The following is a 286,850-nucleotide window of genomic DNA, read 5'->3' as shown; positions in this document are numbered from 1 at the left end:
GTTCAAAAAGAGTTTTCTAGTGACGTAAGCTACTGTGGGGTTGGGGAAATCAAGCACAAAAAACCCTGGTTTGCAGCCAAGGTCCAATAAAATATTTGAGGGTGCTGGGCCCCTCTGAGGTTGATGGGCATTGCCATTCAAATGGTGTCCATGTACAGCATCATGTGATTGATTATGTGGGGCAGGGCTTATTCAAGTTCCCACTCCTGGTGTGCAGAAATAGTCAAGCTGTCCTCTGGATGCTGGCCAAGGAATAATCCCTATTACATGGCTTTAAAGAATAAACAGCATCAGCATCTATCTATGTTGTGACAGGTGCCTCATTTAAAAGATATGCTGATATTTATTGCAATTAAGTACTACACATGCAACTGGAAGATGTAGTAGTTTCACTGGAAAAAGCAACTAGTTGCGCTGAAAAGCAAAGAGTGTGTTAGATCTGGATACAAACTGGAAGAAAAAGCTACCTTATTTTTCGCTCTATAACACGCACCAGACCATAACACGCACATAGTTTTTAGAGGAGGAAAACAAGAAAAAAAATATTCTAAACAAAATAGTGGATATATGATTTTTGTTGTTTATGCTGTGGCCACAGACATGTGATCTGACAGTGAGTTTGGAGTAGCCCAATGCAAAAATCCTGAGGATCCATGTGGATCCATGCTTTGTAACCACGGAGGAGGGAAGGAAGGGGAACCATGGATCCTCTGCTCACGACTGCAGCAGATCCCCCCCGCCACCCGCAGGCATTCGCTCCATAACACGCACAGACATTTCCCCTTACTTTCTAGGAGGAAAAAAGTGAGTGTTATGGTGCAAAAAAATATGGTAACTTTTGTTTCTTTTTCATCAAGTTTTCAATACAGTGAGGCATAGGAGCCAACTCCTAGGGGCTGTGGGAGCTTTGGCCCCCCAAGTATCTGAGGCAGCTGGGCCCCCCCAAAAAAGTTGGTGGACACTGCCATTCAGGTGGTGTGTGTGCACCATGTCATGTGATTGATTATGTGGGGTGGGGCTTACCTGGGCCCCACAATATTTTATTCAAGCTGGGACCCCTGCAGTGAGAGAGGAAACAGTTGAAGAACAACATACCTTTCAGGTGGGAATTTCCACAGGGTTTGTCTTTTAATTTCAGAGGAAAGAAAGTCAAGATAAGAACAGTGCATGATAAAGAACAATTTCTACACAAGTACGGAGAGGACCTGGTGAAAGGGGTTTTGAACTCAACCGCAGATACAGATTTGGGGAACTTGACATTTGGACTCAAATCACCAACGGACGAAGAACAGCTGCAGGGTGCAGTTGGAGGCAACTAACCAACAATGTCTCTGAGATTTTTAACTTGGAATTGTAATGGACTGAACCTTCCCAGAAAAAGGCGTGAGGTTTCCCACATTTTGAAAAGAGAACAATTGGATCTGATTTGTTTACAAGAAACCCACGTGACAAGGGCACAGAGAAGACTACTTACAAATAAAAGATTGGGACAAGAATTTATTTCATCAGATAAAGTCAAGAAAAGAGGAGTGGTGATCTATGCAAAAGAGAAATTGGCTCCAAGACAGATTTTCAAAGATGAACAGGGTAGAATTTTGGCAATTGAGATACAGATTCAAGGAGAAAAAATTCTGATATTTGGAATTTATGCACCGAATGAAGGGAAGGCAGAATTTTACAAGAAATTACACGAGACATTAATGGACTATCTGGATTATAAGGTGATCCTTTTAGGCAATATGAATGGTGTCGTCTCTACAAATATGGACAAAGCACAAAGACAGGTGATCTCCAAGGACGGGAGATTACCTAAGACTTTCTTTGAAATGACTGACAACTTGGACCTGATCGACATTTGGAGAACAAGAAATCCTCTCGAGAGGGAGGGAACATTCTTTTCAGAATCACAGATGACCTGGACAAGAATAGATCAAATATGGATTACTAGTGGAATGGCTCCAAAGATAAAGAAAGTGGAAATCTGCCCAAAGACATGCTCCGACCATAATGCGGTAAAGATGGAAATGAAAATAACAACAGCTGGTTCCTTCAGATGGAGAATGAATGACACCCTATTTAGAGATCCAGAGGTGTACCAAAAGGCCCAAAAGACTTTGAAGGACTACTTTGAGATAAATCTGAGGACAGAAGTGGAGAAACGAGTGATCTGGGACGCAAGCAAGGCCGTGATGAGGGGTTTCTTGATACAGCAGAATTCCTTGAAAAGGAGGAAACAGCAGGAGAAGAAAGATAAAATTTTGGAAAAGATAAAAGACAGTGAAAAGAAATTGAGATCCAACCCAAAGTCACATGAGATCTTGAGAGAAATTAAACTGTATCAGAAGCAATATATGGAATTGATGAATCAGGAGATTGAATGGAAAATTAAACGAATGAGACAAAAGACATTCGAATCGGCAGATAAATGTGGAAAACTCCTATCATGGCAATTGAAGAAGAGACAGAAATTGAACACAGTCACAAGTTTGGAGGTAGACGGAAAGAACATTTCTAAACCAAATGAGATCAGCAACTGCTTTCAGAGTTATTTCAGAAGACTGTACGCACAAGGGCCGGAAAACGAAAGAGAAATGGAAGAATTTCTTAAGAAACATGGATTACAAAAAATTTCGCAACAAAGTATGTTGCTTTTAAATGAGAAAATAACTGAACAAGAAATTGAGGGTGCCATTCAAAATATGCAACTGGGGAAATCTCCAGGGCCAGATGGATTAACCTCCAGATACTACAAAGCTTTGAAAGACTGGATAATTCAGCCGCTTAAGGAGGTTTGTAACGAGATATTAGAGGGGAAAAGGGCACCTGAGACGTGGAAAGAAGCCTTCATCACACTTATACCAAAGACTGAGGTTGATAAAAAACAGATCAAGAACTACCGCCCTATATCACTACTTAATGTGGATTACAAAATTTTTGCAGACATTTTGGCAAAAAGATTAAAGAAGGTGCTGGTGGAGGAGATCCATAAAGATCAGGCAGGCTTTCTCCCGGGTAGGCATATATCTACCAATGTAAGGAATATAATTGACATTATAGAAATGTTGACAGTGAACATTAATACAAAGGCAGTTTTAATTTTTGTGGATGCGGAGAAAGCCTTTGACAATATATCTTGGAAATTTATGAAAAAGAATCTACACGGGATGGGGGTAGGCCAAAGGTTTGAAAATGGTATAAGTGCAATTTATTCTGAGCAAAAGGCAAAGCTAATTGTAAATAATGTGGTTATGGATGAATTACCTATAGAAAAAGGGACACGTCAGGGGTGCCCAATATCCCCATTACTTTTTATATCGGTCCTGGAGGTTCTGTTAAATATGATTAGGGGGGACCAGCTGGTAAAAGGGATTCAGGTCGGAGCCAGACATTACAAATTAAAGGCCTTTGCAGATGACTTAGTATTGACCTTGCAAGAGCCAGACACTAGTACCAAAAGAGCTCTAGAACTAATTCAAGTATTCGGCCAGGTCACAGGATTTAAGTTGAACAAACAAAAAACTAAGGTACTGGAAAAAAACTTAACAAATGTTGAAAGAGATAGATTCCAAGAGGAAACTGGGTTAGTGGTGGCAAAGAGTGTAAAATACCTGGGGATTAACATGACATCTAAGAATGTAAACTTATTTAAGGACAACTATGATAAGTGCTGGACTGAGATAAAGAAAGATTTAGAAACATGGTCAAACCTGAAGCTTTCCTTGTTAGGTCGAATTGCAGTAATCAAAATGAATGTATTGCCTAGAATGTTATTTTTGTTTCAGACATTACAAATTGTTGATAAACTGGACTGTTTCAAGAAGTGGCAGAAAGATATATCTAAATTTGTCTGGCAGGGCAAAAAGCCCAGAATTAAGTTTAAGATACTTACCGACTCTAAAGAAAGAGGGGGGTTTGCCCTGCCGGACTTAAGACTCTACTATGAATCGGCAGCTTTCTGCTGGTTAAAAGATTGGCTACTTCTTGAAAATGCAGACATTCTAGATTTGGAAGGATTTGATAATAACTTTGGTTGGCATGCATATATCTGGTATGACAAGGTTAAAGTGTATAAGGGTTTTAAAAATCACATCGTCAGGAAAGCACTATATAATGTTTGGATACGGTATAAAGATTTATTGGAAAATAAAACTCCCAGGTGGCTCTCACCTATGGAGGCCAAGGAGGTAAAGAAACTTAATATGAGAACCAATTGGCCGAAATATTCCGAAATTTTAGAACAAGAAGGTGGTGAATTTAAATTACAAAGTTATGAGAAAATAAAGTCCAAGGTACGAGATTGGCTCCATTATTTTCAAATAATGGAGGCTTACAAACAAGACAGGAAAATTGGTTTCCAGGTGGAGAAATCGAAATTAGAAACAGAACTGTTAGAACCCAATACTAAGAATTTATCAAGAATGTACAACTTGCTGTTGAAGTGGAATACATTAGATGAGACAGTGAAGTCTGCTATGGTTAAATGGGCACAGGACATAGGTCATGACATTATGTTTGCTGACTGGGAGCAGTTATGGACCACAGGTATTAAATTTACGGCATGTAATGCCTTACGAGAAAACATTATGAAAATGATTTACAGGTGGTACATGACCCCAGTCAAGCTTGCGAAGATTTATCATCTGCCCAATAACAAATGTTGGAAATGTAAAGAGACTGAAGGTACCTTTTTCCACCTTTGGTGGACCTGCCCAAAGATTAAGGCCTTCTGGGAAATGATTTATAATGAAATTAAGAAAGTGCTTAAGTGCACCTTTAACAAGAAACCAGAGGCATTTCTCTTGGGTATGGTCGGCCAGTTGGTGCCGAAGAAGGATAAGAATTTCTTTTTGTACGCTACTACGGCAGCAAGGATTCTTCTAGCAAAGTATTGGAAGACACAAGAGCTACCCACGCTGGAGGAATGGCAGGCGAAAGTGATTGACTTTATGGGACTGGCAGAAATGACCGGCAGAATCCGCGACCAAGAGAAAGAGACTGTGGAAGAAGATTGGAAGAAATTTAAGATGTATCTTAAGAATTATTATAAAATTGAGGAGTGCTAAAATGCTGAGGGAAAAGAAGACGTAGAATTGCAGCGGAAAATTGTGTTTAATTTTAGGGTGGAATTGAAAAAGAGAATGAATTTACATTTAATTGGTTAAGAAGGGTTGCTGAATAATGGTTCAAAATTAAGGATGCAAAAAGGGAAAGGTATGGGGAAGTCCGGGAAAAGAGGGTTATGGAAATAAGGTTAAGAAAATATGAGTTTTTGTGTTTGTTTTTCTGTTGTTTTTGTTTATGTTAAAAAATTGGAAATTAATAAAAATCTTTATTAAAAAAAAAAAGTGAGAGAGGAAACAGTTAATCTTTGCAGCCCGCAGGCCCTTCAAAAGTCTCAATGTTAGAAAGAAACCACATTTTAATCTACAAAGAGATCTTTGCCTACACTGGGGGGAAGGTCCCACTGCACTCTTGAATAGACATATATATAATTACACTTAGTTGATCAAGTATGTTCATCTGGCAATTAATGCAGGGTTGGTGCGTGATAGTTCTGAACTGCAACTGGATCACATGCTAAAAAGTGGGTTCAGAGATAGCCCTTGATCTGGAATAATTCTTGCTGCCATCTAAATAAGATGGGGAGGGGATAGGGAACCAGCTCTCTCTGTTATGCTCCCCACTACCTGTGCTTATGCCTACAAGAAAAGCTTTTGCATTCAGAAGCAGTAGAAAAGCAAGCCCTTATCCTCACACCCAAGCTCAGACTTTGAGTATATATACTGTGACTGCCATCTCAGCAGTATTGCAGAGACCAGATATTTACTGATAACCGACATAGACACTTCACTTAACATTTTGGCACAACCACCATGGATTTCAACCTGAATAGCAAGAAGACTTGTCCCCAGATCTGCTTGTCAGTGTGCCAAAAATGTCCTCATGCTTTCCCCATAATAAAGAATTGAACGTCAAAAGAACAAAATAACCTTTCCTACATGGTCTCAGAGTCTGGCAGCCATTCGCATCAACCCCCAAATTCCAACTGCAGTTAAGAGTACTGACAAAACTCTTCTTCAGAGATGCCTCTGGGATTTCTGTGTAGGCTACCAAACCACAGTGCCTTGGGAGCTTGGGCTGGAGTGGAGACTACTGGTCTCTTTCTGGCATTGTTTGTGGAGATCTTGAGACTATTGGGTTGAGTGATGGCACACGGCCATTGCCATCACTGTATGTAGACTTTTCTGCATGGCTGATGTATGGGCATCTTTGGTGACCAACATCATGATTGGTGGATGTTAGAAGAGTTACCAGGATGCTATAGGAGTGTCTGCCAGTGTAGCCATTCACTTTTACTTCAACAGCAAGACAGGGATCAGATATTTAATCTGAGCCAGAGAGTTTGGGTCTGGAAATACTTGCCATGTATTAGAGGCCAGTGCTACTAGTCCCCACTCCCACCTCCATTTGCATCTTGAAGACTGGAAGTGTGAAACAACAGCTAATACACATCTTGGCTGTTAGTCCTGGGAGACCTGCTCCTGCCTTGCAGGCCTTTTGCCAACTGGCCTGGGAAGGCAGGTCCTGATTGACTCCAGCTACAAAAGCTGAAGCTGCTGAAGAGGCCAGAAATCATCTTGGCTGTTTCTTAGTGCAGACTGTAATAATCGAGGTTGAGCTTCCACAGCTTCTGCCTGCCACGAACCACCATTGGCAGGATTGGCAGCAACAGGTATGTACTATGCTTATTATAATATTTCATTCTCTTGCTAATTGTGCTGTTTTAATATCTGACTTCCTTTAGAAATGCTTTCTTTTGAAATGTTAACACTTTTTTGTTGTTTACTTTGCTGTGTTAAATGTGCATTCTGCAATTGACCTCCTTTGTGAAGTTAAGATAATATTTTAGTTTCCCATTTTAATTGCATTGCTTTTAATGTACAGTATACTTTATATTTGCTTTTCTTCTGTCATTGTTTTATTTGCGGGTTTCTTGTGTTACAAACAGTGCTTTCTTCAGCTGGAACCCACTGGAACTCAGTTCCAGCACCTCTCAGGTAGGCACCATTGTCATTATAAGTTCTGGCACCTATTTTTCTATAAAAATTGCACTTTGAGGGGTTTCCCCCCCTTAAAAATATAAAGCGCTATGGAAATTAATAAATTAATAATGTGCTGCTTAAAGGATACATAGGCTCTCATCAACCACAAACTATCTGGTGGGATTCCAAGTGCTTTCTTCCTCACAAATATCCAGGTGACGAAAGCATTGGGTCCATTAATACCTCCTCTTCAGTAGGCATCTTTTGTGAGGCCCATTGCACATTATGCATAACAAACAAGTGCACTGATTGGCAAACATTCTATCAGGAAAAAGCTCTTCCCACGTTCAAAGCACAGCTTTGGCAATTCGGTTCTCTTGGGAATTTTCCCAAGTCTTGAAATCTGTAATTGTGGCTGCTTCTGTCCCCGGGATACTAGCCAATCTGTATTAGGGCATTAGTTTCATCTGCATACTATCTTCAAAGGGAAAATGTTACACTTTTGGACTGACATCCAACACTAAATGTTTATGAAATTTCTCCTGGAGTACAACTAGTCCTGGTGACTAATTGCGGTGAGCTTGCTGATGCAGTGCATAGGCGTACCTCGAGGCGGGCAAAATCAGCCCTCTTCCATCCCTAGCGTGAAGTGATTTTGTCCAGATTTCAAGCAAATTTTTCATTTCCTTCCTCTGCAACAGCCAGCATTCCATGCCCACTAAGCATGTTCAGTCTTCACCAGGTCAGCTTTTGGGAAGTTTCCACCCCTCCTCCTCATTTTTTATTCTAAATATATTATGCCCTTCTGCAGACTTCTGAGTCCTCCCTCACAAGCATACTGGAACTTCCCTGTTGTTTGTGTGTGGGCCTATTTTGGCAAAATAAAGAAGGCTTTCGGAGAATTGGGAGTACTCTATACATGACTAAGCTTTAATGTTCTTGGGAAGCTTGTAACTCGTTCATCAGTTCAGGTGCACATTAAAATATAAATTATTTGCTTTGACAACATATCACAATGATATGTGTAGGTGTGCAGATGGTGGAACATCACATGAAAGTTAAGGCAATCTGTCCTGTCCATACTATGATGCAACAAGATGGGGAGGAGAAAGCAATGGTGCTTGCTTATATGAACTGGGGCAGAAGGAAATTAACGCAAATGATTTGCCTTGGAATGGGTGCTGAATAGTGCAGCAAAACAGGGAGAGAAGCCATTATGGCCATTGCAGGGGCAGTCTGGGTGGATCCTTCTCGCACGCAGCATAGATGTCTTGCTTTGGGCAGGATTGTTTTAAGTCTATTAACATTCCTTGGAGCCTTCATTAGCAATGATGGGCTTTGCATTGCATTCCAGTTACATAACTGCAGCCCATTCCCCTTCTGGTTCATGGCTCATGCCATGAGTAATAGGTGTGTTCTTTGGCCATTCAGTGATGCAGCATTAAATGGAGGCAAAACTTCTGCTATCTGAGATAATGGCCTTTGGAACACACACACACACACACACACACACACACTCAGGCTGTACACTACCATCTGGATCTCTGCAAGCTACAAATAAGTTGGGGAAAGATTTGAAATGTTTTGTTTTACAAATGGCCTGGCCCAGCTTCTCATCTGAACAGCTGAATTCTAGGATAGTTAGCAAGTTAGCATTTTCTTTAGGCAGATATTCAGACCTAGATTATCGTGACCAAAGAAACTTTGTTGGCCGGAACATCCTGGCTCTTTTCTGTTTTCTGGGTAAAAGCTCAAAATAATCAGTTCCGTTCATCTCATCACATTGAGATAGTTGAAGTGTTTTGAGTTTGGCTTTCTGATTATCTTCCCGAACATTTTTCAATCTCCAAGTACAGACACAGATTTTATACCAAGCCATAAACATTGTATGTCTGTATTTTATCATCTGTCCTTTTTTTGCTGAAAAACCTCATCACTCACACTGGCCCTCATTTGTAAATTCTTCACAATCCGTACCTGAAATCATCGTTTGCCTACTTAAAGGATTTTTCTTTACTGTTCCCCAGGAATGCAAAACTGATTTGTTTTACAAACCCTATAAAAACCTTGTGCGATAAAATTTGTTGCAATAAGTCATGTATACAGAAGATGAAATTGGATGGTAGGACTGGTGGGGGGGGGGGACTTTATAAGACATCCTTTTCAGTATAGCAAAGCTGAGGAAACCTTTCTTAGCCCAAAGACCACATCCCCTTCTGGGCAACCAACCAGAGTCCTGCAGATGTCTCTTCCTGTCTCTTGCAACTCTTCCCAGACCACACTGCCCACTGGTCTTTCTTCACATCCTCCTTGACTGATTTTGCCTGGCTAAAATATGTCCCTGGTCTTTGATAGTGACTTTTGCTTGCCTGGAGAGAGTGTGGGTAGAAATTTTCCTGTACCGTACAACATACCCTCCAACATTTCTCAATCTGTTGGCTGTCCTACATCCTCCAACTGCCTCCTGACACCCACACAAGATGTTTGCTGCCTTCCCCCAAAGTTGTTTGCAACCTTTCTCTTTGGATTCAAGGCCCTCAGTGCAAAAACAAAGACTTGTTTAGATGATTTCCACAAATTAACCTCCTTTCGTTTAAGTGTTTTGCTGACTGGAGAATCTCCGCAGGCCTGTGCAACTGTGGTCAACAGCCACTTGACTCAGCCATCTCCCAAGTCCTTTTCCAAAAGCTATTGAAGGCTTGCTTATTTGCCAGATGCTCTCAGAGAATCAGCTGTGGGTTTTCCATTTCATACATTATCTCTTTCCTTTCTTCTTTGTAACATTTGTTTTAATGTTTGTATGTGAGGTTGCTTTTTACTGCCTTATGTAAGCACATTTTTATTATAGTATGCAGGCCATAAATTGCATTTTATGGCATTACGTAAAGTTCCAACTGTTGGAGTGGCCAATATGGAAATTAAATTATTTTCTGCATAAATTAGTCTAGCTCTAAAATGCCAAATCCCCTGCCTCCCAGCACCACATTTTAAAAATGCACAGCTGCTCATTACAGGCAATGACCCAGGCAAGGCTCTTACGAGCTCAGGCAAACAACCAAATAAACAACTTCACATAACCTAGAAGTTCTCTTACTACTAATTAACTTTTCACGTGATCTGCTTTGGCCTGTCCCTGGTGTTTGGCTAGACCAGGGCCCTCTCAAATGTAGGAGAAATTTGTCAGTATGGAGCCTCACAACAAGCCCCAATTGGTCAGACTTTATTCAGTGATGGATTACAGGACAGAGTCCAAAGAGTCTGTAAGATCTTTCCATAAGAACATACTCTATATAGGACAAAGATGTCATCTTAGTGGTTTCATCCTCTGACCAACCACCTTCTGCCACCCATATCTCTTCATCCAACCACAGCCCTTGAAATGCAACTTCACCCAAAACATTCTCTGTGCATAACCCTCCTTGTATCTTATTTGGAGTGGTTTTTCACTCTGTCAGTGTTAGGTTCTTACCAGTTTTTTTTTAACAGGCCTTACGGATAATGGGCTTTACAGAATTTCTACCTCACTAGACTGGTATATTCTGCAACATGCCATGGAAGCAAAAATAGGGCATTAGGGGTGGGTTTAGTGACGCTTCCCCAATGCTACTACATTATTGATGTCTGGAGGGGCTGTGGTACAACAAAAGCAGGATTAAAAAATAAACCAGAACATTTGTGGCATCAAAAGTTACAAGAATTCATGAGGAAGTTACGGGATATGTACTGATTGGAAATGAAGCAGTGTGGCTGCCCCCCCAACCTCTTCAGGCACAGACAGTATGGAAAGCAGGAATGTGTTTGACTGTCCCAATACAATTATGAGCCCAAATCATCAGAAATGCAAAATAAAAAAGACTTCCAGAGGAGTCCTTTGTTGCAATGACCTGCCATATTCTGGTTTCTTTCTCTAGAGAGCTCAGGAACATCAACATGCCACATGCAAAGATATATAATCAAATATCAGCATTTTTGTTTAAATTCTATATAGCCTTGACTTTGATTAGAAGATTTGACCTTTCTTCCTCTGTGCTTCAGCCAAATCTCTATGTAGCATTCCAAGAATCCCCCACATATATTTTAATTTATCACCCACCTTTACCCTAATTTCCCCACATTTCCACATCCGTTTGCATTTTTTTAAAAAATCCTTATGAAAATTCATTAGCATTTAAACGTGAATTTCTCCTACTATGCACACCTTTTTGCAAAGCAATTCCCCCCCAACGGTGTTTTTCCCCACTAATCTGTGTGGTTTTATGGACACTTTAGTATATCCATTTTTGTACACATTATTTGGATGGAGAACTGTACTGCAAAATTCAGAGTGCACATTTTGAAGGATGGCATACTCATTCCACCTTTATAGCAGATTTGAAGCACATTCTTCCCCTCAAAGAATTCTGGACACTGTTCTTCACCCCCTCACAATCCCCAGCGAGTCTTAACAAACTATAGTGCCCATAAATATTTTGAGGGAAATAATGTGCTTTAAAGATATAGTATGTATGCAGCCTAGAACCCTCAAGCTCCACAACCTGGAGCCAGATGCAAAATGGCTCAAAGGGGGGGGGTGCACTCATAATTAAAAAATAAAGTGCCTCTAAGTGCAAGCTTAGCCCAAGCATTTGTGATTAGTACCAGAACGAAGCTCATCGGTCCTGTCACACTGAAAAATTCACTCCTAGTTCGTCCTACACTCAGGATTCTTTTTCAGCAACCTAATTTGGTAGTTGTGGTGGTGTGGTGGACTTCGTAACTGCTGCCATTCTTAGAAAACTGGAAGTCAGAAACCTCTTCTAAACTACTGCAAGTCTTCCAGGAATCTACAACAAGCTCCTTATCTGCCAGTTACTCACTCCTAATGTTTAATGAAATCAATATAACATACCATTTTCTTGGAATAATATCCCTCTGCCTAATGTTCATGTGGCTGTTTTTAAATGTTCCTTCCAGAAAGTCATACTGCTTCTGTCTATCCAGAACTCCCAAAGAACGAGGCACACAATTTATTAGTTACCGAAATCAGGGCCAGATTAAGACTCCTAGAGTCCCTAAGCACTGAAAAGATTATGGTGCCCCCTCCCATGTAAATCAACATAAAGGTTACTTTTAAAAGGCAAATTACACAACACCCACTATTTTATATATACATATACCTATATATGTATAACTCAGAAGAATACATCTATAACAAAACATAGGTTTATTGGAACACCTGACAGGATCTGATTTCCTTGCATTATTTTGATCTATGTTAGTAGAACACCTCAGCCCAGCCCCATTTTGGTGGGGAAATGTAATAAAAAGAGAACAGAAAACTTGGGGGAGGGTGTGTAGTGGAGCATAAGGAAAACTAACCAGGTTATGCTTTTTCCATGATGTGTACGATGCTTTGTTTCGGAAATGTCAAATGTCAAATTCTTTTTTGGCCCTCTCCAGTGTGGGAGAAATGCACTCACTGGAACAATAAATTAGTCCAATGGCTAAAACCACTAATCCTTTTCATTATGGTATAATAAAGTAATAGCACGTTGTGGACTTGTCACACAGAGAAAGCCTTCCCAATAATTAGTATGGGAGTCTGTTGAATTTTATGAATTTACAAAGAATTTTTCATGGTCCCACCCAGTCAGCCAGACATGGTGTCTGCAAAGCAGGAGACATTGCGTACACACTTTGATGCAGAATCCATTGCCACCAACTAGAAATACATGGCCATAGGGAACCTATGGAGTCTGGTCAAACCAGTGATTCAACCCAAAGGTGGATCTTAGCCCACCTGAGCATGGACGCAAAACCCCACAAAAGCTCACCTCATGAAGTGCCCCAGAAGCTGTGATCACTCAGAGTTACTTGCATAACACAGCTGTGGAGGAAGCCGCTCGGGTGCCTGGGGCGATGCGCCCGGGGTGGGGCGAGCCACCCATAGGAGCGAGGTGAGCCACCCATAGGGGCAGAACGCACCATGGGGCATGCTTGGGCATGCTGCAGGCCCCATGGTGAGTGCTGCCCGGCATTTTGTCACCCCCCTCAGTGGTGACACCTGGGGCTGCCCCACACCCCCCTTCCTCCGCCCCTGGCATAACATAGCAAATATATTTCAAGGACTCACCAAGCCCCACAGGTATGCAACTCTCAAGGCATAAGTCCGAAGGAGGCACTCTTTTACCTGGTAGGTGAGCAGAAGCTGGCTGGGTCTTCAAGAGGTATTAGGTTACAAGAATGTGGACCTGGTCTCATGCAGCCAGCACTTGTTCATATTCACACTGTTGAGAAGTTTAATATAAAGTGTGTGTGCAGAGCAAGTGTGGAGTTCTGGGGAGTGCTGGGTAAGTGCTGTCTTGTTAGAGCTAGAAGAGCTAATTAACTGTGCTGGTCCCGGGGAGCAGGTTACCGTTGGCGTAGTCAAAGTCTGGTCCTGGGTCAATAGCCTGGAAACAATCCACAAGGAGCGGGGCGAGGTCCGAAGCAGGAAGCCGAGCGAGGACAGGGGCACTGGAGAGTCAGGTCTGGGTCCGGGCAGGAACAGGTACTCAACAACGACGTTGCTCCCACAACCTGGGACCGGGCCGACTGGCCTTTATCTGTTCTGAGGCCAGGGGCGGTCCCGGCCCCCAGGAGACCCGCCTCTCTTGGCCTTAAGGCGAGCACTCCTCCTGGGAGAAACTAGTTCCCTTCGCCTCTCTGCCCTGAGTCTCTGCAGTTCAGGAGCGGCTAAAGGGTTACTGGGCCCAGGGGGAGACTCACCTGCAGGCACTGAGTCCTCAACCACCTCTGGAGCCAGAGTGGAATCACCTGGTGCCTGCTCTTGAGGATCCGGCACAGGTGCAGGCGCTTCAGAATCCAGGCCCTGCCCCAGTTCAGCTGGCCCTGGAGGCGGGGACTCCTGTGCAGGCTGGGATTCCTCTGGTTCAGCCTCTGACTCGGAATCCCAGGCCATCACACCAACCTTTTAATCTAATGGTTTTTGATACCTTTTTGCCAAGGCATGCTAGCGGAGAGGGGAGGGCACTGTGAACTGAGTGATTACTACAATTTCCATAGTTCCTTCTGGAATTTCCTGCCTAATCCTCACCTCACCCATCTTAGTGAAAAATGGCTAAAGCTGGTCATCCGGTTTGCTGAATAAAAGGGTGAGCATTATCGGAACCTGCCTGCAGCTGTTGTTGTTTAGTCGTGTCGGACTCTTCGTGACCCCATGGACCAGAGCACGCCAGGCACTTCTGTCTTCCACTGCCTCCCACAGTTTGGACAAACTCATGCTGGTAGCTTCGAGAACACTGTCCAACCATCTCATCCTCTGTCGTCCCCTTCTCCTTGTGCCCTCCATCTTTCCCAACATCAGGGCCTTTTCCAGGGAGTCTTCTCTTGACGTGGCCAGAGTATTGCAGCCCCAGCTTCAGGATCTGTCCTTCCAGTGAGCACTCAGGGCTGATTTCCTTAAGAATGGATAGGTTTGATCTTCTTGCAGTCCATGGGACTCTCAAGAGTCTCCTCCAGCACCATAATTCAAAAGCATCAATTCATGTCTGGTATCTGCCTTCAAATCACCTTACCATTGCATGGATGGATCCCAACTGATGAGTTGAGTATTCTGTACTTGACAAGTAAATTTGCATGTGTTGATCTTTAGGTTGGAGAGGGCTGCCATGTGTCCGGATTTTTCTGGATATTACCGGGATTTCAAAGGAGGACTTGACGTCCGGGGAAATTTCTGAAAGGCAGCATGCAACACTAGATTGCACTGGAGGGCAAAAAAAAAAACAAAACAAAAAAAAAACTTTCCGATTTTACATAGCTCCCCCCCCCCCTTTGTTATAACAATTTACTTTCTGACTTATTTTTTTTCCTCTGTGTGTAGATCTACCTCTGGTCTACACAGGCTGTAGAATGAGTTGGTGGCATTTTGAAAAATGATGGCAAAACTAATTCGGAAGCTCAGAAATCAAGAAGACAAGAACTTTAAAAAAAAAACAGTGGGAAAAGTTTATAATTTATTTACAAGACCACTTCAAGCAGGTCAGAACACTGGCAGGATTTTAACCACACTTGTAAAGTAATGGAAAGTATGGAAAGGGAAAAAGAAGAATATTCTTATATGCTGCAACAGCAACTAGAATACTTGTTGCCAAAAAATGAAAGGTGAAACGATACCATCAAAAGAGGAGTGGCAGAAGAAACTGTTTGAATATCTTGAATTAGCTAAATTAACTGAGATAAGTAGCCAACCCAAAGGTACAAAAATGAATGGGGAATTTATAAAGAATATTTAATTAAACATCGTCCACAAGTGAAAACCTGGACATATTTTGACTAAACTCTGCAAGTTGCAAGTTAGATTAAGAATACATGAGACATAATAGAAAAAAGAAACTGAGATAAGGAATACAGAAACAGTGATAACAAAAATGAAAAAAAGGATGAACCCTCAATGAGGAGGTTGGAAGCCATATGGAGGAATTAATAATTTGTCAATTAAGAAAAAGACTTAAACAATATACAGTGGAACCTTGTGTTACTTACCATCCTCCTTGTGAACGCTTCGGGTTACAAGCTCCGCTAACCCGAAAGTAGATGCTCCTGGTTGTGAACTTTGCCCCGGGATGTGAGTGGAAGTTGCGTGCTGGCAGTGCGCCGGAAGCGGGAGGCGCCATTAGCGAAAGCACGCCTCATATTCAGAACGGTTTTGGCTTAAGAACGGACCTCCGGAACAAATTAAGTTTGTAACCAGAGGTACTACTGTAAGTCTCCTTTAGCAATTTAAGGATTTGTATATATTGGTTTATTTGGAAATTTTTGAGCAGCCAAATGGCTTGTGTGCTTTAACAACAAATGCTGAACTATTTGTCTAAAGATGGCATTTCAGAAACGCTTAAGAAAAATGCCAGAAATGTGGTATTCATGAGCTGGCAACATCAGAACCGTAACATGTTTTTATATGTGACTAACCTTAGGTTTCATGCTGGCTGGCTGCTGCTTACTATAGCATTACACTTCTGTAAAAATTAAATGGAGAATTAGTTTCTGCTCCTTACAAAAGAGATTGCTATTTTGGCTTTTGACCAAAGTCTTGCTCACCACAAACAGCTAGTGGCATAGGATGTGTTTCTTGTTACCAAAAAGAAGCAATGCAGCAGCAAGCAGCAGCTACGTCAGCTGCAGGTGGCTGGAAAGCTATACAGGATGTTGATGTTTGTGACTGTTGCCATGGGAACAAAGGGGCAGTCCATTCACCGTACTGAGCGCCGGATGTTAGCTCAGTGTGTCCTCTGACCTGTACTGGAAATACATGGGAGGAGCTATAATCTCTCTGCTGTTGTTGTTTGAAGAGTACGGACATGTTTCTCTGTACTGCTGCAAAGGACAGAAATAAAAGCATGTAGATACATTTCTGTCTGTCTCTTTCCCCCTCCCTGGGGATAACAGGGGGAGAGTGAAGGAGTGGTGTGTTCTTCTCACGTCTGGGAAGGATCGCCGATTACAGACCTCGCCAGTTTTCCTGCCGGGGGTCGCAGGGGGAGGTCAACAAGGAATTCAGCCGGTGCCTGGAGAGTGGCACATTCCTCTGACCGAGGCAGGATTCCAACAATGGTAGCAGAGCTGCTGGTTTCTTCGCTCCATCGAAGTCTGCAATGAGAGGTTGATCCTCTGCACCCACGGAAAGAAGATAACGTCTGCGTGCAGCCAGAAGCTCAACAGACGAGGTGACAGCCAAGCCACGGAGCCCCAAGGTATGAGAATTTCGGGCTAAAAGTGTGAACACAGATTGATTTATTCTCTGGTTCACAGGAGCAGCGTTTGGGAAAAACAGCTCCTAGAGAAAAGGCTTGCATTCCAGAAATTCTTGTGGTTGATAAGGTTTCCTGTACAAGAACGGAATGCACAGTTGCTAAGCAACGCCCGACAGTGTAGTGGAAAGCTACAAAACGGGGCTGGACTGTCAGGCTATGCCTGAGAGAGGCGAAAAACAACGTTTGTTTTGGCTAGAGTCTCACAAACTCTTGGAAGGGACTTTCCAAAGCAGCCAGCGTTACAGCTGCCAGGTGCCAAGAGCGTAAACAACCAGCTATTGGATTTTAGCAGGCTTGAGAGTGAGAGCTAAGGCAAGGACTCAAAATGGATGCCAAGAAGGGGGGAGGCCTGCCTTATCCACCCCTCCTAACTAATGACAATTATTCATCTTGGTCTGTCAAGATGAAGGCCCTGCTGCAGAATCAGAGGCTGTTTGGGATGATTGAGAACCCCATCCCTGCAGCACCAACGCGTGCTTGGGAGTCACAGAATGTGAAGGCCAGGACGGCTATAATTCTGTGTGTTTCAGATTCCCAGCTTGTGCATATTCAACATTTAGAATACGCGCAAGAGGTTTGGGACACATTGCGAAGGACACATCAGAGAGATGCAGGTTCTTCAGCGTTGCTGTATTTTGAAAAGCTGTCCAATCTGAGGCTTGCGCCTGATGGAGATGTTCAAGCGCACCTGACGGAAATGAAATATCTGCGCCAACAGATGGTGGAACGCAATTTCCGTCTGCAGGAGGAAGTGTTTTGCTTCATGATGATCAACAGCCTAAATCGGACTTACAAATCGGTTGCCAGTCAGCTTGGGTCCCTTCCGGCACAGGATTTAACTTCGGAGAGGGTCTGTGCCGTCGTGCTTAATGAACAGGACAGACTTGCTGCACTGGAGATAAAGGACAAGGGGAGGGAAGAACGGAGTTCTAACACCCCCACTGCTGTTGCTACTGGAAAGAATGCTGTAGCTTTGAACATTGTCCGATGTTACAATTGTGGACAGACTGGGCATCTTCAGCGGAACTGTAAGAAGCCACGTCAGCAGAAAGGAGCCAAGGGGAGCTCCGCAAAGTCTGAGGCGTCAGGCAAAAGTCATACCAAGTCACAGGCGAAGCCTGCAAAGGCTTTGATGTTGCTAAAAGCCACACCAGAAGCAGGGAACTCTTTCATTCTGGACACTGGAGCGACCGTCCATACGACATCTCATAGAGAGCTATTTTCGACGTTTAAGAAGCAAAGCTTCACTGTGCAACAGGCCAACGGTCAGGAGCTGGAAGCGACTGGGATTGGGACTGTGTATCTTGAAAGTCTGAACTTGACTATAAACAATGTTTACTTGGTTCCAGAATTAAAGTTCAATCTGCTGAGCGTTTCGCAGATTGCTAAGAAAGGACTGAAACTGTCCTATGATGCTGAGAGCTGCAAGATCTACAAAGATGGAGAGTTGTATCTTTCTGCCAAAGAGAAAGATGGACTGTATTTGTTGACTTTTGATCAATGTGATTACATGAAATGTAATTCTAACATGATCTCTTTTGCAGGTGTAACCAAGAAGAACGCCAAGCAGGTGACCTCAAGGGTCGACAAGGCATTTCAGCGGGTGTATGCTGATGTGATTGGTCCTCTAGCACCATCTAGAGGCAATGCAAAATATTACCTTGTGTGTGTGGATTCGTTCACAAATTTTGTCTGGATTTATGTTTTGGAGAAACCAAAAGAAGCCTTAGAAAGGTTTAAAGAGTTTTGTGACAAGGTTAAAAATATGCATGATGTTAACATAGGTTGTCTTTTCACAGATGAGAAGCCAATTTTTCTTTTACAGGATTTCCAGGAGTTCCTGCAGAAGAAAGGGATTAGACACAAGATTGCTGCTTCCGCAGAAGCATGGAAGAGATGTGTCTGTGTTAGGGTGAACAAAGAATTGCAAAAGGGAATGGAGGCGCAATTGCTTAGTTCACATCTGCCACATGAGTACTGGGCCGAGTCGCTATTGTCGTATACTTATACGTGGTTGAGAAAGTTTTCAAAAGAGTTGAGAAACTGTTCCATAGAAAACCTTCTGTTGCCCATTTCAAGGTTTTTGGATCTCATGTGAGGACAGAAGCTCCAGGTGGAGTAAAGAATGCCAGAGGCATTTTTGTGGGATATGAAAAGGGTCTCTACAGAGTAATTTTGTCTGAATCTGGTAAGGTGATTCTCACAAAATTTCTAGAGAGTAATTGTTCACACATTTCCCACAGGGGATGATTTGGATGATGATGATGATGATGATTTTATTGATCTCAGTGGTACTGATGATGACAGTAGTAGCTCAAAGAGCTCAGTTGAGACAGTCATTGAGAGGAAATCTCACATAATGGCTAGACCCTCAGAGATGGAGGACGAACCACTGATTACACTTAGTACTGGTTCTCCAGAGAGTTCAGAGGCTGAACCAGAAAGCAGAGAAGATCAGCACCTCGTACGTAGGTCTGAGAGAGCAACGAAGGGTGTACCACCCAAGAGGTATTCAAAAGAGTTTGCCAACTTAGCTATTGCATGTGTTGCTGTTGTAAACAACCGAGGACAGGTTGAAGCTGTGTCTGAGTCAGAGACAAAGGCACAACAGAGGGTTGTTAGCCAAGGTAATGCAGATGCACTCATTCCTTGGAAGTCACACAACCAGAGAGGTACATTGGTGAAACCAGTGGCGGGTAGTTCCAAGGGTGGAACTGGAACAACAGGGGAATGTTATATGTATAACAACTGTTTGTTTTCTTCTCTGGATCACGCTTTGCTCGCAGCACGCATTGATTCTTATGGGGGAGGATGTTACCAAAAAGAAGCAATGCAGCAGCAAGCAGCAGCTACGTCAGCTGCAGGTGGCTGGAAAGCTATACAGGATGTTGATGTTTGTGACTGTTGCCATGGGAACAAAGGGGCAGTCCATTCACCGTACTGAGCGCCGGATGTTAGCTCAGTGTGTCCTCTGACCTGTACTGGAAATACATGGGAGGAGCTATAATCTCTCTGCTGTTGTTGTTTGAAGAGTACGGACATGTTTCTCTGTACTGCTGCAAAGGACAGAAATAAAAGCATGTAGATACATTTCTGTCTGTCTCTTTCCCCCTCCCTGGGGATAACAGGGGGAGAGTGAAGGAGTGGTGTGTTCTTCTCACGTCTGGGAAGGATCGCCGATTACAGACCTCGCCAGTTTTCCTGCCGGGGGTCGCAGGGGGAGGTCAACAAGGAATTCAGCCGGTGCCTGGAGAGTGGCACATTCCTCTGACCGAGGCAGGATTCCAACATTTCTAAGAAGTAACAAATGAATAAATGAGAAACAAGTGTTCAAAAGTGCTTGAAAAGTGTTAGGAAACAGGGCAGTCTAAAGCAATAAATAATGCATATAGACTCATTCACATATAATCATACATAATGAGATTCAGGGTGGTATTAAACTGGTTAGCAAGTTTCCCCAATTTCCAGTTTCTGGAAACATGTGAGAAAATGCACACATGTAAGGGCAACACATTTTAAAAATAAATGAAAAAATCCAGATGTCGTATCTGGATTATTTTGCTTCCAAATAGGGACAGAGCAGAAATTAAATTCAGTACAGATTTAAAACTGAATCTATCAAATTCACACTTTCTGAAACAATATGTGACGCAAAACACAGCCTTTGAAATTTGCACCTCTCTGAATTTTGTGATTCAGTTCTCCAAACAAGCAATGTCTACATAAATGCACATCACAGGGGAAAGTGTGCATAAAAATGGACACATCTGTGAAAACAGCATATAAAAATGTGTTGCAGATAGTTTCTTGCAAAAAACGCAGACATCAGTCAAAACGGCATTTAAAATATCTCTTTATTAGGAGAAATTCACACTCAAATGCTCATGAGCTTTCATGAGAAACCAAGACAATCAAAACTGACAGATCTTTCCATCCCTTCTCCCAGTGAAAATTGCTTTGAGTTTGCTGCGACAGGCCATTATGCAGAGATCATCTTGAGACACAGGGCACCTGCAGGCTGTAGCCAATTCAGGAGGAGAGGATCCCACTCCATGAGTTAAAGGGAATTCCAGTTGATAAAGCATCAAGGCAAGTTAAGAAGATGAGCGTTGTTTGGCAGAAGAGTGAGGATGCCAGGCTACACCCCTGCCTCTCCTTTCCTTGACCTAAAGAAAGCCCAAACTCTAAGGCTGGATCTAGACACATCCAAGAAGCTTCTCAGTTTAAAGGGTTGTCAATTTAAACAGGGAAAGCAGGTAGAGAAAAACAGAACTCCACATTGCCATCTGGTGGCACAATGTCGCATATAAATCACTTTTTCTTTACTAGTCTAGTTGAGTCCTAAGTAATGTAGCTTTACTGACATCACTTAAACCATCTCTTTACCTAGGCTTAGGGGGTGGTCTGGGTGGAGAGGCCCTCAACTGGGGTGGAGGGTTATATCCTGTAGTTATGATACAGTCTGAGCCACCGCGTCACTCCCAGAAAAGACGTATGGCTCGGGTGCACTGCAGGCCAGGGCCTGCGGTAAGTGCCCCCCCCCCCGGAGTATGCCATTTTGTCACCCCCTCAGGGATGACACCCGGGGTGGACCGCACCCCTGCACCCCACTTCCTACGTCCCTGCAGGGACCCACTTGCCAGGAAGCTAGCAGAGCGGCTCTGTCTTACCTAGCAAGCTGCTTCTGGAGCCAAGAGATAATTCTTGCTTTGGCGAGTGCAGCAGGCCTTGTAACTACAAGACAAAAATGGCACCTTACAAATCCTGTAGATAGTAATCAACATTATACTGCAGGAGCCTGTTCACAAGAGGAATCATCCCTTGCCCCCTGCGACTGGTCCTATATTAGTTACAGTGGGACATTCAGATAAGTGAAGGTCCATGCATAAAGAATTGCATCAGGGTGGGGGAAATCTAGTCTTGTCTGTGTGTCATTATTCCCATCGGGAACATCCAACATAATGGAGAAAGAAACTGGCCGTGCTGTGCCTACAGCGCAAGACAGGACTTGAATCTATAGCCTGCCAAGCTCAATTCCCGAACCATACATGACATGCCCTCCGTATATTGTGAATGATCCCGCTCAGGCCACAAATATGCAGAACACATGGTTATCTAGAACTTGGCAGGCTGAAGCACATCGTTGGTGCGCTATATACTGCATGAGAAAAGCATACAGGAGAGAGTTTGGTGGACCTATTCAGAAGATATCTGAAGGCAGCCCTGTATAGGGAAGGCTTTTAATGTGTACTGTTTTGTTACGTTTTTATATATGTTGGAAGGCTCCCAGAGTGGCTGGGGAAACCCAGTCAGATAGGAGGAGTACAAATAATAAAATTATTATTATTATTATTATTATTATTATTATTATTATTATTACCCTTAGACTTCTACCTCTCTCTCACTATCTGTATGTGTTTGTGTTTTGTTTCTCAAGGGACTTTGTGTTGACAGACTATGATCGTTAAAGGAAAACAGACGCTCTGGATATGTCTATTTAGATTGATGAAATGATAACAAGCCCCATCCAAAAAGCTCTCTGTGCCCTGCCAAATACAAGCACCGTGAACAGTGTCACCCAACCACTAAGCAACAATGTCTCCCCCACGCGCAGTTGACCTATACTTCCTTCTGCCTAGAAACACCTGTAACAAAAGGACATCTGAGCCTTTCTAGATTTCTCTGTAAGGTCACTTTAGCACATATCCAGAGGTGGCTTTGTTTTTTTAAGGAACATTGCTTATGAAATATGCTTCCCCTTTTATGGAGATGAGCAGAATCATCACGAGAGAGGCATTTGTGTGGCTGGGACAATGCCAGCCAGCACATTAAGGCTGCAATCCTATGTGCAATGTGACTTACTTTGGAGTAAAATGTACACAGGACTTAGTTATCAGGTAAGTGGATTGAACATATTTAGGAGCAGAGTTCACTGAATCAGTCCTAAGGAATTTGCCTTAGACATGAGCAAAAAATTCCACTCTAAGCCTACATCTGCATGACAAAATCCAGGAAAATGACTTCCCAAAAGCTCAACAATCAAAAGGCTGATTTGTGATTGTACAGCCATGAGATAATCAGCAGCTGATCGGGATGGGGATGTGTCAGATATGGCTGAGTTCAGTCTCATTTTCATCAGCCCATTTTATCTATACATCAACAGAAATTGTATTTGATGACTGCACTTTGTTATTAAAATGTCAGCCTTCGTACTAAACTCTCTTTCCTTGGAGACAATTGTCTTCTCAATGAGCAAAAGATCCAAGTAGTTTCCTAGGTATTGTTCACCTTTTGAATTAATGAATAAAATCCTAGCAGAAACCATGTATAATACCAAGGGCTGAACTTCCCTTCCTCGTCTCAACTCTAGGAGACTTTCTTCAGAAGGTATTGTCTACCCCAGGGCTGGTTAACCTCTGGCCCCCCCGATGTTGTTAGACTCTTGCTCTCATCAACACCAGCCAGCATGGCAAATAGACAGGGATGTAGTCCAGTCACATCTGGAGGATCACAGGTTCCTCAAACCTTGCCTAGAAAATAGAGCAAAAAAATGCTAACACAGCTACAACATGGCTTTAATTGAAAGCTGTGGTGTGAAAAACCAAATAGCCAAATATGTTTTGGCCACACCTTATTCTGATAAGAGTTCAAGTTCAGGGTGTGGTGATCTAACCTTCTCCAGAGTTCATTCTAACTTCAGGCTTACAGGTAGTGAGATGTTTTGTGGAAGAGTCTGACCCTTTGGGGATTTCTAGCTTATTGGACTCTATGTGCTCTCCTTGACATACAGAGCAACATCACCTCCAGTGCACCCTTTCCTGTCCTTCCAATCGAGTTTATATCGAGATATAAGCAACTGCATGAAACCATTTCGGGGAAAGGATGGTAAGAAATGTTTTAAAGCAATGGAAAACAAGCATAACAAAATTTATTCAGCATCAGATACAACAATATGAGCATGGTCCAACCAAAACACTTTTAAAGATTCTATTGGTTTCAATGGAAGAAAATAAACCATGCCATTAATTAACTAATGTGTTTTTTAAATTCTCATTTGGTGGTGCTGCGGATGACGCCCCAAATATATTGTGAAAAGGATTTCTGCAGGGAATAAAAACAAAACAAATGTATAAATGGCAGCAAATGAAGTGTACATTAGATGAAATGAGGAACTGATTCACAAAACAAATGATTTAAATAACCCAGTTTAAGAACCACAGGGTAATTTTAAGACAAAATCTAGGTTTCTCTGTAAGGTCACGTTAGCACATATCCAGAGGTAAGTGTGTGTGTGTGTGTTGTTTTTTTAAGGAACATTGCTTATGAAATATGCTTACCCTTTTATGGAGATGAGCAGATTTGTGTGGCTGGGAGAATGCCAGCCAGCACACATTTGTGTAGGTTAAACAAAAATGCATTTACTACAAGTCCTTTCTTACAGGGAAGTCTGAGGAGATGTTTCCTATTTCACTCTGCAAATGACTGCCCTGAAGGTGAAAGGTCAAACAGGTGCGGCCCTGTTTGTCCACTACCCCTTAGCCCATGGGTAGGCAAACTAAGGCCCGGGAGCCGGAGCCGGCCCAATCACCTTCTAAATCCGGCCCGCGGACTGTCCAGGAATCAGCGTGTTTTTACATGAGTAGAATGTGTCCTTTTATTTAAAATGCATCTCTGGGTTACTTGTGGGGCATAGGAATTCGTTCATTTCCCGCCCGCCCCCCAAATACAGTCTGGGCCCCCACAAGGTGTGAGAGACAGTGGACCGGCACCCTGCTGAAAAAGTTTGCTGATTCCTGCCTTAGCCACATGAATATTCATGGTTTGGTACTTAAAGGAACCAGGGCACAGACCCATGACGCAAATCTACATGCAATTGCATATGCTAATTTATAGGTATCAGTGCTTCTAAGACATTAAGTTGGGAAGCGATTGGAGTCTCACCAGATCTATGTATTGCAGTGCACTCCACTGCCATAAGTAAAGTTGTGGTTTTTTTTAAAAAAAAGTTTGTTAAGCTTAAAAAGTAGAAAGGGAAGGAGACAGGAGATCATGAGCCTGCGGCTGCAAAAAAGTGAGACTCAATTCCATTTTGCTACTTTCTAACAATGACCCTAATTTAGTGACTCCTTAGGCTTTGCCAGTCGTCTACCTGCTAACAGGTTACTTGGAAGCAAGGAGGGAGAATAATTTTTGAAAGTGATGCCCCCATATAGATACTCTAGTCTATAGAGTAGAACTGATGGTGTCAGCAATTTTTTTAAAAAATACCTATTTCCTACATTTCCAGGTTTAGTACTACAGCTTTAAGCCTCCATGAAGAGCTGGCATGCCGCTCTTAACAGGTATAAAGCCATCCAGACTTCACATAACTCTCTTCTGGAGATATGGAGGAGCCAAACTGAATCCAAGCTAATATGTAAGTGTTGACCAGCAACAGAAACAGCATCTTGCCATAAATAGACCTACGTTATCAACTAGGAAATCTACATTTGCCCCCTTCCTTGTGGGAAGGGTGAATTACAAATGTGATGTGATAAATACTCTCTTCTGGTATACAGGTCTATATCATTAGTGAACAAACGGATGGGTTAAACAACAAGGGAGAACACGAACTGCTGTGATCACCAAAGAGCAAAGGCCCATTAACATACAATTTAGAACAGGTGCATCTCTAATAAACAATGGCCTGACCAGCAATGCCATCCCTTCAAAGTTTCATGCTAATCATGTAAAGATGTAATGACCACCTTTTTGGTGGGGCTGACATTTTGAAGCACCAAGAGCTTCCCCCCTTCACACAATACATTGCTTAAACAGGCTGTGTGTGTGTGTGTGTATATATATATCAGTCTACAATCTATGACCATGAGACCTATATATAGGGCAGAGCGACTTATTACTTGCTATTAATCAAGAGCAAAAATGACCAAAAGACCAGAGCATATCCCAAAACAATTTTACATGGCTGGCCATTACCACATTTGACTCAAGATTTGCTCAGTTTTACATGCAAGGAAATGTATTCAGTCTATCATCAAGAAATATATCATGTTATGTTTCCCTTTCTTATTTTAAATACAACATGTGACTGGATGCTTTCCTGTTATCACACAGTCACAATTTTCAGGGTGCTACTATTATTTGCTTTGCCTAGCTAAAATACATGTGCATGTAAAGGAGGTCCCTTCTCTCTCTCTCTCTCTCTCTCTCTCTCTCTCTCTCTCTCTCTCTCTCTCCCCACACCCCCCCCCCAGCTTGAACCTTCAGTTTCTCATCTACTGCCTCTGACCATAAATGATTTATGGATTCAGTATAGCAGCCTTTGCCAACCTGGCACTCTTCAAGTATTTGGGACTACAACTCCCATCAGCCCCAGCCATCATGGGGCTTGTAGGCAAAAACATTTGCAGGGTGCCATGCTGGCAAAAGCTAGTATAAGGTAGACATAATGTAGGACAGGCACCCCCAAACTTGGCCCTCTAGCTGTTTTGGCACTACAATTCCCATCATCCCTGACTACTGGTCCTGTTAGCTAGGGATGATGGGAGCTGTAGTCCCAAAACAGCTGGAGGGCCGAGTTTGGGGATGCCTGATGTAGGATTTCTCTGCTAGTTCAGAGAGTTGATGATCCTTGGAAAAGCCTAGCCATGTCAACCAAATGGGACCTAGCAACCTTTGCATATTTTGGCTTTTATTCTCAGTATGAACCAAACAACCTCATAAAAGGCAGAACTGTTGATTTTTGCTACAAAGCATGGAGTCTGGTCTCCAGCTGTGCTTTCCTTGTCTCCACCATCTTCCACTGTCAGCACTATAAGTCTTTGACTTTGATTTACAACTTGCCCTGATTCACCTCTCTCCTATTAGTCTTCAGTGCTATTATGTGTATTTTGCTTAAGAAGCGCTCTGGATCTCAAGTCTTACTTAATGGGATTTATCTATTTTTGCATTGGTTTCCTCTTTCAAATGTACCATAAAAACAAACAAGAGAAATGTAGGCAACTGAAGAAATCTTCAAGTGAAAGCCTCCCAGAGAGTTCTTGGAAAGTCCAGTTCAACGTCTGGGTGGGCTATCAAGCTCATGGCAGCTGGTAGCCACTTAATATTTACTAGATTTGTGGAGCAGCCTGTGGTTTTGTTTTTTGCCAAAATAGTTTATGTATATAATGCGATGTAGTTAGCTGGCTCAATTCCTACGCAAAAACACTCACTCAAGTATTCCATATGAAAGCGGTTTTGGCAGCTACATCACTTGCACTTGAGGGCAAGCCCTGCTGAAGTTCAAATAAAGGCAATAGTTATATATCCAGCTGAACATACTAGGACACTTCCAAATAAGCAGCCATATGTGCAGGCTGTGACAGAAGCGGGCCTGATCCACCCAGAATATCTCATGTGCAAAAACCTCAAATTAAATTAATGAACTCTACTCAACATGTCTGGACGTCTGAGCAAATCCTTTTACTTTCTGTAATTCTTCTGTAGAAGGCCTCATCTTTCTTGATGTCCCTCATCCATCATCTGTAACAGAGGTGGAGGACCTTTCTTCTATCATGAGTCATTGGTGTTTTTTCTATCTCCTAAAATTCTAAAAGAACAAATCATTAGAATAATTTGTGCCCATTTGAAAAGAGGGTTAGTAAACAGAAGGAAGTGCCTGTTCCAGAGGATGTTTCCTGGATTCCCACTTCATAGTTGGAAAAGATTAATAGGAAAACACAAAATGAGACACAGGAATCTAAGTGTGTTTCACCTTAGAGAAAGGGTAAAAGAGTACTGGGAAATGATCCATAATGAATTGAAAAAAACGTTTAAAAGTACTCCCCCCCCCCAAAAAAAAACAACAAACGAGAGTCCTTTCTGTTGGGGATAATTCAGAATGAAATTCCCAGGTGTCAAAAAAGATTATTTATGTATGCTACTACTGCGGCCCATGTTTTGTTAGCCCCAAAATGGAAAATGAGTGAGGTCCTAACTAAAGAAGAATGGCAACTTAGGTTGACAGAATATGCACAACTCGCCATAGGCGCCGACTCCATGGGGCCTGAGGGGGCCCGAGCCCCCTCAAAAATTCGTTTGGGGGGGCTCTGCCCCCCCAATAATTTAAGAAAATTATTACCGTAAATTTCGCTCTATAACACGCAGATTTTTTCTCCTAAAAAGTAAGGGGAAATGTCTGTGCGTGTTATTGAGCGAATGTGTGGTCCCTGGAGCTGACTCGCCGGAGCGCAGGGGCAAAAATAGGCAAAAATAAGGCAAAAATAAGATCGGGCGGGCGGGCGGAGGGAAGGCGGAAGCTGCTGCTTTCCTGCATTCTGCCTCAGGGTCTTACTGTCCTCCCGCTTCTGTTGCTGCGTTTGCTCAAACTCAACAAAGAGCAGGGAATCCCCTGCCCTCCTGGCAAGCAGAGGGTTAAGGAAAGGATCGAGTCCTTCCTTCTAATTCTTTCCTAGTCACACTGCGTGCAGGCTCCAGCCCGCCACCTCCTCCTCTCCGTGCTCTAGGGACTCGCAGGCAGCCGAAAAACATGCAGGTGGGAGAGAGAGACAGAGGGCTGGCTTGGGGGGGGGGACTTTTGCCTTCCTTTCCTCCCCCCCACCCCGTTAAACTCCTCCCCTGCATTCTTAACCAGCTGCTTCTCCGCACACCCCTCTTGTGTTTCTTGTCCCCTCTGTGTTTTTCCTTCCCTCCCCATTTAAAACGTGGTGACAAAGCACGGATCCCCATGGATCCTCAGGATTTTTGCATTGGGTCACCCCAAATTCACCATCAGATCACATTACATGTCCGTGGCTACAGTCTGTACCAAAAAAATCATGCACCCACTGTTGCCTGGGGCTGCAATGGTGCAAAAACGTGGTTACAAAGCATGGATCCACAGGGTCTTTGCACTGGGTCACCCCAAATTCACCATCAGATAACATAGCATGTCCATGGCTACAGCCTGCACCAAAAAAATCACGCACCCACTGTGGCCTTGGGCCACAATGGTGCAAAAACGTGGTTACAAAGCACAGATCCACATGGATCCTCAGGATTTTTGCATTGGATCACCCCAAATTCACCATCAGATCACATAGCATGTTCATGGCTACATCTTGCACCAAAAAAATCACGCACCCACTGTTGCCTAGGGTCACAGTGGTGCACAAACGTGGTTACAAAGCACGGATCCACATGGATCCTCAGGATTTTTGCACTGGGTCACCCCAAATTCCCCATCAGATCACATAGCATGTCCATGGCTACATCTTGCACCAAAAAAATCACGCACCCAGGGTCACAGTGGTGCAAAAACGTGGTTACAAAGCACGGATCCACATGGATCCTCAGGATCTTTGCATTGGGTCACCCCAAATTCACCATCAGATCACATAGCATGTCCATGGCTACATCTTGCACCAAAAAAATCACGCACCCACTGTTGCCTAGGGTCACAGTGGTGCAAAAACGTGGTTACAAAGCATGGATCCACATGGATCCTCAGGATTTTTGCATTGGGCTACTCCAAACTCACTGTCAGATATTAAAAATCTTTATAAAATAGAGAATTAAATACATACAGAATGTTAAATTTTCAGTTTCGAAATATTAGTACTAGTTTAGTACTGTATTTCTATATTACTATAGTACTGTATTAGTTATTTTCAAATACTTAAATATTTTTAGGGTGCAAGACCCAATTAAAGCCCGTTATTTACATACAGTATTACAGTATTTACATACAGTATTAGGCATACTGTATTAACTTTATTAACTGTATTATATTTTTTTTAATAAATATTTATTGAGATTTTTTTAAAAAATACAAAATGCAAAAATAATACACAATATGACATGTATCATAACATATTTTCAAAGCTTCTTTGGACTCCCTCACGTCTCCCGCTCCCACTTACATCATTATAAACTTTTTCCAGCAATTTATCATCTTGTTTACATTCTTATATCTCGTTCAATTAATTTAATCTAATAATTCTCCAAAAATTTTATATTTTCATCAATCTCACTTATCGTCAGATTCAAATCTAATTCAATGGTAGGCAATTATTTATGATCTAGCATCCTTCTTAGCATTCAACCAAATTACAATACTTTTGTAAATAAATCTTGAATTTCTTCCAGTCTTCTTCAACCCTCTCTTCTCCCAGGTCTCGAATTCTGCCAGTCATCTCGGCCAGTTGCATATAGTCCATCAGCTGCATCTGCCACTCTTCCAGTGTGGGTAGATCTTGAGTTTTCCAGCTCTTAGCAATAAGTATCCTTGCTGCCGTTGTTGCATACATAAAAAATGTTCGGTCCTTCTTTAACACCTTCTGGCCGACAATGCCCAGAAGGAAGGCCTCTGGTTTCTTAGTGAAGGTATACTTAAATACCTTTTTCAACTCATTGTATATCATTTCCCAGAAGGCCTTCACTCTAGGGCAAGTCCACCAGAGGTGAAAGAATGTTCCTTCATGTTTTTTACATTTCCAACATTTATTATCAGACAAATGGTATATTTTGGCAAGTTTAACTGGGGTCATGTACCATCTATATATCATTTTCATTACATTTTCCTTCAGAGCATTACATGCAGTGAAGTTCAGCCCAGTGGTCCACAACCTTTCCCAGTCCTCAAACATAATATTATGCCCAATATCCTGAGCCCACTTTATCATAACCGATTTAACCATTTCGTCTTGTGTATTCCATTTTAACAACAAGTTATACATTCTTGATAATACCTTAGTTTTTGGTTCTAACAATTCTGTTTCCAACTTCGATTTCTCCACCTGGAACCCTACCTTTTTATCATTTTTAAAAACTTCTTTAATCTGAGCGTAATGTAACCAGTCTCGCACTTTATCCTTCATTTTCTCCAAACTCTGCAATTTCCAATTGTCTCCATCTTTTTCTAATATTTCCCAATATTTTGGCCATTTGGCCTCCATATTGGGTCTTTTTCGGGCCTTAGCTTCCAGAGGTGAAAGCCACCTCGGAGTTTTGTTTTCCAATAAGTCTTTGTATTTTGTCCAGACGTTAAATACTGCTTTCCTGACAATATGGTTCTTAAAGACCTTATTGATCTTAACCTTATCGTACCATAAGTATGCATGCCAACCAAAAGCATTGTTAAAACCTTCCAGGTCCAGTACATCAGTGTCTTCGAGAAGTAGCCAATCTTTTAGCCAGCAGAAAGCTGCGGCTTCATAGTACAACTTTAAGTCCGGCCCCCTCTTTCTTTCGCATCAGTTAGTATCTTAAACTTAATTCTGGGCTTTTTGCCCTGCCAGACAAATTTAGATATATCTCTCTGCCACTTCCGGAAGCACTCTGTCTTATCCACAATCTGCAATGTTTGAAACAAACATCTTTGGCAATACATTCATCTTAACAGCAGCAATTCGGCCTAACAAAGAAAGCTTCAATTTTGTCCAACTATCTCTTAATTTCAGACCAACATTTTTCATAGTTATCCTTAAATAGACTCAGATTCTTTGCTGTTATATTTACCCCTAGGTACTTTACTTTTTTAACCACAGTTAGTTCTGTTTCTCTCTGAAACCGTTCCGACTCTGTATCTGTCAGATTTTTCCCCAACACCTTAGTTTTCTGTTTATTTAGTTTAAATCCCGCCACCCGACCAAAGTCTTGAATCAGTTGTAATACTCTTTTTGTACTAGATTCTGGCTCCTGCAGGGTCAGAACTAGGTCATCTGCAAAAGCTTTAAGTTTATATTGTTTCACTCCGACCTGGATCCCTTCCACCAACCGGTCCCCTCTAATCATATTCAAGAGCACCTCCAGGACTGATATAAATAGCAAAGGGGAAATCGGGCAGCCTTGTCGTGTTCCTTTTTCAATTTTAAACTCTTCTGTAACCACATTGTTTACTATCAATTTAGCCTTTTGTTCTGAATATATTGCATCAATCCCATTCTCAAAACCCCGACCCACTCCCATTTCTTTTAAATTTCCCTTCATAAATTTCCAAGAGATATTATCAAAGGCCTTCTCCGCATCTATGAAAATTAACACTGCTTTTGTGTTTATGTCAGTTTGCAAAAGTTCCAAGATGTCAATAATGTTCCTTGTGTTAGCAAACATATGTCTACCTGGGAGAAAGCCTGCCTGATCTTTATGAATTACTTCATTTAAAACTTTTTTAAGTCTACTTGCCAGGACATCTGCAAATATTTTGTAATCCACATTTAAAAGGGAGATGGGATGGTAGTTCTTGAGTTGTGTCTTATCAGAATCCGATTTTGGTATCAATGTGATAAATGCTTCCTTCCACGATTCCGGCGTCCTCCTCCCCTCCATAATTTCATTGCTAACCTCCATCAGTGGTTGTATCAACTTTATTAACTGTATTAAAGCATTAACTTTGAGATATTATTTTTATTTAATGAACCCTCAGCCTTATTCAAAGTAAGCTTAAATTAGCTATTTCACTTATTAATCAAAGTGCTATTACTGTGCGACAGCAATATTTTATGTTTTATTCTTTTAATGATAGTTTAGGATTTATTTAAATATCATTTCAGTCTTTTCAGAGCTATATATTCACTGCTCTGTAATAGTCTATAAGCATAATTGTTACTGTAAATTAAATTGGCTTTTTACGAAAATACCGTGCGTGTTTATGTTTTGTTTCTTTTTTCAAAGCCAAAAAGTGTTTCAGGCTTGTCGAGTTTCCCGGAGTGTGGAGTTATAGAGTGTTGAGTTTTCGGGGTTCTAATGTTGATCATATGACTCTAAAATACTTTTAAAAAACTTTAAAACTCACTAATTTTCATCTAAAATTTAGAAAACTTCCCGGGGCAGGACCCCGGTATGGGCCCCCCCAATATTTTTTATAAGTCGGCGCCCCTGCAGCTCGCAGACTTAACATATAGAATTAAGAAGAACATAGGTTTAAAGAAGATTGGAAAACATTTATTGAAAATATACGAAATAATTGTGTGCAGCTGAAAACGCTGGCAGCATTAAGAATTTTTTTTGTAAAATATGCAGGGATTTATTATATGTAAAATGAACCATGGAAAGAGAAGAAGGGAAGTCATAGATATCTTAAGGATGTAAAATAAGTATTTTAAATTGTAAAACAGAAAACTCAATAAAATTATATACAGTGTAACCTTGAGTTAAGAACTGAATTCGTTCTGGAGGTCCGTTCTTAACCTGAAACTGTTCTTAACCTGAAGCACCACTTTAGCTAATGGGGCCTCCTGCTGCTGCCGCACCACTGCTGCACGATTTCTGTTCTCATCCTGAAGCAAAGTTCTTAACCCGAGATAATATTTCTGGGTTAGTGGAGTCTGTAACCTGAAGCTTATGTAACCTGAAGCTTATGTAACCTGAAGCATATGTAACCCAAGGTAAGGTAAAGGTAAAGGTACCCCTGCCCATACGGGCCAGTCTTGACAGACTCTGGGGTTGTGCGCCCATCTCACTTAAGAGGCCAGGGGCCAGCGCTGTCCGGAGACACTTCCGGGTCACGTGGCCAGCGTGACATCGCTGCTCTGGCGAGCCAGAGCCGCACACGGAAACGCCGTTTACCTTCCCGCTGGTAAGCGGTCCCTATTTATCTACTTGCACCCGGAGGTGCTTTCGAACTGCTAGGTTGGCAGGCGCTGGGACCGAGCAGCGGGAGCGCACCCCGCCGCAGGGATTCGAACCGCCGACCTTTCGATCGGCAAGCCCTAGGCGCTGAGGCTTTTACCCACAGCGCCACCTGCGTCTACTGTACAAAAAAGAGAGAATCATTTCCTCACCATCTCAACAACAGTAAAAAAAAAAATTAAAAGCAGTTGTAGCTACAAGGGTACAATGTTAAATCTGAAAGGAAGTTTCCCACTCAGTCTCGCTAGATTTTCAGGAGTTAGGAGAAGATGTGTCCATAGTCCTATTTCTTTCTTGCACTATCAGTGTGGAATTCAGGAAAGCATGGTAATGGGGTCACCTGGAGCTACTAGTCAGGATTAGCTAGTAATCTCCATTGTGGAAGGTAGTATGCATCTGAACGCCAGCTGCTAGGAATCATAAGTGGGGTAAGTGCTGTTGTACTCTGGTCCAGCTTTTAGGCTTCCCAAAGGCATCTGGTTGGCCACTGGGAGAACAGGATGCTGAACTAGGTGGACCACTAGTCAGATCCAGCAGGTTCTCCTTATATTCTTCTCAGACAACATAAAAATCCCCTCAGTTTCAATCCCAGTGTTACACTTTATAACCAGACCCAATGCTGAATCAGCCCAAAGATATTCTGCTTCCACAATATTCATTGTAGAAGGAGAGGAGAAACAGCGTTTTCACCAGGTTTTCTTGGGATGCAAAAAGTCCCATGTTCAATTCCTGGCATCCCTTGGGAAAGACTGAAACCCTGGAAAGCTGCTGCCAGTCTGTGTCAACAATACAAAGTTATAAAGACCAATGGTAAATAATAGGTACTGCTCCGGCGGGAAGGTAAACGGCGTTTCCGTGTTCTGCTCTGGTTCGCCAGAAGCAGCTTAGTCATGCTTAGTCTGCGGACAAATGCCGGCTCCCTCGGCCTATAGAGTGAGATGAGCACCGCAACCCCAGAGTTGTCCGTGACTGGACCTAATGGTCAGGGGTACCTTTACCTTTAAGGCAGCTTCCTATGTAAGATTACAGACAATTAAATTGTGATCAAATCAAAAGATTGCACATTGTTTAACTACAGAAAGAACACCATTTTGTTTTTACAACGTTAGCCTGCCTGAAAGATGAGTAAATTTCTGTCTGCTTACTTTTTCTCTTTTTTTAGACAATCTACTGTGCTGTTGATATTTGCATAGACCACCCGCCTCGCTATCCAATCCACATTCACCTCTTGCTAAGGAAGAGACCAATCGGTAGAGAGATGTGACAATCTGATTCATGAGGTCACTAGCTATGACTCAGGAGGAGTCCCCAGATGTTTTGAGCCAGTGAACCCAAATGGAATTTTGAGAAAGCACTGTGGGCACCAGAGTGTGAAAAGAGTCAGAATAAATCTTTAATATTGTCGTTGTGTGGCATATGTACAAGCACTATCCCACTTTGATGGGCATGGTTTTGGAGATGTGTGTTTTGTGCTGCTTCAATCTGACTAGTACAAGCTGTCAGTTTGCGAGCTATTCACTACAAAGAAGAGATATAGCAGATAGCAAAGGGCAGTCAGCAATACGCCATAGTTCAGACAGACACATGTGGTTCCTATCATCACGTGGTAAGTTTAAAATGGTTTACTTACAAATTCTCCAAAGGTCAGATCCCTGGGCTTTTCCATGCAGCATTCAGAAAAGTTGCACAGGCAGTAAAACTTTGCTTAATTGCAAAGCAGTGAAAGTTCATAAATTATGGGTATAGGTGGCTTGTAAGAACCATGCAGTTGGAGAATGGAGCAACCAGCTCAGACCTCAAAAACTGAGCTTCTCAAGTAGACCGAGGGAACAAGGCTTGATTACCTAGCCCCTCCCAAGGTGAGCTAAATCTAGCAGGACAGCTTGCTTTATGGTTTGAATCCCTTTATGCATTAATTAGACTTAAACATGTTGGTTATATGAGCCTAGTTATCCCTGTATATCGATCTAGATCTAGATTGACAGATAAGCTGCAAAAGCGCTATTCCATGTGTATGTTCAGAATTCGAACGTTTACTGGCTAGAGGTACACCAGGGAACATAAGGGCTGTGACTACAACCTCTGAATTTTTTCATATCCCGTATAACCTGCCAGTAATGTGGAAAGGAAAACCCTGCCCTCACTCCCCAATAACAGGAACAATTAGCAAAGGTGCCAAAAATCAGCTCCAAATTCACTCTTTAAAATGTCAGATCCAACAACAAGTATGCCACTCTAAATTGTAAGTGTAGAAAGACAGCCCCCCCCCCCAGGCTGTTGGCTAAAATAGAAAACACTTGAAAAACGTGAGGACATAATGCATGGTGGCTGTTCTGCATCCTAACATTTATGCAGTAGTCCAGAAATGGTTAAAATTCAGAAAGTGCACACCTACAAAAAGGCAGTTTCATGTTTGTACATCATTTCTGATCCCCTGGCTTGATCTGTAGCCTGATATTAACACAGGTAGCTTCCCTGAAAGGAGCAACTGAAAGAAACGCATTTTAAAAACCCAATGGCGACATCTGCTGTTTAAGCTGCACATTATGCATTTTATACTTCCTGAATATACCAATCAGTTGATGGTACTATAACAGATTCATCGTTTGTAAAGCAGTTTTTAAATTTTGAATGGGACTGCATTACAGCAGTTTCATTATCACAAGTCTAACTAGGATTTTATAAGTTTGAATGATCTGCTCTGCATCTGCCTTTTAGATTGTGCTTCTGGATTTAATACTTTATTATCTTCATCATCCTCATCAATAATCAGTAATAAAGCATCACAATTACTAAGCATATTCAGAGGAGGAAAGAACTACAGTATATGCACAGGCTTCTGGCTTCACTGTTTTGGAAGGCAACAAGTGTTTTAAAGCTACAAGGATGTGATGTTTACTCCATTGTGCTTCAAACATTAGCAGATGTGAAGGCAAAGGAAAGGCAGCATACAACATCAACATCCATTTATCTTATGTACAGTTTCTGTTGCTTTAGAGTATCCCCTTGGCAAGACTTACTTATAGCACTACATATGTCACCCAGGAACAAGCCAGAAGAAACAAACACCATATGAGAAAATTCACAAAGAAAGCATTCATAATAGTTTGTTTGTTTTTTAATACAAAGACCGCCCCTAAATTTAAGAGACCTTTTCTAGGCCTCCTTGGATCTTATTGCACTAAATATGGAACATTACAGCTGGCATATGCAAGTGTTGTGTTTTATTTATTGCATATATGAGACGTCCCATAAAATAAGTTCCTTAGATGTTGTACAAAGATTAAAAACAACGTAACAAACTTAAGAGGCAACCAGCAAAAAAACAACCACCACAAACTCAGCACAATAAAACAGTACATACAGCACAGAACTAAAACAGCCATCATATGAAGACACAAAAGAGGTGTGGGAAACCTTTGGCCCTGAACTGCAACTCCCATCAGCTCTGGCAAGCACAGCCAATAGCCGGGGATGACAGGAATTGTAGTTCGGAAGCATCTGACGCAGGGGGGCCAACTTGAATAAAATATTGTGGGGGTCCAGGTAAGCCCCGCCCTATTTAATTGATCACATGATGCAGTGCACACGTGAGCACACACACACACACACATTTTATTGTGGGCAGCGGCATAGCTAGCTGCTTCGGCTAGGGGGACGGGACAGGGCAGGGCGCACCAGAATCCCAGTTCCTAAGTCCCATACTACTCTGGTGCCCTGCAGGCCCATGTTGCTTTTTTGGGCAGCGCAGAGCCTGCAGGTGTCCGAGCCACTGCATCACTCCCAGGAGAGATGTGTGGCTTGGGTGCGGTAAGTGCTGCCCCCTGTCCCCCTTCTGATTGTGAGGGCAGAAGCCCCCATGGCCTCTAGGAGTTGGCTCCTATGATCTAGAGGAGGGGTCAGCAAAGTTTTTCAGCAGGGGACTGGTCCACTGTCCCTCAGACCTTGTGGGTGCCGGACTATATTTTGAAAAAATAATGCGCAAATTCCTATGACCCACAAATAACCCAGAGATGCATTTTAAATAAAAGCACACATTCTACTCATGTAAAAACACGCTGATTCCTGGACTGTGGGCCGGATTTAGAAGGCGATTGAGCTGGATCCAGCCCCCGGGCCTTAGTTTGCCTACCCATGATCTGGAGGGACAAAGTTTCTCCACAGCTGCACTAAAACCAGAAACCATGTCACAGAGACTCAAAACCAGGCCTTAAATGTCCTGGGAAAGGAAGAAAAGTCTTAACCTGACACCAGAGAGAGAACAACCTCAAAATGGGATTATTGTTCTTCTGTGGGATGTTTGTTGATAGGAAGGAAACCCTGTCAGCATCTTCCATCGCTGTCCAAAGAGCTGCGCTTGCTGACAATTGGTTACCAGGCCAAATTCAAGGTGTCAGTATGTAAAGCTCCCAATACCATGAAGCCAATTTACTTGAAGGATTGCCTCAACCCATCAAGCCCACTGGACTGCTTTGATCTGCAGAACTGGCAATTTTACAAGTGCTCCTTCCACACTTCCATTGAAGTGACCCTTGTGTGTGGCAGCACTCATGCTCTGAAGCTCCTTGTCTATCAATATTAGGCTGGTGCCTTTGTTGTGCGGCTTTCAGTGCCTGCTAAAAACTTCCATACTTACACCAGCCTATTTAGACATGTAATCTTATTGTATATATTTCCTTTAAGATTGCTGGTTTTATCTAGATAAATTTTGTTTGCTTGATTTAAAAAAAAAAGTTTTAAAAGGTATTTTTATTTATATACATGGGCATAGCCAGTGGGGGGGGCAGGGGGTAGTTGCCCCCCCCCGTAAACCAAGTAAATCAATAAAAATACTTAACTGAGGAGACTTCCGGGTTGGCGCCTCTGGCAATGGCGGAGTTCCTCCGATCGGGAGGAATTTGCTCCGTGGAAATCAGGGTCTGACCGCCATGGTGAAGGCGGAGACCCATTAAAATCACAGGCGGGAGAAGCCTGTGAACGTGGGATTCGGCTGGCACCTTTTGCGCCTCCCCTACTCGTGGGGAGACCCGGTTTCGGGGATCTGGAGCGACGTGGGGTGAGCGGCGCGGTGTTTTGAATTGACTGCTTTTTTCACAGAGGGAAGCCGCATTGCTGTTGCCGGAGAGCGCTGACTTTTTCCTGTGGACAATTTGACTCTAAACAACTACCCGTGAGTAGAACGGAAAATTGGATTTACAAACGTCTTAATTTGGTACCAAAACGGGAAGGTTTCAAACAGGAAGTCCGCCTTCCCCTTTTGTAAATAGATTGAAGCAAAGAAGCTGCAAGCTAAGGGCTTGGAAAGTCTTACGTAAAGGATTAAACTTCCATCGATTAAAATCATTAAACCCCCCTTGGAAGCAGAAGAGGGGGTAAAGTTTGGATCGTGTAAGCCTGCAGGAGAGAGTGATAAAAATTAAATTACCACTGGTCTGAACCTGGAAACGGGATGCCAGTAGATTGACATTTCGGGAGAGTTCATTGACTGCGAATAAAACGTATGTTGACAGTTAGTTAAATAAGAGAAATATATTGTTTCCATTGTCCTCTTCTGTGTTTAAAAAGGAGGAAAAGTAACTGAAAATTGAAACTAACTTTACTTTTGGAACTGTGCTTGAAAGGATTGATACAAGTGGAGACTGTTTCCCTCTAGAGGGAGCTTTTGAAACTGTTACAAGAGTGGAGCTGGGGAATCTCCAGCTGCAGGATAAGAACTGTGAGAATCAAGGAGTGACCTTGGACCATTTAAGAATGTCCACAGGAGAAGCCTTAGTGACTGTATTATGCAAGATAAGCTATTCATTGGAACAGCTTCACAAAAAGACGGATGTTATGGCTACTAAAATTGATAACTTGGGACAAAAAGTGATTAATTTGGGACAAAAAGTGAGCACTAATACAGAAATTATTCAGGATTTGCTGCAGGAATCTACTTTAGCAGAACAAAACGTGGAGAAGGAGAAGGAGAAAGTTGTTGTCAAACCTAAAGTAATACAAGTGGGAGCCTTAGCCTTACAGAGGCAAATTGAGGACTATACGTTGAGGCCTTTTATGATTGAATCCAGAAAAAGTCAGATTTTGAGGATCGAAGCCCGGCCTGGACTGGAGAAGGAAAGCTGGAAAGATCCCCCCATGCAGGGATTAGCTGACTTTTGGGACATGGACTTGGGTCAGGAGGAGACTGGAGTTCTGGGGGCCTTTGGATTTGGAGGAATTTTGAAATACGTCCTGAAATACTTCATGGATTTTAGCTTTAACTATGGAAATTTGGCTGACCTGTCGAGAAGGAACAAAAGTATTGTTAGGTCGGAGTTTCCCCGAGATCTGCTCTATAGCATCAAAGAATATGAAGAAGACCTGCAGAAGGGACTTGGAAAAGAGTTAAGAGCCTCGGACATAAGATCTCCAGGTTGATGGACTGTATGGAGTTGACGGAAGTGACTGGCAGAGTCCGAGACCAGGGAGAGGAGATGGTGGAAGAAGACTGGAAAATTTAAAGTTTATATATAGAAATATTGTAAAATTAATGAGTGATAGAAAAATGTTGGAATGAAATTTTATGGCCTTAGTAGAAATGCTATAAGGAGTTAAGCTTAAATAAGTATACTAATCTTAATGGAAATAAGATTAAAAATATGTTAAGACATTTATATGATAGAAAATAGAGAAAGATGGAAAGGAATTGCTGAAACAATTAATGGAAGTGGAATACAAAGAGGGTGAGAGGAGGTTGATGAAACAAGGGAATGAAAGATAGAATATGGAAAAGGTATGATGTATGTTTTAAAATTGTTTTTGTTTTTGTTTTGTTTTGTTTATTGTGTTTAGTTTAATGTGTTAAGGTTGTGTTTTGTATTGTTTATATATTGTATTGTATTGTTTTTTTCTTTTTTCTTTTCTTTCTTTTCTTTCTTTTTTGTAAGCTTTAAAAGTAATAAATATTATTAAAAAAAAAATACTTAACTGAGGTTCTCCCCCACCCCACAACATAATTCCTGGCTACACCCATGTGTGTATGGTATGTTGTTTCATGTAAAGTGCTCAGATGCTGGTTAGACTGTTAAACGACATATAAATGTTGCTCAGTAAAAACAAGGCGCCATATTTTACTTCAAAAATAAAGGCTAAAGCCTGAGGTAAGATGAGTCCTTCATTCTTTTATAGCCATAGCTGTAAGTTTTTCCCTTTTCTTGCGAGGAATCCTATTCAGAATAAGGGAATTTCCCTTTAAAAAAGGGAAAAGTTAGCAGCTATGTTTATACCACATCCATTCATCTCCAATATGAGACGCGAAATCAATTGAAACAACCTCTCCAGACCCAGAAAAACATCTGGAGAGACTTATTGGACTAGAGTCTTTAATATGCATCATAAACTTGTTCTAAGCAGTGCTTCCAACTTTAAGCTGCTATTAAGCTTTTCCCAAGAAATGACAAGACTAGCTGCTATTGTTGCTTTCTATGGTATTTTAAATTATGTGTGAAAAAGCAATGAAACATATTTTTTAAATAATAATAAAAGCTAAAGAAAAGATTTTTAAAAATGGGTTCCACAATGCTTTGACCTATTATCTAATGTATTCAACTGGTATTCTACATTTTTCCAGTAGTGATACTCATATTGTATAACAGAATCAAAACTTTATTATTTAAAGGTAAGCTGTATGTATAAAATACACTCCAAACTCTAGACTTTGATAGGGAAGTACAATTTGCATGTCTTCAAACGGGAGGACAAAGACTCCAATTTTCTCCAGGACCAGAGGAAAGGTTCTATGTAGTTCCAGCCAAAATCTATCTCTATTAAGGTAAAGACTAGCTGCAAAATTTAAGACTAAGGATTTAAACGAAGCAAGGTAGCAGACAACCCTCTAGGCAGGATGTATTAGCATATACCGTATATATTAACACTAATACTACCTGTGGTACATGGAATATGGACAAAAAGGCCCACTAAACATATAAATGAATATATAATAGAGAGGACAAAAAACTCATCAGGATTAATACTTTTGCTTAGGAGCTCAGCCATGTTGCTATTTTAAAATATCTCCTTAAGTACCTCGACTGTAAAACTCTATTTGTCTGGAAAGATAGATAAGCTCATGCTGACAAAACAAAGGAATGCATAGTCTTGTGTTCCCCCTTCAAGCTTCTGCCAAAAGACCCTATATCACACAAGGCTAAAAGTATCTAGCCATATAATTATTATTTATTAAATTGCTCTTCATCCAAATATCACAGGGTTGTTGACAATACAGAAACACAAAAATACATAACAAAATATCGCAATCCCCGCCCCCCAATTTAAAAGGTCATAGTTTAATTTTTGCCTGGCTCCTAAGTATAAATGAAGGCGCCAGGCAAGCCTCCTTGGGGAAAGCATTCCACAAATGGGGAGCCATCACAGAAAAGGTCTGTCCTCCTGTTGCTGCCCTCTGGATCTCTCATGGAGGAGGCACATGAAGAAGGGCCTCTGATGATGATCACAGGGTCCAGGTTGGTTCATATGGGGAGAGGCAGTCCTGGAGGTATTGCAGTCCTGAGCCATTTAAGGCTTTATAGGTTGAAACCAACACTTTGAATAGGACCCGGGGAACTAATTAGCAGCCAATGCAGTCAGGCCAGGATTGGCATTATAAGCACATACTGATTTGCCCCCTTCCTCCTTTAGATTTTCAGATCACTCATGCTGCCCCCCCCCCAGCAATGTGTAATTTATCCCATAGCATCTTTTGTCTGCTATATATTGCCCTTTTTCGTTTGAGAGCCTCTCCAGTTTTATCTTGCAGCTTAAGCACGCAGCTCCTTCACAACTTATCTGTCCTGACCTCTGTTGTCTTCTATAGATTTGCTGGTCTAGCTTAAATACTCCTCTCTGTAAACATTCCTTTGTGCCTGTACAGTGGTACATTGGGTTAAGTACTTAATTCGTTCCGGAGGTCCGTACTTAACCTGAAACTGTTCTTAACCTGAAGCACCACTTTAGCTAATGGGGCCTCCTGCTGCTGCCGTGCCACCGGAGCACAATTTCTGTTCTCAACCTGAAGCAAAGTTCTTAACCTGAAGCACTATTTCCGGGTTAGCGGAGTATGTAACCTGAAACGTATGTAACCTGAGGTACCACTGTAATAAACTGTCCATTTGATTAGCCCCAACACTGGCTCTCACACTGAGCCAGTATGGTGTAGTGGTTAAGAGCGGTAGTCTCGTAATCTGGGGAACCGGGTTCGCGTTTCTGCTCCTCCACATGCAGCTGCTGGGTGACCTTGAGCTAGTCACACTTCTTTGAAGTCTCTCAGCCCCACTCACCTCACAGAGTGTTTGTTGTGGGGGAGGAAGGGAAAGGAGAATGTTAGCCGCTTTGAGACTCCTTAAAGGGAGTGAAAGGCGGGATATCAAATCCAAACTCTTCTTCTTCTTCTTCATCCTACTTTCACTAACTGAAAGTTCCAGTTGTCCCCATGGTGAACCATGATTCTCGGCTCAAAGACCAACAACATGTGCTCCTCCTGTACACATGAAGAACGCACACTAACAATATGCACAAATGCAGTTAATTTCAACCGAGTTGAACCAGTAAGGACTTTAGGAGGATAGGCATCAAACTTCCAGGAGAAACAAGTATGTGGATTTGGCAAGGTAGAGATGTCGGATATTTTTATTATTATTCTGGAAGCCCTTCCTGCATGATACATTCTTGCAAGTCACATGGCATTGTATGCTTCCAGTTATCATTTAATCCTATTCTCTGTTTACAATTCTAGGAGCTACAACACACCTCCAACTCAAAATATATATATTTTTTGACAGGCCTAGCCTTTGTGAAAAAAGTTAAATACCTGGGAGTTAATTTGTTGAGGGAAAATTTGAACCTATATAAAGATAACTATGAGAAATTATGGAATGAAATTAAGAGGGATCTAGAGATTTGGTAGAATTTAAAATTTGTCATTAATGGGCCGGATTTCGGTGGTCAAGATGAATGTGTTGCCAAGGATGTTTTTGTTTCAAGCCCTCCTAATTATAGACAATGTGAAATGTTTTAAAGAATGGCAGAAACTTTATCTAGATTTATCTGGCAGGGGAAGAAACCAAGAATTAAATATAAATTATTAACAGATTCTAAAGAGGGGGATTTTCCCTGCCAGATTTGAAGATCTACTTTGAAGCAGTAGCGCTTTGCCGGATTAAGGAATGGATACAATTAGAGGACACCGATATTTTAGTTCCAACAGTGGAGGAATGGCAGGTGAAGATGATAGATTTTTCGGAGCTAGCTGACCTGACTGGAAGAGTCTGTGACCAGAAGGAGGAGGAATACCAGGAGGAGTGGATGAAATTCAAAGACTATTTAGTTAAATATGCCAAGTTAATTTAATTGGAAAAGCTTGCAAATATTAGATAGGCTTAAGATTTAAATATGTAATGCTAGGAATTAATGTTTAATGCTAAAATAGAAAGATAGAAAGATGTTAAGTGATTAAGTTAATTTTATGAGAAAATTGGTTTTGGAAAACTGTTATGATGATATACACTGAAATTCAAACTAGGGCAGGGGTCTGCAACCCGCAGCTCCGGAGCCGCATGTGGCTCTTTTACACCTTTGCCGCGGCTCCGTGGCAGATACTAGCGAGGGGAGGAGGCGCATTGTGCGCCCCGACACTTCCCACTGTGGCGGGCGCTGTACTGGATGTGACGTCGCATGGGGGCGGTGCGTGCGTTAGTCACGCACCGCCCCGTCACCTTCCCGCCCGCCCGCTGCATTGTAAGAGGCATGTACGCTGGTCACTGCATTGAAAGGGGGCATGTACGCTGGTCACTGTTTTGAAGGGGAGTGAAGAACACACACACAAAAAAGGTAACTTGTTAATTTAACGTTTATTTCTATGAGGAGGAGTAATTCTGAGGGGTAAAACAAAGAAATAATTTTAAAAAGTGACAAAAAAGTTATTTTTATAATGACGAGTTTTGCGGCGCCCAGTTTTTTTTTCTTCGGAAACAGGTCCAAGTGGCTCTTTTTGTCTTAAAGGTTGCAGACCCCTGAACTAGGGGGATACGAGGGAGTCACTTAATAATGTTACTAAGATTGGTTTAATATGATTGAGATTTATGTTTGTGTGTTTGTTTGTTTAAAAAATCTTTTGGAAAATCAATTGAAAAAAATGCAAGAAAAAAACACACAAAATATATTTACTTTTTACTGGATTAAGGAAGCAGACAGACCAAGAGTTTTTCCTACAGAAATTTTTAAAATTCTCAAACAGCCTGAAGAACAATCTGTACCAGCAGCACTAAATTTATAGATGAACAGAAGGGACATTTCATTGACAGGATAAGAAAAGCCTATGTGATGCATGCTCTGGAAAACAGAATTATTTTTAACTGTTGACTGAAAAGAGAGAGACCAAGTAGGATGGGTCACATGGGCATTTATTTGTAGCTGTTTTTGTTGTTTATAAAGTTGCTTCCCTTAATAATCAAAGCTGGTTAGCAGTAGGTTAGAGAAATTGGAGTTACAGCTGCCCCGATTATGTAACACTACAGGAAAGTCACCTCCCTGCGCCATTTTTACCAGTACTAGAATTCTTCCAAGCCTATGTGAAGCACCAGTTTAGAGACCTTAGGGGGAAAGTAGCAAAACACCAGGTGGGTTGCAAAGAATGACAAAAGTGAACAAAGAAACACAAGACAGAAGTGATCCAAGTCATGGATGCAGCATAAAAAGCTACATTAGAGCTTAGATGTCATCAACACCAGGACCTGCACGGTAAAATTTTTTTTATGTTATCTAGTGTGGTACCTTGTAGTTACTCCTATCTGAGAAGATGGAATGATGCAGTGCCTTCCATCTTGACTCTAAATGTGTCTCCTCTGAATGAACTTGTACATAACGGTACTTAAATCATAATCTAATAATCAATCCAGTGCATGACATTGAAAATCTCTGAACTACAACAAGTAGTGCCCATAATTACTCAGTGAGCTAAGTGGATTAAGTTCATTCAGAAACTTTGAATGATTTCTAGTTCATCTTCACATTCATTCCCTTCCCTCTCCTCCACCCGGCCACAAAGCATGAGGGCGCAGACCCTTTGCTTCTTTTTTTAAAAAAATGGGGGAAGCAAGTAAAGAAAGTTGGGAAGCAAACGGTCAACGCAACCTTCTAAGGCTTATTAGGCAAATATGGAGGCACTCATGTCGCTAGGGTTGTTTAGTCACTTAATCACTAAGAAATCAGAAGGAATGTGAGGCATTTCATGTATCTTCCTTGCTGAACAGATCTGCGGTCTTGCAAATGGGGCAGCTTGCAGCAGGAAGTACAGGAGCAAAGCAAACAATGCCTTGCACCTTGAACAGCTGTATGGCTGGCACACAAAGTCCTTGCATCAGCTCCTACACTTTTAAAAACTGTCATTCTGCACCATGTGCACAGGGAGAAAGGGATGCCAAGAGACTCCAGGAAACACCATTGCCACCAGCTGCCTTCACGTGCAACACTGTTCTTCCAAATCTGCATACCCTTCTCCTTGGCTACATGCCTCTATTTTGGCATGCTGGGACCCTAGGGGGGAAATCAGTGCTGGGATTCTTGAAATTAAGGCACAGGAGGACCTCAGATAGGCCTGAATGACCTCACTGCTCAGAATATTAGTGCCGCATGAAAAGGCCAAATGAGGTAGCAATAGGGCCCTACAGGAGCTGTTCTGCACCCTGTTGCTGATGGATGCAAGACTGACATTCTAACAGAACAGGGTTCATTGTACAGTACTTTAAAGCAAGGGTGAAGAGCCTATGACCAAGTGGCCAAATGCAGCCTTCCACACCTCACTATTTGGCTCTTGGGATAGTTCTCAGGCCACATCCCTCACCAGCCCTACTTCATATCCTCGAGTGTTTTTGCCTGGCTGAAATGTGTCCTTGAACTCTTGGTTGCATGAATGGAGAATAGATAGGGGTGTGTGAAGGAACTAGCCTCCTGTAAAAGGACTTTTGCAGTACATGCCGTGGCCATTTTAGGTGCCTCCAATTGATGTGCAATTGCCGACGTGCAAGTCCTTATGGATCCAGAAGAGGGCATAACAGGGCACGCTTATACGTGCTCTGCTGAAGTGTGCCAGGGCCAGGAACAGAATCCCTGTGCAAAATGGTATTTATTTTCCTTTACCCACTTTTGCTTCTGACCTTGTCTACCACAGGCCTGAGGCTCCTGGAAGGTAGCTCAAATAGGAATAGGGCCTTTGGTCTGACAGCTTTGAAGAAATCACTCATGGGAATTTCTGGAGAGGAACAAGGAGAAAAGAAAACTTGCCTGTAGAAAAGAAACCACTCAAAGCAAATCACATCACACCAGGTTGGTTTGTGCAGCCCTTTATTAGCAACTAAAATAGAAGATATTTGTTGTACAACATGGGTAGTAATTGACTATACTGGAGTTTTATTATATTCTGATACAGGATCTTTTATAAATGCATTTTTTATTAAAAAGCTTCCACCCTCGTCTGTTTACAACTTGCAAAACTATTCTGAAAGCAGAGTACATGTGCACAGGTCTGCAGAGTGCAAATCTGGGATGTGGTAAATGCTTTTACATGTTGTACCTGCAAGGGGACCAGCGTCTGCCACCATCCCTTTATAGCCACTGGCTTTTAGAAGTCACAACATTTTGACACCAGCCTTCCTTCCCTTGTCCTAAACAAGAAAGCATTTTAAAATGAGTTGTAACTAAGGAAGGACTACACCTACTAGAAAAAGAAGAGTTCTATTAGTTTGAGGTTTCAGTATACCCAAAGACCAGGAACTGCATCTTTGTAAGGGCAAGGCTGGGACCCCACTGGGTGTGCAGGTGTCATCCCTGAGTAGTCAGAGGTTCAGTGGACCATGAGCGCTCCTGCTGCGTAACTCACTGAGCTGTCTTGCCAGTTTCGACACTGGCTTGACTGGGCATAATTCAAAAACGAGAAGCTCATGTTCATTCCATTCTTCTGGAGCTCTGTGATAGCCTAGGGGGAAGGAAAGCAAAAAGGTTCGCTGTTTTGGAAGTAAAGTTGACATTCCAAGAGAGGCAGCACTCCAGCGCCTTATTCATAATGGAGTCTTGCAAACTTTGCAGGGGAGGACTGGTAGGTATCAATGCTCAGTCCCCACATTACTGAAGGGAAAATGCTACTGGAAATTCAGGATTTCCTTCAAGAATTCAGTTCCACTCCAAACTCTGCTAAGAACACCACCCAGCTGAGTACGACAAAAGCTAAACCACAGAAGGTTTGGTCACCAAGGAGAGTGTATGATATTTTCTAATAATGGCATTTGCTGCTTTTGAACTGTGCTTAACAAACAGTACTTACATTTAGTAAAACCCCAATGGGATGTCTTCCACATATCGTATTATGGTATTTCTTCAAGTAATTGCTAAAGGACACAGGGTCAAGCTGCTCTATAATGCTCATACCCTAAGGAGAATATCAATATTATGATCAGCTATAATTTAGAGCTGCATTTATTCATAACCAACATTTATAGCATGCCAAGCATGTTCCCCAAGAAATACAGATATCAAACACAGTAAGTCTTAACATGTAGGGAAATACCTAAGCTTTACAAACTTTTTTTTGTAAAAAAGACAGTTATAATTGTATTACTGTGCATTATGAATACACAGAGCTTTCCACTCAATGTGATATGGTTGTCACATCACTTGCGGGGGGGGGGGGGGGACCGACACCAAATTGGGACGCTATCAGTAAAGTGGAAGTTCTACATAACACATTAGGTCTTTTCCTCCCTAACCAGCATGATCAAGAGTTTCCCCCTTGAATTTTAGCTCCAAATCCAAAGAGTTCTGCGATAAACTGGGAAGGCCTAAGCCCAATACCTCCTCCCATTACAGCTGGCATCCCCAACCTTCGGCCCTCGATGTTTTGGACTACACTTCCCATCATCCCTGACCACTGGTCCTGTTAGCTAGGGATCATAGGAATTGTAGGCCAAAACATCTGGAGGGCCACAGGTTGGGGATGCCTGCATTAGAGTCTACAACTGTCTCTTAAAACAACTGGTAGCATGCTCTTAATGCAAGGAGCCCCACTGAATCAGACCAAGGGTTGATCTACTCTAATCTTGTTTCTATATGTCTCCATGGAAACATCTACAAGACAGGCATGAAGACAATAGCCATCCCATTCGGCAGCTAGTATTTAGATGCAAAAGTGCCTTGGAACATGGTGACACCATTTAGTTATCATCACTAACAGATGTTGACCTTTTAAAAGGCTGCAATCATCTCCTCACTTACCTGAATTCACTAGGACTTACGTGGTTATGATTGCACTGCAAGATAGCTATGAATTCTATAGCATAATTGTGCCTTGTGAAAAATTACTAAGTTCTCCCTGCTCCACCCCCCCTGCCACCTGAACCTACTGATGATCCAACACCATTGGGAAATTCTGAATTCTAGCAATGAAGGAAGAAACAAGGAGCATTTCTGAAAAGCTTCCACAGGGATCCTGGACATCAAAACTCTATTTCCCAATGTTGTTGGTGGCTACTGTGGCTACGGATTCCCTCCTAGACTAGGGATAGATGAAATGGTCTTGATACAGTTTGCATCCCTTGTTTTGAAACAGAAATGGGAACGTGTTATTTGGAGCTCTGAAAAACTCCAGGAGCTCTCAAAAAACGCAGGACGAGCAGACAACAGAAATTATGAAATTTAACACTTACCATTTTATCTAGGTTTTCAATGGACCTATAGATCTCTCCTTGAGACTCATCATAGTAACTGTATCTGAACCGCTGACCTTAATTAATCAAATTAAAGAAGAAATGAGTAACTAGACATATATTATGTGGTTATGATTTTTTAAAATGAAACCAAGTGGTATCTGAACAGGCAGCACAAATCTATGGTGTACTGCATCTTTAAAATACTCTCATTCAGTATACTGACTGCATTTGGATGATCAGCCATCAGTTTAATGATATATGATAATGTCTTCTGCCCATGCACAGAGTCTTTATGCCCATCCCTTTGTGTGAATAAGCTCACAAACCAGCAACTCTTTCATTAACTAGTCTTTCCCTTTTCTTCCAGCACTGGTGACAACTTTAAAACAAGCCATGGTATTAAATCACAGTGTGCTTAAAGGCTCATTTGTATCTCAGGTTATTAAGGTATCTCAGGTTATTAAAGTAAAAAATGACTTTTTGAACTTTTCCATTATATTGCAATAAACCTAATCCCAACAAGACAGCAACCAATCAGATTAAAGTGTCCTTATAACGCAAACATGATTTCTATCAACATTTGGCACTAAGGAAATATAGTATGGTCATACATTAAATATTTATTATTTTAAAGTAAATTTAAACTTGTATCAATAGTTTAAAAATATATAAAGACATCATTTTGGTTTCTGTTGCTTTATTTGCAAAATGCCAGAAGAGCTGTTGTTTTTAATTGCAGTGCTTTAAGAACAGTGCCACTTGTCAGAAATGTTCTTCCTGCTTTGCCCCCATAGCAGAAGTGACAGAGATGCCTCCAGTAAAAGCTTGGGAAACTTTAAAATGACACAAAAGCCAGAAAAAACCTAGTTCACAGCTGCCTTCTTTTGCTGGCTCTGCAATTCTAATTTGAGTAGAATGAAGCAAATATGAAAAAGAGTGATCAGATACTGGTTTGGAATGCAAATTATTAAAACTGCTGGTGAATCCTTGCCACCCTGACTCAATCATGGGAAGAGTTCTCATTTTTCATCACAAAAGAATGCGTCATATGAATTTCCTCTTTTAATAATAAATGTAACTCTTAAGACTGTGTGTATGTGTGCTTATCTCTGTGTATATGGTTGTGTGTGTAAAGTCAAGGTCATGCCTTAACTACGATTGTGTCTTTTGTCACCCCTGCCACACCATGAAGGTGCAACCAACAAACTTCAGCTTCAATTTGCTCTAACAGGTTTGTCAAACTAAAATGCATTTCAATGTAACATACACGTATTTTGTGTATATTTGCCAATGTATGCAATTGGAGTTCACAACTATTCACATGCCTCAACTTACCCCAATGACAGAAGTCAGAGGAAACCACAAAAAGATTACAAGGATCTGCTAAATATTTGCTGAAGAGTTTTCCAAATTCCTGTTCTTTTGTCTCACTCAGTGCTCCAACCAACACAGGAACAATGGTAAACTCATCCTTATGGCTTAAAGAAGAGAAAAATAAGTTTGCATTGTAGAGGGTCAAGACAAGATCGGTGCTGAATGCTTCCCTCGCCCTCCTGAATGTGCTTCTCCCACATGCAACTTTCCCCCACTTCTTGTAGGCCTGCCTCCCATGTGAAAAGCACTGAACATACCCCATGGCACATATTCTGAATCCATGATTCAGCTTTATTTCTTAAAATTCTTTTAAAAATTTGTTTTGCTCTGTTGCCATATTTATCTAACTAGCACTTTCTAAAAGTTTGCACCTCACCAGCACACTCTGAATAGCACTTAAGCCTGACAAAAACAGCTTGCTGTAAAGCAGGCTTCCTCAACCTCGGCCCTCCAGATGTTTTTGGTCTGCAACTCCCATGATCCCTATCTCACAGGACCAGTGGTCAGGGATGATGGGAATTGTAGTCTCAAAACATGTGGAGGGTCAAAGTTGAGGAAGCCTGCTGTAAAGAAACACAGTGTGTTTCAGATGACCAAGCCAGACTCTCTCTGTATTTCAGAATCAGAAATAGGTACTCTGGTAGTGATAGCTTCATAAGGAAAACAAGCTGTGTTTTTTTCATTGTCTCATGCCCAAAGGGGCAGTGATTTTTCAAACACTGTTTTGTTAAATAGGTATGTTTTATAGTCACAACTGAAATGTGTAGTCAATACCTTATGCTTAGACTTGTATTTTGAAGTGGCTGAGTTGTAGAGTTTATTGCTGAGTGAACCTTTGTAATTAATTTGACACTGTATTGCTTATATGTATTATCTACTATTATAAATTGTATTCATATAACTGTTTTGTTTGGATTTTAAATTATGTTACCATGTTTTAAACTGACCTGAAGCTATTTTATAAAGAGTGGTATATACATTTCTTAACAAACGTTTACAGGTAATTTCTTTATGGAAAGATGCTGCCGTTTTGTAGGATTTGGGTCTCCTATAATTGGAACAAGCTGCACAAAGTGGGATAGTACACTTCCTTGATTTTTGCCAATTCTTCCAAGTCACATAAGGAAGGATGGAAGGAACATATAATAACAGATGTAGTAAGATGAGATAAAAGCCCTGACCACCTGAACTCTACCCAACCCCTACTGATTTCTATTCTAAGAAATTATCTGTGTGTCTAAAAGTTACATCCTACAGTTCTCTTACTCGTTTTAATGAGCTTAAGACACTTGAGGATTCCAGCATACTGTATTCTACATTAGTGGAGTATGGAAGAAACCCATACATAGATTTATTAAAAGCAGGGATTCAATATGTACATTCTACATATGGTGCAGCTTCTTAAAAAGTAAATGTACCTTTCCATGGCTTTAGCAGTATAAGGCAAATGCATTTCAATACTGTGTTCATCTTCATCTGTTTGCAGAGACATGCGCTCAAACATTCCAGTCTTCCATAATTCTGCATAAACTGAGAAGTTTTGAATATATTAGTCTGACTAAAAAAATACTGAATGAGAAGCTGTCTTCTGCTTTATCAACTTTCTGGTTATACTCAAACTAGGATGAAGTGTATCTCCTCAACCAAGTACTGTGATATAAAGTGCCAAGTTAAAACCTTTGCCTTCAGACTGTATGGGAAAGCAGACAGTTTATGTATTAAGATTACCAGCAACCACTGGATAGAGGCAGAATCAAAAATAACCTATTGGGGAATATCTGTTTATAGAAAACAATGATTGTAGGTGCCTACAAATGTTTTCATGTGCTCAGATCCTTCTGTTAACTCAGCTAAAGTATTTTAACACAGAAACTCTCCTACTAAGTTACTGGCATGTCAGTCTCTTTTATGCAAGACAAAGATCCTGTGTTCCTCCAGATGTTGTTGGACTACAGCTCTCATCAGCCTTGGCGGTGCTGTTGGGGTCCAACATCTGTAGAGCCAATGGTGCCTCCCCTCTGATGCAAGATATAAAGACGATCACAACTGAAATTAGAGCTAAATTTTATTCTGTAACCCATCTCACTTATCTCCCAATATTTATTTTAGTAACAAGCAGTTGCTTTATATAGTTTAGTGTACTGCATCAACTTTGTCAATGAAGGACAAGTGGTTACTGTAAGCAGGCAAAATCCCAACAGACTTTGTTCTACTAGGGAGGAAAATAAGATTCTAGGCTCCTGAAAGTGTTCAGTAGTATGGCAGCAGAACTATGGCCAGGAATCCACAGGAATCCTTGGACAAGTGCCCAAGAATGGACAAGTGTCCATTCGGTTCATTCATAAGACACTATTCTGTTAGTCCTGTTAGTTCCCAAGGTTTTAAGATACAAACCAACCAAACGGTTAAAAAATCAAAACATGAAGAAAACAAACATATGAATGCCTTCTCCCAGATACAAAGCTAAGGCCACAGAGTGCAAATAAAACAGCTGGGTTTGCAGAAAAGCTGGTGACAGTCCAACAAAACAGACTGAATTATTTCAATGAACTCCTTTATTACATGAATTCTAAACAGTGCTCTTCCTTAAATAATAACCCATGTTAGATTTACTTCCTGTGCCATACCCTATTTTTATTTTATGAGAATATTTAGAGGTAAGTCAAATAAAAGGAAAAGTCACAATGGATTAATAGTTTTCTAAGAATTAGTTTTGCTTGTGTACTGCAGTGGTTGTGTATTTTCTATGCAATTACCCTTTTGATCAATTCGCAGATCATATAGTGGGGTTCTATATATATCCACACTGGAAAGTGCACACCGGGAGAGGGGCACGTGGTGGGAAGGCCCAAGGATGAAGATTCTCCGTCTGAGGGTGAACAGAAAAGATGTAATATTAGCGACTGTCTACTCAACAGAAAAACAATGGATTCCATGACTAGCTAAAGACAGGTGAACGGTTCCACTATCAACGTTTGCACTCCAGCACACACGGACATGCCTCCTGCTCCCTGGTTACATCCCATTACAGTTGTGTCCAACCAAAGGGTTTTCTACTTGAAGGAAAAAGACAAGGCTCCCAGTTGGATGCCTTTATTACAGCTCTTTTTTATGTTATCACTGTAGCGTGGCAAGTGAGATGCTACATCATGTAGCATCTAATTTCAGAAAATGAGGACTGTATGGTCCTGATTGCATACAGTTCCAGGCAATTTTAAATACAACCCGAAAAATAGTGCTGTGGTCCAAACTGTCTCCACCCTATATAGAAATGTCTTCACATACGTGTGCTCATTGGTGCAATCTGGAGCCAAAGCAATTTGGCATCCTGATGGCAACCACGATGCCAAAGCTAACACAAGTATTGGGTGGGTAGGGTCAAGAAAAGGGGGCATTGACACTAGAACTTCACACAACATTTATCCATTCATTCTATGAAGTATACTGTCTCTCAGAGGCATTGTTCAATTTGCCCCAAGGATTGGGACAAAACAGCAAGTTATCTCCATTATGTGTCAGCCACTACGGTACAGGTATCCCTCTTTGCCACTACCTAAAATGACTTCTGTCTTAAAGTCAGCATGTATGCAAATCAAGTTCTGTTGTACACACTCTAAGAATCTTCTAAAGTGACTTACGTGACTGAAGGATCCACTTGTTTGTACGCATGAGCTGCACACGACCCACAGTAAGTATAGCCTGCATGCCTGCAAAAAACAGATTAACAAGATTAACAGTCAGCATATTGCTGGTCCATATAGGGGAGCTTGCTGATGTTATGGAGTTGACAAGCAGCATATATTCAACTGGCTCTTGAAAAATGCAACAGCAGATATAAGCAGCATGCCCAGTTGGTACACTGACAATCAACAAGCAACTCAGCTTACTTACGTGACTCTCAGACAGCAGATATGTATATACCCTTATCAAGGTTATGTTTGCAAGACACAGCAGTGTCTTGCATGAATACGCCTATGACCTAAAATTGTGATAAGAGACGGCTGTAATTTGAAGCTATGAGCATTCTACTTCTTAAAGCAAAACCATGTTTAAGATTGAAATATATGAGTAGTAGTCTTCTGAGCAATTACAAACAATGCCGAAATGAAATAGCACACTACCTTTCATGAACACAAGAAGTGTTCTCTCCTTTGGTGCTAGGGACTCAAGCGAAGGAAAAAGTCCACACATTCAGAGTAAGGGGAATGCAAGATAAAGCACTCTCCTCCCTCTGAATCAGGATAGTTGATAGAAATAATCAAAACAAAATAGGGCAAGGAAATCAGACTCTGAAAATGACACCAAAGAATCACCTGTATCAGGGCAGCTAACCAGAGAGACCGACATGAACTGGCCTATTTCTCTCACTCCAAAAGCACCACTTTTTGCTGCAAATATTGGAGTGTGACAATTTGTAACAGTTCTTTTAAAATGGTCTACATGTGAAAATAAAGAAAAAACTTACGGTGCAATAATAGCTCTAGCAGGCCTCTTTGTAGATTGTACTTGAGAAAGCCAACCTTCTAGTTGTGCACTCAGCTGAGGTCCTAGAAAAAGAGATAAGGCTTTAAAAACAACAACCACAGGAGAACCAAAGAGCCATCCTTAGAATAAGCAAAATGGCCCATAGCGGCAAACCACAGCTATAACTGGGCACAAGTAGCATTCTGGTGCATGCTGTTCAAATCATGCCTGTCCTGCTCCTCCCTTTGCCACAATGGGAGGAAACAACCCTATCACTGGTTTAGCATTAGATGGGAACCAATGTGCATGGTTTCTCTCTTTCCAAACAAACCACAGGAGGAAGCCAGGAGGAATACACCACTAGTTCTATTCAGCATGTGAACAGTGTCATTTTAATGCTTCCGGGTGGCTTCAAAGATGATACCTTGCTAAATTCATTTTTAATCAATAATGCTTGATATTTCACAGGGAGTCATGACAGGAAATATACCTAATAACATTTTGAAGAATTTGAAAAACACTTAGACATTAACCGGTCTATTGACAAACAGCCGCCAGCTTGATTGTTGCTTTGTATTAAACTCACATTAGCAACTGACCTATTTCAACCCAAAGGAAAAACTGCATTCAAGTGTGACCCTTTCCAATATCTCTGCAACATCCCCTCTCAGCGCTGCATCTAGTTGTGCCAAGAGCTACTGCTGCCAAAAATGAATTCAGAAGAGGATTGCTTCATTAACACACCACTTGGAAGTTCTATAAATACATGCTTAAACAAACTACACAATAAGGATAATTTTAAAAAGCTAAAGAGAAGTGTGGTAAGAAGTGCCTGACTCCAAGGCATCATTGAATATTAACAAGGAAGGGTAAATATGTGAATTCATGGAAGCTGTATTGTTTAATGATCCACTGTAGTTTGAACATTTACATAGGTATTGGCATGGAACTGAGATGATTCTAGAACTGAAAGCACCTAATCACCTGATGCCATTGTTGCATCAGGTAAATGGCAGATGGGCAACCATCTGTCAAACTTGGTCTGAAAGACAAAATCCTGATAAAGATCTAGCCTGCAGAGTCAAGGTTTCCCACCCATGCAATAGTTTGGGTGGGATTTTACTTTGGCACATCCAGTTTAGAAAACCCAATTGACATCCCATAGTTCAGAGCAGGGCCTTGACAGCAGGAGCTACAGTTTGTTCTTCCTCCTTTAAAAGTTGGCCTAAATTTGCATCTCTAGATATAAATTATTAGATGCAAAATTGTGTTCTGGGCATGTGCCGCAAGTCTTTTAAGTAGCAGCTCTCCATACCATGTATGTGAGCATCCATTTGATTTGGTAGTTCTCATTTCTAGTCTGCAGCTCCGCTTTTTTTACTGCTATCATAAAACCTGGACCTGGATAGTGGATGAACAGTTGCCACACAATGACTTTTCCCCCTCCCTGTATAGCTGTGACAGGCAGCTACCTCCCATAAAACATTTGATGCAAGAAGATGCTCTGCATCAAGGCTGCCTGTGAGACAACACAAGATGGAGGGGCTGCAGGGAGTTGGGCGGTGCCTACTATCAAACCATTGCACCACCTGCAGCCCTCACATCCTGATAAACAGGCTCATCACAGCAACCAGGGCTTGTAGCAAAAATGATGGAGTGTTCCTGTAGACACATCTTCACAATTTCTGAGGAAAATTAATTAAAATGAGGAAATGTTAATCTTTGTGTCTCCCTGGAATAACTGGATTTGAATTAGAACCCAAATAGGCCTCTGTTTTTAAATTTAAAAGGAAATGTTTTAACAGTATCCACTGAAGCAGTCCATACTGAATCAACAAAATGTGACAAACAGCAAAATTTCAACCACGTGAACAAGTAAATTATTATACATGCTGAAATAATCTACAGGGGTTTTTCTTTTCGGGGGTGGGAGGGAAGAATCTATCACTGGAGGCAGGGCCACAGTTCTCCAAAAATGTGCTCAAGGTCACATTGCCTGTAAATGTGTGCTCTTTCTTTCTGCTACAGCATAAAATGTAAACCTTCAACAGTAGTTAAGAGTTCATTTTGAAGCTCAGGATCTCTTTTTCAAAGGTAGAGCGTCACTTGCCAAATTAACAAAAATACAACTATATGTGATGTCCAATCATTGCAGGCTTTTCATGGGGTTTTTTTTTTTGGGGGGGGGAACGTTATCTACTCTATGCAAGTAAATCCAGCAATTGCTTTGGTTACTTCCATTCACCTACTAGTAATTAGTTCACCTAGCATGTAAAACTTGGGAGGCTGCTGAATTTCTGAAAAACACAACATCTCATCCAAAATCAGCACGTGTGGAAAGTACTTTAATGTTCACAGTGCATTTTCTCCCCCCCCCCCCTTTTTTAAAAAAAATCATTTTGTTTGTTCATTTAGCATGGAATGCCCCTTAATGGACTACAAACACCCAGTAACCTGAACTATATAAATTGCTAAAGTTCAAAAATCTGCAAATAGAAAACAAAAACACCTTTATGGAAAAGCTTGATGCTTCCATTGGTAAAATAAAACAGTATATGAAGATCCATTGGTCTACAATGGACCAGAGTTGCTTTCGTAAGTTATCTTTCATTTTTATAGATAAACTTTTGAACACCACTTGAATGCAAGAGTGTAACATCATATCTTCCAATAACGAATTTTTTCATGACACAACCTTTTGTAGGTTCAGATATCTAATAAGAGTACACAGCTGCCTATGAAAACACATGCCACAGTATATGTTATGGTGGTAAAAACATACAAAGAACACAATTCAATGCATGTTTACTCAGATGCATGACCAGCTGTATTCAATGGTATTTACTCACTAGGAAATGGATGTAGGATTGCAGCTTATTTAAGATACATTTCAGTTGAACAAGAGAAGCATTAACAGCCTCTGGAATACATTTTATTCACTATTTCTTTGGTTAGATCAGTCCCCACACTAAAGCCTGCGGACCGGATAAGGCCCGAGGGACTCGTTTATCTGGTCTGTGGCGACCCCCGCTGCCCGCTCTTACCGGCGCTGCATGGCTGCCCACTTCCGTGTCGGAGGAGCATCGGAAATAGCATGTGTGCACGCATATGGGCACGCGCTCCCCCCACCCTCTGGCCTGCCACGCCCGGCCCGAGGTGCAGTAAGTTTGCGGTGGTAGCTCACTTGCATCCATGACAAAAACAGGATACAAAACTGTCCTGACATACTGTTTTTTCTGAATTTGTTTGCCTTGTAAATAAAATTTAATTTGGAGTGGGTTGGCTTTCCTTCTTTCCTCCTCATCACAGGGAAATTTGCATCCAGAAATTTTCTGATGCCCCAGAGTGATTGAATTTAGAATTTCTATTTTACTTGTATTTAGCATACAAAGCTAAAAACTTTGAAACTGCCAAGCTTGCCTAAACTGTATCTGCAACTGTCATCTATTCAGTTACTAATGAACTTATCAAACAGGAAAAATATCAATAGAAAAATAAAGCACTGTAAAAATTTTCATTGTTGCTTGACATATCCCTTTGTGATGCAGCAACCATTGGCAACTTGTTGAGAATTGGTCAAGGTGCTTATCTTGCATACATATAAGTTTTACAGAGCTGTCAAAGACTGACTTGTATTTCATGGCCTTCTGACACATCCTTTTACATATTTTTCCACACACACATACACCAAGTAAGAATAACACTTTGTGCATTTGATGACATGGGCTCTTTTCCATGAAATCTTGTGCCATAATAAATATGGTAGTCTTTAAGAGCCACAGGACTCTTTCGTCTTTAAATGAAATTTGTGTTTGCACATCACTTTGTGGTTTGGCAGTTAAGTATTTGCTGCAGCAAAATGGCCTGGCATATACAACTTTCTCTTGTAACTTCTAAGCTCACATTAGGTTTTTCTGTAGAGTAAGCAAGAGACCCCAGGAAACCTGTCTAGCCAGCCGGTTCAGTCTTCTTTGTCTTGCTGCCAGCTCCCAAGAGCAGAAAATGTGTTTATTCAGCAATGCATCCAGCAAGCTTGGACACTGCATGTGTATTACCAACCAGTTTTAAATCCATTGCTACACCTGCTAGAAGTTGTGAATTGACACTTTATCTCCTGCAGCAATATCCTCCGCACCCTGATTTCAACCTGTCAAAGTTAGCAATAGCATTGCATCATCCGCTTGCATGACTTGCCCTTGTTCCTCCATCCACACTGTATTTATTGATTTATTAAATTTATATGCTTCCCCTCATCTGAGGATCACAGGGTTGTTTACAATACGAAAAGACAAAAATACATAACATAGTAAGAAACAAAAACAATACCCCCAGTTTAAAGGGTCATACCTTGTTTAATTAGCCAAAGGTCTGGGAGAAGAGAATGTTTTTGCCTGACTGCAAGGAGCAGTCAGACTTGTTTTGAGCTGCTTTGAGGGAGACCTGCTTTGCCTCATAACAAATCCCAAAGCATTCAGAAGCACCATGCTTCAGTCCTGGATTCAAGCTTCCTCCAAAGTAGGTGCACATTCATGGCATGTATTGCATCCCTAAACCTACACTTCCAGTTGGAAACAATCTTTCTTATGACAAGCAACTAGGAGTGACTTCTAAAGGTTAAGACACCTACTACAGTTGCTAACAAGCAGACATGCAGCTAGCAAGTTGCAAGTAGCCAGCTGCAATGTACATATGCTTGTCAAACTGCTGCTACCTTCTCTCTCCACATCACATTTTTCAGGTAAGAGCATAAACCATCAAGCCAGAGAAAGTAAGTGTTTGTTTTGTTTCAGTCCTGAAGGTTCTTTTGTTTCTTTGTAAGGCCAAATGAAATATCTGGTTGCTGCATACAATGCATATAGGAAGAAAACTCATTCTGGAACATGTACTCCTTTCATCCTGCAGAGGGCAGTTCTGTGTGCAGCATTTCCTCCGGAGGGCCAGAAGAAAGAAAAGGGGGCAAAGACTGACAACACCACTGGTCCTATTTGCTCTTTTTAAATGGTATCAGAAATCCAGAAACACTAATTAAAAGCATTATCTCCCTCATATCTTCTGTGCCTATTCACTTTAAAAACGCAGGTTTTTAAACACAAAGACTTCCCTATAAACATACAGTCGTTAAGTCCTTTGTTCTTCTTAAGAGTAATACCTCATTCTCTGGGGGTTTAATAAATTGTAATGGTTATTTTTTTAAGGGGAAAAAACAGTACACTAGGCAGTACAAGATGCCGGACTTGACAAAATGCCTACTAGCTCGATTCAGAGACAACTGCTGCGTTCCCATAATCCATTTCTTTCCCCTCCCCCGTATTACCCTAAATGACCCCTTTTCATTCACACACTTCAGATCTTTGTCGGTTCCTTTAACTCGACACCGAACTACCAAGGGATTCTTCTCTTGGCTTCTTTTTCACAATTAGCTCTCCCGAAATGCGCTGTTTCCTCAGGGTATAATAAAGGGAATAGGAACCAGTACAGCTTCCTTACAATCCCCGGGGCGATCTCTGGGAATCTCTTTTCTCCAGGCGCCGATCCCCCCACCCTTCTGGAGCTTGGCCGGGAATTCAACCACGGCAGCTTATGGAGGGCAAAGGCAACCGGAGGTTCTAGAAAAGGGCCTCGAAATGCCCGGCGGAAAGTGCTGATTCAGTCAATGGCCCACCTGCCGGGGCGAAGGAAAGGGGGAAGCCTTGTTCCCGACACAATCAACGCCGGATTCCGCGCCGTGATCGTCGCCTGCTGCCATCCCAACCTCCCTTCAATTCAGCGCCATGTGTGTGTGTTGCAAAACGCTCCCTTCCTTCGCCCCATGTCTTTTTAACGCCAATTACACACGCACACACAAATGAGTCTCACCGCACCGTAGAGATTCACAGAATTACAGGGCGATCCTAAGGATGCCTACTCATCACAGGTCAGTCCTACCGAACCCCTCAACGGGGCTTACTTCCCAGGTAAGTATGAACAGGGCTGCAACCTCATTGTGTGACAGCTTTCGAGGGTTACAGGCCGCTTCACCAGATCGCTGCATCCGATCTGGTAGACTCTGGGCCACAAAAAGGTTGCGGGCCCGTAAATCAATTTGCCTTTAAGTGGCCACGAGATTCCTCTCACCCTGGAGTGAACACTCCGGGATTGATCACGGACATGTGTCCGTGGGGCACCCATTATTCCCCCACTTTCGGATAATAAAAAAAATAGCCTCGCATTCCCGGTAAGAGGTTGAGTTCGGCCCACCTTTGCAACGACCGAGAAACCGCATCGTAGCGGCGCCGGGCGGTCAATTACTCGGGATTAAAAATCTCCAAGGGCTTTATTCGCCTCGGTCGTTTAGACACCGATCCCCCGCGTATAAGAAATGGGCAAAGCGAGCTCACGGAGAGCAATCCCGCCCCCCGACGGAGCAGCCTAGCCCCTCGCCTAGCCCACAGGCCCCGGAAACCCCCGCCGGCCCAGCGCGTACCTGAGGCCGTGTACCAGCTGCCGGCGTGGCTGGCCTCCCGGCAGAGCACTCGGTTGGACATCTTGGCGCCTGAGCCGCCTATGGTGTTGGGGGAGGCGGGGGTGAAGGGAGGCAGGGGGGCCTGGGGAAGAGTCCGGCCGCGGCAGCCGCGGTGCTAATCCCCCTCCTCCCCCAGCAGAGCCCAAGCCCCCGCGAGGGGGGGCGGCGCTGCCGGAGGCACGGCGAGTAGGGCCGGCGACGAGGCTGGGGAAGCGGCGAGCACGAGGAGCGGGAGGGCTGCGGGCTCTGCCGGAGGCTCCTCCTGGCCTGGCCCGGGTGGGGGAGGCGGAGGCGGCGGCGGCGGAGAGGAGAGCCCGAGAGGGACAAAGGCCAAGGCAGCGACCGCCGCCCGGGCGAAACCCACAGAGCAGGCGGCAGCCGCCGGGTTTGGCCTAACTCGGCTCCTGTGGCAGAAGGACTACACCAGCGCGGCTCCCCATTGGGCCAAGGGAAGCAAAAGCCCTTTGGCGATTGGGTCGCTCTTTGGAATACCCTCGACGGGCGCAGCCGCGGCTTCCCATTGGGCGGCGGTCCGAAAAGCGCCCTCTCTATTGGAGGAAGCAGGAAGCGTGGGAGGGACCGTTTAAGATTGGCCGAGTGGAGTTGCCGTGGCAATGGCTTCTGGCCTTCGCTGATTGGCGGGGCTGTGTCTCTGAGGTGAAGGGAAGATTAGAGGGGGAAGGTTGGCTGCTGAAAGGGCCTCCGGCGGGGAGCGGGGCGTCGGAGGGGCATGTGGAGCCGCGCGGCTGCTCGTCCTGACAGCCGCGAGAGAGGCCTGTGCGCGAGCCCCTGTGCCCCCCTCGTCGCGGAAGGGGCTTCATGTAAGAGTTGGAACGAGAAGTGCCGCTGGGCGCCGGAAGTAATGTGGTTGCTCTTTCAGCCTCCGCTTCTATTCCGATCCGTTCTCTTTCCTTAATATGGAGACAGGGTTCAGGGTGGAAGAAGTAGTGCGTGATCACATCCACCTTCTACATTTAAAGCACACGACTCCCTCCCCAAAGATTCCTGGAAACTCTAGTTCGTTAAGGGTGCTGGGAATGGTAGCTCTGCAATTCTGTAAATAACAGTTCCCAAAATTCTTTGGGGAGAAGCCATGCGCTTAAGATGTGCTTTAATTGTATGGTGTGGATTAGAATAGAGCACACTGCACAGCCTGAGATACTTAACGAATCATTAGTAGGATGGCAGCCACAGCCTCCACTGTTCAGAACATAAAAGGCTTCACTTTATTACAGTATTTTAAGACCAAAGGTCCCTCTGGCTCAGGTCTTTTCCTCCCAAATGAAGCAGCTCTTTGAAATCCAAGAGCAACCTAGTGTATTCTGCAACACTGCAAGGCATTATGCTTTGAAGCAGCTCAGAATGACAAAATGGACTGGGCTGGCCCTAAATCAAATTTGCCATAGGGACAGCTTTCTAAAATGGAGGGCTGGACCACAAGCTTTATCTTGCATCCTGTACAAAAAGGCAGGAAGGAATTATGGCCAAGTCAGTGCAATCATTTCAGAAAGCAGTGTGAGTTTTGAGCTCAGGAGTGGCTGTGTGACAGAGTACTAACAAGTTCCAAATTTGCAGTCCTGCAAGCATGTAAACAAATGCTTAAGAGTTGAATAATCCAGTGACAGGAGGACTGAAGTGTAAAATGCACACCGTTTTTATAGTTGTATGCTTAGGTTCACTTTGAGGGAGATGAAACTGGATCATGGTGGGTTATACAAAGGCAGCCACTTAATCCACTTCAGCTCTTCACCCACCCAATTTGTCATCTGGTATATTATTGGACCGCTGCCATGGAGACACCAGCAACCCTCAAAGGCCTCTTCCAAAATAGCTAATAAGACTGAACTGGGGAGGGGGAGTGAACATGACGAACGTCATTAGATTTGAGAGAGGGAGTGAAAAGGAGGCAGAGCCCTGGAAGTCAGCAGAGGAAAAGCTGAGCAACAAAGCCAAAGGGGAGAGAGTCTGTGCTTTACTCAGGAATATCCCATATATCAAAGCTTGGTCTGTGCAAGTACAAACATGCACCCACAGCTCCACAATACCCTTGATTTTTTTAAAATGTTGGATGTAGTAACCCAGTATGAACAACTAGTACCAGGCAGCAAACAGGCTGATACTGTAATTCATAGGAAGTAGCAAATGTGGCTAGATTTGGGTAACCATGAAATAATCTAGTAGCACAATTCAGATCCTTTAAAATTTAAAAACCTAAATACTGTTACTAAACATAGGTTAATGTTAGTCAGGAAATACTGGAAACACTGGTTCAGAGCCAGAAACCTTTGTGGCTTACCCAAAGGCATAAGGTGGAGTAAGCAACAAGCATTGCACATTTTAAATGAATGGACCAGAGTGTTCAGTTTAAGGAAGCAATGCTGTGCAGACTTGTTTGGGAGCCAGAGCTTTTTGTTCTCCAGACTTTTAAAGTTTTGAGCCCTAGGCTGCAATTCTATACCTGAAAGGCCCATTGAACTCAGCAAGGCGTCTGAGTTTACATGCACATGATCACACTGTTAAGCAATTTAACCTGCTGCTTTTAATTGTTGGTTCCCTCCTTTTTGACTGGAAATATTCTGAGTTTCGTGTTGATTTTAATGTTATGTATGCCGGAACAACTCTGAAGAACCAACTGACTAAATGCAGAATATAAATAAGTTATGTTGGGCTTAGTGTAATTTATTTGTAAGTGTGCCATGCATAGGATCCAGCTGGATTACATACAGCTCTATTAATTTTAGGCAACTTGTTATGGGGGGGGGGCGCTGTGAGGACTGGATATGTGAAATCAGCATATCAATTGTCCTGTGTAGTGATGCCTTTAGGTATTGCTGATTCTCTGTTTTCATGCAAGATTATTTTAGCAAATGGAGGAACATCTGGAGTACCAACAGGATTTTCTGAACCCAGAACTGTATCTTGATTGGGCCCTCCACACAACCAGCATAGGGGAATAATAATACTGGCCTACCTTGCAGGGCTCTTGGGATTACAAAAATACTACGCATGAAACAATCTGAACATTTGAGATGTGCTATATAGATTATTCAAATATTTCACCAGTAACTGTTCAAACTAGATTCTGAATTGCTTTGTGACATAATTATCTGTCCCTGGTGCTGGTAGTCATGGCATTGGACCTAAATCCCCAAACAATCCAATATATAAATACCTCATGCTGGGAGCATTAGTCACCAAACTGGTTATCCTTTCAATAAAACCGATAATTAATGCAATCCCTTTTATTTAATGGAGAGACCCTTTATCACCACACATTTGCTCCTGTGTTGATTGCTGTTGAAATGTTCAGGATAATCAGACATGATAATAGAAGATGGATTGATTGTTTGCGATTCAGCAAAAATTTAGGTTTGGGCAGTTCAGCAAAAATCTGACGAAGAACTGGTTTTTAAAGTCTTGTGCTCAACCTATTATTTATCTGTATTAATAGCTTTTTCTGACTTGTAGTTTTGTGGTTCTATTGGAACATGCTGCTTTGAGTTCAATGCTTTGACTCCATTTCCCACACACTTACTTTAAAGATTCATTATTCACCATGGAAATACATGGTATGTGCAAGCACATGCACGCACACACAAAAATTCAGAATCCTGTTACACTATAAGCATTCTCTTTCCCACCCCACCCCCTCTGCAAAACATGCTTTCAATTAAAAAATATCATTAGGGGCCTGTGAATTGGAAGTAGGGAAGGTCACAAAGGCAGAGTGCTACAAACAGCAATTTTCACTTATGCCAGTTAAGGGTTGCTAAAACTCCCTGTGAAATTGAAGGTGCAAGCAGTTGTTATGAGAATCACATTCTTTGTCACTGGAATTGCTTGGCCAATTTTTCGATGGGATTCGATTGGGGTTGCCTGCAGAATGTCCCTGTTTTGCAAGAGGGATTTAATTGTGCACTGGAAATTTAGGTTTGTGCAACTAAATCCCTCTGGATTAAAGCACTCTGTACAACAAATCCACTTTTAAAAAGGAGAGTTATTGGGAAATGCACTGAAAATAATGACAGATTGACAGGTAGACCTATAACCTCTGTGAAAACTCATCAGGATGACATTAGGGTGAATGCACATTGTTGCACTCTCCCCAGAAACAGATTAGAATGAAGATAAAGAGCAGGCAAAATATAACATCTGTGTCAACTTTATGCAAGCAAATCAGGATAAGTGGTTGATAAACAAGTTATCCTCCAAACTAAATAGTGTATTAAGTATCACCATTGCTATATAAGTGAGGAACATGAAAATTCCAGTACTGTACCATATTCGACCACTTGTTTTCCCCTATGCCAGGCCTGCTACCTCTGGAACAACATAAAATAGCTTGTTTTGAACATGCTTTTATCTCCATCTTCATTTGGCCTGCGAAAGCTCAGCCTTAGCATGCCAAAAGATGTTTCATATTACTATGAGAGTTACTAAAAATGATTTTAGGCTTCATATCAAGTGTAAGAATTAGTTATATCAGACTGCTGATATTTTGCTTTGCTGCAACCTACTATTTCTTTCTCACTTTGACTCCATAATAAATACTAAGTGCTTTGCAGACTTAGGATCATCTCACCAGAGTGTTTTAACTAGCTTGGGTCCAGACCAGAGATTTGTGAAAAGGTATGGGTGGCGCTGTGGGTAAAACCTCAGCGCCTAGGACTTGCCGATCGCATGGTCGGCGGTTCAAATCCCCGCGGCGGGGTGCGCTCCCGTCCTTCGGTCCCAGCGCCTGCCAACCTAGCAGTTCGAAAGCACCTCCGGGTGCAAGTAGATAAATAGGGACCGCTTACCAGCAGGAAGGTAAACGGCGTTCCGTGTGCTGCGCTGGCTCGCCAGGTGCAGCTTGTCACGCTGGCCACGTGACCCGGAAGTGTCTGCAGACAGCGCTGGCTCCCGGCCTATAGAGTGAGATGAGCGCACAACCCTAGAGTCTGGCAAGACTGGCCCGAACGGGCAGGAGTATCTTTACCTTTTTACTGGGAATTACTTGATTGATTCTGGCTCCAGAGGACAGGCAGATTTGAAGGATGTTCCTTCCCTGCTCTCAAGAAACCCCATAGCTCTGAAGTGCCTTCTGCTTCAGAGCTAGAGAGATAATGCAGGTGGTTGTGATTATTAAACGGTCACTCTTTTCTTGGTGGCATTTCCCTTTTTGTTACACATCACAAATCTCCAGAGTTCTCATCTATAGAAAACTACAGCTGGTAGTGCTGTCCTGCTAGGGCCCTTGGCTGGTTCTGCTATGTAGCAGGCTGAATTGACTTGTTCTGGTGGCATGGGCAGGAGGAGGATAGGGGACAGCAGGAATCAGTGCCTGAATTATGCAGGAAGATTTTGTCAAGCATTAGCCCTAGTGAGGTTGGGGTGCCATTAGGCTTTGCTTCAGGTAGCTCAGCATCTTGGATCAGCACTGCTGGGCTTAGAGGATTTGCTGCATTTTCAAAAATGCAAAACAGATTGCACTATGCCTTGAAGACTTGAGACATCAGAGTGAAAGCTGGCAGGCCTACTGAGGACAAAATGCAAAGGATGGTTCCCCAGCACATGCACACGCACCCATTTTCAAGGACCAGGAACAAACTAGGGTCCTCAACACTCTGCTTTATTGGTTCTATCAGGTGTTGCAAGAATTTTATTGTACATCCTAGCATTGTTAACCACAGCAGAGACAGAGCTGTGCTTTGTTGTGTTAGAAAAGCAAACCCCTTTCAGAGTCGCTCAAATTTCTTGTTTCCATGACAGTCAGAAATGTAGTTTCTTTTACGGCTTCATGTTTCCTGCAGAAGACTTACCTAACAAGCCCTTTTGCAATGTACAACTTTGATTTATGTTTTCTTCCATCTGTCCTTCCTGGATAACAGGTGACACATCATATACTAAGATACGTTGACATGAATGACAGCTGAATGATTGGAATGCTGATGGTGCCTGGCAGCTGAACTAAAGATTGGCAGGGATGTTAAGAAGATTGGTCTTTGAAATACCAGTTTGATCTCAAAAGCGCATGGCCTCTGAATTGTTTGGAAACTTCTCTGCAGAGTGCTTTTCAGGTCGAATTCAACAATTTATTCAGGTGCCACAGATGATGTACCACCATCTAGTCTTAGTGTTTCATGAGATCAGAGGTGCCACCTTCACCAAAGGGTTGAGGGGGCCTGTGCGCAATGTCCTGATGCACTGATGTCGTGGGGGGTGCCTCTGAACATTGAGGGGGCCTGGCTCCTTTAAAAAAAAAAAATATCAGGGGATCCCACAGTGCTTCAGCCCCTAGGAGCCGGCGCCACTGCATGGAATACAATGGTAAATTCCAGAGCTAAAGAAAGATGGAAGCCATTTCATTGTACTACTTGCTTCATTTATGGAAAAAGAAATGTTATTACTCAAGTTAGTCTATATTTACACTACTTGGAAATCCTTCCTTCTGAGATTAGAGTTTCTGTATTTAAACCGGAGAGAGAGAAAAATGAACTACGCACTTGGCCAGGATACTTCCATGTATTCTTGCTTCAAAGCTTCCTCTACCTAAACTGAAGTACGGTACACAGAGGTGAAGTACCTGGATTGCTCAGTTGGTTAGAGTGTGGTGCTGATAACACCACGGTGGCAGGTTTGATCCCTGTATGGGGCAGCTGCATATCCCTGCATTGCAGAGGGTTGGACTAGATTATCCTCAGGGTCCCTTCCAACTCTGTGACCCTAAAATCTAAGTAATCTCTGAAGGCTCAACTCTGCCACCATCTTCCTCCCTTTCTGCTGATTCTTGTGTCTATTTTTAGATGATGCCCCCTTGAGGTAGGAAACTGGGGGGGGGGGGATTCTTTGACTATATGGTGCTATGTTAAACCTATGCAGGTTGTATCCAATGATGGCTTTGCCTGGAAAGTGCTTCTGCTCATCTAAGTTGCCTGTAAAAGACATCTGACACTGAAAGCAGATTTCTTGGCTGTAGACCCAACCTGCCCCTTAGTCACAGATCCTTACAAACCGGTTCAGATGACAGAGTGATAAGAGGAAAGCACTCAGTGAAAAGGTACAGAGTAATGCGGCCAGGTAAAAGAGAGGATAGGGCTCCTGCACTTTTAATAGTTGTTCAGAAGACCGGATTTCAGCAGGTGTGGCTTGCAGGACAAGACGGATCTGTTGCGATTCTTCTACACCACCATTCATGCTTCAGGTCCCCCCATTTCCTTCTCTTTTGAAACACCCCAAATCAGCTGATCCATAACGTACAGTGTTAGGTGTTGCTGCTTTTAACCCTGTAAGCTGCTTCATTTTGCATTAAAAGTGGTATATCTGTGTACTGTTTGGTGATTTTTGAAATATTAAGTAATATATCTGAGTATGTATGTATGAACTTTTAAATAAAATAAAGAGCATGGCACAACAGTGAGGCTTTTAAATATATATATATGGGTTTTACAGATTGGACAGAAATAAACACCAGTAATCTTTCAACCCTAGTTCAGCGTCATTTGTGTAAAATGGCCTTAATCTTTTTCTCAAGGGGTCCCTCTCCTGGCTGCTGCTTTGCCTGCAGTACCCAGTAACTTAACTAGAAACAAGGGCTGAACATACTGAAGCATAAAAATAAATATCTGTATTAGAAAACAGTTTAGCTGCTGGAGAAACATGAGAAAGGAACAAGCAGAGTTTTACAGTAAAATGATAACAGATGCTAGAAAAGTTCAGCATATGGGAGGCTACATAATACTGAAAAGTATGAAACGTTATGGCTAAAATAATCAAATATTTGCAGAGAACATGGGTAACACTATTCTTCAAAAGGCTGTGTTATCTTTCAGGGGTACAAGCTTATCAACTAATAGTTTATTTATCAGTGGAGTTTAAAGATAAGAGTACTGAGGCTATTTTGACTACAGTGTTATTGTTATAATTTTTTTTTAATTAAAAAATGCCCTTTAAAAATGAACAGAGGTTTTTTTTTAATGAGAGTTCTCTGGCATCTCCTCCAGTATCACCAAAGGGGACATATAACAATCAGATTTATTTAAATATAATAAACTGAGTTTTTTTAATTCATCAGACAAAAAAAAAATCCAAAAGTTTATATTTAGCAATACTTTTACTTAATTATATCATAAGTTAGATCAGCATAGTCAAATACATCTTACTGAGCAGTGCTGGTCTCCTGATTATGGAACTTCCTCCCTAAACGGGTGCATTTATTCCCTATGTCAATGATTTTTAAGCAGGCTTTGAAAACGCTTTCCTCAAAACTGACATTTTAACACTGCATTTAACTGCTTTTAATGATTTATTCTTTGCTGCTTGGTTTTTGTTTTTACACTAATGTTGTATTTTTACTGTCAACGATCATGTTTTAACTGCAGCTGTCACTATAACATTTTAATATTTTGGTTGTGATTTTGTGATTTGTTATAATGAGCTTTTATCTCATGACCCACCCCGGTTAACCCTGGGAGGTGGCCTATGAATACCCAAGTAAATGAATATGGCTTGTGTCCACTGCCATCTAGGCAATGAAGCCTGCACTCTCTTTTAATATGTAGTTATTACTATATTTGTTTTTGTGCTGCAATCTTTACTCTTCAGCTTGAAATCATTACTGTTCCCATTTAAGTTAGGCCTGCTAGATCCATCCACCAGACAATTGTTCTTTGGACCTGGTAACTGATGCACTGGTTTGTTTGTTTTAATAAAAAACTATTTAATGGGCTGTACACCACTAGTGTGGTTTGAGAACAAGGTAAACCATAAAAATCTGATGCCAACTCCGCCTTAGGTCCTTTATAACAATAGCTTTGTCATTTGCCATGTTGTATCTTCATTTCTAGGTTTCCCTTTCCTCTACACTGGTATAGTCTAGCTTAGGACTCGGGGAAATATTAGGGAGCTTGATGGGCTATGAGACAGTCGACCCTCTGCTCATTCTTTGGACTGTGAAGGGGAGGCCTCTCAGACTGCACAAGTCAGAAGGTTCTGCTGATGACAATCAGTTGGTTGCAGGGGGTGGGAAGGAAGGAATGAGAAAGGAAGCAATGAGAGCTAGTGTGGTGTAGTGGTTAAGAGTGGTGGACTCCTAATCTGGTGAACCGAGTATGGCTCTCTGTTTTGTCTCTGATGTGACTGCATAACAAAAGCTGTCTGGCTCCTGCTTCCAACCTCAAGCCGCCCAAGGCTGCTGTCATCAGCTTGTGTCTGCCCTTGTTGTACCTCCTGGCCCCTCCCACTGGCAAAAAACTTTTTATTTTCGCTGTGTGGTATACTTTCCCCTTTCTTCTAAGGCTGTGCATGTATAGGCTACAGTGTCGATTTTGCTGACACAGCAGTGGTGTTAGCTCCCCATGCCGCTGACATAACTCAAGAAAAGGCTAAAGAAATTGAGCAAAAGTGATATTTTTGTTGTAGGATTTATACATCAGACAGTGATTCATGGTTATTTAGCATATATACTGATCAGTCAAATGGTCCTCTGAAGATGAAATTAATTTCGGTCCTCAAACTGTGCCTTATTTTTTAACAGGTATGCTGCAAGGAATTCAATGGGATTTGGTGGTCTGAAAATAAAAAGAGAATAGTGGTTTTGTACATACCTACCAATTCAAGAATTCTTTTAACCTCAATTAAATTATCAAAATTACCCCCATAAAAGTAGTTTCAGGAATGGAATCCACAGTATGTAGTAGATTTAAAAAGACTAAAAGTACTTGAGTATTGTTTGGGATCACAAAACATTTTACTTTAATACATTACGGCGGCAGTCCTAACCCTACTTATCTGGGAGTAAGCCCCATTGAATTAAACAGAACTTAACTGAGTAGACATGGGTTAGAATTCTGCCATAAGTAGCAGGCACTTGGTAAATGTAGAGTTGCAAGTGAAAACATTTTAATTTCTTATATCATTAGCATTTTTCTCTTAATTTCATCTGTGGTAGGCTAAATTCCAAAGTTTCAAAGAATGTCAGATTTTTACAGCTGTTCATTTGATCTGCTTTTTTATTTTAACTTGGGGCAAGTGTTAAATTCCTTAAAATGGAAATGAATTCCTTAACTCCTATACTGGACTGGCATGGCTTAAAGCTGTTGAACTATAATATTACATGGTTGTTATTGGGCCTGAAAAATCAGGGGGAAATGCTTAGATTTATTTACTTTAGCCTTACTATCTATCCTAATCCCCTTCTGCTTGGGAAGGGAAATGAGAGGAAACTACTCTGTACCCCTCTAGATATATGGAAACAGGGATTAAAAATATGTAGATTTAGGAATGCTTGGCTCTAGGAGCTCCCACCATCTCATCCTACAGAAATAACAGGAGAGAAGTAGTGATCCAGTAGCAGTTCATCCCCTCCTCCCCCCCCAAAAAACACAACAACAACAGGATAATGAATGCTGTGGTCTCTCATCATAGCCATGTCAAGTCAGGTTGTATTCTATTTACTACAGGCCAGTCTTGATCTCCACCATCGTTCTTTTTAGACCTCTTCCAATCCTAGCTTTGCTAACTCTAAAATGAAACTGAATACTGTACTCATCTGCATCATGCTGTTCATAGTGCTTATCAAATTAAGGCTGATGACCAGAGCCAGCATAACTTTTTCCAGTTTGTGTAGAAATTTTCACACTTCACACAAATGCATTAAAGTCTCATTCCCAAACACAGCAAATGTGGTGGCAATAAGTGTCAGGACTATATCAGTTCAAAATACAAGTGTGGGCTCACATGAATGAATTATTCTTCATACAAAAATGCTTGAAAAACAAGGGGTAAGGTTTAAGGATGCAAAATGCTAAATTTATTATGTGCAAATGATTATTTAGCATGCAAAATTCATTCACCTGAGCTCCTATCCACTGTTGTAAAGCCCAGCCATATATTTCCCACCTCACTTGCTGTTTGTAAGAACTAGACCTATATAATGACTGCAAGCAGAAGTTTGTGAACGTTGTTAAGAATGAAATCATGAAAGATAAATATGTTACCTTTCTTTTGCAAGTACTGCAAGACCTTGTAGTAAGATAGGCACAACTGTCTGGTCCAGATAGGCACGTGTAGGTAGTGACTGAAGATCTACTTTCTGCTTTGATGTTTTCTCTGCACTTGCTTTCTCATTTTCCACTATTCGCTTAAAATGTAAACAAACACTAGATGAAGACAGCAATCCAGTGTTTAAGTTGAAAATATAAAGTCATGCATTTTGGGACTATCTAAAAATTGACCAAAAATCCATATGTTTTACTTATTCAGTGAAATAAGTATGTTTTCCCCAAAAAAGCAAACAAAACAAAACAAAACAAAACAAAACAAAAACCATGCAGAACCCCCATTAAAAATGTTTGTTTCCTTGAAAATTCTGTTTGCTTACTGTGGCTCCATGAGACAGCCATTGCTGTTTCATTGCCTGATTTTTACAGATTTACAGCAAAAATGTCTAGATGAGGTGAATGGTGGTGAAATCACCTGGATGGTGAAATAAAAATTGTTTTGCACAAAAAATGCACACAAATATGCAAATACATTCAATAGGTTAGCATCAATCTGAGGATCTTCATATATGCAACAGTCTTTGTAATACTAATGTCAGGATGAAAGCTTTTAAAAACAGCAAAATAAATCTCTCTCATTCTTAGCTGCACAAGCTCAGGCACTTCTATAATAAATACCTGAGATTGTAAAGTTGTATTAGACAAGCTATTCTAACACACAAGCTATTCTAATTGAGTGAAGCCCCTATCCCTAGCTTCACTCAATTCTATGAATAAACAACTTTAGCAAATTGTACTCTTTAAGTGTGTCAAGATGAGACTATTATTAATTTATTACCCACGTTCCCAGGATGGGCAACAACCATTTACAATACTGTTTAAAATCTTACAATTAAGAAATACAATCACAAAAAATGGAGCAGATCCCAATTTCAACAGGGAATAGTTAACTCTAATGATAAACTTAGTTACCTCTACGTTCTCTGTAAGACCATATTCCGCATGAGGATTTTCTGGAACCTGCAAAGCATCACACAATTATAAAATATCTCTTACACACACAATCTCACTAAAGCAGGTATTGTTGGGGGTTCTGGCATTACCTGTGGCTGGCTCTCCATAATCTGTTCTGTCTCCATGATGTGTGGAAGTTAGCAAATACGAAGTAGTCTTGGGGAGGAAACAGAAGTTTATCGATTACACTGTGACCAGTTTTAGAAACTTCTCTCTTAAGTACAGCTGATAGTTCATATGTTACCAACAACTTCCAAGTGTCTTTTGGTATGACACATTTCATATCTTCCTGTTAAGGGATTTTTTAAAATTAAAAATAAAATATCTCTTAACAGGAAGATCAAGGGGTTTGATGTCAGTTGTTTTAAGCAGAAAGGTTAATTTCTATCCAAATGTTCTGGGCGGGGAGGAGGGGAGGAAGAGCCAGAAAAATGGGAGTGGGGTGGGGGAAACAGGATCAACTACATGCACTGCTGTAAAAAGCAATGATACGGGGGGGACGGACGACCTTTGGTCCTCCAGATGCTGCTGACCTCAACCTCCACAACAAGCACAGAAAACAGGTAGGGATGGCAGACCAACAGCATTTGGAGGGCCACAGATTCCCCATCCCTGTTGTAATGGCTGCGTCTTGAACTTGCGCACGTTTACTCAGCAGTAAGTCCCCGTTATTCTAATGGGTCTTGCATTACTCCAGAGTAAGCGTGCCTGCAGTTGCAGCCTATGCGTCCGTAAGGAAAAGCTTCATCCGATCGAGGAGCAGCCCGAACGTGACTATCAACAGCCGGCCTGCCTGCCTGCTTTTCCTTTCTTAAAGGAAACCGACCCTCGTGGCTCCCAAGGACCCCCGGAGCCCGAGCGGTAGAAGCGCCAAGAGGGCAGCAGCAGGCGGCCCGGGACCTCCATTTCCCCGCTCCCGCTCCCCGGCCCCAAGGCTGCCTCAGCGGAGGATGGGCGCCGCACCTCGGTCCGCGGCTCGGCAGCCCGCGCTCACCTGCGCTTAGCCGAGCGGCTCTTGGGTTCGAGGATGCAAAGCCAGCAAGAAAAAAAACCACCCGTCGCGGAGCAACGAGCGAAACAATCCGCGAGACGAGTCGTAAACAAGGAACTTCGGCTGTCGTATAGCGGTGCGCCGTAAAGGAGGGAGCCGGGAAATGTCGCGCTTCACAGGCGGTAAGCGATTCGGGTCTCTAGCGCGCCTGCGCAATGGAGAGCGCGCTCCAAGGCAGAAGCTGTGCGGTGGGGATTCGCTTGTTTGAGAAGAGAAGGAATCTCGGTCGCGGTCGCCACTCCTTCTGTTCAGGATGGCCTTTAGCGTGGAGGTTGGCTCATCGCACAAACTCTGTTCTCAGTTTCCGGCATGTGAAAATCAGAATAAAAAAAGAAGACGAGTGGCCTTGTTCGCTTCTCTTCACCCCGATCAAATGAGTTTGAATTCTACTTAAGTATTTCTTCATTCTGTGTAATAATAAATCATCTTGTCTAGCAACTAGTACTCAAGTTTTGTGCAAAATGTAAAAATATGTAGGAAAGCAAGCAGTAAAACAGCTGTTGGTCATGGCAACCAACATCCTTTAAAGGCTGGGTTGTATGAAAAGAACATAAATTTCAAAGGGAACTGGGCCAGATAATTCAAATGTGCCTGTACAGAGAAGCCACTAATTTAGCTTGCGGTGTTGAATTGACAGAAAGAGCAAACTCTCTCCTGAAGGGAGCAGGATATCCAGGTGGGATTGAGTAGTAAGCAACTCTAGTAAGAAAGGAATCACTAGGTTCTAGTCTACTTTCTTCAACAGGTTTCTTTAGTGTAACACAAGGAAGGCTGATGCTCAGCATTTAAAATTAAGTTGCCATGTTGGATGTATCAGTCACTCTAGATTGGAGTGGGTGCACCCAATATTCCCTTGGCTCTACTAACATATGGGCTATGATATCATCCCATTCCCTGCAGTGGAGTTGAATCTCAGAAGCATCAATATTGCAGCAAAAGCACAATCTCATTCCAAGTGCACAATGAGGAGGAGGGGATGCAGGGTTACAATATTAACATCCCAGGCAACCCTACCATTGGAAGAAAGGGTACTCATTCTGAGGGTATGACTGAAGTTTGCCTCCAGTATTCATCAAGAAAAATGACCGCAGGTTTTCAAAATTTGAGGGAAAACTCCTAGTTTGGAATATTCCATTTACTGATGTTATTTGACCCACAGGACAGATACCGGTAATTGCATCCTTTAACAATGGATCTGATTGCCTTTCCTTGGCAGCATAATTGTGATAGGTACAAATTATAATGTCTGTAAATCCAAACTGATGCTTTCCCACTGCTTTTCCACAACATGCTTATAATTATTATTTGTGACATGAAAATGAAAATTGTATTCTAGGAATTAGCTTTCATATATATGCATTACTGATCCTATACAGTTAGGTATTACATTGAAATCAATAGGTTCAAAAGTGATTAATTCTGCATAGGATTGCATTCTATGTGTACTAGAAATTAGATAGGTTATCTATATTTTATATGCCATCTTCCAAGTATTTGATTTTTAAAATTTATTATTAATAACCTCATCACAGCCTGATGCCCTCAAAGCAGTACACAAGATAAAATGAGATAAAAACAACAAATAATAATACACACTCCAAAAAAAATAAAACGATTTCTAAATATGAATAAGTAATATTCCATAAAAGGACTGAGTCACACTTCAGGGAAAGTCTTCAAAAACATCTTCAGTAGCCACCTAAACATCAAGACATCAAGCGCCTGTCTAATCTCAAGCAGTAATTAATTCCTGAGGGCTAGAGCTTCAACACTTAAAGCCTCGTTTCCAGTACAAACTAAGCACACCTCTGAGGCATACAATAGTCTCAGCAGTGCTCCTCTAGAGGTGTGCAGTTGCCAGGCAGGGCTATATGAGGCAAGATGGTCCCTTAGGAAACCTATTCCAACTTTTTTTAGGGCTTTGAATACTGAAAGTAAAACCTTTAATGGTGCCTTATAGCCTTTTGGCAACGTGTTCAGCTCCCACAGCAGAGGTGTTATATGGTGATGGTGAAAGAATATCCCAGCCAACAACCTATCTGCTGCATTTTGCACCATTGCACCATGTGCTCCCACATGGAGCACATCACAGTAATCTAGACTTGAGGTTACAAATATCAAGACCACAGCGGCCAAGCATCTCTGTGTAGGAACAGCCAGAGCTGCCTTAACACAGCTGATAAAAGGCATGCTTGGCTACCAAGGTAATTTGCACACCAAGAGACAAACATGGGTCCAGAGACGCACCCCCAGACTATATACCTGTTCCTTCAGAAAGAGTGCAACCCCATCCAGAACAGACAACTGGCCTACCCCCTGGATATGGAAAATTATATAGGAAGAGATAGTGACATTGTGATGATCCATATGGTAAAAAAATGTATTGGAATAGTGAATAGGGCTTCTAGACAATTCTTGTTTTAAATAGGTCCTTTATTCAAAAACATAACCAGCATCACATATGTCTCTTAAAGCTTTGCTGCATCATTCCGTAGAATGTAATTTTATGTGTTTTATATTACTTCGAACACCCCCAGTTTAGTTTTTAATTGCGGGTATCTGTATAAAACTTCCCTGCCTCCGTCCCTTCTTGACTTGACATTCTGTCCATAGCTGTCAACTTACAGATTTGAAAATAAGGGACCAGCAGCCTTGAAAATAAGGGACCAGCAGCCTCACCTGTTCCAGGCACTCCAGTCTTCCTGTCCTCCTGCAGTCTGGTCAAACTCATGCTGGGTAGCTTCGAGAACACTGTCCAACCAACTTTGTAACCAGAAGTTCAACTGAATAGAATCTGAATCACATGCACCAGAAGGCCTATGTAGCCTCAACATAAGATGGCTCCCCAGCCTGGCTTTGCACGGCAAAGTTTGCAGCAGCACATGCAACAAAATGCATTCAACAAAATGCATTCAAAAACCTCCTCAGCTTGCATTAACTAGCCACACACAAGGCATGCAAGCTCCACCCCCCAGTCATTCTTAGACTTCTTATTGGGTGAGCAATACAGCCAAGCAACACAGTTGGAGCCTCCCTCCTCCCTGGCCAGCAGGGAGGGAGGGAGAGGAGCTGCTTCCTTTGAAATTTAAGGGACATCATTTAAGGGACATCCATCAATAAGGGACAGCAGCGGGACATGGCGCTGGAATAAGGGACTGTCCCTTCAAATAAGGGACACTTGACAGCTATGCATTCTGTCAACAGGCTGAGGACAGAAGAAAGAAATCCTAACTCCCATTATGCATTGTATTCCCTAGTGACTACATTGCCCAGAGTGCACCGCTTCCACACAAAGCGGGTGCAATGTAAAGTGGAGGAAGAGGGGCATAAACCCTACCAGGTACAGTACTGTATTGGCTTTTACGCCGACACTAAGAGACACACCAGCCAGCCAACCCGCTATCTCCGTTAATTACGTGAGAAGCATTGCGTGATGGTAGCCTTCCGGGTTGACCCGCCTCCTTCCCCTACCGCCCGTAGTGCTGACCACGCCTCCTATTGTCGCTTATGCGGTTCGCGCAGGCGCAAATTAACGACAGCGTCCAGGCGGCCGGCGAAGGGCTGCTGTTACGGCGCTCCTTATTCAGGAAGCGTCGCTGCGCAGATTGCCTCGTGCGCGCGCCTGCGAGTGCCCCCTGTGCCTGATAGCGGGGCCGAGGGAAAGGGGCGTAGCCTGTGCCATGGCAGGCCCGCGCGGCTGGTTGTTGTCAGTCGCTGGCAGCGGGTTATGGCGACGGCGGTGGTGAATGAATTCTCCGGGCGGGAGAGGGAAGAAGAAGGGCTTAGCCGCCTCCAGCTCCCCGACTCGGGCCGCCGGGACTTCCTCTCCGCCCGGGGCCGGGCCGGCTCCCTCCGTCCAGCACCACCAGCAACAGGCAGCTGCGGCGACGGCGGCGGCGGCTTCTTCCCCTCACAAGCGCAACCTCTACTACTTCTCGTACCCGCTGTTCGCCGCCTTCGCCCTGCTCCGCTTCCTGGCCTTCCAGCTGGGGCTGCTGTTCGCCTGGCTCTGCGAGCGCCTCTCCCGCGGCGGCGTCCTCATGGCAGCCGCCAAAGGCACCGCCAGGGCCGGCGCCGGCGACGCTCCCGAGACGGTGCGAGCCTGCCACAAGCGCGCCTTCGAGTGCATCTCCACGGCGCTGCGCATCGACGAAGACGAGGCCGGTAAGGGAGGCCCCGGAGAGGCGGAATGGCTGCGGCAAAGGATGGGGGGGGGGGAGAGAGCGGTTGTGTTGCGCGGCGAGGACGGTGCCGGCGGAGGGAAGGGGAAGGGGATGCCGCCCAGGAGGACAGGGGCGGGCGGGCGGCGGGGAGAAGCCCCCTTTCGCCGTCGCCTCACGCCCGTCGGATGGCTGCTCCCCCCATCTTCGGTGCCCCCTAGTTCTGTCAACCTCCCCTTCCCGGCGCTGTGTCTCCTTATGCTTCCGAGTTCGCTCATGTCGCCCATCTGCTCTCGCAGTCGAGGGGACTCAAGAGTGTTTTTATAGGTCCTCCTTGTAGTGTCGGCAGCGATGGTTCAGTCCCCGCGCAATTAGTTAGATAGGCAACGGTTAGATAGGCGAGGGGCTTTGAAGAGTAGAATTGCTCCAGAGTGAAAAGCCTGTGGTGGTATATTTACCCCATAAGAGGCGGCGAATGTTACAATGTATGGAGGGTGCTGACATGAAGGACTTGGTGGGTGGAGTCTATGTAAAGGGAGGCTTTGCTGTGAATGTGAAAGAGACTTTGTGTTACCCGCTTAGTCTCTTTGTTCTCCGAGTTCAGCTTGTACTACTGTGGTTCATCATACACCATCACCAGCCGCTGCTTCTGTTAACTTGTTTGGGCTGCATATCAAATTCAAATTTCTAAGGGGTTCAGACAAATTCTTGAGATGGTAATACTGAGGGGGGGGGATGTGTAGAATGGTGAGCTCTATGAAGGCAAACTATTCAGAAAGGCCTTTTTTTTTGTTAGGGTTGACTGTACTGTAACTTAAACAGTAGCTGTTAGTCTTGAGAGAACAGGAGAGCTCAGATATGTTAAAGCTAAATCGTTTGCCATTTGTAACCTTCAATGCTTCCTGGTGTGACACTTTTGGTAAAAGATAAGCCATTGATAGAAGCTTTTAATATGCTGTAAATAAATAGGGGCTGCAGTGAGGTTTGTTGTTGTAAGTTTTACTTAATGTAATAGGTTAAGACCTACTCTTTCCATTTACTTATTTGGTGGTGATTTAGAATAAGAGTGAAAAATAACCTTTCCAATGCAGCAGTCATACAAATACAATAAGATGGATGTTGAAGCAGCCTTACACTGACCTAGACAACTGGTTGATTCTAACCTACCCCTGGGTTTCAAGCAGAGGTTATTCCCAACACTGCTACCTAATATACTTTTAGCTAGAGATGCCAGGGATTGAACCTTTTACATCCAAAATATGTTCCTTACCACAAGTTATGGTTCTGAACAAACAGCATTGGACTGTCAACATATGTAACAAAAACAAAAATTAAGACTAACATTAAGAACATGGTAAGAGCCTACTGGATCAGGCCAGTGGCTCATCCACTATCCTGTTTTCATAGTGGCCACCCAGATGCCTGTGGGAAGACCGCAAGCTAGACATGTGTGCAACATCACTCTACCCAACTGGTATTGAGAGGCATAATGCCTCTCACAGTTGAGATAGACCATTGCCAGCATGGCTTGTAGCTGTTTATAACCTTGTCCTGCATTGATTTTTTAAATCCTCTTTTAAAGCCGCCTAAGTTGGTGGCCAAGGGACGCAGGTGGCGCTGTGGGTTAAAGCCTCAGCGCCTAGGACTTGCCGATCGAAAGGTCGGCGGTTCGAATCCCTGCGGCGGGGTGCGCTCCCGCTGCTCGGTCCCAGCGCCTGCCAACCTAGCAGTTCGAAAGCACCTCCGGGTGCAAGTAGATAAATAGGGACTGCTTACCAGCGGGAAGGTAAACGGCGTTTCCGTGTGCAGCTCTGGCTCTGGCTCTGGCTCTGGCTCTGGCCAGAGCAGCGATGTCACGCTGGCCACGTGACCCGGAAGTGTCTCCGGACAGCGCTGGCCCCTGGCCTCTTAAGTGAGATGGGCGCACAACCCCAAAGTCTGTCAAGACTGGCCCGTACGGGCAGGGGTACCTTTACCTTTTACCTAAGTTGGTGGCCATTGATGCCTCCTGTGGGAGTGAGTTCTATTGTTTAATTACGTGTTGCCTAAAGTACTTTCTTTTAGCTGCCCTCATTATTCCAACATTCAGCTTCATTGGATGTCCATGAATTGTAGTGTTATGAGAGAGGGAGAAAAACTTTTTTCTAACCACTGTCTCCATGCCATGCATTATTTCATAAACATCTATCATGTCACCTCTTGCCTTTTGTTATTTTTAGGTATTGATGGTGAATTCGAACCCCGTGTCCAGTAACTTTCAAAACATAAGCTTGAATTGGGTATTTTTTTCAAGTTGCCCACCCTTTAAGTTTCCCTACATAGTGATTGTGGCACTACATGGCTTTCCTGGAAAGTGTAGAAATAAGCAATATCCGGGAGTAATATAGCTGATTGCCCATTGTTTTGTATGAGAGATTAAACAAATCTGAAACATTAAGATTAAACCTTTCTATCTCATTTGTTCAGCAGAATCAAGATAAGGAAGTAAGTGAATGAGTTCAAGACAGTTTGACAAGCCTATGAAAATAACTTTCCATTTCACTCTGGGTGTGCTGACCCCTGCGATTTCCCCAAATGTGGGAAGCTCGACTGCATAATTTGTGGTAGGTTTAGGATAGGTTAGGCTGAGACAGTGGGGGAGCTGGGGTCATGTAGTAAGCTTCATGACTGACTTCTAGTATAACACTCTGATTCTTCACATGCAAAAAAATTACAGCAAAACTTCATGGACTGTATTTCAAACTGTGTCAACATATTAATGTGGTTTGATCAGTTCAGGATCTGAACTGAAAGAAATTCTCACATATTGAATGGGTAATTGCCCTGCTTGGCTGTGCTTTTCTCCCTCTAGCATGTGGATTTACTTGCTAATGTGAGCTGTCTGGAGCTCCTTGCTTTTAAGGTGCTTTTTATAGTTCACCTGAGATAACCATAGCCTGTTGAGGTCTGGAGTGTATGGATTTACTTGTAGCAGCTGATGTGTGGATGATCCAGCATTTCTGTGTGGGATTGAATTGGGTAACTTTCAGACTTTGATTGTGTGCTCTTGAGTAATCTGATATTAAAAGCAAGACACTGTGAATTCATTGACTTCTCACATTCTCTTGTGATCCAGATTCTCATTTTTCTATCTAAATACTTTATTGACACTTTGTTTCTTTAAAACAAATAAAATTGGAATGTGAAGGCAGTCAGAATAGCATAATGTCAAGGTGAGTTCTGAACCTGAAAGTCTGAGGTCACCTGTCACTTCAGTCACAAACTTCCTAGATAGTGTTAGTCAGACCACTATACTAAGGCGAGCTCAGGGAGGACAGAAACCTCCCGCGGAGCAGAAGGGCAAAAGCTCGCTTGATCTTGATTTTCAGTATGAATACAGACCGTGAAAGCGGGGCCTCACGATCCTTCTGGCTTTTTGGGTTTTAAGCAGGAGGTGTCAGAAAAGTTACCACAGGGACAACTGGCTTGTGGCGGCCAAGCGTTCATAGCGAAGTCGCTTTTTGAACGTTCTGTATTTCATCAATCCCATAACAACTCTTGATGTGTAACTGACTTTTCTGCACATATTGTTATTGGGTTGCTTTCTGAACAAGCTTTAATACTGGGTTGAGATCCAATATAGTGTGGAGCAGTTACCCCCTGTGGGCCCCCACAAGCCTCAAAATCTGTTCCAGAGGGTTGAGCAGATTTGGGTTGTTTGGAGCTGGAGGATGGAGAAGAGAAAACAGAAGTCTGAATGTGCATACTGGTAGCCATCTTCAAATAACTTCCTTAGGCTCTATACAGTGTCTGTAGTTCTGACCATTCTTCATAACGGAAAGTATGCAAACAACTTTTTCTCAGCAGGACAAAAGGAACAAGCTGTTGAATGGTACAGAAAGGGGATTGAAGAACTGGAAAAAGGAATAGCTGTGCTAGTTACTGGTCAAGGTAGGCCAACCTTGTGTCTCTGAAACTGTGAGCTTATTTTGATCCTAAATTTAAATGAATAAACAGAAGGAGCAATTGAAATTGGCAAAGAAAACCTAGTAAATCTTTTTTTCAGAATTTTTTTAAAAAAAGGTTTTCATGGTTAAGTTTTTTTCCTCTGACCTCGAGCCATATTACCATGGATTTTGGGTTTCCTTGAGATTAATCACTGGTTGTTTGCTCCTGCTGCTGCCACACTGCCAGGAAACAAGCCATGGTCTAGTTTAGCATTATGGTTGGGGCTTGTTTGGAGCAAAAACTACAGACTTTGTTTAAAACATGTTAGCCACCAGACCACAGCTTGTTTCCTTGCAATGCAGCAGGAGTGGCAGAGGAGTAGCATTCATGTTAACTTTCAAATGTTTGCTGAAATTTTTTCTTTGCCGTAAGGCTTATGCAGACAATTAAGAAACATTTCCCATAGTAGTCAGCTGGTGATCTGTTTTAAATGTTTATGTGGTTTTTATTGTATTATAATTGTTGCAGATGGCTTTGGTATTTTTCACAAAATTGAGGTAGACAAATATGTTTATAAAAAAACAACTAAACCTTAGTTTATGTTTGAATGTGATGTGTGAACAAGGCCAGAGTTGTTGAATGCAATACACTTCCTTAATTGCTGACAGCTAATTGTACTTGAAATAAAATCTCTGTTTTGGAAATACTCAAACCAATACTCATTAAATTTTCTAAATAATAACCAAAAAAACCACCTGCCATTAAAATTGTACTGAATTAATTCTGGTTCAGGCCAATAAAGTCAGATCCTAAACTGATTCTGTTCCGGTTCATGTTGAATAATACTGAATTCATAATGGGATACAACAAATATTTAGGATTGATCATAAACAATCAGAACCATACTTTTAAATGGAATTAATCAGAGGTTGCTGGACTGAAGTTTCCAGCATCCTTGGCCATTGGTCATAGCTGTGAGGCCTATGGGAGTTGGAGTCCAACAACATCTGGAGGGCTACATGTGTGATTTAGATCAGCACAATTGCAAACCTTTTCTTTAGAAACTGCAGGCCTAACCAACACAAATAACAGCTTGCCCATAAGGAAACAAGCTCAAAACACTGTGTCTTTCATGTCAGAACTTAGAAATAAGCCCAGGTGCTTTTAACCCCTTTCCCCACCATGCCATTATCCTGTCTGTTGCTAGTTACTTCTTTGAAAGAATGGAGTACATACAGAAATTTGACATAATTCAAGAATAAAAATCCTTCCAGCAGGAGTGCCACCTTGGCTCCATGACCATGGGTGCCATGCAGTAAGCATGGCCCTGGCACCAAAATTTGTGGGTGCCCAGACCCTTCACGGGCAATTTTGTGGGTGCTCGGTTAGCCAGGGCCCCAGCAAGTTGGCACTTATGCCTTCCAGATAACTCTGAACCACCCTGAGACATGTGGGTATAGGATGGTATATAAATTCAAGAAATAATAGTAATAATAATAATAATAATGGGTTCACGTGCTAATGGTTTCACTCTTTTTTTTGGATAGTTTATATTATCTACCACTTGTTTCTTAGTTGAACTTGTATTTTGAACAGTTAACCTGGATTTCGTTTTTGTTTGTCACAGTTGTGGTTCTACAAAGTATCTCTGTTGATGGTTCATGTTCTCTTTTCAGAGGGGATGGGGATAAAATTCAGTCAGATCTTTTGGCTCAAGTCAATCTTGCTACCTTGGCACTAACATTTTTGGTGTTGCTTTTAAAAGCAAGTTGAAAGCTTTAAATACATATTTAATTTTGATGTAAGAAGGCATCCTAACCGTAAATTGGCAAAACAAGTATACTAAAATTGTAATGTAAATGTGGAATGGCAAATAGTTAGCATTTATTAATATCTTAGAAGTTTTTGTTGTTGTTTAGAGATTCTTGGGGCTAAAATCAATCCAAACGGTTGCACTTCATGTTCCTTTAGAATGGTTTTTTCATCAGTTTAGAAATCTGACATACTACTTGTCAGAAAGAGACCTAATACTACTGCTAGTTCCATATCAGCATTTTGAAATAATGGCAGGGAATAGAAAATATGAACAGGAAGCAGGCTAATTGCACATGTAATGGGAAAATACAGCTAGTCTGAACACGTTCTTACTACTGTGTTCATTTGCATATTTTCCTCATTTGTGCAAATGTCCCCGAAGAGAGAAAAGCATGCACAGACTTGTTCTAATGTTACGTATCTATGCAGAGCATCGTGTTTTTTTTGCTATGTCAGTTACTTCTAGATGCATGGATATTTTAAGTAAGTTGTAATTTTAATATTTACTTCTCTTTTTTGCTATAGTGTGGGACAAACATTGCTGTTGTACTTATGCTTGAATCTGAATATTTAACTTTCTTTTTAAGGAGATCATTGTGATCGAGCTCGCCGTCTCCAGTCTAAAATGATGACAAATTTGGCAATGGCCAAGGACCGTTTGCAGCTGTTAGGTATTACTTAATATTTTTATTTTGGAAAACGGGAAATGATAGTTACACAATGCATATATTTAAGAAACATTTATTAATCTGGCTTTTTAATTTTTGAAAGGGGTATCTCGGTATTGGATTTTAACTGCATAGAACCTATATACCCACTGTGATACAGATACAGGAATATTGGCAGAGCCGGGGTCTTTTAGGGGGAGGGATTTAAAGGGGCTGTGAGAAAAACAGACTCAAGACTCTATGAAGATGAAGAACTAGAGTTCTGGAGTTCAGTTGGCTCTCTGAACTAGAGAATTTATTTGGTACACCCAGTGGAAGTAAATCCATGTTGCACCTAAAATAAACATTTTAAAAGGTCTCTTTTAGTAAATCTGAGTGAATTCACAGTTTGTCATTCTTATATCAAGTAAAAAGAATAAAGGACCAAACTAGACAGTCTGTATAAGAAACCAGGGGCCAGTGTGGTGTAGTGGTTAAGAGCGGTAGACTCGTAATCTGGTGAACCGGGTTCGCTTCCCCGCTCCTCCACATGCAGCTGCTGGGTGACCTTGGGCTAGTCACACTTCTCTGAAGTCTCTCAGCCCCACTCACCTCACAGAGTGTTTGTTGTGGGGGAGGAAGGGAAAAGGAGAATGTTAGCCGCTTTGAGACTCCATAGGGTAGTGATAAAGCGGGATATCAAATCCAAACTCCTCTTCTTCTTCTTCTTCTTCTTCTTCTTCTTCTTCTTCTGCCTTAGGAGGATGCAAGTTTGTGTGGAACAATGGCATTGAAAGAGGCTGCTTAACCCTTCCCCTTCACACTGTTTTTCTACTTAAAACCCAACCACTCCTGCTGCAACTAACTGGGCAGAAAAATGGATACATGCCATATGTTAAGCTGCCTACTCACCTCCTGGCATATCTCCACTCAAACCAGCAGCCTCCTGAGACTGCTCTTAGTGTAAGAGATGCATGCAACTTGCTGCATGTCACATTCCTAAATTGCAGTAATGAGTGTTGGATGTAAGAACTTAAGTAAAGCTTTAGAGCTGATGACTGAGTCACGCTAAAAAAAAATCCAAACATATTCCATGGCCATGACATACAACTTGTTTTCAATAGAGCATAGTAAAAACTTAAAATTAACATCATATAGCTATAGTATGTACTCTGTTAACACAAGCTTTTTAGGTATGAGAAGTCTGGCTTAACTATCAGTCTTCCTGAGCTATAACTGTACCTCTTGCCCCTCCCATTCTCTCCCCCTCACCAGTGGGTTTCCAGTCCTACTCAGAGTTTCAGTCACAGGAGGAAGGAGATCTTTCTTCCCCACAACATAGTTTAAATGTAACTCTGTTTTTTCTGGAACGCTCCAAATTAATCTTGCTTCTTTCTTGTTGAGATGAGGGCTTCGAGTTATTTATTAGTCCTGCTGGTACTTGGCAAAAGTACAGAAGGAACTGAGTCCTTAAGGTGCCATAGGACACCGCTTTGTTTTGCTGCAGCAGACTTAACATGGTCATCCCTTGCATTAAGTCTTAGGCCAGATAGTAGCCCAATCTTACGCATATACTACGTATTCTGTAGTCTCCCTAAATTTAATGGATATGATTTAGATCACATGTTAGCATGCATATGCCTGTAGCTTAAAAGTAAATCTGATAATTATTTGTCTTATTTATGTGTTGTTTTATGGGAAAACTATAATTTTAAAAGAATTTTTATCGTAGCATTTATTGTTAATAAGGCTTTAGGTGAGTTATTGCCATTGCATAGATAATTTTGACATAGAGTGTAATACTTAACATGCTTTGTTTATAAGCAGCAGAAATCTATTTGAAACTTGGTGCAATTATGGAAAGAAACCACATTTAGTTGGGGGGGCTGATAATGGCTTCATAGTGGTTTTTTCATTTGTGGGGTAGCATAGGGCTCTGTATTGTTGTTCCATGTTTTTTAATATCTACATGAAACTTCTGGAGGAAGGTATCCAAAGGTGTGGTTGCAGTGTCATCAGTATGCTGACAGCATGCAGCTGTGTGTTTTGTTGCCATCTTTTGATGTAATTGAGGCTGTTGAAACCCTAAACCAGTGCTTGAAGGCATTGGTGGGACTGATAAACTGAGGTTAAATCCAGGCAAGACAGAGAGAGGTGCTGTTGGTTGGAGATTCCTGGCTTCAGAAGGAGGAATACAACTAGCACTGGACAGGGTAACATTGTTCCCTGGAATGGAATGAATTCCCCCCCACCCCCAGCCCCAGCCCAAAGATCAAGAACTAACTCACTTGAGTTATTTTTGGGGGGCTGGGAGGGACCACCTACTTTTAAAGTCACCTGATGTCATTATGACCCCTGGCGTGCTCTGGTCCATGGGGTCACGAAGAGTCGGACACGACTAAACAACAACAACGATGTCATTATCAATTCAGGTGACAACAGAGGAGCTCACTTTCAGCATTAATCATCTGATTGGCACTGATAACAAGCCCTTTTGAAGCTGTCAGTTTGCAGATGTGATTTGAATCCAAACCACACATGTGAAAGGACAAGTTCAAAGGGGCTCACTGAAAGTGTCAGTTGGTACTGAGAATGGGTGCTGCTTGCCAAGGAACACTCAGGAGTGCATTTTAAGCTCCCCATTGTTCCTTTGCAGCTGTGTCTTTAGTTGCCTGGCATTGCATATGGTATCAAGTGTGGGACAGGTGGGCATGGTTTGGCGGAAAAGGCCTTGTGGGCCAAATAAAGCCCATGCAACAAAGTCTCCCCACTGTTGCTGTTTAAAGACCCAAGTTCTCCTGGCTTCAGTACTGACTGGGGGAGCCCAGGAGTGTATTTTATCGACTTTGGCTGGTACACTAAGTAGAGCCCTTTCTGCAGCTGACAGACCTAGCCACAGATCTGATCCATGCTGTGGTCACATCTAGACTAGATTAATATTGTAATGCACTGTATGTGGGGCTATCTTTAAATATAGTCCAGAAACCTCAGCTGCTTCAAAACATAACCACCAGATGGGTGTATGGCAGTCAGCTTCAATTACACTTGTATTCATTAATGACATTGGCTCCTAATATGTCTCCAGGCACAATTCAAAGTGCTGGTTTTAGCCTTGAAAGTTCCAAATGATTTGGGCCCAAGTTACTTAAAAGGCTACATGCACCATACCATCCTGCCCATGCACAGATATCTCAGTTAGAGGACCTCTTGATGTATTCACCTCCTAGATCTATTATGTGAATGACTAGGTGACAGGGAGTCTTTTGTGGCTCCACAGTTTGGAGCCAAGTAGAGCTGTGGTGGTCAGCTTTTCAGAATGTTTCAAAATATTCATTTGTTTCAAATTGCCTTCCCTGGATAATTTTTTGTTCCACTGACTTAAGGAAGTTAGAATGTTTTTGTGTTACTAAAATTCTGAGTTTGTATTTATCTGTGATCTTTATTCTTGATTTTAATGCTTGTAGTTTTTATTGGTTGTAAATCTCTTGATAGTCTTTGCCTGGAAAAGCATCACACAAGCATTTTAAAATAATAATAGTTTAGAGCATGCAGGTGAAATCTCTCAACATCTTCACCCTCCATCAACAAGACATAGCCGTTTCCATAAGCCCTAGGTAAAGGGTAAAGGGACCTCTGACTGTTAAGTCCAGTCGCGAATGACTCTGGGCTTGCGGCGCTCATCTCGCTTTATAGGCCAAGGGAGCCAGTGTTTGTCCGCTCTGCAGACAGTTTTTCCGGGTCATGTGGCCAGCATGACTAAGCCGCTCCTGGTGTAACGGAACCCTGACACCAGAGCAGTGCACAGAAATGCCATTTACCTTCCCGCTGAAGTAGTACCTATTAATCTACTTGCACTTTTGGCGTGCTTTCGAACTGCTAGGTTGGCAGGAGCTGGGACTGAATAACGGGAGCTCACCCCGTCGAGGGGATTCGAACCAGTGACCTTTTGAACGGCAAGCCCAAGGCTCAGTGGTTTAGACCACAGCACCACCCGTGTCCCTATGTTGGAACAAAAACTCAAGGAGGCATGTAACTAAATTTGGCAAGTGTTAGAAATAACTGGCCTTATGTTTGGCTCTAGGCCTCTTATCGTGCCACTTTGTCTCTTGACGTATGATGAAATCATCAACTGGGGTCACCTTTTGATCTAAAGACAACTGGATAACAACACAAATACAGTACAGTGTACTTGGCCTGATCCAGCAGGCTCTTCTTATGTAATTGAAGAATGCATTTTGTGAGCCAAAACTGCATTGAAAACGGTTGCTTTTTGACAGTGGCTGTTTTTCTTTTCTGTGTGGGTTGGATTCAAACTTGCATGCAATGGAGTTTTGATCATGTGAAACTCGGCTAGAGGAACAGAGAAGGGGAAGATTATTTTTGTCAGTTTCTCCTTTCTTGTGTTGCCCTCTGAAAAGCTGATATCAGTGGCTGCAGGCCCCTCTGCAACAATGGGCAGTGGCACTGAGGGCTGCAGGGGGAAAGGGGGATAGTAGAAAATAGCCATCTTTATTCCAGGATAAGCTTCTGCTAGATCAGAATCACTTCCATCTGCAGAATGGCAACCCTGCACCCAACCTTTCTTTTGCTAAATAAAATGGGTGTTGACCCCTCTTTCTAAAACCAATTAGTGTGAAGAACTCCAAATAAGTTAAGTGTGTGAATGCTGCAGGGTGTTATGACGAGTCAAGTTCAAGAGGCTGTTTAATACAAGAGAAACTATGTTACTTCAGAAAGATAACAAATAATGATTGTCATAAGGGCTGGAGCGTTGGAATTGAAGCAGTATAATTTCTTGGAATATTTCTCAAGTACACATCATACTTTATAAGTGGCATAAAGACTTCATCAGTTTACCCCAAATCTGCTAATTGTACAATAATGCTACACCCCTTTAAGAATCCATTTTCCCTTTAGGATATTTGATATTTAGTAATGTAGTGTTGAAGTTTGAAGATGCTAATTTGATCAGAAAAGATGATTCTTGCTCAACCTTATTAATTGAAGAATTGTCTGACGTGATGTAATCTTCTGAAGCAAGCATTAGCTGTTAAATATGAAGTGGTAATTATACACAAACATTTGCCAATAAAGCGTACTATAAAGATAAGATCTGGCTGCAACGTGTACCAACTAGTTACAAGCTCTCGCACCTAAAACCTTCCCATGGATAGAGATACCTGTGCATACAGCATTGAAAATTTTCCCATCAATCTTTTACATTGTGATTTCTGACTAACTTGGTTATTGACTGTAATTCACAACTTTTTCATAATAGTATATCATTTTTTAGATGCTCTTGTAGCTTCATAATATAGCAAACATAAGACACGTTTTCTAACTTTAATCCATTTCAAGTCAATCAAAGGCAAAGTCATTTTTTGTGTGATTTAGTGTACGTAACTTCCATGGGTTCATTTTTTGTTTTTTATTTGTCCTTCCCCACCCTTCTGTTTTGTTGCATAGAGAAGATGCAGGCAGTTAAGCAAATTCCCAAGCTGCAAATGGAAATCTGTAGTGACAGTACTAACCTGGTATGCCGCAATGGACATCTCCAGTCAGGTGGGTTTGGTTTTACCAGCACCTAAATAATTAGGGGGATGTCTCAGTATATATTATGTAACAAAGAAAATATGCAGTGCTAAATTGCCTGCTCCTAAACAATTTTTAAAATGCTTTTCTACTGAAAGGTTTCTGTAGTATGTTCTGTCCTCAAAATTGTGTTAACATTGCGCTTGTTGAACTCCTTTCCTTGTACTTTAAAGTTCACCACATTTTAAATGAAATGGTTCCTAAGGCAAATCGTTAATTTTTAAAAATCACATGCTTTTAAAATGCATTTTAACAGTTTGAAAAAAAAACCCTGCGTTTTGTGAAATACCGTATCAGGAAAAAAAGCTGGGAGATTTTAGAGGCTGCTACAAAGTGATATATAAGGCAAAACTTTATAACTGGATTGTTTTGAATTCTATTTTATATTAACATCAACCAAAACAATATTTGAATACACTTCCTGTTAGTTATTTTTTATTTTTTATTATTGGTCATTTCTCTTTTGCTGCTTGATGTTAGAAAGTATGCCTAGAATAAATGTAAAAGGCTGCATATATGTGAAGGTTAATTGTGTTGTTAACTAGAAGAACTATATGTGAGAGTTGGTTGAAGTCATATATTTAGGGGAAGGATTGTAACCTGATATTCTGAAAGTATGCACTAAAAAGGAAAAGTGAACTTAAAATAGCAGATTGTGAAATGTTCATTGTTAGTTTTGTAATTTTGTTAAGTGGGGTAGCCTCTCTGCATACTAGCTAATTGGTCATCTCAGTTACCGTATTTTCGCTGTTTGTAGGACAAATGCTTTCAAATGAACGGATGCAAATATTGTTGAAAGCACAACTAAGCTAAAACATAAGCATGGTGGCTTAATATTTTTGCTTTAGAAATTTGGTATTTTAGATGAGAATCCCCAGAAATTTGAGGTGGAAGGGGTTTCCTCAGTTATTTTTTAAAAACCTGCCTGTTATTTTTGGGCCATAAATACTCTCTTCATTCTTGTTAACCATTCTTAAATGAGGCTTTGAAATACTACCCGCCTTTCACATACTTTTGCTTAGCTCATGTACACGGCTAGAGCTTCCATAGAATCATAGAACCTTAGAGTTGGAAGGGATCCCAAGGGTCATCTAGGCCAATCCCCTGCATGCAGGAATCTCAGCTAAAGCATCCATGACAGATGGCCATCCAACCTCAGCTTAAAAACCTCCAAGGAAGGAGAGTCTGTTTCACTGCTGTTTCACTGCTGAACAGTTCTTACTGTCAGAATGTTTTTCCGGCTGTTTAGTCAGAATCTCCTTTCTTGCAACTTGAAGCCATTGGTTCAAGTTTTCCCCTCCAGAGCAGGCATCCCCAAACTCGGCCCTCCAGCTGTTTTGGGACTACAATTCCCATCATCCCTGACCACTGGTCCTGTTAGCTAGGGATGATGGGAGTTGTAGTCCAAAAACAGCTGGAGGGCCAAGTTTGGGGATGCCTGCTCCAGAGCATGAGAAAACAAGCATGCTCCCTCCTCCATGTGACAGTCCTTAAGATATTTGAAGATGGCTATCATATCTCCTTTCAGTCTCCTCTTTTCCATGCTAAATATAGCCAGCTCCCTCAAGCGCTCCTCATAAGGCTTAGTTTCCAGACTCTTGATCATCTTGGTTGTCCTCTGCACACGTTCCAGCTTGTCAACATCCTTCTTAAGTTGTGGTGCCGAGAATTGGTCACAGTATTCCAAGTGTGATATTGCCAAATATCAGATGAATTTTAATTAGTTTTTGAAGGAACAGTATAGTTTAGTTCCGTTTAATGCAAGTTGTTTTACTAAATAATTTGAATCTGTGCTGATGATTGAGAATCAGTAATATCTTCTTAACAGCATCACAAAGCTGTTAAAGTTTAGAATAAAATTGCTCTTAGAATCATAGAATCATAGAATCATAGAGTTGGAAGAGACCACAAGGGCCATCGAGTCCAACCCCCTGCCAAGCAGGAAACACCATCAGAGCACTCCTGACATATGGTTGTTAAGCCTCTGCTTAAAGACCTCCAAAGAAGGAGACTCCACCACACTCCTAGGCAGCTCTTCCCTAACCATATTTGGGAGGTACTCTCAAGTAAGGATTACTCCTAAGAAGTTTTGCTCACTTCACATAACCCAATCTGGTCTCTGGTTTACCAGTGAGTTACAGGCAATGAGGTGAAGCAGGAAAAATTTAGAACACATGTTAATCTCAAGTGTGAATCCAGTCAAACACAGGTAGTGACTTATCAAGTTGTCTTTGTGGCGGTGATGGTGATGAAGAGTTCTCTGCCATTTTTACATCCTAGATCCTTGGAAACATGCTGTGATATTGCTGTGTGCTTCCAGGACAAAGTTCTGTCCTGAGTTGGTATCCAACTAGTTTTGCAGTTCGGTCTTCTTATGCTTAGAGTACCTTCTAGTCTAGTTTTGTGGTATGAGGATGTAGATAAAGGGGTTGGAGAGGTGCTGCCTACTGCAAGCCTGCTTAACTGGTTCCCTTCTTGGCTTATTTCATCTAGCCTATATACCTATTTACTAGAAGCAGTGATTCCAGCTGCTTTGAAATTAACAGTTATGAGGTTGCTTCTGAAGAAACTCCCTGCACCCCAAGAGCCATAAAAATTGTTGGTTAATCCCAACTCTCCTCCTCGGGCAGAATGCTTGATGGTTGGTTGCCAAGAAATTCCAGTTACTCTTGAATCAAACTCTCAGCAGTATTGGTTCAATCAGCCTCCTTTTGGAAAGACTCCCTGATTTTAGAGTTGAAATCACAGTAGTAGTAGTAGTAGTAGTAGTTGTAGTAGTAATAATAATAATAATAATAATAATAATAATAATAATAATAATAATAATTTATTTATATCCCACCCATCTCCCATCTGGCTGGGCTTCCCCAGCCACTCTGGGCGGCTTCCAACAAATTATTAAAATACAGTAATGCACCAAACATTAAAAGCTTCCCTAAACAGGGCGGGCTGCCTTCAGATGTCTTCTAAAAATCTGGTAGTTGTTCTCTTTGACATCTGGTGGGAGGGTGTTCTAGCTGAAGGGCCACTTCCAGGTACTACTGCTGGATTCCATAGGATATATGTTCGTTATGTGGTCCTACAGGGTTCTTTTTTCTCCCCTCTTGTTTTTCACATTTACTTGAAGCTGCTGGGTGAGGTCATCCAAGGTTTTGTAGTGTGATGTTTCCAGTGTATACACTCTTGTCTCTATTTGACAATGGATTTAGTCAAGGTAGTGGAAGTGCTAAGTTGTCCATTGGAATCATGAATGGACCAAATGATTGCCAACAAACTGAAGCTCAGTCTTGTCAGGATTTATCTACTGTTAAAAGGTGTTTTGTCTAGGGAACCAGTAGTCAACCAGTTCTGAATGGGAGTGCACTCCACTCTGCAGATTTATTTATTTGGGTGGGAAATACTCATGGTTCTAGCTTTAATACTGTTCTTAGCAACCCTGAAATCAGTAGATGTAACAATATTTTAAATTATAATTGGCTTTAGACTATTTTAACCGTTTTAGAATGTTTTTGAATTGTGGGTGTGTTTGCAGCCTTGGGCTCCTGCAGTAGGTAGGACAGGATATATTTTCATTTAACAAAAGATACAATAGCCTGTCCACAGTTATCAGTGCTCTGGCGACTTCCAGAATAGACAACTGCAATGCTTTGTATTTGGGACTGCCTTCTGAAGTTCAGTTAGGTTACTAGCTGGGATCAGGAATATAATGCTAATACCTAAAAAGAACTTCATTGGCTTCTGATCTGTTTCCAAGCACAGTACAAAGCCCTGCATAGCTTGTGACCTGTCTCCTTCCTTATCAATCTACTTAGGTGTTAATATGAATGTTTGAGGCCCTCCTTCAGATACCCTTGCCAGATAAGTTGAAGATGGTGGTGACAGTGGAGAATGTTATTTATTGTGGTGCCCAGTTTGTAAAATTCTCTCCTCAGAGATTCTTACTTGGTTTTCCAGACTTAAAATTCTTTTTATCTTTTGACTTCTTAATGTTTGCTGCTGTTACTACTTCATTGTTCATTGTTTTATTTATTGTCCTTAATGTTTTGTGAAGTGCCCTAGAAATTTCAAACTGAAGTATGGTACAAAATTTTAAAATAAGTGGACATCGAGTCTGACATTCTAAGATTTACAATATGTTTTTACTTCTTCGCACTTTCAACTTTTACACAGTACACTGAAGTGACAAAAATGTGATTTGGTAAAGATAAAGCATGCTGGATCATGTTGGTCAGGCCACGTAAAATAAATATGTTAGCTAAAGTGTAGTGGCATAGGCGTAATTATTTTTCAACTGAATTTCAGGATTATTTTCAGTTAAACATGCAGCAGTGTAACACAATTCAAATAATATGCCAATCGGTGTAAGAGATGAACTATAATCTTCATTCAGAATTTCCCTGTTGGGTCGATTACTTGTGATATTGTTGGCATTGTGTTTCCCAGAAATGAATCACAGGATGTATATTGGACTTGGCTGACATAAGCCATATCCAGCTAGAATTTTGGCTGCCTCTTCCTATTCTAAAAACTTAACACCATTCAGATGTTGCAGAGTTGATACTTTGCTTCATACAGGTATAATGTAGTGATTAAGAGAGACTGTCCCCAGTTCAGATATTGTCTCTGCTATGAATTCATGAGGTGGGTCAGTCTTGCCATCCTCCGTTGACAATAAGTGGATAATAATACTAACCTACCTTACACTTTTCTATTTCTTATTAAGGATTGTAACATTGGTTTAGAGTTTTGAATATTCTAGGTGCTACGTAGATGCCTAGCAATTATGATTATTCTAGTGGTAATTACAGTTCATCTGTATCAAGTGAATGAATGTATTTGTAGAATTCTAAAGACCAGAAAACTTATTTGCTGTAGTATTAAATGTGATGGTTGACAGCTGCATGTCCAGCAGTGTTTAAACAACTAATAGTTAAATAGAATTTGATTGACTAATCTGAGTTTATGGTGGTCCAGGAGTGGTATTAATGTAGACTTACTGGAATTTTCTACCAAGCAAAAGCAATTTTTACATCACTAGTAAAACAAATATGAATATGACTCCTCCACTTTAGAAAATGCTATAAAGCAGTACATTTGATCAAGATGTCACTCATTATTTTTAAACAGAGGCTGGTGTGCAACTAGTTGTTTTGAGTATACCCTATATTGACATATCTGTGTCTTTCTTTTTGTAGAAAGTGGAGCTGTTCCAAAAAAGAAGGACCCATTGACTCAAACGAGTAACTCACTCCCTCGTTCAAAATCAGTGGCCAAAACTGGATCTGTGGGGCTTTCAGGGCACCAAAGGACACCTAGTTATAGTGGAATATCCAATTTTTCTGTACCTAGACAAGGAACTGTTCCCACAGCTTCAACTCAGAAGGTAAGGCAGTAGGCTCCATGTGCTGCTTGCTTGCCAGTTTGTCTTCATAACAGAAACATTACCATTCAAAATTGAAGAAATACATGGCAACAGAGAGCTTTATTTCAAAGCTTAGAGTCTTTAATTGCAAAAAGAGTTTCTAAAGAAAAGTGCGACTTTTACTGTCCTAGCTCTTTTTTTGATTGAGATCATGTGTTAGAAGTAGGCAACCGGTAGTGCTATGCCTGCTTGAAATCATTTCACAAAATGGCTCCAAGGGTATGTAGGTGCGCAGTGGCTTCATTTGTGATTCAACTGCTTGCTAATAGGAAACTAAAACAGGTGTCCATACAGTTGACTGTCCTTGATCATCTTTCTGAAAAGATGGTTGGGTTTTCCTCAGTTTAAAGTGTGACAGAAACCTGCACAATTTGTTTCATTAGAGGATGCTACAGGATAGTAAAATGTTGTGTCACTATCAAACCACTTCCTCTCCACCATTACTCTTAAAATCTTACACCTGTTGGTAGTCTGTTCATTTTTCTCCATGTAATTAAGGAGAATGCTTAAAATAACTGTCAATATAGAATATCCTGGTAAGAATTTTCAAGAGTCCAAGACCTCCAAAATATTGTTGCATGAGCTAAAAATCCTAACATACTTGTTGATTGGTCTGAACTGGTGGTGAATAACCAGGAAACAGAGCTTGAGAATGTGGTGGATAATCTATGCAAAAATCAACAGAATGTGTGGCATTGATGATAAATGCAAATTTCTTACAAGGATTGATTAGGAAAGGGACTGAAACTAACTCAGCCCGTATCATTCTGCTTTCATACAAATCTCTGGTGCAGATGCATTTGGAATATGTGTACAGTCCTGATTACTCCATCTCAAAGGATTTCAGAATGAAAAAGCCACCTGAATGATCAAGGGATTAGAGCATCTCTACCAGGGGTCAGCAACCTTTTTCACTGTCCCTCAGACCTTGTGGGGGGCCACACTATATTTTGAAAAAAATATATGAACATATTCCTATGCCCCGCAAATAACCCAGAGGTGCCTTTTAAATAAAAGCACACATTCTACTTATGTAAAAACACCAGGCAGGCCCCACAAATATCCCAGAGATGCATTTTAAATAAAAGGACACATTCTACTCATGTAAAAACACGCTGATTACCGGACCATCCATGGGCCGGATTGAGAAGGCGATTGGGCCGCATCCGGCCCCCGGGCCTTAGGTTGCCTACCCCTGATCTACAAAGGGATGCTAAAGTGTGTGAAGCTCTTCAGCTTTTTTAAAAAGAACAACTAACAGGAGGAAGGAACATGATAGAGGTTTCTACATTTGCATGGAGTACAGGAAATTGATTCCTTTATTTATGGAAATCAGTATTAAAATATATGGTGATTGCCACTGACTTGAGATGGCTCTAAAAGGGGATTAAACAAATTCATGATGTGTAGCTCTGTCAGCCATAGTAGCAGTGGTACCTCCAGATTTAAAGTCAATATTCCAAGGAAGTGGGGGCTGTCCTTGTGTTTTTTCCCCAAACAATATTGAAATATTTTTTAAAAACTTGTTTCTTCAGGCTACTCCAAAAAATAATAGAGCCAACAAGCCTTCTACTCCTACAACTGCTGTGCGAAAAAAGAAAGACATGAAGGTTTTTAGAAACGTGGATAGTAATCTTGCTAATCTTATTCTCAATGAAATAGTAGACAGGTAAGCAACATCAGTGGTTGTCTTTAATAAAGACAGGGTTATTTTTTTAGATTGCTATGTAAGAAAAGTGGGTTTCCCCCCCTAATAGGGCAATTAAGATAAAACATATTAATTTTTCTGTATAGCAGAATTTAGTTTTGGGGGTCTAAATAAAACATGCAGGTGTGGTTATAGGAAATGAAACATTGAATATAAATGTGGGTAATTTCATAATTTTAATGGATTTCTTAAATGGCAGTAATGGTATAAAACTAGCCAGCTGTACTCCAGAGCAATGAAATGTCTATTGTTGCACTAATTGGTATTCTGTATCTGTTAGTGGGCCATCTGTCAAATTTGATGATATTGCTGGGCAAGAGCTGGCTAAGCAGGCACTGCAAGAAATTGTTATTCTCCCTTCACTTAGACCTGAGGTAAGCAATATGTTTCCTATCAGTTTTTATATTGCACCTTAGAGCCTTCTGTTCTTTGTATAAATGATGTATGCTATTTATGTTAATGCTGCTCATTTACAATTTGGGATTAATTTACATAATGTACCAAGAAAAGGATCAAGACTGTTTCCAGAGAAATCTTGCTATATTTGCATCTCTTCCTTAAAAGTAGTAATAAAAACCATGATTCTTCATTGTAACCCAGTAGGGTTGTGAATAATTATAACTATTCAATGGAGGGAAACTTATCTGGTTGCATGTAGCCCTCTTGTCCATAGTATCTATTTAAAATATTTATAAACTGACTTTCTTAGATCTAATATGTGTTCTATATATAGCATTGTAATATGTATACTAAGTAGTAGCTAATCACAAACCACACACTAGAGCTGAAATGCATTCCCATCCACCAAAATTTCCAAAAACTCTCTTCTATGAATTTTGGTACTAAGTATCCACTAAAGAAAGAAAATGACAGCCAAAGTATACAAATCTCACAGGAAGGAGAGGGGGCATTAGGTTGCAAAGACCTGCTGATCACACACAACTTCAAATTCTAATAAACAGATTGAAACACTATACAGTGGTGCCTCGCAAGACGAAAAGAATCTGTTCCACGAGTCTCTTCGTCTTGCGGTTTTTTCGTCTTGCGAAGCAAGCCCATTAGCGGATTAGCGCTATTAGCGGCTTAGCGGATCAGCTGATAAGCGGCTTAGCGGATCAGCTGATTAGCGGCTTAGCGGATCAGCTGATAAGCGGCTTAGCGGATCAGCTGTTTAGCGGCTTAGCGGCTTAGAAAAAGGGGGTGGGGAAAGGGAAAAACACCCGCAGGAACTCGCAAGACATTTTTGTCTTGCGAAGCAAGCCCATAGGAAATTCGTTTTGCAAAGCACCTCCAAAACGGAAAACCCTTTCGTCTAGCGGGTTTTCCGTCTTGCGAGGCATTCGTCTTGCGGGGCACCACTGTAAAGTTAAATATATACTGTTATGCTGACATAATGCAAGTCCAAAATTATTATTTAAAGGTAAGGGTACCCCTGACCATTAGGTCTAGTTGCAGTTGACTGTGGGGTTGCGCGCTCATCTCGCTCTATAGGCCGAGGGAGCCGGCGTTTGTCCTCAGACAGCTTCCAGGTCATGTGGCCAGCATGACTAAGCCGCTTCTGGTGAACCAGAGCAGCTCACGGAAACGCCGTTTATCTTCCCACCAGAGCGGTACCTATTTATCTACTTGCACTTTGACGTGCTTTCAAACTGTTAGGTGGGCAGGAGCTGGGACCGAGCAATGGGAGTTCATCCCGCCGTGGGGATACGAACCGCTAACCCTAGGTTCTGTGGTTTAGACCACAGTGCCACCCGCTTCCCTAAATAATTATTTGGCCAACATATTAATAAATATCCTTCTATGTTTAGGTATCTAATATAAATACAGCCACTGGATACAACCTACAGTGTGTGTCAGCAGAAGGAAGCTTGCAAATTATTTCTTCTTCCCTCCCCCCTCCCTCCTGCAGCACCCTGTCACCCTCTCCTGGAGCTAGGGGGGCAGGCAACTACTTAATAGTATGGGATGTGTCATACAGGTAGTAATGGGTGGGAGAAATCACCCTTAATTGTGTAGAGGAATCTTGGACCAGTGGAGCTCTATTGGTGCAAGATTCTTCAACTCAGTTTCATGTGATTCCCCCGCGCGCCTCCCATTATAGCTTTGCGCGAAAAAGCCGATGACGCTGTGAAGAGAGTTAACCTGGCCCTGGAAAAAATGTCCAGCAGTTATGGGCCATTGGAGAATATCCCTTTCCTGGGCAAGGTACTGGAGAGAGAGTAAAGGCTAGTCAACTCTAGATACTCTTGGATGAAACTGGCTTTGTTGATCCATTTCAGTTAGGCTATAGGCCTTATTTTGGGACAGAAGCTGAAATGTATTTATCTATTACGGTCACAGACCATAAATACAAGGAACAGAAAATGTTCATGGTCACCCTGTGGGATGACCTTTCTAAGGGGGCGGGTGCAATGCTAATTTGCTTGGGTCTTTCTGACGTTTGATGCCATTATCCATAGTATCTTCTGCGTCTGAGTTGCTTATTGGAGGAACTACTTGGCAGTGAACTTTCTGCTGAGTAGCTGGCTGATAACACAACAAAACACACACTTTTTGTAAGATAAATGTAGGACTGCTCTGACAATAGATGAGGAAGAGCAGAATGCTGGAATTGATGGTTTGAAAATAGGTGGACCTGCATAGAGGAGTATTTTTTAAAAACTTGTCCAACTCTGGGCTACATACAGATCACTTCTGTTGTGTTACAGCTAGATGATCCAAAGCTATTCAAGCTAAAACCCTGTCCTTCTTTCCTTTCCTTTTTTCTTCTTTGATAGGGCCTGCCCTGGCCATCCCCCTCCCCTCTTGTTCTCTTTCCCTATGCTTACTCTACTGCTGATATTAAGTTGCAAGACTGGGTTGAGATAGCAGGTCTTCCAGTGGTCTGGATGACCTGTCCTTTTGAAAGTTATATATTTTAAAGAAACATCAGTGTTAAATGTATGTGTAGATACTGCCAGTTTCTATATAATCTTATGCTTGTTTACAGTCACAAAACTGTATGTAACTCAGCTATTCTTTCAGCTGTTTACAGGGCTTAGGGCTCCTGCACGTGGATTGTTGTTGTTTGGCCCACCAGGAAATGGAAAGACGATGTTGGTGAGAAATCTGTTTTGCACTCTAGCATGTTGTTCAGCTCAGCTTTTTGAGAACTTTCCACATTTGCTTTCTCTTTTTATGAAAGAAAGGTGTTGAATAATCTCTTTGAAATAGGAGAGTATTTTAATGTTGGGCTGTTTGCACTCTGCTTGGAAGAATACTGAAAATTTTACAGTATCTTATGAGGAAAGTACAGATAACTTGCATCTTACACTTATTTTACTTAGGCTATCACAGCTTTGAGGGAGTGGGTGGGTAAATTAACTTATCCTTGGAGAGATGGCCCTAGATGGTTTAAGTGAATTTGGTGCTTGGTATTAACATGCAAATACTCTCTTTAAGTTAAGAGTAGGAATGAGCTGTATACCTTTATGGGGGAAAAACAATGCTTTTCTTGATCTTTCAGTAAATTGGCATTTTTTTTTAAAAAAAGCTTGTATAAGATGATGCATTGTGGTGCTTTAGTGTAGCACATTTGGTACATTGGGATTTGTAAAACTGTTTTGTTTATTTCCTAATACTTTATGAATAAAACAAAAAATGAAGTGGAAAGTTTGCTTCATAAACTCATGTTATCTCAAATTCAATAGAGGAAGTTGGTTCTCATTCCAGTTTTAATAGTTTATATATGACCCTCACTGTACAGTGGTTGACAGCCTCAGATTAGCTGCATACAGTTTTTATGAATAAATTTGAAGAGATAAAGCATTTGAAAATTCAGCTGACTACCTTGGCAGACATGTCACACTTCTAGGGAATGACATGCTATATATTGCTAAATCAATGATAGATTATTTGGATTTTCCATAACTGTATTGTACTATTTCTTACACATTTAGTAAGAATACTGTAAACCTTTTATGCGGTAGTCCTCACTTGGCATTTTCTCCTATTCAAGGCCAAAGCAGTGGCTGCAGAATCAAATTCAACTTTCTTTAACATAAGTGCTGCAAGTCTAACGTCAAAATATGTAAGTAGCAGTTGTATATTCTAGTTGTACACTTTTGAAAAATACCTAGAGTTCTTGATAATGTAGGTTTGGCTCAAAAAAATGTAACTGGCACCTGGGCTTTTTAGGAGCATTTGGCAATGAAAAGTTGCTATAAACACATATTTCTAAATAAATGTGAAGATGAAATCATTTAAATTTCACTGCAACTTGTCAAAACCTATGACAAAGTTATTGGCTTGGATCCTAACTAAGTTCACAGAAAGTTTCTCACCTGCATTCCCCCTGCAGCTACATACACCCCGAGAAATCATCTTTGTAAGGTTGGGGGTAAAAGAGGAGAGCACAAAATACGGTCTGAAGCTCAACATCAAAAAAACTAAGATCATGGCCACTGGTCCCATCACCTCCTAGCAAATAGTAGGAGAAGAAATGGAGGCAGTGAAAGATTTTACTTTCTTGGGCTCCATGATCACTGCAGATGGTGACAGCAGTCACGAAATTAAAGGACGCCTGCTTCTTGGGAGAAAAGCGATGACAAACCTAGAGAGCATCTTAAAAAGCAGAGACATCACCTTGCCAACAAAGGTCCGTATAGTTAAAGCTATGGTTTTCCCAGTAGTGATGTATGGAAGTGAGAGCTGGACCATAAAGAAGGCTGATCACCAAAGAATGGATACTTTTGAATTATGGTGCTGGAGGAGACTCTTGAGAGTCCCATGGACTGCAAGAAGATCAAACTTCTCCATTCTTCAGGAAATCAGCCCTGATTCAGCCCTGCTCACTGGAAGGACAGATCATGAAGCTGAGACTCCAATACTTTGGCCACCCCATGAGAAGAGACGACTCCCTGGAAAAGACCTTGATGTTGGGAAAGATGGAGGGCACAAGGAGAAGGGGACGACAGAGGACGAGATGGTAGGACAGTGTTCTCGAAGCTACCAGCATGAGTTTGACCAAACCGTGGGAGGCAGTGGAAGACAGGAATGCCTGGCGTGCTCTGGTCCATGGGGTCACAAAGAGTCGGACACGACTAAATGACTAAACAACAACAAAGGTTGGGGAAATCCTCTTAAACAATGTGTGATGTGGTAAGGGGGCCTGTTGGGGGGCATTGCCCCCAAAGTGAATGGACTTTTGTCCAATTTTGGCACAAGATTGAGTAATTTCTGCTTGCCAAGCAGATACCCCACCCACAAACTTCAGGAAGGCCTCCTGAGCTGCAAGAGAAGCTTTTTGAGGAATTCAAAAGCAGGAAAGGCCAGGTGTTTTCCTTGCGTGCACTTCCTTAAATTGGTTGTGTTGGGATCCAAACCATTGACTTTAGGTTTTTATTCAGGAAGGCAGATAACGTCTATCACAAGTACCAGCACTGAGTTGGTGTCAAAATTTGGTCTTGGTCTTATTTTATATAAATGAAAAGGATGAGAATGAACCATATTAACAAACTGTTTTTCTGAAGTAGATGCCTTATCTTCTTTTTAGGTTGGTGAAGGAGAGAAACTAGTGCGCGCTCTTTTTGCAGTAGCCAGAGAACTTCAACCTTCTATAATTTTTATAGGTAAAACTTTAGCATTTGTGTATTTAAAAAAGTAAAGCAGCTTCAAACTTTAACTCGTAAAGCAACCTAATGTTGTGATCAGGTAAAGCTGCATCAGAAGCTTTTGTCCATTTATTGGATTTGTTTTATAATTTAAATAAGTAGGATGTTTACAGAACTACTAATATTATATTGGAAGCTGCTCTGTGAATATATATTAAAAAGTCTGGTATTGATGTACTGAAGACAAAAAAAGACATGCATGCTTGTTCTAAAATATGTTATTAACTTCATGGCTCTCAATAATAGATTTTGAATAAAATGCAAGTTATTTTACTTACTTCAGATATACCATTATAGGAAATGTTATAATGTTGCCACTTTCAATTTTTAGATGAAGTGGATAGTCTCTTATGTGAAAGAAGAGAAGGTGAACATGATGCTAGTAGACGTTTAAAAACGGAATTTTTAATAGAGTTTGATGGTGTAAGTATTAGCTTTGGTATGAAGCTACATCAATGCATACCGTTTTGTTGTGTTTAAACTGTGGATTATCTCTTTTATACTTAGTTCTTTTTAATCCTGAAGAGCAAATAGAGAAGGGACAAGGAATATTTTATTGGGGAAAAGGGAACTGTTTTCTTTTCCTATTTTGCTGAACTTCAAGTGTTGTCCAAAGTGGTGGCTGGTAAACTGGTGCAATATGAAGTCATGAAAACCAGTGAAGTTGTTTGCATTTTTATAATATGTAACACTAAGCAAAGTTATTGCTTAGCAAAAATTAAGAGTTTACCAATCTATAACATTAAGCTTTTTCAGGTAACTATTTTGTGGCAGTATTAATTTCCAATTTCTAAATATTTAAGCTTTGCTTTTTTGGGAAAAAAATAGGTACAGTCTTCAGGAGAAGACCGAATACTTGTAATGGGAGCAACTAACAGGCCACAAGAGCTTGATGATGCTGTTCTCAGGTACTTTAAAACATGTGTTATTAACAGCTGTACATAGTGAGGGTTGGCATAGTAGGTATTCTTGATCATTCACTTGGTATGTGTTGGGTTCCAGTATTTCAAAGAATAATTTAGGGTGTGTTTGTGCACAGAATTATTGGAATCTGCACTGTAGATGTGGTATCACACAGGGGAATTATTGAAAATATTTCATAGCTGCTTGGAATGTTTTTAATAGGAATAAAACAATCTTACAATTTTCCTTTGAAAATGTATGAGACATAGGGTTAAATCTAAAGGTGCCTTTCCAATTACAGAAAGTCCTATTGCTTCTGCTAATGTATGGGAGGATGTGATTCTTTTTCTCCAAATCCCTCCTTTCCATGCCACATCCCATACTATTTTCCGAATATTCTGCAGGGTCACCCCAGTCCTCTAGAGCAGGTTTGTGGATCTGTAGAAGGGCAATAAAATGGACAAAAATCTCCTGTTCTGGTAGCAGGTGCAGAAAGTGACCCTTCCATGAGCAAAACTCTTTGTTCATGTGATCATAGGATCCAATCTATGTGATTATTAAAATCTGTTTTGTATACCTTTGGGGCCCCTTTCTTGAATGCTAGCATTTTAATATTGGTGGCTGGGAATGATGCTACCTCATTAGCAACTTTCCTTGTGGACATGGGGCTGTTTTTCAGCGTGACTTAACACATCAAATGGCACAGCTGAGATAATGAGGGCTAGAAGTGTGATGGGGATGAAGCTAGCTCTTCAGCAGAGGATATAGGCTGCTGTAGGTAGTACAAATTTACTGTTAGAAAATATTGAAACAATTTGAGCTGAATAATATTAAGGACTGGGAGATCTACAGGTGAGTCTTGACTGCCATGTGTACAGGCATTATGTATTGGATTTGCTAAAACAACAATGTACAAATTATAAGCTTTCTAAAATAAGGGATTCCGCCCCCCCCCCCTTACTGGCTGCTTCATTTAATAGACAGTTGCATTTTTCAGGCATCAGATTCTATGGAACACCTCTGTAATGTCATATGACATATTTTAGCCAAAAATATATCTGTGAAAACAGTGCATTTATTAAAATTATTCATGTGTAGTTGTAGTTTTAAGCTATTTTTAGTATCCTCTTACTACAGAAATTCTTCTTTCATACCCTCAGAGTGTGATGTTTGTGCTTCAATTGTGGCATGATATAGAAAATAGGCTTTTTACATACCATGCTTCCCTAATCATAGTTTCTGTATCAATATTTGTGTTTTCAGGCGATTCATCAAACGAGTGTATGTATCATTACCAAATGAAGAGGTATGTAGCTTGTGATTGCATTTTGTACACAAGACTGCCCCACTGCTTGTTTTTGGTACAAATTTGTGGTAGAGTGAAATCTTTCGTATAATTGCTACAAACATGAATTTTCAGTGAGCATGCTTTATAAAAGAGTTTACAGCATAGAATACATCCTTCCAGCTCACAATCTGCTTGTCTTTTCACATTTTTGAAAATCTAAGCTTTCAGTAAAAAGGATTTCAAGTCATATGGAGGAAAAATCTTAATCAGATGTTGTCACCATATGTTCAAACTTTGAGAAAGGTCTGTGGTTAGGTGTTACTGCCCAAGCTGAACAATTCCTCTTTCATTTTTAGTTCCTTTTCTCTTGCAAACCTCTTAATAGCTAGTGCTTCCTTCTTTCTCTACTATTATCCCATTTTCTGCCTAAATTCCATCTGGCAGATAACCTTACAATCTGGATTGGTATATATGGGAGGAGGTAATTCTTCAGGTAATCTAGACTCATAGTACAGAGAGCTTTTACTGGGGCCAAACCAACACTTTGACTGGGCCCAGAAATGAGCTAGCACCCAGTGCAGAAAAGCACAGGTGCAATATAATCATATTGGCCAGTTTATGTCTTTGGCAGGCCTCTTGTTTTAAGTATTTTTATAACATTAACTTACACAAGATTTCTTGTCTGTATAGTTATAAATAGTGAATATTGTGCCTTACAGACACGACTGCTTTTACTAAAAAATCTTTTGAGCAAGCAAGGAAATCCATTAACCCAAAAAGAGCTGGCACAGCTAGCTAGGTGAGTAACTTTTTGTTTGTTGTTCATTACAGCTGGTGTATGTATAGCAGGATTTGCAGCTGTTGCACATCAGCAGGGATTCTAAAAATAATTCTCTTGAGTATGTCATGCAGATGTCTTCCTTCCTTAGCTGTTTATGTAAATATCAATACTTGATGCATCCATCAAACATAACACCACTGACAGTTTGATACTAAAGCTAAACTTTCATTACAGAAACATTATACATTCAATATAATACTAATTTTAAATTAACATTTTATTTAGGTTTTTTTAAAAAGCAGGCTGCTTTTGCTACAAGCTAGTGACTTAAAATATTGTAAACTTGCTGAGTTTCTTTAATGCAGTTATCCACAGGAAAAAACTGAAATTGTGTTCACTTTCTCTTTACAAAGAATGACAGAGGGATACTCAGGGAGTGACTTGACAGCATTAGCAAAAGATGCAGCACTGGGTCCTATACGAGGTAAGCTTGGTTACCTGTTAATGAAAAAATGAGATCAATGAACACTTTTCTGTTCTGTGCTGTGCTAGATAAAGCCTTGATTTCAAATATTTTTTAAAATACAGCTGGATAGTATTAGAGAAGGATTTTTATTGTGCCATTCACTATGAAGAGATTACATGATACATGTTTACCTTCCCACCGCAGCAGTAAACCATTGAGCCTCTTGGACTTGCTGATCGGAAGGTTGGCAGTTCGAATCCATGTGACACATGAGCTCCCATTGCTCTGTCCCAGCTTCTGCCAACCTAGCAGTTCGAAAGCATGCCAGTGGAAGTAGATAAATAGGTACTGCTGTGGTGGGAAGGTAAACGGTGTTTCCGTGTGCTCTGGTTTCCGACATGGTGTTACATTGTGCCAGAAGCAGTTTAGTCATGCAGGTTGCATGACCCAGAAAGTTGTCTGTGGACAAATGCCAGCTCCCTTGCCTGAAGCGAGATGAGAGCCGCAACCCCATAGTTGCCTTTGACTGGACTTAACTGCCCAGGGGTCTTTTACCTTTACACCTATTTATCTACTTGCTCTGGTATGCTTTTGAACTGCTAGGTTGGCAGAAGCTAGTACAATGCAAAGGGACCTTTATAAAAGTATAAATACTCTGTTGTATATACATTCTAGAACTAACAATTTATTCCAAAGCATCTGATACATCTCTCAACAAAACTAAGCCTAGTATCCAGTTTTAAAATGCTAAAAAAATCATAAATAGAATGAAGCTTTAAAATACAAATTCATTTCTTTTTATTTTAATACTGTCCTAGAAATAATAATTTTACAATATAACCTTAGTAATTTTTCAGATCGGGACTGAAAAAATAATGGAACCAGGTGATTGCTGTTGATGCCTTATCTCATTTGACTATTACTTAGTGTGTTTCACTTTCCAGTACTAAGATAGGGATGTTTCAGATATTGGGACTTCTGGTGGGAGATATTTTTTTCAAAACACATTTGATAGTTATTTCTTTAATTTACAGAACTAAAACCAGAGCAGGTGAAGAACATGTCTGCCAGTGAGGTATGCTGTTTTAAGATTTGCTTTGCTAAACCAACTAGTTATTTTTGCTTGTTTTGTTTTTACAACTTCTATGAAATAGAATCACTCACTTGTTTTCAGATCTTTCTGCCTTATATTTTCATAATGATTTTGTGATTTTTGTTATTGCTGCATTGGTTGTGTAAATGTGGTGTTCACTTAGGTTTGGAGATATTCCTAAGAGCAGAGCAAAGCTGTCTAGCTTTTAATAACAGATAGGTAGCCGTGTTGGTCTGCCATAGTCAAAACAAAATAAAAAAATTCCTTTCAGTAGCACCTTAAAGACCAACTAAGTTAGTTCTTGGTATGAGCTTTCATGTGCATGCACACTTCTTCAGATATGCACACTTCAGATATGCACACTTCAGATATGCACACTTCTTCAGATGTGTATCTGAAGAAGTGTGCATGCACACGAAAGCTCATACCAAGAACTAACTTAGTTGGTCTTTAAGGTGCTACTGGAATGAATTTTTTTATTTTGTTTTAGCTTTTAATACTTGCTGCTGCAGCAATTTACCTTTTAAAACGAGTTTCTGATTTGTGTATCTAATCCACAAAAGACAACGAGTTGTCTGATTTGTGTATCTAATCCACAAAAGACAACAAAACAGCCTGAAAATACTTCATGGGGAAGAAGATCTCTAAGTTACATGGGATAGAGCCAAATTTGCCCCTCAGGGAATGTAATGTCTTACTCCATTTGCACATGGAACCAGGATCCAGCAGAGGTTCTGCACCCCCACCTCCACCAAGATGAAGCAACTCTCAGAGCCCAAGCCCTTCAGATAGTCTTTCAAGGGGTCACAGGAGGCTGCAGATAGAAGGAGGAATTGGCAGGACCACTTCTCCTTGATTCAGCACAACTGAAACTCTGAGGAGCCAATTCTGGATCCAGCCTGATGTCTGTATACTAATCGAGGATTGATAACATAAACACATGCTAAAAGTGGTCCCATTCCCTTTGCATTTCAAATTTAATGACGTACTACTGTATCCCTCAGTCTGTCTCACCAGCTTGTCCTAGCAAACACTGCCTGCCAATAACCCAACATCATTTATAGATGGAAATAATCCCTTAAAGGACAGTTTCTTATCGCCAGGCCTATTGCCAAGCACAACAGCACTAAGATTAAATAAGCCTTTTGCATGTTCCTTAAGTGTAAAGGCAGCATTTACACCCACCCCAGCACTGGAGTGGGGAGAAGTTATGCCTCCCCCCCCCCGTTACCTCTGAACTTAGCAGTATAGTGTTAGACACTCTGTGTGTGTGTGTGTGTGTGTGTGTGTGTGAGAGAGAGAGAGAGAGAGAGAGAGAGAGAGAGAGAGAGTGCTGTTTGCCCACATGTCTGGGGGAGGTTTGTGACAAGCGGGGGGTCATAGAGGCCCTTATCTTTTCCTCTTTTGTGCTTTTTGCCCCATCAACTTTTGTCCTGCTCTCCATAGAAATGAGGCTCCTGGATGGTTGGTTATGTTGAAATCAAGTACTCGGGTTGAAAGCAGCTCTCCATCTTGGCTTTAGGATTTGTAGCCTCCTAGTCAGTACAGTGGTACCTCGGGTTACATACGCTTCAGGTTACAGACTCCGCTAACCTGGAAGTAGTACCTCGGGTTAAGAACTTCGCTTCAGGATGAGAACAGAAATCGTGCGGTGGCGGCGCGGCGGCAGCGGGAGGCCCCATTAGCTAAAGTGGTGCTTCAGGTTAAGAACAGGTTCAGGTTAAGAACGGACTTCTGGAACGAATTAAGTATGTAACCAGAGGTACCACTGTACTTAAACACCGCAGGCCAAGGATTCAAGTCCCAAAATGTACTGTACTGTTTAAAACACAGCCAAGCAAATACATTTTTAGTGACAGGAAATAATTCATGGCCTGTGATTTTGACTGAACTTCTGTTCTCATGTCTTAACAACACCTGGAATTAAGGCAGGATTAATTTTGTTCTGCCTGTTACTGATACTTTTCCCTATGATCCTGACTTTTGTAAGTTTAATAGCTAAATGAGCATATTTGATATTCTGATTCAGTTCAGTCCAAAATGCAACTTAGAAAGCAAGCATCACCAAGGTGGTTAATGTAAAAAACTTTCTTTGCTTCTAGATGAGAAATATCAAATTGTCAGACTTCACTGAGTCCTTGAAGAAAATAAAACGCAGTCTCAGCCCACAGACCCTGGAAGCTTATATTCGCTGGAACAAGGACTTTGGAGACACAACAGTTTAATATGCATCTTTGTCAAAGGAAGGGAAGAATGTTGCCAGCAAGGGACGGTTGATGCAAACTGCTGCTGGAATGTGACCAGAGTTTACAAGACTTTATAGAACTCTAAATATCTGCACTAAAACAGGGAACTGACTTAAGGAAAAAACGAATAGAAATAGGTTGATCAACATCTCATAAATCTTAACATCTGGATTTACAGAACCCAGGGCACTGTAAGATAGAGCACAGTAATATGACACAGGGGAAGAACTCTAGCAATTGAACAATGGTAGGAAATGTAATTTGTATATTTTGTTGATGAAGTATTCCAGTAGGATTCTCAGTTGGGAAAACCCTTTTTTAATTTGCTCATGACATTTGCTTTTGCTTTGTTCTCGTAAACTACTAATTGTAAGAGTATAATTCATTCTCTTTTTTCTTTTTTTTACCTATGTATCAATAATGTGCCAAATAAAAACACTTCATATGCATCAGGAAGGACAGCATTGTGAATACTGGGACACAAAGAAACTGGTCTGCCACCCTTCATTCTCTTGGAGTTCTACAGTCATAAAACAGCTTAGAAAGCTTTCTTTCACAGAACAGCACTGACCATTTCAACCAAATGAAACTCTGAATGGATTAAAGTTACCAGTTTTACGACATTCACTTCCTGCAGTGTCTCTCTAATGTATTTATATAAACTTTCTGTGGTTGGATACTTGTTTCTATACTGTTGTCTCTTAGACCAAGAGTAAGGATAAAAGGACCGCAGTATTTCTCTTTGGTGTTAAATTTCATATTTACAGTGACAGAAACCCAAAGAAGGTTCTTCTTGGGTAATTTTATAATCTTCTGGTAATCGTGGTCTTGGTTACTTCTTTAATTGCATTAGACTTTTTATATCCTTCATGTGCTTGGTTTGTAGAGGCACAGCTGACTTTAAAAAGGACACTAAATGTAAGAAGAAAATTTCCATCTTTGATACATTGATGGAAGTTATCAAGAGGATGGAAAATTAGAAGAAACAAAGAAAATTCTGTTGAGAATAAATGTATGCATATTTTCTCAATGTTTAAAATTATGCTTTCTAGTTCTAGGGAAGATTTAATTTGACCATATTGATTTGAAATGGGACTGTCAAAATTCTTTTGAAAAAATATAACTCTTTGCCATTGAAGTAAAAAATAAAACCGATTGATCTTGAACTGAGGGGCTTTGAGCACTTCTACATAGCCTTCTTTATCTATTGCAAGCTATCGGCGTTGATAGCATGCTAAAAGTGCAATGCCATGCTAGTTGCGCACATGAAAATCTAGATAGCTCTAAGACCTATAGTGGTTGCTAAAAACAAACAAGATTTGTTAAGGCACTGCAACTGGATATTTCACTATAATGGCTGTTATCTATAATGGCTGGTATCTTCATTAGTATCCGAAGCTTCCGAGTAAACTAATTGTGAACAGCCTCTGGAAGCTGAAAAAAACTTGATATTTCCTCACACTTTGATGCCTTCAATGTCCTTCTAGTTTGTTTGTAATCTTTAAGTTTCTTTGCACTGAAAGTTCAATGTAGGTGGCATTACTTGCTGTTTGGGCTAAAATTTGTCATGCATATTTAGCTAGCGACCATTGAGTATCATCTCTTGATACATAACTAATCACAGATTTCCTTTCTTGGTCAAGGCCACTTCCCTGTATCGTCTGAAGGTAGAAATATTGTGCAGTGCCCCTCATTGCATGAATGGTAAAGTAGGCCCTATGTGGTAGTACAAGTTGACTGCCTACATGGACAGAAAAGTCATTATTTTTTAATAGATACCATGAGCTATTTATTAGACGATGGATAAATTTATGCGTGACATACACCTTATTTTCATTGTGAGGAAACACTGATGTGATTATGACATGATTGTGTGTAAAGTGATTCCAATTGTATTCTATCTTACGTACAGTAAGCTAATATAATAGTTTTAACTTTTTGGAAAGATCTTACTTGTATAAGTTGGATGACCCTGTCATGAATTCCCAATGTTTTCCTAGAACATTGAGCTTTTATATTTTGAATCACCTTCCTAACTGAATATTGTGGTTAGGAAACCTGGATGAGATAAACAAGTAGAAAAGCTTTGTTAAAAGCTCAAAATAGTTCATGTCTTGAAAATGTATGTGGTGATCCTAGTCACTGATTAGTTATAACTTAAGGCTGAAATTGTTTGCTTTAAGCTTACTAACTACATGGGACTAAGAACCCCTAACTGAGTTCAGGCTTACATCCAGTCTAGCTAATTCCAGAGCAAGCAATTTTATGTAGGCCGGAGTGAAGGACTCGTTGCTGCTTGAGAAATTGCCCTCTAAAGGCAATATTCAGGAAATGTGTTGAAGAATTTTCCTGCTATTTGAACCTAGCAATACTTAACGCTCTAGATGCATTAAATTCTGAATGAGTCAACTGAATGGGAAGACTTCAGCAACAGCTGCTTACTTGAACAAAATACAACTCTCTGTATCCTAGTGTTCCTTATGCCCTTTTGTGCTCTGTAATAGGTTTGACCGTTCTATGTATTTCCAGTTGTTCCACAGGAATTACAAATGTTTTAGTTTGGTTTTCTTGTTTTTTTTTCCCATTGGTGGGAATGGCAAGCCTTTCACTCTTGTACTCAAGTTTGGTGTTTTTTATTTAAAGATTATCCAGAGTTCAGTTAAACAAATTAACTCTTAACACATACCAAATTCAAAATGGGGCTGGGGAACACAACTGTGTGGTGCAACTAGTGGTTACCTAATGGTGTAGCTCTTACACTCCTAATTTTGTACTATCTTAAGACAAATGTGGACATGACTAATGCAGTTTCATTCACCTTATAGGGTGATAGCTAATGTTAACCAATACTTAGAGGAGATCTATTAAAATAAATGAACTGAATTAAAGTCCACTGAGTTTAATGGGTCTACTCTATCACCCCTACTTCAGTAATATGATTTGGTCCTTTGCTTGTTGTCAGGTGTCTTAAGTAGTTGCTAAATTCATATGTATTATAGCATAGACCTTAAGCCATTAGAGAAAACCTGGTGATAACTTGAGTTGAGTCCAAGATAATGACTAGATTTGTCTATTGGTACATACTGCAATATTGTATGTGACCATTTGAGGTATCATTTGTTATAGTACTGGAGTCCTAGGCAGCTGAAAGGAAACTACAATAAAGTATTAGACTTTCCATCTAACTGATGCATTATGCTAGTCATAGCAAAGAACAACATTTGTATATGTATATGTAGATTACATTGACTTGTTCCCTGAAAATGCTATTAGGCAGCTGTAACCTTTTCTGTCATTGAGGGATTTTCTAAAGTAGCATCCTTTAAGAAGGACCATGAGATATAAATAGCTGTTTTGAATTTAAAACCAAAAGTCCTGTCAAAACCAGCAGCACTGTTCATACTGAGCAGTTTCAAAGCTGTGGAAAGACTATGTTATGTTTCCTCAATGAGAATTCTCAGATGGCTTCTCCCCACCCCCAACTTCTTTTTCTGAATATTGGACATAGTTATTCAGTATTAAGATATGAAACCTTAATGGGAAAATGTGTAAAAGCATGAAAAATGTTCACATTGGATTGAGAAGTTTGATTTTCTTGATAACATGTTGCAATTTGTCTTCATGTACAGTTTTAGTACTTTCCTTTAGTACATGCCTTTCAGATCTGTTGCCTATGCTGTTAATATTTCTCATGTGAAAGAAGATCATGGAAAATTTTTGAAGATTATTTCCATTTGGTTTCTCTGAAACAGTATTAAAAATTAATGTAAGTTCTAATGAAATAAAATGTGTAAAACAACATTTTTAATTTTTATTACCTCAATTTGTTAAGATTCTAAATAAAAAAGTTAAAACAATAATTTGGGTGATTACTTTAATATTACAAATGCTGAAAGCAAGCCCTTGTCACATGCAACATGTAGATAAAATTAAACTAATACCTTTGTTCTACCAGATGTGAAATATAACACTCCTCTAAATATTTTCATCTAAGTATTTTATCAACCTAACCACGTTTTCCAGGTAACTTTTGCCATTAAGAAGTTCCCCAACCATAATCTCTTGGTCAAGGGATGGGAAACATCCAGCCTATTGGCCTAATCAGCATCTTCCTCAGCCCATGTATCTAGACCAGGATGGGGATGAGAACTGCACCCTTTCTGTGGTGGAATGGAGAGGGCCTTATTTTCATCTCCATCATGGTCTGCGGGGTCAGGGTGGGGAGGTTTAAAACTCCCTGCTCTAACACCAGGAAGAACTTCCTCCCAGTGTCTGGATGGTAAAGAAAACTTGAACCTTCCCTACCGCTCAACAAAGATGTGGGAGAGCACAATTTTCTTCCCACCCTAGTTGGAGGGGAGGATTAAATCCAATTTCCACCCCGTTGCTGTGCACTAGTTGATACCACCGCTCAGTGGATCAACTGAGGACAAATAGTGTAGGTTGGACCTCCCTGGAGAGGGTGCACCGCAATGGGGTGTAAGGGTTTGCACAGCTCAGCGGAGAGAGGGAGCAATGCTTGGCCCCACTGAGTATTGGAATGATGTCCTTGGGCTGAAAGAGTTCCCAGCTCTACAGCAGAGAGCATAATCATAGCAAGAATCTAAATGTGCTTGTGGCACTTGTACCAGTAGATTTAACACTGACTTAGAACGCTGCGCTCTTCCTTCCTTCTCTGCGGTCGTCTGCGAGGCGAGGTTAAAGAGGGATACAACAGGGGTACACATGAAGCATATTGATGATGAATAAATAAACGAACACATTGGAAGAGAGAGAGAGACGGTGTGTAAAAGCCAGGGAAGGTTTCCCCCGTGATCCGTTTCCGACAGTGACCGGCTGCCTAAAAGCGCACAGCTCCTCCTCCGCGTGGGCGCCAACGACGCTGCGGCAACGCTACCGGCTTTACCCGACAGTTTCCCCGTTGCTTCATTCAGAGCTGGCGCATGCGCAGCTGCCTTCCGCCCTCTTCTCTTTCTCTCTCTCTCTCTCGCCCCGCCCTGCCTGCCACAACGCTAACTAAGGCACCGCGGCATCTTGAGGAGGCAGCGCCGGGGCGAAGGCCTCGCGTCAGTTCCTGCTCCTATGCTGGGCTCGGCCAATTACACGCCGGCTCCTTCGGCTCCCGCCTCGTCTCCATGGTGACAGGAGGAGCCAGCCTTTTCCGGCCCCTTTGGGGAGCCACTTGTTCCTCAACATGGTGAGTTGCCTTCTGTTTCCACCTCGAAGCGGGGCGCGGGGGTGGGGAGGAGACGAGGGACGACGGTTGAGGCCTCGGACTCAGCTGGCGCGGGAAGAGCCAACGCGCACGCGCAGCTCGGGGGTGCGGCGCGAGGACCTCTCAGAACCCCGGTTCTGGCTTGCCAGTTCTTAAGGCTCGGCTTCCTTTCATTGGGTAGCTGCGGAGGTTGACGTCACTTTTCAGAGGTCAGGCTCTCTGCGCCTCGTCATGGCACCGTGACGCTGCTTCTTCACAGTGTAGTGGTTACGGAGCAAGGCATAGGAGGTTGCCAGCTTTCGAACCGGGCCCTGCAGCTGTTCCCTTAGCAGCAGTTCGAACTGCAACCATTAGCAAGTTGGTTTACAGGCCCATGCCCTGTAAAAAGGTTCTCCTCCTCCTGTGGACTGACTGGATAAGTTGTTTGAAAAGCAGGGTATAAAAAAATTAGCAACAGTTTAATGCAGTGGTTCCCAACCTTTTTTGGGTCATGCCCCACCTAAGCATCTCTAAAATCCTGATGCCCCCCCCCCCTTGTGACATATAATTCTTATTATTCAAAAAGTGAACTCTTATTCACGTGGAGGAAGCCTAAAAGGCCATTAACTGTTAATAACTCATTCTCTAATCGCCCCCCTCTTAAAAATCAAATTGTACCCCACATTGGGAACCACGGGTTTAATGTGTATCAGATTTCTACAAAGAGACCCTAGTCTGGACTTGAGGGGACAATCTTGACATGCATGTCTGAGTTCAAACTCCTTTTCAGCCACAGAGTTTGGTGGTAGGCCCCTGAGCAACTAACCATCTGTTAAGCTAACCAAATTTATAGAGATATAGTGGAGATAAAACCACCTCAAAATTATTAGAGTCCAAATGGGTTAGAAATGTGATAAATGAAAAAACCCCCCAAACAAACACTTGGTGCAGGATGCTGTGATAATGAGAGCTTCATTTACTGAATTCCTGCCTGTTATATGGCTCTTAAGGGCACAGGAGCTTTTACAACCCGGGCTTGTCCCTGCTTGCCAGGGTTAACTGTATTTATTCTTATCTCCTAAGTAAGTGTTACTTTGCGACAGTGTGTAACATTGGTGAAACAACTTTCCTTATAATAAAGGCCAGCGTTCAGAAAACAAGCTCATTTTGGGGAATGTGACTGAAGAAATGGAAAGTTTCAATAATTAAGAGATTGACAACGATTTGTGCTATTGCTTTTTTATTTGCAGGGGACAATACACTTATTTCGCAAATCACAGAGGTCTCTACTTGGCAAGTTAACACAGGAATTTAGATCAGTAGCTGCCGATCGAAGGGTAAAGTTTTATTTTACAGTACAGACACTAAAACTCTAGTTACATGTCTTCTCAGAGAAATACACCTCTTTGCTTGCTGTAACAGAAACTTGATTCCAATAAATATTTGTTTTTCATTAGACGATATGACATTAATAAATGATTTTGGAAGAGGGACATACTGCCAGGTTGTTTCAGACAATGTTTATGCTGCAATTGCCTGTCTTTATTTGCTCCTGTTTGATTTTAATTTGTTGTGTGATTTTGTACTACTTTCTGAACTGATGAGAGTCTCCTTGCTGTCTGTGATTTTATGAAGTTAGGGATGAATACACTGGCTGTATACTCCTCCCTTACCCATCTCCTCCTCCTCTCCTGGTTTATTTTCATGGCTAGTTAGCCCTAGTTCCCCAGTTTGGTAATTTTGTCTTAATGTAAGCTAGGATCTTTGCGCTGAAAGTGGCACACCAGAGGAAGGAGGAGCACACTTCATAAATCGTTTTTGAGGCTTTGAATGACCATCTGAATGAAGTGTACATACAGCTGTCTAGAACAGGTGTGGGGAACTTTTAGCTTACCAGATGTTGCTGAACTACAGCTCCCATCAGCCCCAACAAGCATGGGCACTGGCCAAGGATAATAGGAGCTGTAGTTTAGCAACAGCTGGAGAGCCAAAGGTTCCTCACATGTGGTCTAGACTAGCAGTGGTTCACAATTAGCTAAGTACTGTGGACCCCCCGTTTTTCAAAATCCAAGCAATGGAGACCCTACTTTTGAAAACTTTGATACCTCTATGGTACTTTTTGTTATGTGAATGGTGCCAAGGACCCCCTGGGTGGGTTACACAGATCCCTGGGGGTCCATGGATCACCAACTGGAACCACTGGTCAAGAGTATGCTTCGCTGCTGTCTCTTAAGATCAGCAAGAGTGTTAAAGCTAATGGTGGCGTAAAATGCTCATTCAAAACTGTGTGAGTGTGTTGCAGGATTGTAAGGTTTTTTTTTATGACAAATAAGCTTTATTGCAATTCTCTTGATAAGTAGTCACTTTAACGATTGTCATTTACAGTCATGGAAGATCTTGTTGTTTGGTGCGATAAACATAGTATGTACTGGCTTCCTCCTTATGTGGTGCAGTTCAACAAACAGCATAGGTATGTTTATGTTATTGCATTTAAATGCTTCTGCATAGTAAACTGATAATAGTATTAATATAAAGAAGCAGAATCCTGTATGTGTAACAGAATTAAGCAGTCTATATTATAATTAGAAGAGTTGTAGATCTGTGAGCATCTTGTGATATCTAACTGTGTCTATCGTGTACTTCTTCCAAAATGTATTTTAAATGGTCTAAGCATTCTTGTTGTTCCTCCCCTGGAGTATTCTTGAGGCAGGGGCTATTAAGAATAATCCTACAGTCTGTAAGCCTTTGTCTGAATTTGCAGTTAATTGCCAGGTCTGTACCAGATGAATGCTCCTTGATCACATTGGCACTGTTAGTTCTTAAAGTACTTAGAAATCTGTGGAGCTAGCTGCTTTTGTGCCCAATTTGGGCACATTTCCCCACATTGCAAATATGCATGGATCACAGATATAATGACTGCTTCTTGTGAGTGGAGCTGATCATGACCCTGTGCACTTTTTTTGCCTTGGTTGTCATTTTTATTCTTGCTTAGGTTTTGCAAAAGCATGCCCTTCTTGGGTTATGTGGCTTGTGCAGTTATGTAGAGTTTTTTGGGTTTTTTTAAAGTTAAATCTGTGGCTGGGTGAGTGGGTAAGATAATTCTGACATGTATGGTGCTCCTTTGCACCTAGTGCCTTCCTCGCTTCCTGGCAACCAGACCCCTCATATTGCTCTAGGCCAGGGATGGGGAACCAGTGGCCTTTCAGATGCTGGTAGACTAAAACACTTGTGGGCCTGAGCCACACTGTTTTGAGGCCGAAGGGAGCTCAGTGATACAGCAGATGCTTTGCATGCAAAAGGCTCCAGCTTCAAACAGAGAGACTCATGTCCGAAACCTTGGAGAGCTACTGCTCATCAGTGTAGACGGTACTAAGTTAGATGGACCGATGGTCTGACGTTGTAAAAGGCAGCTTTGTTCCTAACATCTGGAGGGCTAGAGTTTCCCTATCCTTGCTCTAGGCATTGACTTGAAGGACAGGAGTAGAGTAGATGAGGCTTCCCCGAACTTTATGGGTCTAGGAGCACATCTGAAAATTTAAGAAACTGTTGTGGGCACTAGGGCTAGGTGTTATATTAATATATCGTCCAAAACTGATTTGAAGTCCATATTGTGATATTAGTTTCATAATTTTTGACATGGCCTGCCAATATATTGTGAATCATGATGTGTGAATGTGCTGTACAAAAATCACAATGCTTCTCTCAATTCCTTCAGTCCCTGTTAACTCTGCCAGCGTAGCTCTTCCCTACTTCCTGCAGGGGGCAGCAGATCACAAGAGCAGACGCTGGCAGAAATCACGATGTGAGAAAAACCGTGAAGCCAGCCAATACCTCTACATTGCTCCGTCCTTATTCCAGACATTGTGATATATCAGTATATCACAGTGTTTAGTTGGTGATAGTGTTGAAAACCAGATATCACCCAGCCCTAGTGGGCACCACGATACAGCCATTTCATAGATGAAAAACTGGTGATGCTCAGAACATCCCTAAACATGCAGACTCTGAAAAAAGAACAGGCAAGAAAAAGAAGAAAAAAGAGGAACCCTGCCCAAATAGGTAGCCCTTCCCACCAAATAATCCCCACAAATTAAAATCAGACCAAAAAATGAGCAGTTTTTCTGAGGGCACCATGATGCCCATGGGCTCTTCATTGAGACTCCAGGAGCAGCTGCTTACAGCTTTAGCTGCTGCTTGTCTTCCAGCTGCAGTGGAGCAGTCCCAGAATATTAGCACTTATAATTCCCTTGAGCTGTCTTGCAACCCACGGTTTGACTACTGAGCATATGAGCACAAAGCATAGGCAACCAGTAGTCGTGATGCAATATTTGGAGGGTCACAGTTTCCCCACCACTATTGTAAAATGTGTCTTGTATCTTTAGAAGACATGCGAGTACGTAGGTAATGGTATGAAGTGTTTAATCCTTGAAAGGAATATTTTGCAGGCAGGAGAACTTGAAGCTTCTTCACTGTGTATTCATTCTTTATTGTGTATTTATGTGTAAGTAAAGTATAAACCTTCTTTCCACAGCTTTAACTGCATATACCTACCTAACTATCTTTGATCTTTTCAGGTATGTTTTTTTTAAAAATCCTCATCTCATTTTGTAACACTTCCATATAATGTATGTGACATTTTCTTTATACTATTATCTAAAACCAATGTTAGTCATACCCATGGTAGACCCATGGAAATTAATGGGCATGACTGATCAGGTCCATCAATTTCAGTGGGTCTAATCCAAGTACAATGTACCAGGAACTAAGACCCGTTGAACATAATGGAGCTTATTGCTCTGTCTTTCTGTATGCAGTTGCACTGCCAAAGCAACTTTATTTCAATAAATTAATGAATTATTGAAAACTGAGTTTTTATTAGCTAGATTTTGCTTATTTGAATTTCCATTGTTTTCTTTTAATATAGTTTAATAACATGCTTGATAAGTTATTGGGTAATGATGAAGAAGCCCAGCCCAGCTTATTCATTTGGGTAAGTGATATGCTGATATTTCATGTCTCCTGAAAATATTTGTTCTAAAGTATGTGATAAACATGTAAGGGTTTTTTTTAATTAAAAAAACATGAAAATGTGCAAAACTTGTACAATCAGCCATATTTATATAAAGAAGTTTGGACCTTGCATGCAAAAATGGTATTGTGTGTAAGATTTCATTCTAGCCTTGTTTTTGCCTGATACCAACATATATATTCGCTTCAGATGCGAGACCCTTAATGCAGGGATTGCCAACTTATGCACCTATAGGTCAGATCATCATCTGTCCCCGGCCCTGCACCATTTTATTTGGTCCCTGAAGGCCTTACACCATTTTAACCAATCTATGAGAAAATAGTTTCCTCACAGTTTATTGTACAGGACAAATAATTCAGCTTTGCAAGCAAGTCCCTCTGAATGTGCTGAGAGTTTTCTTCCTGATCAGAATACTTGTCTGCCCATATTGATTTTAAAATGTTTGACCTCTCAAATTTCAGGTTTGAGAGATTTGAAGTCCTAGCAGTATTTGCTTCCACAGTTCTAGCACAGCTTGGGGCGCTCTTTATACTCAAGGAAAGGTAGGAATATTGCTTGCACTTACGACTGATATGTAACAAGAGGAACTAAATAATGCTAGAAGTCAATTTTAATTTTTGACACCATAGTCCTCATCTTGCTGCTTTGTGATGGTGTACATACACATGATGTGTGACTAAGGCTGTAATCCTTTGGTCCTTGGGATTTTGTGAATCTCCCTCTTCATAGGCAGAGAAAGAGGTGCATCTTTGGAGAGGGAGTTCCAACCATGGGGGCCTCCCTGCAGCAGCAAAATCCAATGGCAGAGAGGGGTTCTTGGGACAGATTGGGGAAGGCATTGGATCTGCTCGGTCCAAAACCCTCCTAGTCCTCTAACCCTGTCCTGGAATGAGGCAAGGCAGGGGTTGGGGGGGGAAGTGAACAGGCCCTGGGGCTGGTATATGTATTTTTGTATGTATGTTATTTAAAAGGAGAACCTCCAAAGGAAGGCAAAAAAGAAAGATGGGCAATCCCTCATCTTCTACCCTGCTGGCATGAGCTCAGAGGGATTTGGATCCACTATGCCTCCTGTTCCACCAGTAGGATTGCTTTGTAACAGATGTCTTGAAAGAACAGTTAACTATAAAACTATTATTATTGTGTCTTGTAGTGCTGAACGATTTCTGGAACAACCAGAGATTCACACGTAAGTGCTTTTAATATGCAAAAGTATTGAATTAAATATTACAGGGATAAAGGGACATGGCTAATACAGTATTAATTCTCCACATTGTTAAACGCAGAACAATAAAGTTTACGCTGACATGATATTGAGGCCATTGGCAAAATTCCTTTTGAATTTAATGTCTCTCAATTGTATTTGTAGTTAAAAATTAACTCATAGTTGTGGGGAAAGATATTTAAAAAAAGATATTTATATGTTTGCTGCTGGGGATGTAACACTCATGGATAAATATTGTAGAGCAGAACTGTAATTCTCCTGTATACATTGGAATAAGATTAAAGACATAAGTCTTCTATTTCAATAAAAGCTGATTAAATGTAGCTAAATGAAGAAGAAAAATGGGATGAAAAACTGGTTAGTAAATAAAAAAACTGGCTAAGGTAACTAGTATTTGGTGGAATATTATGATAGTCAATGGCATTAAAATTGATTTCTTCTTTTTAGGGGTCGATTGTTGGTTGGTACCTTTGTGGCACTCTCCTTCAACCTGTTTACAATGCTTTCTATTAGGAATAAACCTTTTGGTTATGTCTCTGAAGGTACGTAATGAATACATGTGTTAAAACTAAAGTGAGTGAATGTCCATGGATTTGGAGATCTGAGTTACTTACAAAAAACAATTTTACTTTCTGGCTAGCCACTATTTTTGACTGCCACCCAGCCCCTCCTCTCCCCCAAATCTTCTTGTATACCTAGAGGACCTGGGAGAAGTGGGTGGTGTTTTCTCATTTGCAGTGGAGAAGAAACATGCTCTCCAAATTGTACTGCCAATGAGAACTCTTTGCTGAGTGATGCTACTTGCCAGAGAGCCTGGGGCAATTCTTCCTGACAAATGTACTTGTGGGTGCCTCTGAGTAACAGTTGTTCACATCTAGATGATGCTTTATCTAAAAAACAGTTATGGAAGGTGTGTAAATCTTAAGTTGATGAGGCTTGCTTATGCACATGTCACAGGCTGATTTAGGACAGAGCCCCCGCACAAGTCACAAGTCGCTGAGCCAAGGGGGCACCTTTCTGCCTCCTCAAAGCCTAGTAAGGACCTGGTTTGGGAAGGAAGTCTGAGGGCTCTGACAGGGTCCTAGAGTCCTCCCACCTCCTTCCCAAAGTCTAGTTAGCACTTGCCCAGCTTTGAGAAGGAGTCGTAAGGACTCTAGGACCCTTTCAGAGTCTTCGCGCCTCTTTCCCAAAGCCCAGCACCTCCCTTACCTGGCTTTGGGAAGGTCGCAGGAGGGCTGTGGGGAGGGCAGCAAATTTTGCCCTGGCACATGGTGCCATATTATCAAGGTCTACACCTGCAAACACCTTTATCAAAACGTTTTAAATGTCAATAAGCTTAAGTGTTCAGTTTCATATATATACTTGTCAAGCTATAGTATTTTTGTCTGATCTTTTTATTCACTGGACTTTGGTTACTGTTGCTGGGGAAAATGTTTTATTGGATTTTCTCTTTTTTGGGGGGGGGTATAGGATGATTTTAACTTTTGCATTGCTCATTTTGTCATTTTGCATTTTTTATTTCTGAAAGGCATGTTGGATTTCCCAGAAAGGCTTAGAAATATTTTAAAATACTGTTTTAAGAAACACCTGCCACTGAACCCTGACTCACACCTGTGCAAACCAGTCTTGTATATTGTTCTTACAATATCAGAATACTATTATTAAAGTAATGATGCTAAAGAACACTGTAGCTATGCTGGCACAATAAGTGAGTTGACCTGGAACAATAAAACATATATCCAGACCTATTATTTTCCTGCAGGCCTCACATAGAATTGCACTTGCAGTTTTCAAAAATATGTTTCTGTGTGTTTTAGTGACTGACATGCTATCATAAGTATTCTAATAATAATATTTGCTATGGTGGGTTTTTTTTTGTAGCTGCAAGTACAAGTTGGCTTCAGGAACATGTTGCAGATCTCAGTAGGAGGTAAGTTAAAATGATGATATGGTAACAGAATAATGGAGCCATAGAATTATACAGTTGGAAGGGATCCTGAGCATCATCTAGTCTAACTCCCTGCTGTGCAGGAATTTCAACTAAAGCATCCATGACAGTTGGCCATCCAACCTCTGCTTAAAAACCTCCAAGGAAGGAGAGTCCACTACCTTCCAAGGGAGACTGTTCCACTGTCGAACAGCTGTTACTGTCAGAAAGTGCTTCCTAATGTTTAGTCAGAATCTCCTTTCTTGTAACTTGAATCCAGTGGTCGAAATCCAACCATCTAGAGCAGGAGAAAAGCCTCCTTCATCTTCCATGTAACAGCCCTTTAAATATTTGAAGATTGCTATCATATCTCATCTCAGTCTCTTCTTATCCAAGCTAAACATACCCAACTCCCTCAAATGTTTCTCATAAGACTTGGTTTCCACATTCTTGATCATCTTGGTTGCCCTCCTTTGCACATGTTCCAGCTTGTCAATATCCCTCGTAAATTGTGGTGCCCAGAACTGGACACAGTACTCCATATGTGATCTGCCCAAGGCAGAATAGAGTGGTAGTTTTACTTTCCTTGATCTGGACACTATATTTCCATTGATGCAGCCTAGGACAACATTGCCTTTTTTCTTTTCTTTTTTTGCTGCTGCAAAAATAAGACATTACAGATCAGCAGCTGGCAGCCCTTGGACTAAATCTTCCCATGCCTGTTGCCAGTGAATGGCAAGGTTTATATAGAAGGAATAGCGAGTTTGGCCATGGGCCTTGCTGGTCATGAAGTTTGACAAGACCAAGGACTGCCTCTGACCTGCACCTTCTTCCCCCTACTAAAATGGCCTTACTGTAAGATGAGTTACTGAGCAGAAATAAAACAGAATTTAGAAGACAAGGTACATAGTTCCTACATTTTCCCAAAGTATTCAGTTGTGGTGGTCTGTGTTTGCTCTCATTTGGTGTAATGGTTTAGAAACCTGACATCATTGCTAAACCAACTGTCCTATGTTTCCATCTGGTCTTGGGAAAAGTGGATTTCTGGAAAATGTTTCTAGAAAATGTCACAATAATATGAAAGTGTTTTGAATTTGCTAGGTTGATACTTGATGGTATCTGTCTCTGCTCTGGTTAACATCGTGAAACACCTCCCTCTTTATGAGTGAGAGTAGGATCAAGAAGAGTTTGAATTCCCCAATAACGTTTGTATCCTGTCCGTCATCAGATCATATGGTGGCTGGTGGTGGCCTTCATGTTAAGTTTCTTAAAATACATATATGAAAAAGCAAGATGATTCCCCATGTCCACTTTTGCATAAAAAGCTGCCTTATAGTCAGACTACTATAAGTCAGACTATTTCTCTGCCTAATCCATTCTGTCAACACTTGATTAGCAGCTGCTTTCCAGGATTTCAGGCAGAATTCTGTTTCCCAGCATGTGCCACCTGATCCTCTTAACTGATGAATGATGCCAGGGATTGAATTGAGAACCACCTGAATGCAAAGTGTGTGCTCTGCCATAAATAAATAAGTTATAGTTGGAGAGGCCCTCATGTCATTTCAGTAGCTAAAGCCTTTTATGAAACTGGGCACCATCAGTTAGAGCTGGGAGGAAATATCTGTAACTAAAATTGAAGAGCTTTTTCCTTGATTTTATTTTAGCATTTAGGTACGCTCCTGTCCCTTATATCATTTCCCTCAGCAATAAGGCTCACACCTGAGACAAGTAGAGTTCCCTGTCTGCAGAGGGCTGCCATAAGAGCCATCACTGTACCTATAAATTGCGTGTGTTGCTGTTTAACTGGATGTTTCCACTATTGATCCATCTTAGCACTTCCGGGTTAGCGCGATCGGATTAATGGCGGATTCCCTCCGAGCTCCGGAGGGAATCGGCTCTGCTGAGGACGGGTCTTACCGCGCCGGCGACGCGGGGACCCTTAGAAACCGCAGGCGCGGAAGCCTGCGGACTTGGTGACTCGGCGTGCACCTTTAAGCGCCTTCCCCGACCCACGAAGAGCCTTTTTAAAGGCTACGGAGAGGGTACGGGGAGCGGCGTGGTGCTGTGAGTAGACCGCTACTTCAGTGGAGCGTAGCCGCGTGCCATGGCCGGAGAGCGCTGACTTTTTCCCCAAAATTCGGACTGGAAAATAAACAACCCGTGAGTAGATTGGAATCTGGACTTTCAAATTTATACCTTTGAATTCGGTACAATCGGGGGATGTGCTAAAGGGAAGTCCGCACCCCCCCTACCTACAAACGATCTAAAGCAAGGATTGGAGAACTAAGGTGGAGAGTATTGTTTTTGGTGTCAGATAAAAGATACTTCAATGAATTTGACAGAAGAAGTCTTTGTGCTGGAGAGAAAGTGAGGAATTTTGGAAGCTTTTGTGTAAACCCCCCCCCCCCCCGAACCCGGGAGTGTCCTGTGCGTAAGCCGGAGGAAAAAGAATAAGGAGTTTGACAGCTGTCAAAGGAGCTGTTAAACGGGTGGTTAAAGTTAAGAACTTTGTTACTTAATAACTCTCTGAATTAAAAGTGTTGCATTTGAACTGAGGTGGTTGGAAACAACGTAGCTATAAACAATAAGTAACGGACTGTTGGAAAAGGACTATCAAGTAATTGGAATCCCCCTAGGGGGAACTAGAGACATTACAATGGCTGCAGAGGGAAAATTACTGGCAGAGATAGAAAAAATGTTTTTTCTCGTGGGAATCCTGCAAGAGCAGAGTACGGCTATGAACAAAGAACTTATGACCTTGAATTCTAAAACAAACAACTCTGCTGAATGCATAAAGGATTTGACTAATAAGAAATCTGCAGCTGAACCAGAAGAGACATTTTTGGAACAGGTGGAGAGGAAAGAAGGAGCGGAAAAGGAAAATACCAATCAGAAGCCTATATTGTCAGGAAATAAAGAAGAAGATCTTCGGATTACAAATCTGCGAAAGATGAGAAAGATGAAGGAGGAAGTCCCTGGAGTACCTGGAATACTGGAATTTAAAAGAATAAAGAAATATGATTGGGACTTCCTCTTTGAGTATGGGAGAGCAGCTGACCTTTTGCAGCAACTGCTTTTAAGTATTTTGGATGGAAGAAAACTTGGTGTGACTGCGACTGAACTCCTTCGAGACCTGAGGACCAACAAAAAGGGTTACCAACAAAATCGACGGAGAGAGACTGACAGAGACTTGAAGGCCTCGGATGTGAGGAATCCGGGCTAGGAACTGTTTCTGTGGACATAAGGGATGGAAACCGGGGTAGGGAGGGAGGGGAGAACAGAATTTTAAAATTTTATGATTTGGGTATTTGGCCATTATGACATGTAATTAATTAAAATATAAAGGGAGAAATTCGTGGGAGAGAAATTAGGTCGACCTTAGAAAAAAGATTTAATGTTTATAAGAGAATTGGATAAGTTAAATGTGGATAAGTAAAAAGAGTTAAGTTTTAAAAATAATAATAATATGTTAAAGATGAGAGATAAGAACTTGCTGAATTAATTATTGGAATTGGGATGTAGGAAGAGGGGGTGGGGGGAAGTCAAGGAAAGAGGGTAAAGAAAGTAAGAGTATGAAATTATATATGTTGTTGTTGTTGTTGTTGTTGTTGTTGTTGTTGTTGTGTGTGTGTATAAAATGTGAAAATCCACTATTGATCCATCTTATTCCTCGCTTTCTTTTAGTTTGTGTGGGATCATTCCTGGGCTGAGCAGCATCTTTCTTCCACGCATGAACCCTTTCATCTTGATCGACCTTGCCGGGGCTTTAGCTCTTTGCATTACATACATGCTAATCGAAATTAAGTAAGTACTCATGAATTTAAAGAAGACATTCATAGATACTGAAGGCTGAAAAACAGGTGTGCCCGCTAATGTTACCCTTGTTTCTTTCAGTAATTATTTTGCAGTAGATACTGCCTCTGCTCTAGCCATTGCCTTGATGACGTTTGGTACCATGTATCCCATGAGCGTCTACAGTGGGAAGGTATTGCTTCAGGTGAGCCAATGAGAGAAGTGACTTTGTGATAGCATCTTTCAGTGTAGCCAAGGTTGGCATCACCCATTTAATGTAAAAAACACACACACACAGCCTCTTACTTTATGAAATGTTAAAAAATGTTCCATATTACACCTAATATGCAGGATTTGCAACAGCTGCCTATATGATACTGGACCCAATTTAAGATGCTGCTGTTGGTATATAAAGCCTAGAATGACTTGGAACGTGGATAACTGATGGAGCATCTCTCCCCATATCAACCAGCCTATACTTTGAGATAGTTGAGGGGGCCTCCTTCATGGTTCTAGTGCAGAGTGTGCTCTGTCATTCTGGGATGCAAGACAAGCACTTCTTGGCCATTGTGCCACAACTCTAGAATTCCACCCCCCTGGGAGTGTGGCTGGCATAATCATTGGTGGCTTTTCACCATATGGTTAAAAACAGATCTTTTCTATGTCTTTAGAGGATCTGTTTAGTTGGTTCTGAATTTGAGTGCTCTACTGTTGTAATCTTTTATTTGTTTTACTTGCCTTTTGTCTTCATGAATGTATTTTTTAAGACTGGGGGATAGTGTTATGGGACAATCTGGTGGAAAGCAGTCTCCAAATTTTACAAATAAATAAATGTAAATTTTAAAATATTTCACTGAATTGTAAACAAAGGCCTACAGGGGCAGAAAAAGGCCTGGTGAGAAGTGAGCATGCTCAAGCCCCCAACAACCACAGAATGATGCATGTCAGTCAGGAAAGAAAACCTGGAGGTGTGGGTGGGGAGGGTTACGGAGTGGAGTATCCTGGGAGGAGAACATGGCTAGTTTGCTAGAACCTTGAGCAAGAACGCGCCTATTAAGAGGTGAAAGCACAGTGTCGTTTTTTAGAGTCCCACTTTAGTGTCCATAGTGCATCCTCAGCAGAATAATAATAATAATAATAATAATAATAATAATAATAATAATAAAAAATTTTATTTATATCCCGCCCTCCCCAGCCGAAGCCGGGCTCAGGGCGGCTAACAACATTAAAACAGTATGACATTATAAAACATTATAAAAATGAATTAAAATCAAAATTGATGGCAACCATAAACTAAAGCTTTGTAAAGATTGCCAGAGGAGGGGGTCAGGCTGCGCCCTGACCAAATGCCAGGTGGAACAGCTCTGTCTTGCAGGCCCTGCGGAAAGATGTCAAGTCCTGCAGGGCCCTTGTCTCTTGTGACAGAGCGTTCCACCAGGTTGGAGCCGCAGCCGAAAAAGCCCTGGCTCTAGTTGAGGCCAGCCTAACCTCTCTGAGGCCTGGGACCCTCAAGGTGTTTTTATTTGAAGATCGTAAGTTCCTCTGTGGGGCATACCAGGAGAGGCGGTCCCGTAGGTACGATGGTCCTAGGCCGTATAGGGCTTTGAAGGTTAAAACCAGCACCTTAAACCTGATCCTGTACTCCACCGGGAGCCAGTGCAGCTGGTATAGCACCGGATGAATGTGATCTCTAAGCGAAGACCCCGTAAGGAGTCTCGCTGCGGCATTCTGCACCCGCTGGAGTTTCTGGGTCAGTCTCAAGGGCAGCCCCACGTAGAGCGAGTTACAATAATCCAGTCTGGAGGTGACCGTCGCGTGGATCACAGTGGCTAGGTCAGGGCGAGAGAGGTAAGGAGCCAACTGCTTAGCTTGGCGGAGATGAAAAAATGCCGCCTTTGTTGTAGCTGCAATCTGCGCCTCCATGGAGAGGGAGGTATCGAAGATTACACCCAAACTCTTAACGGACGGTGCTGGCACTAATTGCACCCCCGCAAGAGATGGGAGTTGCCCCCTCAGTCCCATGTCGTCCCGTCCCAGCCAGAGGACCTCTGTCTTCGAAGGATTTAACTTCAGCCGGCTCCCACGTAACCATCCAGCCACAGCCTCCAAGCATCTGATCAGTGTGTCTGGGGCCGAGTCCGGGTGGCCGTCCATCAACAAATAGAGTTGGGTGTCATCAGCATACTGATGGCAGCCCAGCCCAAAACTCCGGACAAGCTGGGCGAGGGGGCGCATAAAGATGTTAAAAAGCATCGGGGAGAGTATTGCACCCTGAGGCACACCACACACCAAGGAGTGGCGGGATGACAATTCCCCCCCAAGCGCCCCCCAAGCGGCTTCTGGGTGTAGGGGATCTGCTATGCTAACTTCCTGGCATGTGGGCTGCTATTCCTTAACAGAGTGGGAGGTGGCGGGGAGGTCAGTGTGGCGCAAACACACTGGTGGAGCCAAATCAAGTGGTGTTCTTGGTGCATCTACATTATGCCAACTTTCCTGCCCCCTCACCCCTCCCTCCTGTTAAGCAACGGTAGCCATCTGCCAGGAAGCTGGCATAGCAGCTCCACTCCATGTAGTGAGCCCCTTTTATTGTCTTTAGATTGTTGAGTTATTTAAGAACTATGAGGGGGGGAACCCTCTTTGGCAGTTTTTAAAAGTAATAGTATTTTTTGTTTTTTCAGACAACGCCACCTCATGTGATTGGACAGCTTGATAAACTTATAAGAGAAGTAAGTTAGTTTAAAATGTTACATTGGTATACAGTGGCCAGGGCCACCCTTGCCCCAGAGCATGAACAATATATATTTTTATAGGTTGTGTATCCAAGGGAGAGGAGCCAATATTTCCTTATTTTCTAATACTTGGTGTTTCAGTTTTCAGTATCAATGAAATATGTGCTTTTTGTAGGAATTTGGTAAACAGCATCTCCCATTAATTTTCCAATGATCCCTTTGTTCACATTTTTAGTTTGGATACTATAGAAGCTATAGATACACATTTTTTTTAAAAAAAAAATAACATTGTTAATACTTTACTAATAAATTAAAATATAAATATAGAATGTTCAGATCAGTATTATGAGATGTATCTGATGCTGTCTTGTGTTCCACGTGGAGTAGCCTTTTGAAGAATGCAGTTGGAAGTATAAATAGGCTTGATCTTCTGCATGTTTATATAGAAAGCACATTGATTTCAAGGAGGCTGGACTCAAAGTGAGCTTTTCTATTAACACAACCCTTGGGGCTTTATGAATAAGCTGTCAGAAACATTAGCATTTTAATACTAATATTGTGATTCATTGTGTGTCTTCAATTAGGTTTCTACATTGGACGGTGTCTTAGAAGTACGAAACGAGCATTTTTGGACATTGGGATTTGGTTCTCTGGTATGTATCCCCCCACCTGACTTTATTTTATTTTATTTTTTCAAAACAAAGCATGTCACTCTTTTTAATAACATCACTTGAAGATTGTTTCTCTCCTGCACAGTTTGTTTGCTTCAAGTGCAGGGGAGCGATGAGCTTATTCTTCTTTGCTTTCTAGGCTGGATCAGTACACGTGAGAATTCGAAGAGATGCTAATGAACAAATGGTACTTGCTCACGTGACCAATCGGTTGTATACGCTAGTGTCTACGTTGACTGTTCAGATTTTCAAAGATGACTGGATTAAGCCAACCTTGACCTCTGGAACCATTGCAAACAATATGCTGAATCTTTCAGATCATCACATCATTCCAATGCCACCTCTAAAAATGGCAGAAAACTCTAACGTAGCTACATCTACTCCAGCTAAAGCAAGTAGTCCGCCTCCAGAATTCTCCTTTAACACACCAGGCAAAAATATGAATCCAGTCATTCTCGTGAATACTCAGACAAGGCCCTACAGACTAGGCTTCAACCGTGGAACTGTACCTTACAGCAGTGTCTTCACACAAGGATTTGGAGTCCCAGGAATAGGGGCAACCCAGGGATTCAGGACTGGTTTAATAAATGCTCCCCACAGATATGGAACTGGCACTCAAGGTCAGCCCAGGCCCCAATAAACTATTTTCCATATTTATTGTTTGATTATTTTTTTAATCTATTTTATTGCTCACTTTTTTCTACAAGACTATTCATATTTTTTAGATGGACCAGGATCAAATATTTCCAATCATGAAAATGTGTTTTTGTTGTTTCATTTACTATCTCTGACTGTAAAAGTTGCAGCTATACAAGCGGCGAGCTTATTCATGTTTTATTTTTGCTTTTGTAAGTGATTACAGTACAATATATCAAGGAACTTCAGAAGATAACAAATTTGGCCAGAAGTGAGGTTCTATATCATTTTCTTGATGGTGATGAAGAGTGTTTCCAACTACCAAATTTCTCCAAAACTTCTTTGCCTATGATGTAATCATACAATCATTTTTAAAAGTTACATTTTCCTTAATTGGAAAGGTGTGTGTCATATATAAATGACCACTTGGAGGTCCAACAGACCCACTTGAAATCTTATTTGACATTAAGAGATGCTTATCTAAATAAATACTTTATATTGCTGCCAGGTTCACAAGAGTTATCAACTCTCCTATGGTGTTAACTATCACAGATTCATTTTTATTTCTGTCATCTGTGTTTGACAGTGTGCTGGGAAATCTTAGGGTGGTCCTTTTAAACTATTGTTAATCCTGTTTGAAGAGTTCAGAGTAGTGGCATGGTATGTGGAAAGAATGCTTTGGTTAATCTAGTAGCATTTTTTATTTATGGAAACACTGATTTTAAAACTTCTTTCCAGCTGCTTTTAAAAAAGTGATGCTACCTCTCTGCATGAAGCTAAGCAAGGTGCTTAAATGGGAAATATAGCAACAGGCCAGTCACTGTTTTTTGTTAGCAGTTTCAACTAGCATGGTCAGTAACTGATTTGAGTGCATATTTTAATGTTTCCCTAATAAGTATTATGATACTTTTTCCTTCATTCTGTTGCCAGTGAAAATTTGTATACCACCTGCCTACATTATATACTGTACCTAGTTTTCCTTCAGTGAGTCCTTACCTACAAGGGAACATGATTTAGATTAGTTGGTGACCAGCATCAACTTTACTTTTCTACCATGGAAAACCACAAAGTGTGGCTGCCTCTCTCCTCCACCCTGCTCTCCAAAACAGTCACACTAACAGCATGCATGGAACCAGGTTGCTGCAGCAGGCATGTGGACTCTCCCACCTTCTTCCTACCTCCAGGTTTCTCTCCACAACTAAAGGCAGCCATTTACATTCCTACCCTCTCCTGTTTGTGATTCAGAGGACCCTTCTGCAAGGAGGATGGGGGTGTGTGTGTGATTTGATTTCAGGATTTGGCTTTTCCACCTTCCCTTTCCCAAATGCCTTGCTGGACAGAGATACCTTTCCTTTTCTAGCATGGGTGTCTGGTTATTTTGATTGTGAGATATATCCATTTAATGCTAAAAGGGCACATGATGTTCTTTGAGGCAGGACAACTGTACCAGAGCCATTTCAGGTTTTTCGAAGTCACTCTCCTTGATGTGGAAGAGGTTTATATGCCCTCTTCCACCCAGCTCAAAGAGACGTGTGTCATTGGGTGTGGGTAGAATTTAAAATAGGGCTGAATCCAATGTTGCTGCTCTACATGTGCAACAGATTTCCATGTGCCCAGTAGAACTTCCTCTCTAAGCCTCAAGATCAGCTGCAAAGGGATAGGGGTCCATCTGGAGCAGATTTGGGGGTGTTGGGTTCTGGGGGGAGGAGAGGAAATTGAAGTTGTGTTGTATGAGTGGAACTCCCTTTGGTATAGCCCATACATTCCTTTGGGCTGTTTGTATTCTGCTAAGCCACAGAAGATGTCCAGTAAAATCAATTACAGTCATACCTCGGGTTGAATGTGCTTCAGGTTGAGCGCTTTCGGGTTGTGCTCTGCGGCAACCTGGAACTAACAGAGCATGTTAATTCCGGGTTTTGCTGCTCGTGCATGTGCAGACACTCAAAATGACGTCACATGAATGCGCGGAAGCGGCAAAACGCGACCCGCGCACGTGCCGACGTGCCGTCGCATGTTACATTCCATTCAGGATGCGAATGGGGCTCCGGAACGGATCCCATTCGCTTCCCAAGGTACCACTGTATCTTACTCATTTTGTATATCTTGGTCCTTCAGACTAACATAACTCTGGAGAACTAAGTGTGAGGGAGAAAATAGGCTCCAACAGACTTAACAAGTGTTTATTTTATTATTCAGTACCAATATACAAGACACTTGCTTATCCAAATGTAAACACAAAGAATGGTGCTCTGTTTTTAAAGACTACATCCAGGTCACTACATATTCAAGAATTAGATACAAATCAGACTTAGGACTTTTATCTCGGAATAACTCAGTAGTGTAAATGTTAGATCACCTATCCAAAGTGGAAAATTTACCAACAGCCATAAGGTAATGCTGTTAATCCTGCATGCCTGGTACATGGTTGAAGGTTTAAACATTCTTTCTAACAAATGCATTCCCAAGTTTGGGGTATAATGAAAGATAATGGTTATAGAGTGTTTGATTGTGACACGTGAGACCAGAGTTAAACTCAACACTCAACTGTAAAGCTCCCTGGGTGACCTGGGTCCAGTCATTGTCTCATTGTTTATTTTCCCCACTGCCAGAATTTGGTTTACCCACAGTTGTGTGTACCACTAAACCTTAAAGAATTGCTGTTCTTTCCATTTTCCTCTAGGGGGCAAAGATTAAAAACTAAGCTATTTTATTCCTATAGTCTCCAAAAGCTTGTTTTTGGAAGCAGCTAAAGAGGAACCAGTGGTAGCCTTAAAAACAGAGAAGGAGTTGTGTGGGAGCCAACAGTGTGCCATCACAGATTGAGATATTCCAGCACAAATACTTGTAGAATCTTGTTGAGGTTGTCAGTGGTTGGCTTGTCAAGATTTTCTTCATTGTCTTCCATGGTGTGCCACACTCTAGGGAAAGGAGCTGGGATCAGATGTAGGATTGGAACCCCTGGAGGGAAGAAAACAAAGAAGATGATTCTGGAGATTACTGGACTTCTGGGCATGTACTTTACTTGGTTATATAAACACAATAGCACTGTGGTGTTACATTCTAGTCCAGTGATATTTCTTTAGTGAGTATTAGATCAGAAATAATTCCAGAGCTTACTGGTAAGAGGGTAAAGAAATTAGAAACGCAACCATATAAAAAATAACTTTTAAAAAATGATTTCCACCTTTCAAGCCCTACAGAAAATGCAATAATATCACATCATTAGTTAATGCTGAACATGTTTATATTTTAATGTTAATACAGGTATGTATAAGGGCCTGCCTTATATCCCTTCTGCCATTGCCCCAAGTTCTCATCTTTCAGACTCTGCTGCCAAAAGTATAATGTATAAAAAGTTGTCATACCTCTTCTTAAAAATGGAACGTGGTCATCCTCTACTGGATGTCTTCGTAAGTCAGGCCGGAAATAGGGCCTTTCAGGAGAGTAATTGTTTAGCAAACCCAAAGCAACGAGGTTTTGTTCTGCAGGGTTTTTTTTTAAAAAAAATTAAAAAGTTTAAACAGTGTATGGCAATATTTTGTTAAAAAAGCCAAGACCCTAAATTTGAAATGTTTTAAACATTTTGACCATCCTTTCCTAACCCAAGGTCCCCAGACGCTAGCTAGAAATGATGGGGGTGTAATCTAACAACAAGTGGGGCTCGAAGGATAGGGAAGACTAACTTTGATGCACAAATGAATAATACACACCCCACACACAATTTCCACAGCACTTGTGAATGGCCTTGTGAATGATGCAGCCCGTGTCTTGTGGGGGATTATCAGCCAAACAATGCTACTAACACGAGTTTGACCAAACTGCGGGAAGCAGTGGAAGGCAGGAGTGCCTGGTGTGCTCTGGTCCATGGGGTCACAAAGAGTCGGACACGACTAAACAACAAAGCAGCCAAACAAATGCATATTCTTGCTAGTTAGCATGAGAAGGCGCTAATACCACAGAGCTGTATTGTTGATAGGCAGACCATAGAAATACAAGTGGTAGAGAGCACTCTGTGTGATGTCATTTCCCCTCATTTTCCTGGAGAGGAAGGGACATAAAATACTTCCTGTTCCTCTTTTCCTTTGACCAGTGTTGGATGCAGACATGTCTCCACTTGCTCCAGCTCCAGGCACATTCCTGAAGCTGCTTATACTGTAAATATTTTGCCTGCATAGATTTGCTGCTGCCTTTGTTGTGATCCAATGCATAATTATAAAGTAAGTAAATCTTATTTTTAAACTTACTTTACCAGTTGTTGCCTGATTCTTAAGCGGGTTAAAAGGGAGAAAGCCAACTTACTTCATAGTTGGATTTGCTCAAAACAAAGTTTTATAGCCTAATTCCTATTAATTTTGCTGCCAAGGGTAGGATTTTGAAACTCTGTTCAACCCAGATGTGTGGGAGGAATAAATTGCAATGAATATAACCTCTCCTACCTGTTAAAACCCATCCCCACATGTACTACCTGTGGCCCTCCAGATGTTGGTGGACTCTCAACCCTTGACCACTGCCCACAGGGGCTAGTGCTAAAGGGACTTGTAGGCCAATGATGCCCCATCCCTGATTTATGACATCTCAGGTTGAAAACAAACCAGTTTGGGCTTCTCATATGAAGTACAGTCATCCCTTGGTTTTTGAACAGCTTAGTTCTTGAACGTTTTGGCTCCTGAACTCCACAAACCTGGAAGTGAGTGTTCCAGTTTGCGAACTATTTTTGGAAGCCGAACATCTGACGCGGCTTCCGATTGGCTACAAGAGCTTCCTGTAGCCAATCAGAAGCCGTGCTTTGGTTTCCGAACGTTTTGGAAGTTGAATGGACTTCCGGAACAGATTCCATTCAACTTCCAAGGTACAACTGTACTGCTAAATGCTGGCCAACTAGCATCCCATGCTAGCAAACTCACTATTTGGGTAATATCAGCATAGATTTTTATCTTACAGAGTTGGGTCTGGAAGCTTGAAAAAGAAAGGAAGAACTTGGCTATTGTCTCAGATGTTTATGAAATATGAACTCTGCTGTGAATCAGCTGTAGGCGGTTGTTTATTGTTTCAGCTGCTTTGTTTTTTTAAATGAATTAATTCATTGATTTTAAATGATTTGATCCTGTGAGGCTTATGAATATTTTAATAAAGAAAATGTGAGATGGGTTACAATATGATATGTGAGTACAATAGTCAGAAATTATTCTTCTTATTAAGATTCCACCCAAAGGCAAAAACAATTGCCATATGCAGAGCTGTAAAATTTGGAGAGTAATTTACAGCCAGAATTTAACTCCTACACACATGAAGCTAGAAGAGCTTAGAGTTCCTGTTATGGCAACCATTGTTTTTTAAGTCATTATGTTTTGCATAATCTGATCTTACCGATCGCTTCAAGTCTCCCCAGCCACCGGGCTGTGTTCAGAAAGTAAAGGGGGAATGTTGGGTTCCGAGCACCGATTAAATCCAGTAGCACAAAAAGATCCTATGAGAAATCAATATAGAAATAGGCCTTTTAAATGTCACTCACAGAACCCTATAAATATGTTGTACTGACTGGCCCAAATCAGGGAGTGTTGACAGACCCACGGTTTATCCACACATACCTTTCGTGTTTCCAGACCCAACCCACACTTTAAAGCTTTTTTTTCTCTCTCCAGAGTTTTCCCCACAAAAAACCCCCCACTCTTTACAGCAGAATTGGAGCAAACGGCAATCTGTGGAAAACCCAAATTGCCATTTGTTGCACTTAGAGCTGGTTTTCGTGGGGAAGTTCTGGGGCAAAAAAAGATTAGTGCTCAGACAAAGAGCTTTAAAATATGGGCCTATGCCTGAAAAAAGCGAGGCAAATAGTAATTGTGGATAAGCCCCCAGAGACATTTTGTGACACAGCCATTCACAGGGTTGAACATTCACTATGGACAGTGGCTCATACACGGCCCAATGGCTACATACTGCTATTTGAAACATGGAGATGATTTCTTCCACAATTCCAGTGAGAGAGTAAGTTACATGCCAAATTGCCTCCCTTTTAAAAATCTACAAGACTTCGGAGTGCTTAATTTTGGCTGGATTATGCCCAAGATGTCATGCAAAAAAAAGAAAGAAAATAAAATGCTCTGCATCCATAGCTATACCCATCAGAAGATTGTAAAACACTTTTCTGCCTCCATATACCCCATATCCTTCACCAAGCAGAGGGTTTTTCTGGTCCTGCTTGAAAACATTTCAGACAGTTGCACCAATGAGAAAAGAGAAATCTGAGAAATGTTGTGTGAATACACACACACACACACCATTTCTCAGATTTGTTGTCTAGATCAGTTACTCTAGCGCATGCACCTCACCCCACTTCCTTCTCCATCCATAAAGTTCTCACTTACAATGCCCTGAATCTGAGTTGTATGTGCGGCGCCTGGAGGGTGTGGAGTCGATGCCATTTTTTGGGCCAAGTGCCGAGAGCCATATAAAGAATCTGAAGGGGACCATCGGACGAAAGCTTCTTCGCCGTCAAAGAAAATGAGCTGCAGGGAGAGATCTGACTTGCCATTTGTGACGGCCTTCTGTGGGATGAAGGACGGAGGACAAAATGCAAGGTCAGTTGCCATGCTGTGGTTCATGGTTAATGCAGAGACAACCGCAGAAAAGAACAAAATACCTTCAGACAATGAAGCTGCGTGTCCAAGGAACGTGCCAATTCTAGCATTATAGCACAGGGCACCGCTGAGTCGGTGGCTCCAACAAACACTTTGCCGTCCGACTGTGGTGGGAAGTATTTTGAATCGTAATGGCAAGCAAGCACCAAGTGGCGCTTGGCAAGGGGATTGAGGGTGCTGATGATGTTTGAAAAGGTGCGGTATCCGTAAGGAGTATGGCTCTGAAACGTGTCCTCTTCAACTACCCAGCCAGCCTGTAGTCCTTGAAGACGATGCTTGATATGCTGAAATGTATACAGCCACAAGTCAAAGGAGGCAAACATTTCTTATTTTCAAGCAAAGTTGTATTAAAAAAAACTGCCTAGAAAGGTGTGTCATTATTTACTGAAATTCAACACTGAAAGGTTAAAGGTAAAGGAGCCCTGGATGGTTAAGTCCAGTTAAAGGCGACTATGGGGTTGTGGCGCTCATCTTGCTTTGAGGCTGAGGGAGCTGGCGTTTGTCCACAGACAGCTTTCCGGGTGGTCAGCAGGACACCACTTCTGATGCAACAGAACACTGTGACGGAAGCCAGAGTGCACGGAAACGCTGTTTACCTTCCTGCCACAGTGGTACCTATGTATCTACTTGCACTGGTGTACTTTCAAACTGCTAGGTTGGCAGAAGGTGGGAATGAGCAACGGGAGCTCACTCCGTCGCGGGGATTTGAACCGCTGACCTTCATCGGCAAGCCCAAGAGACTAAGTGGTTTAAACCACAGCGTCACCCGCATTGTTAGCCGTATGCAGAGTAGAACCGTGGAAATCAAGGGACTTAAGTCTGGAAGGCCAGATTCAGCTAAGCTGGAGTTCACAAATCTGCTCTGGAGGATCATGAGAGCATCTAGAACACAGTGGGAGGGGAGGGGATGCTCTTGCCCAGCAAGCAGAAATCGGAAGAGCACAACGTTAAATTTGTCCCATGGATGCCAATGTGTCTACTCTGACTGTACCACCCTACCCATTATTGGGAGTAGAGGGGGTACGTTGTTCTAAATTGTTTTTAACATTTTGTTTTGATTGTTGTAACTCACCCTGGGACCTTGGGGTGAAGGGTGGGTAATGAACTGGAATTGAATTGAATTGTAATAGTTTGGGCCAGTTAAAGTCCAGAAGATTAAAGGTTGTTCAGTGGAGGCAGCCAGAGATAAACCTTGGTTTCCACTTGGTGTTAGCGGTGAAGTTAAGATGACGGAGCAGTTGGCTTGCTTGCCTCCCTTTCCTCTCCTAATGCTGGCTACAGCCTCTGCTGTCACAGAAGGCAACCAGGTTTGGGACCCTAGCTGCTGTCATTTAATGACATTTAATTGCCCCTCATTGATGTTTCCTTAGCAACGTGTCTCATCTGCTTTAGAAATGGTCCCTGCGGCACATTTCATGTTATTGGAATAAAGGTTTAACAGGGCCTCTTATATAACACTTTGATACGTATGCGTAAGAATCATGCTGTACAAATGAAGGGAGATGTGACTAAAGGATAGCTCTTGATTCTCTTCCATGAAATCAAGCCAATGAACAGGAAATCCTGGATTCAGTGCTTATGAGAAGCAATATGAGAAGCAATAATTAAATAAGATGGACCAGCAGTAATGAAAACATGATGCTCAGTGGATCCCTCTGTGCATTATGAGGAAGGAAGCCCCAGTAAATTACATTTAAGCCCAAGGTCCAGAGAAGCTGATGCACTGCCATCTGTAAAACTAAGCGGGTGAAGACCTCAGCAGTTTTTGTGTGGGAAGGCAATAACCTTAGAGATTACTGAAGGAACAACAGAATACTAATGAAACAAAAAAGCAGGAAAATGCACACAAGAATTCAGGACAATCGTTCACCTGTCCTGTGGTGGAGACTGATATCACACACACACACACACACACACACACACACACACACACACACACACACACCAAGAGAAGGAGAGAGAGAGAGAGAGAGAATGAATGAGAATGAATATTGTCCACTCCAAGCAGATAGTGCTAACCTGCTATTTGACATTGGAAATCTATACCTAAAGGAGACATTCTGGTAAACCCAATTTCCATTCAATTGCATAATTTAATAGTCTTTCTAGGAAGTTTTTACTCTGATATTGTTCTTCTCCCCTAGCAATACAGATTCTTGTCTGTACATGCCCGATGACTGCTGTGCCAGAGATGTCACTGTTTTCTCTTTGTTTGGGCTCTCTGCCAGTAAATCTCCAAGGAAACTACAGCACTAAATGCAATAGATACTCTTTGAAACTGGCTACCCACCTCCCCCTCATCAACTGCAGATCATTAAACTCACCTGTCTTCAGGTTGCAACTGCAACAAGATGGCTCGCAGCTGTTTGAGGGCCTTTCCAAGGGATAAATGCTCAGCTGTTACACATTCTGTGTTCACTTTGTGCAACTTCCCTCAAAGTTCTACTTCCACTGAAAATATTTTTGATATTTCCAATATGCAGCGTAGCTATTTGATTGCAACTGAGGAATACAATTCTTCCTCCAGCTAGCAAAGCTATGCCAAATGGTCCATTATATGGGAATGTGATATTATATTACTGGTGCTAGATCAGATATATTTATTATTATAACTATTATTTATTATATTTATATACCACCCTTTATCAAAAGATCTCAGGGCGGTTCACAAGATAAAAGCACAAATAAGTAATGAAAACAAAAACAACAAAGCAATACAACAGTTGGAAGTGGCTTCTTGCTATGGTCAGGTAAAGGTAAAGGACCCCTGACAGTTAAGTCCAGTCATGAACGACTCTGGGGTTGTGGTGCTCATCTTGCTTTACTGGCTGAAGGAGCCGACGTTTGTCCACAGACAGTTTTCCCAGGTCATGTGGCCAGCATGACTGAGCCGCTTCTGGCGAAAAAAAAGCAGTGCATGGAAACGCCGTTTACCTTCCCGCCAGAGCTATTTATCTATTTATCTACTTGCACTTTGACGTGCTTTTGAATTGCTAGGTTGGCAGGAGCTGGGACCAAACAATGGGAGCTCACCCCGTCGTGGGGATTCGAACTGCCGACCTTCCGATTGGCAAGCCCTAGGCTCAGTGTTTTAGACCACAGTGCCACCCGTGTCCCTTCTTGCTATGGAGGCTATGTTCTGTTTCTACTGCCAGAGGCAGTATGCCTCTGCATTCCAGTTGCTAGAAATCACAAGTGGGGAGTGTGCTGTTGCCCTCTTGTGAGCTTCCCACGGACATCTGGTTGGCCACTGTGAGAACAGGATGTTGGGCAGCTGGGCTTTTGGCCTGTATCTGCAAGGCTCTTGTGTTCTATAGAGTTGGGAGGGCCAACCCACTGCTGTGAATGCAGAGATTCTTATGGCAAAATGTGACCTATCTATCAGGTTGTTATAATAGACCATCGTGTGAGTACCGTATTTTTTGCTCCATAGGACGCACTTTTTCCCCTCCAAAAATGAAGGGGAAATGTGTGTGCGTCCTATGGTGCAAATGCAGGCTTTCGCTGAAGCCTGGAGAGCGAGAGGCATCGGTGTGCACCGACCCCTCTCGCTCTCCAGGCTTCAGGAAGCTATCCGCAAGCCTTGCAAGCCCGGCGGGAGTTCCCGCGAGCTCACGAGGCTTGCGGGCAGCAGCCTGCAGCCCCAGCGAGTGTCCACAAGCCTTGCGCGCCCGGCGGGAGGTCCCGCTGAGCGCACGAGGCTTGGGGCGGCAGCCTGTTGCCCGAAGCACAGGGAGCCCTCCAGAGGGTTCCCCGTGCTTCGGGCGAGTGTCTGCAAGCCTTGCGCGCCTGGCAGAAGCTCCCGCCGGGCACGCGAGGCTTGGGGCGGCAGCCTGTTGCCCGAAGCACAGGGAGCCCTCCGGAGGGCTCCCCGTGCTTCGGGCAAGTGTCTGCAAGCCTTGCGCGCCCGGCAGGAGGTCCCGCCAGGTGCGCGAGTCTTGGCGCAGCAGCCTGCTGCCCGAAGCACGCGGAGCCCTCCGGAGGGCTCCCCGTACTTCGGGCGAGTGTCTGCAAGCCTTGCGCGCCCGGAGGTAGGTCCCGCCAGGCGCGCAAGGCTTGGGGCGGCAGCCTGTTGCCCAAAGCACAGGGAGCCCTCCGGAGGGCTCCCCGTACTTGGGTGAGTGTCTGCAAGCCTTGCGCGCCGGCGGGAGGTCCCGCTGGGCGCGCGAGGCTTGGGGCGGCAGAAGGGTCTCCTTCTGTTCCTTCTCCAGGTTCGCTGAAGGGCGATGCCCCTTCTCCCTCTCTGCGCAGCACCTCTCCTTTGAAGGAGGGGTGCTGGGCAGAGAGAGAGAAGGCGCAGCGCTCCTTCAGCGACGCGTCTGTCCTGGCTTCTGCTTTAGCCCTGCGCAGCCTCTTTGGGCAGGGGGAGCCTTCATCCCGCTGCCCTGAAGAGGATTGGCGCGGTTACCCCAGAAGCCAGAACAGCCACACGGTATCCCAGAAGCCAGATCCCTCTTGCTGTTCTGGCTTCTGGGGTTCAGAATAACTTTTTCTTGTTTTCCGCCTCCCAAAACTAGGTGCGCCCTATCGTTCGGTGCGCCCTATGGTGCAAAAAATACGGTAATTTACCGAGAACCAGTGTGAACCAGCGTACTTAGAACTGGTGGACAGAGGTATCCTGGAAACAGAAAGGGAAGGATTATTGCAGACATCAGTGTGAACTGCACGTTCAGCTTGTCAGACTCACCTGACGCACAGCATAACTGCCGGGTGATCCTGGATATCGCTCAATCAGTATCGGGTGCAAATCATTTTGCCACATTCGGTTGATATCTGTGTGAGCAGCAACTTGTTGGATGCTAGTTGCATTTAAAATGGTTGGACGGTGGGAGTACTGAGGAAGGAATTGGAGGCGAGATTATTTTAACGTAATAAATAATCATAATGAATGACTGGATGAATTTTGCTATAGTGTTTTGTATATGACAGTAGTGTAGGAAGTATGATTTAGAAATACCCATTAGCAGTTTTCTGTTAAAATAATCATCCAAAGTGTCAAACAATGGAAGTATGTATACACATGCATCCCCCCCAAAAAAGAGAAAAACATAGAAACATATCAGCACAATAGTTGCGGCATATAACTGGTGGGATCCAGACTTTGCTCTGAACAATAGAGAGGCGGGTTGGGGACACTCTAGAACAGGTATCCTTCAAGGGCCAATGACAGAGGCCCAAATCCTGAAATGTTCTGTGATTGGACGACATGTATCGAATCAGAACACAGGAGCTCAGAATCCTTAGTCCAGACTCATCAGCTATGATTAAATGGGCACAAGACATTGGTCATGACATTATGTTTGCAGACTGGGAGCAGTTATGGACCACCGGTGTTAAATTTACGGCATGTAATGCCTTAAAAGAAAACTTAATGAAAATGATTTATAGGTGGTACATGACCCCAGTCAAGCTTGCAAAAATTTATCATTTGCCCAATAATAATTGCTGGAAGTGTAATGAGACTGAAGGTACTTTCTATCACCTTTGGTGGACCTGCCCGAGGATCAAAGCCTTTTGGGAAATGATCTATAATGAAATTAAGAAAGTCCTAAAGCGGAATTTTCCTAAGAAACCTGAGGCTTTTCTTTTGGGCATGGTCGGCCAATTGGTGTCAAGGAAGGATAGGACGTTTTTTATGTATGCCACTACAGCAGCAAGAATTCTCCTCGCAAAGTATTGGAAGACACAAGAACTACCTACTCTGGAAGAATGGCAGACGAAGGTGATTGAATATATGGGACTGGCAGAGATGACCGGCAGAATTCGTGACCAAGGGAAAGAGACAGTGGAAGAAGATTGGAAGAAATTCAAGATATATCTTAAAAATTATTGCAAAATTGAGGAGTGTTAGATGTCAGGGAATAAGAAATAGAGAATTGCAGCTGTAACTAATAAGTTAAAGAAAAAGGAATGTAATGAAAGTGAATTAAATAATTAATTATTGGAGAATTGCTAAAAAAAAATGTTAAAAATAAGGATGCAGCAAAAGGGAGGTATGGGGAAGTCGGTGAAACAAGGGGTATGAAAACAGGATTATGAAATTATACATGTTTATATGTTTTTGTTTGTGTACGTGAGTGTGTTGTTTGTTTTGATTTGTGTTGGAAAACCAATAAAAATTATTATTATTATTTTAAAAAAAGAATCCTTAGTCCAGACTCAAGCTCAGGCAAACACAGACCACTGAATACATAACAACAGTAATAGATAAAAAACACTTATTGAAGATTGCTGGCCCATCTGTTTTGGTGCTTGGTTCTTTTCAGGTGACCGATACAACAATCTTAAAGAATAAACTCTCATAATAAAGATCTTATTGGTTATCTGTTACTTGCACAGACATCCATTTCAGGTTTTTCCATGCCACTGTGCCAGCAGTCATAACTAGCAGCCTGGGGCTGACTTCAAGAAGCTGGAGTATGTGCAGTAACTTCCTAATTCATCTGAAAGCAAAGTGGAACCTCAACATTAAGGGAAAGTCATGGGATAGAAAGGGTGGTGGGACTTCATAGCATATGGGGACTGTCAAGAAGGGTGGTAAAAAATAAAAGAAAGGCAAGGCTATGCAGATGAGCATAGCTGAGGTAAATAAGCACGCACATATGTACATTTGTGTTTTGAAAGTGTGAGCACATTATTGTGTGTACTGATAAAAGTTGGGATGTGTATATGGTGTGTATTCCTGTAATTACCATGTCTTTGCTCCTGCCTGTTACAAAGGTCAGCTTTCTAGGTATCTGGGGATATCTGGTGGGTCTACGTTTTTGAAGTTACGGTATGCAAATAGCTTGGGAGAGAAGTCTCGAAGCTAAACAGAGAGGGTCTTTGCAAATTTTAATCTTCTTCTTTTCTTAATTTTTAGCATGCTCAGTTTACTGTGATTCTTAAATTATAGCTTTCTTGAGGTATGAATAGTGGAAAGCATTATGCATCTTAGCCAACAAGGCTCTTTGAACCACAGTGAGATTAGAATGATGTTAGCGGGGAGAAATGAGCACACTTAGCATGAAAATCAATAAAAGACACATATGACGGCAATCTTCCTAGCAGGACCAAACAAACATTTACTGTAGCCAGTGACTGCCATTAGTATAAGACAAAATACAGTAATGCTGTAATCATGCTAATGCCGAAGAATACGTTTTCTTTGGAAGCACAATAGATAAATGGAGAAATGGAATTGCTAGGTCTGATCACTGATTAAAGGAATTATAGTTTTGAAAAGTTGTAAGATGTCTCCCCTCCCTATTATTTCATGTTGTAAGCTGAGCTGGGTCTCCTTTTGAGTAGAAAGGCAGGGGGGTATATATGTACATCTTCTCCCCCCCCAAAAAAATTTTTTTTAAAGAAATTAAAGATTCACATTGTGATATGCATGACTTTCTTTATGGGTTTATTTAAAAAACAAATAAAAAGGAGCATTAATAGAAAACATAACGCACTTCCAGACGACTACCATTTTGGAGTGGGAATCAATCACATACAGTTATAATTGCTTGGGATGTTTTCTGCAGTAAATGCAGTACCCCCAAATATCAGACTTTTTGTGATAAGGAAAGCGATGGGAAGACACATTGGAAAATGTTTAACATTGTCTAGCCTCCTCACAAACAAATTAGGATGAGTGCTCAATATACTGGTAATCTGAAAGTCCCCAAAGAACCAGGCTGTGATATATAGCCTGGGTTCTCTGACCACCCGTGCAAGGGCTGTTGTGTGAAAATACTGGTTGTGCATCCAGTGCAACAGCTGTGCAAATGGAAGTGTATTATGCAGCAGGAAATATAGGAGTTACAGCAATCTGTGGTACGACGGGTTTCAAATGTGCTTCAAAGATATGGTGTGCACGCAGCTGCAGAAAGGGAAAAGGAGGTAGCACTGGATTTTGAGCTGACACATGGGTGAGCAGCAGTAAGTTAAAACAACGGCAGCAACTGAAATGCCATGTTTACTTGCCCTTAAGTGGATAAATTCTGCCCAGTTATTTTTCTGCCTACTTTGGCATAAATCCTGGACTGCATCTGTGGCCCCATTGTATGTGCTTTAACATCATATGCACACAGATAGAGCCATTATTTTATAAGACACTTTGATGTCAGGAAATCATATGTTCTCTTAAAATAGATGACCCGTTAGATTATAAGCAGCAGAAAACTAGAGAGCGCTTAATGTTGGCCACAATTATCACAGACTTCAGAACGAAGATATTACAAAAGGACAGCATTAGGAACTCTCTTGTGAACGGGGGGGGGGGGGGGGGATCCATATTTAGGCTTGGCATATGATCTTGTAATGAGGGACTTACAGATGCTACCTTGCTTGCCGTAGCCTGAAATCTGGGATGGGGAACCTATGGTCCTCCAGACTACAATTTTCCTTGGTTATGCTGGGTGGAGCTGATGTAGGTTGGGGTCTAACAGTGTGTGGGGAATCACAGGTTCTCCATCACTGCCCTAGTTTACATCAAACCTGGGACAAAAGCAGCAAGGGAAGGAGTAAATAATTGCTTGTCCTTAAAAACATAAGGCTTAAAGACGCATCAGGGCTTTCTGTGACACACTAGTATTAAGTGTATCGTCTACTGTGGTTAAAAATAACCCACATTTCCCCATTGCCTTCAAAAGGAATTGAATTGAACCCAGGAGGCCTGGTATCTCAGGGTCTAAGGGACTAATTTGCATTTACTTTATGCCAGCATAAGAGTGCTAACCAGGCAGTAAACATGTAGCATTATTGAATGTAATGCAATGCATTATTAATACAGTAGGATAGCACATAAGTGTCTGAAGTTAGCATTTATAGGCAAGTTTGCATGAAGTTTCAAAACATGCTTCCTGAACTTATTGGGCCACACAGAGACCCTCCCCCAAACACAGTGCAGTGCATGTTGATTGTTCAGCTTTGCACTTGCATTGGTGGCTGAGCAAAACCTTCTGCAACCACAACCACACTTAACAGCAGCACACTATCTTATGAGAGTCTTGTCCTGTTCAGTTCAGAATGGTTATCATAGGGGAAAAGAAGTGTGCATTGTTAAATAAGGTTGAAATCTGATGTGCCTTGGAGTAGCATGGCACACCTGACACCCCACTGCCCTCTCATTTTTTTATTGCAGGGTTTGTTTTGTTTTGTTGGTAGGGGAGGGCTGTCTGTCTTTTGGAGGGGGTGTCCTGCTTTCTTCGGTCTGCTTGTTTTGGGGTGAGTAGGTGATTTGCAGAGAGGGGTTCTGAACATGCCCAGTTTTTTATTCAGTGAAATGGGTATTTTGTGGTGCCCATAACCATTTCTTTAGATTTGAAAATGTTCCTCTGGGGCCAAGAAAGACCCCTGCTATACCCACTTACTTTGGAGAAAGCTTATTTAAACTCAATATATAGGATTGTCCATTAAGTGTCTGTCTCCATCAACAAGCACCTTGATATATATAAAATGGTAATCAGATCCATATATGGTTATAACCATATAACCTAAATTTATAGCTCCAATCTAGTAACAAAGTTAGCCACCATTTTAGTTTCTGAGCAAATTTTGATGTGTGCTCTAAGGTTACCTCAAAATACAGTGCACCATTCTGGTTTAGGATTAAGTCCAGTTGAACTCATTGGGACTTCTGAGTGTATGCAGAATTTGACTGTTGTACGTGCATTGTAGGGTGTATTGTAGTTGTAGTTTGTCCTTTTACTTAGTGCATTTGCACCCTGCTTTTCTTCCATCATGGAACTCCACACACACACACACACACACACACACACACACACAAAGTCTGCCATCCAGGCACCAATCAGACGCAGAACTGCTTTAGAAAGGCTGGCACATCATGTGCCTTCAGACCATGCCCTCTTTTGATTCACTGTGCTTCACTCTCAGCCTGTATCTAGAGTGCATTTGCTTGTCTTTCCTTCCTGGTTTTTTGGGGTGCTCTGCATTGTGTCAAGATGATTGGGCTGAGTGGGTGGCATTTACTTGTACACCACCCTGCCAGATCGCCTATTTTTAACATACACAATCGCCCTACTAGATCATCTGCCTTAAGGCCCTTCTGAGAAATCCACATATAGAAACATACACAATTATATAATAAGTGGAAATATAAAAGACATAATAACTGCTGGAACACCACAGAGAGTTCATTCCTCCCACACACCCATATTATCATCTTAAAGGCGCACCTTGGCACCAGTGATTTTCCAGTAAGGATAGAGAAATCTGATGCCTGATAAACTATTTTAAATCCTGCGAAGCCATGGTGACTGAGAGGCCTGTGACCTTTGCCCACACCAAATCCCTTCATCCCTGTCATTCCCTCCCTCCACATGCTACACGTAACCCTCCCCACAGAAGCAAAATTACAAAAAGCCACCAGAGAGAGAGAGACCCCCAACATACCTTTTCCTGGGTCCAGTCCACTCGTCCACTCACGAGCTGAGGGAAAGAGGCCAGAGCCAGGGAGAGTGCCCAGGCCAGGCATAAGGATGCTGCAGCCTGGCTGCCTTTGCCTCCCCCAGCCATGCCTCTTCGGAAACGGCTTCTCCTCTTTATGTGGCAACACCCGAGGCTGCCAGTTCTCTCGCTGAGGAGGATCTCTCTGCGCAGACAAGAAGCAGCTTCAAAGTACTAGGCTGGAGGAGGAGGGAAAGGGGGCAGAGCTGGAAGAGCAGGGCAGCCTTTCAGCTGGGAGAGCAGGCATGAGATGTGCGCGGCTGCATGTGATTCACCCGGCAGCCTCTACCTTTGCATCTGCTCTCGTTAATTAGGCACCTTTTCTGCTTCTTAACATGCTTCCTGCCTGCCTGCCCTACAGAAAATGGAGAGGGATGTTTATTCACACATCCAATCAATCCAGCTTCGCCTATCATTTCCTCAGGGAAGTGAATTCTGTCCCTGGCACCACGTCAGCAGCATCAGGAGGAGGACATATGACTAATTCCTCAGACTTGGGCAGCAGCCACAGCAGGATGGTCTCTCCCCTCCCTCATTTCCTCTCCTCTTCCCCCAGAGATACAGGGAGTGTAGCAGTGCTATGATACGGAGGAGGGTGGGTTATTTTTTTTACAACTAAATACATAGTGAGGTGCACTTTGTGGTTTTTTCCTCAAAAACAAGATCCCCATGAAGTTGTATGGAATCAAACCACATTGTCTGTTTCTGTTGAGAGTGTGTCATTTCAGTGCATTCAACCCCAAGCGCCAACATAAATTCACAGGGTTTCTGGTTTTTTTAAGCCACTTATTTTAATCTCCTACAGAAAGCTTAAGAGCCTAACTATTAGGTCCTTTCAAAATAAATTGCACTATTGTTGTTAATCCTCTGTATGAGCCTTGTTAATACATCAGTCTAAGGCTGCAATTCTGTGCATCTTTATCTCGGAGTAGGCACCACTGAATATACTGTTATGCATTTGTGGGGTGCCTGGACTCCCCTTCTAATTCCCGGGTGCCAGACACTGGATTTAGCATGTTAACATACAAGTCAGGAGCCAGCCTGGTATTGGCCTGTTAAATATGATGGGGGGACAAAAAGGAGTAGTTCGAGAGGGCAAAGGGGAGGGCCCCCTCCCTCAGCTCAGAATTAGTTAGAAAGACAAGAGCCTCTGAAGTAATTTTAGAGTTGGAAGAAGAGCAGTTGTTTTAGGATTGCAGTTGACGATGATGTGGGCTGGAGGGGAAATAGTTGCAGTCTGTTAAACACGACAAGCTGAGCAGAGGGCCATGGATGATTTCTGCTGGCACCCAAGACTGTGGCCATGGGGGAAGCAAGAACCTCTTGGAATGTTAATGCTATGAACCCTTTAATGGCAGGCTTAGGTTGTATACATGTGTAAATAAACAATATATCATAAAGACACCACAGTCTCCACTGTGCCTCATTTTCAAAAGGAAACATGAACCCAAGGTAAGTGCCTGGAATCTCACACCAATTGGGGTGGCATGTAAGCAAGTTAGCATACATAGGATTGCATTGTAAGTCTTTGCAATTAGAGTTATTAATTAATTCTAATAGAGCAGAATTGGAAGACATCAAAAATCCCAACTATAAACGAGTGGCAATATAAATTATTTGATTATTTAGAATTGGCAAAAATGACACAGAAAATAAGAAATCAAAAAGACATAGAGTTTAACAAAGATTGGAATAATTTTATGACATATATGGAAACAGAGGTAAAAAATCTAAAAATCACAGTAGGTGCGATGTAACACTTGTGATGTAAAGAGTTTTCTGAGGAAAAGAAACTGCAGATAAAAAATCATATAATATATTCTGAAACCGAGATGAAGGGAAGTCAATTGGTGTTGTGTGTTATTTAGTAAATGTAAGCTAATTTGTATCGTATGTTAGGAGATTTCTTTCTCTTTTTTTCTTTTCTTTTTTCTTGTTTTCTCTTGTTATTATTTGTCTTTCTTTATGTATGTCTTTTCTGTGCGTATGTATTATGTATGGTTTTTTTGTTTGTTTGTTTTAATGTTTGATGAAATAAAATGATTAAAAAAAAAAGTAAGTCTTTGCAAAAAGATGGGTTTGCATTTGGGTCTCTGGTATTCCTTAAGCACCATCTCCAACTCCTTGAAAGATTCCATCAACAGTGTCTCCGATTTTTTTTCCACATCACTTGGGAAGACAGGTGAAGTAATGTCAGTATACAGGATGAAGCAAAGATCACCAGTGTTGAAGCAATGATTCTTCAACATCAACTTCGTTGGACTGGTCATGTTGTACGGATGCCTGATAATCATCTTCCAAAGCAACTACTCTAATCCGAACTTAAAAATGGAAAGTGTAATGCTGGTGGTCAACAAAAGAGGTTTAAAGACTGTCTCAAGGCAAATCTAAAAAAATGTAGTATAAATACAGACAACTGGGAAACACTGGCCTGCGAGTGCTCCAGTTGGAGAACAGCCTTTACCAAAGGTGTCATGGGCTTTGAAGACACTCAAACTCAGGATGCAAGGGAGAAACATGCTAAGAGGAAGGTACGCTTGTCAAATCCACACCGTGATCAACTCCCGCCCGGAAACCAATGTCTGCACTGTGGAAGGACGTGTGGATCCAGAATTGGCCTCCACAGTCACTTACGGACTCACTATTAAAATCGTGTTTATGGAAGACAATCTTACTCGGCTACGAGTGATCGCCAAAGAAGAAGAAGAAGAAGATTCCTTCCTTCCTTTCTTTCATCCTGTGGGCCACAGATCCAAGGTAGCACATCTGCTTTTTGTGCAGAAGGTCCTTGGTTCTCTCCTTAGCATCTTCAGGTGGGGCTGGAAGATACCCTTGCATGAAATCCTGGGGAGTCACTGATACTCAGTGTTAATACTGAGCTGGATGCTCATACTTGGAATAAAACAGATTCCTAGGTTCCAATTATTTGGCAAACAAAGCTGGTAAGATGGTCCTGGTTGTGAAATGAAAGGCACATGGCTAAGAGGAAAGTTCTGTCTCATGTCATGTCACACAAGCTTCCCACTCTTTCCCTACTGTAAGCCAGTTGGTCCCTTAGCAGTTGGCTTACCCTTTTATATGCAAATTCTGTATCATCTTTTGCAGGAGGAAGGCCCAGAAATTAATCAGGGGCCACACATAATAAGACGTCTGACAGATGGACTAGCGACAGGTGAAGATTTCCCCACAATTGTATTTCCATGCTGGAAAAAGGTCTTGACTGAAAAATTTCTGACTGCTACCCCTGCTCTGCTTTTCTCTTGTTGTTGTTGTTTAGTCGTTTAGTCGTGTCTGACTCTTCGTGACCCCATGGACCAGAGCACGCCAGGCACTTCTGTCTTCCACTGCCTCCCGGAGTTTGGTCAAACTCATGCTGGTATCTTCGAGAACACTATCCAACCATCTCGTCCTCTGTTGTCCCCTTCTCCTTGTGCCCTCCATCTTTCCCAACATCAGGGTCTTTTCCAGGGAGTCTTCTCTTCTTATGAGGTGGCCAAAGTATTGGAGCCTCAGCTTCACGATCTGTCCTTCCAGTGAGCACTCAGGGCTGATTTCCTTAAGAATGGAGAGGTTTGATCTTCTTGCAGTCCATGGGACTCTCAAGAGTCTCCTCCAGCACCATGAATTGAAAAGCAGTTATTCAAAGCCTTATACATCTCCAGCCAAGATACCTGAGGAAGCACCTCCCTGTTTAATTACACCCCAACTGTTGGGGCTCAGCAATTAATCTCTGCTGTGAATGTCACCTCCTTTTGAGGCTAAATTGTCTCCCAACAATTTACAGAACATTCTGTCACAACCCCATGTTTACTGCTTGAGATCCACCCATTCCAAGTGCTTGCCTCAATTAGACAGCCTATTATGTCTTCCTTTAACAGCAGGCATTTCACCTCCAAGTTTTCCTTTAAGAGTAGGCTTTTCACCTCCAAGTCTGATGGAGTATACTTGGGTTGCTGTTATTCTCCCTGCTTTGAAGATAATGCTGTTTACATTTTTTTCTTTGGGTTTTGGTTTCTATGGCAGTGTTCTCTGCTTTCAACCAGCTTTGTCAAGTCGGGCAAAGCTCCTGCTTACCAACAGATTACTTGTACTTCCTTAGAATGGGAAGAAAGAATGTGTGCTTCTTAATACATTGTTGGACTTCAACTGCCATCAGCCCCAGCCAGCATGGTTAATGGTCAGGGCTCATGGGATTTGGAGTCCAACCATGTTTGGAGATCCACAGGCTTCCTATCCTAACTGTACAATCCTTTAAAGTCAATGGAAGTCTGACATGGAACTTGACCCATTCAGCTGTTGCTGCCAGACATAAAGTCCAACCTAAAGACATTTAACTTTATCTATAAATTACCTAGCAATCGATGGGCTGCAGAGGACCCATTCTATGAGTAGGGAAAGGTAGAACTAAGCAGCTTAAGCATCCCCTGGAGCAGCTCTTTGAGACCAGGATTTGAAAGGCAATTACAGAGTAGGAAGATTTCTTTTAATGCATCACCCTAGCATAGATTATAACTAAATTGCTGCACATGCAATCTAGCATTCCTGTAAACAAGCTACAGATTATTCCATCACATCTAGTAGCTGGTGTGGGAATTGGATGCTTTCCTTCTAGGCTGATAATTCCACTTAAAGTGAAAGGGAGGGCCCATAACTAGGATGCAGCTAAACTGCCTGTTGTTTGTTCAGTTGTTCTGATTCAACATCCTGTTGTGGATTTGGCTGTTTTGATCCCCTTGAATGCATGTCAATGACCCAACAAAAGAACATACGAGTTTCTTAAGGACTGTGGATGTTTTATTGAATGGGTGATTCACCTGCCGGAGTGGAGTCTGAGATCAGTGTTGCCTGTAACCTACCTAAGTAATAAATTTAAACACTCAGCTGAGTGGATACCTTAGTTGGTTAGAGGGTGGTGCTAACACCAGGGTTGCAGGTTTGATCCCCATAAGGGACAGCTGCATATTCCTGCTTTGCAGAGGGTCGGACTAGGTATCCTTGGGGTCCCTTCCAACTTTATGATTCTATGACCTGTCTCAAACAGGGTCGTCCACCCATGAGGCAAGGTGAGGCGACTGCCTTGGAGGGCAGGATCCACAGGGTCAGCAGATCTGGCCTCCAAGGAATGAAACACCAGCTTCAGCAGCTGCAGCCCAGTCATTGGACATCAGATCTGTCTCCTCCTCAGTAGCCCTCCCCAGTGCAGCCTCTACAGTGGCCTCTTGACAAATGGGAGATGCTGCTGGTCTCCTCCCATCCTTATGTAGATTTTTATCCCTTCCTTGTTCCCGATGTAGATCTTCACCCACCCCTTCTTCCCTGGTGGGGAGCAGGCATTTTGTGGTTCACCTCAGGTGCCAAAATACCTTGGGCTGGCCTGGTATCAAATAACAAGAAGTCTGGGCTTTACTTTTTATCCTCCCTGTAAAATGGTTTATTCTTATTTTCAGGGCTTTATGGGACAATGTAAAGGCATTGTATTCAAGGACTGGACAGTGCTCCCATGATGAATGTGTGTATATGCATTCTGCATTGCCCTCTGGCCCTGCAACTAGATGTGATGTGGAAGATCCTGTTACCGGGGTTACATGCAGTTTTTAAATATGAATAGTAGCTGCAGGCACTTCAACTTCGACTGAGACCAGAGTGCTGGGGAAGAGAGTTAGCTAATTCTCACTGCATTGTTTTCACTCACTTCACTCATCGACTGAAAACACAGAAAAGGGACTTGGAGCAGCCAGACTAGTTTACTTCACATAAACTGGGGTGGCAGCAACGGCTCACAGTTTGGTTTCTTAATTTTTTCCCTTCCTAGTGAAAAAATGAAAAATAAATGTCTGGGTCCAGTAAACCTGTACCCTTTCTACTCTTCTCTCAGAGGCTCTGGAGCCAAGTCAAATGTCTGACACAACATCTTATTCAATCTTGTGGGATTGGTTTCAGTTGAGGTGGCATTCACTACCGCAACTGTAACTTCTGTCAGCCACCTATACATAAACCACAAATAGCGTTCAACGACATTACAACCCACATACAAAGGTTGCTGCCAGGCATACATATAAGAGACACTCTTAATAGTCAAATCACTAATAGACTCATTCCTCACCTCCGCTGGACCATCCAAACTGGATACTAATACTAAAAATATTTATACCCCACCCATCTGGCTGGGTTTCCCCAGCCATTCTGGGCGGCTTCTAGCAAAATATATATAAAAAATAAAATGTCAGACATTAAAAACTTCCCTAAACAGGGCTGCCTTCAGATGTTTTTTAAAAGTTGTGTAATTCTTTATCTCCCTGACATCTGATGGGAGGGCGTTCCACAGGGACGGCGCCACTGCTGAGAAGGCCCTCTGCCTGGTTCCTTGTAACTTTACTTCTTGTAGTGAGGGAACTGCCAGATGACCCTCAGAAGTGGACCTCAGTGTCCGGGCTGAAAGACGAGGGTGGAGACACTCCTACATGTATACTGTGCCAAAGCCATTTAGGGCTTTAGAGGTCAGTACCAACACTTTGAATTGTGCTTGGAAACGTACTGAGAGCCAGTGAAGATCCTTTAAGACTGGTATATTGTCTCAGCGGCCACTCCCAATCACCAGTCTAGCTGCCACATTTTGGACTAATTGTAGTTTCCAAGTCACCTTTAAAGGCGCATTGCAGTAATCCAAGCGGGATATAACCAGAGCATGTACCACTCTGATGAGACAGTCTGAGGGCAGGTAGGGTCTCAGCCTGCACACCAGATGGAGCAGGTAGACAGCTGCCCTGGACACAGAATTAACCTGTGCCTCCATGGACAGCTGTGAGTCCAAAATGACTCCCAGGCTTCGCATCTGGTCCTTCAGGGGCACAGTTACCCCATTCAGGGGTAACTTTTTAAAGAAGCGGTTTAATAATCACCTCTTTCAGTGGTCTGGGAAGGCTCCCTTCCAGAGATAAGCATTCATCACCCTGCAGAGCCCATCGTCCAGCCCTTCCCGGCTCGCTTTCATGAGCCAGGGTAGGCAAGGATCAAGAAGACAAGTGACCTATTTCACTCGTTTAAGCAGCCTGCCCACATCCTTGGAGGTAACAGATTGGAATAGATCCCACACAATTTGACTAGACAGGACTCTAGCACTCTCCCACCCTGGCCCTGCTCCCACAGTGGAGTCTACCTCTTTCTGAATCTGAGCAAAATCATTGCAGGATATCTTGGGGTCCTCACCAGGCCCTGATGGCAACAGTGGTTCAGTTAAATTGTGAACCACCTGAAAGAGTCTCCTGATGTTATTTTCTGCAGATGCAATAGAGGCGGCGAAAAAGCTCCTCTTCACAATCTCTATTGCCACTTGGTAGGCTCGACGTTGATCTCTAACCCGTGTTCAATCTAATTCAGAATGAGTTTTCTGCAACCGGCGCTCTAGCCATCTCAGGGAGTGTTTCATCACCCTCAGCTCCGGGGAGAACCACGGGGCCATCCAGGCTCCATGTCATTGGAGAGGAGCCAGACACTTGATAGCCCTGGTTAACTCCACATTCCAGCGTGTCACCAGGGAGGCCATCAATATGGGATAAAACATCCCCTACCACTCTCTGGAAACCATTTGGAGCCATTAAGTGGTGGGGGAGGACCATCCAAACTGGTCCCACCTCCCTGCGGAGGGGAAGGATTGCGGAGAAGTCTAGTTGCACGAGGAAGTGATCTGACCATGGCACTTCTTTTGTTTCATTTTACTTACTGTCAAATCACCCATGTCCACAGAGGTGAACACCAGGTCTAAGGCATGTCCACAGCTTATTCAGGGACAGCCCCATGGAGGCCATGCTTTCCACGAAGTCCTGAGTGGCCCTTGTAAGGTTGTGTCAGCATGGATGTTAACATCCCCTAGGACAACCAAACTAGGTGTCTCCAGAAGAACATCTGCCATGACCTGAAGCAGCTCGGGCAGGGAATCCTTGGAGCAGCAGGGAGGTCAGTACACCAAAAGGAATCCTGTACTGCCCCTATTGCCCAGCTTCCAGAACATGCACTCAGAAAACCGGGTCTTCCCAATAGGACGCCTGGTGCAAACTAATAACTTCCTAAAAATCACTGCAACCCTCCCTCTCCACCCACATGTCCTGGCTTGCTGTGCATAAGAGAAACCTGGTGGACAAACAGCAGCAATGACAGGCCCATCTGCTTCATCCAACCAATTCTCTGTTACATATGCCAGGTCAATTCCACCATCCACGATCAAGTCATGGATGGCGGTGGTCTTGTGAATCATTGACCTGGCATTACACAGCAGCACCTTAAGGTCATGTGGGTCACCCTTGTTGATTCCAGTATCCTTCTGGTCAGGACCAGGCCTGGAGGCAGGGAGAGTCTTCAAACAATGACTAAACTTGCCTCCTCGGTAATGACATGGTCTGGTCCTAGCATAACTCCTCCTATCTGTGATCACCAAGATTGGGTGTCCCAGCGCATCCCCCCTAGTGGAACCTGCCCCAGCCATTCTGCTGGCTAGGGCCCACTCCCAGGCCAGCCCTGAACCTATCGCCTTAAAAACAAGTTTTCTTATACAAACTACAATCAAAACAATAAGCCAGTAGAGAATAAAAAGAAACACAATTTGCAAGTACGAACAGATGATGGAAAATGATAAAATTATTTTTAATTATTTTTCGTAGAAAACTAGCACAAAACATTATTGAGCTTTCAAAATACCTTGCTTGATTGCTGTTCAATGTAATGTTACAGTGCCACCTGATGGATACTGAACAAAACAACTCTTACAACAAACATTTTATATTCTTAGTTCTAAATACATTGTAGTTTAGAATTTTCTATCATCCCTGTCTGTAGGTATAGTCAAGATTTGCTGATAATATGAGTCCTGGAGGTTCCATCACACTGCTGTATGACACATAGCAAAGGGCAGACCTGCAGTTGAATATCACATGCAGGCTCAAAAATCAGTGAGATTGGTTGGCATCTGTCTGTCTCAGGAGACAATGGAAGAGTTGCCTTTGGGGGCGAAGTCAAACCATTGGAGAGTTACAGCACCTGCTGTGACTGTAGAGACTGATATGGGAGTGAAATATTTATTACAGATGGGGCAGATGAAGGCATCTGATGCAGGTGTGCCATGGCGTTTCTTCTTTCTGTGCTCTTCCCAGCTTCATTCCTCCTCTGGTCACTGCTGTGGATGCACATGGTATCTAAAATTAAACAGCATAATAAGTGCTTCGGCATCCCACTGATTTAAATGGGACACTTAAATGCATGCACTGATGGATTCCTAATTAAAATCAATGGGGCCCTTGACTGTACTGCTGTTTAAGTCTATTTTTTGCAAACACAGTTCATGCCATAGCTGTGAACTCTATGGGTAAGAAGATATAATTCATTCATTTACTTCTCTTTTCTTTCTATGAACTGAGACTAGGCAGAGATAACCTTTCAGTTTCAATAGACAAGTGCACTGCAGGAAACCTCAAACCACCTCAGTGTCTTATCAGGAAGTGATAATTTACATTGCCACAAGCACATACAACAGAAAATAAATTTTCATCTGGGGAACCAAATGATTGTTCTAAACTTGGATATCAAAACAATTATTGATGCTATAAAGTATTTAATTCACAGTGGCCTGAATCCTATGATAAGCTACCATAAGGAAATTTGCAGAAGGAAACTTTAAGCTGCAGTCCTAACCTCACTTCCCAGGGAACAAGCCACATTGAATTAAATACAACATTTATGAGTGAGTAGATGTTTACATTTGTGCTGTTACTGTCCCTTTGCTGCCTGCAAGTTAGTGAGGCAAGACTTGCCCTTGCAGAAGACATGCTGGCTCTGCTTCAGCAAAGCTTGTTCTTCTATATGCTTGGATATTTTATTTTAACGGTACTTTCCACCAGTTTTCCTGGGACAGATGTTAAGCTAGCCAGCCGGCAATTTCCAGAATCCCACCTGGATCCCTTTTTTAAAAATTGTGCTGCACTGGCCACTTTCCAGTCCTCAGGTATAGAGGCTGACCCGAAGGACAAGTTACACATTTTTAAAGAAGATCAGCAATTTCACATTTGAGTTCATATCTGGTCTCAGTGAGTTCTCAGTGTTTATTTTGTCTGTTAGGCCTAGACCTTCATCTCTTATCATCACTATCTGCTTCTGTTCTTCAGACTCCCTGCCTGCATAAACTAGTTAAGGCTCTGGGATCTGCCCCATATCTTCCTCTGTGAAGACAGAGGACAGGGCTGCACTGACAGCCACTTTTATGTAAAACTATGTTGCAAGCAGTTTATGCATAGTGCGACTTGAATTACACACAAAATAAATTCCTTTCAGTATCACCTTAAAGACCAACTAAGTTAGTTATAGGTATGAGCTTTCGTGTGCATGCACACTTCTTCAGATACACAAAATAAAACCTAAGCAAATTAAACAGTTCAAAAGCAGTGTAATTTAGGACTTGGGACAAAGGGAGAGACACTGTGGGATTGTTATAAGGAACAATGCTACACTAAGTTCCATGTGAGCTGACCATTTTAATTTCACTTCCATCTAATAGAGGAAGAACAACACGAAAGAGCCAAAGTGTGGGAGCTATCTCCAACCTATTTGTATCATAGCAACCGAGGGGGCTTCCAGATGTGGACAATTTAGCAGTAATTATTTCTGTTCTACTTTAAGCTGGAAGTGAAATAGCAGCTCTGCTTTCAGACTTCTTGCACCTTTTCTCCAGCACTGGATTATTTTGGGATATGTGACTTTCATTAGGATTTTTGTGTGTGTGTATTTTGTTAAGTATTTGTTACTGAATTTCTGATCGTAATCCCTGCCTGCTGAAATTGGGGGGCAAAGGGAGAAATAGATGTAATGGTACTGCTATTTGGAAAGGGAAGGGATAAAGTGATAAAGCTGAGAGGCAGTCCATAAAGGAAATGACTAGCTAGAGCAATCTATGGAAGTCCAAATAAGAGCATGAAAGACCACCCACAACAGTAGAAAGTTTGCAGGTATTGCATTGAGTTTAAAAAGCTGGATTTTTCTTAACTCTTTTTGAGTCAGAGGAAGGAAGCTGAACAGAGAAAAAAGTAAGAAAGGTATGTTTTGTTCATGGCACTGTGTAGATGCCTTGTAAAAAGTGAACAAAGTGTAGGTATTTCCACAGTAAATGCCCACTGTGGAAGCAGCTCAATACAACTTGCACTACTGAAATGGGAAAAAGTTTGCCATGCTTCTCAAAGTAACTAAGGTGTGTAATAAAGGGAAGGCTCTCAGAAAGCCACTGTTGGTGATCTGTTCATGATGTATATGAGGAACAATTAAAGAGCCATTTGTCTTGCACAGGGAAACAAGAGACTGAAATGCATTATATGGGGAAAGGGTCAGTGGTGTGAGGGCAGTGCTAAGGGCCAGCCCTTGCCAACCCTGTTCCTTCCAGACATTTTGGACTCAATATCCATCAGCCCCAGTCAGGATAGTTGGGGCTGATGGGAATTGTAGTCCAAAACATCTGGGGGGCACCAGCTTGGCCAAGATAGTCTTAGGCTGTGATGTTCCCATGGCTACTCTCTTCTTTGTTGCTTGGCAGTTAGTGTAACCGTTGTGTTATGAAATACTGGGTTGGTTTTCAAGGGAAAGCAAGGGGTTGGTATTGTCAGAGCATAGGGTAAAAGCAGTCTTGCCTGGCATTGGTGATATCTGTGCACAAAGAAATGTTGCATCAGGAGACAGAAGTCTGTAAATATTTAAATAACTTTACATTATAATAGATTTTGCCTCTGGTTTCACTGTATTCAAGCAGTGTCTCCCTGAATAGCTTCATGATGGTTTCTAAAAACATTAATTTATTAAATTAATATGTAAAACTTTAAGAGGGTGGGAAGAGAGAGAAAAGGTCATTTCTACACACACAGAGGCAAGCTCGATCAGATACTTAGAAACTGATAATGGTCAAGAATGCATAAAAAATAGAATATTGTAATGAGTTTTTTGAGGAGGGCTAGATCCCCCTAAACGTGTTATGATTTAGAATTAATCCAGGTTTGATTAAACTTTGCCAAACACAGAACCCCCCTGGATTTAGTTATGCTAAGGAACCAAGCCAGCTGGCAGAGCAAGCTGGATGGGCCATTAGCAGGGGGCAAAGGCTGATGGTCTGTCAAGACTGCCAGGCAAGGGGGATCTTCTGGAATAAATAATTGCTGAATATTCTCTGCCAGCAAGGCTTTTCCTGCTCTGTTCCATTACATGAGGATGGATGTGACTATAACGAGTAAAAAGCTAAGAGAAAACGATATTACCTTCACAAGAAAGGACCTTTGTCTGGAAAGGTCTTATCTTGCAAAGTAGCTCGGGCAGCAGTTAAAGTGGAGATTTTCTTCACTGGAAGTAACAAAGTAGCTTTCTGTATGTAGTCACACTGAAGCTGTGATGTTGCAACCTGGCAAGAGTTCTGTGGGTACCAGAGGCAACTGGGGATGGCAGACAAAGGTTCACCACAAGGACTGCTGAGACTGCAAAGAACAATGTGCTGCCAAAAAGGATTGGGATGACTTCAAACAGAAGGATGCAGAAATAGAATTCGGGGGGGGGGGAATGCCAAGGAACTTAAGAAAAACAAACAAGAAGACAATAACTCTTCCATTTGAACAGACAAGGATTGACTGATACTTCCTTGTACTGGCTCCAACTTTCAGAGCAAGTTGCAGAGATGGCCATGCTTGCTTTTCTAAAGTGTTATCTCAGGTTTATTGTACATTACATTACATTATTGTATCATGGATCTCTTCTGGCTAGCATGTGCCACAGTAGAGTTGCAATAAGGATAGCAGAAAAGGATAACCTCTGCAGGGTTTTTAAGGGGAAGGAAGTGCAGTCGTACCATGGTTTTCAAACAGCCTAGTTCTTGAACATTTTGGTCGAACGGACTTCTGGAATGGATTCTGTTCAACTTCCAAGGTACAACTGTAGATTTGAAAGAAACCAGGGTAGACATTTGGAATCTTGGATATTTAGCAAATAATGGCCTTAGTGAAGTATTTTTCCAGTACAGTATGATACATACACATACATCCATGTTTGAATACAGGAATGAATCTAGCTGTTGTACTAACAGTACTAGAACCTCCTTAACCAGGAAAGTGACATTGGCACTTTTTCCCACAATAGAAAGGGTGGTATAGTTTGATGGAGGGGTGTGGCAGAATGTTATTTGATGACAAACCACTCACAGCAATATACTTAGTTATTACCAAGTCCTTTAGTAAGTGAGTGATGTTTTAGTAGAAAAATAATTGACCAAATAACTGTATTAGAACTTGCGGGGAGGGATTATGGTTGCTTTATGGTTTTTTAAATAAAAAAATATGCAGCCACAAAAGGGAATGGTAGGTAAGTATTATTGTGAAATAACCATTGACATAAACCTCAGTGATGTGAAATCACAAATAGGTTAACCATAACTCTGTGAAAATATAACACTGCTACCAAGTATGTTTGAAGTACTTGACAAGTCACTTCATAATGTTATTACAGAGTTGAGCAATTGTACATTTTCAGATATGGATGGAAATATTGGTTCCCAGTGTTAATGCTAATACTACCACATAGTGGTCAGGTTTAGCACGAAGTGTGCTTGACAAGAAATAATTCTAGGGAAGTTGGAAAGAATGGGAAGCCCTCACTAACCGCTCAGACTTTGCCAGCTCTGGAAGCAAAAATGCCCTAGTATTTGTAGTTCCAGTGATCAAATCATTACTAGTTCCCCCCATAAAATCTTGTGACAATTTGGAGTTATGTTTATTTGATTCCTGAGTCTTTAGGATATTGGACTTTCTATTGTTTGCAACAAGGCGCCAAATCATACTTTTAACAGGCAAGGCTTGCAATCTTTTCACCTGTAAGTGCTCTGTGTACATAATTATATTACATTTACTATTATAATTTGTTATGGCCTTTGACTGTACTCCTGCTGCGCTCCTGATCTCATTCATCCTTGTGTGACACAAAATTGCAAAGAGACAAAATACAAAACAATGCAACTGGATTGTCTGGGGGTGTTTGCTCACATCCACCTGGACTTAATCCTAACATGTAGTCTATAGGACTCCAGATTCACTACCATTACCAATCGGGGGAAAGAATGTTAAATGGAGGAGTGTTGTGTCCCTACATCTTATGTGGTCAGTCCTGGACACTATTTCAATGGATGAAAAGGAATTCCTTGTTAAAAATGTGTTTTCCAACCTCATGGGGATGGGGTGGGGCCTGGAAACAGATAATGATTGCTGATTGGATGCATGTGTCTGCTGGCTTGTGGCAGATTGTCCGCCAGAGACAGCAGCAAGAATGAGGGATCTGATTGAAGATTATGTGTGCAAGAGGGTATGGAGAGTGAGCTTACCCAAAGATAAATTTCTTGCTACCCCACCAAAGAATTTAAATCATCAGTGTCCTAATAAGTAGCATGATTTCAGTTACATTGTACAGTATAAGTACATACATGAGCTCTGCATTTACAGTTACATATAAAGGTGATCAAAAGCTACAATGAGATTTAATAGTAAAAACAAAATGTGCCCTCTGGTTTAGTAAAGCAGAATCAGAAAATAGCCAAACATCCCAAATGGATGTGTTATTTTACAGACTATTAATAATGATTTTACCTAATCCACTCTCAGTTCTAACCTATGAAAAAGCAGCTAGCATAGTTTAGAGGAACAAATTAAAGAAGCATTGAATCTAGTGGATGTTATATAGCTAAGCTTTACAAAGAAGCTTAATTGCAGCCCCAAAATGGTTGCAGTAATACCCAATATCCATCTGTTATTATTCATAAACTGATATACATTTGGGAGTTGCTGGAAAATATGCTCTGTATACAAGAGAGCTTGCTTAAAATACTGAATCCAGCTTTTGCCTTTAAATCTGTTTATACAACCGACCCTGATGATGTTCCAAATGCTGGTGTGTGGGAGCCACACTCAGGGTGAAAAAAGAAACAAAGATTGCTCCAAACTATTTAGCATAGCACTTTAGCAGCAACAATAACATCTGTTCATTGAACATACATCATTAAAATGAGCCCAGAAGGCATTCACTTTTAAATGTACAAAGCAACATGCCTCTACAAATGTTATTTAAAATACATCGGGATTTCAACAGTGATAAATTCTAGGCAAATTATCTGGTTGTATGGTTGCAACATAGCTTTGTAAACGATCTCTGACTGTGGAATGTAATGGAATAAAGTATTCTCCCCTCCAAGTTCCTCGGAATATAAAAAATAATAACTTTCTCCATTCTTTTTCTTTGCTTACCTATGTGTGACATATTTGTGAGAAAAATGGTATAATGCTGATATTTTGGGGGGTCCTCTGGAAGTCTTTTTTTAAATTGTGCATTCACAATGCTTTGTGTTCATGATGGTACTGGGTTGGCTAAACAAAACACTGCTCTCAATTTTGTTTGTTCCTGCAAACATTTTAGGGCACACATACTGCTTCATTTTCAATTGGTGCATGTCCTGTATCTTCCTGCTGAAATCCTGTAACCTTTTATACACAAATGTTCCAGTTTATTTTTGTCTGCTTTCATTGCACTATAGTGCAAGAGTGCCCCTTCAGATGGCAATAATCCAGTAACACTGGTGAAGCACCACTGGGGAAGCCCCACAGAACAACTAGTAAAGCTGAACGATGTGTGGATAGGTCAGTATAAATCCACCACTAATGCAATATTATTGAGCCAATGACATGTTGCAGAATGCACCCACAAGAAAAACTCAGTTATATTTTGCAAATATGATTTTTGCCATTGAATTTAGACTTCTAGGAGAGCAAATACAGCCATAGGCATGAGGATGAACAAAGTTATATTTGCCTACTTTCATTTTCTGTAAGGTATTTCAACTGTTAATAATTGGGAGTTGGTTTACAATTTGTATTTTAATGGATTAGACGTAAATAAATGGGCATATTATCAAAACATCAGAATCTATATGGGATAGCGAAGGAATAGTTAAGATACCCTAAAATGTATTAAACAAAGCCTCCAGTCATTGTTAGATGGGGTAAAAAACCCAAACATCTTTAATATTGCTCATTCCTAATTACTGTTACCTTAAGAGAATAAAAAGCCTAAAAAAGAAAGGCTTGCACCTTGTTGGCTAAAGATTTCTCTCACCAATTAAATGTGGCCTGCAGCTATGGCCATGATCCAGAAAACCACCAAGCTAGTTCCATGATTCCAAGGTTGCTTTAGACTTGCCTTTCTTAAACAGCCCTCCGCCATATGACAAATTGCTTTTGAAGCTGAAAAGTGTTTCAAAGGCTGTTCGAAACTGTGATGGCATGGGGTCGGCTGTTCAAATAAAAAATATACTGGGCTAGTGCAGGCTCCTGGTATGAGCCCAAGCAGCTCTTTAGGTCCACGGCTAACACTGTGGGATGATTAACCTTGCCACCCTTGCTTTTCATCAGGTGAAAGAACAGAAGTCACAGTGTACAAAAGTAAAAATGCACACAGAATCTGTGCAAACTTGTGAGGAAAAAGGAAAGAGTGAAACATATAGAAATGGATCCCATGACTAACACCAAGCCTTTTCTCATCATCCAACAATTCCTTCTATGGGCGGCTGCATGGAAGTGTTGTAATGGACATGTCTGGGCCATCTTATCTTAGTGTAAAACAACAAGATAGCAGTAAGCCTTGAGCCCTCTCATGCACTCCCTTCCTCCCTTGCCTGAGGCGGCCACCTCACTCTGCCTAATAGCAGGGCTGGCCCCGGCACAGTTCCGTCACCCTGGAGTGCAACAAGAGCTGGCTTATTGGAAAGCCTTTCCTATTGTGGCTGTGAAGTGAACTGCATCAATGTATTTTCATTGCTGCCAGGGCAAAGAGAGAGACCTTGTGGAACACTGATTGCAGGATAACCCACAAGGTCTCTCTCTCTTTGCCCTAGCAACCAATGAAAATCTGGGCAAGGGTTATTATTAAGGAGATTGCAGCTGACTGCTTTGGGGGTGCTCTTATTTAACCATAATATCTTTTAATATATATTTTAAAATCTATATTAAATTTTACCCTTTTAATATGCTAAGTTCTATATAGGTTAAAGGTAAAGGTAAAGGTACCCCTGCCCGTACGGGCCAGTCTTGACAGACTCTGGGGTTGTGTGCCCATCTCACTTAAGAGGCCAGGGGCCAGCGCTGTCCAGAGACACTTCCGGGTCACGTGGCCAGCGTGACATCGCTGCTCTGGCGAGCCAGAGCCGCACACGGAAACGCCGTTTACCTTCCCGCTGGTAAGCGGTCCCTATTTATCTACTTGCACCCGGACGTGCTTTCAAACTGCTAGGTTGGCAGGCGCTGGGACCGAGCAGCGGGAGCGCACCCCGCCGCAGGGATTCGAACCGCCGACCTTTCGATCGATGAGGCTTTAACCCACAGCGCCACCTGCGTCCCTGCCTCTATATAGGTTACATGTGATCAATGTAGTATTGTAAAGATGGTAGGTTTTACGTAGGATTCTTCCAGGCAGCAATGTGATTTTTATTGCAGTATTTTATACTGCTAGGTTATCTTATATGTGAATGGCCTATGACCCAAGCATTAATAAATGACATAAATGTAAAATCGTTAGCAAGATTGAAATATCACTTGTAGTTTAAGGTTGAATTCTGGACATAGGGGAAGAGGTAAAGGATTTGGATTATCATAAAAGATGCCGGAGGAAAGAATGAATAATAGGACCCACAAAGGGGAGGATGGAAGTCTACGGGATTCCTTATGATCTTGTTTTTATTATTTATGTTTACTATATCTCTGTAAAATTTTAATTTGAAAAACCAAATATTTTTTTTGAGATTTAAGAAGGAACCAAAAAATAATAAAATAAAGAATAAACGACATAAATGTAAGCATAAAACCTCTGGGTTGTTTTCGTGTGTGTGTGTGGGGGGGGGGGAGAAACACTTTTTTAAAAAAGGATCTCGAATGACCACGGATTTAGCTTGCCCTCAACGCGGCAGTCCAGGGGAAGCGAAGGCACTTTGGTAGATGCTCGGAAGAGAAGGGGATGATCAAATGCGCTTGGAATTCGGGACGGGAACGAGCCGAGCGCCGCTTTCTGGCTTCCTTCACCAGAGGAGCTTCTCCCGAGCAGCAATAACGTGACGGAGCCTTGGCGGGGCGCCTGCCTCAAACCAAAGTCCTGAACAAAATCAAAACTTTGCGGTTCCCCCTCGCACGTTTGGTCCACATTTCACCCACCTCCTTTTTTTTTTTTTTAATTTGGTGCACCTCCAGCCCCCTTATCCCGCCCGTTTCCCTCTGCCGCTCATTACTTTTCTCCTCCGCCTCTTCCAGCGACTCCCTCCACTCCCCGCTCCCCTCACGCTCCCTCGCGCTATAGCCGTTCAGAACACCAACCGCCACAGGCACTAGAAGTAACGGAAACTCTGTCCGGCAGCCCGGCGCCTGCGCCGTCTCAGCCTCTTCGCCTCGCTCTCGCAGTGGCCCCGCGGTCGTTGTAGTTCCCTGCGCCGTTCACCTCAGGAGGGAGGAGGGGGAGGAAAAACTCCCCTTCCCAGCATGCCACTCGGCCACCCCCTCCCACCTCCACCCCACTCCTCCTGTCCCATCTCGGGCGGCTGAGGCTTCTCAGTGTGTGTGTGTGTGTGTGAGTACAGTAGATGGTGTGTCGCTCGAAGTGGGAGCGGCGGTAATGAGATGCGTGTGAAACCGCCCAGTCCCGGGAGGAGACGGAGTTTCGCCGAGACGCGAGTGAGTGGTCGGGAGTTGGAGGGATGAGGGGAAAGAGAGGGAGTCCGAGGGCGGGAGGAGGCGGAATGGGCAGAGAGGGGGCAACGTGGAAAGTTCCTCCGGTCGCGTCGGGGGCGGCAACACCGCCCTTCCCGGGTGGGTGGGGTGCGGGGAGGCGAAGCGAGGGCAGCGGGGGCGCCAGGCTCGGGCTGAGTCCCAAGCGACTCCCTCCTCCCGCCTTGACCATCCAGCTGTGGTCAACGGAGGTGGGGGGGGGGGTCAAGAGGAGGCCGGGTGTGCCCAGATGTGGAGGGGCCGGTGACTCCCTGAAGGCCACATCATCCCTGCCCCCCCCAGCTGTGAGGGATGCTTCCCGACGAGGCTGCCCCATCTTCCGGGGGGGGGGGGGGGGCTGGATTCGCCTCCTTTCTGAAGCAAATTCTTTCTCGCCCAGAGCAGTCGGTGCCCCGGGATGGAAGAGAGCCACGCGCTCCCGTCCTCATCCTCGCCTCCTCTGCAGCTGACGCCCCCACGACTTTTGGAGCTTTAATCTGGCCACCAGCTTTCGCCTGAAGTGCTGCAAAGGAGGGTTCAAAATGCTGGTGAGAGGGATCTGGGCGGGGGGGGGGGGAATGACCAATCTCCCCACTCCCCGCAGCAAGTTCTCAGCCTGGCAACCTGTTGGATTGCGAGGGAATTAAGTAAAGATGCCCATGTGGCTTTAATGTGACCCATGTAACACTTCAGTGCTTTTTTTAAAAAAAGTTGTAAACTGCTAATTTCAATGGGGGGAAATGTCCTCAAGCACAGGGACATGTAACTGGCTTGCGAAGCATAATATTTAGTGTGAAGAGTGTGATTAAGAGTTTTTCACTTAGTGAAGGGCTTTTGGGAATTGATGGTAATCTCATAATAAGGAAGCAGGAAATGTAGCTTTGGGGAGCAATGGAGGTGTAAATAGAGAAAGAAGTGAGTCAGTTCAAATTGTGCCTGACACCCACAAACCACATGGGGATTATGTTGTTCCCTATGGCAATTGTTGATAGTTTGGCTTTACCAGAGGCTATCAGGGTGTCTAAACTGCAAAAAGGACCGCAGTGCACTGGAATGCTGTGTTTTTCAGTTGGTGTCTGCAGTTGCTGAAACCTTTCTTTCTGATCTTTTAACTTTAAGCCCGACATTTACACACCGGATTTTATTAACAAAGAGGGTTCCCTTTTGGATAGGTTGCATCTGTTGCAGTTAGGTCCACAATGTGTTCAGCAGTATAGAGTACAGTAGCCTGTCAGTGTGCCAAGTACCTTCCCAAAAACAAAGCATACAATGCATGCTTTCTAGAAAGTGAGAATTGTTGAATTCCAACTTTCTTTCAAATAAATTTGCATAATTTTGGTCTGCACAGCCCCATTGTTAACTGGCGCCTCTTTACTGTAAAACTTATTTCCCTGCAGCTGGCATAGTGCTGCATTTTGATTGCTATGTGTTTCAGCTTTAGGAACATTAGGAAATGCTTCCAGAATAATCAGGGCAAAAAGTAGTTGTCGGCACCCTTCCTCTGCCATTGGTGGTTTGGTCTTGTGTGGCTCCTTGCCACTCTTTATTGCTCTAGGTGCCTTGGCCTCATAGTGGCTAAGGACACTCTCTGCCTCCCATGCCACTTTGTCTGCCTTTTGACTGAGGCATAGCAATCAAACAACAGCCATCTTTCCTCCCAGCTACAGAGCTGCAACTATGAAGACGACTTCTGCTGCACCAAGGTTTGAAAGAATGCTGGGCATGTTTGCCAGCAGATGAGTGTGAAGAAAGAAAATATGGAAGCCTACTTGTGGCTTTTGAAAGTAGTTTAGGCAAAGGCAAATAGCAGGGCAAATAGATCTGAACTAGAGTGATTACATAAGGATTTGCTAGCTTCTGACTTTGCAACTGATTCTTTGAAATTTAGCTGATTTTTTTCTGAAGAAATTAGGAATGGTTGCAAAATGATTTTCCCTAAGTTAATCATGTCTTTAGTCGTGAATGAGTCAGTTTTGGTTGCTATTGCAATTTAGAAAGTGGAAGAGAGCCATTTCTAAATTGAATGTATAGTCTGATCATTGTGGTTCTTCATCTCATAGTCCAAATTAGCTTGTACAAGGTTTAGAGCTGCACTGAAAGTCCCTTTAGGTGTAAGAGTAAATCTTGGAATGATGTAGGCAAACTCTTTCTTGACCCCGTTTCTAGCAATTTCTCTTTATTTGACCACTTAACTTTCTTGCTTAACTATTTTTTATTTGGTCCTTACACTTGGAGTTATTTTCCCAAAGTTAAAACTGCTCCAATAATAACCATGGTACTTAAACTGGAGCAAATTGTAGTAATTGAAGAAGCATTCTGAAATTGTTAATTTAAATGACACAGTGCATTCCTCCTTTCTTTTGTTCATCCATTTATTAACTTGATATTGCCATGCCAATGAGAAATGACACTGAGTTCAATAATCCTAACAGTGCTCTCGTAAATGAATTTGCAGTAAGATTCACCAGGCACTTCTTTGCATTTACCACTAAAAAGCTCTCTATATCTTCCTCCATTCTCACCTCAGTTACTGCAGCCTCCACCCCTCCAGCTGGCTCCTTACATTTTATTCAGTTCAGATTACCACTGCTAAAATCATGTCTTTCCCCTGTTGGCCAGACTCACTGTGTAGAGTTTGTCATATTTTCTAGAACAGTGTGACACCAAGTAGTAGTTTGTTACTTACAAAACACTGATATTTCAGATTTTCACCTCTGGATTTGCTGGAGTTTTCACTGGCAGTTGCACAAATATGCTTCTCTGGCAGCTACTTTTGTAGTTATATTTTGTAAAGGGATGTGCCATTTTTTAGAGGCCTTGAAATGTAATAATTCATAATCAGTTTGTGAAACATTTAAGAATTTACAATTTTTTCTGCTAACACTACGTAGCTTTGTCACTTAGTCCGCTAAAGAGAAGCTTGTTCTAACATTGTATATAGTACCCATTGAATCAGCATTTAGGATTTGATATATCTGCAGTCTTGTTCTTCTAGCGTTAGCATACTTCTATGCCAAATACCTTGTAAAGTAATATATGCCTGGTTTTCCTTTGTGTCTTAGACAAAATGGCTACTAATGAAAATACCTCTGATGCGTTAGTTAGAAATTACCGTATTTTTTGCACCATAACACTCACTTTTTTCCTCCTAAAAAGTAAGGGGAAATGTCTGTGCATGTTATGGAGGGAATGCCTACGGGTGGCATGCCTACGGATTTTCCTCCTCTAAAAACTACGTGCGTGTTATGGTCGGGTGCGTGTTATAGAGCGAAAAATACGGTATATTAGCACTTCTTCAGAAAGGTTGAAACAAAAACATTGCCAATTAACTTTGAAAATTAAAAGTTAAAATGAACATGAAATTGCATATTGTTTTAGAAGAGACCCACTGTACTTTTCTTAAGTGTGCAGGAACATTGAGCTGTGGTAGGGTAAAGCAGTGGTGCTTAACAAATCCTTTGGACCATTCAGTAGTAGTCATTGTGGGAACTTTATCAATGGTTAGCTACAAGGAGCTGAACAAGGAGAGGAAGTGTAGGTATGTTGTGTGTGACTTCCAATGCTAGTGCAGCTAAAGCACGGCATGCACTTTCAATCCTTCTTGATTCTCTTAACATCTGAACTGCAAATGGGTGAAATGCATGTGGAGGGGAGGGATCACATCCCACTTTTTCCTGCACTATTCCTTGCACTTTCTCTTTACTGCACATGCACTAGACTGAAAGCACAAGATACTCCTTTTCAGTCCTGGATTTAGCACTGTGTTTCAGAGACACTTATAATTTCAGTGAACTTTTCTACATATATTTAACTACTCCATATATCCGTATTCCAAACACCTTCATTGTGGACCTCCCACTCCCTGATGTTAAGACTTTTTGAATATAACTGTTTTCAGTGTCCTTTCACAGCAGCATTATTTTTATCGAACAGCTTTGCAATCAGTGTGTTGAATATTATTTTTCTGCTGCTGCTATGAGCCATGCTAGATTAGATGTAGCAGTTATGTCGAGGAGCTGCAACATCTTGTTCCTGATATAATATAGATGGCAGCTCCCTAAAAGATAGAAGAATAAAGTGAATTATCTTTGACTTAAGGAAATTAAAGCAGAAATAGGTTGTAGCATATGCATTTGGCCTCCCAGTATCATTTCTGCTTTAAGTAGATTGATTGTGGTGTTATGTAACATTTCTGTGAAATGTATCTTTTTCCCCCTTCTACTAGGCAGTACTTAACACTTCAAAATGCTGCAGACAACCACTGTGAACCCAACAATTCTGTTCCTTGTACTTGTATTCGTAGAAATTTTGTTCCTTCATTTCGTAAGATGAACATCTTCCAAAAATGACGACTCAGAGACCATTGAGTGGAACCTTATTTTTTCATCTCTATTAAATGAAACAATAACATCTGAAAGTTGAATAAATTCATTGAAGACAGTACTTTTGATCCAGGACATTATCCACATTTTTTAAAACTAACAAGAGTATTGACATAAATTTGTAAGTTGAATCCTTGAGTGCAATACTTCGAAGTGTGCTGTTTAGCAGGTTTTTCTCCTCCCGCCGAAGCAAAGTCTAAGGTTGTCCTAGAAGTAGTGAAATGAAGAGGCTGTGTGAAAAAACAATGTCTATTTCTGTTTCTGAAGAGAACAATTTCATAATGATGTAAGCCTCTCCCAACATCTGGATGTGGTGCTAAAGGCAAAGCATTTTTGATCAGCTGACGTGAAGCTGTGCAAAGAGGACCTTCATTAAAATAGCTTCTTGCCAAAATAATCTTAAACATCATCATGCACAGACTGAAAAGAAAAATGAAGATGACTGAGATATGAGGATGTTTCCTTGAACCTTGAAAGAGAAGTGTGAAATTACACTTGCAACATTGCAGGATAAAGAAATAAAAGAATTTTCTTGACTGTTAGACAGGTCTTGACAGATTTAAATCAAGTCAGATGTCATCAAACGAATCTTCTCCTCCATCCTTACAGAAGTTTTCCCCATCTGCGTCCCATGTTGCTGCTCCACCTACCCCTTCTTTATCTTCAAGTCCACAATCTGGACTCTCAGGCCGACTGTCCAATGGCAGCTTCAGCACACAAAGTCTCACCAACTCCAGGGGCTCTGTGCATGGCATCTCCTTCCTGCTGCAGATTGGTCTCACTCGCGAGACTGTTACAATTGACGCTCAAGATCTCTCCCTTTCTGTTGTCAAAGACCTAGTGTGCTCCGTAGTTTATCAAAAGGTACAGTACAACATAGAACATTATTGATTTTGATTATATTATTCCCACCAATTTTTTTTTGCCCTCAGGGACTTGGGATAGATATCTTCAGGCTTAAAGTGGGGAGGGGATGTGCATGCAATCCTCCCTGTGTCTGCCACCTCCACTTCAGACCTTCCAGGGCTGAGCAGGAATGTCTTTAGGAAAGGTCTAAGCATATTCAGGCAAAGTCCTGAAGAGGGCTTAAACAATCAGAAATGTCTGCATGGGAGTTAAATGTTGCTCTGAACCCAGAGTATAATTGTTTATTTATTGAACTGTTTGTAGCATTATAATTTGACAGAGGGAACTAATGAATGTCAGGTTTTTCATCATTAAGGTATGAGTACCTCTTTTGTAATTTGAGTGTTAGCAGCAAATTTTTACATTTGACAGCACCCTCACAGTTTAGAACGTTTGCTATTGTATGTTTTCCTTCTTCTAAGAAGCTCAGAGTGGTAAGTTAGTCTCACATCTATGCTGGGAGCAGACTCTCAAGAAGGCCTGTTTCTATTTCTGAGATGTTTCTTATTCGGTTCTCCCCCCACTCTTCTATCTGCAGAAGAATGGGTTTTGGGTTATCCCCCTTTGTCTCACTGGAGAGAAGTTAATTTTCTAAATCATAAAATCTGACATTCTCCCATGGTGAAGGGAGAAAGAAATGGGTGCAGAAATTCAAGGTCCACTCCCAATTTTTCCCTGGATAAAATCATTGGGGAGAATATATCAGCTCAACAGGGTTGTGGGGGCTTGCCAAAAACCATAGAGAAATGCTTCATAGCAAGTGGGTATTTGAATGGGCGCTTCTCACGTATGAACTTGACACTCAGATATCTGCATTATGCTAGCTTTTTGTACAGATGAGGAAGACTGCAGCTTGTGTGTTTCCTAGTACCGTGAATAAATTGGGCATTGGAATTCTGGAAAACTGGGGAATGAAAATTCATTGCATTGTTCTTGAATGCTTTTGATCCCCCTACATACTAGCTGTAGAAGGCTTGGAATTTCCTTTCCATGTAGTGTGAATCTGCCCTGCTTATTGCACAATATGTGGCTGATTAACCAAAATACTATGTCCTGCGAAAAGGACCTGATGTTGCTTGCTAGGATATGATTTTGCATTGGGTTTGACTACTTGATAATAGAATCTGAGTTGAATTGCTAGTAATTGATCTCAATTGAGTACAGCCAATACTTTCTTTTTTGATCAAAAATGTATTATCAGGCCCAGTTTTTATGAAGCAACATGAGCAACATGAATGAAGCAACATGAGTAATAGATATAGAGTATTGATGATTTAATTTTCTAGTTACTCTGTGCTTTTCTGAATTGTTTCTGTTGTGTTGACTTATTAAATTTAATATGCAGGTGCCTGTTCCTCCCTGCCCTGGATTTTAAAAGTTTAAAGTGACATTCGATTTTTAGAAATTCAACTCTTTTCTCTCTCAGTTAGACAATAGTTTCTTTTTTATCAGTTTAGAAGCTTGCATCAGCATTTTGTTTAGTTTATGCCCAAACTTTGACAGCATGCTTGGTTTTTATTGTAGTTTATTTGATTTCGTTGTATTGCAGGCTAATCCATATTTCTGCCTTTAGAATAGTTTGTGTGTATGCACACATGTACACTATCTTCTAACACTTTATTGATCTGCTCTTCCTTATTTTCCTGATTTCACATTTGTCTCATATTTTTCTTTCTTGCTTAAGTCTTTTAAGTTTGTCTTCCTGCCTGTTCTTGGCAACTTCTGCTTGAATCAACAGAAGCTCAAAAGTACATTATATAGGGAGCCAATTGTACTGTAAAATGGCTAGGACTTCAGATTCTGGTCTTGTCCTGTCCAATTGGCTTTAGTACAGCTTTATGTGAAGGAAAGCTCTGATTGTGCTAGCATCAGCTGCAGAGTGAGCACATGTCCTATCCAGACAGCAAACTACTGATCAGGAAATGGGGAGGAGGGATGCTTCTTTGTGGTGGATTTCTTTTTCATAAGTACTTGTGCAGCTGGTGCACAGGTGGCAGTATTACTCCAAGAGCACCGGCAGATTTTAAAAGTGCATCTGATCCTTGGCTAGGTCTTTGAGGCACATCTTTAAGTCCCAGTGCAAAGATTTAAAATCAGATTATAGGCAAGTATAATATAAAGACTGTCCAACTTGAAAGCATTTCTCTACCAAAAAGGAGTTGATAGCAATTCTGTAGTGTTAAAGGCTCCTCTGTTTTTGCTATTCCATTGCTGGCAGAGGTTTTTTCCCTTGGTGTTGATTGCTTTGTCAACTTTCTGCAATTTAGGATCTGGGGATAACATCTCTATACTTGTGTTTTTAAAAATGTATGTAATTCAATATTCATTTGTGTGCGTTATATTTATAGCCCACCCTTTCTCCCAAGATCTCAGGCATACATGAGGTTTCCACACCTTTATCCTCACAACAACACTGATAAGTAGATTTGGTTGAGAGAGTGTGATTGGCTCAAGATCACCTAGGGATCTTCAAGGCTGAGTGCATTTTGAACCCAAGTCTCTGTGACCCAAATTTAACCTCTCTGCTAGACTATGCAGTTCCTCTTCACATTTTACTTCCATGGAAGGCACTGAATGAGGAGGAGTGAGATTACACTACTGCCAACAACACATGGCCACGTTAGCTCTGGTGTCACCATTTTGAGCACCAGTGTCTGTAGAGGATTTTTTATGCATAAACAGCTACTCATGTATAGTGGTTGCTTTTAGACACATACTCTGTGGTTGATTCCAGGGATAGTCCTGCCACTTCTACATGAGAGTGGTCTTCATGCAAATGAATTGTGTATCCTGTAGAAACTTTTTTTGTGTGTGTAAAATGTAAGACTTCAAGTGTCTGATTTATAATTAGGAATGTGCCTTGATGGTGTCTCAATTACCTTGAACTCCATAGAATGAAACTTGCAGGCCATGTTCCCTTTAGGAGTAAAGTAATATTATTTCACCATCATTTTTCATGATTTATATTTCTGTAATGTGTGTTGAGGTGTTTGTGTGCAACAGAGCACTTTAAATTGCAGCTGTTTTTGTTCTAGCAAGAACAAAGTCCGGGCATTCTGATGGCAGTACTACAGAAGAGTTAGCGCTTAAATTCCAACCTGATCCTTGTTTTGTACATTTGCCTGAGTAGCAACAGTTGGTTTTACTTTTTTGAAAAGGTTCCTCGCTTCTATATTTCAATCCAATATCAGTTCAATTGTCCGCCTCCACTGGCTACTCTTGCTCTTCTTTCCATTCTTCTATTTTCCTATTGCTTTCACCTGCCTGCCCACACTTTGAACCTGATTCCAATGTTCTCTGTTGTAACTCACCAGAGCTTCCTACAGGTTTCTCTACCTTTGAGAAAAGGAAGTATCAACGTGGCACAGGAAAACAATGTAATACATAAATGTTTGTTGAATTCAAATACACTCATAATAAAGTAGCCGCAGGAGTAGCTAACATGTTGCCATATAGCTGTAGTTGGACTTCAGCTCCCATAATTGACCATTAGCCTTACTAGATAGGGCTGTTGGGAGATTGGAGTCCAGCTTCTAGGGGGCAGCATGCTGGCTACCTTGGAAATAGAGTAACCAAAATAAAATGGAATGAATGTTTCTCTGGAACATTGGAAGCTGTTGTATACTAAGTGAGAACATTTTGCTATCTATTTCTCACTATGGTCTACATACACTTGCAGGCTGTGACTCTCATCTTGAAACTGCAGAATCTTTCCTTATCCTACCTAGAGATGCCAGGGCAGAACTTGGGACTTTTCGGATGCAAAACTTGTTCTTTACGACTAAGTTCCCTCCCTAACTGTGTCTTTGAAAGGTGAAAGCTATAGATGTAAATTAGGAAGGTTCCAGTTTGCACTAGTTTTAACTATACCCTAATTGTGCAGGGTGATTAATAATCCCTTGTTTGTTACTGTGGTAGACAATGGGGTTTTCCTGATAGCAATCTGGTATTTCAGAATTGGAGGCTTAAAAAATGTGTGTGTGAACATTTTGGGTGTTGAGTGTCATGTGAGCAGGCTGGTGCAACTGGACTTCTCCTTCCTCTCTTCTCCCTGCAGCCCATCAAATCTGTTTTGAAGGATTTTTCAACCCTTGTTCTGGTTCTGGTGCTGTGAACTATGTCATGCTTTGCCTTAGGGGCAGAGGTTTTCAACCTTTTGGGGTCCATGGCTCCCTTGACTAACCACATTCTTTCTGTGGCATCCCTGTGCGGCTCAGGAGCCCAGCTATGTCATCCCTTGGCTGCAGAGCTGGCAGCCTCTCACCCCTTTTCGAACACCCTCCTTTGAGTGTTCCCTCAGCCTCCTCTCTTCTCCCCTCTCCTTGGGAGTCCTTGGTCTCTGAGCTGCTCCCCTGCCCCAAAGAGAGGTGCCTCATCACACTGCCCCACAAGGGCCTGGGAAGCACTCCCTGGCCAGCCCCAGAGGCACCATTCGCCTGGGAAGCTTGTAGCCAGGGCTGCTGCAGCGAACAGCTGTGCAAGCCTTTGGGAGGCAAAGATGCAAGAGGGCATCAGAGGGCGGAGGGAAGGAAAGAGGGACAGAGGCCAGTGTTGCCCATGGCACCCCTGACTGTCATTTGAGGCACCCCAGGATGCCATGGCACACTGGTTGGAAACCACTGCCTTAGGAGATTGTCTGACCCTGAACTCATGTTCCATCTCCTCAGTTCAACCACAAGCTGTAAACCAGAAACAAACCTTGGTTCCAGCTCATGGTTTGTGTGGACTGAGACAAACTACACTTCTGTCAGTAGGTTCAGAGAAGGAGCAAAGTGGCCACAATCTCCTTTCTGGAAGCCAACACACTGACACTAAGCTATGGTTTGGCTTAGTGTTACGTGCAAACCTAGGAACTGTTGGATGTCAGCCTTTATCTGCTAGCTGGCCATTCATTCTCCATCCCACCCTCCCAACCCATAATTGTTATTATCATGAAGTTAGGTTACAAGTATTATTTGTTTTTCCTAAGAATTTCTGTAGCGTTTTATATTACTCATCTTTCCCTGATTTGCCTTCCATTTTTCATTGCATTCTGGCTTTTCTCTTATCTTAACTAATGGCTCCTACAGTGTTTCCTTTAATGGCTCATCTTCTCATTTCTGTTTCTGGCATCCCTTAAAGTGGTTTTCTCCATTATCTGCTCTTTTGCCCAATCTTATATGTGCTCTAATTTCTTTGAACTGCCAGCACTCATCTGATTTTGCATTCTTCTGGTTTCTAGCCAGCCTCTCCCTCATGATTCAGCTTCATCCCTGCATTGTTAGAGCAGCTTTTTGGCTTCTGCTATTTATCCTTAATTGACTTTCTCAAAAAGTTAACCTGCTTCTAATAAACTTATTTCTATATCCATTAACAATTTCTCATTATGCTGTCTTTAAGACCGGTAAGCTTCTTTTCTGCTGCTGTGCTATGTGACTCTTCCTAATTTTGCTTTTTCTCTCACCTTAATCTCAGACTAATCTTCTGAGTCAGCCCCCCTCCCCCTCTCTCCCTCTCTCCTGCTCTTGGTGTGCATATGTGAAATATAGAAATGCATTTTATTTGGTTTTAAAATTGATGGCCATAAAGGAAGATCAGTTCAGAACTTCATTTTACCCTTCCAATGTGTGCTATCATGTGGTGAACAGATGCATTCTGTGTGAACTAAAAATTTAGTTCTAAAAGATGGAGAATTGTATACTTTTTCACATTCTAACTTCTTCTGGTAGGGAAGTGTATTTGATCATTATTAACAGGAATGGCTTCCTTACCCATTCCATGCTGTTTTCCCCTGAATGTGAGCATCTGCCACACAAACATCTCTATCATATTGGGCTTGTGTATTCATCCCTCTTCTCTTTCCACATGTCCAAGAAGAGAATTTCTGCTGAGCTTTCTTTCTGTTTCAAAGAATTTTGGCTTAGCCTTATATAAGAGCTTGTAATCCTGGTTTAAAAATTGTTAAACAAGTCAGCTTTAAACCATGGTTTATGAACTTGGCTTGTTTTAACTAACCTTTGTTTTAAACTAGAATTCTTGGGTCATTTGTATTGCTAAGGCAAGATTCTTTGAAATGGAAAGTAAATTTGAGAGAAGTCCTGCTCCTGGGTGAGGGATGAGCATACAAGCCCAGACTTATCCATGTATGCTTTAGCATCACATGTGAACTAGCCTTTTGAATTAAAGGAAGCTTTCCTATGTAAATGGTGAATCAGTTTGATTTCTCAGATATAAATATTTACACTCTACCTACAAAATACAGATGGGGCTCATCAACCTTGGAAGGTAGCTCATCTAGGAGAAGTAAAATTTTGATCCTAAACTTCCACTGCCTTGCAGGACGTCTTCAGGAGAAAAAAAGGCTAAGGAGTAAACTCTGCACAAATCCGGAGTGGAGTCCATATGATTTGTTCGCCTCCTTCTGGCATCCTCTGGCCAAATGTATTGCTCTGCTTTTATTTGAACCATACCAGCAAGGTTAAGAGCGGGGTCTTGTTGTCTGGGCTGCCCAGGACCTCCATATAAACTAACCAGGCTTGCGCCCTGAGAAGGTCACCTCGGTGCTTCCAACATAGTGATTTGACTTCACCCCCGGAAGCACATTCCATTGTCTCTTGAGACATATGTCAGCAACAACAACCAGACACAGGCATTACATTTTTACCTGCTGAAAACAAAACTCCTAGTCTGCCCAGAAGCTGTCAGACTTCGCTTTGTTCTATTAATCATGGTCTCTTCATCTTTGTTTAATACTTGCTTCTTTTGTGAGAGTAGGGCTGGACCAAGGCAGAGTAAAACAGAAAAGAGCAACAGTGGAAGGAAGAAAAAACAAAATTGACCACTGAAAAGGTTCTTATGTCCTCATACTTAAGCTGCAATAGGTTCCATTGATAGGATTGCACTGTTAATAGTGCAAAATGTCATAGGCTCTTGCTGGCAGACTTCATATGGGAATATTTAAGAGGCATTCCCTTTGTAGGTAAAAGAAGAAAGCATGCAAAATGTATTCAGTGAGATAAACCAAATTCAGGGCCTGGTTGTAAAAATGAAATAATACTCTAGTTGTAAATGAACCACAATTTAGTGGTTAGATTTGTACCATTATTTAGGAAATATATCAAGAAGCATCAGTGGGAAACATATTTTCATTCAGTAATTTAAATGGGGCAACGGAAGAAATACATTTTTGGTATCTCGTATTTTCTGGAACCAATATGACAACAGCTGTCTTTATGATTGCCTCATCCTCTCAGATTTCCTTTAAATGCAATGTTTTCGGATACTTTAAAAGTGCTTTCTCTCCTCCTACAGAGGCATCACTCTTTTTAAAATCTATCTCACTGCATCAAAGTTGTTTCTGTGTGCTGTTTCTGCTTATGTCTGAGTATAACTTCCCTATCCATTTAGCTGTGTCTTTGAAGCTGCCTTCCATTGTTGTCTATCTTTTTGATCATAATTTCTTCTGTGCCATCTGCAAAGAATACATTTCAGACATGACCTATCTCTTTTTCATCTCATCTCATGAATGTTAAGTTTCCCCCTTAAACAAGCATTCAGCAATTTGTGTGTGTATTTATATCCATCTAAATTGCTAGATACTTATAATTAAAATATTTTTAATTAAAATCATAAGCAGACAAAGCTGAATGTATGTAGTTGTGAAATAATTTTAAAAGCATAGTATAAATTAGCAGAAGTGTCATGCTTGTTTTGAGCTTGCATTTTAAGCAAGAATCATTTCCTTTTTAAAGTTGAATTAGGCATTTAATTTAACCTGCAGTGATTTGTCATTCAATACTTTTCATACTACAACTGCTGATTTCTATTTTATTTTTTTAATGCAAAAAGCACATTCCTCTTATTGTTTTAGCTGCTGTGATCAATGAAACATGCAGAATTTGTTTCCCCTGAAGATTGTAGTTTTGAACAAATTGTGGTGAGTGTGGTTTCATGGCAGCATCCACTCTCAAACTGTGTATAGCATATACTGTACAAACCTACAGAACTAAATGGGGATGTCTGGGAAGCGTCTTATAGTTGGTTCAATAATGGCATGGACTCTAATGTACTTCAGAATTTGAGAGTCTGAGGTAGTATACCTTTAGGAAGCAAAAAGAGAATCAGTAGCATGTATGAATGCAAGTTATGAGAATAATCGTTGTTTATATATTTTATCCAATAAAACAATTGCTTCCACCTTATTTCAAGTTAGGAGATTTTTGGGATCCTGTGCTTGCCTACATTGGCTCCTTATTTGTAGTTTACTTGGCAAGTGGTTCCTGATAGAATAAATTGTTAGAGCAAATAAATAAACTGATATAAGGAAGGTATAGAAATGAGGTATAGAATGGAAATGGGCTATTTATAGATTTTTATATAGAATGTTCTAATGTAGAAGGCATTGCTTACTAAATTCATAGATCACAAGAGCACAGACAAGTGTAATTTCAGTTTTTATGTGACACTCATTAATGCTTCACCAGTATAAATTTTGGCAAGGCTTTCTACATAAAAAGGATATTATAAGGTGCTTGTTGTATTTATAAAACAACACTTTTAAGAAATGTGCTTCATGTCTATAAACCAGCTAAGCCAGAATACTGGTATATGTTTTCAAGATAACATAATACCTTGCAACAAAACGGGCTGAAGTGGAGTTGTAGGTAATTGGTTGGGGTAGCTATCATTTATTCTCAGAACTTTAGGTTGCAGTCTTAATTCACACTTAACTGGAAGTTTGCCCCACTGAACTCAATGGGACTTACTTCTCAGCAGACAAGTGTAAGATTGCATTGCTAGTGTGCTTGTGTCTTTAAACAGGATCTGTGACCTCACCTGGAAGCTCTTCTGCCATATCTGATGGCATAAATTCCGCCTGGACTCCTCCCCAGACACTGGAGTCATCTTCAACTTCCATATACAGTGGTATCTCAGGTTAAGAAATTAATTTGTTCCGGAGGTCCGTTCTTAACCTGAAACAGTTCTTAACCTGAAGCACCACTTTAGCTAATGGGACCTCCCACTGCTGCCGCACCACCACCACATGATTTCTGTTCTCATCCTGAAGCAAAGTTCTTAACCCGAGGTACTATTTCTGGGTTAGCGGAGTCTGTAACCTGAAGCACCTGTAACCTGAAGCATCTGTAACCTGAGGTACCACTGTACTTTTTGGCTGAAATGCCTACTTCAAAATAAAAAGCAGCCCTGTCTCATTTAATAATTAATAACGCTATCATTTTTTGATGTGACTCCCTAACTGAGAAGGTGTGGGAATTTTTGAAACTAGAGATTTTTGGGATCCTGTGCTTGCCTACATTCGCTCCTTATTTGTAGTTTACTTGGGGAGCTGCTTTCTCCCCAAGACTCCTGTAGAATCCATAGCACTGTAGTTGGAAGAGACCTAGAGGGGCATCTTGTCCAGCCCCCAGCAGAAAGGAGCATAGCTACCTGCTCTGCTGCTTATTTAAAGTCCAGTTAAAAAGCTGATTCTCCAGCTTCTTGCTCTGAGGAAACACCTGTGGGCCATTACAGCGAGAATTACAGCTGGTGAACAAAGAGTAGAGCTCTGGCTGATGCATTCCAGAGACTGGAGGCGGGAGAGACGGTACTGGATAGGAGGAAATACAAACAGAATCTATTGTGAAAGCAGAGAGTGCAGTTTCAGCTGAAGAGCTGAGATCACAAAGTGAACTTGACCTAGTTGTCACAGAGGTGGTAAAACCATTCCTGAACTGCACTGCTTGACATTATAGGTATCACATAATTGAATTCTGCTCCCTGCAAAAAAATGGACTGCATGTAGAAAACTAGATATTGGGAAAAGGTGTTCTAGTTTTTTAAACATAGGGGGGAAATATGGGAAAAATATGAATCAACTTTCAGTTACGTGAACCCATTCTGCACTCTCAGCGCATACAGGCTTCTCACCTCAGCGAGCAAAGGCTATTTCTTTGTTGTCCAGCAGCTGTTATTCAGATGCGTGCTGCTTCTATCCTGGAGTCATGACTAGTAGCCACTGATAGGCATGTTCACGGAGAGTAAGGCTGTATAAAATTGTGGAAAATTGCATACTGCATGAAATGAATACTGCACAAGCTATTGCTGGTATGCTTGGGAGACATGTAACATGAAAAATAACAGATATAACTAAGGATTGTTTGATCTGCATTTCAAAGTGAACTGACATCTTGGGCTAATGTGCAAATTGGAATGCAGTTATTCTCCAAATTTTGCAATGCAGTTCTCTGCTTAGAAAACTAAACAAAATTCATATTTTGGGATAAAATGTTACACTGGGATAGAATACCTTCCAAACTATTATTTTAAAGACAATTTTTGTGCATTTTTTTGTAGATTATACAGAAATAGGGCAGAAAGGATTTGGGAATAAATCCTACAAAACTGACATGGACTGGAGATGGATGACTCTGTCCATCCCTAGATATAACTCTTAGGCAGGTAATATTTTATGATGCTCTAGAGATCTTTCAGCTTCTTATATGTTATAGGAATTATGTTCCCTTCTTAGGTTTACTGTAACTTGTTAATCTTCGTGCATTCAGTGCAGTCCAACGTTGGGAACTGCTCATGTACTGTTGCCCTAGGTTGTGAAAAGAGCTGCTCAATGAGCATCAGCTATGGACAAGTGCTACCCTCTTTCCTAAGCCGAGGTTTTTGGCAGGAGGCCACTTATTTCTGAAACTCTTCCACTTAGGCGGACTAGCAGGTTTATTTACTCTGCAAGGGAAAGTGGTCAGGCTTTCTCCAGGAGGCACTTCATGCAATCAACACTGCTGCTTTGGCATGGATCTGGCTTAGGACCAAATTAGGCATTGCATTAAACATATGGCTGGCTCTTGGATGCTTGGCTTTCCTTTACTAAAAAACAGGTGAAGCTGATCCAGATTGGGAACATGGTGTGGAGGAGAATGAATCTAACCCTTTGCCCCTGTTATGAATGGTGTATGGAATTAATACTCTTTGATTTGGCTTATTCCAGAGGGGCTTTCTTATTTTGTACAAATGATTCAGCTTTCAGGGTTTTCATCTGTATGTGTTGAAGTGAAATTCATTGTACCTAATGCACCAACATTAAAAAAAACTGATTATGAAATTATTTAACTGGGATGGGCTTGTGAACAGAGAGAGATTGGCTTGTTTTAGTTAACATGCAGCTTATTTTGGACTGTACTTTTGTTTTCCTGTTAAGGAGGGGTGTGGAAGAACATTGGTACATAGACTTTTAGGAGTTTGGAGCTTATGAAAATAGTATCATATTTTTGCACCAAAAGAAAATTAGTGTTTTGCTGTTCAGTTTCTGATGACCCAGAGTTGGTCATTAGTGTACTGTGCAACTTTGAAGCAAAACCTCACCTTGTGATTTGCTCATTTTCCTGCTTTTAAACAGAGATAGTTGTATGAGGCAATTTTACCACCCTGGCTATTGGGCTATTATATATATTTCCTGTGGAATAAGTGTGGTATCTATAGTTTCAGCAGCAAACACTGCCCCTCACAGTGTGTTCTGATGTGATCTTTGTTTGAACAATATTTGGTGGCAAAGAGGACATGATACAATATGTATTTTGATTTCCTGCACTCAGTGGTTGCTCACTGAAGTGATGGTGCTTAGATTGGTGATAGTGTGTGTGTGTAAAATAGTAGAATTTCAGTTTAATCAGACTGTGAATTCTGACCTCTATGTTAACTTCTGAACTTCTGAGAGAACTAAGTTTTTAAATATAGTATGTGTACATCTAACTGTATTGGGTTAAGTTTTGAACTGAGTATCTCACTTTTGAGATACTAAATCTCCCAGTGTTGTGATAGATCCTACTTGGGTGCCTTTCAGTGATGGGGGTGGGATTGCTGGCTGAACTACTTATCAAATATTACATTAAGAAAATGGTTAAAAAAAAAAAACTTCCAATATCATAATGCCATCGTTAAAATCTATTGTGTGACTGCCCTTGGTATACTGTTAACAGTTCTGGCTACCACACCTCAAAAAAGGATATTGTAGAGCTGGAAAGGCCAGCCAAAATAATTATGGGGCTAGAACAGTCTCCCTATGTGGAAAGGTTACAAGGTGGGGACATGATAAAATTGTATAATATTATTCAGAGAAAGTTGATAGGGAACCGGATCCATCTAAATATTGGAAGATTAAAGACAGACGAAAGTAAGTACTTCTTCACACAGTGCATGATTAATCTGTGGAATTTGCTGTTTTTAAGTCACATTTTAGTCAATGTTGTATATTTGTTGTTAGCCGCCCTGAGCCCGGTTTTTAAACCGGGAAGGGCAGGGTATAAATAAAAAATTATTATAATATTATTATTATTAATATGTGGCGATGACCATTAACATGGATGGCATTAAAAGAGTTTAGACAAATTTAATGAGAATTTAATGTTGGGGGCAGTATGTCTCTGGCAGTTGCTGAAAATCACAAGCAGCGAGACTCGATTGTGCTCATGTCCTGCTTATAAGCTTCTCATAGTTGCTTTGTCAACGTGGGAACAGAATGCTGGGCAAGATGGGCCTTTTGATTTGATCTATTAGAACTCTTGTCTTATGTCCTTAAGTTGACTGCTGTGTCCTAGCTTGGCTTAAGACTTCCAGGGAAGGCCTGATGGAAGAAGTAGCACGTATAGAAAATGACACAGTAATGTCCAGAAAAACAGTAGCAAGCCTGATGGTCAAGTCCAGGGGTCAGCAACCTTTTTCAGCCAAGGGGTGGTCCACCTTCCCTCAGACCATGTGGTGGGCTGGACTGTATTTTTTGGGGGGAAATGAAAGAATTCCTATGCCCCACAAATAACCCAGAGATGCATTTTAAATTAAAGGACACATTCTACTCATGTAAAAACACACTGATTCCCGGACCTTCCGTGGGCCGGATTGAGAAGGTGATTGGGCTGCATCCGGCCCCCGGGCTTTAGGTTGCCTATCCCTGGTCAAGTCGATGGTAGGCTATGCCAGATCGCAATTGGCAAGAGAAGGGAAGGTATGGTGTGTCAGGACCCTGGACAGGTCACTGTGGCAAGTACTGGTTGAAACTCACCCAAGGGGAGCTGCTATCTTGGCAGCATGTGGAGCCCTTGTGAACACTGGCTGGTCTGGATTGGCTATTAATCCTGACTCCTTTGAAGAGCTGCCTATATTTTAAAAGAATATTGTCTGATTTTACAGCTGCTGGCTCCTACAGCATGGGAGTCGTGAGGACTGTATTGTGCAGGGCAGGTCATCTTCTGAGTCTGAAGAGTCTGGTCTTGATAGTTCTGTAGTGAGGGATGATGGCTTCCTAGGTGATGCCTCTGAGTTAGTGCGGGGTTGATACCAGAGAACATGACATTGCATGCTGAAGAAGAAAGCAAATCGATGTTGAATTTGCACAAGAGTTGTCATACACATTTGTTTAGTGTTGTAGAATTCACTACAGATATCTTTGCATCAATTATTTTATGAGCTGATGAGGACATAAAGCAACAAATGTAAGTGACTACAAATATTACACTAGGAACTGCCTTCCGCACAGCATTCTGTACACCTTCCCAGCCAATAGAGTTTTACATCTTGCTCTTAACTTTCTGCCTTTTTCCTTCCCACACTTTTTAGGTAACTCTTTTGCCATTTCCCCCTTTTTCTTTCCCACTTCCCCTAGTTCAAAGTATTTTGTGCATTGTGACCAGAGAGTTTCTGCCACAATGAGTTTAGCTCTGCAAGAGGACCATGTCTTCATCAGTGCGGTGAAGTTTCTTGAAGCCATATTTAGTGTTTGTACATATGCAAAAAATAACTGACATGTAACTGGGGGATCTGGTAAGTGTTAATAGTGGTTTTCCTTCATTTTCCATTTGCATGTATGCAAACTTCCAGTCTTGCAAAAGTCAAATATTTTAATATTGAACACAAGAGAAAACAGACTTTTCTAAGACATTAAATTTTGTCCTGGTGATCTGCATAAAATATGTACTAGGGGAAGAAGTCCTCAAAGTTGGAAGATACCATGATGAACTAGTTGATTACTTACAGCAGTTGCATTTCACTGGTTGCATTGCCTGGTGAATGTCCTATTTAACTATTAGCAATTTGTGTTGTTTTTTTAACTCCTTTTTCCTAGTTCTGCTTATAGGCAGCTGTGGTGAGCTGGTGTGAGAGTAAAGCATATTCTTAGCCAAAATATGCATACTTGTTAAGGCCAAAGAAAGTGCTGATGAGGTAACTCTTCTTTTCCTTACCTAAATAAATAAATAAATAAATAAATAAATAATGATCTCATTCAAACCCCGAAATACACAGCAACCAAGAACCAGAAGTCAAGTGGTAAAATTTCAGAAATACTTCTCCATAATTTGCAAATAGATGAGTAAAAGATGGAGAAATCAGAGTTCAGTTAGCCAAACCCAGGAAATATTCCGGTTATCCTCAGTTGCCCTGTGAGTTAAAAAGTAAAGTCCTGGGCAAAGGTTTGTATCCTTTGCTGTGGGTAAAGAAAGGTGACATAGAAATATGAACTCTTTCTGTTAAACACAGATTGGGCAGCTATGTGAACATTAATGGATGGTGCAACATGATTCATAGGAAAGTACCAGTTACTGAGTTGTATATACAGGCAACCATTCTGAGAAGAGGAACTACCGGTAATTAGGGCAGTGGGAAGAGAAGTATAAATGAGAGAAGATCCTGGTTTTATGCGGGAGGCAGTGGAAGACAGGAGTGCCTGGCGTGCTCTGGTCCATGGGGTCACGAAGAGTCGGACACTACTAAACGACTAAACAACAACAGGGTAGTGATAAAGCGGGATATCAGATCCAAACTCTTCTTTTACTCATCTTCTATATTGCATCCTTGACAGAGAGACTTCAAGCTGGTAGCCTAAGAGAATGAAGAATTGTTTCATTTTGGTTCTTACATTATAATTCCCAGATCTCTTTTCTGCAGCTCCTTTAACTTTTACCTTCCTTTTTCCTTCATACTGCTAGTTAGGATGTAAAATGTAGAGATCTTACATTCATCACATATGTCAAACTTATCGAGCTGTTACTTCCTAAGTGTATAGGAAGGTCTTAACTATTCATTTGAAAACAGCAAAATTATGGGGTTTGGGGGGTAGGTGGGGAGGAAGGAAATGAAGCTGTCTCTCTGGGTTTGAACAAGCTTCTGTCCAGATTGTGTCTCCTCATCTACTGCCAGTTCACCAAATGCTGACACTTTATTCACTTCTCAGTTGTGCAAAGCATAAAACTGACCTCTCAGACAAAACTTTTCACATCTTACCACAGGTGCTAATGGATACATCCTTGGGTGTTAATTTTTTTATATGTACCCCATGTTTTCATAAATTGTTGTACAATTAATCTCAACTCTTCTTGGTAATCTGTTTCATTCTTAGAGATCCAAGGGAGCACTTCTAATAGGATAGCAATGCAGAGTTGTTTTAATTGGTACCATGTGTTTTTCAGTATTTTCTGATGTCTCTGAACATAGCCAACATAATAACTGTGTGGCTTCATAGTATACTAACAAACTTGGGACTGTAAGTCCATCCTTGTGCATTGGGGCCTGTTTAGTAAGAGCCTTCCTCAATCCTGTCCAATATCTTTTGCCAATTTTCCAGTTCTTGATCATCTGAAGCAGAAAAAATATGAATACAAATAAAACTTAATAGTTGTAACATTTTAATTGTACAGATTAGATAGTTTGTTCCAAAACCAGAAGTGAAAGTTATGGCTGCTTCATAGAAATAATATTTCTGTGTAATTTTAATTTGAGTTGTGCTTACCTGAACCCAATGGCTTGGATTCAGAGGAATGCCAGCTGAAGGGTGTTGATGGAATGTGACTTTCTCACCCCTGTAAAGCTTCTCTTAAGGATCCTGGCTGGGCTGAGGGAAAAGGTGGATTCCAAAAATGAAGCGCAAACACTTTCAACGAGCAGGAGATTTGTGATTAGTCATTTGGTTTAGAAAAGTAGATGTAATTCAGGCAGGGAGATTCTAATCAGTAAATAGAGCATTGCTCATTAATGCTGGGTTTTCATAACCTCCTCAAGGACAATAGAAGGCTCACCAGCTTAAGCTAGTGAAAAAATTTGCGACACCTTGCAGTGTTTCTCTTTGTCAAAAGCAACAAGGCCTTTGGGCAGCACACATCCAATCATTTATATAGGATGTGCTGGGACACAGCCCATCTCCAAAAGTAGTTTAGGGAGGAGAAAAGGCATATTTCTCCTGGTCTACCTTACTGTGGGGCTGGAGTTAGGAGGAAACTTCCTCTGGTGGGGCTGGGGATAAATAACTGGAATTCTCTTCATCTCCCACTAACTTCAGGAGTTCTCTGCTTAGGAACCATCATGAAGCTTGGCTTTTTCTGCAACTAAAATGCCTTACATCATGACTATTCAAAAGTCTCTCACTGATATTGGCATGTTCTCCTTCTCTTGAACAATAAGCTTTCATGAGGATTGAAATCCATGTTTTCCATTTGTTGCTGACTTTTGATGATACACTGATTTATTGATAAAAGTATTGGTTGGAAACAATTTTGTAACCATAAAACCTAAATGCTCTTGTTAGTGTAAATAGAGTGTGATGCCAAGAGAATTAGGTAGTAACCAAGGATGTGGTGATAATGGGGTCATTCTGGTGAGGTGAGAAATGTAGTTCTATCTCACTCCCTATCAAATGGAAATGATCCCATCCCTCATGCTGAAGGGTGGTTGAGCTTTTCATAGCAAGTGGGCTGCAAAGGTAGTACAACATGGAACCCATGGGCTGCACACTGCCTTGTTGCACACAGGGGAAGCAAGGCCAAAACTTGACCCCCCCCCGCCCTTGCGCTGCCTTCCTAAAGCTGGCTAAGCGAGGTTCGGGGCTTTGGGAAGGAGGCAGAAGACACTGGCAGGGTCTTAGACCCCTTCTTCTTCCTCCCCAAAGCTGGGAAAGCACCAATTAGGCTTTGTGACGGAGGTGGGAGCACTCTTAGGACCATGTCTGAGCCCTCATGCATGCTTCCCACAGCTCAGCATCTTGCTTACCTGGCTTTGGGAAGGCAGTGTGAGGGCTGGTGTGTGTGCCAAATATTGCTGAGGACCACCAAAAAGCCTCAAGGGACCACCCTACTCTAGAATATGATGCAATGCGAAACACAATATTCATTCATCAAATCTGGTTGACACTTTGAAGAAATGATGCGAAAACATCTTGCCTATAGTTTTCTTTATCAGAAACAGCAGCTATTCCATCAGGCTGAAAGGCTCTTTTGGGGCTCCTCTCCTCAAGTTTTTCCTAGCTGGTCGTTCCTCTGTAAGTAAGACGTTTCCTCCCCCGCCCATTCCAATCACCTTCCTTTTTTATTACGTATCTTAGATTGTAAATTTGAGGGCAGGGATTGTTATCAGTGCCATTTGTAAGCCACTCTGGGAGTCATCTTTGGCAGAAGAGTGGGAAGAAAGTTCCTTAAATAAAGAAAACTAATTTTACAGTTTGTTCAGAAAGTTGTCAGGAAAGTGTACATTTTGTAACGTAGAAAGGTTCCGACCTTCTCTGGAGTTCATGCACCTTATAGAATGGATCTGAACATTGGAACATTTAATCATACACACTTAGCTGGCTTCTGGCTGTTTCCCTATATAAATAAGAAATGGGGAGGGAGAGAAATCTATCTGAATCCTCTAGTCAGTATTTCTTCTGCCTGGTTCACATACCAATAGTAGCATGTGCCAAGTTTCACTTGCTACGTCTTCTATCTGAAGAGGAGAGATTATGCATGTTTATTCTATGGTTTCATTACGTATATTACACATGGCCCATCTATCCTGTAATTAGATTTGAGTATGTTTGAGATTGAAAAAACACATTTCATCTCATTGCTTTAAAATCTTACAGTATTAGCAAGGCAAGTATATTTTTTTATCGATAGCTGTTTTTGTATGTTGTAGTTCATCACCAACTACTCCTCTATCAAGGCCAATGAGACAATAGCACAGAAACTTTATATCATTCAACATTAGGTAGCCTCTATTGCAAACCTTTTAACTTTCAGCTATTCTTCATCAACACATTTATTTTTCAGAAGTTATTAAGGTATTAATAGATTTGCTGTGTTCTAAAGAATGCATGCATTCAGGTTTTCTGTAGTAGCAATAGTTGGAGATTTGCATCAGTTTGAGATGAGCAAATTATGACATGCTATAATTTGGAGTCTGCTTTTTTGTTGTTGCAGTTCCCAGAGTGTGGTTTTTTTGGCATGTATGACAAAATTCTCCTGTTCCGCCATGACCTGAACTCAGAAAATATTTTACAACGGATTACATCAGCTGAAGAAATACGTGAAGGTGACCTCGTTGAGGTTGTTCTCTCTGGTAAATAGGTTTTCAATGTGGTTCCCTTATTGTTACATAAAGCCATGATATTACCATTGCTTCAAAATGCTTGAAATTTGTGGACTGCTTTATAAATATTAAAGGTTACTTGGAATAAAGTAGATGAAATGACACCTTACTGAACCAGCTTCTACAGATGAAAATGGTTGAATTTGTGTGTAACAATTGGATAATCTTAATTATCTTCTGAATTTTTTGGAATTAGTAAATTGTCAGTTACCGTATTTTTCGCTCTATAACACGCACCTGACCATAACACGCACATCGTTTTTAGAGGAGGAAAACAAGGGAAAAAACATTCTGAATGAAACAGTGGCTGTATCATTTTTGTGCTTCATGCTGTGGCCACAGACATGTGATCTGATGGTGAATTTGGGATGACCCAATGCAAAAATCCTGAGAATCCCTGTGCATCCATGGTTTGTAGCCACGTTTTTGCACCATTGCAGCCCCAGGCAACAGTGGGTGCGTGATTTGGGGGGGGGGCAGGCTGTAGCCATGGACATGCTATGTGCTCTGATGGTGAATTTGGGCTGACCCAATGCAAAGATCCTGAGGATCCATGTGGATCCATGTTTTGTAACCACGTTTTTGCACCATTGCAGCCCCAGGCAACAGTGGGTGTGTGATTTTGGGGGGGCAGGCTGTAGCCATGGACATGCTATGTGATCTGAGGGTGAATTTGGGGTGACCTAATGCAAAGATCCTGAGGATCCATGTAGATCCATGCTTTTTAACCACGTTTTTGCACCATTGCAGCCCCAGGCAACAGTGGGTGCGTGATTTTTGGGGGGCAGGCTGTAGCCATGGACATGCTATGTGCTCTGATGGTGAATTTGGGCTGACCCAATGCAAAGATCCTGAGGATCCATGTGGATCCATGCTTTTTAACCACATTTTTGCACCATTGCAGCCCCAGGCAACAGTGGGTGCGTGATTTTTGGGGGGCAGGCTGTAGCCATGGACATGCTATGTGCTCTGATGTTGAATTTGGGCTGACCCAATGCAAAGATCCTGAGGATCCATGTGGATCCATGCTTTTTAACCACATTTTTGCACCATTGCAGCCCCAGGCAACAGTGGGTGCGTGATTTTGGGGGGGCAGGCTGTAGCCATGGACATGCTATGTGATCTTATGGTGAATTTGGGGTGACCCAATGCAAAGATCCCGAGGATCCATGTGGATCCATGCTTTTTAACCACATTTTAAGTGGGGAGGGAAGGAAAAACACAGAACGGACAAGGAGCACGAGAGGGGTGTGCAGAGAAGCAGCTGGCTAAGAATGCAGGAGAGGGGTATAACTGGGAGGGAGGAAAGGAAGGCAAAAGTTTTCCCTCACCTACCCACCCAAGCCAGCCAGCTCGCGCGCTCTCTCTCTCTCTCTCCCTCCTGCATGTTTTCCCCTCTGCTTGCCTGGAGGGGAGGGGCTTTCCCTGCTCTTTGTTCCGTTTGAGCAAACACAGCAAGGAAACAGAGGTGGGTGGGCAGTAAGACCCTGAGGCAGAATGCAGGAAAGCAGCCGCTTTCTCCTTTCAGGGTTCCCTTCTCCGAGACGCACAATTTGATTTTTGCCTGCTTTTTTTTGCCTCCCCTCGCACCATTTGGCTCCAGGGACCACACATTCGCTCAATAACACGCACAGACATTTCCCCTTCCTTTTTAGAAGAAAAAATCTGCGTGTTATAGAAGGAAAAATACGGTACTTGATCTATAATAGCAATCACTATGTTCTAAATAGTGTAGAAAGTTCTTCATGCAACCTTTATTAAAAAAACAGGTTTGGTTTTTGTTTTTGTTTTAAAAATGTATATAGTTGTATGTCTTACAATGCATGCTTTGTAGGAGTTGAGCATAGTCATCAGTTTCTATCAAAGGCAGTTTGCTGAGGCTACCATTATTTTAAAAAATCATTCCAGTCAATCATACTTATAAATATTGCTGTAATCAAGTGGGACTCACTCCCGTTTTATAATGTATTTTTTAAAAGCATTGGCTACAGTCGAAGATTTCCAGATTCGTCCTCATATGCTATATGTGCATTCTTACAAGGCTCCCACTTTTTGTGACTATTGCGGAGAGATGCTTTGGGGCTTGGTACGACAAGGGTTGAAATGTGAAGGTAAGTTTGTCAATAAGTGCATCTTAAGTATGACATGTATCTACAGTGGTGCCTCGCAAGACGAAATTAATCCGTTCCGCGATTCTCTTCGTCTAGCGGTTTTTTCGTCTTGCGAAGCAAGCCCATTGACGGCTTAGCGGATTAGCGCTATTAGCGGTCTAGCGACTTTTAGCGATCAGCTGAGAGGCAGCTTATCAGCGGAACAGCTGATAAGCGGCTTAGCGGCTTAGGAAAGGGGGGGAAAAAGCGAAAAAAACCCGCAGGAACTCGCAAGATTTTTTCGTCTTGCGAAGCAATCCCATAGAGAAATTCGTTTAGCGAAGCGCCTCCAAAACGGAAAACCCTTTCGTCTAGCGGGTTTTCCGTCTTGCGAGGCGTTCGTCTTGCGGGGCACCACTGTATGTCCATGTATCTATTGTCCATGACAATACACACTTTCAGTGATTTTGTGTATTGTACTTCAGTCATATTTAAAAATAAAACATAGTAGGTGTAACTCAAAGAGCAAGATGTTATTATTTGAATTTGTTTTTCTAAAAGTCTTACCAAGTCAGCAACCACATCCTCCCCGATAATGGCTTTCTTCTGTGGCAAGCAAAATTTCTGTTTGACGGTGCTACAGAGATATAAACAACCCAGTCTTAAGGGTTTTAGGGCTGTCATACTAGGTTTAGGGTATGCAAAGCTAATGTCAGTGCAACATTGGAAGCTGTAGCATTATGCCAATGCTGCAGACAAACATGCTGGTACAAATGTTTTGGTCTAGCGTGTTGATTAGAGAAATGTTTCCTTTTCTTGTCACAGCTTTTTATAACATGCAAATAAAGTTCTGAATGGGCATACCTTTTCATGTGGCCCTTGTTCAGTTGGCTGCAGTACCTTCCTCAGTTCTCCTGTCAACAGGCTGTTGTCCAGGTATTAGTAACACGACACTTCATGCTTATTGGCTTTTACTCAACTCCTGTGGTTCCAGCTGAGCCAGGAGTACATTGTTTAGATAGTCTGCCAGGGGAAAGAGAGCTGAGGAAGATCAGCAGCAACATGTATTGCATAACAGGCCCCGTTTTCAGGCTTTAGCTAGGGTGAAGCAGGGTCAGAAAAGCAAGTATTCAGGCCAAAAAAATTCCATGCATTACACAGATCTGCTGATAATTACACCACCACTCCGTTGTGCTAGGAGATTATTAAAATTATATTGAGAGTCAAATTCACCATGTTTTGGCTTGATCTGTCTTTTCTGAAAATATGATCCTAATTTATTACTGTCAGTTCTATTTAAATGAATGGTATCATTCATAATAAGTTGTTTATCCCCCTTCCCTAATGCTAATTTTATTAGGGTGTGGATTAAACTACCACAAGCGATGCGCCTTCAAGATCCCAAACAACTGCAGTGGTGTAAGAAAGAGGCGTTTATCTAATGTATCTTTACCAGGATCTGCACTTTCAGTCCCAAGATCAGTGCAAGCTGAATACACAGTCGCAGTCACAGAAGAGGTATTTAGATGATTTTTTTTCCTCTTAAGGTGGGATTCCATTCAAGTTGCATAAGCTACTGTCATGTGTCAAGGCACATAGGCCCAAACCTTCCTTTCTTAAATATGTGGGGCTCCTGGAGCTCCTTATCTGTGTTCTGATTTAATTTGTGCTGAGGTTCAGCTGCTCAAATAGCCTTAGAGTAGATTTTCAATTCCAGAGATTTTTCCTGGAAAGTTTGTTGCTAAGCTTCTAAAGCACTCTTCTACAAAATATCAAAACTGATATATAAAAAATATATAAGCATAATAAAATAATAAAGTATAGTCAGAAATTGTATGAGGACACAATCTTGCTGAAGCTCAGTAGGTCTGTGTCTGGTCAGTGCTTGGATGGGTGACTTTCTGCGAACAAAATTTATATCACCTTGGGTTCCATGATGGAAGAGAGGTAGGATAATAATATAAGAACAAATGGTTTAATGGTTCAGATTTGTGAAGTAATTGTGACTAGATGCTAAATCTGTAAGCTGTACGCTTACCAATACATGACATAATCCCATTTTTGGCATGGTGCATGTTGCCATAAATCATTTGAAGAGCGTGATGCAAGATATAATCACTAACAACTTCCCCTTTCTTATTCTATCCCTCCAAAGCACAGCAAATGTAATATGGTTTTCCTTTTTTGTGTGTTGTGTGTGTTTATAACCAAATCAATCACTTTACACTAGGTGATAAAGGTTAACAATGGAAATATTACATATATGTAAGGTAAAAGTAGGATTTAAGAACCTGATTTATTGCTATTCTGAATGTAATAGGATGAATATATAGTTCAGCAGTGCCCTATTGCTTGAAAGGTGGATGGCTCCATTCATGAGTGTAGATGTTACAGTTGTATTAAATTAATAAAAATCCACCCCATCTGCAATCCAGTAAGGGCTTGATCAGGTTAGCTCAGGCCCTCAGTCTGACTTGAACCCTCATCTCACTCACTTTAAGGAATTAAACTCCAGCCTGTGGCCATAGCAAAAACAAGGCATGGAGCTTATTAAAAGTGATGGTGGATGTCTTCTGAAGTATTAAGGAGGGCTGTTTAATATCACTGGTAAATGCCAACTATTTGGTTTCAGCTCGCACCTAGGTTGGTGTAGCAATATATGGCTTCTGTGTTATTTAGATTCCTTATTATGGATACTTTTCCCAGGCTTAAGTAGAAACATAAGAAGAGTCCTACTGGATCAGACCAAAGAACCATCTAGTCCAGCATCCTGTTCTCACAGTGGCCAACCAGTTGGCTTTTAGTTTGCTATAGTCTTGTTGGTAAAGGAGGCCTGGAAAAAAAAAGGATTGGGGAGCTAGGAATGATAGGAGCCTAGGGAAAATATCAGGAGAATTAGGTCTGCACCACAAGTTCAAGCCCTGCATGTCTGCTTTTCTTTTCAGCGTCCCCTTCTAGAGCCCAGTAAGAGGATTCCTTCCTGGAGTGGGCGTCCAATATGGATGGAAAAGATGGTGCTCTGCAGGGTGAAGGTTCCACATACCTTTGCTGTTCATTCTTACACTCGACCCACCATTTGCCAGTACTGCAAACGATTGCTCAAGGGTCTCTTTCGCCAAGGAATGCAGTGTAAAGGTAAGAGTATTCACTGCTGCAAGGTTAATATTGTTATTTGTGCAGCTTTTTCATATTCTTAGCCATAAACCCAAAGCCTGAGTTAAAATTATTTCAGCAAGAAGGGATGCAAGCTTTGAACTACTCCACTAAGTCCTCTTTGTAGCTTTTTTTTTAAAAAAAGAGAAGTAAAAAACCAGGCAAAACTACTGTGGTTTTTCACAAACATAGAATATCCCAAGTGCACAGAAACTCCTACCTTCTCACCTTCACTCTCTTAGTATTAGACACGGGACCACAAACTTTGCAATTGATATGCACAGCATCATAGAATCGTAGAGTTGGAAGGGACCCAACCCACTGCAATGCTGGATCACAGCTAAAGAATCCCTGACAGATGGCCATTCAACCTCTTAAAAAACCTCCAATGAAGGAGATGTGAGGGACCAGATGGGAGGCTGGGGTGTGGTCCAGCAGATTAACCTCCAGTTGCAGATCCCTGTTGTAGGCTATTGGCAAAGCAAGTATTTATAAAGCCATCCCCACTTTAAAAAAGCTGTTTGCATTTAATTTATACTCTTACTAAAATTTTAAAGAGTGTGTAAAATATAGTATTACTATACTTAGCTGAGAAACCCACTTATTTTCCTCAAATGTAATATGTGATTCAACATGGCAGTATAGTTTTGTTGTTTATATGCCATCAATAGCCTGTGTCTCCAGATCATGGATCATCTTTTTTCTTTCCCCCCGCAGACATATGCCTCTGTATATTTACTACTTGGTATGAACCCTTGTCTTATATTTTGTATGTGAAGTGCTTAGTTACTTGTGGCACTCAATAATACGTTGTTTGTGTAGGGATTAGTTTTTTAGTTTCATAGCAGTAGAGATATTTTAAAGTAGAGAGTTCAGTAATGAAGTTTGCAAATTAACACACACAAGATCTTTTATGTACAATTTAAAAGAAACAGTCTGGGGACATCCTTTTCAAGAACATAGCAGTGGTAAATAAGCCTGCTGGGGCCTAGCTGTGTTCTTCCAGCACCCCATTGCTTTTCTGTGCTGCCTTTCCTCTGCTGGCATTTTTCTACTGGTTTTTCTCCACTGGCAGCCCACGTGGTTACTGTGGAAGGCAGAGAGGAGGGATGGTTCATACACCTGCGTGCAATTTCTTGTTGCACATGGCTACTTGGTGAGTGCTTAGATACAAATACATCCCCAAAATAAATAAAATGTAGGTGTCATGTAAGGGATATTTAAAGAGTTTCTCCATAAATGTATGAGTGAAAGAAACCATTTTTTCTTGCTTTAGACTGCAGATTTAACTGTCACAAACGTTGTGCTTCTAAAGTACCCAAAGATTGTCTTGGAGAAGTTGTGTTCAATGGAGGTAAGAGCAAAGATGTTCTGAATCGTAAAGAATTATTTGTGTATTAATTTTCAGTGTGCTTGCAATATATTTAAAAGGTGAGATAGAAGTACGTATATATTTAAATTTGGGTATTTTGTAAATGTTTTTGCATACTTGAGTTGACTGAAAGTGCTCACTATCTGCTGAAGAGAAATATATTAACAACTTGGTCTCTTCAGCAAAGTTGATAGTGAATTTCCATTGAAAGTATTCAGTCTTGTGGTCCCTAGGAGAGTGTCTCAGGAGCCATAGGATATTGTGCTAGGGTAGGCTGCAAGGCTCTCTGGATAATTTATGCTGGTTAGCACTACCACCACCATTTCCCATTTAAGTATTACTAGGTCTGGCAGTAAAGAAATCTAGACCTGAAGTATTTGTAGTATTCTGAGAGCAGGGAATGCTTTTCTAGACTCCTGCCTTGCTTATGGCAGCAGTCCAATATGTAATTCTCAGTTTCTCTCCTTAAAAGCATAGAGGGTGGGGAAATGCTAGGCAAGGTGAGTAGACCAGATCCCACAGCTATGCAAAAACATAACCAATCTCAGAGTTCAAATTACAAGAGCAGATTTATTTAAAGCACTGGAAGAAATAGAAAGCTGTTTTAAATATAAGGAAACTTCTATTTGCTATCCAAGGCAATCTTAGTAATTTACAAATTATTTTCAGCTGACATGCAAAACAGCATGGGTCATCCCAGACAATTCATAGAAGGCATTCAAGGGAGAGATGGAGATCATTTAAAAACCTTGCCCTTTCTTTTTAAAAAAACCCTCTGAAGATTCAGTTGGGGGGTGGGGTGGAGGTTAGCTGGCCAGGTAGGTAAGGTATCCACCAACCAAGGGAAGGCAGTTCTACTTGGAATCTTTGAGGTTCATCACATATGCAGATGGGAGGGATAAGAAGTGTGAATAGGCAAATTACCTGATTTTCCTCAACCCCACCCCATGGGGTCAGAATGGGGTAAGCAATCTCACATGCATGTGAGGCAGATGTTTTAGATGTGACTTGTGTGTCCTAACTAAGGACACCAAACCATCAATTTCAATTGGGTTTCTGCACAGTTCTAAGTGGCATTCAGTGTTGGTGAAGTGTAGAATGTGCAGTGGGGAATATACTATTCCCTCCAAAGTTCCAGTTACAGATAGGTAGCCGTGTTGGTCTGCCATAGTCAAAACAAAAACAAAACAAAACAAAACAAAAAAGTTTGCATGCACACGAAAGCTCATACCAAGAACTAACTTAGTTGGTCTTTAAGGTGCTACTGGAAGGAATTTTTTTTGTTTTTATTCCCTCCAAAGTCTTGCTGGCTGTGCAGGCCAGGGCAGGAAGTGAGGAGGGGGCAGACCTTACCCAGTGTTTTCATTTTACACAGTTTTCCTTCACATTCTATTCTCTCTCCCTGCTCTCCCTAATTTGTTTCAATGATTGGTATGGTTTTCAACAGGTCCCTCCTCAGGGTACCTGGGCTAACTCCTCCAACTTCTCCCACCCCTCATCCTGATCTGAACCCTCCCCCCCCCAATGTCTCATGATATTAAGGCCCAGTCTAGGGTCTCTTTGGAGAATGAAGGGTCTTAGATTCAATGGATCCAAGCCTCTGCTGGATCCTTCAGAAAACCTTACCAGCCGTGGGATCTGGGAATTGGGATCTCCATTAGATACTGAAATTGAGGGAAGAAGATAATATGTTTGGACAGCATATGCTTTCACTGGTGCCTTCAGCATCCCACTGCTTCTCCCCTGTTGCAATAAAACTTGAAAGAATTCTTCTGCTGTAGTCAGTAGAAGACTATTTTCAAGCATATTACAGTGGGTGGGTGCTTGGATTAACCTTTGTATGCTGAGCTGTGACACTCGCCTGCCCGGCTTGAAAAACTCACTAAAATTAGGGTTGAAAATTGACTCCAATGCAAGGCTTTTTTCAAGCCTAATAGTTGGGGGGAGGGCGGGCATGATCTTTCTTTTGGGAGGGAAGGTTAACCCTAATGAATAGCAGGGTGGAAGCTTGAATGTGTGTAAGTGTGGTTGCGGTGTGCAGAGCAGTTTCTCAGGTTCTCAGATTTATCCACTGCACAAAAAAGTTGGGCAACACAATGCCAGAAGTTGATTCTGGAGCCTCACAGTAGCTGCCATTGATGTATTATACCCTTTGCACTCTGATGGAACTGGCTTCCTAGTTTGACACCTCTGTTTTAATTGCTAGCATTACATAACTCCTAATTTCCTCTGTGTAGGGGAGAATTTACGGAATCTTTTCTAAAGCAGAAATGTTGGAGAGCGTGTTTGTGTAAAATTCCTTCTTCATTATTTTGTCTCTGTGCCTGTCTAAAGATACTAGAAAAATCAACCCTGTGTGTGGCAGTTGTGGCTGCCTATCCTTGGCTGCCCTGCTCTGTTTGAAGCAGCAGAAAGCTGGGTTTAACTTGCATTAGTATTGAACCAGGTGTAAAGGGAGTTCTGTTCTCTGATTCCCATCCTGTCCACACCCTTCCCTGGAAAGACATAGTCATGATGTTCTTGCATCAGAGGAGAGGGAGTTGGCTGGCACAGGAGGTGGAAGAACTGTGATGATGCCAACTTTCCACTGATGGAGAATTGCCCTGTGTCAGGAAGTACCTACATAGTATGAAGTGGCCTTAGTAAAACAAAAACATAGCCCAATTGTTTTTACTTTTTCTCCTGTCTTGGTTGTGTTTAATTGAGTATATTTGATTTTGTTACATAGGTACGGAGGGCTGCAACAGATTTCTAATTCATTCCTGACTAAAATTGTGATGTAAATGATTTTTCTAACATGAATAAAATGAATGAATAATAATGAATGAATAATAATATTTTGGAACCTTTTGTTTTTATATGGAATAAGAACCGGCTAGTCCAGGTCAAGATATGGATATGCCAATGGAGGTTGACAGCAGTGAAATGAACAGTGATGGAGGTAGGAGCCTGGATGATACAGAAGAACCCTCTCCCCCAGAAGACAAAATGTTTTTTATGGATCCAGCAGATCTAGATGGGGACAAAGATGAAGAGGCTGTCAAAACTATCAGGTTTGTAAAATCAAAGCATTGCATTGCATGTCTGTGAAGCTCCCTATTAAAGACATTTTTCTGTTGAGAGGAGAATGAATTTTGCTGTTCACGTATTATTATTTATTATTGGTTTTACAAGAGATGCTTTCTCACTCTTCAGCATAAGTGAAAAACAGCAATTAACAGAATTGATTAAATGTGAAAGTATGTAGGCATGAACCTATTGGAAGTAGAATCCCCTGTGAGCATCAACATGGAAATAAATTACATTATTGAAGAATGCTTAGCTATACTGACTAGTTGATGGAAAATGTTATGCTGACCTAGATTTATAGGGCTACTTTATTCTCCTGACCTTAGGCCAAACTCATTCCAGTCCTAATGCAAGTCAATTGATTGAATGGAGTTACATAAGGAATCAATTTTGCTCCTAAACGGCGTTTCCGTGTGCGGCTCTGGCTCTGGCTCTGGCCAGAGCAGCGATGTCACGCTGGCCACGTGACCCGGAAGTGTCTCCGGACAGCGCTGGCCCCTGGCCTCTTAAGTGAGATGGGCGCACAACCCCAGAGTCTGTCAAGACTGGCCCGTACGGGCAGGGGTACCTTTACCTTTACCTATGTGTTGCAAGTTAGGTTAAAGGAAACAACTTTTGGCTCATTGGATGTGACCTCTAAAGGGTCATGTGTTTTTACTTGTATATGTACTACTAGAGTAAATTATTTGAATTACAGCTCATACTATTGTTTATAAAAGATGAGATCCAGTGTAGTTTATGGAAATAGAGCAATGGATTTAAAATAGTGTTCAGCCGTGGACTCATTAGGTGGCCTTAAAGAAATTTAAGCCTTAGCTAAACACTGTGAAATAGGAATAATAAAGACAGACTTCACTGGGATGTAGTGAGAATGAAAGTGAGGATTGCAAGACTATTTATCTACCTAAAACTCAATTCATGTTTACTGTGTGCTTCAAATCATTTTCCTCTGTAGCAGGGTGGGGAACCTCATGCCTGGGGGCCAGATGTGGCCCTCTGTGCCTCTCTATCTGGTCCTTGAGACTCTCCCCAGCCACAGCTCCTCTGCCAAGGCCACTCCCCTCTATAGCACTGCTTTGACCCTCCTTGAGTGTTTTTGTGTGGAGGGCGTATGTCCTTAGATTCTGATTATGCTTCCTGCTTGCCTGCATGGAGGATAGAGAAGAGTGGGAGGATGTGTGTAAAAACTAGTCTACCTTACAAAAGTAAAATTCATGTTCACGGCTCTTTCTGTTACCGTCCCCACTTTTGCTTGTGGCCTTGCCTCCCCCCAGCATGTGATTCCCAGAAGGTTGCTTAGAAGGGAATGCAGCCCTCGGACTGAGAAAGGTTCCTCACCCTGAATGTACAAACAGGGCATGGACTCAGTACATGGCAACTAGAATGCAGGGCCCTGCTTGGTACCATCTTTCTTAGGCTGTGTTTGTCCTCTCCTCCCATGAGAAGATTTCAGAGTGGAAGTGGAGCTGAGTTCCTGTCCTACTGGGCACGATTCAGGATAGCTGCTATAGTACTTATCTCTCCCTTCAAGAAAAATAGGAGCACAGGAAGATGGTTTTAATTTAGGATAGGACTTAATTTAGGATAAGATTTTTGCTCTTTGTTACTGTCTCTATTGCTGTTGGATGTGTGTATATGTGGAAAGAGGACTGAGTTTATATTCAGGCTTGGTTTGATGAAAGAGTTCATCCTAGGACCCCTTGTTTTGTTGGTTCATAGGGCAGGTTTGGGCTTTACTGTAACCTGCTGCCCAAGAGTTAATAAGTCTGCCTTGGCATCTTCTATAATGTTGTAAAGGACTTTGACTCCTTATCTAAAACTGTGTCATAGCCCCTTAACATGGTAACGTGTCTTGCCTAATCTGGGTGGGGGAGGGTTAGTGATTTTAAAAACAACTTTCTTGTCATCTGTATGATCATGATGTGCCCTACATAATGTTTTATCTTTAGAAGATTTTTGTTTAAGATGCAAGTAATAGTCAAGAATATTCTACTTGAAGTTTATCCTGAATTATAGCTGTGCTATAGGGTGTGCTGAAATATGTATGATTAGAGACATGCATTTCTTTTTTCAACAGCCCATCGACAAGCAATAATATTCCATTAATGAGGGTTGTGCAATCAATCAAGCACACAAAGAGGAAGAGCAGTACAATGGTGAAGGAAGGATGGATGGTTCATTACACTAGCCGAGACAACCTGGTCAGTAATTTTACCTCTACTTTTCAGTGTGATATTTACTTTTAGTTATTTTAAGTCTGGGATGGGGAAACTGTGGCCTTCCAGATACTGTTGGGCTCCCAACTCCTTCAAAGCAAGCTAGCGTGACCAATAGCTGAGTTTATGGGAATTGTAGTCCAACATTTAGAGAACCACAAATTCCTCACCTATTTTTTGCTTTAAAGATTGCTTTAAAACTCTCAAGAAAGGAAATGATCTATGCTGCTCTGTTTATGCAAGCAGGGCTTCTTCAGTACTAGCTATGGGAGGAGAAAGAACTCTCTGTACTGGCTGAGCTCTATCTGCCATTGTAACCAACAGAAGCCTTGTTTGTATGTTGGGTTCAGGATCACAATGGTGTGGTAGTGTCTCCCTTATCCAAGACAAGTTTCCCGAGCCAACTCTGTTGCAGCCTCTGAGGAACAGCTAGAAAATGGGGTCACAGTGTTGTTCTCCCCGTTCCACTGTTTTCCTGCTCAGATCTCTTGAGTCTTAAAGTCTTTGCCTGATGGGGACTTTCCCAAAGTGTTGGGACAGTGATACCTACTGCTGCTGCCCTGGGATAGGAGGTGGTCACAGAAAAAAAAGGGGGGCACAGGAGGTACTGAGAAACATCTTGGTCCTATGCATTGCTGCACAGGCTTGAGCTTTAGAGTAGGCACTGTTTGAAAAAGCATAGCTGATAGTACCTTTAAAGGTCATCATCAGTACAGGCCATTGAAATTGCTAACATGGATTCTGCTATAGGGTACCAATGTCTGTGTCTTAAAGAGAAACCCTCTCATATTTGTTGCAGAGAAAAAGACATTACTGGAGGCTGGATAGTAAATGTCTTACACTATTTCAGAACGAATCTGGGACAAAGTATTACAAGGTAAGTGATGATATAAATCTCTCTTTTTTTTACTTACGTCAGTTTCCATCTAAAGTGTTGTTCCCCTAATGTTAATCTGTCGTTGAAATCCTTCATTTACATCCTTTTCTCTGCACAATACTGTATTTGTGTATTAACTGTTGAACCCTAAATATCATAGGTATGTTAAGATTGAGATGTTCTTTTAATGAAGGTGCACCGTGTCTCTTGTGTACAGTTCTTTATCTGTTTATTTGTGTGTTACAGTGCCCAGCCATGCATGGATATTTTATGCCCCTTGAAACCAGACTAGTGAATGTTTGAGGGACTGGGGTAACAGAAGTAGAATACTTACTGAAGAAAAGGATAGCATATATGGGAGGAGGCAAAGGATTGAGAGAGCCAAAATTGATCATGTCCTGTGACATAGCTGGGAATAAGAAGGCTTACAAAGCACCTGACAGGCTGCAAAACTGAAAATAAGCAATTATGTCTGCTTCCTGAGTGGATGGTGAAAGGTCTTCTCACTTTGGATATGGTGTGGTGATTCTGTAATGATGAACTGGGTCAGGGCTGCTATAGAAAGATTGATTCTATGGACAATGTAGCACCAGAGATGAAAGGCAGTTCTAAACTGTGTCGTGGGAGGAAAATGCCAGTTGGGTCCAGAGCAAAGACAAAACTTTATTAGCGGCCCTTCTTGATTGTAATATTTGTGCAATCCCTAGGAACCTAAAGAGGGACTAAAGCCAAGGCCACTCAGTGCTATCAAAATATTTCTAGTTGAGTTCAGTAGCATACATTTTGTTATTGTTGCATATGCCCTCCACTCCTAGTGTTTAACACATTTTGTTTCCTTTAGGAGATTCCGCTTTCTGAAATTCTTCAGGTGACTCAGCCGCGGGACTTCTCAAACGTGGTGCAAGGCAGCAACCCACACTGCTTTGAAATAATCACTGACACTATGGTGTACTTCGTTGGCGAGAACAATGGCAGCAATCATCATAATCCTGTTTTGGCTGCTACTGGAGTGGGACTGGATGTAGCGCAGAGCTGGGAGAAAGCTATTCGTCAAGCTTTGATGCCAGTCACGCCTCAGGCTAGCATTTGCACTGCTGCAGGACAAGGGAAAGATCACAGTAAGAGCACAGAAGCACTCTCTTCTTCCTAATGGAGATCTGTGAAGTAATGGGCCCTGGTTCAACAAAATATTTTATGGGTTGCTTATGCCTGCAACATGTCATGGGGCTGGCTCTGTATTTGAATCAGACCTTCAACTGCTACATATTTAGCATTAGTTAGTATGTCAGTGCTGTTCCTCTCGGAGTTGATTCCTGTCTTGCTAATTCTACATATGTAACAATTAAGGGCCTGGTTTTAAAACTGAAACTGTGTGGAATACCATACGAGTAAGCAATGCAACTCTTCCTAGCCCGGTGTTGAAAGCAGGCCACATGCTGCTAGTGTAGCCTTTCCAAAAATTCTTTCCCTTCCTGTGTGAGTTGTAGCCATTGACTAAACTCATCTGAAGTCATGCCATTTATATTCTAACTATGGAGCAAGCAGGACCCTGCTCGTAGAATGCTGACATATAACACAGCTTCAGTGGAGGAACTGAGAAGTCATTTTGGCTTACAGAAAAAAAACATGCAGAGAACCGTTGTCCTAGGAGCAGGAGGAACTGTGTACTGATGGCAGGAAGAGAGAGGGTGGTGACGGTGAAGAGGAGGATTAGAATTCTGACAGAAAGATAAATGAGTAGGCAGTGGGCTAAGGAAGACATGACCTGAGGGGAGGACAGGTGGAATTACAACATGCATGCTTCATAGCCAAGAACAGTGCATTTGTGTGGGGTGGGGGACAGGGAGGGCTTAAATAGAAGGGTGGTGGGGTGAAACAGCTTGGACTGGTTTTTTCGTGATTCTCCTTGTATTAAAAATAAGGCTGAGCCCTGGCACATTGCAGCTCTGAGCTAGAGGCAAAGAATGGAGAACTTGTGATGAAAAGCAGGACTGGGTTGTCTGACTGTTGAATTAAAGGAGATTCTGGCAATGCCTAATGCCCCCAAAGACTGGTGTTTAGGTTCAGACCTGTGTAACAGTTATGCAATACATTCTGTATGCCTATTTGACTTATACATAAGAAAAACGCATGTGTTTACAAATTCCTTAGTTCCTTTGAGGTGGAGACATAAGGAGAGCAAATGTCTTGAAGGAAGGAGGAACACGGGCAATGTTGATGGCCAGTGACAAAATAGAACTGAAGAAAAATATTCTGTGTTGTTGTGGTAGAGTTCACTGCGAGGGAGATTTTGAAAGCTGTCTGTTAGGGGGAACATAAAGAGGTGTTTGGAAATGTGATGCAGAGTGCCAAGGCTACATTTCACATATTAATTGGAATGTCAATAAATGTTTGGCTGCTAGGACATTGGTCTTTCATTGTAATACTGCTTCCACATTAAAAACATGTATATTTTCTCATTGCAGAAGAATTATCTGTCAGCATTTCTGTTTCAAATTGCCAGATCCAAGAAAATGTGGTGAGTCACAAAATGTAAATACTATTGTAGCTGGATTGTTATCAGTTGTCCCCCGATGGCTATTTTATATCAAAATAATTGGAGATAAAGACAAATGAAAAGCTGAAGAACACATTGTTCCCATTAGGCAACCTAGCTTATTTAATACAATGACTTGTCTGAAAAAAAATCTATATATGGTAAAGTTTCTTAACCTTTTTAGTAGTGAGCAATGCAAAAAGAGAAGCCTTGTAAATGATACTTTTTAAGTTTGATCCCTTCCCCCACTTGAGAGCCAGTGTGGTGTAGTGGTTAAGAGTGGTAGACTCATAATCTGGTGAACCGGGTTCAATTCCCCGCTCCTCCACATGCAGCTGCTGGGTGACCTTGGGTCAGTCACACTTCTCTGAAGTCTCAGCCTCACTCACCTCACAGAGTGTTTGTTGTGGGGGAGGAAGGGAAAGGAGATTGTTAGCCGCTTTGAGACTCCTTTGGGTAGTGATAAAGCGGGATATCAAATCCAAACTCTTCTTCTTCTTCTGATATGCAGGAATTGAACTAAATACAATAAAGATTACTGACAAATTTTGAACCTATAATTTAAAACCATTATCAGTTGTTGGATGAGAATTAAGGCTTATTATTATTATTTTAAAAAGACTATTGTTGGGGGCTGCCTTTTTGGTAGTTATTTCCCAAAAGGAGGAATGACTTTGTTCCCCAAGCATGAAATGTGCATCCATGTTCTGATCTAAAACCATACTCCAGTGCCTTCTTATAGTAGGTTATCTGGGGGAAGGGAAACCCCATAGTCTAGGGAAACAAATGCTGCAGTCCTTTGCCCAGTTACTTGAAAGCAAGTCTCATTGAATTTGACAGAACATCTAAATGAATATGTATAGGATTTGTAGTTTTGGTAGAACATTGGTAGGCTAATTGAAATGTTTTGGGACACGGGTGGCGCTGTAGTCTCTTGGGCTTGCCGATTGGAAGGTCGGTGGTGCGAATCCCTGCAATGAGGTGAGCTCCCGTTGCTTTGTCCCAGCTTCTGCCAGCCTAGCAGTTTGAAAACATGCCAGTGCAAGTAGATAAATAGGTACCACTCCGGCGGGAAGATAAATGGCATTTCCATGCACTCTGGCTTCCATCACGGTGTTCCGTTGTTCCAGAAGCGGTTTAGTCATGCTGGCCACATGACCCAGAAAGCTGCCTGTGGATAAATGCCGGTTCCCTCAGCCTGAAGCGAGATGAGCGCCACAGCCCCATAGTCACCTTTGATTGGCGTTAACTGTCCAGGGGTCATTTACCTTACCTTTACCTAATTGAAATGTTTTATTTTATTGGTAGTTTAGGTGATGTGTGGTTTGTACTCTTCTTCCCTAGTCTTTTGTTTATTATATTAGTGATATGCCTGCCAAGTTTGCAGGATAGAGAACCTGTGTTTCTTGTTCGTGATCTCTGGGCATTCACACATGTTGGTTCAGTGCCTGTTGAGAGCTCTTTGGGAAATGTCTCTAGCTAGGCTAGAGTTTTAGGAGGTGTCCTGTCCCCACCTTTCATGTGCCCATATCAAAAGGGCATGGCTTCCACCTTTGTGCTCAGTTTTCTTTCTCCCTCATCTCAAGGCTGACTTTTGTTTGTGAGGCAGACAGGTTCTTCTAGTCAAGCACTTCTTAGTGTGAGGTCAGAATGTTCTCTGGAATGTGCCCAGAAATTCTGGAATGTTTTCCTGTGGATCACCTTAGAGCAGGTCTGGTGGTAGCTAAATGAGTTTCACCCAGTGCCAGTGACATAAATGAGGCAGTGATGCCAAATCTGGGGCCCAGCCCTACTCTTGCTCATATTACAAATATGTGTGACAATGTGCTTACTACAAGTACAGTTGTCAGGAATCCATCATTGGTTGCAGCTCCTCTTTTGCATACACAGAATACATCTACAATGTGGCAAATGTTCTTGACTGGCCATGCTAAAGAAACAAAGATCTATGGTTCTGATGGGATTTTCATATAGACTGGCCTTAGCATATGAGCACACATTCATGCTGACAGAAAGGCTGGTTTGTATGCTTTATTGTTACACAGCTGGAGACAGGTTTAAGGAATACAGATTGCACTGCAGTTTGTAAATTTGCAAATAAATTACAAATAAATTTGCAAATGTTAATTTTGTATGCTGTTCTCATCTCTGTTACACAAGTTACTATACATGGTAAACAATGCTAGCATGAACAGGTTTTAACAGGTGGGAACGGACCTTTTTTACTCCCCTTTTTTGGAGTAATTTTTAATTGGGTTATAAAGAAATACTTTCTTTCCCTTTTTGTGTCCATGAAGTGTAGCTCTTAAAGCTTCTGCCTCTGTCACTGAAGTAATTGAACATAATATTTACCTTCCCCTGCCTGCACCCTCTCTTCCCCTAGGATATCAGTTCCGTATACCAGATCTTTGCTGATGAGGTGCTTGGCTCTGGTCAGTTTGGTGTTGTGTATGGAGGTAAGTTTGACTAAACAATCACTGCAAGTTCAGACTTGTGATATTTGGCTTTGCTTCATGCTAGATCTTCTCTCAGGTTAGGAGAATGTAATTCAATAGTTCCAGTTCAAGAGACAGTTTCTGTCTCTTACGCTTGCCTGGTTTACAACATTAATTCCCATTCAGTTGGTTCTTCTGTTACCTTGCAGAAGTTATGGAATGTTACAGTTGGGTTGCCTTTCTTTTTAATCTAGTGAAAATAAGCCTATATTTTTTGTACCTTTTACTTACACTTAAATCTTTAAGGCAGGTACTCTTTCTGCTTGCTCTATGCAACTATCTTCCAGAGCAGTTATTGTACCCTGACTAATTACAGAATCACCAGTACTGAATAAAGAACTCCAGGTGAGGTCCAGCTAGGCCTCTAAAATAGTAGTAGTGTGGTGTCCTTGTAGCATTTCTTTAGCATTCTTTCTGCCCCTTATGTATATTTTGTGCTTATCTTAAATAAACTGATCGGCTTTTCTCATTAATGTTATATCAAGGCTTTTGTATGTTTTGTTCCATATCAGCTGAAGTGCAATGTGATAGAAGCTAGGGTTGTCCTGTAGGTAGAATCTGGATTCTGATATTCATCCTTTTATTAACTCACTCAGTAATTCTGGACCATTTTATTAACTCAACCTAAATTCCTCAGCTGTGGAAGATAAGTAGTAATTTTATTTTATAAGTGAGTGTGGCTAAAACTGAATATAAGCAAGTCTCTTTGCACATTCAAAGCTATAATGTTTGTAATACATGAAGAGTCCCTGAAGGAGCAAGTTCTGAAATTCTGATTTGTTTCAAGCAAACTCTGTTGCCTCTCACTTCTGCACTTTGAGAGCGGAGCTAAACAATGATTTTGTTGAATTAGGCTCTATGCCCATATTAGTAAAGGTGTACCAAAAATATCCCCATGCAAATTAAGGACTGAGAAGAAGCCCATCCCACTAAAATGAAAGTATAATTCTCTCCTTGGACATGCAGGGATTTTGGTCTTAAGGTGAGATTAGATCTTAGCCACAGAGATCTAGACAGCAGAGCAATAATTGCCTTAAGCAGGGAGAAGCACTTTGATATGATGCAAGCTTCAGCACTTCGCATGCTTCATCTGAGATTGTGCTTAGGGTTATACTACTTCCCATCCTCTTTCTCATGTGATAATCATGTAGACTTCACATTTGCATAGGAACCTGAATGCTTCAAGTCCAACAGATGCAGATGCCTTATTCATGCAAACTGTACATTCTTAATATTGTGGTGTACAGATCATGTGGCCAGAGCCCCTATGCAAGCATGAAATCTACCAAGTGAATGTCAGGTGGGGATAAGAGGAAAGCTCTCTCTTCTCAAGGGTATTGGCTGAAAATCTGTAAGTGACAGAGATATTTCCCTCTCTGTTTTTCAGTGTAATATTTAAATACACATTTATCACAAATATCTACCTTCTGTGCAAAAAGTTTCTTTCTGACTCTCCTTGTTGGGTTGGAGATACTAAAGTGTGTACTCTGTGTGTGTTTATGTAGGAAAACATAGGAAGACTGGAAGGGATGTGGCAATTAAAGTCATTGATAAAATGCGGTTCCCCACAAAACAGGAAAGTCAGCTGCGCAATGAAGTGGCCATTTTGCAGGTACAAAGATTATTTGAATCTGTTCTGTTACATCATAGGAATAAGTTTATTATTGAAATACTGTGAGTAGGTGAGCAATCAGAGGCTTGAATTGTACAGATGCTTGAATCTGCATGCTTCAGAGTTGTGAACATACAGTGTTTCTGTGTGATCATTGTTGACATAGCTGGGTACAATCTCTGCGTAGTCTTGCTTTTGTATATTTTAATATTCCTGCTATAGTAGTTTCTGAGCTGTACAGGAAAACTGTAAAAAGAGCCATAGCTTGTGTTTTGTCTCTACAAATATTGCTAGGGATTGCTTGAGTGCTTTCTAAACAATAAAGCATAGCCAGGACGTAGGCAGATATTTTCTGATTTTCAGTACATAATGGTGGTACATTTTTCATGACAATATTAAATATGCTTCCTAGAATTTGCACCACCCTGGGATTGTAAACCTGGAATGTATGTTTGAAACTCCAGAAAGGGTTTTTGTTGTAATGGAAAAACTTCATGGCGATATGTTGGAGATGATTCTTTCCAGTGAGAAAAGCCGGCTTCCAGAAAGAATCACCAAATTCATGGTCACTCAGGTAAGTCTGCTCTTAATAATGGCTTGTACAGTTCTGTTGTCACGCATTCAGGGCAGGCTACAACTATTTAAAATAGACTGTTAAAACAATTTAAATCAAACCGCAGGAAACTACTTTTTCATAACATTTCAGAAAAGTATTATATACAAAGTAACCTTAAGTAGGGATCTGGATCTGGATCCCCTAATATTTATTACCGTATGTACCAGGCAGGAATCTTGGTAGATTGAGATTCCTTTTTATTGCTGCTCTTGAAGAAGCACCTTTCACAAACAAGCAGTCAAATACAGTGGTGCCTCGCAAGACGAAATTAATCCGTTCCGTGAGGCTCTTCGTATAGCGGTTTTTTCGTCTTGCGAAGCAAGCCCATTGACAGTTTAGCGGATTAGTGCTATTAGCGGTTTAGCGGCTTTTAGCAGATCAGCTGATAAGCGGCTTATCAGCGGATCAGCTGATAAGCGGCTTAGGGCTTAGGAAAAGGGGGGGGGAGGGGAAAAACCCCGCAGGAACTCGCAAGACATTTTCGTCTTGCGAAGCAAGGTGATAGGGAAATTCGTTTTGCGAAGCACCTTCAAAACGGAAAACCCTTTTGTCTAGCGGGTTTTCTGTCTTGCGAGGCGTTCGTCTTGCGGGGCACCACTGTAGTGACTCAGGGTTGTATTCAAGATAGTGCTACATTAAAGAGAGTTAGTGTTGAACTTACTCTGTTAACATGTCACTTGGGGGAAAACAGATTCCAAAATGAATAGCTTGCATGTGTATGCTAAAGTTGTAGAGGATAGAAAAATTAAAGGTAGTTTCACAACATGTCTGGTAATGCAGCCTCTTGCACAACAAGTGAACCTGTTACTTTCGACTCCATGGCATGGTTCAGCTCCTGAACCCTCTGCCTCTAGAATCTCTTGCTGCCTGCACCCTTCTTTGTGGTACCAGTAATGTTCTCTTCCCGAGCTGCTCCTTTTTATTATTTTTTAAAAAATATTTGTTGACCCTAAAGTAGCAGCAGCCCTGGCACCAAAGGTCCTCTTCAGAACCAGGCACTCTGGGTAATGTGACCAGGAAAATGTCTGTCCAACTTACATGGCTTGCCACGGCAGGGAGGTGGGAGACTTGTCAGTCCACCATGGATTGGAGTTGCACTTGGCTTCTCAAGCAAAGCACTGCCTCCTAGGCTCAGTGGTGAGTGAGTGGGCAGCAGGTTGGGCTGGTGAGCTAGCACTGGTTTGTGGGCAGCATTGAGAAATAGACCTCCACTAGTGCAATGGTCTTTGCACTGGGAACCTAAGAAGCTGCCTTATACAGGAGCAAGACCATTGGTCCATCTAGCTCAGTACTGTGTACATTGATTGGCAGTGGCTCTGTAGGGTTTTAGGCAGAGTTTTTCCTAGTCATGCCTGGAAATGTTGGGGATTGAACCAGGGACCTTCCGCATGCAAGGCAGATGATCTGCCACTGAACTATGGCCCTTCTCGACTAACGATTTGACAGCATTGGCTCCAACCTCAGTCTCATGTGAAGAGACTCCCTAGCCCTAACATCTTTCAGAAGAGGGGCTGAGGAGGACTCCTGGTGATCCTTAAACTGAAGGTAATTTCACCTGTCTTTTAGGCAATTCTTGGACACATAATATGTTGCATCTCTTTCTCTCTGATTTTGAAAATACTTTTTTCCTTTTATTTTCTTAGATACTTGTTGCTTTGAGGAATTTACACTTCAAGAATATAGTGCACTGTGATTTAAAACCTGAAAATGTACTATTAGCATCAGCAGAGCCATTTCCTCAGGTGGGAAAGAATGAAGTATTTTTTTAATGGTTGTATATTCTGCAGGAGGATATACAGGATAAAATGTTCATTAACTCTGTATTTTATGCCATTTGGGAACAAAGCACCATCTTTTGTACTTTGAATACATCTCATAAAACAATTCTCCGCACACCAGTGTTTGTAGGTCTCTGAGAGAATTGTTACTAAGCCCGAATAGCGTGTCATTTTTCTAATGAGCAATTCTTGCAAAATTGTATGTTGGCGCACAACTCCCTACCCCTATCTGTTTTGTTTTAAAGAGTTGGCTATTACAGTTAATGATTTTTTGATACTGATGTTCAGTTCAAGGTAATTTAATCAAGGGATATTTGTTTTATAGGTGAAGCTGTGCGATTTTGGTTTTGCACGTATTATTGGTGAGAAGTCTTTCCGGAGGTCTGTAGTGGGAACTCCAGCTTATCTCGCCCCAGAGGTGCTTAGAAGTAAGGGCTACAATAGATCTCTGGATATGTGGTCAGTGGGAGTCATCATCTACGTGAGCCTTAGTGGTACATTTCCATTTAATGAGGATGAAGACATAAATGACCAGATTCAAAATGCAGCATTTATGTATCCACCAAATCCCTGGAAGGAAATATCTAGTGAAGGTAAATATACTCTAGAGGTTTTGGATATAATATCTTGGTTCATAATATTTTCCATGTTTCTATATTTTAGACTATGGGGCATGGCATTTAGTGTGAATGGGACCATGGAATTACAAGAGATTTAGGAGGAAACAAAGTGCTGTTATTCAGGAGTTATTGCAAAACGTTTGACTGTAATAGAAAATATTCATTTATTGCACTTTTATTCCACCTTTCCTTCCAAGTAACTCAAGATAGTGTATAGGCACCTGCCTCTACCCTGTTTTTTATCCCTGCAACAACCTTGTAGGGTTTGTAGACTGACAGATAGCAAGGTCACCCAATGAGATTCATGGCTGGAAAACAGATGTGAATCTGGGTCTTCCAGGTCCTGGTTGAACGCTATCCACTATAGTGCAGATGGGTCTCCAGCACAGATGGATAAAAGGCTTTAACTTTTATGTTGGAAACCTTCTGATTCATGTTATAGGGCCTGGTTTGGAGGGTTGTAAGATTAAAATCTGGAGGTATGGCCCTGTCAGGCATTATATTTAGGGCTTTCCCAATGCCTGTTGTAGAAAGGTAAAGAGCCACCAATTATCATAATGGACCCTGGGAACCCTATGTGAAAACATGCCTGTAGATCAGTGTTTTTCAGTTGGTGTAATGTGTTATTCAGCAATGCACTTCTTTGTACACAGCCCTTTCCAAAGTTGTCTTGTTTTCTCCCATGCCTGTAGTCTGCGTTTCCCAGAAAAAAGAACTTTACTTGTGCTTAAAGCTTGTTAATGTCATGTTTAGTTTTCAGCACTGGTGTGTAGGTAATGACAATTTGGAACTTATTATTTAGATCTGTTGCATACCTTTTGCAGCAAATGTACACTTTGAAAAATTGTTTCAATAGTAGGTATCAATTTGTCCTGAAAGCATCCAAACTTAGCATCCTATACATGTTACTCAGAAGTAAATGCTGCTCTGTTCAAAAGTACTTACTCCCAATTTAATGTGTGTAATCTTTCCGCATTATGGTACAATTCAAATTCTCTAAAACAAATAGAAGTCTTATTGTTGACTTCAGATGAATTCCACCCATACGACACAAACTGTTGGAGTAGTACTGTTTACACAAACCCACAAACTTTCCTTTGTCTCTTAATTACAATTTTTTCCTTCAGAATTATTATTGTGGGTGACAGGAAAGACAAAATACTTATTTTGAATACTTTTTTCTCTTCCTTGCTCCTCCAGCTATCGATTTAATAAACAACTTGCTTCAAGTGAAGATGAGAAAACGTTACAGTGTTGACAAATCACTTAGTCACCCGTGGTTACAGGTATAGCTAATGCATACCAGCTTTATTGTGTTATATGTTACCCAGTTCAATTACATGAATCATAATCTGACTCAAGTAGTTGACAGGTCTTGTATAAATGAAATCTTGGAAAGCTTATTTGATTAGAGCTATCTATTTTTCCTTCCTCTCTTTTTTGGGCATGATGAGAGTTTGTTTAATTTGGTCTGGGTTTAGCAGTAGGCACTAGGTTATTTGAAATAATGGATGTTAAGAGTCATAGTTTTGGGATTTAGAATGATGTTGCTGACACTTATTACTTTATAGCTTTGGTTGTTGTATCATACACCCAACCATCAGTTACTGACTTAGAATGTAACTAGATGTCTGAAACCCACTTTTGCTGAGCCAAAGTATATGACTTGGTGATGGAGACAGTACTTGAAAGGAAGTTTCAGCTGACAGAAACAAGGGTTGTCAAACCCTTCCACTGATTTTCCTCTGTAAAAGCTTTCCTGAACCCCTACCATAAGGGCTCTTTTCATTTTGGAATCCAGATGGAGTGTAAAAACCCAACTTAAACTGTCTTGAGGGAAAGGTACTTGGAGAGGATCTCCTGTGAGCATCCCATTTCCACGTCTTAATAATTAGCTGGGTTTTTTGTGTGTGTGCAAAAAACACCTCCCTCTAAGCTTGGCTCTAATTAAGTGTAAGGATTGTGAGCATGACTAGAGTGGAGGTCTATTATCTTGACCCTTGCCTGTTCTTTGTGACCCAGGCAGGACTTGTATCATTAAAGGTGAAAGATGTTTGGGCTTACTTTGCTGTTAGGCAGGCATGAAGATAGGCATACTGGGGTCTTGCAAGGGTTAGAAAGTAATGTGATTAACTGGCACGGAATCAATGTGTTACATTGGTTTGATGCAGAGGCTGTGGTGGGAGTGAGGAACTTGCCCATCATCAGAACTGAATATTGTTGGGCAACACACTGTGCTTTTAGAAATGAATCACTGCGCTATTAAGATCAACATTGTGTTCAGAAACAACTCATCTAAACTTTTCTTTTTAGGATTATCAAACTTGGCTTGATCTTCGGGAGTTTGAAACTCGCATCGGAGAGCGTTATATTACCCATGAAAGTGATGATGCTCGCTGGGAAGAACATGCGTATGAGCACAATCTTGTATACCCCAAACATTTCATTATGGCCCCCAATCCAGATGATATGGAGGAAGACCCATAATTGTTACCCAGGGAAAGGCACTTAACTTAAACCATTACTGATACTCTGATGGAGCAAGTATTGCTCTTTGCTCTTCAGTCTATAAAGCAGTGAAGGATCTTCCATCAGTTTTTGGATGGACTGGATGACTTGGGAAAGGCTCCACATCTCTAGTTACTATGACTATGAATGTGATCCGGCACTGGGTTAAAAGCCATGATATATTTGTGTTAACATTGCCTTACTGGTACATCGCAGTGATGTTACTGGCCGATGAAGTGCACAGAGACTTGATGTAGTATGTGAAATTTCCAGGGTTTTTGTAGTTTACACAATAACAAAATAATTTTAATGGTTTTCTAGTTCCTACCTACTAAGCCATAGAATACTATTTTCTGGTATTTAGATACATCTGTTATGAAGCTGTAGAAAAACCTGAAATATATACCATGACCAAATAACTACAACAATGCTTGATTTTTAAGCCCCATACAAAACACTGGTAGAATATTTATTTAGCAGGTATGAGTTGGAAAAGCAATAAAAGTAAAGGGAGCCAATAACTTTAAGGCAGATTTGTGGTCCTTCTGCTTAACTAGAGTAGCCTCTTGATGTATGGAAGTGCAGAGCACTAAAAGTACAGTCATACCTTGGGTTGAATATGCTTCATGTTGAGTACATTCGAGTTGCGCTCTGTGGGAACCCGGAAGTAATGGAGCGTGTTACTTCTGGGTTTCGCCGCTCGCGCATGTGCAGATGCTCAAAATGATGTCATACGCAGAAGCGGCGAAAAGTGACGCGTGCGTGCACAGACGTGCCGTCGCTAGTTACGTTTGCTTCTGGATGCAAATGGGGCTCCGGAACGGATCCCGTTCGCATTCTGAGGTACCACTGTACTCCATAATCCCACTTAATACAGACAAGGTGTGTTTTCACCTTAACATTTACATTAGGAGAACAGTAAAGCATTATGGTGAATTATCATTGTGTGGCAGTTGTTAGTGTGACCTTGAGGCTTATGGAGGGCTTTCAGCCTTAATTTATCGATAGACTAGGATCCAGAGATGTAATTTGCATATTGCTGCAAAGAAAAAAGTGCTCCACTGGTTGTTTTTGAGCGCAACAGTTCCATGTGCTAGACATAAACTTTTAAAAGCAATTGGTATCTTCTGCAGTGGGAATTGTTGCACCAGATAGAATAAACTGAAGCTCCTGCTGTGTGTATTGTTCCCTCTCACATATCACATATTTGGCTCCAGCCAATTAGCATCCAGTGCACAACTAAGATCTTCAGTTGTTTAGCCTTCCACTGTGGAAACATGATTTGTGGTGGGAAGTTTAAGGTAGTAGGTGCATCACAATAGCCTTGTGGTGGTGGTGGGGGGGGGGCGCATACTTCTGTGCTGTCATTCATTTTGGTCTGGAAGAGACTTGTCTGCTGCAGTTTGGCCCCAAATAATCTTTTAATTTCTTGAAAGGAATAACATTTTACTTAATTTCCAATTAATTCTCGTAACTAGAATCCACAGTGTAATATATCCTTAGGATCTCTGGTGTCATGGAAGAAGATGCGGTCATTTATGTTTCCAGGTTGCTCTTTGCTTTCTGCTCTTTGCTTTTCTTCTGCTTTCATTAAACCCTGTAGTCTAGCAAAATCACTCTTAGCTGCTGGTGATCAGGGGGTTGTGGCCTTTTGCCTCCCACTTGCTGGGTTTGTCACTCAGAAGTTAAGGGTGGAAAGAGTTTGCCTCCCTCTCTCCTTCCTGTCCCACACAAATTTACTTGCAAGGCACTCTGCTTGATGCAGTTGGCTTCTTCTTAAAAGATCTACTGATGGGAAAAGGATGGGAAGTGCCTTGGAGGAAGGGTTAACACCTGCCACCCCTTTCTTCCTTTCCCTTCCTGCTAGCACGTCTGCTTACAAAACACTTACATTTAATCCACACAGTTCTCAATTACAGATGAGAATCAATTTGGCAAGCACTCCTAGATTTAATGAGTATGAATGGGTGGTACGTTATAGATAAAAAAGTTAACACAATTATATGAAGTCACTTCCTGGCCACTGTTTGTTCATAGTGTTAATTATTGCTGTCTGAATAGCAGCCTGTCAGTTCTGTTTTGCATCTGCTTTCTTCTTTCTGATTTCCTGTCCATCTCCTTCCTCAGGTCGGTCTTCAGCATCTTCTCTTCTTCAACTGTCATCAGCTGACTTCTTTTCACTTTGCTTTCTCCCAGCATTTCATGCCCTCCTTTCACTTGCCCTGCATTCTGTGTCATTACAGGACTAGGCTTTACACTTGACATAAAAGTTATTCCTGTGCATGTCTGTGAATTACAACTATGTAAAGAGCAAGAGAGGAACACAGAAGAAGAATCTCAAAAATCTTATCACAATAAGGAAGGTCCAGTGCATACATTTCCTTAAGTTAAACCAAATTTTTTGATCTGGAGAAATGATGGCAGCAGCAGTTCAAGAACAAGGCTATATGAAGATAACCTAAAGCAGTCTCAGAACATTAAAGGCTACTGGACAACCAGTGCAAATGTCACTAAAGTAAATCTAAAATAGAAACCTTGCTTAATTTTTTATTTCATCTCAACCAACTGTTCTATTTATAATAGAGGACTGGCAAACAAATGAACTAACCTGGATCTAGTTATGAAGTTAACATTTTCAGGGAAATGTGGTCTACAATTGAAATAAGCTGTATATAAATGTCAGCAAGAACCAGATGTGCAGTTGAAGCGTTCTGTGAAATTTTCATGGCAATACTTGCTCTGGCCAAGGCATGCTGCTGTAGCTGTTGCAGCAAAAAACTTCAAAGTAAGTTCCAACAGTGTGTGGCCTCATCTCTAGGATATAGCTTTATTTGATCATGACCTTTAACAGCTGTTCATAGGCCAGTTTATTTTCCAAATCCTCTAACAGCAAAAGGATTTGGCCACTTCTCCATCTCTTCCTCTTGATCTTAAATTTATTAGTGTGTTCTGGATACTCTGTGAGCATTCAGCATAATGGAATTTTCTCTGCTATACAATCTCCAATTAGATTGCCACAAGTAGAGGAAAATGTGTTGAATAACGGAGTACACTATGATGGAGCAAGCTTTAGAAGAACCTTGTATAATTATTTAATTTGAAACAAATACTGTTGCTTGTAGTGTTTTGTTGCTTTGTTTCAGTTGCCAGACAAACTTACAGACAAACTCAATTTCAGTGGTAGCATTTCTCTAATGTGCAAATTTTAGATGAATGGTGCAATTCACAAACTCCTTATTTCAGTCTAGCAGGAGTGAAGCAGAACAAAGACTGTGTGTCATTGGGGTTACAGATTCATAGTCTTATGAGGCATATGAGTTGGAACGGCAGGATATATGAAATATGGGTGTTTATTCTTCCATTTGTGTGTCTCCCTTGATTTATGTTCAGCTGAATGTGAGCGGCCTCAGCTAAAAAATACTGAGGTAATGTGATGTGAAAATTCTGCCTGTGGCATTTTGATTTATGAAGACTATTTGGCATGTGCAACTCATCACTGGATGTTGTTGTCACTGAATAGAGAACATGCATTTATAAGTTCACTTAGATCCTTAGATTTGAACTTTCATTAGCCCCAGCCACCACGTCCAATGGGCAAGGATAATGGGAGTAGGAGTCTAATAACATATTGAGGACCATGTGTTCACCACCATTTCTAAAAGAGGTTTGTAGTGCACCTATGGCCTGCTTCAAACCAGAATTTTCACTAACTCACTGATGTTTACTGTGACCCACATGAATCACTGGCCTAATTTCAGGCATATTTGTTGAACAGATTTTGAGAGTCAGCTATGCACCTGCAGTTCTTCATGTCTTTGCTCTGTATTCAGAATACTTGGGCTGAAACTTTTTGTATCTTATTTTGTTATCCCATTACAAACTCCAATGTGACATGGTAATTAATGTATAAAAGTACTGATTATGTAGGCAGAGTTACCTACATGACTGATGCTTTTATTATCAAAGTGAGTGGACAATCAAGAATCTGTTTGATGGCAGGAACTTTGCCAAAGCAGTAACATGTAAATTGGGCCAGTGGGTTGCAAGTAACATGTGGATTCAAAGAACATGCATTCCTACAATCTTGAATTGGAAATTGTTCCAGGGAATAAAATTCTACAAGTGGGGGAGACCCTCTGAAATAATGCAGCTGTTTGGAAATGCAAGAGACAAGTTTAATGTGGATGAAGCCTTCTCCAAAACCACAGAGTCCAAAATAATGAGCCAGGAACTTTTAGCAGATTATCCTTGTAGTTAAGCTACAAATGTATTCAAAGTAAATATAGAAAATATTCTAGAAAATGTTTCTCACCTATAGAAAAGGTCATTGTAATTTTATTGTCATCAGTTTCTTAACCTTTTCTACTGTAGGCGTGGGAAGCAGTGCTCTCAGTGGGGAGAATCCACAGCAGAGATGAGAATGACTAAGTCTCAAAGGCAGTCAAAATGTCATGGATAAGTGAAATGATTGGAAGCCCCTATCATAAATAGTCCAATCATGTTGTAAAATTATTGGAAGCTACTATTCAATTTTTTGAATATACAGCTGGAACTATTCTGTATTTATAGCATGGTATTGAACACTGAAAGTAGCTGTTCTAGCAAAGCACATTTTGTTGTGGCATAACTATTAATCTATTGGAAGTGTTCATAGATGTTTCACTGTTTTGTCTTATTGTTTCTTTGTAAACTTATGCAACAACAGAATAGGATCCATATTATTTCGGATTGACTCAGTTGTTATCCTATAGATGTCTACTCAGAAATAAGTCCCCTTGAGTTCAGTGGGGTTTGCTTCCAGGTAGGTGTATATAGAATTGCAGCCTTAAGATCGGTTGTAGCATCAGAGAGCCATATTTAAACAGCAGCAAAGCGAGTCAAGAATGTACAGTGTCAGGTATGCCTCTTGATTTAATTTCAGGATTCAGGATAGCAAAATTTTGGACCAGTAGGGTAGGAATAAAAGCCCTGTTGTGGTTAAAGATGAGAAATAACTGGAATGTTTCTACTCTATAACAGCTGTTACACACATTACACAAACCATAAATAAACTGCATAGCTTGCACTCTAACTTTCCTATGAATGCCTACAAATATTATTAAATCAAAGCTTTAAGTCACTGAAGGTTGGCATTAAATCTGTTGCTCCAGATGAATTTGTACCCAGTGTTGCATTATCATTAATCTTTGTCTTTCAGTTAAGTTGCATTCATTGAAGAAATAGTTCTGTATTGATGCTAGAAGATATTCATGTAAAACTTGTAGCCTCAAAAAGACACTGTCAAGTACTTTTTATATTTTTATATGTCCCATTGTTTGTAAATATCCTCTAAGCTTGAAAATAAATTTTATTTCCCTATCATGCGTCTTTTCCCCACTACTGTATCCTCTGTACTTCCTCTAACTTTGGTAACTGTATCAAAATCCCTGTGTGCAGGCATTGTTACAGAAAGGCAACGTGATTGTTATGAGACCTATCTACATACCGTTATTTCCATGATTCGCAATGGGAAGCCTGCACCGTTCTCTTGGGGTTCACTTAAATGAGAGTTCACCAAAGCCAGCAACAAATGCTGAATGTGTTGTTGAGTCTTTTGACTTCTTTTGCTGATCTGAAGCTGTAAATCTGGAGTGAGGTAACATGGCAAAAAAGTGGAAACGTCCTCCCATTTTATCCAGGTCCATTAGCATTTTGTAACTTCGAAGCAGCTGAGTCTGAATGGCTGCATCATTGACACTTTTCAATAGTACCTAAATGGGAAAATGAATTGTTTTAATCCCCTTTAAAACTGCAGAATTGTCCAATTGTGCTACCTGTAACTTGGCTACTTTCCATCCTAGAATTACATCAATCTCCTGCCCTTCCAAATTTGTATATTCTGAATTTTAACTTGTTCATTTGATAAATTTATATCCCACCCTTCAAAGTAAATAATACAGGTTCTGTCTCCCATTACAATGAGACTTAAATCAGCTACAGATAATCTAAGTGTATTCAGTTAAGTAAGACTAGTTTTTATAAACTAGCCAGAAAATGGCCCCTACCTGCAGTCTGATATCGATGCCCATATTTTTCAAAAAATAATGTTGCTTTATGGGACCCAAGGTTGCTACTCTTTCCTGTGCTATTTTTCGCAGGTAACTGAAGTCAACATCTGCTGTGAGGTCTGCTGTTCCTGGAGATATTAAGACATTGTGAAGTTCATGTCCACGGAATCCCTGAAAAATAATAGAAATGGGGGGGGGGGGGAGAATGGTTCACTTAGACCCTGCAGCTTTTTAGGTTGCAGACAAAAATAGAGCACAGAGGAAAAAAGACCTCCAATTATAAAAAGGGAATTTTTAAAGATAAGAATTATGATTTTTGAAGAATTGTATGCTGTCTTAAGCTACAAATGGCTCCCTTTCCAAAACCTCACCACTTATTGCTGGCTATAACATTATTGGCAATAGATAAATGCCACAAAATGGTGCACTTCTACTCCACCTTTTACCGCAAAGCTACTTTAGTAACTGCCCCAGATAGTAGAGAAGAAATTTTAGCTTTGGAAAAAACAGACTGTTCACACAAACTATCCTGTAGGAACCTTTATAAATCAACCTACCCTGAATGTATCTGTTTTGGTTCCATTGTGGCCATAATCTACAATCAGTGCATTGCCCCCATTCTTTTCAATATTATGGGCCAGCTTCTGGATGATGATACCAGCATCAGGACACACTTCCACATGATCTCTGGATTCTTTGTTCTAAATGAGAATTCAGGGGTTGAACGAACAGTTATGTAGCAGTATATGTACACATGCCTACAGCTATAAGTCCTGACACTTTCCTGCAGCTTCCCTCATGAGAATTTTGGGTTGTGAGTTTTATGGGAGGACATGAATCGTCCATCAAACCTGTAATTCTCAGGATTCCCTGCAGGGAAACGATAGTAGGAAATCTGCAAGACGGGGTTTGTCACATGTCTATCTGGATCCTACATTTGTTATGAAATAAAACCCCTTGTTGGAATAAACTAGATGCGAGATTTGTTGCATTTTAGTAATGATCTTACTGGTTATTTTGATAAATACCAGGTAAGCTGCTATACAAGATTCTATAAAGTTTTCCATAGGAATCTATAGCTTAATATTCTGCTTGTCCATTTCTTTTCCTAAAATGAAATACAGATGTAATACACTTACTGGTTTGGTTTCACATGGCAAGTAGCCTTTCCTTACAATTTTATTGCACGTAACAAATGCATACTAAGATGTTCTTAATAAAAACCACCAGATAAGTATGTTTGAAACAGTGATAATAACTGCAGTAAGTACATTTTGAAAACAGTGAGCAGCTCAAAATATGTAACACAATGGCAGTATTAGCTGGATGGAGAGGATTATAAGCTCGAGCTTACATGTATGAAGGCTTTTGCAGCAGGAGTAGCAGATGGCGCAAGGACAAATCGCAGCTTGTCAGGAGTGTCTGGATCAATGTCAACCAACAACTCACGCCACCCCTTTTCTGTTTTCTGTTAATTTAAAAATAAGTTGGATACGGATTTTATTGAACATTGTCAGCTACACTGTTTACCATTTCATGTAAGTTTATTCAAGGATATGCTCTTGACAAAAAAAAGCTGATTAATCTTTTATTATACTTTTACCTCTCAGTGAAGTTCTTTAAAAGCAAACATGAATAGATTTTGCTTCACTAATTTGTACCTTTGTGGTAAAGTTCCTGCTGTATTCCTTAGTATTCTGACCAGTAGAAACAAAAAACCCAGTCAACTGTGTTGATCCATTATTACACACTGAAAGCAGCTGTGTACTGTTTCATATCCAATTTATTAGAATCAGCATGGCAGTAATCCTGTGCATAGTTTCCTATAAGCTCTTATCAAAACTCAGTGGTACTTGCTTCTGACAGGATAGATTGTAAAACACACTGGGCATTAACAAAATATTGTGAGGCAGCTGAAATGCAAGTGTTAGCTTTTAATTAGGAATGCATTTAAGCTGGAAGAAAGCTCATGAAAAAGAGAGGAAGCAATCTCCAGCCTCAGCTTGACTGTTTCCCTCATTCTCTGACTTCTATGCTAATTTTTTAGAAACACCAGGAAAACTGAAAGTGGCCTTACCACCACATTCACCTCCCAGCAAGGAAAGTCCATCAGTAACTTTGCTATTCTAGCAGATGTCATGTCTTCTGTTCTGAAAAAAGTCCTGGAGCAGTGCTCCCCTACACTTCTCCTCCAATACAACACTAATACTAGCCAGTAATAATATTATTTATTAAATTTGTAAATTTGTAAAAAAAACAAATATTTATACAAATTTATATGATTTGTATACCAACCTTGTAGACTAGATAAACAAGTGTGCAACTAGCAATAAAAATAACACAAATCCTGCCATTGCCTATTTAAATCAATAGATGTAGTTAAAAGCAGAATCTTGTATTATTACAAGACTGCTGACATGTCTGTGTACAGTGCAAGTACTTGATGACTATTCCCTACGATCTTGGTTTCCAAAATTAGAATACATGCACTGTATCTAAATATAAAACTTTTGCTATATAAAAAATGCTGGGAATTCTGAAATAACCAGGATGAATTTAACTTAATGATTTGACTTATTTTGTATAATATATACACTTCATTGTACAAAATAAGTTGTCGTTAAGTTAAATTCATTTCTGTCATTCCATGTACTTATTAAAGCATGTCAGTTCCATGACACAGACATACTTGCTCTCTACCTCCACTGGATTGTAGTTTTGTTCTCTTTCTAAATAGTAAATACTTTTAAAGTCAAGTCATGCAATAAAGAGCTATCATACCTGAAATTTGTGTATAGGAAGAGCGTCAAAAAATTCATGTGCTAAATAAAAACTGAAGCCTAAAGGAAAAACAAAGTGTCAATCAAATTACAACATCCGAAACTAACATTTTCCACTTAAATAGCATCCAAAGTCTTCACTTGGAACGGCTGTATGAGGTATCTGTTGCACTAGATTCAAAACTAAAATTTCAAGCACAGTATGAAGAACCATTAGAAAATTGTTTTACCACCACAAAAATTGAAACCTTCAAAAACAGATTTACTATAAACATTTTGCAATCAAACTATCCAAACTCACATTAAAACATACCAAGGAGAAGCAGATCTACAGTTATATAACCTCTGGACACCCCACCACTGCAAAGCTTAAAAAGAACTAATGACAGTTCAATATATGCGCGTGTGCGCGCGCACACACACACACACACACACAAGCACCAAACCTTACCTTCTGGCACATCATTCAGGTCTTGGTACCAGAAAATTGGCAGCCTGGTCTTAGTAACCCCTTGCATGTAGGTAGTGGGACTCTTTGTTAATTCTGTCTTTCCTTCTGTGAGTACTGATGCTTGAATCTCACTTAATTTTGGACTGATTTCCACCAAATGAACAGAAATATCACATTTACTAAGTACAGAACTCAGCTGATTAAAAACCTGTAAATGAAGAATTGTAGTTAGAGACAAAGAACAGGTAGTGATTTTATAAAATTCTTCAAGGCTGTGCTTAAAAGACTTCTACAATAGTTTTATAGTTATTAGGTTGTATCCAATGTTGCCTGTATGTGAGCAGAATGGATTTCCTCTTTGCATTCTTTTTTCCCCTCCCACACTCAAAATCCACTCCGGAGAACTGGGGGAGACAGCTGAGAAGATTTGGAAGGGGGCACGGGAGGGACTGCTGAGAAGAGGAGAGTCCTGTTACGCAAGCAAAACTATACTTGTGCAACACTGGATTCCTCCTTTTATTTTTCGAAATGATAGTGGTTTTTCTCAAGCACTTAGGGTTAAGTGGCACGTCAGCTACCTTGGCATCACAATGAAATTCCTGATGTTAAACCAGAAAGGCAGGGATATAAATTTGTTTTGCAGGCCAATAAGGCAGAAACTGGTAGGTACTAGGGACCAAAGAATGGTTGAAAATCAATGAGATACAGGCAGAATTTCTAAAAACCATTAACTCTGCTGTGCCTCACAAAGGCTCATTTAGAGGCCTGATAAACCAAACTTTATGAAGTCATGAAAGAGCGTTGGGATCAAGTATTCTTTGCCTCATTCTTCTTCCTGTCATGCACTGGCTTTAGAGTAACAATTCTGATTTGTATTCAGCCATAGTTTGCCGTTACATTGGAACTGGGGAACTCTGGTTTAATGTTGGTTTACAAACTAGGAAAACAAGCTAGGTCAAGTTCAGAGGTAACAAAAATATTTGGCTTCATACAGACTAGTATGATGGTGATGATATGCACTCATATTAATGACGATACTTAACAGGAGGAGGACTGGGGTAAGGAAAGAGCTCTAGGCCGTGACACTTGTTCAAGGCCTCGTAAACCAAGATTTATTTATGAGTCACCAGCTATTCTGCACTAGACAGAAAGGTTTGAAACAAACAAGGGTTTCCTAAACTTGCTATCTAATGCAGAATAGCAGGTGAAACAAAGAATTTTAAGAATTTCAGCCTGAAATGTACAAAAAAGGCAGGTTTCAAACCCACCAGACTATGGAGGAAAAGGTTGTATTTACTTACCCGCAAAATATCATTAGTAAGACTACCTCTTCCTGGGCCCAATTCCACCAGCTGAATTTTTTTTGGCTTGCCAGCAGCCATCCATTCACTAACAAACCAAACACCTATTAACTAGAGAAAATAAATAGATGTAATTTTTTTTTCATCCTATAGAACACTTTAGTTGAAAACTGAGTGGCACATAAGCATTTCATCTCAGGGAAAAGGGGAAATTTAAGTTTAGAATCATAGTAAGTTTTGCACTTACTATGCAATTTTGCAGTTTTGCACACAGTAAAATAGCTCAAACACCGTTGAAATACATATATTTACTATATGCTGGATGGCAGTTGATGTTTTCCTGAATCTTCATGTTCAGTGTTTAGAAGAACTCTTCCTGGGAGCACAGGAACTACCAGACTTTTTGGAGACATCTGAAGGCAGCCCTGTTTAGGGAAGCTTTTAATATCTGAAAAACTATTGTATTTTAACATTTTGTTGGAAGCCGCCAAGAGATGGGTGGGGTATGTATGTATGTATGTATGTATGTATAAATAAATAAATAAATAAATATTTTCAGAATCAGACAAATCAAGACTGGGCAGGTGGCTTGGATTCTTGTACAGTGGTACCTCAGGTTAAGTACTTAATTCGTTCCGGAGGTCCGTTCTTAACCTGAAACTGTTCTTAACCTAAAGCACCACTTTAGCTAATGGGGCCTCCTGCTGCTGCTGCGCCGCTGGAGCACGATTTCTGTTCTCATCCTGAAGCAAAGTTCTTAACCTGGGGGCCACCAGGTGGCGCATTGGAAGATGGCCGACAATAACATCTCTCTGACCCATACGAGGTAATTAAGAGGCTGCTATGGGAAGTATGCAGTCTTCCTACCCCCCCCCCAAGGAGATGGGGGGGGCTGCCTTGCCAGCGGTGTCCACAATGCACCCCCAGATCCGAGAGTCAGGGGTGCCGGTCACTTGGCACGAGCCCTCGATGAAGTCAGCTCTTCCTGACGCTGATTCCAATCAGCGCGCGCTGGTTAGCTTCAGCTCGGAATTATAATTGAAAATATATAATTGGAATGAAGCTGAAGCACTTACATCAAGCAAAGTTCGAGAGATAAGGCTGCTGATTAATGCATCTCTGTGTTTGGAGCGACGGGAGGAGACAAATAAATCAAGCGATGAACCACCATTACGAGACTGGTATGTGCAGAGCAAAAAAAGAGGGGTGGTGGTGGAGGAAAAAACTTTTATTTTCTTCGCCTCATGTGAGTATTTATAAACCTCCACCCCAAGAGAGATGAATCGTCGCCTTTTACTAATCGCAAGCAATAATTTAAGAGCTGTGTGGAGTGAATTATTGAGTGGAGAGAGGACTGGTAAATATGGAATGCGGAAGGAAAATTCTATGACGCAGTTGTTAATGGCGTCTTGCTAAGACAGGCTTGTCGAAGAAAGACGAGGGGAGGAAGACCAGGGTCATTGGAATGATGGATTGAATGTGATAACCTGGCAGAGCCCCTTTGTGATATATGTGGCAAGCTTGGGAAAATTAATAGGACGGACCGAGGATAAATTTTTGAAGAAGGGGAGTAATGGCGGCTGTCCTTATGAGATATGACTTTTGGGTGTGCAAAATCCATGCAGATGTTGTTTGTTCCTAACCTGCTTGCGAAGATTATCAGAGATTGCAAAGAAAGGAATACATGATAACAACAAGAAGATGAAGAAGTAATAAAGAGACTATCTGGATAGAGCTGGATAGAATCATTTGATAAAAGCAGTAACAGAAGTGATGTTTTGATTCTCATTCGGAGCTTAATGTAAGGGTAAGGTAAAGGTAAAGGTACCCCTGCCCGTACGGGCCAGTCTTGACAGACTCTGGGGTTGTGCGCCCATCTCACTTAAGAGGCCAGGGGCCAGCGCTGTCCGGAGACACTTCCGGGTCACGTGGCCAGCGTGACATCGCGGCTCTGGCGAGCCAGAGCCGCACACGGAAACGCCGTTTACCTTCCCGCTGGTAAGCGGTCCCTATTTATCTACTTGCACCCGGAGGTGCTTTCGAACTGCTAGGTTGGCAGGCGCTGGGACCGAGCAGCGGGAGCGCACCCCGCCGCAGGGATTCGAACCGCCGACCTTTCGATTGGCAAGTCCTAGGCGCTGAGGCTTTAACCCACAGCGCCACCTGCGTCCCACAATGTAAGGGTACCCCCAACAAAATTTAAAAATCTGGCTGTATAATTTGGAAGTTATATGATTTGGAAATAATGTGACTGGATTGGCCTGTTAATAAAAATTATGTTTTTTTAAAAAAGCAAAGTTCTTAACCTGAAGCACTATTTCTGGGTTAGCGGAGTCCTTAACCTGAAGCGTATGGAACCCGAGGTACCACTGTATATCAAAAGAATTAACTAACAGTGCAGTCTATATGTGTTAACTCAGAATCAACTCCTTCAATGGGGCTTACTCCTGGGTATAGAATTGCTGCCTAAATTCCTAATGAAAGATACTTACTTGGGAGTATCTCTTTCTTAACTTAGTGGGATTTATTACATCACTAACGATGATATCAGATTCCTTAAGCAGAAATTGTCTCCCTTATTTACCATGAATTGGTATATACTGGAAAGAACCCAGCTTAACTTTAAGATCTTGGGGAAACTTTCAAATGTATTCATTTATTATTTGTCTGTTGCTTTTCTGTATAGCTGTGTCCACAGTGCCTCACAACACAAGAATAGCAATACAATAGCAGGAATACACATCAATACATCATTATAACAGTAAATTGCCAATTCATTAAAAAATCTAATATAGCACTCCACGTAACAGTTCATTTCAAGAACAGCAAAATCTTAAATTCGTTGCAAGTTAGACAATATCAGTCACAAAAACTAACATAATCTTAATTGTTAAAATGCATAAGCCAGAGAGTAAGGTGTGATAACACTTTCCACTGTTCTCAGATATTAGTAAATCATATAACCAGCAGCAAATTTCTCAAAGTATGCAGTGCAGGAAATAGTCGTCATCATTTTTGCAACAGCTTCATTTAAAATGCTACACACAGAAGTAGTAGGCTTAATACTGAGAAAATGCACTTTTTTGTAAATTGAACAAACATTTGGAAATCACTTTCTGATACTTCAGAGACAGAATGGTGACATTGCTCCATATGAAAGAAGACTAGTATGCAAACCTTGACAGGATGGCTTAAATAGCAGCACCATAAAACATTACCATATCTCATCAGATAAAATGTACTTTAAAAAATGTACCTCCCCAAAGATCTGACTTATTTCAGGTGAAGTAACAAAATCTCCTTTTTCACCTAGCATGTCACGATGCATATAGTATCCCTATAGAAGAAAAAAGAACCAATCAGTTCCCAACTCTTGATTATGTTCACTTGCTAGTTAGCTACAACACTGAAATTGTTTAATGAAATAAACTAACAGCCCTCTTAAAATATAAACACTGTCCTCATACTTAAACCACCTTAAACTCAGCTAGGAAACTTTATGGGAGGAGGGCTGAGGAGGTAGAAGAGACAGAGAGCCTTAATGCACGCTAGCTGAAGGTCAGGGGGTTGAGAAGCCATGGTCTAAGGCAAGGATGGGTGGGAGAGGCATACAGCTGGTAAGAGAAAGCCAAGGATGAAAGAAAGCAAGAGTGAGGAAAAAAACTCACTGAGGGCCACAGACTAGGAGGGACCACTGATGTAGGCAGAAGGGAATGAATGAACCACAGAACAATCCTTATCCCCAGATTTGCTGGCTAGAGGGTGATAGGGTGGAGTGGATGTGCCTCTTCTCTAGTAGATGAAGGGCATTGTCTGATGCAGAGGTCCCCACTAGGATTGCTCCATAGGCATTGATCTCTTGCAGGCCTCAAAATATGGCATTCTAAGGGCAGGGCAGAGGCACTGCCATCTGATATCAAAGCCATCCTGATTATCCAGTAAGCTCCAGCTCACTATCTTAAGGGGTAATTTTTGGACAACAGCCATACCTTGGATAAAATGTGATGGGTGTTTCCTACCATGACAACTTGTATAAAAGTTGTCTTTGTATGTCTAAAAAGTTAAGCATAAACAAATGAGATCATTTGAATGAGAATGTAAAACAAATCTGCCCACCCACAAAGAAACTATACTAGTTATTGTAGTGACGATGTACAACCAAAAGCTTAGTACACAGTGTAGGTCTCACCTTCTCTCCAGCCTTATAACCACCTTGTCTCCTAAGCCTGCAGTTCCTCACCTTTCAGAACCTCCTTGCAGTGCAGTCCTAAGTGGAGTGTGTGGAAGATGCAAAGTGGTGGACTGACCACCACTTCTAAAGCCCTGCTGGGTTGCCAGAGTGGGAAGTATGTAGGGTCAACTTACTGTTCTGCCCCCTGCATGTATTATTATTATTATTATTATTATTATTATTATTATTAAATCCCCTCCCATTGGTTTGAATTGGGGTCAGGGTCAGGGCTGGCATTCCTTCTCCTCTACCTCCCCTTACTCTTTGTGCAACATCATTGGCAACATCATTATTCATTCATCTGAATAATAGACAAATATAAACTGGAGCTTCAAATCCCAAAGTGAAATTTGAATGATGCACATTTAGTGGTACTGTTCATACCTTCACAGGATTAGTCAAAACTTCCCGCATATATTCAGCAACTGTAATGGGACCAGTTGACTTTATTTTCATCATTAGATGCTTCAGCATTGGAGTCACTGGACTGTTTTCCTCTGCTTTACTTTCTGAACTAAAGCACTGGCATTTCAAAGTAGTGGAACGACCTATGTAAAAACATAAGATTAGCCATCTACAAGTGATCCACTGAATAAATAGTCTCTCTAGAAGTGGCTAATATGAGCTATGTTTGAGGAAGCATACAAAGCAACTAAATGATGGTTAGAGGAAAACATGGGGAACTGAACATTGCTTTATAAGAAAGTAGTATTTAAATTCTGAATGCATTACTTAACCCCAAAAATTATCAGTCAAGATGCAAAAAGTTCTAGCTGCAATTCCTGCATCAGCAGGTAGGCTAGGGAAAGACCTCTGCCTGAAATCCTTGAGAGCTGCTTGTCAGTGTAGACCAGGCATGTCCAAAGTCTGTTTCAATAATAATAATAATTTTTATTTATACCCCACCCTCCCTAGCCAAGGCCGGGCTTAGAGGGGCTTACAAGCAATAATAAAAACAAGTTAAATGATTACAACTTAAAAACAAAATTAAAAATACAACATTAAAATATTGAAACATTAAAATGTAGCCTCATCGCAGGAGGAGAAGGAAAAGAAAAAAGAAAGAGGGAGGGAATCAAATTGGCTCCAAGCCAAAGGCCAGGCGGAACAACTCTGTCTTACAGGCCCTGCGGAAAGAAATCACATGCTGCAGGGCCCTGGTCTCATGAGGCAGAGCGTTCCACCAGACCGGAGCCAGAGTTGAAAAGGCCCTGGCTCTGGTTGAAGCCAATCTAACTTCCTTAGGGCCTGGGACCACTAGGGTGTTGTTATTTATGGACCTTGAGGCTCTCCGTGGGGCATACCAGGAGAGGCGGTCCCGTAGGTACGAGGGTCCTAGGCCGTGAAGGGCTTTAAAGGTCAAAAGCAGCACCTTAAATCTGACCCTGTACTCCACCGGGAGCCAGTGCAGCTTGAAAAGCACTGGGTGAATATGCTCCCATGGCAGAGACCCCGTGAGGAGCCTCGCTGCAGCATTCTGTACCTGCTGGAGTTTCTGGGACAGCTTCAAGGGCAGCCCCGCGTAGAGCGAATTACAGTAGTCAAGCCTGGAGATGACCGTCGCATGGATCACTGTGGCCAGGTTGGGGCGGGAAAGGTAAGGGACTAAGTTTCAAGGGCCTAATCCGCCCTGCCGGTCAGTTTAATCCAGCCCCTGTGGCAGTTTATTGCCTGTCGTAAAAACCTCAACAACTTCAATCCTGAAAAAAGGTCAACAACTTTGGTTGGCCCTCATGGCTCTTCACTTCATCAAATCTGGTCCTCTTTGAAAAAAGTTGGACAGTACACTGCCTGATTCAGACAAAGGGGTGACTCAGTAGTCACAATGCAACTTCCTGTGCTTCAAAGGCATGTAAATAAATGGCATGGGGCAAACGTATTAGGCAAGATCCAACCAAAACGAAGCTCCACTGAAATCGGATTACTCCTTATTTACCGATTCCTGCCTGTTCTTTTCCATACTTCCTATTACCACTAAGTGACTTTTTCTGGTGGCGGGCAGAGGGGCCACCCCTTTGCGCTTATTCCCTTTCCCCTTTCTTGTAGTGGGGGGAAGGTGATATAGAAGCAGTTGTTCCGAGCAAATATCTGGCGGGTGATGTGCATTTCTCTGATCATTCCCACTGCTTTCTACTTGCAATTGGGAGCTGAGGTGTTAAACTGGGCGGCTGCTTACATGCAAAGCTGGATAGTTTCTGCTCCAACACGACCCCCAGGATCTCTGCAAACTCTACAATTCTGTGATTCTAGGGCTCAATACAGGGAGCTGCCTGGTTTTGGGGGGAGCATCTTTGTGGAGGGAGGCGGGTCTGTGGGGACTGGCACGGCTGCGAACGCTCTTCGGTTGCAAGCCCCGCGCACTTACTCGGGAGTAAGTCCCACTGAAGTCAACAGGACTTGCTTCAGAGTAAACGCAAGTGAGGTTTTGCTGTTGAGGTATGTTCCACGCATCGTTCTCGTTACCATGGAGACGGAGGAAACGGTCGCTTCGCGCGACAACGCGCATCCCCCGGAGAAAGGCTCTCGCCGGCTGCACTAGCGCCATGCTCGCGCCGCGGCCTTCCTTCACCTCACTGACCCTCTTGTCCTGGCAGCGAAATAAAATAATTATTTTGCGAAGCGCCAAAGGAGTTCACCTTAGGGCCCGTGCCTGTACTATGATGCTTATTATTACAATATAGATAGATAAGCAGTGCGTCCCTCTCTCGGCCCCTTTCCCGTTTGTTTCCTAAATCTGCGCCTTTCATAACACCTTATATGTATCTAGCAGGACCTTTCACCTTCTAAGTGAGTGTCGTCATCACTAGTACCCGGAAGCTACGGTTGACGCATGCGTGGTCTGGCCGAGGGAGATGGCGACGTTGTCGGAGTTGGAGCTCGAGAAGTCTGACGAGAGAGATGGCGAGGGAGAGGTTGATGATGGAAGCGGCTTTACTCTGGAGGAGGTGCTGCGCCTCGGAGGCACCAAAGTAAGAAAGAGGCCCTGAGGCGGCCAGGAAAGGGGCCCAGGGAGGTCCCTGCCTCTTTCCTTCTCTTTCCTTCCACGTGGTGGGAAAGGGGTGAGAGCCTTGGGAAAGGATGTGCTTTAACATCCTCGGAAAGGATGTGCTTTAACAGGCGGAGTTTCTCTAAAAGTCGAAACAAAATAAAAAAATTCCTTCCAGTAGCACCTTGGAGACCAACTAAATTTGTTATTGGTATGAGTTTTCGTGTGCATGCATCTTCAGATACATGAGATAAGAATCCAATATAAGATAAGATCTTGTATAAGTAGCTGTCTTACTACAAAAGAATTTCAAAAATAGACTGGAAAGAGAAGTTGCTGAATTGCAACTTATTACCAAACTTAAAACCATGGAGAGACCTGGTCTGAATAGAGACATTGGATTCTTATTATACATGATAAAGCTATTTTTAGCCATCTCACCCCTTGCTTTTTCCTGTAAGACCAAGTGCAGTAGTTAACAGTCGTCAACAGGTTTACCACACTTATCAGCCAATCACCCATTCCCACCACCCTTCTGAGTAGTACCCCCCCCCCCACTATATATAAGGGACTGGTGACTTCTGTTTCAGTGTATCTGAAGAAGTGTGCATGCACATGAAAGCTCATACCAACAACAAACTTAGTTGGTCTCTAAGGTGCTACTGCAAGGAATTTATTTATTTTGTTTTGACTATGGCAGACCAACACGGCTACCTACCTGTAACTTTCTCCAAAAGGGCATTCGCCCTGGAAGGAGACGTCATCTGTCTAATGTTGGCTTCTCACATGTTGCTGTCTTTTCAAACTGGTGGAAATAAATGGCAGATCCGCTGCATGTGTAGCTTGAGGGGTTACACACATAGTATGTGGGCAGCGAACAATTTTTGTTTTCATTTTTAGACATCTCCTCCCTCACTGGGTTTTATACAAAGAGCCTTCTGGCCCCATGTGGACCAACAGATAATACTGTAACAGAAATGTGCGGCCACAAATTCTTATGTCATGACTAACCTGTTGTTCTTAATTTTTTTATATGCAGCCACTGATTAAGACAGATTTTTTTTTTCTGATTTTTGTACATGGTTTTTAGTAAAACAAAAAATAAAAATCCAGCACTTTGAGAGCAGGTGGGACAATTCTTAATACTGGATAGTCCTTACATTGGTGGATATTTCAGAGGTGTGCAAGTAATTTAGAAGCAGTAATGGGCAATGTTGTCTGCGTATGTTATAAGCCTGTTTGCAATATTGATGTTTTATAATGCATGTACTGTCAAATTATGTTATCCATGAACATGTTGCTGAGACAACTTGTTACTTTGTTTTATGCAGCAAGATTATATCATGCTCGCTGCTTTGGATGAGACCGAAGAAATTGTAGATGGTGGGAAAAAAGGTGCCATTGATGATCTGAAGGATGGTGAATTGGAGGCATTTATAAAATCACTGGGTGTGAGCAGCTATTCAAAAAAATTCCTGGTTGCAGCAGATGAAGAAGAAGAGGGAGAAGCAGTTGAAGGAGAACAAGAGAAAGAGAAAGTCAACCAAAAGGAAGTAAAAAAAACTACGGTAGCAAAAAAAGAAAACCAAGTGAAAGGAAGTAAAGAAAAAATAGAGTCAAGTAATGCCCAAGATAATAAGAAACAGTCAGTTCCCAATAGTGCTTTGTTGCATGGAACAAAAAAAGACAAGGAAGTGGACACTTTTCAGTTTCATGAGCGGCAGATACTTCTTATAAAACCAGGGGGCAAATGGTATGATCTGGAGTATACAAATGAATTTTCTACTGAACCCCAAAATCAGTCCCTTGTATCCAAGTATAAGGCTTTGGCTCAAAAGCTTTACCAACAAGAGGCAGACCTCTGCAAGAGTAAGGCAAATCTGTGGAAAGGATCATCATCAGCTTGGATGAAAACTGTAGTATCATCAGGGACTCTTGCTGACAGAATGGCTGCCATGACCCTTCTTATCCAAGATGCTACTGTCCACTCACTTCAGTTTATAGAGACCCTGGTGAATCTGATCAAAAAGAAAGGTAGTAGAAGGCAGAGTTTAATGGCCTTGGATACTTTCAAAGAGCTTCTCATGACACATCTTCTACCAGACAATCGTAAGCTGTACACTTTCTCCCAACATCCCTTTGGCTCTCTGGAGCAGCTCTCAAGTGGCAACAGAGATTCGAGGGACAGGCGCCTGATCTTGTGGTATTTTGAGCATCACCTGAAGCACTGGGTGGCTGAATTTGTGCAAGTGTTAGAATCACTGAGTCATGATCCCCTGGTGGCAACAAAAACCCGTGCTCTTGCTGTTGCGCATGAACTTCTCTGCAATAAGGTAGAGGAAGAGAAAGCTTTTCTTGTGCAGTTAGTAAACAAACTGGGAGATCCTCTAAACAAAATAGCCACCAAAGCATCTTATCTGCTAGAGACTCTGCTTCATAAGCATCCCAACATGAAAGGAGTGGTGTGTAATGAAGTGGAGAGGCTTCTCTTTCGATCAAACATTAGCCCCAAAGCACAATACTATGCCATCTGCTTTTTGAACCAGATAGTTCTTAGTCACGAGGAGAGTGAGCTGGCTAACAAACTCATTACACTCTACTTTTGCTTTTTTCGGTCTTGTATCAAGAAAAAAGATGTTGAGTCCAAAATGCTTAGTGCTCTCTTGACAGGGGTGAACAGAGCTTACCCTTATGCTCAGACTAGTGATGAAAAAATAAAGGAGCAGATGAATACTTTGTTTAAGGTTTTGCACCTTGCAAACTTCAGCACCAGCATCCAAGCCTTGATGTTGCTGTTTCAAGTAATGGATTCTAATCAGACTGTATCTGACCGATATTACACAGCCCTATACAAGTAAGCATCACATACATTTTAATGTTTCTATTAAGTCGTGTTTTGTAGAATATTTACTGTTGATCAGTTTTTTATGGTTTTTATGAATTTAAATTGTGAATATTGTGATGGCAAGAGAACTACTTTGTCCCCTTTTGCATATCAGTAGTTGGCCTGTCTGTTTTTGGCATTTGATAGGTAAACTGTTTTGCTTGACAATTCATGCCAATGTAGACATCTGTGGAGGTTCTTTGTTTCGTTTTGGTTATTATTGGTTTTCTCCAGTCGATTATCCTTTATTGAAGCAGGGTTGAGCCAAGAGCCTCCTGTTGTACCAGTTTTTCTTTTTCCTTCCTCTGAACTCAGTTTACAGAACAATCTTAAGTGGGGTGGGAATTGAAGTGGGAGATGATCCAAAGGTTTGCTGGCTTGCACCACCCATGGTGGCAGTAGAACACGCTTCTTTTTGCCTTGTACTTCTTACAAACCCTTACTTTGCCTCTCCAATTGAAATAAATGATAGATGTATGTCCATGCACCTTTCTGCTGACGTAGTGGAGGACTCACCAGCAAAGGTCCCATCCACTATCCTAACCTGATTGTCTGAGTGTTAGGTTGCTCTGTGAATGTTTAAATAAAACAAATGTAGAGATCTGAAGTCCTACTTTTACCAAATTTTCAAAAACAAAAAGAGAAAAATAAAATAAAATGGGTTCTCCCCCCATTTTTCTGTCCCCATGCCTTCACATATCAACTGTGACTAATTATGGGATATTATTCATGAAGCAGTGGTCCACTTTAAACTAGAGTGAGTAAGAAATAATAATTTTGTGTTGACAGTAGTAGTAAATGATGCAGCTGTCATATGTTGGTCTGTACCTCAAATTCAGAAGAATGAGTGAATTCATGAGCAGAGGTTAATGCTGATAATGATTATATTGTTTTTGCAGGAAGCTGCTGGATCCAGGATTAGCACTGTGTGCCAAACAGTCTATGTTTCTCAACCTTGTCTACAAATCTTTGAAGGCTGATATAGTACTGCGGCGGGTGAAAGCTTTTATAAAGCGATTGCTTCAAGTCACCTGTGGTCAAATGCCACCATTCACCTGTGGAGCTTTGTACCTTGTGTCTGAACTTCTGAAAGTAAAACCAGGGTTACGAGTACAGCTGCAGGATCATGTGGTATGATATCCGTCTTATAAAGTTGTTCTTAGCCTGCCTTTGTAGAACTAGCTGTTGACCTCAATTAAAAAAAAAAATGCTTTCAATCCACAATTTTGGCTTTATATGCTATCCCTGGAACGTAACTTATCAGAGTTTTGCATGATCACCACACTGGTTTCATCTTAAAACTGATTCATTTCCTAGGAATCTGACGATGAGGAACATTTTCATGACCTTGAGGAAGCTGAAGAAGAGGAGGAAAAACTTGTAGATGTTGATGAAGAAACAAAAATAATAAAAACAGAAGAATCTGTGAAACCTCATGACCCAGCTTCAGGAGCTTCATGGGTACATCACCAAAATCTAGCAGGTAAAAATTGAAAAATTGTGAGTGAGATTCATCTGGCAGATGTTGACTGGAATGTTTCAGGTCCTAGTAGACGGTATTAAATTCTGCAAACTTTAATCTGAAGGGCGTTACCCAAAGGAAACTTTCCTTATTTAAACTTGTTTATGTGGAGGGGATTGAACGGAGCCAGAGGAAGGCCATCTGCTAAAAGTGTTTGGGAACAGTATCAGTAGATAAGACATTGCCAGGGTTATGGGCCATTGCTGCTGCTGTATTAACAACTTTAATGAGACATGCGCTACTTAAGTGGTGTGTCCCCCTCCTCTTGGTTATTTCTGTAAGTAAAAAGTGCTTTAAAATGTCATGTCTCATTCACTTCTCCACCCATCTTTTGAGTTAGGCTGTTGTCATTTCCATTTTACAGAATGGGAACTGAAGCCATGAGACTTTGGCTGGGCTCACATGACTCCTCTCATGTCCAAGTCCAGAACTCTTACTTTCTTGTTCACTCTGGTTTCTGATCTGTTGTAGACATCTGGCAGCCCTGTGTAATAATGAGAATGTTCTTCTTTCAGCTGTAATCCCACCAGATGTTGCAATTGCACTAAAAGAAACTGGCTTACCTTCCCACTCTGCTATGTAAACCAACATGCATTTTGCATGTTGCAAATTGGAGCAGGGCACAGAGATTTTTGTTGTACCTTTTGTGGTGTTACTGCAGAAGGACTCTCCTGTCTTTAAAATGATCAGGAGAAGATCAGGAGTAGTTGATGTGATGCTCATCAGATGTTGCTCAGGGATGATGGGAGTCCACAACATCTGAAGGGTACGGGGTTGACTACTTCTTTGTTGGATAACTAGGTGTTCCCCTTTTAAGTATCTAGATCTGTTTGTCTTTGATGATACAAAACATGTCTTCTTTTTCAGGGGGCAAGAATTTGGGTAGCTATGACCCATTACATCGAAATCCTTCATACTGTGGAGCTGATAGAACAAGTTTTTGGGAACTAAAGAAGGTACCTTTTTTCATGAACACCAGGAATTTCAATGTGGGAGGGATCCCAGACAACTTTATTTTATTTTTGCAGAATTTTCCCTTTAACAGTGGGTATGGTATCGTTTCATTGAATTGGATCCAGAGTTAGAGTAGGCTTATTTAAATCATTGGTGTAAGTTAAGTCTCTTGGAGATCATCAGACTCATTCTAAGTATGACCAAGTGTGGAGTCAACCTATTGTACAAGTTTTAAGAGGAGGGGAGCCTTGTTCAAAGATTAGTTCTAGCATCCCTCTTATGACTTTACATTGGAACAGGTCTAAGATAACTTCCTGGGACGCAGGTGGCGCTGTGGGTTAAACCACAGAACCTAGGACTTGCCAATCACAAGGTCGGCGGTTCAAATCCCCGTGACGGGGTGAGCTCCTGTTGCTCAGTCCCTGCTCCTGCCAACCTAGCAGTTCGAAACCACGTCAGAGTGCAAGTAGATAAATAGGTACCACTCTGGCGGGAAGGTAAACGCCGTTTCCGTGCGCTGCTTTGGTTCGCCAGAAGCGGCTTAGTCATGCTGGCCACATGACCTGGAAGCTGTACGCCGGCTCCCTCGGCCAATAAAGCGAGATGAGCGCCGCAACCCCAAAGTCGGCCACGACTGGACCTAATGGTCAGGGGTCCCTTTACCTTTAAGATAACTTCCATCAGCTTCATTCAGCATAGACACTGCTCAGGAATTATGGGAGTTGCAGCCCAACAACATATGGAGGTCATCACATTAAGCCTACAGCGCGTTCTCTCTCTCTCTCTCTCTCTCTCTCCCTCTCTCTCTCTCTCTCCCCAGTAGAGGTTACTTCTCAGCATAGGGGATGGTAACATAGTGCTGCAAATCATTTAGATTGACTGCGTATCATGGGGAGTTTCCATACTGGCACCTGCTGCTGGAGCTAGTGCAGAACCTGTCTGATGAGGAAGATTCATGTGATAAAAGTGGCACTTAATGTTACATCTAATATGTGGAAAAGTCAGTTCTAAAAACTGCCACATGGGGGATCATGGCCCCTTGTTATCTGGCTTCAAAGCTACTTAGGTAATTTATATACTTCAGCTACATTACAGACCAACCAAGAAGTAAGGAATTAGTAACACATTTATTAACAGCAGTTGGAATGGTAATAGACAGAACTTTACTGGTTTACTGTAATCAGCTGATTATTATGTATTGCAAAACAACATGTTTAGTATTTTATCTCTCTGGTGACCTGTTTTTTGTTAGTCATGTCATGTTTTATGATTTACGTGTGTACAATTTTGTAGCAAGAAAATAATAAATAAATAAGGGGGGGGAAACCTGGAGTGAAGGTTAAGATGTCCATTTAATCTGTTAATATGGTGCCAAAAACTTGTATTGGAATAAGATTTTATATTACAACATTGATTTTATTTTCCCAGCTTTCAGAACACTTTCATCCATCTGTTGCCCTCTTTGCAAAAACTATCCTAGAGGTTAGTTGAATTTCTTACTTTTTTTCACTACTTTGGTTGCCCTTTTGGGTGTCCTGTCACATGTACTTAATGATTCGGATTGCACGTGAATAGTAGTTTCCAGACAGAAATGGGGGCAACAAGTAAATGGGGGAACCATTCTTGATATAAATATTTTTTCCTGTAGAAAACCAGATTGGCTAAGGTTTCCACCTTGCTACAGATACTTAAAGTGGGAGACAAGGCAGTCTTGTTTCTGCCTGTCTCCCACGTGTCCTGTTGTCCACCCCTTTCTTCACTTGTTGTGTGGCACACCTGAAATCCTACATAGCAGAGCAGGAATAGCCACTGCTGCCTTCCCTCCATTGAAAGGGTTGTGTGTGATCCAGGTTTCAGAGAGGCAACCTATTTCCTCTTTTCCTTCGTCTGAGTAACATCACTTATTTGTCTGCTGAATCCAAACACATGTGATTCTGCTGCCACTTCCATTCATGTATTTCTTGATGCAAATTGACACTATGAATGTTAACTTTGTTTCAGGGGAATTACATTGAATACACAGGTGATCCTTTGCAGGACTTCACTCTAATGAGATTCTTGGATCGTTTTGTGTACAGAAATCCCAAAGCTCCTAAGGGCAAAGGTATGGACCTTATCAACATTTGTCAGGTGTAGCAGATAGGGTAAGGTTAATAACAATTAATTTTTTGTGTGATTTCTTGACTTTCTAATGCAGAGAACACCAGTAGCGTGGTAATGCAGCCAAAGAATAAACAATCCATGAGTGATGTACGAAATCTTGCGGGTAAGTAAGGAGCTTTCATTCTAAAGATTATAGTCGGTGGTACCCTGATAGTAAATGCAATGCATTGTAAGATCCATCACTTTCAGTGGAAGATATTTTCACAATGGATTTTATCCAATATTGTCATTCCATTCAGGAATGGAAGCAGGGCCAATTTTTGCTAATTCCTCCTCCCTGCAGCCCTCATGCTGTTGTGGAAGGTCCCCCATCCTCAGTAGTAGATGAGGGAGGCCTTGGAAGGGGAATTGACAAACATATTCCCCCCCCCCCAAACGTTCTGATCCATGGTATCATACAGAAGGGCAATAAAATTTTTTTAGCATTTGGATGCAGGAAATAACAAGTGTTCCTTTGATGTAGCTAACACTCTTCACTGTTAGATGCCAGAAACCTTATTCATTTTATCATAAGCGTATCATAAGAGTGAGTCGGAAAGACATTCTATTTTGGGGAAAAGCAGGCAGTAAGTCACCCCCATGTTCTTTCACACCTGGTTTGCTGTTTCAGCAAGCAGTTGGGTAAATGAGGGTTATAATTTGCTTTTTCCACACTATATCTCCTGTTAGTTCAGTATAAAAACATGTAAACAAATTTATATTGATTGTGTAAGTGGAAAACCAGAAAAATTCTGGAAGACTTTTAAACATAAGAAGAGCTTGCTGGATCAGGTCAGTGGCCAGTCTAGTCCAGCATCTTATTCTCTCGGTGGCCAACCAGATACCGGCCGGAAACTCACAAGCAGGATTTGAGGATGAGCCTTCTCCCCTCCTGTGGTTTCCAGCAACTAGAATTCACAAGCATTACTGCTGTTGGCTGCAGAGGCAGAGCATAGCTATCGTGGCCAGTAGTCTTCAGTGGCCCTCTCCTCCATGAATTTGTCCATTCTTTTAAAGTCTTCTAGGTTGGTGGCCATCACTGTCTCCTGTGGTAGCAAGATCTATAGCTTATCTATGTGCTGCATGGATTCCTTTTATCTTTCCCGACTCTTTCAGCATTTAGTTTCATTGGTTCATGTGTTATGAGAGAGGCAGAGAACTTTTTCTCTATTTTTCTCCATGCTGTGCATCATCTTATAAACTCCTATTGTGTCACCTCTTACTCACCTTTTCTCTAAACTAAAAAGTCCCAAATGCTGCAATCTTTCTTCAAAGCGAGTCACTCCATCTCCTTGATCTATTTTGGTTGCCCTTTTCTGATCCTTTTCAAACTCTGTAATATCCTTTTTGAGGTGGAACAATCAACATTGCACACAGTATTGCAAATACGGTTGCATCACAGATTTGTATAATGGTATTACGATAGTGGCCATTTTATTTTCAATTCCTTTGCTAATGATCCCTAGCCTGGAATTTGCCCACTTCACTGCTGCTGCACACCGGGTAAACAGCTTCATCTATTATGACCCCAAAGTATTGTTCCTAGTCCATCACCATCAGTTCAGAAGTAGTAAGTGTGAAATTTGCCCTGACATGCATCACTTTACACTTGCTTACATTGGATTGCATCTGCCATTTTACCACCCATTCACTCAGTTTGGAGAGGTCCTTTTGGAGCTCTTTACAATCTCTTTGTTTTGTTTTAACAACCCTGAACAATTTATTATCATCAGCAAACTTGGCCCCTCACTGGTTACTTCTAACTCTGGATTGTTTATGAGCAGGTTAAAAGTCCAGGTCCAGATACCAATCCCTAGAGGACTGCACTTTCTCTGGAGAACTGTCCATTTATTCCTCCTCTGCTTCCTACAACTTAGTCAGTTTGTGATCCGCAAGAGGATAGCTATTTCAGAAGGAGAGACGTCACATTAAGAAAAAAGAAGGAAGGGGGAGTGATGTTATTGGATACAGAGTTCATTGTTAGACTCTCAGAAGTAGGATCCAGATGAACAGTTAAGGCTTTAACTCATTAATATTACAGCTAAGGATATCCATGTTATGTAAACACCAGTAATGATGTGATATACAATCGTGGTTTTGTGGGACCTCTCAAATTTATATTTGTAATCCATGTTCCCATGGTATCCTATAACTACATTTCTTCTGCCTAAGTGATCTAAGCAAGAAAAAATAAATTTAGCTTGGATTATATAATAGATTTACTTGTTCTGATTCTGTTTAATATTAGGTTATTTTTTAATTTAAAAGTTAAATTCCTTTTACATTCTGAACTTTTATGCTCTGGATCCCCCCCCCCCCATTTTTTATAGACTGGGTGAGTGAGGGAGGGATATTCATTTTGCACAGAGAGATTTAGTTGATCTCACTGGATTGATTGGTTTTGAAGCTAGCAGCCCTAAAGACATTGCTTAGGAAAAATGTGTATGACATGGCATCTGAATAACCTTCATAGCAAGTTAATTTGATAAACAACCATCCGTTTTTTATTATTTTATTTCCAGTGAATAGCAAGGAATTCCTTGCCCAAGATGAAAGCAAAATCCCAGTAGATGAAGTCTTTTTCCACAGGTATTGACATCTTTGATTGATACTTCCATATGTTCATTGCTCTTAATTTTGTTTCCTTTGGGGAGGGTTTATTCTTGGAGAAGCTTTCTATTGTTGTGAAAGTATTACTGCAAATCACTTCCATACATTTTTATAGGACAGGGAGATCACGGCTGGGAAAAATGGATATTTCGAATTACTAGATAAGATCAGTGGAGGAAAAAAGCTTTTTATAAAACACATCCATTTCTAGACAACAGTTCCTTGGAATGTTCCATACATCACAGCAAAACAGCAGGGAATTTGCCCAGAATAACTGTGCTGTTATGGCTCATGTTCTTCCATCAGGTCATCAGCAGCACCTGTATCTATTATGGGATGCACTGGTTGGTTGCTGGTGATTCTGTTTCAGCCCTGGAGAAGGCAGTGTACATACATCTGCTTGCAAAAAAGACAACTGCCTATCTAGTCTTATATGACCAGAATAAGAATCTGGAAACGGCAGATTATACCCAAGCCTGTCTGGCGCATAGCTAGACCCATCTCTATAACCTTTTGGGAATGACTTGTCTGTTAAAATGGATATGAAGGAATGGGCTTTTTTGTGCTGAAATGGGAAAAATGCTAAGTAAGGTAGGAGATGTGGGAAGATCATTACAGCTGTTTGAACGTAAACCAGATCAATTTTATGTTATCATTTATGACATTATGGCACATCAGATGTTTATTGTAGTGTTTTACCATGGAGGAGGGGGAAGGATATATAACCCCCCACAAGCGCCGCGTGGCAGCGTGACTTTCTGTTAGTGTTTGGAAAGAAATGCCCCCACAGTAGCCCTGAACCAAAGGCTCTTTTTGCCAGCAAATGAATGTTGTGACATCACACTGTGATAAATCATCTTGTTATCCTGATGTTACAGGCTGGTACTAGCCCAATTATCTTTATAATACAGGAGTGGGAAACCTTAGGCCTGGGGACCATACATGTTCCTCTCGGCCTCTCCATCTGGTCCTCAGAATGTTCCCCAGGCCACACTCTTCACTGGGCCTGCTTTGCAACCCAGATTTTTTGTTGGGCTGGAAAGTGTCCTTGAATTCTAATGCTTCTTGTCTGGATAGAACATAGAGAGGGATGTGGGAGTCTGTGTAGAAACCAGCCCAAAGCACAAAGATAAAATTTACAAGAAGTGCTCCTGAAAGGTTGTTGCAATAGGAAGTAATGACTTTAAAACAGTAGGAAATTGCTTGATGCTTAGGCAAGTTTAACGTATCGAAATATCCTTATTTTATAAGTTCATCAAATAAGGATGACTTAATAACCATGTTTTATATGAATGTGGAAACATTTCTTTTTTCTTCTTAACACGCAGATTTTATAAAAAGTTGGACTTGGAGAAGGAGAAAAGGAAACCTGCGAGAGATGATGAAAGTGTGGAAGATGTGGATGATGAAGAGTTTGAAAGAGCTTTAGGTAAGGCTTGTTATACTCTGTCTCATTTTTCACCCCAACCAGCCCGTAGTTAGTCAAAGAGATGTAGGGGACTTTGGCTTCTCTTGAAGATGGGTAGTAATCCTTTGGCAGTTCTTCTAAGACTGGTCAGTAGATGGAACTCAAGGTTATGTGAATTTCCAGTTCAAAGATGTGGGTGGGGAGATGAGCCAACTCAAGCTAAACAGCTGCTTACACTACAGTGTTGCCTGGTTGCTCATGTGGTATTTGCTCCTCTAAAATTCCAGATTAGATATTTGGTCTTGGTGGGTTGTTAGGTGGCAGCTGCTTCATGCAAGAATATAGGGCACATTGCAAATTATAACAAATTACACTTTGAAACAATTTGTTTTAAATACCAAATCAAAATGTTTTGATTTTGCCATCTTCTTTCTTTCAGATTCATTTGAACATGATAGTTATTTTGATACACTTGTCAATGAGGACCTTAATTTTGCTGAGTAAGTTTTTTTAAATGGGAATAAATAAAGATATGAAGTTAAGAGTTTCTGCATGGGCACCATGAACGACTTGATAAAGCAAATAGAGTAAATGGAGTGTATTATGTATGTGCATTATGTCACAAGGCTCTTCTAAAACTTTGTGCTCTGTGGGACAAAAGTTTGTTAAATATACCTCAAGTGTATTCAGAATCCCCCTTCCCTCCTGAAATATGGCTACATTACTTCTGCAATTATGAATCAACCAAATTACAAGGATGTTGATGCAATTTCTGTGTAAAACGAACAGCCAGACTTCGTCTCCCTTGATCTCCTTAGTCATGATCTAGTTTTGGGGAGGAGGAGATTTGAGAACCTGAACTGTGACTCCTAGGGATGCAGACAGTTGTGAAGATCAGGGCACCTTCTTCCCTTTTCCTTGGGACGCATTTGTATTCTGCCTTATCTTCTACACTGGCCTGCCTAGTAACTTTTGGCCCGCCAGGTGTCATTGTACTTAGCATGGCCAATAGTTGAGGATGATGGGAGTTGTAGTCCAAATGCATCTGTAGGGCTGCAGGTTCATCCTTCATACTGTTAAGTATGTTGTGGATCAATCTAGCTGCTTTTATCCTGCTGCCTGGCAAATATCTATCTATCTATCTATCTATCTATCTATCTATCTATCTATCTATCTATCTATCTCTATGGGAGAGATGAGAACCCTGCTGCTGAATGGGCCTGAGCTAACTTATCTTGTAGGTTCCACTCCCATTAGTATTCCTTTTTCATCCGTAGGCATGTATTAGGAGGGTGGTGTAATCTACCTGTTACTTGCAATCAGGTAGTAGTTTAGAGTGATGAAAGCTGCAACCCGATACACAGCAAGTGGGAATAGGCACTACTGAAAACAATGGGGTTTAGAATTGCAGAGTCAATGGCATGATGAGATATATCTTCTGAGCGATTGTGCTGCTTTATATGTAAACATGGATTGAAATAGTTTACTCTTAAATGAAGGAATCTCAAAGGAAAGCTCAACCATATTTGGCTTCAGAGACCAGTTTTTCCACAGATGGATCACTTTGGGTTCCTTCCCCCTACCCCATTTCCACTCCCTCTTAGCTGAACATGTTGGCACCACACAGCACTTCCCCCTTGCTGGCTCAGAAAGCAGGCAAAGTGATTTTCACATGCTCATTGTGTGCTGGTGTTCCCACTGCCTTAAATTTCATACACTCTGAAATGTTAGTATTACAATAAAACAGGCTTTTGGGTGGAATACTGATATGCTAGGATCTTGGTATATTATATAAGGAGTTTATAGCAGATTTCATTTAACAATTCCCTTGTTATTTAGCATTGTGAAAATATCTGTAGAGTACTTTATGAACTCATTTATTGTGGAAATACTCTTGTTATGTGCCTGATAATTTTGGAGTGACCCTATGGGCATTCATCCAGTAAAACCCCATAAACCAGCTTGGCAATTTGCTATTCCTAGAGCAGGCAGTTTTACTGGTCGAAAGAGAATTGATCAAGTAATGGTCTAGTATTTTGTAAAGCTGCTAACATTCTGTGCTGTATCCAGTGGTATTGTCCTGTTTGCACAATGTCTTTTGCTTCCCTAATGGAACTTACCCTCCTGCCCCCTGTAAAATCCCCCTAAATCTATTCTGTGGCATGCAAGGAAAGGAGATGAAGTGGGATTATTCTATGGATAGAAACCACCAAAACCTGTTTAGTTATGGTATATGCATTAGTTTAACAAAATTTGAGTGTTTTGTTTATAGACTAAACTCTGTGTTGCTTGCTGTTTGTGATCTTTCTAAGCATTATGAGTAAGTTGGATAGGTGGATTTTCTAAAAGCTTTTTAAATTGTATTTTTAAATCAAATTCTAGTAATATAAAAAGCAAAGGGAAAAAGAAAAGCCAAAGTGATGAGGCAGCATTGGATGATTCAGAGGAGGATGATTTTGACGACCTTGATGATGAGGAAGTGTCTCTGGGTAGTATGGATGAAGACTTTAGAGAAGATCTTGATGAAGATGGAGGGACGTTTATGGATGTCTCAGATGATGACAAAGCTCCAGGTAAAAACACAAATGCAATTACTGCCAAATTATTAAATTGCTTGCTTTGTTAAAACACAGATTTTAAATGCCATAGGTAGGTAGCTATTTTTAAACCTACTTGTTCGCCTTAGTGTTCCACCAGATATTTATGTGATTTAGCTGGAGCAGAAGACCACATATGTTAGGTGTTGTGGTGGACAGATCCGAAGGATGCATGTGCCAAGGCTGATAACGAATCATCAGAAATAAGTGTTGCATCTACTCTTGCATCCTGTAGAGCAGTGTTTCCCAAACTTTAGTCTCCAGCTGTTTTTGGACTATAACTCCCATCATCCCTAGCTAGTAAGACCAGTGGTCAAGGATGATGGGAATTGTAGTCCAAAAACCGCTGGGGACCCAAGTTTAGGAAACACTGCTCTAGAGCCTAATTTCATGTTAACATTGGGTCACATTAACACTGTTGACTAAACTGAAATGACAGTAATTGGACCAAGCTGTAGTATTTTTATGTGCAACAAGCATGGTTGAATGATTGGTGCTGTCCTATTGCATTTTCAGTATTCAGAAACACAGTGTAGAAACATCTGAGCTGACTAGGAGTAGCCGTTTTGTGGAGTCTGTTCATAGGAAGTTAGATAACCACAATGTTTCAGGCAAAGCTGAAAGTGTTTTCATATTGACAAATCATCTGTTTTATGATGTAGTCTGAGTAAAAGTTTTAATAGCTTTCCTTTTTGATAGATGACAATAAAGAGGAGCATGTCAAGCCTGCCAATAAGAAAGGCAAAAGAAAAAAAGAAATGGATTTTGCTGGATCAATGAAAGGTAACATAAAAGACCTCTTAATATTTGATAAAAACTGAGTCAGCCTTGGGTGTCAGAATGCTGAGGGGTTTTGTAGTAGCCTGCCTCTCTGCTAGAAATGTGACTTGTCACTAGTCTGCAGTCTTTTCATTCAGAATTGTGAATAGTTTCTGAGAGCACCAGGGGTCTGTATTAGCTGTGCTGGCTAGATATAAGGCACTTGAGCTTCAATCCTATATCCTCTTTCCTAGAAGTAAGCCCCACTGAACTCAGTGGTATTTACTTGTGCATTTATTTGTATAGGATTGCATTGGTCATTAATAGACCCATTAAAGGAAAATGATGCAAGAGACAGAATTTATTCTGCAGAATTTACTCACCTAATCACATTGGCTTTTAACATTCTGTGTTGGTTAGTGTCCAAAAATCTGCATGTCCAGTTTGAGGAAGGAGAGGTAGGAATGAACTATAAGGTATTAAGAAAACCAGAGCATTGTGTAGTTGTTATGGGGGAGACAACATGTGGTAGAGATAGAAAGTGTGATACAGTACTGTATAGAAAGTGCACTTATTCTTCGTCAAGAAATAATTATTTGATTTTCATATCAGACACAGAAAACCAGATGGAAAGGATTAGTTCAGTTTTCAGCAGGATAGAGTTTTCTTTCAGCTGTACACCTGACAAAGGATAACTGGTTTAGAACTTGATTTTAAAAATGCAATGGTTAGATGATATTTGCCCAAGCTCTTAAAGAACTAGCATGTAAAACTGCTAAGGTACTTTATAGTTAGCAAAATCCCTTTCCTTACCTAGAGGAATAGTAAGTGGTAGACTGTTTGATACCAGGGACAGTGCTGTCAAGAAAGTTAGAGATCATTTGTTTATAAAACATTGAGAAAATGTTTTTAAAAGGATGGAGTTTTGAAGTATAGCACCTTGTTGCAGATAGTGTAGAAGAGCCTGAGAAGTTCTTCTTGGGAGTCTCTTCCTGTTTCCTGCTCAAATCCATTCCCCACCCAACACACACTTTGCGTTTTGTTCTTCATGTAGAATAAATAATTGCATATTAATGTTTCAAAGGGTCAAAAGAAAACAAGAAAAGAAAACTCAAAGACACTGGCATCCTTGCTACTGCAGAAGAGGTAGGTGCCACCAATTTTTCTATTTTTTAAAATGTGTTTGGTCTGCTGGTTATCAATGTACTAATCATCATCTTTCTTTTGAAGTTTGGTTCCTTGCTGGATGAAAACATTGGGTCCAAGTTTGATAGTATTGGGATGAATGCAATGGCTAACAAAGATAATGCAAGTAAGTGAATTTTTCTATGTTCAGCAAGTATATTTACCTGTCAGGCATTCCAAATGCTCATGTGATGGTTTTAGAAAGGTATTTCAATTAGTTTCATTTAAAACAAATGGTGGAGCATATTTATTTGATTTCTATCCTGCTCTTTCTCCCAGCTGTACCTTCTCTTCCCCAGTGCCACCCCTGTGTTCACTGCACACTTCATGTCCCCATCTGTCCTGTGTTGAGCAGGAAAGTCTGAAAAGAGCTTCTAAGTGTGTTCTAAAGGGTGCTTCTAAATGCCTTCTAAGGATTCCTGCTCAAGAGGAAGTTGATTCACTCCAATGCATTTAGAAGCCCTCTCCAGACCTTCATGTTCAACTCAGGAAGGTGGTTGGGATGCATCTGGAGCACACAAAGCCTTCCCACTTTTGAGCCTCATGGGATCCTGCTGGATAGGAATCCAGAGGGCTTAAGATTCCAGTTATATCCTCCCATATCCAAAAATTACATGGATAACCCAATTCCAGTGTATTGCATTATTTATAGGATGTCTAGAAACTGGCATTTGAACCTTACAGAACATGAGAGAACTAACTCTGGATGGACTTGACAATCATATAACTAGCTGTTCAGTCTACTAAAGTAGAATTAGACCTTTGTGTATTATCTCTAGCTGCTCTCCAGCAGCTTTCTCAAAAAGAGAGCTGCATGGTCATTGCAGAATCTTGTCAATTCCCTTTTTCCCAATTACTACCTCCCAATGTGAACTTAGCTTAATTTTGTGCAGATTATTCTTGTCTTAGCCCTGTAGTCTAAAACACCGTTTAAACTTCTGGAAAGCATTCTGCATCTAAGAAATTACAACAGGTTCATTATGCCTGTAGTACAAGTCAACTGCCAGGGTAAATTTGCCTGCACTCTTTGGCCAGATGATAGCCGGTGCTGTATGGCAGCTTGTAAGGACTGTACTAATGTTTTACGCAGCATTTTCAAGCAGATTAATGAAGATAGGTCCTAAGCATTTATACATCCAGTAGGGCTGAGTTTGTCACTTTTAGACAAAGTGGATCACAATTGGTACTTAATATATTATTGGAACATCCCAAAATGGAAGTGATAACTGCTATGTCGCCCAACACACAGAGAAGTATTGATCGAGCTGGGAGCACAGTAAGCAAACCTCCTTAAATGCCTATTCTAGGTAATCTTTTTGAACAGACTGTTCAGCATGCTATCATAAGTGGGCAATCACACGAAGCATGTTAAATGGAATTTGAAATAAATTGCTTGGTTATGCACCACCTCAGATTTCAGGGGTGGGTAGGTGTGTCAAACAAATATTTTGCTCCATCCCTTTTATGCAATGATTCCACCCTGTGCTTTAACTTACCAAAAAACATGCTTCTTTGGAAGCTATATGATCAACTTAATTTGCCAATGGTACAATGGATGAAATTTACCAAAGGCAATTTGTTTATGGAAATTCCAGTTGTACATGGTATGTTGCTGGATTTTGGGCTCTTGCTAATAACTTTTAAAAAATCCTTAAGTTTGCATTTGTAGAAAAGTATATCATGATTAGCAATGAATCTTCAACTTGATATAATTCATTCCTCATTGGCCCAAATTACATTTAAGTTTGAAAAATGTAAGTTGTTTGAGACAAGATGGACTGTTGAAGGGAGGGAACTTTGTATTTATTTGTACATAAAGCATTTTGTGTTTTTTAGGATAAAACATAGCAGAGAGTTTGTCGGTCATGAATCTCTAACTCAGGCAGTATTCTTTGCATCCATAAAACTCAATGCCAGATTTTCCCTGGACATAGTCACTCCAAACTTATCTATGTGCTCTCTGTCTTCCTCCATTAGATGTCAAACAGCTCAGGTGGGAGGAAGAACGTAACAGGTGGATTCACAATAAGGATGTGAAGAGCATCATCAAGCAGAAAAAGAAGTTTAGACACAAAATGCTGAAAAACAAACACAAAAGTAAAAGGACAAGAAAATAAATATGAAGATATTTAATGTAAACATTTAAAAAATATTTCTACTTACAATTAGCTTTTGCTGATTAACCATGCTGCTTGATCTTTCTCCCTTTTGTCGTGAAAACCAGCGTATTCATTACATTTGTAATAAACTATGAAAATAGAAGAGAGTTTTTTTATCTTTTGCACAACTGAATGAAGATTGACTTTTGAAGATCTAATTTTGATTGAATATATCTTTCTGATAAAATTGTAGTAGGATTTCCTTTTTATCTGCACTTGAATGTTGTTTTTTAAAAAGAATTACACCAACATTAATTATCACATACCTTCTAGGATGGATGGGTATCTCCTATGCATTTTTTGTCTGAAATCTGAGAAAATAAAAACGTGAAGTTTGTAACAACAGTACAGTGCACAAGATTTCAGTCACAAAAATTAAGTAGTGTACATTTTATTACATGGTGGCTACATTTCTTAGGTTTTTTTGGCCAGTCATAAATATCTGTGGTAATCTTACAGGTAATGCAGCAACATGGTTGTTTAGCCTCCTCAGGCTGTATTTCCAGTTGAAGACTTGCAGAACTTAGGCTTGTCACATTGGGCACAAAAGTTGAAAAAGGGAAGCCTATCAGACTCATGTATACTTTAAAATCTCAGTGGTAGGAAGTCTTAAGATAGCACAAATTAATCTTTTAAGACATTGCATCACTGGTCTAAAACATGACAGGAGGATGTATAAAGTTCTCATTGTTTGTACTGAGATCCGCAGGGAGGGCAGTGCCTTGCCCTTCGGCTGCTCTCATATCCAGAATGTGCCCTACCTTTCACTTTAAAAGTGGCATATTGGAACTTGTTATGGTCTGTCTCAGTTTAAGGAAGAACAGGTGGTGGTGGTTGTTTTTTTAAAGGTGTGCCACAGAGTTCTATTACAATAGTAACTCAAATTCTCCTCGTCTATCCTGAGCATTACCAATATAATGCTCCTTGTAATGTGCAAAAGTATCCATGCCAGATAAAGCATGGAGGAAGTTTTTTTCCGTTACATGAATATACAACTCCACCCAAAGGAGCCCTGTTCTTAAGTTAGTCAGCACACAGAAGTGAAAATAGGATGCCTGAATGTGAAATATCAGTCTAGGTTGGGAACAAAGACCTGCGCATATCAGCACTGCGGAATCAGCGCTAGGCCTACCCATGACAAGCAGGGAAGATCTGAAATAAGCTTCCACACATTCTTCCTTGATTGCAAGTACATGCCTCTGTGCAACTGAACCTAGAAAAGTGTTAAACTGTGAAATGTGCATACCTGGCATAGGCAGGGTTTGTGTGTGCAGCCCCATGACCCCTATGCAAATAGACGTTTTCTATTTAGAGACAATGCCTGTGAAAAATTGCTGGTGACTGGTAGTATGATACATGACAACCTAAACAGGCTAGATCCTGAGACCTAGTGTAGTTGAAATAATTCCAAAAACTGAAGAGCTGTTCCAAACAAACAGCTTAACTGCTATATCAGGAATTTTGCAGTAACATTAGAGAATGTTCAAGGAAAACTTCCCAATAGGCAATGGATATAGTTGCTCAGAGGGGACGCGGGTGGCACTGTGGTCTAAACCACAGAGCCTAGGGCTTGCTGATCAGAAGGTAGGCGGTTTGAATCCCCAAGACGGGATGAGCTCCCGTTGCTCGGTCCCTGCTCCTGCCCACCTAGTGAGTTCAGAAAGGATGTGTAATTATGTTGGTTATAATACAAATACTGAAAGTCCTAGTGTGTTTTCTAAATTTTGCAAATGGAAATATGCGACTCTGCTTATTTTTCCATTTAAGAAATGAACTAGATTTCAATGAATATCCTACTTTTATGTGTATATAGCACGAATATTCGTATGACTGCAAATTCTCTGGTCAATATGCTCTGTGGATTGACAGTTATTTGAAAAAATAATGAGACATATTGTTTCTTACCTTGATTATTATCCATTTTAACATAGAGTGCATATGCGCTAGCAACTCCGATGATTTCCACTAATATAACCCCTTTGAAAATCTTCCTTCCAAGCTCAGGATTCATGGCACAGCTAGTCCCAAGTTCTAGAAACAGAGGGGAACAAACATTTCATTAATGACATAAAAATGTTATCAGAACAGGAAATAACTGATTTGTATATATGGTTTGATCAGAGGGATACTGAAGTATATTTGAAGAGAGGCCCCAACGGGCTATCAAAGCAGAAGAGAGAACAAGAGGCAGGATTTGCTTTCCACTTACTGTGCTCTGCTGAAAGTTCCAGTGCCTTCTCTTAATATTGAACATGTACTTATTCAGACAGTCATCCTTTGCTACAGGAAGAATGCTGACAACTGTGTAGCAGCTCAGAGGCTTTGCTGTGAATTAAGAATCCATCAGTTGAAAATTTAGCTATGGCCTTTTAAGTTGAAAATTTAGGTGGCCTTTTAAGCATACAGAGACATCACCTTGCCAACAAGCAGAGACATCACCTTGGCAACAAAGGTCCGTATAGTTAAAGCCATGGTTTTCCCAGTAGTGATGTATGGAAGTGAGAGCTGGACCATAAAGAAGGCTGATTGCCAAAGAATTGATGCTTTTGAATTATGGTGCTGGAGGAGACTCTTGAGAGTCCCATGGACTGCAAGAAGATCAAACCTATCCATTCTTAAGGAAACCAGCCCTGAGTGCTCACTGGAAGGACAGATCGTGAAGCTGAGGCTCCAATACTTTGGCCACCTCATGAGAAGAGAAGACTCCGTGGAAAAGACCCTGATGTTGGGAAAGATTGAGGGCACAAGAAGAAGGGGACGACAGCGGACGAGATGGTTGGACACTGTTCTCGAAGCCACAAACATGAGTCTGACCAAACTGCGGGAGGCAGTGGAAGACGAGTGCCTGGCGTGCTCTGGTCCATGGGGTCATGAAGAGTCGGACACGACTAAATGACTAAACAACAAAATTAAGCATACAACTCTGAGTCTGCAATAAGGGGAAACTTAACTTGACATAGCTGATTTTTAAAATCATGAACGAGAAGTACTTTGAACAGTCTTTAAAACTTTGGAATCTAAGGTGTAAATGCAATTTCTAGAGTAGCTGTGACAGGCTATTTCAGCAAACAAAAGGAATCTTGTGGCACCTAAAAGACTAAATATTTTATTATGACAAGCTTTCAGAGGACTAGTCAACAAAAACCGATGTTTCAATAAAGTGTTTGTCTTTGTTGGAATTTGTGCTCAAAGTAATGAAACATGGTAAGGTTCCTGTCTGCTGATGATTCCGTACATGACCTCAGACACTACTGGTGAGGTTATACAGTATATGGCTGATCCACTTACATGTTTAGACTGTAGAATAAAGGGATGGTGTGCACAGGTGAACCAGTTATTCAGCACAGGTGACACTTTCAATTTATCCAACTTGAAGACAAAAACAATATTCAATGGACACTTTGCAGCTTGAGCCAAGAGCTCAAATTAAGCACGTATCCACTCCAGTGTACAGGGAACCAAACTGCAGCCATACTTCAGAGGGCTAACTGGAATGGTAGCTTAGCAGTGTGATCCTAACCATGAATTCAAATGGGGCTTACTCACTGGTAAATGGTGATAGGATTGCAGCCTTTATTTCCTACACGGAATGAATTTATGTGCTGCAAGTGGTATACCATCCTATGTGCAGTTTGACACGAATGGTGAAAACATGTTTGTTTTGTTGCATAATAATAAGAAATTATTTGTACCCCATGCATCTGGCTGGGTTTCCCCAGATGCATGGAAAAACAGGATAAAACATCACACATTAAAAACTTCCCTAAACAGGGCTGCCTTCAGATGTCTTCTAAAAGTCAGATAGTTGTTTAATTCCTTGACATCTGAGGGGAGGGTGCCACTACCTAGAAGGCACTGCTAATTGCATAGTGGACTGCATTATCAGTTAAGGATCTTGTAAATGATATCATTTAATAATTTTGCAACGTTTTTAAGTTCTGTGGGTTTTGTTTGGTATTGTATATGGGTGTTATTTCTTTCCCCCTCCTTTTCCCTTCCCCCTTTTCACATCTTACTTTAACCTGTGCAATTACACACACACACACACACACACTATTTATATATACCGTGTTTATGGAAGACCTTACTCGGCTACGAGTGATAGCCAAAGTAGAAAGAGAGAAGATTTATATATAAATTTGTATATATGTTAGTTAGACAGAACTGCAGGGGATCAACTAGAAGCACAACCTGTGCAATTTCCCTTACAGAAGTCACCTGAGCATCTGGATTTCCTAAGCTGAGCCCCTCCAGCTCCGCTTTGCGCAGGGGAGGCTACCAGCCGCGCATCCAATGGGCCAGTCTAGGCAGCCGAAGGCAGGACAAGAAGCATCGCTCCTCCTCCCCATGGAACTGCTATCGGCTTACCCTCGGCTGGCCACGTGACTTCAGGCCGCCCCGCCCCCCAACCAGCAGAGCAGACAAGCTAGGAACAAAAGGACTTCCTCCTTTTTTGTTTCTTCCTCTAAGACACAAAGGCTGCAGCCGTACCTCGCCGTCTCTGCTCCGCTCCAAAGGTGCGAGCGACGTTTTACCGCCGGTAACAAACGCACCGCGTCTGCCCGTGCGTAGTCCAGACCCACTTCCGGGTGGAAGTGCCGAGGCACGCATGCGCATGGGCGCGCGGCCTCTTCCTTTCGCGCATGCGCTCAGTCTTCGTTCCTTTTCGTCCGTGCTGGAGAGTTCGCGCTGCGCTCCCTCTGTCGGTCCTGCTGGGACTGGTCGTGTCACTGTGCTGCCTGTAGGTGGCAGTGTAACGCAGCTGTGTCCTGCCGATCCGCATAGGAAGGGGCAGCCTTCCCTGCTACCAGCGGCTTCTGGAGTGCAGAATTTCCAGCCGCAGCTGAACATAGGAACGTCGGCAGCTGTGATCTTCTGCAAACTCATGGAGCCAGAGTACACGCGTGTAGGAAAGACTGGGCTGTAAAGTCACTTGCAACCCCCAGCTAAAGTTAGCAGCAACTAACTTTAGGAAGATCGAGGCCCATTAAAACATTTTGTAGAAGAGAGTTTGCTTGCTTTTATTTTAAAATCTTCTTTTACGTTTCAAGAGACCCATCAAAATAACGCAATTCAAGTCAACAAGTAGAATGGATATAATAGAGAAGTATCATGAGGTGGAACCAACGAACCATCAGAAAATAATTGCATGGTACATTGCACAGCTAAAGCATTATGTAACACAGCTAGAGAGACTGTTTGCTCTATAGTATTGGAAGGTAAAATTGAGGGCATTTCAAATAATAATAATAATAATACACTACTACTACTACTACTACTAATAAATATTATTTTTATATCCCGCCCATCTGGCTGGGCTTCCCCAGCCACTCTGGGCGGCTTCCAACAAAATATTAAAATACAGAAATGCATCAAACATTAAACGCTTCCCTAAACAGGGCTGCCTTCAGATGTCTTCTAAAAGTCTGGTAGTTGTTGTTCTCTTTGACTTCTGGTGGGAGGGCGTTCCACAGGGCGGGCACCACTACCGAGAAGGCCCTCTGCCTGGTTCCCTGTAACTTGGCTTCTCGCAGCGAGGGAACCGTCAAAGGCCCTGATCCTCCCTCTGCTCTGTTGAGCGCTTGATTTGCAGGCAGAAAGTCCCAGTTTCCATCCCTGATATCTTCTGGGAGAGCTGGGAAAGGTCAGTAAGCTAGGAAGATATTGAGATAAATGGGCCAATGTTATGACTTGGTCTAAAGCAGCTTACTATGTTCTAAAAGCGAAAATACCACCAAAAAAAGATTTATACACGCACGCACACACACACACGGCGCTCTGGCACTTGTAACGGTGTTGTGCCAGAAGCGGTTTAGTCATGCTGGCCACATGACCCAGAAAGGCCCCCATTCTCTCTTCTTAACTGGACAGCCCTTTAAATAGACGACTGCCTTTGTGTGAAGTGGAACACATGGGCATCCTAGTGACCATGGTGTGAGAAACTTGACTCCTGGCACTATTATGTAACTCTGAATTTAATACATTGTCAGGTAGTACCTGTTGAGTTAGTTTTTGCATGTCTTTTACTTTGTAGAGATGTCCATGCTCTTTGCTTTCAGCAGGGATTATCTGAAAGGGTGAAAAGTATTTCCAGTACCTAAGGTGGGACAAGTGGATTGGTTTTCATTTCAGGAGAATAGACTCAAGAAAGCTGATCTGATATGGTTGGCTTGCTCATAAAATGCAGAAAACACAAAAGGATACGCCCAAAGCTAAATAAGGTTTACTCCGCCCTCAAAATGCCTTCTTTAAAGGCCTTTGCTGTCCTAGCGACCCAGCAGTAGCTCACAACGAAGAAGGCAAAGATGACTGAGAAAAAGTTTGTCGAGGAAATAGAGAAAGCTCTGGAAAAGTCCAAAGGCCTTAGCATCCATGAGCTTCTCTTTACCTACCAGGGAATCCTCTACCCGTCTTCTGTCTGCAGTGCAGAAACATTCCAAGCTCTGGAGAACTTCGAAGCCAGAAAAGATGACGTGGTGTTGGTGTCTTATCCCAAATGTGGTGAATACAACCTTCCATTATTTTTCTACATACAGCAATGATGTCATGAGCAATGCAGCAGACTGATGGGTGGTTTTTTTAAAGTACTGTATAAGGAAATATATTAACTAGCATTGCTGAGGGTAGTGTGCACCAGCACAGAAGTTGCCTTTAACTGGTTTACAGAGCGGGTCACACCAATAAGCTTATTATTTTCTATACATCTGAAACCTGTTGAAAACTAGACCACCTGCTCTTCCATTATTGCTACTTGTGCAAACCATTGAAAATGCACTTAAAGCCTTAAGGCATTTCAATAAAAATGCTTTGCATTTTTTAAGGCACTATCAAACTGAGTTTGGAGTGGACAAAGCCAGAGAGACAATGTCCTTGTGTAGATGTCACAACCAAACCATGTGTCTTGGGTTTGTGCGTTCTTTCCTCCCTTTTCTCCTCCTTCCTTTTGTTCACACGGATTTCCTTCCCCTCCTCTACTTTGTTGCTCACAGTAACCTTTCTTTCTTTCTTTGTCTGAATGGTTGTCACAAACCATAGTTTGTCTCCAAATCAGAACTGGAGGCTGACTGTGGTTTGCAGTAATCATAGGTCTCAGCTATACAGCTTCAAATAAAAAGTTTTAAGTGTGTTTTAAGTGCAAGATACAATGTGACACTAGATAGCGATGGTGAGTCTTATGGAAAATTCAATGTATTTTAAAAAACGCTTTAAAAGTACATTTTCAGAAGGTTTTTTTTAAAATGTGTGTGTAGATTCCACCATAGTTTGAGCAGGTTTGGATGCCACAGCAAATGATGGCTACCAGGAAGTACGGGAGGAGAGCATGGTGTTCACAAGTGTGAGGCAAAAATCAACAGTTGGTGGTGGTGTTTTTTGGGAGGGATAGTAGATTATTCAATATTTTAGTGGCTGTATTACAAAGAAGATATATTTTTAAAAATAAACATGTAGTAGAGCAAAAGCCCAAACCAGTTTACTGCAATGTTAAAAACTGTTAAAAGAGTTTCATTCTTTTTAGAGGTGGCACAATATTAAAACTGAACACTTCTATTTGAATATTTATTGATTTGAAAAACTGTTTCAACCTGTCATTATAACAAGCTTGAAACAATACTGCAGAATGATTTATTTGTGAGACCTTGGCCAAGCACAATCATGGTTATAAAGTTGCTCTTGAGCCTATAGGCAGGGGTAGCCACCATGGCTCCTTCCAGGTGTAACTGGATCCCTGCTTCCCTCAGGCTCAGTCAGCATAGCCAATGGTCAGGGATGGTGGGAGTTGTAGTCCAGCAACATCTGAAGGGCACCACATTTGCTACTCCTGCTATAGTCTCTCAGATATATGGCCATGTGCCTTCCTGAAAGAAAAAAGGCATGAATTTCTTTCATAAGAAAGCACCTCTGGGCATGTATTGTCACTTGTCTTCTTGCCACTTGGAATTAAAGGGCTGGCTTTCCTCAGAAGGCAGACAGCAATTCTTTTGAATCTCCAGACAGCATTCTAAATGTCAACTCTTCCACCTTATGATGGTACTTCTCTACAATCTGTAAAAGTTAAGCTGGTGTGCCAGGGCTGGGGAACCATCAACTTGGGATGGTGAAATGCCTTGAAGTCCACCATAAGGATTACAAGTATTCCACTTATTTGTTTGTTCCAGGTATTAATTGGCTCATTCTGATTGTGAATGATCTGATCGCTACCACTTTGAAAACCAAGCACGAGAACACAGAGCTACCTTTCATTGAGTGTGGGGATCCAGAAAGGTATCAGGTTAGTAAGACACAAAGCCTAGCTTCAAAAATCAAACACTTGACTCACACACATGCGTTACTCACACTGAAAGGAAGTAAGGGAACACGGGCTCTGCTGAAGCAAACCTGCCCAACTGGTGACCCACCAAGCCAGGAGTAATCCAATCCATGTTTGGCCGTTCACCAAGTGCTCAGTAGTGATCCTGATTTTGTTGTCATTCTGAGATGACGAAGAAGCATGGTAGCAGTGGTGAAGAACCTGGGGCACCACGGAACATGGCTGTTGTGCTCAGCCAATGGTGAGATGTAAGTTCTGCTGGTTTATCCTGGGAATCCCAGTTATTCCAACTGCCTTTTGATTAATATGTGTCAACAGAGCCGATCATTTTCATGTATGTCTGGGTCATCCATTTGATGCTCCTTTTCTTTTCCTTTTTTTTTTAAAAAAAGAGGATGAAACAGTTCCCATCTCCAAGGATTGTAGCTACACACCTCCACTACAACCTTCTTCCCAAGTCCATCTTCAAAAATAAAGCCAAGGTACGTGGTATAAGATCAGCTTCTTTAATTTGTCAGGAAACATTTGCAGAGGTGACTCACAACTGTAAAGCAATCAATAGTTCGTGGGAGCCTTGTGGGCACTGTAAGATGTTTCTGGTGCTGGATATTGGTAACAATACAAGACAAGAGGTTAAGTAGGAAGGAAGCATCCTTTAGTCAGCCACAAATAAAGAGGGGGAAACATGTTGTAAAGTGCATGGAGCAGTCATGAATTTGTATAATACCAGATGTTTCTAGAAACATAATGTATCACAATGGGCTCATGCTCCAACCTTCAGGGGATGTGAAACCAGAGAGGCTGGAGTGCCTGAGAATGTGCTTTTTGAAAGGACTCATGACATAGTTCTTTCTGGCCATTATTTCAGCCTTCCCTTCTCTTACAAAAGAATAGCTTACTTCTAGTTGTAGTTTAGGTAGCCCAAAGTGGCATTGTTTTTGTTAATGACAGTTAAAATTTATGTCCTGTTTTCTCACCTCAGGTTCTGCTGCTATTTCGAAATCCTAAAGATACAGCTGCATCATTTTTCCATTTTCACAACAATGCTCCAAGCATTCCGAGTTATAACTCCTGGGAGGAATTTTTTTCACTTTTTATGAATGGGCAAGGTACCCAATTAATACTTTTGAATGGATTTGGGAAATTAAACCTCTTGTGAAAACATGTGAACTATATTCAAGCTCTACCAAGTTTGCTGATAGTAGTGTTAGCAGGGGAAGACTCGGGTTTTGCCCATACTAATTGTGGTTTGCAGTTTGAATGGCTTTTTAGCAATGGAGATACAATCTGGAGGGGGAAGCATCTGTGTGCCTTGACTGGTGAACATGGGCTGAAAACTGATGATAGTTGTTGAGAGAGGTGGAATAATGATAGAGGCATTGTTGTCCTTGGTGTACACTCACATTTCTTTTGTCTCAGTGTCACTCCCAATCAAACAGGAGTATAAAACCATAAAAAACTATTTGCTGTACATGAATATTGGATGAGTGTTTGCATCACAGTCATTCATGTCACCTTCAACATCCTGTTGTCTATATATAGCCGAAGCCCAACTGAGGGTGTGCATGAATGTTTTTCCCCAATAGCTGGCCCCATATTATCAGAGACTAAATTTGAAAGACTTTTGTTGATCATTCTTAAGAATAAATCTCTCTTTTCTTGTGATTGTATGTTATCCCTGTGGGTATAAAGAGATATTGTGTGAACCCTATGCAATGTTTTAAAAATAGCCTGCTGTTAAAGTTTTAACAGTTTTTCTACTAGTAATAAAATAGTTCTGATAGTTGTCTTGGTCTGACCTGCAGTTGCCTGGGGAAGCTATTTTGACCATGCAGTCGTGTGGAACAAACATATAGATGATGAAAATGTTCTGGTTCTAACATATGAGCAATTAAAAGAGGTGAGCATATTCATAACTACCAGCAAGGGTAGTTTAAAAATAAGACGTTATCCCAACTTGCATAGGTTTTGCAAGATATAACTAGATCAGGATCATAGTTTGAGGGTGGGCTCATCCATGTTTCAGCTCCTAAACTTTTTCTGGAATATTTGAAGTAATAACAAAGGACAGAGAGTCTCTGTTTATCTGAGGAGCAGAGTGTCCCAGTGAATAACCCCACCCCATGCCCATAACCTATAGGCACTTGGAGCTAGAGGACAGTGATCCTTGCTTCCACCCTTGATTTGGCATCTGAAGAAGAACATGAGCCAATGCTGCCAATGCTGGCCCTTAATGTCATCAACAGTGGAATTCCTGGCTTGTTTCTGTAACTCATTTGAATAGTCAAGGAATCGCTGGCAATACAGTAGCAGCCAAAACCTGTTTACCAAGCTGAGAGATGAGTATGGCTAACCATACTAATGGAAAGTATGGCTTTTCAAAGAAAGCAGGAAGAGCAAACTCTGTTATAGGGGGTTGACGTACTTCCTTTTGGATGTGCCTCAGTTGTGACATCCATTTCATTAAGAGTTTGATCCCCAGCATTCATATTCGTGGCAAGAACACTGATTGCAGTAAGGTAGTCTCATACACTGGATGCTTGCCATAGGGAGAGAGCTGAACATCCAGTACCCATTTGCCTCCTGTAGTTTTCATCTACCTGCAGCAAGATTATATGGCTAGTGTGGACCTTTCTGTTTGGTGGCATCAGTAAGATTAGCCCAAAGCAACCATAACTGTGCTTCAGTACTGGCAATGTATTCTGAATCCCATATTGTTCTGGTGTAGTTTACCATAGGAGAAAGAACTTTCAGTATTGACCTTCTCACTATATTGCTTTCAGGACCTGGTTGCTGGAGTGAAGCAAATAGCTGAATTCTTTGGCTTTACTGCTACTGCGGAGCAAATTCAGGCTATTGCAAACAGGACTGCGTTCCAAGCAGTGCGGGACAAATCACAGGAGACACATGGAGCGGTTGGCCCACTGATCTTCCGGAAAGGTTGGTAATAAACTTCTATTTTTGCTATAGCTTGCTTTAGAGCAGTCACTTATGAGTAGTCATAGTGTCTTCCATGTTTTAATTGATTAACCATGCAGTCATATGGATATATATCTGGGGAAAGCCAATGCTGTGCTCTCTAGGTGTTTTGAGCCACAGTATATATCATTTCTTGATCACTGACCATGCCAGCTTGGGCTGATGGGAGCTGTAGTCCAACAGTATTAGGAGGGCATTCCATTAGCTATCCCTAATCTATACTCAGAACAATGAGTATTTCAATGGAGCCTACCCTCAAATAAGTGCACATAGGATTGCAGCATCCATCAACCAATAGCCAGTAGTTGGTGATGACAGAAGTTGTGGTCCAACAGCCCTGGGAGAATACCATGTTGGCTGTCTCTAGTCATTACTTACTGGCAGAGGCTTTCCTGAGGTCAAGACCGGGGGCCTTTCCTGGAGATACCAGAGACTGAACCTGAGACTTCCTACATGGAAAATGTTTTTTGTTGTTTTTATACACCACCCTGCCTCCCAAAAGGGACACCATGTCATCTACCACTGAGCTAGGGCCCTTCCCCACTGTATTAGCATATAGTAAGCTACATGCATCTAAAAAGAGATTCAATAAAAAGAGATTCAATGTGATGGTCTTACAGAACAAGAAGCACTGTAGAGAAGACTGACAGATTTGAACTTGCAGTTCAAATCAATTGGCAGGGTGAAAAATTGATAATAGTTGGAATATATGCACCAAATGGAAGCAAAGCAGAATTCTTTAAGGACCTAGAAGAGAAACTATTTGAATACATGGATCAAAAAGTTATAATAATGGGTGACTTCAATGGAGTGGTGTCTATGGAAATGGACAGACTAAGAAATAAAGGTAAAACAAAAGAAGGGAAACTACCAAAATCTTTTTTTGACATGGTTGAGAATTGCAACTCGATAGACATCTGGAGATTGAGACACCCACTAGAGAAACAATTTACCTTTCATTCAGAAGTAAATCAATCAATGTCAAGAATTGATCAAATTTGGATATCTAATGAATTAATTTCAAGATTTACAAAAATTGAGATCCAACCTAAGGTTCTATCTGACCACAACGCCATCCAAGGTATTCTGAAAGGGTATGAAGAAAAATCGTTCAGGTGGAGAATAAATGAGAATCTCTTCGATGACCAGAAGATTGTGGAAAGAGCACAGAAATGTTTAACTGACTATTTTGTGAACAATATAAATAAGGAAACAAAAATTAATATGGTCTGGGATGCTAGTAAAGCGGTCATGAGAGGTTTCTTTATTCAGCAAAATGCAATAAAAAACAGATTGAGAGAAAGAGGGGAAAAAGAAATCTTAAGGCAAATAATGAAAAATGAAAAAAAATTGATTAACAGACCTAAGGATGAAAAAGTTAAACAAAGTATAAAATTACTTCAGACACAATTCGCTATGATAATCAATAAAGAAGTAGAGTGGAATATAAAAAGAATGAAACAAAAGAATTTTGAATTTGCAAATAAATCCAGAAAATGGCTGGCGTGGCAACTTAAAAAAAGGAAAGAACAAAATATAATTAAAAAGATTAAAGTAGAAGACCAAGACATTGAGAATCCGAAAGGAATAAGGAAAGGATTTGTGGACTTTTATAGAGATCTATAAAAGAAAAGAGAAATCTAAGATAAAGATGATAGAAGATTATTTAAAGAAGAAAGGGGTGCAAAAGATTCCAGTGACAAATAAAAATAAACTGAATGAACCAATTGGAATAGAAGAAGTTAAAACGGCTATAAAAGAATTAAAAAGTGGGAAGACTCCGGGACCGGATGGATTTGGTGCAAGATATTATAAAGAAATGAAATACATCTTACTTGTACCGTTGGTAGAAGTTATGAACAACATTTTGAAAGAAGGACAAATACCAGAGACATGGAAAGAAGCCTATATAACATTAATTCCCAAGCAGGATTCAGATTTAACTCAAGTTAAAAACTATAGGCCAATTTCGCTATTGAACAATGACTATAAAATATTTGCTAACATCTTGGCAAATAGAATGAAAAAGACATTAAAGGAATTGATACATAAGGACCAAACAGGATTCCTGCCAGGGAGGCAGATGAAAGACAATATAACGAACATAATAAATATAATAGAATATCTGACTAATAAGAAAGATAAGCAAGCGATGTTGATATTTGTTGATGCGGAAAAGGCATTTGATAATATTTCTTGGGAATTTATGTTAAAGAATCTGGAATTAATGGAGATGGGTAATTCATTTGTAAATGGTGTAAAGGCAATATATTCTGAACAAAGAGCAAAATTAATTGTTAATAATGTACTGACAGATGATATTGCTATAACCAAGGGTACAAGACAAGGGTGTCCCATTGTTATTCACCATTGTTATTCATATCGGTCCTGGAAGTCTTGTTGAGAGCGTTAAGAAGTAATGATTTGATAAAAGGTGTGACAGTTGGTTGTGAGGAATATAAGGTAAAAGACTTTGCTGATGATTTGGTTATAACAATAGAAGACCCTACTAAAAGTATTAGCGAAGTGTTAGAAGAGATAGAGCAATTTGGACAAGTTGCCGGATTCAAATTAAATAAGAGCAAAACGAAAATAATGGTTAAAAATATGGACCAAGAGATAATAGAAAGAATTCAGCAACAAACAGATATGGAAGTGGTTAAGAAAGTTAAATATCTTGGGATTATATTAACTCCCAAGTCTATTGATCTTTTTCAAAATAATTATGTACCAGTTTGGAACAAAATTAGGAAGGACCTGGAAGTGTGGGGAAGAATGAAGTTGTCATTTTGGGGAAGAATTGCAACGGTAAAAAATGAATGTGCTACCAAAAATGCTGTTTTTATTTCAATCAATACCAATAATTAAAGGTGTTAAGATATTTAAAGAATGGCAAAGAGCATTATCAAGATATGTCTGGCAGGGCAAGAAGCCTAGAATAAAATTCAAGATTTTAACGGATGCAAAAGATAGAGGAGGCTTTGCCTTGCCAGACCTAAAGTTATATTTTGAGGCTGCATGTCTTTGCTGGGTGAAGGAATGGATAAAGTTTGAAAATTCAGAACTTTTGGATTTAGAAGGATATGATAATAGATTTGGTTGGCACGCATATTTATGGTATGAGAAAAAAAGAGTGCATAAAGGTTTTGAAAATCACATTTTCCGAGGTCCGTTGATTGAAGTATGGAATAGGTACAAAAATTTATTAGAGTTTAAAACTCCATTCTGGCTGTCGCCATTGGAGGTAATGAGTGTTAAGAAGATCAATATGATGGGGAGTTGGAGTACATATGAGAACTTAATTATAAAAGAAGGAAATAAATGGAAATTGAAGCCTTACAAAGAAGTTAAAGAACATGTGTTTGATTGGTTACACTACTTCCAACTGAATGCGATGTTTAAAAAAGAGATGCTGGAAAGAGGTTTTCAAGATGAAAAATCTAGATTTCAAAAAGAAATTGTGAATAATGATGTTAAAATTTTATCAAAAATGTATAAATTACTACTTGAGTGGCATACTAAGGATGAAGAGGTTAAAGTTGCAATGATTCAGTGGGCCAAAGACTTTGGTTATAATATTCAATTTGATGATTGGATAAGATTGTGGAAAGAAGGAATGAAATTTACTGCATGTACTACAATAAAAGAAAATGTTATGAAAATGTTATATAGATGGTATGTTACACCAGTAAAACTTAGAAAGATGTATAAAGTGAGTAATAAATGTTGGAAATGTCAGGAGAAAGAAGGAACATTTTATCATATGTGGTGGGAATGTAAAAAAATGAAAGGTTTCTGGGAAATGATTTATAATGAATTGAAAAAAATGTTGAAATATACTTTTGTTAAAAAACCAGAAACTTTTCTGTTAGGAATACTAAGAAATGACATAAAAAAGAAGGATGAGAAGTTGTTCTTATATGCAGTAACAGCGGCAAGAATTTTGGTGGCACAAAAATGGAAACAGGAAGAAATCCCGACGAAAGAAGAATGGAGAATGAAGTTGATGGAATACGCAGAATACAAGCTAACGGGGAGAATTCGGAACCGGCGAGACCAGAGATTTACTGAGGACTGGAATAAATTTACAGAGTATATTAAGAATATGTGAAGGTCAATTAACGTTTGTAGGTTTTCAAGAAGCTCTGTGATAATAATGGAAAGAAATATTGTTTTATAATAATTGTTAAGATTAATTTGGTGGAAAAAAACAAAACAATATAGATGCAAGAAATGTGAATAACTGTGAAAACATGAAAATTGCCAGATAGACTGAAGGAAGTCTGAAAGTGAAAAGATTAGAATTGGAGGTATAATTCAAATGGAATGGTTTTTTTTTTTTATTATTGTTAAATTTGAAAATGTTATAAATAATTTTTTTTTTTTAAAAAAAGAGAAGACTGACAGATTTGACACAGGAGGGCCATAGCTTTTGTGGCTGTATTCAGAGGCCTTCCTACTGGCCAACCTGAGAAAAAAATTGTACCATTTTGTTCCCAGTTACAATAATAAAACCTAAAGATTTTTACTGGATGATCTTCATATTTCTATCTAGCAATGTTTATATGATGTCTGTTAAGTGTCTCTTTCCCTCCCTCCATTTTCCTTTCATTCCAGGTGTGGTTGGCGACTGGAAGAACACTTTTGATGAAGCTCAGAGCCAGAAAGTGGATGCTAAATTCAAGGAGTGTTTAGAAGGAACCAAGCTGGGAGCAAAGCTGAAGTACGATGTGTACTGCAAAACCTGAAAACAGCTTCTTATGAAGTGCTTCGTTCTCATGACAGTTTTGTTTGCTATCACATATTCAAGAAAAGCTACAAGCAGAGTACACAATCCTTTGAGGCAAATTTTAGATATTGTCACACTCTAGTGTCAAACTTCTAAGATACATTTTCATTAAGCTGGATCTTTTCATGCTGCTTAATAGAACACAGGGCAACCTATTTCTCCCAAACCGTATCAGCAAGCTGCTACTATTATGTTTCTAAGAAGTAGGGGAAGGTGACATGGAAATGCGGTTGCCATGTGCCAACCTGGGGAACTTGTCAGTCTCTTTCAAAGCTCTGAAGGAGCAGCAAAAGATGCAGTGATTGTGTGTCCAGTGCCATTGCTGCGCAGGTTTCTTTTACCCACCTGCATTTGTAGCTGAAGGCAGCGGTGGGCAATGGGCACATGGAACTATGGAGGCGTGGGGCGATCGGTACTGCATCTGGATCTTTTACTGTTCCCCAGACCTCTTAAAGCAGGCATGAGGAACTCCAGATGGTGCTAACCTACAGTTCCCATCATCCTTGGCCATGCTCATGCTGCTTGGGGCTGATGGAATCCAGCTACATCTCGATGGCCCCAACTTCCTCATCCCTGCTTCAAACAGACTGCTGGGGCACTAAGTTGGCTGTGGGAAATCCTACACAAGGCTAATAATAATAATAATAATAATAATAATAATAATAATAATAATATCCCCCCTTTACACCTTGGGGCATCACAATGATAATATGGTGAAACATATTGCTGTAGCCTCTAAGGAAAGTGGGTATCAGGCACGCATATGTTTCCTGTTCTAATTATTTAGGCTTTCTAAGTTGTTTGTGGCAAGGTAGCAGACTCCTGTGACTTCAACAGCTGAGAGAAATTCAGTAAATGAAGCTTTTCCCAGTGTGTAGATGTAGTGATGGAAAAAGCTTCATGCCATGTTACTCAGCGATGTAATAACTTGAACAGAATTCCAGATGGCTGAGGCCCTGTTCCAAACTACAGTGGATGCTTGGGTTGCGAATGTGATCTGTGCGGGATACACGTTTGCAACCTGCAGCGTTCGCAACCCACGTCTGTGCACGTGCGGGTTGCGATTCGGCACTTCTACGCATGTGCAACCGCCGAAACCCGGAAGTAACCCATTCCAGTACTTCTGGGTTTCGGCGGTCCGTAACCCGAAAAAACTCAACCTGAAGCGGCTGTAACCCGAGGTATGACTGTAAAGATGAGAAAGCCATTGAAGACTAGGTTTTCTGCAGTGCTGTGTCAGTGGGGTTTTACTGGCACAATGCGACTTTCATCCCTCCATGCACCCCAAAATCCTCTCTGGGGGATTCCCCAACTGATTTTGAGGGCGTGAGGGAACCTGGAGGAAACAGGAGAGGAAGAAGAAGTTGCACTGTACTCACAGAAGTCCCTTGTGTCAGCAGAGCTGCAGGGTTGGATATGGCCCTCAGTTTTATGTTTTCTAATTTGGGGAAATTATATTTTTGATAAGTCAATCTGGATTCACATAACAAACCCCATAACAAAAGGATCATTGAACTCCATTAAAATCTTTAAGGAAGTGATCTTTATAATGGCTTTAAGCCCCTTTTCATAGCAAAGCAGCATGTTGCATTAGGCTTCCAGACAGAGCACATTAGCAGAAGCAGATGTTGAAATTATTCCAACACTGATGAAATAATTTGAAATTTACTCATTACATCAAGATGATTCTCCCCCCCCTCCTGTTGACATTTATTTCCTTCGACTATGAACTTCATTAATAAACTCTTGTTTGTTACTGCTGTGTTACATTCATTTGCTGGCATATTGCAAAAGCACTCTATAGAGATCCAAAAGAATTTCCCCATTCTTTTTCAAGGCTGAAATCTCTAATACGATAACACCTATTAAGGCAACAGTGAGCATTCTGGCTTGTGGAATCCACTTTGGTCTTTTTCTTACTAGATCCCCAAGATCCACCAACTGGAGCCAAGCAATTGCACAGTGGCTCAGTGGGCCAGCATACACCTGAAATAAAAATAAAAATAAAAATGGGTAAGGGTAACTCTGAGCATCATGCTAAACCTAGGAAAATCCACTCCTGGCTTCTCTCTCCACCCAAGCTTCTTTTATGCCACTAGCCAGGACATAACTGTTGCTATGTTTGAACAGATTGAAGTTATAAATGCTTCCTGATTTTCCTGATTACTGCAAGTCACATGGAGATTGAACAGTAGATCCTAATCTGCCTTTTGCTCATTCCTACTGTGCCCCTCCTACTGCAGACTTCCAGGTGGAAATATGTGTCAATACACCATATTTCTTAAATACACTAGCCTCTGTTGTGCCTCGATCTTCCCAAAGAAAAACACAACCCTGGCTAAGTGCCGGGAATCCCTGTGTTATAAGAAAAAACTGCTCCTTTTCCCCTTATGGGGTATCCAAGAGCCCGTTTAGAGTCCTTATGTAGGTTCTCTATCGGTAGAAGAAGAAGAAGAGTTTGGATTTGATATCCCGCTTTATCACTACCCAAAGGAGTCTCAAAGCGGCTAACAATCTCCTTTTCCCTTCCTCCCCCACAACAAAGACTCTGTGAGGTGAGTGGGGCTGAGAGATTTCAGAGAAGTGTGACTAGCCCAGTCACCCAGCAGCTGCATGTGGAGGAGCGGAGACGCGAACCTGGTTCACCAGATTACGAGACTACCGCTCTTAACCACTACACCACACTGGCTCTAGGAGAAAATAACAGGGGCCAACCAGAGAATAATGAGAAGCAAAGCAGCTAGTAAGCATGATCTTTATTAGACCTTTGCAACAGGGTCCCCCACTCACCCCACGCAGGGAGGGAGGAGAGGAACCCAGAACATTGGTGTGCAAGCTCTTATATAGACTTTTGAAATTGCCTACCCTGTAGTCTCTCCTGTCTGCCAGGATACCTGATACTGTGGTACCTCGGGTTACAGACGCTTCAGGTTACAGATGCTTCAGGTTACAGACTCTGCTAACCCAGAAATAGTACCTCGGGTTAAGAACTTTGCTTCAGGATGAGAACAGAAATCGTGCAGTGGCAGCACAGCGGCAGCGGGAGGCCCCATTAGTTAAGTGGTACCTCAGGTTAAGAACAGTTTCAGGTTAAGAACGGACTTCCAGAACGAATTAACCCGAGGTACCACTGTAATGCCTCCAGAACGTTCTTAACCCGAGGTACCACTGTAATGCCTTATCTGATTGCCTTTTCTGGGTAGCCTGGCCTTTCCTTTGAGATGGTAAATACTTAGTTCCTGAATCTCTTATGCATATTGATAGCGTGCTCAGCTTAACCGATATCTGCCCGACTGTATTTACAGGGAGGTGTAAGCCCCTACAGTCCAAAGACAGTTGGAAAGCTTTTCCCATTTCCTTCCTTTTTGCAGAGAAATATTTGAGATCAATTTGGGAGAGTCAAAATGGCTTCAGGATTGTTCTCCTGTACTATTTCAGACACGTGGTTTATATACTTATGTATGTGTTTGCCTTGTACATTTATGAATATATATATATATATATATATATATATATATATATATATGAATGACCTTAGCATTCCTATAACACCTGGAATCTCACACCATTTGTCGTGCAACAATGTAGTGCTCATATCGCTATGGATTAGACATTTACAGCTCAGTCCTATCCAGAGGTAAGTCTTGTTCAGTTCAGTGGGGCATACTCACAGGTCACTGGGGTCACTGGGGTTAGGATTGCAGCAAAAGCCTTCAAAGTCCCACTAAAAGCTGACATTGCAGAATAAATTCTTTACCCATGGGAAGAAAGTTTGGGAAGTTTAAAAACACCGCAGAGATAAATTCCTTGCAGGTTGTGTCCAATGTCAGCCAACGGATTTCTGTTTAAGCTTGAATTTTAGATTTAATCTTTACGATGACAACAAAGGAGCAGGGAAATAGATAAACAATACATTTGGCTGTAGACACATGGGATGTTGTTTCTGAAGAAGGGGACTCACAGTAATTCCTCCCTCTAAGAAAGATGGTTACCTCCATGAGCTCAGAGTCGAGGAGAATTATGATTCAGGCTGCTAATAAAGTGAAATGGAATCAAAGCAGGCAGAGTGGCTGAGATCCATTTTCTCATTTACAAAATGTACACGGTTCAAATGGCAGCATTTTCCAATATTTTAATGGGAAATATAATTAATGTTAGATTACAATAGCAGGAACATTAAAGTACAAGGTGCAGATGACATCAAATAAATTCCGAGGGCAGCTTGGCAATTAGAACAGAAGCCAAATGGATATATAATGAAGGGGGGCCTTGAAATACAGTTGTACCTATTATACGACTGGGGCAATTATCTGCCATTGTGTTTTCTTTAATGATGGTGCTTTGGCGAGAACATCAGCACCTTGCAATGAATTTATGATGCAAATAACTCTATGATTTCAATCCCACCTTTATTCAATTCTACCTTTATTGTAGCATAGCTGTGGCAGTCTATTTTGGAGCACTAAAATTAAATTACTTTGCAATTATTTATGGCTGCTAATAGTCTCAGGATCTGCATTTGGGAAGGGGAGGGAATAAGTACACTTAAGAAGTGGAGGCACGTTACAGCAGGTACCCAATATTTGAGCTCGTCATCAAAGCGCTTAGAGAGAATGTTTAACTTATGGGGGCCATTTTCCAAGCGATGAACATAATTACTGTTAAGCACTGCAACTGGTAATTTTTAGGCAATGGGGGTTGGCAAATATTAAGTAATGTCAGTGTTGGCACATCCATACAGATACACCATTCTTTTTACGCACCAGGAACTACTTCATGAAAAGTGTTATGCTTTTGAACGTGGAACGTTTCACTGTGGTTGAGAACAGAAATATTCAAAGTGTAGTTTGCAATTCGAAATGGATCTGTAAATCCCCATTGACCTATGCCTGCACTGATCAATTCAGAGTTGCCAACTAGCCAATATTTTACTGATATTTTACCATAAAATCCTCTTCTGGCTGGTAACCTGGATTCAGTAAGCTCCAGTATCTTTGGCTTCACCCATAACTGATCAGACTGGCAGACTTCATCTTCACTTCTTCTCTTGACCTATCAAATTCTGTCGCCTACAGAACTGCTTTCTCAGTCTGATAAAAACCTTGGCTCTATGCAGTGTTTCCCAACCTTGTGCCTCCAGCTGTTTTTGGACTACAATTCCCATCATCCCTTGCCACTGGTCTTGCTAGTCAGGGATGATGGGAGTTGTAGTTCAAAAACAGCTGGAGGCACAAGGTAGGGAAACACTGGCTCTATGTACAGATGGTGAAGACAAATGGATGCATTTTCAAGGTACCTTCTGGACATGCTTAGGCAGGGTTGGCATAACAAAATAAAATTGAAAGCCTGCGGTTTTGATGACTTGCAGAAAGGATGCTTACTAGTTGTCATTTCTACAGAAATTTGTCAGGCTTCGGGGACTTGGCTTCCTCCCCCACTTTGGCAGTAGATAAGCAGGACAAAGCGAAAAGAGTCTCTTACCATTTAAAGAGTTTTTAATAATAATCAAAAGAACAAAGCATCCATTCTTGGAATGAAGGTGCTACCAATTAAGGTTTCCACCCACTTCCCCCTTGGTCACTTCCGTCTGATCTCGCAACCACTGTGCTTTTTGTGTAGCCACCTTATCTGCTCTACGTGACCTTGGACTGATAGGCTGGACACTTTCCAGTGAGAGAGAGTCTGTTAGCTCTCTCTCTTCCAGTTCTTCTTCACCTTGCTGTTCACCGCCCAGTTCTTCTCAACTTTTGTCTTCAGAACAATGCCTCTCTGCAAGCCACTGTTCCAAATCTATACTGCTCCACTGCTCCTGGGCAGCTTCAGGAGATCAGGAGCTGGGGGAGGGGGAGGCTCCCACCATTCCTCATCAGAGCAGTACTCCTCAGCCTGGTCTCTGACAAGATCCTTGGAAGATAGAGGTGGTATATAAATGTAAAAATAAATAAATAAATAAATAAATAAATAGGGCCACATTTGCTCTATACAGTTAAAGCTCTTAGAAGACCTATACTACAGCAATTAGAACACATTATTAAAAACAAGTTAAGATTACAAAAAAATAAGGTGGGTCCTTAAAATATGCATCTCAGAGGTCAAAAGTCAAGGTGAACAGGTGCATCAGGTGTGTCACAGAACGTTGCTACAAAGGCACATTTGGGTGCTTAAAGTGAGCTCCTGGTTGCTTCTTTGCAAGTAGGTCTCACTGACAGCAAGTCCTACTTGGACTGGCTGCACTAACCAGTTTTTCATCAGGGCTGCATGAATCAGCTGATTGGTGCTATCAGTGAGACCTGCAGTGTCTGCCTGCATATGTGGTTGGAATTCAAACTACACCTGCAAATGGACATTCCTCCTCGGCAGACATAGCACAGCCTAGTACCTACTATCTTTCAGGCTCCAGCTCCCACTGGAACACCCTGTTATTTTAGCTACCACTTTCCCCATGCCCTCCAACCTAACTTTACGCATGCTATTCCACTGGTCTAGCCGGGTCCTAACTCTGTGTAAAATATTACCTTAGTTCATTATGCCTCTTGCTCTGTGGGGTTAATGCTATGTCAAATATCTCACAAGCTGCTGTGAGCTTGACTCAGGTTTCTCCTTCCAGAACAATACATTGTGTTTGTGTGAATTACCGTATTTTTCGCACCATAACACTCACTTTTTTCCTCCTAAAAAGTAAGGGGAAATGTCTGTGCATGTTATGGAGCAAATGCCTACGGATGGCGGGGGGATCTGCTGTAGTCGTGAGCAGAGGATCCATGGTTCCCCTTCCTTCCCTCCTCCGTGGCTCGCTTTGAAACAGCAAAGCGGGAGAAGAGCCGCTGAGTGGGGAGGAGAGAGGGACAGAGAGCCTGCTTGCTTTAAAGGAGCAAAGCGGGAGAGGAGAGGAGCCGCTTACACGAATGTAAGCAGCTCCTGTCTGGTTGGCTCCTTTAAAGCAAGCAGGCTCTCTGTCTCACTCTCCTCCCCACTCAGCTGGCTAAATAGCAGCAAAGTTTTTCAGCGAGTTGGGAGGAGGAAGAGAAGCAGAGCCTGCTTGCTTTAAATGAGCAAAACGGGAGAGGAGAGGAGCCTTCTCCTCTTATACCCCTCTTCTGCATTATTAACAACATCCTTCTCCACCCACCCCATGCGTGTTCCTTGTCCCTTGAGTGCTTTTCCTTCCCTCCCCACTTAAAATGTGGTTACAAAGCACGGATCCACATGGATCCTCAGGATTTTTGCACGGGGTCACCCCAAATTCACCATCAGATCACATAACATGTCCATGGCTACAGCTTGCACCAAAGAAATCACGCACCCACTGTTGCCTGGGGCCGCAGTGGTGCAAAAACGTGGTTACAAAGCATGGGTCCACATGGATCCTCAGGATTTTTGCATTGGGCTACCCCAAACTCACTGTCAGATCACATGTCTGTGGCCACAGCATGAACCACAAAAATCATACATCCGCTGTTTCGTTTAGAATTTTTTTCCCTTGTTTTCCTCCTCTAAAAACTATGTGCGTGTTATGGTCGGGTGCGTGTTATAGAGCGAAAAATACGGTAATTGTATATTTCATACTAATATATTTTTGGTGCGTTCTTGAGTGACATTCTCTGAGTCACAGAGACTGCCTCCTGCTCCATGAGTCAGGACATTTCTGGGTGATCAACAGGAAAATTTCAATTTAGGTATGTTTCTTTATGTCCTAATTACCCTTTTGCTTCACATCGCACTGAATTGCCTTACCGATTACAGAGCTTCTCTACCAACCTGAGAATGGCTTTAAATTTGCCTTTCCTAATCTACTTCTGTCTTAAACAAACAAACAAACAAACAAACAAACAAACAAACAAACACACACCACTGGAACCAATGTGACATAGCAAGGGGGAGAAAGAAAAACCTGACATTTCAAATGATTGTCATTCACTACCTGCATATTAAGAAGCAGCCAATACAAGCAGCAAGAATGGACATGCATTCCAAGAAACAACTCTCTCTGCCTCTCACTTATTTTGAAAGCTGCATATTGGGTACTTTCCCCAGAGTTATTTTTTAACATTTTGGTGAATCACACTGCCCCTCTTATGCAAAGTGACTCTCTGCAGGCTGGACTGGAATAAATCTCTGGCTTAAACCACAGATCAGCCATGCATTTCATTGGCAGCTTTAAGCAAGCTATTGTCCCTTACTTAGCCTCAGCCTTGCTCCCTATCAGTAAAAGGGTACACGAATATTTTATTTTTACAGGGCTGTGGTAGGGATTGAGAGCCAATGCAAGCTATCATCTCACCACACATTCAACCACACATCTGAACCTCTTATCGGGATCCTTGGTGGAGTAGTGCAGAGAACCAAGCTAGTGATTGTGTTAGAATTTTATCTTTTCTGTAAATTGCTTTGAGGTTTTTTCCTACAATCAAGCATTATATAATTTTTATGAAATACATAAAAAATAAACCATGGGATGACAGAGCTCATCTGTATGGATTTCATTGCGTGGTGCCCTTTCACTAATGGGATTCTGTCCATTTGTAGAAGAGTCTTGAATCTAGTGGAGACCCCCAAATAATGAACCCGGTTTGATTTTCCTCCCAGTTCCCCTCTCCACCCTTGCGGCCCACTTGTGTACCTTCCACCCTGTTCTGGAAGATTGTCTAAACCCCTAGTGCAGATTTTTGAGTAGCACAGAAACCTGCAGGGAATCTTCCCCTTCTATTAGCAGAAGCCTTCACTGGATCAAAAGGCCTTCTACAAATGGAAAGGAACCACTGGAGAAATTTGAGCTCTTAGGAAAAGTGCTGTATTGTTGTTACTAAGGTTCACATGTTTAAATCCGAAGCTCTGTTTGACTGAGACTCCTGCATATCTGATTGTGGGCTTATACACACTGACCTTTCCTCTGTTCTTTCCAGACACGGTCCATACTTTAAAGCTCCAGGTCCAAGCACCCCCATTTTTTACTGTAGAGTGTTGCCCACAAAATCCCACTCTTTAAAGCTCAACTGGACTAAATGGCAATCCGACAAAAACCCAAATTGATGTTTGCGCTGATTGAGCACTAAGGAGTGGGTTTTTTGTGGTGAAAGCTCGGGGGGGGGGAGAAAGAAACACACACAGAGACATTGAAATTTTAAATGTGGACCTGTGCCTGGAAAGAAAGGGGCAAAAGATGAGTATGGATAAACCTTGTATCTCTTCCAGTATGAGGCCTATAAGACCTATAGAGGAAGCCTGCCTGCATTCCCATCATGACTAGAAATGGTTCAGACCAAAGGCATACCAAGCCCAGCATTTTGTTCTCACAGTGGCCGACCAGATGCCTGTGGGAATCACAAAAGCAGGAGCTGAGCACAAGATCACTCTCCTGGCTTGTGATTCCTAGAACATAGCCGTCGTGGTTAGTAGCCATTAACAGCCTTGCCTTCCGTAAATTTGTCTAGTTCTTTAAAAAGTCATCCATGTTGGTGGCCTTCACTACAATTTGTGGGATGGAATCACCCAGTTGAACTAGTTTAGCTGTGTGAAGAAGTGCTTACTTTCACCTGTCCTCTCCCAACATTCAGCTTCATTGGATGGCCCTCAGTTCAATAAAAGGTAAAAAAAGGTAAAGGACCCCTGGATGGTTAAGTCTAGTCAAAGGCAACTATGGGCTGAGGCATCTGGTGTTTGTCCACAGACAGCTTTCCAGGTCATGTGGCCAGCATAACTAAACCGCTTCTGGCACAACGGGATACAATGTTGGAAACCAGAGTGCACGGAAACGCCGTTTACCTAACTGTTGCAGCGGTACCCATTTATCTCCTAGCACTAGTGTGCTTTCGAACTGCTAGGTTGGCAGGAACTGGGACAGAGCAACAGGAGCTCACCCCATCGGGGGATTCGAACCGTCGACCTTTCGATCAGCAAGCCCAAGAGATTCCGTGGTTTAGACCACAGCGCGATCCATCAGCAGCAGCATCATGTCCACATCTATACACTGGCATTTATGTGAGTTAGAGCCACACTTTCTCTCATCCTGCCCATCCCAGCTCAGAGACTTAACTTGCATAGAGCTGGGTGAGAAAACAAATTCCTAAACCCCTGAAGAACAGTAAATCTAACAATTCACAGTAACAAAAATTTAACAAGGCATCTCCTCCAAGTAAAACTAGGAAGAGTGATTTACCCCAGTAAACAGCCGAGGGTATGGCATGCCATATGGTGCTCTGAAGGCATTGTTTATGCTCCTTATAAAGACTTCAGGAAGTTTATATAACTTGACAAGGTGAGTCACAGCTATTTCTAGCCTGTTACCTGTTTCCTCATGCTGTAGAAGTCTTATTAATATGATTATGGGGGCCTGCTGGGTCATAGCTTGAACCAAACCTTTGTGAAGTTGTTCAGTATCTTTTCTTTGCATGCAATTATTTGGGTTCTAGCCTTTAATGGAGAGATGATATTGTTAACACAGTAGGCATTTACCCATTTGGCGTCAGACACTCCAGAGCATTTTTAATCTTCCTCATGCTGCTTTGTACTTATTTACCATGTCTGCTACTCATTAATTTTCTTTTAATTCCAAAAATTGTGAATTATCTGGCTTTTCTGCTCAAGCAATCAGAGGCACGCCTGGTCTAATTAGAGGTTTAATTTCTGCGATATGCAGATTTAAATTAGATCCTGTTATATCCATAGGGAGAGTAAAGCCTGGGAAACACTGAGCGAAAAGGACAGTGCAGACATTGGACAGCTGAAGCAACAGCATTTCAGCAGAACTCTGTGGAAAACCACTCACTAGCTCTGAAACATTCCAACTTTTTAAGGTGTGCGAACATGCCAATACAGGGCTAGCACCAAAATATTTTCCTGCCTCAGGCAAAGGAGAACATAGAGCCCCTGCTCCTTTCTTTGTATACAATCACAAATTGCAGTTGAATACTTTGTCAGCACTGGCGATTGTCCTCCACACATTGTCCTCCACTTCATCTGAGAGAGCAGGCTAGCTCAGGGCAGGGGTCAGCAAGCTTTTGGGGGAATGTGGGCAAGTGTTGTGGGCACCAGTCACAAAATGGCTGCCATGGGGTGTGTGACATAACACAAAAGCGTTAAAATGGCCTGTGCAGCATAACACAAAATGGCTGCCACATCGAAAGGAGCAGAAAGAGAGAGAGAACCACTAAAAGTTGTGGGCAGGCACCTATATCAGGGACCATCATTCTCTCTCACAAAGGGCAGCCCTTTGCACATCTCCTATTCAGAACAGAAGGGAAGATGGGTGTTTAATCTTGGTATCCAGTGAAATGTGGACACCTGAGGTAGCATTTTCAGTGTAGGAAAGACAAAGTCAGTGCAAACACTGTGGAATTTCTTCCCAAGAGAGCTCGATTAGCTCCCACTTTGTTATGTTTCCATTGGCAGGCTAAGACCTTCCGGTTCAAACAGGCTTCTGGAACAGGCTTCTGCCGTCAGGGGAAATTATATTTTAATTGCTGGTTTTAAATATGCTGCATTGTATTTCAATTATTGTTTTCAGCTAGTTGTTTTTATTATTCGGCATTTGATAATTGATGTCTTAAATCAGAACTTGGGAGAAAGGCGGGATAAAAATATGTTAAGTAAAAAAATAAAACAATAAAACTCTATTCTCCGGCGGCTTGCTACTGCTGCCCCCCCCCCAACTCCACCTGGCACTTGCTCACTCAAACAGGTGCTGCAATCCTTCCTGACCATTGGCTATGCTGGCTGGGTTTGAGAAGAGTTACAGCCCCATGATGAATGGGGACTCTCAGTTTCCTCACCCTTGATTTTGGTGGTTCCATAATATAGGAGTACAGCGTAAATTATTTGCAGGATGAAAACAATTTTTGAAATCCAAGTGCAGGGGGGAAAAATGACAGCCTACCTGCTTTTTTGATCAGCAGTGTCTTGAAAAGATTCCACTTACCACCTGGGAGGGCAACTCATGCTGCCCACAACGGCCAATCATTCCATAGGTAGCACAGTGAAAAATATCAACATGCCTGCTACTCCTGCTTTTACACTGCAGGTATAATTAAGTCGTAGGAAAAAGCCTACGAGGACATAGACTGTCAGTTGGCAATTACTCAGCCTCATTCCACAAAGAAAGAGGTTCGTTTCTATCTGATTCTCCTTGTGCAATTTCCCCTCCTAGCCTTCTGTCCCTCCTTCATGCTGTTTCATTGTAAATATTTTAAAGACATTTGATTCATCGGAGTGCTGTTGGGAAAGCCTGATTATTTGGATTGGATTTGGCAAGGACTCTTAGCTAAAGTGTCTTCCAAAACCACACACACACACACACACACACACACACACCGCCCACCAAATGCTGAAATCAGCAGGCAAGTCTGGAGCTGGGCACAAATACAGACCCCTATTTTTCCTCCCTTTGGCAATTTTGTCCTTTCTTTTTTTCTTTCTTCAGTCATAGTCTTCTTTTCCTCCACATCTAATTTTTCTTCTCAAATTATCCTCATGTATTTCAGGTCAATGGTCAAGTAGAAAATAAGGACCAAAATATTCAATGGAGGCTAGTCCACTTGGTAGGGCAGTGACTCAGTAGACAAAGTGAAATGTCAAGCAATTTTTGAAGCAGAACCTCCCCAAATCTTAAAGCCCATACTCTTTCCTGTCCTTTATTTAAGGGTGTCTCCTGCACCACTCAGGCAATCTCTATCCAAAAGAAATGCTATGGCCAGAAAATCCCTCTCATCTGTGTCCAGGCAGAAAAACAAAATGTGATAAGCAGACTCTCTAGCCCTAGTTATGCAGGTTCACCTTCTCATCTTCTTGTCATGATGTCAATCCAGCTGTAGCATATAATATTAGTAGGGCTGTTGTAATGGTAGGCCAGTTAGTAATCTGGTAATAGTTTGGCACGTGCTCAGAGCTGTTTCCTTGAAGCCTACATCTCATAGCACATTTTTGGTAGCCAGCCAATAGGAGGTGTCTACTATTTGGGCCAGATTTGCTCCTTTTGCTTAGTATTTGTTTGTTTTGTGATCTATCACTAGAGAGAGCACAACTACAGTGGTGCCTCGCAAGACGAAACTAATCCGTTCCGCGAGTCTCTTCGTCTTGCAGTTTTTTCGTCTTGCGAAGCACGGCTATTAGTGGCTTAGCGGCTTAGCAGCTATTAGCGGCTTAGCGGCTTAGAAAAAGGGGGGGAAGGGGAAAAACTCGCAAGAACTCGCCCGACGTTTCGTCTTGCGAAGCAAGCCCATAGGGAAATTTGTCTTGTGAAGCACCTCAAAAGACGGAAAACTCTTTTGTCTAGCTAGTTTTTCGTCTTGCGGGGCACCACTGTAATGGTGGACACAGTGTGAGGTATCTTTCTATAAGAAGTACAGGTTATTTTGCAAGAGGTTAAATATGTCAAAATCCACAGTTGGGCAATACTTTTATTCAAGGCTTTTTTTCAGCCAGAACTGGAACTCAGTTCCGGCACCTCTCAGGTGGGCACCATTGCCATTCTAAGGTGTTCATGGCGAGCTCCAGTACGTCTTTTTCTAGAAAAACAGCACTAATTTTATTCAAGACAACCAAAATGTCACAAACTTGTGGCCAGATTTTGAGTTCTCTAGGGCTCTTCATCAGGCAAGATGTTACACAAAGCAGCATTTCTACTCTGACGCAAGGAGATGCTCCACAGATATGCTTTTCTCAGCACTTCCATGCCATTTAGCTGCTCATCTTTCTCCCACATCAAGATCGTGTCCTTTCCACAAAACGATAGATATTTAAGAGTGGGCTGCTGAAACACAAGACTGGAAGCAGTCATGTCTGATCCAAGGCAGAAATCGAGCTGTTTCTTTCTCTCTCTGTTCAAAAGAGGAAACCTATCTCTGGCAAGTTTTCAGCACGCTTGTTACTTATTTTTAACTGGAATATTAAGTGGTTGTATGAACACCGAGAGGATGGGCCACTGTTTTTATTGGGAATTCTAAAGCCCACATAGCAAAAACATAAATTAAAACACTTTTCTCTATTTCCAGTGTTCTGGCCATTGCTTGAGTACCCCATTGCTTATGTACCCCAAAGGGCCTTTGCTAATGTACCCCAAAGAGTGCCAATTCACAAAGGGGAGTTATCTGCAGGCTCAGAGGAGCCTCAAGGTTTGCAAAAGCGCAAAAATTATTATGGGAAAAACAAACAAAAGGGGGGGACCTCCCTTCTAAAGAAACCCACACTAATGAGGGGTGAACATGCTCAGTGATTATGGAATGCTGACTCACATGGTGTGCAGACAGAAACTAGGGGCAGGGGAGTGTCATGGAGTGCCTGGGATTCTCAACAACATTCCGCATTGCAACATTCTGTTGGAGGTCTCACTTGTATAAGAATTTAGCTCAGCCCAACACAGCCACAGAAAACAATATTGAAAACAACCAAAAGCACTTGATAAAACAACAGACAACAACCTCTTTGCAAACACTACTGTTAAGGAGAAAGCCAGACAGCAATCTGGGGACTAAACTGTAAACGCTTTGAGTTGCGTTGGATGGAGGTGGTATTTTAACATGTAATAAGTTCAGATCTCCATTAGATGGCAATGTTCCATAACCTTTTTACTCCCAATTTACTGGACTCCATTTGGCTGGAGATGTATGTTATTTCTGGATTAGGAATATGCTAATTCTTTTTTTAGAAGAAATAATGCACAGAGTTATCCCTACTATGAGGCAAATTGAGCTGGCTCAAGCAGCATAATTTGAGCATCAGATTGTAAGTTAGTTAATAACAATTTATAGCTGAGAATACAACAGTTGACATTTGGATTTTTCCCCTCGGGCACCATTGTGTCTCAGGCTGATCTCGATAATATACCTATTTCTGGAATGACGTCATAAATTGTTTCTGCTTCATTAAAATTCCAGGCGGGTGGCTGTGTTAAGCATTATTGAGATGATGTCAAAGGGTGTTTTCCCACATGAGGCTTAAGGCAGCTCTTGATTCAATCAAGTCACAATGGGACTGGTAGACTAGAGTTGGCCTGAAGACTCATTTGCACTGCACATCTCTCTCTGCTTTGTCTTCTACATAAGCTATATGACAAGACTTTAGCATAAATAGCACAAGAGAAGATCAAAGGCCCCACAAATATGAAAACAGTCAGAGTATGTCCAAATTGCATTTTGTCCTTTGTGGAATAAAGGATAAGTCTGGAAGTAAAAATAATTTTGCAATATTATCCATAACAAATGGTGTGTGCGTTTGTGTATGCACACGTGAGTGTGCATGTAAGAGAAGTGGATGCACACACACTTTTTAAGTGGGAGATTTCAGCAGTGGAAGGAGTAAATGCACATTCTTTCAAAGGTTTTTTTTAACATAGGGAGAAAAACAACTCCGGGCCACATCCACATCATATAGTTAAGACACATGGTTTTTCTAAAAGAATCCTGGGAATTGTGGTTTGTTAAGGCTGTTGGGAATCATAGCTTTGTAAGGTGGTAAACTACAACTCCCAGGATCCTTTGGGCAAAGCCATGTACTCTATAAGTGTAGTGTGGACATGACCCTGGTTCATAAAGTGGCAGGACATCCCATCATCCCATTGGTTAGGTTTTCTTTGCTTGTTTTGGTAAACTTGCCGAGAGCTCCCTTGACTGAGTGGTAAAACAGAGGAATCACAGGGCTGGGTTAGATGTTATGTTAGTCCCAACTTCTTTTAGCCCTGGCATGTAAGATATTTTAAAATAAAAATAGCCCGTGAAAAGGAGGAGGAGACCCATTGCTTTTGCTTCAGCTGAGAGACCCCACCTTGGGCCTGATTGGAATCAGACCCCTCACCCTTTGCTTGTATTTGTAATTCCCCACATTATAAGAACCAAGAAGAGGGGAAGGTCCAATTCTGAATGGGGTCACTGAAGGGTTGAAGCTCCCTGCCTTATGCTATGTTTTCCTGTCGAGCTCAGCTCGCAGCTCCCTGCAATTAATTTTGGGAATGAAAACTTACAGGCCGGGGACAATTATGTAAACGATGCCCTGCCTGGTTTGGCCCTCAGCTTCTAGAGTCTTAAAGGACAAAGGTTCACAAAAATAGCCTTGTTGTGTGGTGGTATGAGTGTGGGGGAAAGGGAGTTGTGTTGCACAGTACAATCACTAGCAGGACTGATAAGCTAGTTGGGGAGCAAAATGGCATTTTGTCAGTAGCAACGCATTGCATTTTGGGTGTTTGGGTGCTGGGGGGGGGGACAGAGCATGATATCATGTGACCACAGATGCCCTCCCCTTGAGGAACCGCGTCTGGATCCTGGCCTCACAACCCCTGAGTAGTGCATTTGTTATGCCAGGAGCATATTGTCTGGATAAGCTGGTGTTTGTGGCAGTGAAAATGACACGGCACGTTGTGGCGCCTTAGAGACTAAGCGGTTTATTGCAGTACAAGCCTTTGTAGGCAACATCCCAAGTCGCCGGCTGCATAACAAAGTGAGCTGTCATGCATCTGATAAAGTGGATTGTTTCTATGAGAGCTCATACCATAATAAATCAGTTTGTCCCCATGGTACCACAGTATGGTTTGCTTTCTACCTGAGGTAGAGCAGCGCAGATATAAAGGTAACCAAGTAGAAAGCCCCTGCTAGTCATTCTGAAGTGTTTTAAAGCACAGGAAAAAAAAAAGAAAAAAAAAGAAGGGGAAAAAGAGAGTGCATTTGAAGGGGGTCTCAGAGCATCTCCTGACATTAATCACTGTATTTGGATGGCAGTATACATTTTTGCAACTCACTGACCTGGACCAACCAATTCTGGGGTGGTAAATGCCCCTCACCTTTGAGGTGATCACAGTGCAGGGATCGCCAGCCTTCTCTGGGCCTGTGGGCACATTTGGAGACAGAAGAAATTGTTGTAGGCACTGCATACACACCAGAACCAAACACACACTGCAGTCTGTTCTGCTGGGCTGCCTATGAGCCCCAAGAGGGAGTAGTATCAGCACAGGTGAAGTATAGGGGACCCACACACAAAACCCAATTCTGACAATGGAACAAACAAATAGGCTGAGAAACAAAAGATCGCTCTGTGGAGAATTCTATTTCCATACCCTCTCCAGGATACTCCATTCCATTCCATCTCCTACTCAGTTTTCTGTACCCCCAGTGGTAAGTCACATTCTGTACCCCCAGTGCTAAGTCACAAAAGCATTCTTCAGCCTGCTTTTGCTTCCCGATTTGTCTCCCACATGGGATAAGAAATAACTGCAAGCCAAAGTTGTGACTCAAATAACAAATTAGGTTTTCTGTGCCTTTTGGATTTGGAGTGAGGGAAGTCTCTTTGGAAAGCGGCTGTTTTTAGATGAGGCGTTTATTGTACAATCACCATGGTTTGTTTACTGTCATTTAATGGGGCTGGACTTGGGATGTCGAGGCAACATCGCCCTGTGTTTTTCCAAGATCGAGTCCAGAATCTTAATGTAGAGATTCTGTTATGGTGGGAAAGAGCAGCAGGGCAGCACAGTCCCAATGTGCACAGGAAAAGGTGCAAAACTGGGGCAAGGTGGAAAGAGTGGTTCCTGGGGAAGTTGGATGACATGTTGATTCCTTGCCATATACTTCCTTTTGTGGACACCCACTCCACAAAACATTACAGTTGTCATGTAGTGGGAAACATGTTGAATAGAGCTCATTGGCTACTTTTCCAGCTGAACCCCCCCCCCCCGCTGCTGTTTCACTTGTGGTGGGGTAGGGAAGCGGAGAAGATTTGGGCCCCAGAGATTCCCCATATCTTTCCTAGCCACAACTTTTGAGATGAAAAAATGAGCAGAGCTTAGCAAAGCACAATCAGTGTTTCTTAGATTATATTTGCCCTGCCCAATGTTTGTGCCAGGAACTGGTACCATATTTGGTCCCTGAAACATGCCACCCAACCTGGGCTGTGGTGGTGTTGCTGTAGGCTGGCAGCTGATGACTCTCAAACCAGCACTTCTCTGTGGACCACCTCTATGAGTAGCACAGTAGCACTGATTTGTTGTTGTTTAGTCGTTTAGTCATGTCCGACTCTTCGTGACCCCATGGACCAGAGCACGCCAAGCACTGATTTAGCAGCATGTAATCACTGCTGCTGCTTTCAAGCCTCTAACACTATGTAGCCAAATAAGCTCCAAAGAGTGGAGGGAGGCAATTCTCATTGGGACCATTGGGTGTGGAAAGGGTTAGATATCCTCCAACACCAGTAGCACTCCCAGTGCTATTTATCTAGAAAAAGAGTTGCCAGAGCTCACTATGAATGCCCCCCTCTTTCTCTTACAATAGCAATGGCACCCACCTGAGAAGTTCCAGAACCCACCTGATATGTGCCGAAATTGAGTTCTGGCGCATTCCCCCTGAAAAAAAGAAAAAGCCCTGAGCGCTCCCAATGACGATAGCCTCTGGTTGCAATTTAGAAAGTGGGGACAGAAAAGAAGGGGGAAAGAAAAAGGCAATGATATTTGGAAAGGGAAGAGTTAAAGTGACAGAGTTGTTTCCTAGAAAGGTAAAACAGGCCACACAGTAGGAAGTAGCTACAGCACAATCTAGAAAGTAAGTAGAATAATCAAATAGGCCAGCAGAGCAGTGCAATAAACAATCTACACCTGGGAGACAATGTGCATTGAGGGAAAACAGACTAGGATTTTCTGATCTTTAGAAGAAAAGAAAAGGAAGCTGAACAGGAAAAACACACACACACAAGAAAGGGATGGTGTACAGGTGCCCCATAAGATATAAGGGAACAAAATGTGGTTTCTCCCCAGGACATCCCAATGCTTTTATGTTTTCAATGTCACCAGCACATTATAGGATTCAAGGCCACAAATGAAGCCTGGCCTACATTCCTTTTCACCTATGAAAACCTGCCATG

The 286,850-nt window shown here is 41.5% G+C and overlaps 10 protein-coding genes and 3 long non-coding RNA genes across 29 annotated transcripts; 6 read left to right on the top strand and 7 right to left on the bottom strand.

Annotated features, from left to right (window-relative positions):
• Positions 1-46,796: 46,796 nt before the first annotated feature.
• MEMO1 (mediator of cell motility 1) lies at positions 46,797-61,920 on the bottom strand. Of its 2 annotated transcripts, none has more exons than XM_079969569.1 (9): positions 61,472-61,920; positions 55,010-55,091; positions 54,183-54,251; positions 53,301-53,413; positions 51,963-52,074; positions 50,506-50,648; positions 49,168-49,244; positions 47,790-47,894; positions 46,797-47,444 (listed from the first exon to the last, which is right to left on the bottom strand). In XM_079969569.1, the coding sequence occupies exons 1-9, from the start codon at positions 61,530-61,532 to the stop codon at positions 47,313-47,315; spliced, it is 894 nt and encodes a 297-aa protein (XP_079825695.1). In that variant the 5' UTR covers positions 61,533-61,920; the 3' UTR covers positions 46,797-47,312. The 2 variants fall into 2 exon arrangements, with proteins under 2 accessions (XP_079825695.1, XP_079825696.1); XM_079969570.1 differs by lacking the exon at positions 61,472-61,920 and adding an exon at positions 55,608-55,732.
• A 171-nt stretch (positions 61,921-62,091) lies between these two features.
• Positions 62,092-68,322, top strand: LOC307212376. Its single transcript, XR_013836982.1, has 2 exons — positions 62,092-62,167; positions 67,381-68,322. It is a non-coding gene; the product is annotated as an uncharacterized lncRNA (long non-coding RNA).
• Positions 68,323-70,897: 2,575 nt separating this feature from the next.
• DPY30 (dpy-30 histone methyltransferase complex regulatory subunit) lies at positions 70,898-74,658 on the bottom strand. 2 transcript variants are annotated; one of them, XM_079969589.1, is made up of 5 exons: positions 74,467-74,658; positions 73,593-73,659; positions 73,462-73,509; positions 72,487-72,629; positions 70,898-71,058 (listed from the first exon to the last, which is right to left on the bottom strand). In XM_079969589.1, the coding sequence occupies exons 2-5, from the start codon at positions 73,626-73,628 to the stop codon at positions 70,986-70,988; spliced, it is 300 nt and encodes a 99-aa protein (XP_079825715.1). In that variant the 5' UTR covers positions 73,629-73,659; positions 74,467-74,658; the 3' UTR covers positions 70,898-70,985. The 2 variants fall into 2 exon arrangements, with proteins under 2 accessions (XP_079825715.1, XP_079825714.1); XM_079969588.1 differs by having other exon boundaries at positions 74,498-74,657.
• A 3,111-nt stretch (positions 74,659-77,769) lies between these two features.
• Positions 77,770-114,113, top strand: SPAST (spastin). Of its 5 annotated transcripts, XR_013836946.1 has the most exons (18): positions 77,771-78,718; positions 82,558-82,644; positions 85,044-85,127; positions 90,570-90,665; positions 95,891-96,078; positions 97,653-97,786; positions 98,106-98,199; positions 100,850-100,924; positions 101,823-101,894; positions 103,359-103,434; positions 103,808-103,899; positions 104,305-104,384; positions 105,643-105,685; positions 106,387-106,466; positions 106,862-106,932; positions 107,949-107,989; positions 110,110-110,500; positions 110,707-114,113. XR_013836946.1 is itself a non-coding variant. In XM_079969509.1 (17 exons), the coding sequence occupies exons 1-17, from the start codon at positions 78,301-78,303 to the stop codon at positions 110,230-110,232; spliced, it is 1,851 nt and encodes a 616-aa protein (XP_079825635.1). In that variant the 5' UTR covers positions 77,771-78,300; the 3' UTR covers positions 110,233-114,113. The 5 variants fall into 5 exon arrangements, 4 of the variants coding, with proteins under 4 accessions (XP_079825637.1, XP_079825636.1, XP_079825635.1 ...); XM_079969509.1 differs by having other exon boundaries at positions 82,561-82,644; positions 110,110-114,113; XM_079969508.1 differs by having other exon boundaries at positions 110,110-114,113.
• A 574-nt stretch (positions 114,114-114,687) lies between these two features.
• Positions 114,688-131,470, top strand: SLC30A6 (solute carrier family 30 member 6). Of its 2 annotated transcripts, none has more exons than XM_079969536.1 (14): positions 114,688-115,450; positions 116,698-116,784; positions 117,833-117,917; positions 119,979-120,021; positions 120,372-120,437; positions 120,938-121,018; positions 121,627-121,662; positions 122,146-122,240; positions 123,580-123,628; positions 127,310-127,429; positions 127,520-127,622; positions 130,096-130,143; positions 130,731-130,799; positions 130,957-131,470. In XM_079969536.1, exons 1-14 carry the CDS (start codon positions 115,448-115,450, stop codon positions 131,455-131,457), a joined length of 1,386 nt encoding a protein of 461 aa, XP_079825662.1. In that variant the 5' UTR covers positions 114,688-115,447; the 3' UTR covers positions 131,458-131,470. The 2 variants fall into 2 exon arrangements, with proteins under 2 accessions (XP_079825662.1, XP_079825663.1); XM_079969537.1 differs by lacking the exon at positions 114,688-115,450 and adding an exon at positions 115,807-115,825.
• Positions 131,471-133,619: 2,149 nt separating this feature from the next.
• On the bottom strand, positions 133,620-152,967 carry QPCT (glutaminyl-peptide cyclotransferase). Of its 2 annotated transcripts, none has more exons than XM_079969561.1 (7): positions 152,883-152,967; positions 142,779-142,925; positions 138,094-138,375; positions 137,819-137,998; positions 136,821-136,920; positions 134,819-134,935; positions 133,620-134,411 (listed from the first exon to the last, which is right to left on the bottom strand). In XM_079969561.1, the coding sequence occupies exons 2-7, from the start codon at positions 142,851-142,853 to the stop codon at positions 134,266-134,268; spliced, it is 900 nt and encodes a 299-aa protein (XP_079825687.1). In that variant the 5' UTR covers positions 142,854-142,925; positions 152,883-152,967; the 3' UTR covers positions 133,620-134,265. The 2 variants fall into 2 exon arrangements, with proteins under 2 accessions (XP_079825687.1, XP_079825686.1); XM_079969560.1 differs by lacking the exon at positions 152,883-152,967 and adding an exon at positions 148,478-148,960.
• Positions 152,968-157,144: 4,177 nt separating this feature from the next.
• Positions 157,145-166,847, bottom strand: LOC307212361. Its single transcript, XR_013836962.1, has 2 exons — positions 166,437-166,847; positions 157,145-157,716 (listed from the first exon to the last, which is right to left on the bottom strand). It is a non-coding gene; the product is annotated as an uncharacterized lncRNA (long non-coding RNA).
• Positions 166,848-166,983: 136 nt separating this feature from the next.
• PRKD3 (protein kinase D3) lies at positions 166,984-218,276 on the top strand. Of its 3 annotated transcripts, none has more exons than XM_079969479.1 (20): positions 166,984-167,292; positions 171,551-172,571; positions 190,820-190,958; positions 192,968-193,099; positions 194,439-194,596; positions 196,024-196,213; positions 197,508-197,585; positions 200,473-200,656; positions 202,750-202,873; positions 203,688-203,765; positions 204,607-204,883; positions 206,231-206,283; positions 208,685-208,757; positions 210,302-210,408; positions 210,821-210,982; positions 212,668-212,766; positions 213,128-213,395; positions 214,623-214,708; positions 215,736-215,833; positions 218,174-218,276. In XM_079969479.1, exons 2-20 carry the CDS (start codon positions 172,281-172,283, stop codon positions 218,190-218,192), a joined length of 2,616 nt encoding a protein of 871 aa, XP_079825605.1. In that variant the 5' UTR covers positions 166,984-167,292; positions 171,551-172,280; the 3' UTR covers positions 218,193-218,276. The 3 variants fall into 3 exon arrangements, 2 of the variants coding, with proteins under 2 accessions (XP_079825605.1, XP_079825604.1); XM_079969478.1 differs by having other exon boundaries at positions 218,058-218,276; XR_013836945.1 differs by having other exon boundaries at positions 166,985-167,292; positions 215,736-216,530; positions 216,808-218,276.
• A 2,547-nt stretch (positions 218,277-220,823) lies between these two features.
• NDUFAF7 (NADH:ubiquinone oxidoreductase complex assembly factor 7) lies at positions 220,824-233,396 on the bottom strand. 4 transcript variants are annotated; one of them, XM_079969545.1, is made up of 10 exons: positions 233,204-233,396; positions 231,125-231,288; positions 229,766-229,846; positions 226,510-226,620; positions 225,209-225,416; positions 224,759-224,817; positions 223,332-223,445; positions 222,535-222,678; positions 221,975-222,148; positions 220,824-221,680 (listed from the first exon to the last, which is right to left on the bottom strand). In XM_079969545.1, exons 1-10 carry the CDS (start codon positions 233,283-233,285, stop codon positions 221,465-221,467), a joined length of 1,353 nt encoding a protein of 450 aa, XP_079825671.1. In that variant the 5' UTR covers positions 233,286-233,396; the 3' UTR covers positions 220,824-221,464. The 4 variants fall into 4 exon arrangements, with proteins under 4 accessions (XP_079825671.1, XP_079825672.1, XP_079825673.1 ...); XM_079969546.1 differs by having other exon boundaries at positions 232,917-233,292; XM_079969547.1 differs by having other exon boundaries at positions 233,106-233,292.
• A 62-nt stretch (positions 233,397-233,458) lies between these two features.
• CEBPZ (CCAAT enhancer binding protein zeta) lies at positions 233,459-252,049 on the top strand. Its single transcript, XM_079969473.1, has 16 exons — positions 233,459-233,709; positions 235,058-236,580; positions 237,510-237,741; positions 237,928-238,093; positions 239,000-239,088; positions 240,515-240,568; positions 241,088-241,190; positions 241,284-241,352; positions 243,751-243,817; positions 245,167-245,267; positions 245,686-245,746; positions 247,629-247,819; positions 248,543-248,626; positions 249,687-249,748; positions 249,833-249,914; positions 251,765-252,049. Exons 1-16 carry the CDS (start codon positions 233,593-233,595, stop codon positions 251,902-251,904), a joined length of 3,141 nt encoding a protein of 1,046 aa, XP_079825599.1. The 5' UTR covers positions 233,459-233,592; the 3' UTR covers positions 251,905-252,049.
• Positions 251,564-256,461, bottom strand: CEBPZOS (CEBPZ opposite strand). Of its 4 annotated transcripts, none has more exons than XM_079969593.1 (5): positions 256,438-256,461; positions 253,852-253,977; positions 252,213-252,257; positions 251,951-252,035; positions 251,564-251,865 (listed from the first exon to the last, which is right to left on the bottom strand). In XM_079969593.1, exons 2-4 carry the CDS (start codon positions 253,955-253,957, stop codon positions 251,953-251,955), a joined length of 234 nt encoding a protein of 77 aa, XP_079825719.1. In that variant the 5' UTR covers positions 253,958-253,977; positions 256,438-256,461; the 3' UTR covers positions 251,564-251,865; positions 251,951-251,952. The 4 variants fall into 4 exon arrangements, with proteins under 4 accessions (XP_079825719.1, XP_079825718.1, XP_079825717.1 ...); XM_079969592.1 differs by lacking the exon at positions 256,438-256,461 and adding an exon at positions 256,315-256,416; XM_079969591.1 differs by lacking the exon at positions 256,438-256,461 and adding an exon at positions 256,165-256,299.
• A 1,284-nt stretch (positions 256,462-257,745) lies between these two features.
• Positions 257,746-268,759, top strand: SULT6B1 (sulfotransferase family 6B member 1). Its single transcript, XM_079969564.1, has 7 exons — positions 257,746-258,447; positions 260,103-260,215; positions 260,647-260,736; positions 261,237-261,363; positions 262,060-262,154; positions 263,038-263,194; positions 267,851-268,759. The coding sequence occupies exons 1-7, from the start codon at positions 258,252-258,254 to the stop codon at positions 267,979-267,981; spliced, it is 909 nt and encodes a 302-aa protein (XP_079825690.1). The 5' UTR covers positions 257,746-258,251; the 3' UTR covers positions 267,982-268,759.
• A 1,086-nt stretch (positions 268,760-269,845) lies between these two features.
• LOC307212373 lies at positions 269,846-278,567 on the bottom strand. Its single transcript, XR_013836979.1, has 2 exons — positions 278,307-278,567; positions 269,846-270,008 (listed from the first exon to the last, which is right to left on the bottom strand). It is a non-coding gene; the product is annotated as an uncharacterized lncRNA (long non-coding RNA).
• Between the last annotated feature and the right edge of the window lie 8,283 nt (positions 278,568-286,850).

Source organism: Podarcis cretensis, assembly GCF_951804945.1.
Source record: "Podarcis cretensis genome assembly, chromosome: 3".
In the NCBI taxonomy this organism is placed as follows: domain Eukaryota; kingdom Metazoa; phylum Chordata; class Lepidosauria; order Squamata; family Lacertidae; genus Podarcis; species Podarcis cretensis.
Note: the sequence above shows the minus strand (reverse complement) of the source record. Positions and strands in the feature narration are given on the sequence as shown.

Bases quoted from the DNA above. Each gene is read 5' to 3' on its own strand.
- CEBPZ (XM_079969473.1), top strand. From the start codon at position 233,593: ATGGCGACGTTGTCGGAGTTGGAGCTCGAGAAGTCTGACGAGAGAGAT. The intron at 236,581-237,509 runs GTAAGCATCACA...TTGTTTTTGCAG, and splicing joins TATTACACAGCCCTATACAA to GAAGCTGCTGGATCCAGGAT. The intron at 237,742-237,927 runs GTATGATATCCG...TTCATTTCCTAG, and splicing joins TACAGCTGCAGGATCATGTG to GAATCTGACGATGAGGAACA.
- NDUFAF7 (XM_079969545.1), bottom strand. From the start codon at position 233,285: ATGGCGCTAGTGCAGCCGGCGAGAGCCTTTCTCCGGGGGATGCGCGTT. The intron at 225,417-226,509 runs GTAAGTAAATAC...CTTCATTTACAG, and splicing joins TTACTAATGATATTTTGCGG to GTTTTTAATCAGCTGAGTTC. The intron at 223,446-224,758 runs GTATGATAGCTC...TTAAATTAACAG, and splicing joins TTCCTATACACAAATTTCAG to AAAACAGAAAAGGGGTGGCG.
- CEBPZOS (XM_079969593.1), bottom strand. From the start codon at position 253,957: ATGAATCCTGAGCTTGGAAGGAAGATTTTCAAAGGGGTTATATTAGTG. The intron at 252,258-253,851 runs GTAAGAAACAAT...TTATTTTCTCAG, and splicing joins TAAAATGGATAATAATCAAG to ATTTCAGACAAAAAATGCAT. The intron at 252,036-252,212 runs GTATGTGATAAT...CTATTTTCATAG, and splicing joins ATACCCATCCATCCTAGAAG to TTTATTACAAATGTAATGAA.
- SLC30A6 (XM_079969536.1), top strand. The intron at 120,022-120,371 runs GTATGTTTTTTT...CTTTTAATATAG, and splicing joins ACTATCTTTGATCTTTTCAG to TTTAATAACATGCTTGATAA. The intron at 120,438-120,937 runs GTAAGTGATATG...CTCAAATTTCAG, and splicing joins AGCCCAGCTTATTCATTTGG to GTTTGAGAGATTTGAAGTCC.
- SULT6B1 (XM_079969564.1), top strand. From the start codon at position 258,252: ATGACTGAGAAAAAGTTTGTCGAGGAAATAGAGAAAGCTCTGGAAAAG. The intron at 261,364-262,059 runs GTACCCAATTAA...TCTGACCTGCAG, and splicing joins ACTTTTTATGAATGGGCAAG to TTGCCTGGGGAAGCTATTTT. The intron at 262,155-263,037 runs GTGAGCATATTC...TATTGCTTTCAG, and splicing joins CATATGAGCAATTAAAAGAG to GACCTGGTTGCTGGAGTGAA.
- PRKD3 (XM_079969478.1), top strand. From the start codon at position 172,281: ATGTCATCAAACGAATCTTCTCCTCCATCCTTACAGAAGTTTTCCCCA. The intron at 197,586-200,472 runs GTAAGAGCAAAG...ATATGGAATAAG, and splicing joins AGAAGTTGTGTTCAATGGAG to AACCGGCTAGTCCAGGTCAA. The intron at 208,758-210,301 runs GTAAGTTTGACT...GTGTTTATGTAG, and splicing joins GTTTGGTGTTGTGTATGGAG to GAAAACATAGGAAGACTGGA.
- DPY30 (XM_079969589.1), bottom strand. From the start codon at position 73,628: ATGGAGACAGAACAGATTATGGAGAGCCAGCCACAG. The intron at 73,510-73,592 runs GTAATGCCAGAA...GATGCTTTGCAG, and splicing joins TTATGGAGAGCCAGCCACAG to GTTCCAGAAAATCCTCATGC. The intron at 72,630-73,461 runs GTAACTAAGTTT...TTACATTTTAAG, and splicing joins GTCTTACAGAGAACGTAGAG to CGAATAGTGGAAAATGAGAA.
- MEMO1 (XM_079969569.1), bottom strand. From the start codon at position 61,532: ATGTCCAACCGAGTGCTCTGCCGGGAGGCCAGCCACGCCGGCAGCTGG. The intron at 52,075-53,300 runs GTAATTGCATAG...AAAACTTCTCAG, and splicing joins TCTGCGAATTGATCAAAAGG to TTTATGCAGAATTATGGAAG. The intron at 49,245-50,505 runs GTAAGTTGAGGC...TGATTAATTAAG, and splicing joins CTCTGACTTCTGTCATTGGG to GTCAGCGGTTCAGATACAGT.
- QPCT (XM_079969560.1), bottom strand. From the start codon at position 148,600: ATGGCTGGGGGAGGCAAAGGCAGCCAGGCTGCAGCATCCTTATGCCTG. The intron at 136,921-137,818 runs GTAAGTGAGAAC...GATTTCTCATAG, and splicing joins CAACTCAGATTCAGGGCATT to GATCTTTTTGTGCTACTGGA. The intron at 134,412-134,818 runs GTATGACAACTT...TCTTCCCTCCAG, and splicing joins CGTTCCATTTTTAAGAAGAG to GGGTTCCAATCCTACATCTG.
- SPAST (XM_079969508.1), top strand. From the start codon at position 78,301: ATGAATTCTCCGGGCGGGAGAGGGAAGAAGAAGGGCTTAGCCGCCTCC. The intron at 96,079-97,652 runs GTAAGGCAGTAG...TTGTTTCTTCAG, and splicing joins CCACAGCTTCAACTCAGAAG to GCTACTCCAAAAAATAATAG. The intron at 105,686-106,386 runs GTATGTAGCTTG...TGTGCCTTACAG, and splicing joins TATCATTACCAAATGAAGAG to ACACGACTGCTTTTACTAAA.